Raw genomic sequence first — 280,363 nt, 5'->3', positions numbered from 1 at the left:
CCCCCGTACACATCCCTGCCCTCCTCCAGTGATACTTCCCCCGCAGTGGAGTCTGTCCATCTCACAATGGCATGGCACCTCTGCTTGGAGCTCCTCCCCTCATGGGCTCCCTCTGCCCCCACCCCAGGGCACCAGCACCAAGTACAGCCCACAGCGGGTGGGACTGACCCACACCATGGAGCATGAGGACGTCATTCAGATCGTCAAGAAGTAGGGGCGCTGGCGCCCCTCCATCTCCCTAAGGAGTCAAACCACAGGGACACGCCAGAGCCCAAACAGGAAATACAGATACACACACCCCAGAACAGGTCCCTTGAGTCTCTGCTGTTTCCAGAAGTTTCTTCACTAGGCAGCCGGTGATGTTGGGGCAGAGAGAAGACAGTGGAGGCCTTGGATCTGGCTGGAGCTTTCCCTGAGACTGACTCTCAGATGTGGTTCTGAGTTGGAGCCCTGGGCCTGCTCCTTTGGGCACTGAGCGAGCAAGCTGCCCATCTGCCCCCCAGTCAGGGCCTAATTCGGATGCTCAGGGCAGGGAGCTGGGTATCCTGGGTCCCTGGCTGTGGGCTACTGTCAAGGCATCTTGTTCCTCAGTTCTGCCAGATTCTCTGACATTAGGGTGTGGGGGTTCCCTAGGACCAGAACCCCCATGTCCCTCACCTCCACAGGGCTGTACTGTGGTGGAAATCAGGGTAGGTCAGTGGCTTTGAAGGTCCAGTTTACTCCCTCCCAGACTGAGAGGTGTCTGAAGTGCCTCCCCTCTAAGCTCCCCCTGGGCAACCCACACACAGCACAAAGTCCCTGGACCTAACCCTGCTCACTGGGGCTGGGCTGTCAAGTTTGGGTTCTGTGTTTGCTTCTAAGCCCCCAATCTCTCAGCTTCTTCCTGAAATAAAGAACGATTCATGTTCCGACTGAGAGAAAAAGCTTGTACTTTTGCAGATTTGGTGACCTTTGCTGCCGGGCTGGGGCAGGAGGCGCAGCAGTGAGCCAGGGGATCACAGTGGGTCTGGTCTGGGCCCATGGGGGAGCAGACCCAAGCCTGGGGTGACAGGAGAATGTGAGGGATATTACCCTGGGGGATTGGTTTCAAAAGGCCAAAGACCAGACTCGGACACAGAGCAGGCTCCACCTGGGAAGGCCAGCACCTCCATGAGGCCCTGCAGGCCCAGCAGCAGAGGTGGGCAGAAGACCCTTGTAACCAGGAAAGCCCTGCTGCAAGAGTGAGGTGGCTAGATGCATTTGCTGCCTGTCCCAGGCATGGGGGCCTGGCGTGGTGCTGGCACAGCCTGGCGCCTAATGAGCCCTGCTGCAGGCTAGGGGTACTTTCCCAGCTTACAGTGCAGAGCTAGGGTTTGGACCCTGGTCTTTGAGACCTCTGAGTGGCAAGGCAGGCTTCCCGAAGGAAGTGATCCTTTGGGGGGGCCAATTGTAATGGGCTTTTGAGACTGTTGGGTGTTGACCATCAGGAGCCTTAGCTCCTTGGGGTCCCTGGGCAGACCTGGAGTGTGGAGCAGGACCAGCTGCCCAGCCATCCAGGCTGTTACTAGCTCCCCTGTCAGCTGTTAAGGCTCCTTTCCGGAGACAAAACAGGAATAATAGACATCGTTAAATATACATGGGGCCCCAGGCGGTCGGTGTGGTGGGCTGGGCCTCTCTTGCTTGCAACACTGAGCTGCTCTGCTGAGTTGATGTGCTCTTGGGCCAGTCTACAGGCCCTCCATTAGCGGCATGCAGGCGGCGAGCAGGCCACGGGAGCCAGGTAAGGGCAGCCTGGCCCTGGGCCCTTGGAGTCTTCCACTGGCCTACCTAGGTTGCAGGGGAGAAGAGGGAACAGTAAGGTGGCAGAGCTGGGGCCCTGCTCCTAACTCATTGTGAGACCTCTGGGCATCAGTTTCTTCATCTATAAAATGGGCATAATGCCCATGCAGTCCCCCTTTTGGGGACAGGGATGTCAAGACAGGTAAGTGTTCAGTGGCTTATCTCAACCCCTCTCCTGCCCCACTAAGCCTGGCTGGTGGAGATCCTTAAGTGCAGACTTCTTTCCCAGGACCAGGACTGTCACTCCCACTTCCTGCCTTACAGGTATGGCCTTGGGACCCAGGTGTTAGGCAAGTCCAGACCTCAGACTAGCTGGCTGGGAAACAGAAGATCTAGTGCAGGGCATCTGGCATCCAAGGCCCTGGCCACATGAGCCCCTTTCCTGGGCTAGGTTTGTGTGTCCTTGGATTTCTGGATCTGTGGTCAGCGTGTGAGAGAGTGGCACTGCCCAGGTCCCTGTGAGGCCAAGGTACAGGAGGAGGGGGGTGAGGCGGAGCCTCAGCGCTGGGGAAGTCCCCTAAGGGGGGCCAGGCCCCACCCCTCCAGGGCGAACTCAGGCTCAGGCTGTGCCCCACTGGCTCTTCTGGTCACTCACCCTCACTGGCTCCTTCTGGAGGGAGGTTCTGGCCTGGGTGAGTCAAAAGTCCCTTCCTGACCCATCTGCCTGGCTGTCCTGTGAAGGCCAACAACACCCCCTCCTACCCAGGACTCCCCAGGATTCAGGGCTGTGCTGAGCCCAGGCTGCAGACTGCCCCTCAGCATCCCCCTCCCCTATACCCCCAGACGAGGCCCCACCGGAGGCCTTGATGGGCTTAAGGGGAAAGGAGCCAGGGGTGACCACCTGTCCCTGCGTTCGTTTGTTCCTTCTCCATGTCCCTCATCTCAGAAACCCTCAACTCATTTGTCCTCTGAAAGAACCCATGGGGCCCAGCCTCCCTACCCCCACCCCCACCCCGCTTCTGAGCCAGCGCTTTTGAGGAACACCCTCAACCCCCTCAGCAGCTCTTCCCACCTGCCTTGCCCCTTGAGTCCCACACTCCCCACACCTGCTAACCTTGCTGTGGCAGAGGCCCGGCTAGAAAACTCCAAACAACCCACCTCCACTTCACCCCCTTCTTCCAGGATGGAGGATATCATGGCCTGGCACCTCCTCGGGGCTGGGGCCTTCACATCACAGGAGCGTCCACCGAGCTCTCTGCTGCTTGCTTTCTCCTGAGTGTCCTATCCACTGACCAGCTTAAGTCTCTCGCTAAAAAAAACTAAAAGCCCATGACCACCTCTGGGCACCTCCCTCCCCTTCATGACTTAGCTCCCCGTGTCCACTCTCTCTGAGTCTACCTCACCTTCCTTCACCCATCAACTCCAACAGACTACTCAGCACTCTTGCCAAGGCTTGTCCATCTCTCCACCCCTGCTCTCTGTTGCTAACCTGGCAGCCAGCCGTTTCTAACTCATACTTATTTGCCTTAGCCAGCTCCACACTGCTGGTCTTGGCTCCTGAAATGCTGCCCTCGCCTCCAGCTTCTTCTCTGTCTCTTTCCCACACATGCTTAAAAGCAGGGCCCCTCAGACCTCAGTCACTGATGTCCTGGCCTCCCTCTCACCATCTGCTGATCCCTCACAGCTGCCTGTCTGGTCCAGCCTCTCCTCCAAGTCCCAGACCTAAGGGTCTGAAACAAGAGAGCTTCGGGAGACTACTTCCTGATAAGCGATGTCGTGGGCACTGTGGAGTCTCAGCTTCCTTGTCTGTAAAATGAGAGTGACAGCGGTACCCTCTTCCCAAGGTTGTGGATAGTGCAATGTGGCCTGGTAGTTGTGAACACAGGCCCCACGGTCAAGAATGGGGTCTGTCGTGCCCTCACCGTGGGGTCTTCAGTGTGTGACCCAACCTCTCCAAGACAGAGCCCTTACCTGTAAAATGGAAATAACCATCCCCGTCTTAGGTATTGTGGAATCCAGGGAGATGGCACAGGGGAGCATGTGGCACCAAGCCAGGCACACAGTGAACAGTCGGCAGTGTTGGTTATTTTTATTATTTTCAAAACGCAGATCTGGTCACAGCATTTCTACCTGCTTCAAACCCTGCAGTGGCTCCCCATCCCCTGAGGGACCAAACTCCCATCCCAGCCTTCACAGCCTCCATGGGCCAGTCCCCTGCTGGCCAGCCTGGCCGCTGCCCGCTCACGTGCCCTCACCACCCTATTCTGACTGTACAACTTCCCTGTTAGGCCTCTCACCGCTTGAGCAATGCACATGCTGGTAGGAGCACTGTTCCCACTTCCATATGATTAACACCCTCCCCTCTGCCAGGTCTCCCTCATCCATCAGGGAAAGCTTCCCTGGTAGCCCGGGCTGGCACCCTTGCCTTTGCAGCCCCTCACAGCAGTAGTTTTCCCATCTCTCCCCTGTGACTTTGGGAGTGGGTCTGTTTCTCACCCCCTAGTGCCTAGCACAGTGCCTGGCACACAGTAAACACAAATACTTGAGGAATGAACAAAAGAGAGACTTGTTCCTAGGCACCCACTCTGCCCGCTGCAGAAGCTGGGGACCCTGAGTGGGAGGCAGGACCCTGAACCAGACAGAGAAGGGGCGGTCTGGATGACCACTGGGGAGCACTGTCCCCAAGGCCTAGGCCCCAGAAACCAGGAGTAGTCACGCGGCAGGCCCTTGCTGCCAGAGACTGCTCCAGGTCACCTTACCAGAGCAGACAAGAAGGGGACTGTGACAACTCACCGGGAGTAATAATAACAGAAGGCCTGCCAGGCCAGTCCTGTGCTATTTCTCCATCTCACCCATCCTCACATCCACTGGCACATGGAGGCTACATGCCCCGCTGCGGGCCCCGTCCACAGTCCTGCATCTGGGCATCAGGGCAGAAAGATGTGCCCAATGGGAAGATGCAGGCCCTTGTGGCTGGCAGTCACCTTCCAATGACAGACAAACCCCAGGGGCCAAGGACCCTCAACTCGGGATAGGCAGGGGTGTGGCTGTGGGAGGCAGCCTTGAGCAACAAGGGCCCGCCCTGTCCCCTCCTTCCTGGAAGTCACTGACCTCTGGGCCTCAGTTTCCAGAAACATCACCTGGAGCTGGAAGGGGTGGGGCTGGACTCTGCAGTGGGGCCCTGCCATTCTTCCTGGGGGCTCTTCTAAAGGGGTGTTTTCACTCACTGTCTCAAATTCCTTTTTTCCATTCTTTTTTTAAATGTTACTTTGTTAGAATCATACCGGTTCTCCCCAGTGCATTATTCATGCTTCTGTGAGCCAGCCAGCTCCAGTTACACTGACCGCAGCCCTGGGCACCAGCCCTGCCCACTCCCTACCCCACTGGCCCAGGACCTGGAGGGTTCAAGGTTCCCCTCCAAGGCCACTCAGCAGGCTTTCAGCATCCAGGCTGGGGTTCAGAGGCCCCAGGGTCCACTTCCAGCCCAGGTCAGACATGCTGGGTGGCTTAGGGCAGGTGACTGCCCCTGAGTCCCAGCATCCTTCTCTGTGATAAGGTGATGATAAAAGCTCTAACTTGAGTGTATTTGAGCCAGTTTATGCACACCAACGGCTTCGCACATTAGGAGGGCTTCATAAATGTCAGCTGTAGTTGCTGTCGTGATGACCATAAGGCCAGATGCCTCCCCACCACCTCCCAGTCCAAAAGGCCTCAGCCACTCCCTGCTCCTGGTAAACAACACCGCCACACTTTCCACCACCACTTGAAGGTGAAACCCAAGTCCATGCTGGGAGGAGATGAATTATGGATTCGCCCCTAGAAACCCTGGCCCCAGCAAGCTGGCTGGGCCTCCCTGTGGCAGCCCCAGCCAGTCCTGGCTGCTCTGTGCTGGAGGAGGCCAGTCCCAGCTGCTCTGTGCTGGAGGAGGCCAGTCCCAGCTGCTCTGTGCTGGAGGAGGCCAGTCCCAGCTACTCCCTGCTGGAAGAGGCCTCCTGTCCAGCCCTGGGCAGGAGACTGAGAGGACCCTGCATCTCCAAGCCCCTGAGCCTGAGAGGCCAGCCCTAGGCCCACAGGGAGCAGGCAGCCACCATGGCAAAGGAGGAAGATGATGAGAAGAAGGCCAAGAAAGGGAAGAAGGGAAAGAAGGCTCCTGAACCCGAGAAACCAAAACGGAGCTTGAAGGGGACGTCACGACTGTTCATGGGCTTCCGCGACCGCACGCCCAAGATCTCCAAGAAGGGCCAGTTCCGGAGCGCGTCGGCCTTCTTCTGGGGCCTCCACACCGGCCCGAAGAAGACCAAACGCAAGAAGAAGGCGCGGACCGTGCTCAAGTCGACGTCGAAGCTCATGACGCAGATGCGGATGGGCAAGAAGAAACGAGCTATGAAGGGCAAGAAGCCATCCTTCATGGTGATCCGCTTCCCTGGCCGCCGTGGCTACGGCCGGCTGCGGCCACGCGCCCGGTCCCTCAGCAAGGCCTCCACGGCCATCAACTGGCTCACCAAGAAGTTCCTCATCAAGAAGGCCGAGGAGTTGGGCAGCGAGCAGGCCACGCTGGACGCCTGGCTCAACCGCTCGGGCTCCCACGGTTCGTACAAGCTGCACTTTCCATCAGGAGCCGAGATCCTGCGCCACGGGGGTCGCCTGCGCCGCTTCCCGCGCAGCCGCAGCATCTACGAGTCTGGCGAACCTGTGGGCTTCTTGCCCTTCGAGGACGAGGCCCCGTTCAGGCCATCAGGCTCACGTAGGTCGCTGTACGGGCTCGAGGGTTTCCAGGACCTGGGCGAGTACTACGACTACTACCGGGAGGGTGACGACTACTACGACCAACAGTCGCTCTACCAGTACGAGGAGCAGGAGCCCTACCTGGCCGGCTACGGCCCCTACAACCCAGCCTGGCCCCCCTATGGTGGCGACCCCTACTATGGGTACCCGCCAGAGGACCCCTATGACCACTACCCTGCCGACTATTACGGGGACTCCTACCCACCGTACCCCTATGGCTACAGCTATGGCTACGACGACTATGAGCCCCCCTATGCACCCCCATCAGGGTATGCGTCTCCCTACAGCTACTATGATGGGTACGAGGGTGAGGCTTACCCGTACAGCCACCACCTGGACCCCTATACACCTTACTACATGCCCTACCCACCCTATAACCTTCCTTACGAGATACCCTACTTTGATCACTATGGGGTCCCCTACAGCATTCCCTATGCTGAAAGCATCTATGGTGGCGGGGCTGAGGCCATCTACCCACCCGAGACACCCTACCTTTACCCAGAGGAGTCGGCCTTCATGTACCCGTGGGTTCCACCACCCATACTATCACCCCACAACCCATACGCCCACCCAATGGACGACATCGCAGAGCTGGAAGAGCCCGAGGAGGCAGGTGGAGAGCGGCAGGGCACTTCCTTCCGCCTGCCCAGTGCAGCCTTCTTTGAGCAGCAAGGCATGGACAAGCCCGCCAGGTCCAAGCTGTCCCTCATCCGCAAGTTCCGCCTCTTCCCGCGGCCCCAGGTGAAGCTGTTTGGGAAGGAGAAGCTGGAGGTGCCCCTCCCGCCTTCCCTGGACATCCCACTGTCCTTGGGGGAGGCGGACGAAGAGGAGGACGAGGAGGAGATGACCCCGGTGTCCTACCGCCATCCCTTTTGGGGCTTCCTCACGCCGCGCCAGCGCAACCTGCAGCGTGCCCTGTCGGCTTTCGGGGCTCGCCACGAGTTTGGCCGTCTCCCAGCCCGGCCGGCCACCTCCCTGGCCCGCTTTCTCAAGAAGACACTGTCGGAGAAGAAGCCTATCCCGAGGCTCTGGGGCAGCCAGAAAGCGGGTGCGAGGGCGCCGGCCGTCCGAGAGGCGGCCTACAAGCGCTTCGGCTACAAGCTGGCGGGCATGGACCCGGAGCACCCGACCACGCCTATCTCGCTGCGGCGCGTGCAGCCGCGCGCAGGCAACAACTCGCGCCCTCCTCCCGCGCCTGCGCCCGCGCCCTGGGGCGCGCCCGTGTCACCGCCCGCGCCACGCCGCGCGCCCGCGCCCCTGGGCCCTTCGAGGCCTGACTCGCCCGGTGGCTCTGTGCGAAGACATCCGCCGCCTTGGGCTGCCCCAGCGCACGTGCCACTTGCGCCGCAGGCGAGCTGGTGGAGCTTCGTGGAGCCCCCGCCCGTGCGCCCCGAGGGCGCTGCGGACAAGCTGGCCTTCCCCGGGCCCCGGCCCTCTCTCACGGTGTCCCGCAGGAGAGGCCAGGCCTCCGCGTTCACAGGCCGCTCACCGCAGATCTCGCGCCGGCTGTGCTGGCACTCGCTGCCCTCGCCGCAGCCCTCACTAAGAAGCCTGCCGGGCCCCGGCTACGGCTCGCCCAGGGGGCCCCTTTCCCCACAGCCCTCTCTCCGCTTGGGCCCCTTCCAGCCGCCTTTCTCGCCACTGCCCTGCCGGCCCCGCTCGCTTCGGGAGCCGCTAACCCCGCGCAGCAGCTCCAGGCGCCTGGGTTCGCCCCGGCCGCCCCCGCGATCTGTCGGCCAGAGGCTGCCTGCGTCCCCCCCTCTGCTGGGTCCCAGCCTCGGGCGCCGCTCCCTAAACCTGCCTTCGCGCCTCCCGCACACTTGGAAACGGCTCAGTGAACCACCTACTAGGGCCGTGAAACCCCGGGTGTGTCCACCCTTCTTCCACCGACTGCCGGGCTCGGGGTCCCGGCCGGTGAGTCGGGCTGCCCCTGAGCCCCGGGAGTCGGAAGAAGACTCAGAGACGCTTTGGACCGTGCCACCACTGGCCCCCAGCTGGGACGTGGACATGCTTCCCACGCAACGTCCACCCTCCCCCTGGCCAGGAGGCGTGAGTAGCCGCAGGGGCTTATCCAGGCAGCCCCTTGTGCCAGAAAACCCCTTCCTGGAGCATTTGGGGCCTGTGCCGTTCCCCACACCCAAGCCCAAGGACTCAACTTCTGACGCAGTCAATGTCTTCCTGGGTAGACACTGTGAACCAGGCTCTGAACAGCTACTCAAATCTGCAGGCCTGAGCCCTGTGAAGCCAGAAGAATCCGGGCTGGTAGACCCCCAGACACCATCAGAGCCTGAGCCTCCAAACATGACACCCCCCAAGGATCTCATCCCAGAGAAGGCGCCAAGGCCCAGCTTATCCCACCCATTGGCCACGTGTGACCGGATGAGGGCCATATGGCCACCATGGCGCCATTGGATGACAATGCCCAGAGTCCCTGGCCCCTTGGCACCCACTGGGGCTCCTGAGCCCCTGCCTGAGGGAGGCAAGCAGTGCCAGGCTGGGCCTGGGCAATGTGCAGTGGTCATGCCTCAGGTGCAAAAGCTGAGTTCCTTCCAGCAAGTGGGTCGTGCCACCCTGCAGCCCCCAGTCCAGCCAGCCCAGGACCCCCAGCCCAGCCCAGAGCCTCGAGCCTGGAGTCTGCGCCGGGCCCGCCTCTTGCAGCCGGCGGAGGGCCACCGACCCTGGCCACGAGTGCACACCTGCCCCCCATCCCGCCGCTTGGGCCCTGAAGCTGCCTACCTGCCCCACAGGGGCGCCTGGAAAGAGGTTGGCCCCCAAAGTTGGCAAAATAAGGTATGGGGCACAGAGGGAGGGCGTGGGGGACCATACCTGGGAAACAGGGAACAGAACAGCCCCAGAAGCCCTGTATGTCCTTGGTGAGCTGCTTCCTGCTTGGGCCTCAGTCTGCCCATCTGTAACTCTGGGAGAAAAGTCTTGGCCTCCCTGAACCACAAGAGAGGTGAGCAGGGGTACCCAGCACAGGGCAGGGAAGAGATCCTGTCTGTAGCCCCAGTCCGGGTTCTAACTACGGAGTGTCCCTGTTCCTGCAGTCCTGTCCTGGTCAGCTGTCTCTCAGAGATGGTGCCCTAGGTCAAAGCCCACCTCCACATCCATGTCCACACTGTTTCTCCAGCCTTTTACTGTTCCTCTGCCAAACTAGAGTTTTCTCCCTCTCCTCAGGGTTTCTGCTTAAGGCTAGTAGCATGTTTCCCTTCATAGCCCCCCAGGGCTGCAGGTTCTGGCATATCTGAGGGTGAGGGGCTCGTTGTGGAGAGTCCTGAAAGGTCCATTTCTTGGTCAAGGTAACACAGTGAATCAGGTGCTGAGCCAGAGCCTATCTGAGCCTCCCTCTGGGCTGCAGAGCAAGGTAGCAGGTCTGAGGGGTGCCTAGCCGAGCTTGGCTGCCACGCTCAGGGCAGATCACGAGCCTAGCACTGGGTGGCCCTCAAAAGAGGTGGGTAGTCACCGGAGCCTCCCCCGGGACATGGGGTAGGCGGGGCAAGCAGGGGCAGCAGGTACCTCAGCCTCTGCAGACGGTGCCCAGAGGAGCGGGCAGCTGGCCGGGCCCGCCAATGGCGACTGGGGTGGCCTGGCTGTTGGGGGGACCCAGGCCCCGGCGACGGGTGCCCCGCGCTGTGTGGGCTGCAGCCTTGCGGGAGCGGGGCGCAGGGCGCCCAGGGGTGAGGGGCAAGGATGCCTGGGCCCTCCTCACTCTGGAATACGTGAGTGGCTGAATTATTTAGGGTCTGAGAGCTGGCAAGCACATGGGCAGATGGATGGGCGGGAAGCCAGGGCATCTAGCGAGATACTCTGTAAGATGGCCTACTTAGCAGCCTGGCAGCAGGCAGAAATGCCTGCAGGGGCTCGCTCCTGGTGTCCTCTTTCCTCGCTTTCTCAGGGAGGGGCGTGAACTGGGATCCGGAAGGCTTGGAAGGCTGAGGGCACCACATTTGTGCTCACAGTCACACAGACCACACACAGGCCTGCATGTCAAATGACGGAACATGTGTGCATGTGTACCAAGGCTTGAGCAGACATGGTAGGATTGCTTGTCCACTGGTGGCATGTATGCACACATGTGTGTCACATAGATGGGCACAGAGGAAATCCTGCAGCCAGCCCAAAGATAGCACTGGACTTCCATTCTCTAGACCCACAGGTGGGGGGAGGCTTGCCGGCATCCACAATGTAGGCTGTGTAGCACCAGCTGTACACAGACCCCTGTGTGTGTGCCTGGCAGTGGCCTGTCTCCAGCCAAGCACCACGGACGTATTCGGAGCCCGTGGGCGTATGTGGGAATGGTATGAATTGCCAGTGCCTTTGTGTGGAGATCCATGTGCGTGCGTCTTTGTGTTTACCCTGGGCTGGCGCAGGTGCACCACGATGGGGGATGAGGCAGGGTTGGCCCCAGGGGTCCCCCTGAGTCTGGACACAGATATTCTTCAAGTTGTCACACAAGCAGGTGTATTGGACTTGTAGGGTCAGTTGGGAAGAAGGGTATCAGAGCTGTGAGAGGCCTGAGGTTGGGAGGGCTTCCCTGGAAGAGGGGGGCCTGTAGGTGGGCTTCTAGGACAGCCGGGAGGAAAGTGTTTGCGTGGGGATATGCTCACACATCACACATCTGGACATCAATGAACATGTGTGCGTCCCGGGGTGGGGAGATGTGCATGCCAGCTCTGTGGGCCCACCCAGCCTGGCCTTGGGGCTCCCTCCTTGACAATGGCAGCAGATCCCCAGTGTGTCCAAGCCAATGGGGACCACCCCAGGAGGCATCTCCCACCAAGCCAACCCACAGCGTCTCTCGCAGATGCACTCCATCCGCAGCCTGCCGTCCCTGCGGTCCCGTGAACAGCGAGGGGAAGACGGTGTGGAGGACATGACGCAGCTGGAGTGAGTGCGGGGGTGGGGGCTGTTTTGGAGGTCATCACCAGGGTCACCACACTCCCAGCCATAGAGCCTCCTCAATACCAGGGATGCATTTCACCTCCCAGAACGTTTTCAGAACCTCAGCTTCCGCATCTGCAAAATGGGTTGTTGTGTGGTATCACAAAGGTCAAATATGTGAACATCAAAGCTCAGTGGGCCAGACAGGCCTGGGTTTAAATTCTAGCCCCACCACTTACTAGCTGGGTGACACTGGGCAAATCACTTAGCCTCTCTGTACCTTAGTTTCCTCACCATAAAATGAGAGTGGTGATAGTCCCTTCCTTTCACCACTTTTGCAAGGGTGCAGGTACGTTGGAGGTGCTCACAATGAGCACAGTGCTGGTCAACATCATGATCCAGTTATGATGACTCAGCCCAAGTGTCTGTCGTCTAGCAGTGTTCCCACAGCCCCAGTGCAGTAGGTGGAGTTATCATTCCCATTTGACAGATGCATAAACTGAGGCACAGAGAGGTTAAGTAACTTGGCCAAATTCTCACAGCTGGCTGATGTCAGGGACAGAACTTGAACTCAGGCCTGCCTGACCCAGAGCCCAAGCTCTTACTTAGCCACCGCCCAGCACTTAAGGGGAGGAGGGCATGTGCCAGCTCGAGCCTGGGCCCTGACTGCTCTTCTCTGCACCCTCTCAGAGACCTCCAGGAGGCTACTGTGCTGTCCAATATCAAGACCAGATTTGAACGGAACCTCATCTATGTAAGTCCTGGGGCTGGTCCTGCCTCCCTGCCTGTGGGGCCTTCTGGGGGTGGGGGTGGACACACAGGTTTCTCCTGTGGGGCCCCAGACCTGTGGCTGCTGGTTTGAACTTTGAGGTTTGTACCGTTTGAGCACAGAATGCTAGTGCCTGGAGCTCAAAGCCCTAAAACGTGGGATCTTAGAACGTTGTAGAGCAGAGGCAGGGACCTGGAGTCGAGGAACCCAGAAATGTGCAGTTTCCGCTGCAGGCCCTGTGGATACAGACTCCACCATCCCAGAATCCCTAGACTTCGGTCCCAGAATGGGGAAGGCCACCGGGGTGGGAGGAGCCACTGACCCCAAAAGATAAAAGGGAGGGCCGAGGGCATAAACCACTGTGGGGAAGGCAAGGACCCGGGAGGGCTAGTGGTCCCCAGGGTGCCCTGGGCTCCCCAACTCTGCCCCATTCCAGGGAATGGATGCTTGACCTCAGAAGTCCTTTGGGAGTAAAGGAAGTAGGCAGCAGCTGATGGGGCAATCAGCCTGGCCCCCCTTTGCAGAGTGGTAGCTGTGGGGCTTTACTCTTTTCAAATTCCTCCCAGCCTCAGCCTGGTACAGTGCCTGAAATTCCAGTTAGCGCATGTGATCCCAGTAAGCTGTTAGAGGGCCTTGGGTGTGAACACTGAAGCCAGGCAGCTAAAGCTCTGTCCTGATGGAAGTGGGGATCCCAGCCTCCAGGAGCAGGGTGGGTGGGTGTAGAGGCCACGAGGAGTATGGGCATTGAGGCCACCCCTTCCCAACAGACATACATTGGTAGCATCCTGGTGGCGGTGAACCCGTACCGGATGTTGGGGATCTACGGGCCAGAGCAGGTGCAGAAGTACAACGGGCGGGCTCTGGGAGAGAATCCACCGTGAGTGTCCTGGGGGGGCGGGGGCTGTCCCGCGTCCTTCTCTCAGCGTGACAAGAGCCTGGCTGCCGCACACCATGGGTTGGGGCTGATGGTGGTGGGCACAGGCCTGGCCACACCCTCTCTGGGCCTGAGGCTCCTCCCCCCATGGCTTGAGACCACAGTGTGGGGTGGGAAGCACGTCCCTAAGGCGGTGAGGAGTGGGAGCAGGGTTGGACCCTGGGCTGGACAGAGATCCCCCTGGCCTAGGGAGGTGATGCCTAGCAGCCTGTCTCCCCAGACACCTCTTTGCAATTGCGAATCTCGCCTTCGCCAAAATGCTCGATGCCAAACAGAACCAGTGCATAATCATCAGGTGAGCTGGGGGTCAGGCGGGGTGGGGTGCCTATTCATGGGGATGAATGAGGGGACTTCAGGAACGTTCTGCAGCAGGCCAGACCTACGCTGTGGCCTTGGGAGGTCCCTGGGCATCTCTGAGCTGGCGTGTACCCATGTCCCACATCCTTCCCCCACCCTAGCTCCAAGGCAGGGCTGGGGGGCCCAGGAGAGGCAGGGAACAAGAGAAGCCCACTCTGCCTCTCTGTCTGGGCAGTGGAGAAAGCGGCTCTGGCAAAACCGAGGCCACGAAGCTGATTCTGCGCTACCTGGCCGCCATGAACCAGAAGCAGGGCATCACCCAGCAGGTGGGTCTGTCTCTCCAGGACCCTCAGGTGAGCACCGTTGTAGTGCATGCTCCATATGCTCCCCAAGAGGCAAGGATCCTTGGCCCCACTTTGAGGACAGAGAGCCTGGGCTCCAGAGGGGTTGGGGCCTGGCCAGGGGCTGCACAGAGAGAGACTGTTGGGCTCTGGGCTCTTTCTGATGCCCCTGCCTCCCTGGGAAGCGCCTGGGGGTGGAGTCCCCTCCTGTCTGTGTTCCTGGTGGCAGCTCTGTGTTCCAGGGTCAGAGAGGGGGCCACAGGGACAAGAGGATTGCTCTGTCTCTCCTGCCTGGTGTCTTTGTCCCAGTTACAGCCCGGAGATTCCATATTCTCACACGCGGGAGTAGGACAGGCCTGAGTGTGGGGGGAGTAGATAAGGAGAGAAGCCAGGGAGGCAGTAGACCCTGGGCAGGGACCCCTGGGCACCGAGGAGAGGAAGGACTAGAGGTTTGCTAACAAAGCGGGTGCTAAATTGTCAAACCTGAGAATGTTAGAGCCTCAGTAATTTACCGAGGACCTAATGTGTGCCCAGCCTGCATGCTAGATGCTACAGAGGCAGACAGCAGCAACCAGACAGATGTTCCAGCTGCATAGAAATTTCAGTCTAGTAGAGAGACTGAAGAAAACAAATAAGTAAATTTTGTGCATGTAAAGGATGATAAGTTGAGAAGAAAAAGAACGAGGAGGGGCAGGGGGTGTTAAGGGCTGTCCTTTTAAGCATGGTGGTTAGGGTGGGCCCCACAGAGAAGCTGAAGAAGTGGCCTGAGAACTTTTCGGGGAGAACCACCAGCTAGAAGATAGGGCAAGGGCAAAGGCCTCAGTGTGGGAGCCTGGCTAGTGTGGCCAGCGTAGAATCCATGTGAGAGGGTGGGGGCTCAGACCAGGGAGGGGTGAGGAGTGTTAAATTCCAGGTGTGTGAGAGATGGGGAGAGCCCAAGGATGCCCCAGGTGCTGGCCTTGAGCCGTCGGCAGGATAGGGCTGCTGGAGGAGCAGTTACGGAGAGAAGACGATGAGGTGACCTGGAGCGGCTACTGGTCCCTGCAGAGCACAGGTCAGGGGCTCAGGAGAAGTCGGGTGGGGCTGGAAGCAGGCCCTCACCTGCTCAGACTGCACAACCGCAGTCTCAGACACCCCAACACGAGTGTCCACTGAGGCTTTGATGTGGCTACAGTGTCCCAGCCAATGGGGGACTCCGCAGGGGTGACCCTTGGGGGATCAGCCCAGGAGACTGCCTGCCAGCCCAGCTGGGACCAGCCTTCTTAAATGTCTACCTTGGCCTGTTAGTCTCTTCCATGCCAGCATGGGCCTCCGGACAGTCAACCCTCCCTGTGTCTCCAGGTTAGACTTAAGGAGGGACTAGTGAGGTAGGTAGGGAAAGAAAGAATTGTGTACCAAGCACCTCCCAGGTGCCAGGTGCTGCCAGCTGTGTTGTCATTGCTTGATTCTCACAGCATCCTTGTGAGGGAGGTCTATTTGGATCCATTTTATAGATGGTTTGGCAGGGGAGGTGCCTTGCCAGTGTCCCAAGGTGAGATAGTAATGGAGCTGGGATTTGAAGTTCACTGTCAGAGAGCTTATCTTGGCAAAGGTCCGGGAGGCCGGTCGGGGCTGTGGGAAGTGGCTGGGTCTAGAGGAGTTTCTATGTCAGCGCACAGTCAGTGTGAGGACATGTCTACTAGCTGGGACGAGTGTGGGACTCGTCTTCCAGCTGCTGTTCTGCTCCTCCTCATGTGATCCAACAGTCCAGAGCCAGGTTCAGTTTTAGGCTTGATTGGATCCAGGATCTTAACCAACGTCCCTTATCTTGGTTCCACCTCCCCTGTTTATGATCATCCTCCTCAACCTACCTCCCAGTGGTCAGCAGGATAATGCCATAGTAACACAGCTCCCACCTCCCAACAGTCCAGTAGTCTCAAAGCTCTCTCTCATTTGTGGTTTTGGCCATGTCTTCTCACTTGAGCCAGTCACATAGCACAAGGTGTGCTCTGTCCTGATTGGCTGATACCTGGGCCTGGTCCTTGGGGTGGGTATGTGAGGAGGGTTTCCAAGAGGATGGCTGGATGCTGGGCAGCCCAGAGCACCTGGTACCGCATGGGGGCTGGATTGGAGGCCCTGAGGTGCCAGGTGTTTACCCCCGTCAGGCCCATCAGGCCTTGCCCCCAGCCCCTGGCTGTGTGTCCACTCTGTGCTGGGCACAAGAAGCAGCACCCCCCCACCACCACTCATGTGCCCTCAAAGGCTCCCAGACGGAGGGATATGTCTTAGTCATCTAAACCTGTTGCCATCGAGTCGATTCCGACTCATAGCGACTCTATAGGACAGAGTAGAACTGCCCCATACGGTTTCTAAGGAGCACCTGGTGGATTCAAACTGCCAGCCTTTTGGTTAGCAGCCATAGCTCTTAACTATTGTACCACCAGTAACAGAAATACCACAAGTGGATGGCTATAACAAAGAGAAATTTATTCTCTCACAGTCTAGGAAGCTAGAAGTCCAAATTCAGGGTTCCAGCTTGAGGGGAAGCCTTTTTCTCTCCGTCAGTGGAAGGTCCTTGTCATCAATCTTCCCTTGGTCTAGGAGCTTCTCAGCACAGGGACCCTGGGTCCCAAGGAGGCACTCCGCTCACAGAGCTTCTTTCTTGGTGGCATGAGGTCCCTCTCCTCTCTGCTCACTTTTCTCTTTTATATCTCAAAGAGATTGACTCAAAATACAACCTAATCCTGTAGATTGAGTCCTACCTCACTAACATAACTGCCTTTAATCCTGTCTCTTAACATCATAGAGGTAGGATTTGCAACACAGAGAAAAATCACATCAGATGACAAAATGTTGGACAACCACACGATGCTGAGAATCACGGCCTAGCCAAGTTGACACACATTTTTGGGGGACACAATTCAGTCCATAACAGGATAGTTCAGGGCAGACCCCGGGCAGGCCCTGTCCCTCTCTGACACAATATTACCTAGACAGGCGAGACTGTGGTTGTGGCCCAATGGAGGGAGCTGGCATTGTTCCCAAGATTACAGATACTATTTCTGTGGTGACAGGGCCTTCCCTGCTTCTCCCCTAAGAATGTATCCTCAGGAAATGACTCAGCAAATGGAAATGCTGTGTACAAACCTGCTTGTTGCAGTGCAGGGACCCCACCCTCATGGATTCTGGAGTCGGGCATGGGACCTGAGGCATGTAGCTTCACCTCTCTAAGCCTCAGTTTCCTCATCTGTAAAATAGAGGAAGTATTAGTACCTACCTTATAGGATTATTGGAAACCCTGGTGGCATAATGGTTAAGTGCTACAGCTGCTAACCAAAGGGTCGGCGGTTTGAATCCGCCAGGCGCTCCTTGGAAACTCTATGGGGCAGTTCTACTCTGTCATATAGAGTCGCTGTGAGTCGGAATCAACTTGACGGCACTGGGTTTGGTTTTATAGGATTATTAAAAATGACGTAACTAGGATAAACTGTCTGGTGCATGTTGTTAATTTCCAACTCATAGCGACCCCACGTGACAGAGTAGAACTGCCCTATAGGGTTTTCTTGGCTGTAATCTTTACAAGGAAGCAAGGAGCTAGCCAGTTCTTTCTCCTGTAGAGCCCCTGGGTGGGTTTGAACCACAAAACCTTTTGGTTAGCAGCTGAGCACTTAACTGTTGTGTCACCAGGGGTCCTTGTCTGGTGCATAGTAGGTGTCAATAAGAGTCCTGACGACGCAGTGGTTAAGAGCTTGGCTGCTAACCAAAAGGTCGGCAGTTCGGATCCACCAGCTGCTCTTTGGAAACTCTATGGGGCAGTTCTATTCTGTCTTGTAGGGTTGCTATGAGTTGGAATCGACTTGACGGCAATGGGTTTGTGTTTGGCTTATCGTTAGCTATGGAGTCTCTGGGTGGTGCAAACAGTTAATGTACTCGGCTGCTAATGGAAAGATTGACGGTTTGCGACCACCCAGAGGCACCTTGGAAGAAAGGCTTGGGGATCTACTTCAGAAAAATCAGCCATTGAAATCCCCATGGAGCACAGTTCTCCTGACACACACGGGGAGGCATGAGTCGGAAATAACTCGACAGCAACTGGTTATCATCGGCTCTGGTCACCCCTGGGCAGTTCTGACTGTGGGATGCCCTTCCTTTATCCATCCATTTAGCAGATATTTTCTGAGGGCCCACTCTGTACCAGGTCCTGTGTAGGTCTGGGAGTTTAGAAAGGGGGCTGCCATTCCAGTGGGAGAGAGATGACACACAGCAAACAGATGGAGAAGCAGAGTTACTGGTGGTGCTGTGGGCGCTACGGGAAGAGGACACTGGTGGGGCCTGACCTAACCAAGGTAGTCAGGGAGATGTCACCTGAGGCAGGTGATAGGTGAGCAAAGAAGATGAGCGTATGAGCCAGGCAGGTACGTGAGCACCTCGGCTTCCGGGAGATGGAGCAGCGAGTGCAATGCCCAGAGGCAGGAGCGCGCCTGGGTGTGGTAGCAGTGGGTAGGGGGAAGTGCACATTCCCAGAGCATTTCGGCAGGTAGAGCCAGCAGGACCTCCACACCCTGGAGGCCACACACAGCCCCCAAGCCCGGCCATCTGGGGACAGGGGCTGAAGGCCTGTGGGGTCTATGAGGTTCCAGATCTGTTCTCACCTGGTGGCTCTCCCACTTGCCACCAGGGGCTGAAAGGGGTCCCTGTCGGTCTGAGGTCTGAGGCTCCTGATCTCCTGGGGGGGGAGCAGTGCTCAGTCTGCTGGTAACCCACTTCTGTTCTTGTCCCTTTCTTTTTCCCCTCCTTCCTGAACCCTCCCGGTGCTCCTCAAGATAAAGGTACTTAGAGCGTGCATGTGTGTGTGCACACACGCCTCATGCCACCTGGACCCTTTTGTGTGTGTATATGTGCATGTGTGTGCATACTCGTGTGTGGATGGTGGTGCGGGCTTGTCCAGGGCCAGGGCTGTGGCTAGGGGGCTTCGTGATGGGAGCTGCTGTCGCAGGGAGTCCAGGGAGTTGGGAGAGGAGTGGCGTGGGACTTGCAGTGTGGGGGCTGGGTTGCACAGTGTGGAGAGGGGTCAGGTTGAAGCAGTGGGGGGCACTGGAGAGGCCCCAGGGTTCTATAGGGAGCCCACCTCCAGTTACCCCTCACAGAGGGGGTTCTTGGGGTGGTCTGTGTGTGCGGAAACCCAGGGGTAGTCCCAGCCGTGCTCCCTACCCCAGGCCCCCAGAATACTGCCCAGCCCCCCAAGTCCCACATCTTCTGGGGTCCAGATCCTGGAGGCAACACCCCTCTTGGAGTCCTTTGGTAACGCGAAAACCGTAAGGAATGACAACTCCAGCCGCTTTGGGAAGTTCATGGAGATCTTTCTGGAAGGGTAAGTGGGTAGTAGAAGGAGTGCCCAGGGAACCCTGGCTTTGCAGGGCACCCCAGTACCTGGCCACAGACCCTCAGAGCCACCCCCCACCTGACCCCACATAAGCTGCCCTGTGTTCCCACCTCCAGGGGCATGATCTCTGGTGCCATGACTTCCCAGTACCTGCTCGAGAAATCCAGGATTGTGTTTCAGGTGGGCCGGTGTCTCCTCAGCCCTGTGTGTTGGGGCAGGAGGGGCTGGTATGGATATGCAGAGCTGGCACATGGTAGGCTTGGTAAATGCTGAGTTCATGAACAACCCTGTGTGGGGGGTGGGTGTGGGGGTGGGACGGGTGTGTGTGTGTATGGGTGCGGGTGTGTGGGTGTGGGTCTCGATGTGTGTGTGGGTGTGTGTATACCTGTACGTGTGAGCATGTGACTGCTTCCCCCCCCATGCCCCTCCTACCACACTCCTTGCTGTTTCTGAAGCAAACCAGGCATGTGCCTGCCTCAGTGCCTTTGTGCCTGCTGTTCCTTCTTCCCCCTGATACTCATGTGGCCAAATCCCTCTCCTCCTCCAAGCCCTGCCTGAAACGTCACTTGCTCCAAGAAGCTTCCCTGATTACCGCACCCCACGAGAACTCCCTGACCCCTCCCTTGCTTTAATCCTCTATGAAGCACTTACCGCCATCTGACACATTTTATATCGTGAACTGAGTTGCCAGGTATCTCTCTTCTAGCAGGCCGACTCCATGCATTCTTGGGATTCTTGTCTGTCTTGCTCCCCACTGTGTCCGGGGGCCCAGGAAGTACCCAGCCCACCTGGCTGGTTGGCCCATGGGGAGGCTCTGTGTGTGCACACTTGGGCCTGTGAACACACATGTACGCAGGTGTGTGTGGCTGGTGCACATCAGAGACAGGCTACCTTGTTCCTCTTTTTCTAAACAAAGTAAAACCTGGTCTGGAGTCTGCTCCCCACCACCTATTACTGGCACCCTTCCACCCTCTACTCCACCTCTAGTCAGTGTCAGGCTGGGGAGGCCAACTTGCTGCATGGGGTGCCCTGCCTCTTCAACGGCTCTGTGTATGTATATGTGTATGTGTGTGTGTGTATCTATGGGCATGCCTGGGTCTGTAAGTGTTCCCTCTCCGGGCTGGCCCACCCCCTCCAGGCCAAAAATGAGCGCAACTACCACATCTTCTATGAGCTGCTGGCTGGGCTGCCTGCCCAGCTCCGCCAAACTTTCAGCCTACAGGAGGCCGAGACCTACTACTACCTGAACCAGGTGGGCACACCTGAAGGGCCTATGGGGCCTGTAGGAGTGGTGGGATGCCACTGAGGCCAGGGCCGGGGTTGCAGTGGGCACAGCCTTAATCTGCCCCAGGAGCTGAATAAGGGATGTCCCACAGCCCTGGTCTTCCCACCCCCATCACCCCTGGGCTGGGTGGGCAGCCAACTCGTGCTGCCCCAATGGCCAATGAAAGTTATGGAGGTTTAGGGAGGAAGAGTGTGGATTTAAGCTTTTCACTGCAGCAAGGGAAGCAGATGTCTTTGTGGTTCAAAGTGGAGAGCACTGGAGGTCTACCTGATTCTTGAGTTCTTTGGAGCCTCGGGGGGAACTGGCCAGCCTAGAGCTACTAAACTGGCCCTCTCTGTGCCTCAGTCTGCTCAGCTGTAAAATGGGACCAATAGAGTGCCTACTTCACAAGGATATAGTGAGGATTAGATGAGGAAATGCCTGTAAGCACTTAGCACACGACCTGGCACGTAGTAAGTGCTCGATAAATGTTGGCTGCAGTTTTTTGTCATCATTACCATTGGGCTGTGACAAAGGTCGAGGTGTAACAACCACTGCTGCGCGTAGCCATTATTCGGCTGTGCTCAGGGTCTCCGGCACATGAGAATGGAATGCCCTTTTCATGATGAGAGCTTGAGGGACTGGCTTAGGGTCACACCACTGGTCAGGCAGACCAGGGACCTTGAGGGCTCCAGATTCCCACTCAAGGCCCCTGCCCTCACCCAGGGTGGGAACTGTGAGATCCAGGGGAAGAGTGATGCAGATGACTTCCGGCGGCTCTTGGCCGCCATGGAGGTGCTGTGCTTCAGCGGTGAGGACCAGGACAGCATCTTCCGCATCTTGGCCTCCATCCTGCACCTGGGCAATGTCTACTTCGAGAAGTACGAGGTGAGAAAAGGCCATAGCCTGCATGGCTCCCCAGCACCTTGGGACAAACGCCATCTTCTCAGAGGCTTAGCTGCCACCTGTCTTTCCCCTTCTGGCCACACTGTGCTCATATCATTTGTCCTTTTTTTGCTTTTTTTTTTTAATGTTGTTTGTCTTACTGCTGTGTGGAAGCTCTTCATATATGCTAAGGAAATCAGCCCTTTGTCTCTGATATGAACCGTAGATATATTTTACAGCTTGTCATTTATACCTTGACTTCCTTTACAGTGTTGATTTGTTTTGTTTTGCCATGCACATTAAAAAAAAACTTCTAAGCAATTCATTTATCAATCTTTTCTTGTGTAAAATTTGGACTTTGCATCCCGTTTAAAGGGGTCTGCCTCGTTTGGGAATTATAACAGCCTTCTCCCATAGTTTTTTCAAGACCTTTTATGGCTTTGTTTTTACATTTAGATCTTTCATTCCATCAGGCATTTATCCTAGTGTCAGGTGTTTTTTAATTAAAAAAAATTTTTAACTATTTTTTAGAAGTGTTTTATTTATGTTTTTTTATTGAGACAAATTCATATAACATAAAATTATTTTAAAGTGAACACTTCATTGGCATTTAGTACATTCACAATGTTGTATAGCCACCACCTCTGTCTAGTTCCAGAACATTTCATTACCCCAAAAGGAAACCCCATATCTATTAAGCAGTTACTCTCCATTCCCCCCACCTCAAGGCCCCAGCAACTACCAATCTGCTTTTGGTTTCTGTGGATTTGCCTGTCCTGATCTTTCATATAAATGGAATTGTACATTATTGGTCCTTTTGTATCTGGTTTCTTTCACTTAGCATAATATTTTCAAGGTTCATCCAAGTTGTGGCATGTATCAAGACTTCGTTTCTCTTTATGGCTGAGTAATACTCCATTGTATGTATGTAGCACATTTTGCTTATTCATTCCTCCGTTGATAGACATTCGGGTTGTTTCTGCCTTTTGGCTATTGTGAATAATGCTGCTATGAACATTCCTGTACATGTTTTTGGTGTGGACACAAGTTTTTATCTCACTTGGGAGAACTCCTAGGAGCAGAATTGCTGAGTCTTTATGTTAATCCTATGTTTCACGTTTTTAGGAACCGCCCCAGTGTTTTCCATAGCAGCTGCACTGTTTTACATTCCTACCAGCGTTGTACCAGGATTCTAGTTTCTCTTCATCAACACTTGTTATTTTCCTTTTATTTTTTATTTTGTTTTTGTTGTTAGGTGCCGTTGAGTCTATTTCATAGTGACCCTGTATACAACAGAACAAAACACTGTTCACTCCTGTGCCATCTTTCATTGCTATGTTTGAGCACATTGTTGCTGTCACTGTGTCAATCCATTTTGTTGAGGGTCTTCCTCTTTTTTACTGACCTTCTACCTTACCAAGCATGATGTCCTTCTTCAGGGACTGGTCCCTCCTGATAACATGTCCAAAGTACATGGGACGAAGTCTTACTATCCTCACTTCCAAGGAGCACCCTGGCTGTACTTCTTCCAAGACATACTTGTTTGTTCTTCTGGCAGTTCATGGTATATTCAATATTCTTCGCCAGCACCATAATTCAAAGGCATCCATTCTTCTTCGGTCTTCCTTATTCATTTTCCAGCTTTCACATGCATGTGAGCCGATTGAAAATATGGCTTGGATCAGGCGCACCCTAGTCACCAAACTGACATCTTTGCTTTTCAACACTTTAAAGAGGCCTTTTGCAGCAGATTTGCCCAGTACAATACATCATTTGATTTCTTTTATTTTTTTTTAATTTTTATTGTGCTTTAAGTGAAAGTTTACAAATCAAGTCAAACTCTCATACAAAAATTTATAAACACCTTGCTATGTACTCCTAATTGCTCTTTCCCTAATGAGACAGCATATTCCTTCCTTCCTCTATTTCTTTTTGTGTCCATTCAGCCAGCTTCTGACACTCTGTACGCTCTCATCTCTCCTTCAGACAGGAGCTGCCAACATAGTCTCATGTGTCTACTTGATCCAAGAAGCTCATTCTTCACCAGTATCATTGTCTATCCTATAGTCTAGTCCAATCCCTCTCTGAAGAGTTAGCTTTAGGAATGGTTCCTGTCTTGGGCTAACACACAAAGTCTGGGGACCATGACCTCCGGGATCATTCTAGTTTCAGTCAGATCATTAAGTCTGGTCTTTTTTATGAGAATTTGGGGTCTGCATCCCACTGCTCTCCTGCTCCCTCAAGGGTTCTTTGTTGTGTTCCCTGTCAGGGCAGTCATCGGTTGTAGCCGGGCACCATCTAGTTCTTCTGGTCTCAGGCTGATGTAGTCTCTGGTTTATGTGGCCCTTTCTGTCTCTTGGGCTCATAATTACCCTGTGTCTTCGGTGTTCTTCATTCTCCTTTGCTCCAGATGGGTTGAGACCAATTGATGCATCTTAGATGGCCACTTGCTGGCATTTAAGACCCCAGATGCTATTGTCCAAAGTGGGATGCAGAATGTTTTCTTAATAGATTTTATTATGCTAGTTGACTTAGATGTCCCCTGAAACTGTGGTCCCTAAACCCCTGCCCCTGCTATTCTGGGCTTCAATGCATTCAGTTTATTCAGGAAACTTCTTTGCTTTTGGTTTAGTCCATTTGTGCTGACCTCTTCTGTATTGTGTGTTGTCTTTCCCTTCATCTAAAATAGTTCTTATCTATTATCTCATTATTGAAAACCCCTCTCCCTCCCTCCCCCCTCTTGTAACCATCAAAGAATATACTCTTTTCTGTTAAAATATTTCTCGAGTTCTTATAATAGTGGCCTTGGGGTTTTTTTTTATACAATATTTGTCCTTTTGCAGCTAATTTCACTCAGCATAATGTCTTCCATATTCCTTCAATGTTATAAAATGTTTCATGGATTCATCATCGTTCTTTCTCGATGCGTAATATTCCATTGTGTAAATATACCATGATTTATTTATCCATTCATCCATTGATGGGCACCTTGGTTGCTTCCAACTTTTTGCTATTGTAAACAGTGCTGCAGTGAACATGGGTGTATATATATCTGTTTGTGTAAAGGCTCTTATTTCTCTAGGATATATTCCAAGGAGTGGGATTGCTGGATTGTATGGTACTCCTATTTCTAGCTTTTTAAGGAAGTGCCGAATCTATTTCCAAAGTGATTGCACCATTTAACACTCCCACCAGCAGTGTACAAGTGTTCCAATCTCTCCACAACCTCTCCAGCATTTATTATTTTCTGTTTTTTGGATTAATGCCAGTCTTGTTGCAGTGAGATGGAATCTCATTGTAGTTTTGATCTGCATTTCTCTAATGGCTAATGATCATGAGCATTTCCTCATATATCTGTTAGCCACCTGAATGTCTTATTTAGTGAAATGTCTGTTCATATCCTTTGCCCAGTTTTTAATTGTTTTTTTTTTGTCTTTTTGTAGTTGAGTTTTTGCAGTATCATGTAGATTTTAGAGATCAGGTGCTAATTGGAAATGTCATAGCTAAAAGCTTTTTCCCAGTCTGTAGATAATCTTTTTACTCTTTTGGTGAAGTCTTTGGATGAGCATAGGTGCTTGATTTTTAGGAGCTCCCAGTTATCTAATGTCTCTTCTGCATTGTTAGTAATGTTTTGTATACTGTTTATACTGTGTCTTAGGGCTCCTAGAGTTGCCCCTACTTTTTCTTCCATGATCTTTATCATTTTAGATTTTATGTTTAGGTCTTTGATCCATTTTGAGTTAGTTTTTGTAGATGGTGTGAGATATGGGTCTTGTTTCATTTTTTCACAGATGGATATCCAGTTATACCAGCACCATTTGTTAAAAAGACTGTCTTTTCCCCATTTAACTGACTTTGGGCCTTTGTCAAATATCAACTGCTCATATGTGGATGGATTTATGTCTGGATTCTCATTTCTGTTCCATTGGTTGTACCAGTACCAGGCTGTTTTGACTACTGTGGCAGCATAATAGGTTCCACAATCAGGTTGAATGAGGCCTCCCACTTTGTTCTTCTTTTTCCGTAATGCGTTACTTATCAGGGGCCTTTCCCTTCCATATGAAGTTGGTGATTTGTTTCTCCATCTCATTAAAAAAATGTCGTTGGAATTTGGATGGGAATTATATGGTATCTATAGATGGCTTTCGGTAGAATAGACATTTTTACAATGTTAAGCCTTCCTATCCATGAGCAAGGTATGGTTTTCCACTTACGTAGGTCTCTTTTGGTTTCTTGCAGTAGTGTCTTGTAGTATTCTTTGTATAAATCTTTTACATCTCTGGTAAGAGTTATTCCTAAGTATTTTATCTTCTTGGAGCTACTGTAAATGGTATTGATTTGGTGATTTCCCCTTCAATGTTCTTTTTGTTGGTGTAGAGGAATCCAACTGATTTTTATATGTTTATCTTGTATCCTCATATCCTGCTGAACTCTTCTATTAGTTTCAGTAGTGTTCTTGAGGATTCCATTGGGTTTTCTGTGTATAAGATCATGTCATCATCTGCAAACAGAGATACATTTACTTCTTCCTTACCAATCTAGATGACCTTTATCTCTTTATCTAGCCTAATTGTTCTGGCTAGGACCTCCAGCACAATGTGGAATAAGAGTGGTGGTAAGGGGCATCCTTATCTGGTTCCCAGTCTCAAGGGGAATGCTTTCAAGCTCTCTCCATTGAGGATGATGTTGGCTGTTGGCTTTGTATAAATGCCCTTTATTATATTGTAGAATTTTCCTTCTATTCCTATTTTGCTGAGAGTTTTTATCACGAATGGGTGTTGAACTTTGTCAAATGCCGTTTCTACATCAGTTGATAAAGTCATGTGGTTACATTGATTGTTTTTCTAATGTTGAACCATCCCTGCATACCTGGTATGAAACACACTTGGTCATGGTGAATTATTTCTTTGATATGTTGTTGAATTCTATTGGCTAGAATTTTGTTGAGGATTTTTGCATCTAAGTTCATAAGGGATATAGGTCTGTAATTTTCTTTTTTTGTAGTGTCTTTACCTGGTTTTGGTATCAGGGATATGGTGGCTTCATAGAATGTAGTTTGGTAGCATTCCGTCCTTTTCTATGTTCTGAAATACCTTTAGTAGTAGTGGTGTTAGTTCTTCTCTGAAAATTTGGTAGAACTCTGCAGTGAAGCCATCCGGGCCAGGGCTCTTTTTTTTGTTGGGAGTTTTTTGATTACCTTTTTAATCTCTTCTTTTGTTAGGAGTCTATTTAGTTGTTCTACCTCTGTTCGTGTTAGTTTACGTAGGTAGTGTGTTTCTAGGAATTCATCCATTTCTTCTAGGTTTTCAAATTTGTTAGAGTACAATTTTTCGTAGTAATCTGATATGATTCTTTTAATTTCAGTTGGGTCTGTTGTAATATCGCCCTTCTCATTTCTTATTTGGGTTATTTGCTTCCTCTCCTGTTTTTCTTTTGTTAGTTTGGCCGATAGTTTTCAATTTTGTTAATTTTTCAAAGAACAAGCTTTTGGTCTTGTTAACTCTTTCAATTGTTTTTCTGTTTTCTATTTGATTTAGTTCTGCTCTAATTTTTATTATTTCCTTTCTTCTAGTGCCTGAAATTTCCTTTTGTTGCTCTCTATTTGTTCAAGTTATAGGGATAATTCTTTGATTTGGCCCTTTCTTTTTGGATGTGTGCATTTATTGATGTAAATTGACCTCTGAGCACTGCTTTCGCTGTGTCCCAAAGGTTCTGATAGGAAGTGTTTTCATTCTCATTGGATTCTATGAATTTCTTTATTCCATCCTTAATGTCTTCTATAATCCAGTCTTTTTTGAGCAGGGTATTGTTCAGTTTCCAAGTGTTTGATTTCTTTTCCCTGCTTTTCTTGTAATTGATTTCCACTTTTATGGCCTTATAGTCAGAGAAGATGCTTTGTAATATTTCGATGTTTTGGATTCTGCTAAGGCTTGCTTTATGACCTAATATGTGGTCTATTCTAGAGAATGTTCCATGTGCATTAGAAAAGAAAGTATACTTGGCTGCAGTTGGGTGGAGTGTTCTGTATGTCTATAAGGTCGATTTGGTTGATCGTGGCATTTAGATCTTCCATGTCTTTATTGAGCTTTCTGGATGTCCTGTCCTTCACCGAAAGTGATGTGCTGAAGTCTTCTACTATAATTGTGGAGTTGTCTGTCTCACTTTTCAATGCTGTTAGAGTTTGTTTAATGTGTCTTGCAGCCCTGTCGTTGGGTGCATAAACATTTAATATGGTTATATCTTCTTGGTATATTGTCTCTTTAATCAATGTATAGTGTCCTTCCTTATCCTTTGTGGTGGATTTAACTTTGAAGTCTATTTTGTCAGAAATTAATATTGCCACTCCTGCTCTTTTTTGATTGTTGTTTGCTTGATATATTTTTTTCCATCCTTTGAGTATTCATTTATTTGTGTCTCTAAATCTAAGGTGTGTCTCTTGTAGGCAGCATATACATAGATTGTGATTTTTTTTAATCCATTCTGCCACTCTGTCTCTTTATCGGTGCATTTAGTCCATTTACATTCAGCGTAATTATGGATAGGTATGAGTTTAGTGCTGTGATTTTGATGTCTTTTTGTATGCGTGTTATTGACAGTTTCTTTTTCCCACTTAATTTTTTGTGCTCAGTAATTTATATTTATATTTTGTCTTTTCCTCTCATAAGTTGTTGTTGGTTTTGTTTCTGCTGAGTCTCTACTTTTTTCTTATAATTTACTTTGATGAGTAGGATAGTTAGTCTCCTTTGTGGTTACCTTAATATTTACCCCTATTTTTCTAAGTTTAAACCTAACTTTTATTTCTTTATATCACCTTGTCTTCTTCTCCATATGAAAGATCTATGACTACATTTCTTAGCCCCTCTTTATTATTTTAATGTGGTCTTCTTTTACATAATGACATCGCTCTTTCCCCGTTTTGAGAGTTTTTTTTCTTATTTTTGTGATTTCCGTTTCTGGGCTAACATCTGATTGCTCTGTCCGGTGTTCTAGTCTTGGGTCCATACCTGATATTATTGATTTTCTAACCAAAAAACTCCCTTTAGTATTTCTTGTACTTTTGGTTTGGTTGTTACGAAATCCCTAAACTTCTGTTTATCTAGAAATGTCCTAATTTCACCTTCATATCTGAAAGACAGTTTTGCTGCATATATGATTCTTGGCTGGCAATTTTTTTCCTTCAAAACTTTGTGTAAGTCATCCCATTGCCTTCTTGCGTGCATGGTTTCTGCCAAGTAGTCTGAGCTTATTCTTATTGACAGGTTTATCCCTAGCTGCTCTTAAAATTCTCTCTTTATCTTTGGTTTTGGCCAGTTTGATTATGATATGTCTTGGTAACTTTGTTTTAAAATCTACCTTATGTGGAGTTCAATGAGCACCTTGGATAGATATCTTCTCATCTTTCACAATATCAGGGAAGTTTTATGCCAACAAATCTTCAACAATTCCCTCTGTATTTTCTGTTATCCCTCCCTGTTCTGGTACTCCAATCACTTGTAGATTATTTCTCTTGATAGAGTCCCACATGATTCTTAAGATTTCTTCTTCTTTTTTTTTTTTTAATTCTTTTATCTGATTTTTCTTCAAGTATATTGGCGTCAAGTGCTTTATCCCCCATGTGTCTGTCAGTTTGTCATACTGTGGGGACTTGTGTGTTGCTGTGATGCTGGAAGCTATGCCACTGGTATTCATATACCAGCAGGGTCACCCATGGAGGACAGGTTTCAGCTGAGCTTCCAGACTAAGACAGACTAGGAAGAAGGACCCGGCAGTCTACTTCTGAAAAGTATTAGCCAGTGAAAACCTTATGAATAGCAGCAGAACATTGTCTGATATAGTGCTGGAAGATGAGCCCCCAGGTTGGAAGGCACTCAAAAGATGACTAGGGAAGAGCTGCCTCCTTAAAGTAGAGTCGACCTTAATGGCATGAATGGAGTTAAGCTTTTGGGGCCTTCATTTGCTGGTGTGGCACGACTCAAAATGAGAAGAAACAGCTTCAAACATCCATTAATAATTGGAACCTGGAACGTACGAAGTATGAATCTAGGAAAATTGGAAATCATCAAAAATGAAATGGAATGCATAAACATTGATATCCTAGGCATTAGTGAGCTGAAATGGACTGGTATTGGCCATTTTGAATCGGACAATCATATAGTCTGCTATGCTGGGAATGACAACTTGAAGAGGAACGGTGTCGCATTCATCCTCAAAAAGAACGTTTCAAGATCTATGCTGAAGTACAACGCTGTCAGTGATAGGATAATATCCATACACCTACAAGGAAGACCAGTTAATACCACTGTTATTCAAATTTACGCACCAACCACTAAGGCCAAAGATGAAGAGATAGAAGGTTTTTATCAGCTGCTGCAGTCTGAAGTTGATCAAACGTGCAATCAAGATGCATTAATGATTACTGGCGATTGGAATGTGAAAGCTGGACACAAAGAAGAAGGATGAGTAGTTGGAAAATATGGCCTTGGTGATAGAAACAATGCCGGAGATCGAATGATAGAATTTTGCAAGACCAACGACTTCTTCATTGCAAATACCTTCTTTCACAAACATAAACGGCGACTATACACATGGACCTCACCAGATGGAACACACAGAAATCAAATTGACTACATTTGTGGAAAGAGACAATGGAAAAGCTCAATACCAGTCAGAACAAGGCCAGGGGCCGACTGTGGAACAGACCATCAATTGCTCATATGCAAGTTCAAGCTGAAACTGAAGAAAATCAGAGGAAGTCCACGAGAGCCAAAATATGACTTGAGTGTATCCCACCTGAATTTAGAAACCATCTCAAGAATAGATTTGACACATTGAACACTAGTGACCGAAGACCAGACAAGTTGTAGAATGACATCAAGGACATCATCCATGAAGAAAAGCAAGAGGTCACTGAAAAGACAGGAAAGAAAGAAAAGACCAAGATGGATGTCAGAGGAGACGCTGAAACTTGCTCTTGAGTGTTGAGCAGCTAAAGCAAAAGGAAGAATTGATGAAGTAAAAGAACTGAACAGAAGATTTCAAAGGGCCTCTCGAGAAGACAAAGTAAAGTACTATAATGACATGTGCAAAGAGCTGGAGATGGAAAACCAAAAGGGAAGAACACGCTCGGCATTTCTCAAGCTGAAAGAACTGAAGAAAAAATTCAAGCCTCCAGTTGCAATAGTGAAGGATTCCATGGGGGAAAATATTAAATGACGCAGAAAGCATCAAAAGAAGGTGGAAGGAATATACAGAGTCATTATACCAAAAAGAATTAGTCGATATTCAACCATTTCAAGAGGTGGCATATGATCAGGAACCGATGGTACTGAAGGAAGAAGTCCAAGCTGCTCTGAAGGCATTGGCGAAAAGCAAGGCTCCAGGGATTGATGGAATATCAATTGAGATGTTTCAACAAACAGATGCTGGGCTGGAGGTGCTCACTCGTCTATCCCAAGAAATATGGAAGACAGCTTCCTGGCCAACTGACTAGAAGAGATCCACATTTATGCCTATTCCTAAGAAAGGTGATCCAACCGCATGTGGAAATTATAGAACAATATCATTAATATCTCAGGCAAGCAAAATTTGCTGAAGATCATTCAAAAACGGCTGCAGCAGTATATCGACAGGGAACTGCCAGAAATTCAGGCAGGTTTCAGAAGAGGACGTGGAACCACGGATATCATTGTTGATGTCAGGTGGATCCTGGCTGAAAGCAGAGAATACCAGAAGGATGTTTACCTGTGTTTTATTGACTGTGCAAGGGCATTCAACTGTGTGGATCATAACAAACTATGGATAACACTGCAAAGAATGGGAATTCCAGAACACTTAATTGTGCTCATGAGGAAGCTATAAATATATCAAGAGGCAGTTTTTCAGACAGAACAAGGGGATACTGATTGGTTTAAAGTCAGGAAAGGTGTGTGTCAGGGTTGTATTCTTTCACCAAACCTCTTTAATCTGTATGCTGAGCAAATAATATGAGAAGCTGGACTATATGAAGAAGAACGGGGCGTCAGGATTGGAGGAAGACTCATTAACAACCTGCGTTATGCAGATGACACAACCTTGCTTGCTGAAAGTGAAGAGGACTTGAAGCACTCACTTACTGATGAAGATCGAAGACTACAGCCTTCAGTATGGATTACACCTGAACATAAAGAAAACAAAAATCCTCACAAGTGGACCAATGAGCAACATCGTGATAAACGGAGAAAAGATCGAAGTTGTCAAGGATTTCGTTTTACTTGGATCCACAATCAACAGCCATGGAAGCAGCAGTCAAGAAATCAAAAGATGCACTGCATTGGGCAAATGTGCTGCAAAGGACCTCTTCAAAGTATTGAAGAGCAAAGATGTCACCCTGAAGAATAAGGTGCGCCTGACCCAAGCCATGGTATTTTCAATCACATCATATGCATGTGAAAGCTGGACAATGAATAAAGAAGACCGAAGAAGAGTTGATGGCTTTGAATTGTGGTACTGGTGAAGAATATTGAATATACCACAGGCTGCCAGAAGAACGAACAAATCTGTCTTGGAAGAAGTGCGGCCAGAATGCTCCTTAGAGGCAAGGATGGCGAGACTGCGTCTTACATACTTTGGACATGTTGTCAGGAGGGATCAGTCCCTGGAGAAGGACATCATGCTTGGCAGAATACAGGGTCAGCGGAAAAGAGGAAGACCTTCAACGAGGTGGATTGACACAGTGGCTGCAACAATGAGCTCAAGCATAACAATTATAAGGATGGCGCAGGACCGGGCAGTCTTCCGTTCTGTTGTGCGTGGGGTTGCTATGAGTCGGAACCGACTCGAGGGCACCTAACAGCAACAACAAGTGCTTTATCTTCAAGGTCCCCAATCCTCCCTTCCATTTGCTCGATTCTGCTTCTCTGACTTTCTATTGAGTTGTCTAATTCTGTAATTTTATTGTTAATCTTCTGAATTTCTGATTGTTGTCTCTCTATAGGTTCTTTTCAGCTTAAAATTTTTCATTATGTTCTTGAAGAACCTTTTTCATTTCTTCAACTGTTTTATCTGTGTGTTCTTTGGCTTGTTCTGCATATTGCCTGATCTCCTTCCTTATGTCTTGAAGAGTTCTGTGTTTTAATCTTTTGAATCCTGCATCTGGTAGTTCCAGGAAGGCACGCGCATCCAGAAGATCCTTTGATTCTCTGTTTTGAGAGCTTGTTAAAGTAATAACGGTCTGTTTCTTTATGTGGTTTGATACTGACTATTGTCTCCGAGCCGTCTATAAATTATTGTATTAGTTTATTTTATGTTTGCTTACTGTATTATAGTTTCTCACTTTGTTTTGTTTTGATATTCCCAAATGGGTTGCTTGAGTGAGCTAGCCTGATTATTTTTGCCTTTGGGGCTCTGATGTCCTGTCACCAGATGGCTAGAACTATTAACAGGTATATGAGCTTATGAGTCCATTCACTTTTCTTGTGTGTGTTCAGCTTAGGTGTCCAGGTCGCTGGTCATCAGGTGTGTGGTACAGGCCCTGTCCTACAGTCTTAGGGGGCAAGGGTGTTTGCTGTAGGTACTGGTACCTGGTTGCAGCAGGGGGTCACACTGTGAACAAGGCAGGGGGCTGAGAACCATTCCCCAAGTGTCTCTGAGGAAAGTGCGTCCCTCTTCCCTAGAGTGTGCAGGTAGGTGGGTTCTGCAGATGGACCATGGGCACCCATTGCTTTTGTTTGTAAGGACTGCGAGGTACCAGTTATCCTTGGACCCCTGTCACGGGTGGCTGGGTGACCTGAGTTGAGCCACCAGTCCTTAGGCCCCTGATGTGGGTAGGTGAGGATCCTGTTTAATAGGCAAAGCCATGTCAAATATCAAACATCCACCTCTCTACCACACAGCTTAAATAGTCACAGTCTACCAGCAAGGGCCTATTCTCCTGGAATAGGCCCACACAGGTCCATGCAAAGGGAAAGGTACTCAAAGTGCATCGACCGTTTATGCCTGGACAGGAGCCGCTTCTGTTCTGAGCTCCCCAGGTTAGTGGAACTGGCAAATTATCTTTTCCCCCTGTTGTGAATTTATTCCTTTCCCAAGTCCAGGAGCATGGCTCAGGGCGCTCAAATGGGCCTATCCAGGCCCAGGGAAATCAGCCACTGAACCTGGCTTGTGGACAGGGTGCACGGTAAAATATACGCAAGTACTTAGCTTTTGCCAAAAGCACCATTCTTTTCTGGTTCCGGAGGTGTGAGTAGGCTGTGCGGCTGGCTGCTTCTTCCTGAGAAAACTGTGGCCGAACGCTACCACCAGCCCACCCCAGGCGCTTCTGCGTCTGGTGCCTGAGGGATCTCAGCAATTCAGGTCTGGCAACTCCTCTCCGCTTCTGGAAGGTCTCACTCTCCCCCTGCCACTTATTCTGTTTTCTAACTTTACCTTTGATATTCAGGGCCCCTAGCTTGTCATAAATCTAATCGTTTCACTTGATTTTTCGGGGCTTTGTTGTAAGAGGGATCGCAGGAAGCATCTGGCTATTCTGCCATCTTGGCCCTGCCTCCCTGATTTGACTTCTTGACTGCTGCTTCCATGGACATTGATTGTGGATCCATGTAAAATGAAATCCTTGACAACTTCAATATTTTCTCCATTTATTGTGATGTTGCTTACGGTCCAGTTGTGAGGACTTTTGTTTTCTTTATGTTGAGATGTAATCCATACTGAAGGCTGTAGTCTTCGATCTTCATCAGTAAGTGAGTGCTTCAAGTCCTCCTCACTTTCAGCAAGCAAGGTTGTGTCATCTGCATATCGCAGGTTGTTAAGAGTCTTCTACCAGTCCTGATTCCCTGATCTTCTTCATATGGTCCAGCTTCTGGGATTATTTGCACACCATAGAGACTGAATAAGTATGGTGAAAGGATATAACCCTGACACACACCTTTCCTGATTTTAAACTGTCAGATATGTCGTAGCGAAAAATTTTCTCCCAGTCTGTAAGTTCTCTTTTAAGAAATCCATATTTGTGACCATTCCAAAGAAAGGTGATCCAACAGAATGTGGAAATTATCTAACAATATCATTAATATCACACGCAAGTGAAATTTTGCTGAAGAAAATTCAAAAATGGTTGCAGCACTACATTGACAGGGAACCTGCAGAAATTCAAGCTGGATTCAGAAGAGGATGTGAAATGAGGGTTATCACTGCTGATGTCAGATGGATCTTGGCTAAAAGCAGAGAATACCAGAAAGATGTTTACCTCTGTCTATTGACTATGTAAAGGCATTTGACTATGTGGATCATAACAAATTATGGATAACATTGTGAAGAATGGTAATTCTAGAAAACTTTATGCTCATGTGGAACCTGTACATAGACCAAGAGGCAGTCATTCCCACAGCCACAGCCTCCTAGGTTTCAAAGAGTCAGAGTTTCACCAACTCAATTCTGGAGTGTGGGGCTTTCACAGAGTACCAGTGAGATGGGGCCAGATCTGCTACCCAAAGCTGAGGGAGTGGGGCTTCCATGCCCAAAGGGCAGAAGAATGGGCCTGCTGGGGCCCAGAGGATGGGATCTACACTCAGATGGACTAGAAGAATGGGAGTGCCCAAATCTGAGGGAGCAGAGTTGCCATTCCAGTAGGCCTGGACAGCAGAGCTGAAGCCCAGGGCCGAGGGGCCTCCACCCAGAATCCGGAGAATGTGGCCAACACCCAGAGTCTGGAGGGCAAGGCCATCGCCAAATGGTCTCAGAGAACAGAGGATTATTTTCAAGCCTTGAGAGGTGTTGTAATGTGTTCTGCTGAGTTGCTTGGTGCCTGTTATCCCTTCTTTCACTTCAGTTTCTCCCATTTGTGATGGAAACATCTACTTTGTGCCTGTCCCACCAGCAGTGGTACCCGGCGAAGGGGGAAGAAGGGAATGGGGAACGATTACTTAATGGATACAGGGTGTTTTTTAGGTATGGTGAAAAAATTTTGAAACCAAATAGAGGTAGTGATTGCGTGACTTTGTAAATGCACTAAATGCCACAGAATCGTATACTTTAAAAGGGTGAATTGTGTGTTATGTGCTGTTGCCTCAGTTTTAAACACACAGTCACACACCTGCTGTGTTTTTCATAGACGGATGCACAGGAGGTGGCCTCGGTGGTGAGCGCCCGGGAGATCCAGGCTGTGGCGGAGCTGTTGCAGATCTCCCCCGAGGGCCTGCAGAAGGCCATCACATTCAAAGTGACTGTGAGTCTGCGGGTACCTGGGCTGCTAAGAGAGCTTCCTGTGGGCCACCTTTTCTACCCACCCGCCTTTCTGTCCCTGTCCCTTGTCTGGGTCAGTCCCTCTCGCAGGCTTATGAGGAGGCTCTGAGGAAGTGACCTCAGAACCCAAGGGCTTCAGGGTCTCATATCTCCTGGAGTTTGCAGAGGCTGTTCCCTCTGCCTGGAATGCTCTTCCCCCTCACAGCTACTCACCTATCTAGACCCAGGCCAGTCATCCCCCCTCCAGGGAGCCTCCTCTGGCCTCTGTCTGAATCTCACAAACCCTGGGCTCTCCTCCCTTCCCAGGGCTGACCTTGTTGTGCTGCCATGCCTGTTTATGCCTCTGTCCCCCTCAACCAGCAGCTGCCACCCCCACCAGTGCACCTGGACAGAAGGGGGAGGAGGGTGTCCCCATCTGTGCTGCCTCTGGCCTGCCTTGCCTGTGCCCCATCCACCCTCTGGGGGCTTTCTGAAGGTGGTAGCTGGTCTGCCCTCAGCTCAGGGACCGTTTCCTTCCCCAGGAGACAATGCGAGAGAAGATCTTCACACCCCTGACTGTGGAAAGCGCTGTGGACGCCAGGTGAGGCCTCCCCTGCCCTGCCGGACCCCCAGGCCCTGTCCCGCCCCGTGCCCCACCCACGAAGCAACCTCTCCACTCCAGGGACGCCATTGCCAAGGTTTTGTATGCACTGCTGTTTGGCTGGCTCATCGCCAGGGTGAATGCACTGGTGTCCCCATCACAGGACACGAAGTCCATCGCCATCCTAGACATTTATGGCTTTGAGGTAGGGGCCGTAGGGGGGAAGGGGTAGGGGCAGCCTGCTGGCTGCCTCTTCCACCCCACTTCTCCCCTTCTGCACCACTCACCTTCATCCCTTCCTGGGTCTCCCCCTTACCCACATGTCCAGCCCTCAGGAGGGTAGGGAATAGCTGTGACAGAGGCAGCCTAGCCTCTGGGACAGAAGGAGACACCCTGAGCCGATGCCTGAAGAACCAGTGATGGCATTCTAGGTCGAGGGAACAGGCCAGGGCCTGCAGAGTGCTGGGCAGGTGTCTGTGGGTTGGAAATCTGCAGTGACTGTGGGGTTGAGCGCACATGCGGACTGGTGGGACGCAAGGCGGGGTGATTATAGAAGTGACAGCTAACACGTGGTACCTGCTATGTGACAGGTACTGTTCTAAGCACTTTACACTTATTAATTCACTTAATCCTTATAATAACTGTACGAGACATGTGCTGTCATTATCCCCATTTTACAGATGGGGAAACTGAGGCACAGAGAGATGTCCAAGGTCACACAGCTAGAAAATGGCAGAGCCAGGACTTGAACCTGGGCAGAAGGCTTCAGAGCTGTGCCTTTAACCACTCTGTCCTGCCTCTCGTCAGGAGTTTGGGTGTCTGGCGCTACCCAGTGTGCAAGGCAGCTGTGGAGGGTTCTGAGCAGTGGGTGTGTGGTCAGGCATGAGAGCTCTGGGCCTGGGCTGGCAGAGGTGAACAGAGCCCAAAACTATCACTTCCCACCTGGCAGGACCTGAGCTTCAACAGCTTTGAGCAGCTGTGTATCAACTATGCAAATGAGAACCTTCAGTACCTTTTCAACAAGATTGTCTTCCAGGAGGAGCAGGTGTGCAGGCCCCATTACCACTCCCATCCCCATTCTCACTGACCGGGTCAGCCCGGGGGGGGCCTTCCTGGGGACAGACCAGGATGCACTGGTTCTCTCAGGCAAACCAGAGGCCACCAGTCGATGAATGGGGAAGGCCCATGTGATGGCTGTGTCCTACAGGGGTGTTGGGTGCTAGGCCCAGAGGAGAGCCACCTTGAGGGTCCTTCTCACCCTCTGCAGGGTTGTCCCAGGTGGAGGGAGCAGTGGGACCCTGAAATGGCTCATGTTTTCTTGCTAGGGAGTGAGCCCTCTGTTCTAGGAGGCATGCAAGCAGAGGTGGCCTGGCCCGGCCCCTCCAGATGGATTCAGCCCCTGAGTGTCTGGCTAGTTGAAGGGTGGCTGGGTGTGGCAAGGCGCCGAGCCTCTGCTGCTTGCTGCCTGCAGGAGGAGTATGTCCGTGAGCAGATCAACTGGCAGGAGATCACCTTTGTCGACAACCAGCCCTGCATCAACCTCATCTCGCTGAAGCCCTATGGCATCCTGCGCATCCTTGATGACCAGTGTTGCTTTCCCCAGGTGAGTCCGGTTAGATCACTGACATCACTGAGCCTCCATGGCCTCATCAGCCACTGAGTCCTTCATTCGTCTCTGCTCTGGCCTGGGGGCAGGTGTCAGGACATCCAACCTCCCATTCACAACCTGGGGGGATTAAAGCTGGTAGGGAGCTCTGGGGTTCCAGAGGAGGGGCTGCCACCAGCCTGGGAAGTCAGAGAAGGCTTTCTGGAGGAGGTGACCTTGGGGTTGGGCTTCAAATCCTGATTGGAAAGCATAAAGTACACAAGGGCGGGATGGATGCTCCTGGCAGTGGGACTAAAGAGGAAAATGGCAGCTGAACTGGAGGGGAGGCTGTTGGGAGCTGAGTCATCAAGGCCTATCTGCAGGGGTCCACTTGGGCCCTATGGCTCACTTGTTGCCACCCTCAGCACAATGGTTAGCCTCAGGAAGCTGTGAGTTACTCCTCACCAATACCTGTTGGAGACCTTGCCACCAGCCGGGAACAGGGCATCTCCCCTGGGTGCCCAGCCCCCTGCCCACCCACTGACCCCTACCCACCCACTGACTCCTGCCTGCCCCAGGCCACAGACCACACGTTCCTGCAGAAGTGCAACTACCACCATGGCACCAACCCACTCTACTCCAAACCCAAGATGCCACTGCCTGAGTTCACCATCAAGCACTACGCAGGCAAAGTCACTTACCAGGTGAGACCCCAGAGACTGCTGGCCTGGCCTCCCAGCACCTCACTGCCCCATCTGTTGTGGACATAGAAGCATTACATGGGCTGTAGATACTAACACCTGGATTCCACTTCTGGCCCTGCCACTCCCTAGTGCTGTGACCTTGAGCAAATCACTTAGCCAATCTAAGCCTCCATATCCTCATTGGGAAAATGGGAATAATAGTGCCCCTTTAATAGGAGCCTACGGTAGGTTTGATAAAGAGTACTTATCCTATAGGGTTGCTATGAGTCGGAATCGACTTGATGGCAACGGGTTCTTTTTATTCTTAGTAGTAGTATCACTGAGGCCACCCTCATCCCTGTTACCTGAGGTATGTTCCTGCCCTAGAGGGGCTAGGGGCCAGGATTCTAGGCCTCTGTCTCCATCTGGGTCTCAATTTCTTCATCTGTAGAATGAGCACAGCACAGTGTCCTTCACTGAGGATGGAGGCCAAGACCCAGACTGGTCATGTGAAGCCCTGGCTAATACCCACCAGGAGTGGGGAGGATGGTGGAGAGGGTCCAGTCCCTCCTGGGACAGACAAGGAGATAGTCCTGAAGGAGGCCTCCCCCAACCCCACACAAACCTCCAACCCACCAGAGGGAGGGAGAGAAGGAGGCAGGGAGGAAGCTGGTGATGCAGACTGGAATGGAGGTGTCCCTCTACCCTGGCCCCTCAGGCTGCTTGGGCCGGAGGATTATGGCCTGAGCTCCCCCCAGTTCTCCCTCTTTTAGGTGCACAAGTTTCTGGATAAGAACCACGACCAAGTGCGCCAGGACGTGCTAGACCTGTTTATAAAGAGCCGGACGCGAGTGAGTCCCCCAGCCCACAGTCAGGCCCCTCCCCAAGACCCTACCTCCTGGGTACTACCCTGGCGTGGCTCTTCCTAGCTTGGCCTGCCCCAAACTTGGCTCTACCCCCACCCAGCACTGGGAAATGGGAAGGCACCCTAGCCATGGCCCACCCCAGCTCTGTACCTGGCAGCCTTGGCTCAGCCCCTCGTGCCCCTTTTTCCAGCCCCACCCCCTGGCTGGCCCTGTCCATGGTTGGCCCTGCCTCAGCACTGCAGCCCTACCCTCCAAATCCTAGCCCCACCACAGGCCAGCAGATGATGCTGTGACAGGAATCCTGACCCCTGCGCTCCCTGGCATGTGCCCTGAGGAGGGTCCTTCAGTCCCTGGCCTCCGCCTGCCCTTCTGTCAAATGTGCACCTGTCCGTGACCATAGGCATAACAGGCCTACCTCAGGGGCCTGTGTGTGTTCCCTGACTGAAGAAGAAAAGCTGCCACAGTTCAGCCATGGGGTGGGCCCTTGAAAGGTGCTGAGCGTCCTGTCTTGAGAGGTGTGCAAGCCAGGAGGACAGAGGCCTCACAGATGGGGGTGCGATGGGTCAGCTGTTGGATCCCTCTGGTCTGGGAGTTGCTTTTTTGACTGCTTTTCTCTCTCTCCCTTTCCGCTTCTCCCTTTGTGTCTGTCTCTGTCTTCTGGGTCCCCTCTCCGACTGTCCCTTCATCTCTTGGTGCCTTGACCCCCACCCCCACCCAGGTGGTAGCATACCTCTTTGCCAGCCATGCCCCACAAGCTGCTCCGCAGCGCCTGGGCAAGAGCAGCTCCGTTACCCGACTCTACAAGGCACACACGGTGGCCGCCAAGTTCCAGCAGTCGCTCCTGGATCTGGTAGAGAAGATGGAGAAGTAAGTGTGCCGGTGGGTGGTGCACCTCCCCCCTGGTTCGGTGCAGAACCCTCAGCAGGAGGTGTCCGTCCTTCTGGGGCCTCACACTGTCCACCTCCTGCCCTGTGCAGGTGTAGCCCCTTGTTTGTGCGCTGCCTGAAGCCCAACCACAGGAAGGTGAGTGATGGCTGAGGTCCCTGGAAGAGCCAGAGCCCCCTCTCCATGCTGGGTGACCTTGGTCAAGGGGCTTTGGACCTCGATCTGTCCAGCCCACTGTGGATGTTATTCCCCCTGGTCGTGCTCCCCTGCAGGAGCCAGGCCTCTTTGAGCCAGAGGTTGTAATGACACAGCTGCGCTACTCAGGGGTGCTGGAGACTGTGCGCATCAGAAAGGAGGGCTTCCCTGTGCGGCTGTCTTTCCAGATATTCATTGACAGGTACCTCATTCAGGCTCCTGGGCTCCATGGGCTCCTTCCCAGCCCCCATAGTCCAGGACCACAAACCAGGCAGTTGCTCAGTCTGTGCAGTACATGAGTCCACCACACGCTAGCTGTCACTTGGTCAATACCGTTACTGTTTTGTATTTTTTCATATTTTTACTGTATCTTTGTTGACTTCAAAGAGTGGTTTTGACAGTTACGATGACAAGTTTCCAGCAGATGGCAGTAAAGTGTCCTGTTCTACTGAAATCATATATTATGACAATTCTCCACACCCAGAAGAGTCTTGAGGACAGAGTGCCTTTTTCTGATTAGAAGACACTATGAGTGGGGTTACCAGAAAGCTGGGCCTCCAGAGACAGGGGGTTGGGGGTGGTGACCCTGTGGTCTACCAGGCAGATGGGATAGGTCCCGTGGTCTCATAGCCCCCAGCTGAGTTTGGTCCCCACAGGTACCGCTGTCTAGTGGCCCTCAGGCACAACGTGCCAGCCACTGGGGACATGTGTGTGTCGGTGCTGAGCCGCCTGTGCAGTGTTACACCAAACATGTACCGAGTTGGAGTCAGCAAGGTGAGTCCCACCCCTGCTGTTCCCCAGAGATACCCAAGCTAAAGCCTCCTGTCCCAGAGGCAGTCCAGACGAGCCTGGTAGATGGCATGCTGACCCCATCTCTGGACCTTTGCACAGGCAGCTCCCACTGCCAGGTTCAACATTATCCTTTCTTTCACCTCACCAAACCCAGCCCATCTTGCAGCGTGCTCCTGGAGACTGCCCTATTTGTTCTATGTCCACTCACTGCTAGGGAGGGAGGCCCCCACCACCCCGGTCCAGCCACCTGGCCCTTACCTGCCTCAGTACCCACTTCCTGTCTCCAGCTGTTCCTTAAGGAACATCTGTACCAGCTGCTGGAGAGCATGCGGGAGCGGGTCCTGCACCTGGCAGCTGTCACATTGCAGCGCTGCCTCCGTGGCTTCCTCATCCAGCGGCGATTCCGCTCACTGCGCCACAAGATCATCCTGCTGCAGAGCCGGGCCCGAGGCTACCTGGCCAGGTGGGGCCCAGAGGTGGCAGGACTCCCTGGGGCCCTGTAGCCAGGCATAGGAGAACTTAGGTATTGAGCTCAACGTAGCCTGAAATTAGGTGGTTAGCACTCCATCCCTGGAGACATGCGAGCAAGGGGTAGAGGCTTCTGCAAGGAGGGAGATCAGATTCACTGTGTGTTTACTCTTGGATGCCCTTGTGACTGGTGGGGGGTGGGTAGATAGTACAGATGAGGGGCCCCAGCCTACATCTCAGGTCCCAGATAGAAATACACAGTCCAGACAGGTGAATTTGGACCCAACACTTAACTTGCTATGTGACCTTGGCTAAGTCAACTCCAGTTTCAAACCCTTGTGTCAAAGGGCCCCAGAGTGAAGTGTGGCACTGGCTCCCAGACCAGGCCAGGGTAGGCATCTCTGCCCCTTTGGTCCCAATCCCCGTCCCCCCACAAGATGCCCTCTGTTGTCCACAGGCAGCGGTATCAGCGGATGCGGAGGGGCCTGTTGAAGTTCCGGTCCCTGGTGCACTTGTACATAAGCCGCCGGCGCTACCTCAAGGTATGAGCCTCTCCCCTCACCCTCTACCAGGAGCTGGGGACTGCCCTGCCTGGCCAGGGAGCAGGAGGGAGGGGCAGCACTTAGTACCCAGACGGTCTTGGGTTTCAGTCCTCGCGCTGATACTCTAGCCTGAGTTTCCTCATCTACCCCTCGGGATTGTGGAGAGGGTTAAATGAGATATTGCATATGAAGGCTTTGGTTGGGCCAGGTTAACACTCAGGTCTTCAGTAATTAGGAATAACTAGAAAGAGGTGACCTGAAAAACCTCTTTGGGTGTGAGCCCAGTCTTGGCCTGTTGTCATATAAGCTGGCCACCATAAAGGAAGATACATCTCATCTTCAAAGCACTGAGGAGCTGCATAGCTGTCTCTGAAGGTTCCATCACCGTTGCTCAGCCATCTCTAGAAATCCTCCTTGGATGTCTCTCTCTTCCCCCAGAGTTTCCCCCTCCTTCCTTTGCCTTGTGTCTCTCTTGCAAAGTCTTTCCCCCAACCCTGTGTCTCTGGCCACACCTCTGCCTCCCCTTGCCCATCTGTGAAGTGGGTGCAGTATCCACAGCCTCATGGGCAGATCTTCAGCCAGCAGGCTTGCTTGCCCCTTCATCCTCATGCCAGCTGCCTCTGCATGGTGGCCCGGGACTGCCCTGGCCTGTGGGCTGTCATCGCCCCTCCCGCCATGCCTGCCTTGACTATCTGCTCTCCTGCAGCTAAAGGCAGAGCAGAGGCACCAGGTGGAGGAGGCACGGCTGCGGGAGCAGGAGGTGGGTGCAGGAGGTGGGTGGTAGCAAGGGACAGGGGGAGGGAGGCAGGTGGGGGTGTAGCAGGCCAGTCCTTTCACATGTGATGTCCCTCCAGGAGCTGAGCAAGCGGGAGCTGGTGGCTGTGGGACACCTGGAGGTACCTGCTGAGCTGGCTGGGCTCCTGCAAGCGGCAGCAGGTATGCCTCCACTGGATTGAGGAGGGTAGGGCATGGGTGTGGGGAGGCATGGCTGCCAGGCACTCATGCCCTCCGCAGGCCTCAGGCTAGCCCAGGCGCCCCAGGTGGCCCCCATGCGGACTCCCCGGCTCCAGGCTGAGCCCCGTGTCACGTTGCCCCTGGATATCAACAACTACCCAATGGCCAAGTTTGTTCGGTGTCACTTCAAGGTAAGGGCTGGCATAGGCACAAGGGGCCCAGCCAGTGGACACTGACCAATCTGAGCTAACGTGGTCCTCACCCTGGGGCATGGCGGTCTTCACCATGGCCATGCCCTGTGGTGCCAGGTGTGGCTCCTTCAGTTGCTAGATCATGGGGAGTCTGGGAGGTTGCTGGGGCCCAGATTGCAGTGGAGGACCCTCAGGGGCTTGGGTAGCTGGTAGAGCCACAGCACATCAGCCTCGCCCTGTCTAACTTTCTGCTCTCCAGGAGGGGCCCAGATAGGGCTCATCCTATCTCTACCACCAACTCAGGAAGGCCAGTGTCTGCCCCTCCCTGAGCCTGAGTTTCCCCATCCATACATTGGGGACAAGAGCCCCTGCCTCGCTGGCTCTTGTGCGCCCACCTGGCCTAGAGCCGTGGATCCAGATGGGCCTTGCCTGTGCCCCCAGGAACCTGCCTTTGGGATGCTGACAGTGCCCCCGAGGACCCCCCTCACGTGCCTGCCAGCAGAGCACCACAGGGAAGCTGTGTGCATCTTCAAGCTGGTATGCTGCCCACCCCAGGCCACTTTCAAGTTCATAGGCCTACCCTGGAGGCCTGATCTCCTGGGCCCTCCACTACCCTAAGCCATGAGACCTGGCCTCTTCTCTGGAGGAGAGACTTTCATGTAATTGGGAGAATCTAGACTCCTCTCTGGAGGAGAGACTTTTATGTCATTGGGTGGATCTGGCCTCCTCTCTGGGCTGAGGTCTAGGGGTTAGTAGTCTTTCTTCTCCCAGCCATCTTCCTAGCAAAAAGACCACCTGAGAGCCTCCCTAGAGCCTCCTAGGAACACTGAAAATAGGACCCAGTCTGATGGGGAGGGCAGAGCAAACTACTGTAGACTGAGGTTAAGCACAGAGGCTGAGAAGTCCAGACAAGGCCCCTAACCAGCCCTAAGCAGAGTCAGGGAGGAGTTCCTGGAGAAGGAGACATTTGAGCTGAAGTGGAAGGAGGAGTCAGAATTTGCCAGACAGGGAGAGAGGAGACAGCACAGAGAGAACAGGAAACTGGTGTGGTCAGAACAGTCAGGTGCACCAGGGTGAGAGGAGTCAGCAAGGCCTTGATTGATAGACCCAGAGCTTGGGTTTCATCCCAAGGCCACTAGGAAGCCAAGGAAGGTGCTTAGCACGGGAGGGATGTGGTCAGGCCTACATGTTAGAAAGAACCCTCTAGGGCCTGGATGGAACAGGAAGTGAAGGGCTGGCTGGAGGCCAGGAGTACAGGGAGGGAGCTGGGGCTGTAGGGGAGCTATAGAAGGTTCATGAGCAGGAGAGAAATTCAATGTATACTTCGGATCTTGACTTCTCCCATAGCTGGGGTGAGCTGGCTGGTCATTTGGCATAGAATATAGCAATTACATTGTAATATGGGGGACTTTATGTGAATATGGGGGCACATGTGAGGGACATGAGAGGGACTAACGCTGGTTGGGGAACCTGGCAGTAACACCTTTCTGAGAGGTCCAGAGGAGTCTGTTTGTGTTTCAGGTGCTGCGTTTCATGGGGGACACCCACCTGCATGGAGTCCAGGAGCAGGTCTTTGGGAACTACATTGTGCAGAAAGGGCTGGCGGTGCCTGAGCTGCGCGATGAGATCCTGGCACAGCTGGCCAATCAGGTGTGGCGCAACCCGAATGCCCACAATGCCGAGCGGGGCTGGCTGCTGCTGGCCACCTGCCTCAGCAGCTTCACACCCTCCTCACGCCTCAACAAGTACCTCCTCAAGTGAGTGGGACTGGGCGGGGCCCAGGGTATGAAGGGCAGTGACACCGGCAGTGGGGCCCAAGGCAAGATCTTAAAGGCCATGCCAGCAGTGAGGTCTCCATGCTTGGAAGCTCAGGTACAGAGGCTGGCCTGCGGCTTCTGTCCAACTCCACTGGGCTCCAAGCAAGAGAAAAGGGCAGGTCTTCACTGCAGAGGGTGGCATTCAGGTCAGATTGGACAAAGGATTTCCAAAACTCAGAGAGTGGCAAGATCAGGAAGTAGAGGACTTGGGAAAGGATATTGACATCTCATGTCATAGGAGAGAGGTTAAGAGCATGGGCTCTGGACTCAGAAGGTCTGGGTTCAAATTCCAGCTCAGCCACATATGAGCTGTGTGGCCTTGGGCAAGTTACTTAACCTCTCTGGGTCTCAATTTCCCACTTATACAATAATGATTGTACAATAACGATAATGACAGTACCTATCTCATAGGCCTGTAAGGATTGATTGTGTAAACACATACGATGTGCTTAGAACAGACAGCAGTACTATGTGAGTATAGCTGCCACCATCATCATCTTCATCATTATTATGCCACCCTTTTGTCTGAAAAGGATGATTTACAAGGAGAAGAGTTCTGGCAGACCCTGGGTACAAATCTTAGTTCTGACATTTACCTGCTGTGTGACCTGGTGCAAGTCACTGGCCCTCTCTGAGCGTACTGCCTCAGTTGTAATTGCGGATGTGAGGTGTGGTGTGTACAGAACCTCACTGGGTCAGTGTGCAGTAGCTTGGCCAGTCCTGTGACTGTGGTGGCAGCTGAACTGGCAGAGCTGGGCCACCTGCCTGTGGGTCCCAGGCCTTCCTGTGGACATGGCTTTCAGCTCCCTCTTGCAGGTCCCCAGGCACTGTTCCAGTGCTGCCCTCTAGCCAGATCCAGCAGCAGGTGGGAGGGAGGCAGGAGGTCTGGCATGAGGAGTGCCTGGCCTACGCAGAGCTCAGGCCCAATGGCCCTGAGTCCAGAGTCGAACCCTCACAGTCATGTCTGGTGAGATGAGAACTTTGAGGCTCAATGAGGGTAGATAAACCAGCCAGAACTGCCTGGTGGAAGAATGGAGGGCAGAGATGCAAGCCCAGGCGGCTCTGGTTCCAGAGTTTAGGTTCCTGCCCGCCTGCAGCTGCAGTCCCCATCCCATCAATGACATTTGGCTCCAACAAGCTTAGGTGGGCCAACCTGGAACCTCTTTGGCCCATCCTTGTGCTGGCATGAGATACTGTGGGGTAGCCTGGGGTGGTTTCAGCCTATCCCTGAAGCTCTGGGTTATCCTGGAACCATTTCCACCTAGTCTCAGAGCTCTTACCTAGCCTGGGACCCTCCTAAGTTAGTCTGGGGACTTTTTAGCCTCACCTCAGAGCTCTGGGCTAACCTGGCCCTCCCTCAGCCTAGTCTTAGACACCCTGGACCACTGGGCTAGCCTCTTGATCCTGGCTCCAACCCCTCCCACCAGGTTTGTGTCTGATTATGGTCAGAATGGCTTCCAGGCTGTGTGTCAGCAGCGCCTCGTGCAGGCCATGGGCCGGGCCCAGCAGCAGGGCTCCAGGGTCGCCCGCACCTTCCCCCCAACCCAACTTGAGTGGAAAGTCACCCAGGAGAAGGCCAGCATGGCACTGGATGTGGGCTGCTTCAATGGTGAGCTGCACTCCCCACCCCTGATGCTGTCCTCACTGGGGTCAGGAGAAGCTGCAAGAGCCTGTAGAGCTGGGGAGGGGGCTGAACAGATGTGGCTTTGGACCTGGGGGAGAGGGGAGGCCAGGCAGAGGCAGGGAGGCTGCAGGTCTGGGGTCCAGGAGAAAAGCAGAAGCCTTGAATACAGATGTGCCTAGACTGAGCCCAGCACCTGCTACCTCCCCAGGGGACCAGTTTTCCTGCCCAGTGCACTCATGGAGTACAGGGGAAGAGCTGGCTGGAGACATCCTAAGGCACAGGTTGTGTACCCCACCCAGCACCCCTTGTACACCTCAGAGGGCTGGAGGGAGGCACAGAAGGCCAAATCCCCTAGGGGCTCCACTCTGGTCTTGCTTTGGGTCTGGCTCCTATCGTAGGGCCCCCAGGCAGTGCCTGAAGGTCCCTCATTCCCATCCCTCCTGTATGATGTAAACAGGGGATTGGCAGATGGCTGGCGGGGCTGGACAGTCGCCATGAAGAACGGGGTCCAGTGGGCGGAGCTGGCTGGCCACGACTACGTGCTGGACCTGGTGTCAGACCTAGAGCTACTCAGGGACTTTCCGCGGCAAAAGTCCTACTTCATTGTGGGCGCGAAAGGGCCCGTGGCTGGCAAGGGAGGCCCCAGCGTGTAGGTAGCTACCTGGGCGTCCCCTCATACAGATGGTCTCCCCCAGGCAGAAGGCTCTGCCCCTGCCGGCTGCTGGTTGAGGTTCTGAAGGAGGTGGAGCCCACCGAACAGTCCTGCCTTTTAAAGAGACAGAGTTACCTACTTCCAGGGCACAGGAAAGAATCTGGGGGTGGGTTATCTGTGGGCTATGGATCTCTCTGGGGATCAACTGCTCCATGTTCCCCTCCCCCACAGGGTGTTTGGGAGCAGCTGGGACTCAGATGAGGATATGCCCGTGAGGCCTCCGCCCCAGGGACATGTGCCCCAAGTACCTGACTCCTATAGGCACTGCAGCCACAATGAGGGTAGTACAAATGGGGAGACTGAGGCCCAGGGAGAGAACAGCAACTCACCCATGTCAACCAGTAGTGGCTGCTGTCTCTGGTAGGGTGGTAGCCTGGGGGCCGTGGGGGTAGAGACTAGCAGGAAAAAAGAGCTTGACTTTCTTGTGTCCATTCCCAAGCAGACTGGGACAACCTTGGCGAGCCTGCTGTGCCCCACAGGGGGCTGGACTGCTACCTGGACAGCCTCTTTGACCCGGTGCTATCCTACGGGGATGCGGTATGGAGGCATGTGCCCACAGCAGGCACAGGCAGGCCAGAGACATGGGGTAGCATGTTCTTCCTGGTCTCTCCCGAGAGCCAGGCCAAGGATAGGGTGTCCTCACACTTAGAGGTGCTCCTGACTGACCCCAGAGGGACTGTACAGCTAAAGGTCCCCGACTCCCCATCCTGCCTTTGAGGGACCAGCCCTATGTGGCCACTGAGAGCTTTCTCTTTGGCGTGGGAATGACCTTGACCCCTGGGTCCTTCAGCCCCAGATTCTATAAGAGCCCCTCAGGCATCCTTGCTCATTCTGGGAGCTCCCTCCATTGGGTCCAGACAGGTTGTGCCACTCTGAGCAGGGTACAGCCCCTCTTTGAGCCTCAGTTTACACCACTATGAGAGGGAATAGGTGAGCTGGGAACTGGCAGGCCTTGCGGAGGACTAATTGGAGGCCACATGGGCAAAGGCTGGGTATACAATAGACACTTGGCCAGCGGAAGGGGCGGAGGAGGCGGTAGTATCAGGTGCCCGTTGCCGTGGAACTTGGGAGTGCAGAACTAAGGCTGTCACCCTAGCTGCCTGCTGCCCCCAGGACCTGGAGAAGCCAACAGCCATTGCCTACCGCATGAAGGGGGGAGGCCAGCCTGGTGGAGGTGGCAGCAGCAGCTCTGAAGACACCCCTGGGAGACCCCCAGAGCCAAAGCCAAGTCAGTGTCCACCCAGGGTGGCTCCAGGGTGGGACAGAGCGGGGGCTGCTCACTGGTTCCTGCTGGGATGGGGGCAGCCCCAGGTGGGCAGGGGTGAGAGACTAGTGGGGTCATGGTTGGGAACTCCCACCTCCTTCTACCCACCACTTCCTACTCCGTGCCCCCTGCTTGACCCTGACCCGGCCCGGCAGTCCCAGGCCTGGACGCCTCCACGCTGGCCCTGCAGCAAGCCTTCATCCGCAAACAGGCCGTGCTGCTGGTGAGTGAGGGAGGGGCTGCTGCAGGGCAGAGATTGGGCTGCCTGGTCCCAACCGCCTCCTCTCCCTAGGCTCGAGAGATGACTCTGCAGGCCATGGCACTCCAGCAGCAGCCCTTGGGCCCCGCCCCGAGACCCCTGCCCCCTGAGGTGAGTTGTCTCTAGAGATGGGTGCTGGGCTATTCCAGGACATTATTGCCCCTCTCTGAGCCCAGCAGCCCAACAGCCTGTCTTGGGCAGAGCTGGGGCCTCTGAGAGCAGGTAAGGGCTGGAGTGTCCTCAGCAGCCCACCTCATGCCTACTCTTTGCAGAAGCCCTTAGTGCCAGAGGCATGGCCAAAGTCTGTGGGTACTGGGCCCCCCGCCAAGTCCGTGCTCCTGCGCTCTGCCCCAAGGCCTGTGACCCCAGCCCCCACAACCAAGGCTCCCAGGCCCCCCACCAAGCCCGCAGCTGTCCCTGTTCTAGCTCAGGACCGGGCTTCTCCAGAAACCAGTGAGTGTCCTATCCCAATGAGGGGGGGGGCTCCCAAAACTGGACTGTGGGCGTGCCCTGTGACCTCCCTCTGCTCTCCACCCTGCCCCCACAGCCTCCCTAGAGCTGGTCCGGCATTCGAAGCTGAACTCTGAGCACTTCCCCCAGCCCACACAGCAGATCAAGAACATCGTGCGTCAGTACCAGGCACCCCGGGGAGGCCGGCCCGAGGCCCTAAGGTCAGCACAGCCCCCAGGCCTCCAGCTCCCTGGTTAAGGACAGGGCTTAGCACTGCTGCCTGCGTGTCCACCATCAGTGAACTGTCTGCTGGGTCAGGCAGTACCAGGCCCCACACCCTCTAGGGATTGAGTGTACTTATGCAGGTGGTCCAGCCCCCTGTGGCAGAGGGAGGCCCCAACTGCTGTCAGGTAGCTTATGCTGTGTCCCTGGGTCTCACCTTCTTCATTTATTACAATGAGGTGGGGTTGGAAGGGAAAGTTCCCATTGTAGGGATTTACAGTGGGAAGGGGAGACTCAAGTGTCCAGCCCATGATAGCACACCAACCCCACTCAGGAAGGATGGTGGGAAAGTGTTCATGAAGTGGCCAGACCCCCACGAGGAGGCCCTGATGCTCCTGAAGGAACAGATGACTCACCCAGCAGCAGCACCTGGCACCCAGGTGAGGGGGCGAGGCTGGGCTGTGGGAAACACAGTCAAGCCTCAGGGATGGCCTCAGAAAGAAGCTCCCCCTACAAGCCAGAGTCTCATTGGCTGCCCCCATCCCCTGCTGCCCCCTGAGCACTCTCTGGGGTGGAGACAGGTGCCCAGAGAGGCCGTGGCCTTGGTGAAGCCGGTGACCAGTGTGCAGAGGCCATCTATGGAACCCACCCCAGGTGAGGGGTCAAGGAAGGAGGGAGGGACAGACGGGCATGGTGTTCACGTGTATGTGTGTCTTCCTGAGCACAGATGAGTCTAGGTCTGTATGCTGGTGGCATGTGTAGGTCTGTGTCCCCAAGCCTGTGTGTATGTGTTGTGTAGACATTTCTGCAATCACAGTATCAACACTTAAATAGCACTGGTCACAGGCCAGCCCCACCCTGGTGTTCCAAACATTTGGCATGTACTCAGTCTTCACCAAAGAGCCTAGAATGCTTTTTGGCAGATGTTTGCCTGCTTGGCCTCTTCTCATTATTTAGGTCTCAGCTCAAATGTTTTCTCCTCAGAGAGCCTGCCCAGACCATCCTAACTGAAGGACCCTCACTGACTGGCCCCCAGACTCCATCCTAGTTCACCCTGTTTTATTTTCACCCCAGCTTTTAGCTCTTTTCACCTGTTTTGTCGTTTCTCAATTGTCTGCTTCCCTCACAACCACATGATACTCTAAACTCAAGGACAGCCTCCTTGTCTATCCTGTTCACTGTGGTATTCCCAATCTCTAGCACAGGGCCTGTATACAGTAGGTGCTCTATATATGTGTCGAAAGGCTGTGCGGTGTGTGTGCGCACGCCTGGGTGAGCAGGTGTGTCTGTGGACAAGGATGTAAGGCAGTGCTTCTGACCCTGCCCTCTCCCCGTCCCCTGGCCCCACCTCACCCCTACCTTCGAGAGACGTGCTGCCTTACTCCCACCCCCAGAGCTGCCCTCCCGGTCGCTGGAGCCCCTAGAGGAGCCCGTGCAGACGCGACTGCACCGCCTCATCAACCCCACCTTCTACGGCTACCGGGATGCCCCCTGGAGGATCTTCCTGCGCAAAGAGGTATCTGGGCCAGGCTGGGCGGAGCCGGGGGCAGGGCCATGGGCGGGTCTGGTACCAATGGGTGGGGTGGGGCACACCTGGGGTGGAGTCAGGGCCTGGGCCATCCCACAGGGCTGTAGCGAGGGGGTGGGGTGGAGCGGGAAGCAGTGGGGGGGCCGGCCTAAGAGCCCCACTGAAGCCCCGCTCTGCAGGTGTTTTACCCCAAGGACAACTACAATCACCCTGTGCAGCTAGACCTCCTGTTCCGGCAGGTGAGGCCTGCTCTTCCCTCTCAGCTGCAGTGTCTTAAGCAGGCAAAGGGACACACAGATGGGCCGTCTGCTTCCCACATTTTGGAATTGCGATCTTGGGCCTGATAGGGCCTGTTCTCAGAATGCCCTGCCCCTGTGGACAGGGTCAGCGAGCCCACAATCCATGCAAACCAGAGTCACTACCTGTCCGACCTAGAGGGGGCCAGGATGTCAAATCTAAACCCTAAGGTGGAGAATAGGAACTGAAGCCTGAGCCGGCAGCACAGACTTGCTGGGGGCAAGGAGGCACTCCTGGAAGGGCTCCTCAGAGGTGCTCTCTAAGTGGGATCTGGGTTTATACAGATGACCCCTTGTGGCATAGGTGGAACCCCTGTGCCCACTTGCCCCAGATCAGTTGGAGCCCAGAGGGGGAGTCACTGGTCACACACCCGGACTGGCTCTCCCACAGATCCTGCATGACACACTCTCCGAGGCCTGCCTGCGCATCTCCCAGGACGAGCGGCTCAGAATGAAGGCCCTGCTTGGTACTGCAGGAGAGGGAAGGGGCACTGATAGAGGCAGCAGCCAAGGCCACAGCCTGCCTGGCCCTGCCTGTGTGCCTCCCAGACACCCCTCCCTGCTTGGCATGGCCAGGCCTTCCCTCCGTCTCTGGGTTTCCACCTCCCAGTATGTACAATGAGAACACACTGATCAGATACCTTCTTGCTGGGTATCAGCTTCCCCTTCTGAGATGAGGGCCTCAGGGGTGGGGGGAGGGCCCTGACATCACGTGGCCTCCCTTAGCCCAGAACCAGCTGGACACACAGAGGCCCCTGGTGACGGAGAGCATGAAGCGGGCCGTGGTCAACACTGCACGAGACAGCTGGGAGGTCTACTTCTCTCGCCTCTTCCCCGCCACGGTGCGAGTCCCCCACCTACTCCCACCCACCCAAGGGATTCAGAAACGGGGCTGGAAGACCCTCACATGCCTCTCATCCCTGCCACAGGGCAGCGTGGGCACTGGTGTGCAGGTCCTAGCTGTGTCTCACGTGGGCATCAAACTTCTGCGGATGGTCAAGGGCAGCCGGGAGGCCAGCGGGCAGCTTCGGGTTCTTCGCACATACAGGTGACCAGCAGGCAGCAGGAATGGGCATGCTGGAGCCAGGGGCACAGACTAACTCATTCAGCAGCCACTTACCAAGTGTCTACGATGTGCCAGACTCTGTGCCAGGCCTTTTAATTAGCCCATTTTAGAGATGGGGAAACGTAGACTCAGAGAGAAGTTCCTTGTCTCAGGTCACACAGCCAGGAAGTGGATGAGGTAGGAGCCAGCCACACCATCCAGCCTCTCAGACGCACACCATCCCCATGCTCCTAAAGCGTGCTGTGTAACGGGGTGACTGCACTGCAGATAACCAGGCTCCAAGGCGGCTGGGAAAGGGAAGGGGCTGCTTGCTGTGGGCCTTGCTGAGGCCTTGGCTCCCCTCCCTGCCAGCAGCCCCTTTTGTCCTGAATCATGTGAGGTCAGGAACAGGGCCCTGCTCGCCAGCTCAGTGAAAGCTTCTTGCTTTGAAAAGTGGAGGGAATGTGATCAGTGGGTCAAGGAGCTAGGCTTGTTGAGCACAATCTGGGAAGCTGGGCCACATGGCAAGGGCTGGAGTACTGGGTTCAAACATGATAGGAAATGAGGCTGGAGTCACAGGTGGGTCAGACAGGGCAGGTCAGGGAAGTTCCTTGGATCTCCTGGGGGCTGGTGTAATGAGGCTGAGAGCCTCAGGTGGCAGAGAAGGAAGGCATGAGTTAGGGCTAGGCTGGAAGAGAAGGGAAAGGCAGGAGGAGAAGGAGCACGATGGGAGTATGGGTGGTCCCTCTGGCCATGGGGTCCTACCCTCATACCACTCTCCCGATCTCCAGCTTTGCAGACATCTTGTTTGTGACCATCCCCTCCCAGAACATGCTGGAGTTCAACTTGGCCAGCGAGAAAGTCATCCTCTTCTCAGCCCGTGCTCACCAGGTCAAGACCCTGGTAGACGACTTCATCTTGGAGCTGAAGAAGGTTGGCAGCACCCCCCACCCCCACCAAGATTCCTCCCCCAAGGATCAAGGGCCCGGGAACAGGGCTCTCCCATCCCAAGTATAAACCTGCCACACCTGCCTGAGGAAGCACGATTGTGCCAGTGGTATATCCATAGAGTTGCTGATGCCCCATACCTCTGCACAATCTGTGCCTCCCGCCTAGAATGCCCTTTCCCCCTTTTGCCTGCTCCTTGAGCAACCATTTCCTCATGCCCTCCGCAGAGTGACCGTAGCACCTCCTTTGAGGTCCACAGCATTTGGATTCCCCACTCTCCTGTAGTGACCACATTGCCCTGGACACTGTATCTCCAACCCCTTCCTCCCCCCTACCCTGGGCTGGGCAGCCTCCAGGCCTGGAGGAGGTCACCTCTTGCCTTGGACCTAGCACCTGGCCCAGGGAAAGCCTCAGTGGGAAGGGTTTTTTAATGAGTGCTTGTCCCTGTCGTCTGTCCATCTGTGTTCATCAAACTCATGCCTCCAGGCCTAGGCAAGGCTGTTCTTTCCACCTAGAATGCCTTTCGCCCCTTGCAACTAGGGAATGCTTCCTTTCCTACTGATGTGAGAGGCAGAGGAGTGGCTGTAGGCTTCTGGGGGCAGGGGGATGGGACTGCTGCAGCCCCTTACTCTGGCCCTGCTGACCCAGGACTCGGACTATGTGGTGGCTGTGAGAAACTTCCTGCCTGAGGACCCGGCACTGCTGGCCTTCCACAAGGGCGACATCATCCACCTACAGCCCCTGGAGCCGCCCCGAGTGGGTCAGCACCATGGGTGCGGCGTGGGTGCAGGAAGGGAGCTGGACAAGCCCCATATGAGCAAATGCTAACAGAGCTTGGCCCACAGGCTACAGCGCTGGCTGTGTGGTCCGCAAGAAGGTCGTGTACCTGGAGGAGCTGCGACATGGAGGGCCTGACTTCGGTGGGCACACTGGGATGCCCCTGTCCAGCCTCTTCCCCACTACCCCATCCCTAATTACGGAACCCCACAACAGGGCTGATCCTGGTTTCATGCACTCAAACTGCAGTACCCAAAGGGGTTTCTTGGTGCCCCACAGGGGCCTGCCTCCCTTGGCCTGCCAGTCCTTCCTGGCAGCCATCCAGCCAGCCCTTTGCCTCCTCTCTGGGTGAGGGGTCTCATGGGCATTAGTATTTCCGTGTTTGTGGCTCGAGTCTCTCTCAGTACCTCTGCATGTTTTTCTGCTCCACCTCCCACTACCACTCTTGCTTTAACCCAGTCCCTTCTCTTCCCGGAGTGTCTGTTTCCTTATCAGTAAAATGGCCTACGTGGCAGGGCCTCCCTCATGGAGCTCTAGGGAGGTGTCAAGGAGGTACCCAGTATCCCTAAAGGTCCCCTCAGCCCCAAGACACCTCCTCCTGTTTGCCTCAGACCCCTCACCTGCCCCTAGGCTGGAGGTTTGGGACCATCCACGGACGTGTGGGCCGCTTCCCCTCAGAGCTGGTGCAGCCCGTGGCCGCCCCTGACTTCCTGCAGCTGCCAGCCGAGCCGGGCAGGGGCCGAGCTGCTGCTGTGGCTGCTGCTGTGGCCTCTACCGCAGCTGCTCAGGAGGTGGGCCGCTGGAGAGAGGTAAGGCCCGTGGGGGAGGGGTCTGGCCTGGGGTGGGACAGGATCAGCCTGAATGCCAAGGACGTGGCCAGGCCCATAGGGCGGCCTAACCAAATACTGTAGGCAAGGGTAGCGGTCAGCTGAGACCAGCTGATGGAAAGCCTGGACTGGAGGAGGCTGAACCAGCCTAGGCCCGCCAGTAGGTGAAAACAACCTGTGGTGGGGCAGGGCCAGGTGAGTGGGGTGGAGTCAGGCTTGTGGAAGGGAGCCAGCAAGGGGTGGGGTCAGCTGGGACAAGGCATGTGGGGAGACCAAAGGAGGCAGGGAAGGGCTAGGTGGGGGCATGGCTAAGGTGGGCAGGGGGCAGGGCAGACTGGTTGGGGGCAGAGCCAGACTGAGGTGGGGTGGTGAATGGAGGGGGGGGCTGCTGGAATGCGGTGGGGAGCAGACTGGCCTGAGATGGTCTGGGCAGCCCAGTCAGCTTTGACAGGGGTGGGGCTACGCAGGGTGTGGTTGGAATGGGCGGCCTCAGGTGCCAGAGCTGCAGCTACTCCTCTCTTGCAGGGTTCCACATCCAGGGTGGGCACACCTGACTGCCGGAAGGATGCCCTGGCTCCTCCACAGCTTCCTATGCTCGAGTTTGCACAGAAATATTTCCGAGACCCGCAGAAGAGACCCCAGTGAGTGGTGACCTCACCTTTCATCCTCCTCACTCCCTGGGGAGGGTCCTTCTGGGGCTCTTTGCAGTTGCCCAAGTTGCAGGCTGCAGAGCTAGGGGGCCCTGCTTCTGGTGGGCCAGATGAGAGTCCACCTAGGTGTAAGGCCTAGCTTCAGCCTCAGCCTCTGGGGACCTCCCTACCTGGTGATACAAGTGGGGTTAAGAACGGCTCAGTGTTTCCTATGTGGAAAAAGGATGTTGCCAAAGGCCTTGAGGTAAGCCTGGCCAGCAGGCTCCCTCTCCTGTTGCAGGGATGGTCTCAAGCTGAAATCCAAGGAGTGTTGGGTGTCCAGAAACTTGGAGGATATGCTTTGCTTCACTAAGGTGTCCAGCCCTCAATTTCCTCATCTGTAAAATGGTTGTGCAAGAGCCCCCTCCCAGACCCTAAGGGTCTTCAACAAGACTCCCAGCTCTCAGGCCCAGTCCTCAAAAACTCTTGAGGGGCCTGGCTTCCTCGCAGGGGCAGCATCTGTCCCCAGTGTTGTCAGGCCTCACTCCCCTTTTATAATGTGGCCCCTCCTGCCACCAAAACATGATGTGCCCCCCTTCTGCTCTGACCTGTCCCTCCCCCATTATGACACAAGCCCTCCCTGTCCTCAGATCCCACTCCAGGAATCCCTCATCGAATTCAGCGACAGCAGCCTCAACAAGATGGCCACTGACATGTTCCTAGGTGTGAGGGTGGGACTGTGGCCAGGGTCCTGGGCAGGGTGGAGTCAAGTTGTGTGTGACTCCTGGTCGTTACCACTTCTCTCTGGTCCTCAGATTCTGCCTTTCCCTCCCGCCTCCAACTGAGGCAGTGGAGCTCCTTTAAGAGAATAGAAGCCCCCTGTTGCCCCTGCCTGAAGCATCCAACCCTGAGGCCTCCTGGGGTGAGGTGGGCAGTTGGGGGTCCGGTGGGCCTGAGTGGGATAGGTCCTTCCTACAGCTGTAATGAGGTTCATGGGAGACGTCCCGCTGAAGGGCCAGAGCGAACTGGATGTGCTGTGCACCCTCCTGAAGGTTAGTCCCTTCTCTGATCTGGGACTTGGCTTCCCTGTCTGTCAGTCAGAGTTGCCAGATATTGGGGTGGGAAGCTTTTCCCGTGGTCCAAAGAGGAGTGCACCCCTCTTTGGGTGGGGGAGGGTACACCAGGCCTGACTCAAGTGCCTACCCTGTTCTTATGTGCCTGGTATGTGGTGTGGCCCCTGGCATGTCCTTGGCATGTGACCTGGTCTGCCCCCCTTCAGCTGTGTGGGGACCATGAGGTCATGCGGGATGAGTGTTATTGCCAAGTTGTGAAGCAGATCACGGACAACACCAGCACCAAGCAGTGAGTGAGCTGGGCCTTTACCCCCCCCCCACCCCCACTGTGTCCATGGGCTCAGGAGGAGCCAGGTCAGCCTCTCACTCCCCCAGACCAGTTTCTCCCCTATTCCCTCCACCTGGTCCTTTTTCTCACTCCATAGGCAGAATGCATTTTCAGCTTCAGCCTCATCCTCTGGGGGCCTCCCTACCTGGTGATACCAGTGGGGTTAAGAACTGCTCATTGTTTCCTACTGTCATTTCTACTCTCTGAGCTTCATTTTCTTCATCTGTAAAATAACAATGATGTATGAGTCTGAATTCCTGGTTGCAAGTGACATAAACCGAACTCAAATTAGTTTAAGCCAAAGAGGCAACTTATCAGCTCAGGTGACTGAAAATTCAATAAGAGTATGGCTTCAGGCATAGCTGGATTCAAGTGTCATTAGGAAATAGACTTCTCTTGGGCCTGCTCTTTTCTATTATCACCCCCAGGCAGCCTCTTCCATAGGTTGGCAAGATGGAACCTCTGGGGAGACATCTCTTCTAGTTCAGCAATCCCAGGGAAAGCAAAAGTGTCTGATCTAATATTTGCACCAAAAGACCCCAAATGGAGTCTCATGCTGTTTGCTTCGTCACATGCCTATCCCTGAGGCAGCCACAATGGCTGGAGGATAAAGAGTTCTGATTGGCTAGATCTGGGTCACATGTCCATCCCTAAGCCAATCTCTGTGGCCAGAGACCCATGGTGTTCTGATTGGCCACTCCTGGCTCCATGCCCATCTCCAAACTGTTGGGACCTAGGGCAAGGTGGGTGGTTCCCCAAAAGTGATTGCCACACACAAAACTCTCTCACACCCAGGGTGGTATGAGAATAAGTTGTCATGCCCCATGCAGGGCCAGGACACAGTAGGTGCCCAATTTGCACCCTGCTCTTATTGGCTGCTCTCCAGCCCACCCCATCCTATCCTCTGCCTCCTCAGTTGCTCTCGCTCCACCAGGGACTTTAGAGGCACTTAGCACATCCTCATGGCCTCCCACCTCCAGGCTTTCCTGACACTACCTTTGCACAGCCCTGGCAGGTGCACCTTACCCTCCTCCAAGGACTTTAACCCAGATACCTCCTCAGAGAGATCCCCCAGCCCGGGAAGATGGGTTTCTTTATGCATTGTGTGTGTTTCTGGGACCTTCCGCCTTCTTCACCTGGCTTCCCAAGGAGAATATGCCTTTTGCACAGCTTTGGGCCTGCTGTACTCTCACTGGGCAGGGAGGCATGTCCTTGGAAGACAGAAACTGCCTGAGAGCTGCAAACCTCTAGACCAGTCTCAAGAGACTCCTGGCATGACACTCCAGTGCCATGGCCCTGTGTGATGTGGCCCGATGTGTTCTTGCAGGGACAGCTGCCAGCGAGGCTGGCGGCTGCTGTCCATCGTGGCCGCCTACCACAGCTGCTCCGAGGTCTTCCAGCCATATCTCCTCCGCTTCCTCCAAGACATGAGCCAGGCCTCGGGCCTGCCCTTCCAGGGTGAGCAGCAAGTAGGCGCTCAGGGTGGTGGGCACACTGCCTGGGGATTGGGCAGGTGGTAGGTTGAGGGAAAGCCCAAAGGGCCTGACCCTTCACAGGGGCCCTGGCAAAGTTCGTAACTATTAGCTCACTCCCAAACATTTGTGATAGCCCCACAGGGACTGACGGTAAGCAGGGAGGGGCAGGTGTTGCCTGGTGGTGGGCACAGTGGCTGGTGGTGGGCACGGTGGCTGGTGGTGGGCACAGTGGCTGGTGGTTAGCACGGTGGCCAGTGGTGAGCACAGCAGCTGGTGGTAAGCACGGTGGTGAGCACAGTGGCTGGTAGTGAACACAGCAGCTGGTGGTAAGCACAGTGGTGGTGAGCACGGTGGCTGGTGGCGAGCACAGCGGCTGGTGGTGAGCACGGTGGCTGGTGGTGAGCACGGTGGCTGGTGGTGAGCACGGTGGCTGGTGGTGAGTATGGTGGCTGTTGAGTGCGGTGGCCGGTGGTGAACACGGTGGCCGGTGGTGAGCACGGTGGCCGGTGGTGAGCATGGTGGCTGGTGGTAAGCATGGCGGCTGGTTGTGAGCACAGTGGTGGTGAGCACGGTGGCTGGTGGTGAGCATGGTGGCTGTTGAGTACGGTGGCTGGTGGTGAGTACAGCGGCTGGTGGTGAGCACAGTGGCTGGTGGTGAGCACAGTGGTGGTAAACACCGTGACCGGTGGCGGGCACGGCGGCCGGGGGAGGGCATGGCGGCCGGGGGTGAGCACAGTGGTGGTGAGCATGGTGGCCGGGGGTGAGCGTGGTGGCTGGTGGTGAGCATGGCTGCTGGTGGTAAGCACAGTGGTGGTGAGCACAGTGGCTGGTGTTGAGCACAGCGGTAGTGAGCATGGTGGCTCATGATAAGAATGGTGGCTGGTGGTGAGCCCAGTGGTAGTGAGCACAGCGGCTGGTGGTGAGCACGGCGGCTGGTGGTGAGCACGGCGGCTGATGGTGAGCACGGTGGCTGGTGGTGGGCATGGTGGGGTGGTGGGCGTGGTGGGCATGGTGGGTTGGTGGGCATGGTGGGGTGGTGGGCATGGTGGCTGGTGGTGAGCATGGCTGCTGGTGGTAAGCACAGTGGTGGTGAGCACGGTGGCTGGTGTTGAGGACAGCGGTAGTGAGCACGGCTGCTGGTGGTGAGCACAGTGGCTGGTGGTGGGCATGGTGGGGTGGTGGGCATGGTGGCTGGTGGTAAGCATGTTGGGTGGTGGTGGGCGCGGTAGCTGGAGGTTTAGCATTGCGGCTGAATGGCAGAAGCAAAGGCCCAGAGGTAGAATGAGTGTGGCAGGTGTGAGGGGAGGGGAGCAATGTGGGCATAAGCCCAAGGTACTGAGTGAGCCCAGCTTCTCTGGCCGTGGGGAATTAATCAGCAAGGGTCTTGTGTGGGTCTGAGCAGGTAGGTCCAAAGCCGGTGGCAGGGTCTCAGCCTTTCCCCCTTGGAGTGTGGGGGAAAGAGCCATTCCCCAGGCCTCAACCCCGGCCACGTTTCCATAGCAACTGCTGGGTCCTCTAAAGAAACATGCTGATGCCCCTGCAGTCACATGACAGCCATGTGGGAGACTGGGGACCTCACCTTCCCCACCTCCAAATCCTTTTCGATTCAATCAACAGACTCTCTTAGGCCCAGTGGTGAACAGGTCTAGCTCCCCAGAGAGGGGCTCCCAGGTCCCTGAGGGCAGCCGAATGAGACCTCTTTTTTTTTTTTTTTTTTTGTGCTTTAGGTGAAAATTTACAGCTCAAGTTAATTTCTCATGCAAAAATTTGTGTACATATTGTTCTGTGATATTAGTTGCAATCCCTATAATGTGACAGCACACTCCCTCTTTCCACCCCGGGTTTCTTGTGTCCATTCAACCAGTTCCTGTCCCTTCCTGTCTTCTCATCCTGCGCGGAGACAGGAGCTGTCCATTTGGTCTCGTGTATCTGATTGAACTAAGAAGCACTGTCTTCACAAGTATTACTTTATGTTTTATAGTCTATAATCTTTGTCTGAGGAGTGGGCTTCTGTAGTGGTGGGTCTCATACAATATTTTTCTTTTTGCAACTGACTGATTTCACTCAGCATAATGCCCTCCGGATTCATCCATGTTGTGAGGTGTTTCGAGGATTCATCATTGTTCTTTATTGTTGTGTAGTATTCCATTGTGTGAATATACCATAGTTTATTTATCCATTCATCTGTTGATGGGCATCTAGGTTGTTCCATCTTTTTGCTATCGTGAGCAGTGCTTCAATGAACATGAGCGTGCATGTATCTGTTTTGTGTGAGGGCTCTTATTTCTCTAGGATATATTTCAAGGAGTGGGATTGCTGGATCATATGGTATTTCTATTTCTAACTTTTTAAGGAAATGTCAGTTGATTTCCCAAGTGGTTGTACCATTTTACATTCCCACCAGCAGTGCATAAGTGTTCTGCTCTCTCCACAACCTCTCCAGCATTTATTATTTTGTTTTTTGGATTAGTGCCAGCCTTTTTGGGGTGAGGTGGTATCTCATTGTAGTTTTGATTTGCATTTCTCTAATGGCTAATGATCGTGAGTGTTTCCTCATGTATCTTTTAGCCCTCTGAATGTCATCATTGGTGAAGTGTCTATTCATATCCTTTGTCCATTTTTTAATTGGGTTATTTGTCTTTTTGTTGTTGAGGTGTTGCAATATCTTGTAGATCTTAGAGCTTAGACATTGATCGGATTTGTCGTAGCCAAAAATTTTTTCCCACTCTGTAGGTTGTCTTTTGGTGAAGTCTTTCGATGAGCATAAGTGTTTCATTTTCAGGAGCTCCCAGTTATCTAATTTGTGCATTGTTAGTTATGGTTTGTATTCTGTTTATGCCATATATTAGGGCTTCTAGCATTGTTCCTATTTCTTCTACCATTATCTTTATCGTTTTAGATTTTATATTTAGGGCTTTGATCAATTTTGAGTTAGTTTTTGTGCATGGTGTGAGGTATGGGTCTAGTTTAATTTTTTTACAGATGGATATCCACTTATGCCAGCACCATTTGTTAAAGAGATTGTCTTTTCCCCATTTGAAGGACTTTGGGCCTTTGTCAAATATCAGCTGCTCATAGTTGAATGAGTTTATGTCTGAGTTCTCAGTTCTGTTCCATCGGTCTATGTATCTGTTGTTATACCAGTACCAGGCTGTTTTGACTACCATGGTGGTATGATAGGTTCTAAAATCAGTTAGTGTGAGGCCTCCTGATTTGCTCTTCCTCTTCAGTAATGCTTTACTTTTCCGGGGCCTCTTCCCTTTCCATATGAAGTTGGTGATTTGTTTCTAAAATTTCATTAAAAAATGTCATTGGAATTTAGATCCGGATTGCATTGTATCTGTAGATTGCTTTGGGTAAAATTTACATTTTCACCACGTTGAGTCTTTCTATCCATGAGCAAGGTATGTATGTTTTTCCACTTATGTAGGTCGCTTTTGGTTTCTTGCAGTAGTGTCTTGTAGTTTTCTTTGTATAGTTTTTTTACATCTTTGGTTAGGTTTATTCCTAGGTATTTTGTCTTCTTGGGGATTATTGTACACGGTATTAATGTGGTGATTTCCTCTTCGAAGTTATCTTTGTTGGTGTAGGGGAATCCAGCTGATATTTGTATGTTTATCTTGTATCCTGATACTTAGTTGAAATCTTCTATTAGTTCCAGTAGTTTTCTTGTGGATTCTATGGGGTTTTCTATGTATAAGATCATATTATCTGTGAATAGGGATACTTTTACTTTTTGCTTACCAATTTGGATGCCCTTTATTTCTTTTTCTTGCCTTATTGCTCTGGCTAGGACTTCCAGCACAATGTCGAATTAGAGTGGTGATAAAGGGCATCCTTGTCTGGTTCCCATTCTCAAAGGGAATACTTTCCGACTCTCTCTATTTAGGATGATGTTGACTGTTGGCTTGACTCATCCCCTCCCTAGTTAAATCCCCATTCTAGAACAGTTATTGGGAGAAGGCACTGCTTAACCCAGAGAGGTCCGGCATTGATGCTGACTTTCCTGCCCTTGGGAGTTGGGGGAGAGAGGGAGCTGGGCATGGGGAATCCCAGCTGCAGAGCCAATGCCTCATCGCCACTGTAGCCACACAGCCTCTGGGGGCCAGGCCTCAGTGCAGCAGCTTGGGGACATGTGTCCAGAGCTCATAGGTAGCCAAGGGGACTGTGGGATAGACAGAGGACTGTAATGGGAAGTGGAGCCAGGTACCCCTGGGTTCGAGTTTCAGCTCTCACACTCTACCTCTTGACCTTGGGCAAATCTCTGTACCTCTCAAACCTGTTTCCCCAACTCTAAGATGGAAAAGTCAATGCCCATCCCACAGGTTGTGGGGAGGATACAGTGGGCTCATGGCTGGTGGCCAGAGGACTTGATCCCGGTCTCTGCAGGTATTGCCAAGGCCTGTGAGCAGAACCTGCAGAAAACTTTGCGGTTCGGCGGCCGTCTGGAGCTCCCCAGCAGCATGGAGCTTCGGGCCATGTTGGTGAGTGAGGATGGAAGGATCAGATGTACCCTGCCTAGGCTGCCCTCGTGTGCACATGATCTGCTCAGGACCCCTGTGCACACACACACCCGGGACCCCTGGGCTTGAGGAATCCTGAGGACCCAGCCTTTCATCCCTCCCCAAACCCCAGGCTGGCCGAAGTTCCAAGAGACAGCTCTTTCTTCTCCCTGGAGGCCTTGAACGCCATCTCAAAATCAAGACATGCACAGTGAGTGAGGGAGTGCTGGAGGTTCCTGCAGGCACGTGCTTGAAGGGCTCTAGGGGTAGGGGTGGGCTGTTGATGTGCTGAGCCCCTCTCAGACTCTCACACAGCCCCTTGAGGCAGGAACTATATCTCAGGAGAGCAAGCTAAGGCTGGGAGAGATTAGGTCTCCAGGTCAGGGTCACAGACAGATAAGATTGTCCTTAGGCAGAGTTCCAACCTAAAGCTCTTGGCCTCAAAAGTCTTTGCCTGCTCAAGGCTGGTGTTCAAGCTCTTAGAGGTGAGGCGCTCTGCACTCAGCCTCCTGGGACCGCAGCCATTGGCCCACCCTGCACACCTGGTCGCTCCCTCCTGCTCTACTCTAGGTGGCCCTGGATGTGGTGGAGGAGATTTGTGCTGAGATGGCTCTGACGTGCACCGAGGCCTTCGATGAGTATGTCATCTTCGTTGTCACCAACCGAGGTGAGTGCCAGGGAGACTGAGCATACTGGGCTCATTCGCACCGCCAGGCTTGACTGCTGGCCTGGATCAGATGACACCTCTTCCAGGAAGCCCCTGATCCCTGTGTTAGCTGACTGCTGGCCTGGGTTAGATGCCTCTAATCCCTGTTAGTTGACTGCTGGCTTGAGTTAGATGCCTCTGATCCCTGTGCTAGTTGCTGTGTCTCATGCAGGGCCAGCACACGGTAGGTGCCATGCTCTTGTTCCCAGGGGACCTCAGGTGCTCTAGAACTGTAAGATAATAAGATAAAACCAGGAGGCTTATGAGGACAGAAATGTATTGTCTCATAGTTCCGGAGGCTACAAGTCAGCAGGGCTGTGCTCCCTCCAAGGCTCTGGGGGCAGACCCCTTCCTCGTCTCTCCCACAGTCTGGCAGCCCAGGTGTGCCTTGGCTGGCAGCTGCAGCATCACTCCTTCTCTGCCTCCTTTCACATGGCTGCCTTCCTTCTGTCCCGGCACTCACTCACCCTTCAGATTGGATTAGGGCCCACCCTACTCTGGTATGACCTCATGTTAACTTAACTGATAACATCTTCAAAGAGCCTATTTCCAAACAAGGACTTCGACCTGCCTTTTTGGAGGACCCAATTCACCCCACCCCCACATGTCTGTCAGTTTGTTGTACTGTGTGGGCTTGTGTGTTGCTGTGATGCTGGAAACTATGCCACGGGTATTCAGATACCAGCAAGGTCACCCATGGAGGACAGGTTTCAGGTGAGCTTCCAGACTAAGACAGACTAGGAAGAAGGACTTGGCAGTCTACTTCTGAAAAGCATTAGCTAGTGAAAACCTTATGAATAGCACCAGAACATTGTCTGATATAGTGCTGGAAGATGAGCCCCCCAGGTTGGAAGGTACTCAAAAGATAACTAGGGAAGAGCTGCCTCCTCAAAGTAGAGTCGACTTTAATTGGTGGTTGGAGTAAAGCTTTCAGGACCTTCATTTGCTGATGTGGCGCAACTCAAAATGAGAAGAAACAGCTGCAAACATCCATTAATAATCAGAACCTGGAATGTATGAAGTATGAATCTAGGAAAATTGGAAATCATCAAAAATGAAATGGAATGCATAAACATCGATATCCTAGGCATTAGTGAGCTGAAATGGACTGGTATTGGACATTTTGAATCGGACAATCGTATAGTCTACTATGCTGGGAATGACAACTTGAAGAGGAATGGTGTTGCATTCATCGTCAAAAAGAACATTTCAAGATCTATCCTAACGTACAACGCTGTCAGTGATAGGATGATATCCATACGCCTACAAGGAAGACCAGTTAATAGAACTACTATTCGAATTTACGCACCAACCACTAAGGCCAAAGATGAAGAGATAGAAGATTTTTATCAGCTGCTGCAGCCTGAAATTGATCAAACATGCAATCAAGATGCATTGATAATTACTGGTGATTGGAAAGCGAAAGTTGGAAACAAAGAAGAAGGATGAGTAGTTGGAAAATATGGCCTTGGTGATAGAAACAATGCCGGAGATCGAATGATAGAATTTTGCAAGACCAATGACTTCTTCATTGCAAATACCTTCTTTCACAAACATAAACGGCGACTATACATGTGGACCTCACCAGATGGAACACACAGAAATCAAATTGACTACATTTGTGGAAAGAGACGATGGAAAAGCTCAATATCAGTCAGAACAAGGCCAGGGGCCGACTGTGGAACAGACCATCAATTGCTCATATGCAAGTTCAAGCTGAAACTGAAGAAAATCAGAGGGAGTCCACGAGAGCCAAAATATGACCTTGAGTATATCCCACCTGAATTTAGAGACCATCTCAAGAATAGATTTGATGCATTGAACACTAGTGACCGAAGACCAGACGAGCTATGGAATGACATCAAGGACATCATCCATGAAGAAAGCAAGAGGTCATTGAAAAGACAGGAAAGAAAGAAAAGACCAAGATGGATGTCAGAGGAGACTCTGAAACTTGCTCTTAAACGTCAAGCTGCTAAAGCAAAAGGAAGAATTGATGAAGTAAAAGAACTGAACAGAAGATTTCAAAGGACCTCTCCAGAAGATAAAGTATTATGATGACATGTGCAAAGAGCTGGAGATGGAAAACCAAAAGGGAAGAACACAATCAGCATTTCTCAAGCTGAAAGAACTGAAGAAAAAATTCAAGCCTCAAGTAGCAATAGCGAAGGATCCTACGGGAAAAATATTAAATGACGCAGGAAGCATCAAAAGAAGGTGGAAGGAATACACAGAGTCATTATACCAAAAAGAATTAGTCGACGTTCAACCATTTCAAGAGGTGGCATATGATCAGGAACCGATGGTACTGAAGGAAGAAGTCCAAGCTGCTCTGAAGGCATTGGTGAAAAACAAGGCTCCAGAAATTGATGGAATGTCAAAAAAAAAAAAAAAATTTTTTTTTTTTCAATTGAGATGTTTTAACAAACAGATGCTGGGCGGGAGGTGCTCACTTGTCTATGCCAAGAAATATGGAAGACAACTTCCTGGCCAACTGACTGGAAGAGATCCACATTTATGCCTATTCCTAAGAAAGGTGATCCAACCGAATGTGGAAATTATAGAACAATATCATTAATATCACACGGAAGCAAAATTTTGCTGAAGATCATTCAAAAACGGCTGCAGCAGTATATCGACAGGGAACTGCCAGAAATTCAGGCAGGTTTCAGAAGAGGACGTGGAACCACGGATATCATTGTTGATGTCAGATGGATCCTGGCTGAAAGCAGAGAATACCAGAAGGATGTTTACCTGTGTTTTATTGACTATACAAAGGCATTTGACTGTGTGGATCATAACAAATTATGGATAACATTGCAAAGAATGGGAATTCCAGAACTCTTAATTGTGCTCATGAGGAACCTTTACATAGATCAAGAGGCAGTTGTTCGGACAGAACAAGGGGATACTGATTGGTTTAAAGTCAGGAAAGGTGTGCATCAGGGTTGTATTCTTTCACTATACCTCTTCAATCTGTATGCTGAGCAAATAATCTGAGAAGCTGGACTATATAAAGAAGAACGGGGCATCAGGATTGGAGGAAGACTCATTAACAACCTGCTTTATGCAGATGATACAGCCTTGCTTGCTGAAAGTGAAGAGGACTTGAAGCACTTACTGATGAAGATCAAAGACCACAGCCTTCAGTATGGATTGCACCTCAACATAAAGAAAACAAAAATCCTCACAACTGGATCAATGAGCAACATCATGATAAACGGAGAAAAGATTGAAGTTGTCAAGGATTCCATTTTACCTGGATCCACAATCAACAGCCATGGAAGCAGCAGTCAAGAAATCAAAAGATGCATTGCATTGGGCAAATCTGCTGCAAAGGACCTTTTTAAAGTGTTGAAGAGCAAAGATGTCACTTTGAAGACTAAGGTGAGCCTTGACCCAAGCCATGGTATTTTCAATCACATCATATGCATGTGAAAGCTGGACAACGAATAAGGAAGACCGAAGAAGAATTGACGCCTTTGAATTGTGGTGTTGGCGAAGAATATTGAATATACCATGGACTGCCAAAAGAAGAAACAAGTCTGTCTTGGAGGAAGTACAGCCGGAATGCTCCTTAAGGGCAAGGATGGTGAGACTGCGTCTTACATACTTTGGACATGTCAGCAGGGATCAGTCCCTGGAGAAGGACATCATGCTTGGCAGAGTACAGGGTCAGCGGAAAAGAGGAAGACCCTCAAGGAGGTGGATTGACACAGTGGCTGCGACGATGAGCTCAAGTATAACGATTGTAAGGATGGCTCAGGACTGGGCAGTGTTCTGTTCCATTGTGCATGGGGTCGGTATGAATTGGAACCAACTCGACGGCACCTAACAACAACAATTCACTCCATAACAATCCCTCCATGGAGGGACCTCTGTCCACTGAGCACTGCCTGCCCTGATCTGCCCTCTTCTTTCTTTGTGTAAGAGTCTGCTTGGCCTGCAGACTGGAAGCTCCTGGAGGACAGGGACTTGCTCTGAAGCCTCCCGCTACTCTTCGAGCCTGCTTGGTGCTGTCTGGGCCCACGGACTTGCAGGAGGATGCTGCCCCTGCCCAAAAGGAGTCTGCATCCTGGGGAAGGTTTCCCTTCATTGGCCCTGGGTCCTGGAACCCAAAGGTCCAAACATTTTTCCTGCCTCTCAGGCCTTAGCAGTGACTGCTGGAGCCCCTCCTGTGGCTTCACCAGGCCCTTCCCTATAGGTCCCAGTACCCTGGGGGAACTTCATGCAGCCTAGGGCCCTGTCCATCTGCTGCCTGCGTACCCTAGACCATGGCCTTGCCTCCTGTCTCCCAGCTGGTCAACTCCAGCCACCTCCAGCCAGCTCCCCCACTGCTACCAGTGCCCCTGAACTGTGTGACCATGTGCTCTCAGCCCTGCCTTGCCAGAGCCCAGAGTCCATCTAAGACTTGGGGGCAATAACAAAACAGTCTTACTGATGGATGCTTATTTAGCAGATAGTATGAAAAAAAAAATTTTTTTTTTTATGTACCAGTCACAGTTCAGAGCACTTATTTCTATAAACTTTTTTATCCTTGTAACAACCCTATGAAGTGGAGACTGTTATCAACCCTATTTACAGATGGGGAAACTGAGGCCCAGGGAGGTTATATTAGTCTACCATGGCTGTTGCAACAAATTGCCACAAACTCAGTGGCTTGCAACAATGCAGACTTACTGTCTTACAGTTCTGGAAGCCAGACATCCTAAAACCAAGGTATTGGCAGGGCTGCCTTCCTTCTGGAGGCTCTAGGAGACAGTCTGTTTCCTTGCCCTTTCCAGTGTCTAGAGGTAGCCTGCATGCTTTGGCTCATGGCTCCTTGATCCATCTCTATCTTAGTCATCTAGGGCTGCTATAACAGTAATACCACAAGTGGATGGCTTTAACAAACAGAAATTTATTCGCTCACAGTTGAGGAGGCCAGAAGTCCCAATTCAGAATCTCTAGGGGAAGGCTTTCTCTGTCAGCTCTGGACGAAGGACCTTGTCTCTTCTGCTTCTGAGCAGTCTTCATGTGGCTTTACATCTCTTACCTCATCTCTACTTGCTCTGGTGTTTAATCTCTCTTATATCTCAAAAGACACTGACTCAGGATACACCCTTACACCCTACACTAACCCTGTCTCATTAACATAACAAAGACAACGCATTCCCAAATAGAATTATAACCTGAGGCATAGAGGTTAGGATTAACAACACATATTTTGGGGTGACACAGTTCAGTCCATAACAATCTTCAAAGCCAGCAGTGCCGAATCTTTAAATCTCTCTCTCTGACCTCTGCTTCCGTCCTCTCATCTCCTCCTCACCTTTTCCTCTGACTCTGACCCTTCTGTCTCCCTCTTACAAGGACTCCTGTGAGTACCTGGGCCCACCCAATTAATCTCCTCATTGCAAGATCCTTAATTTAGTCACATCTGCAAAATCTCTTTTGTCATGTAAGGTCACACATGCACAGGTTCCAGGGATTAGGACATGGACATCTCTGGAGGCCATTTTTCACCCTGCCATAGAGGTTAGGTGACCTGTCTGAGGTCACACAGTCAGGACTTGGACTCTTACCATCGTCCCCCAGCCCCTTTTTTTAGTCAAGTTCTACTCAACATGTGGGGCGATTGGTAGAAATGCCAGTTCAGGAAAGAAAAATTTAAGCCTCCCTCACAAACCTACTCATTGCCCTCCCGACCCCACTCCCACCCCCCACCAGGTGCCCTGTAAGGGGTCTCTACTGAAAGTTGTGCAGAAAGGCACCCCCTTGGTCTCATGATCTGAGGCCTGTTGTGCTTCTCCTTGCCCCCAGCCACCTCTGGAAGGGGGCTGGGCTTTCTCTGAGCTTAACCGGGTACTTTCCCAGGCTGGGGCAGGCTGTCCTCAAAGGTATTATTCAGGTCTCTCTCTTGGGAGAAATGGAGCATTACTTGTAGCTTTGAATTGGAGCAACTCCCGTCTGGGGTCATCAGCATTTCAATAAACTATCCCAGGCCCCTTACTCCCTAAATACCTACTCCTTTTTAATGGAAACCCTGGTGGTGTAGTGGTTAAGTGCTACTGGCTGCTATCCAAGAGGTCAGCAGTTCAAACCCACCAGGTGCTCCTTGGAAACTCTAGGGGCCAGTTCTACTCTGTTCTATAGGGTCACTATGAGTTGGAATGGACTCAACGGCAGTGGGTTTGGTTTGGTTTTTGGTTAATGAGAAACAAGTCCCAGCGAGGGGAGGGGCGAGGGGCAGTGACTTGCTCAGGTGATGCCTTGCTGAGTGGCTGGTTGGAATCTGCACACGGGCTCAGCCCCGGTGGGTGTGTACACACACACACACGTATGCCCCACGCAGCCCTGCTTCCCTCCTCTCTGCAGGCCAGCACGTGTGCCCACTCAGCCGCCGTGCCTACATCCTGGATGTGGCCTCAGAGATGGAGCAGGTGGATGGCGGCTACATGCTCTGGTTCCGGCGTGTGCTCTGGGATCAGCCGCTCAAGTTTGAAAATGAGCTGTATGTGACAATGCACTATAACCAGGTCAGCATCTGCAGGCTACTCTGCTTCTCTAGAACCTGCTGGGCTCCCCTAGGCCTGTGAGATCACACTCCCCAGGCTTGGTGTTTGAGGCCTTCGTGATCTGGTCCCCGCTGACATTTCTAATCCTAATGCCTCTGCTCCCCTAAATGGTCTCCTCAGAGTAGTCAGAACTGTGTTACCCTCGCTGCCTAGTTTCTGGGCCTTTGCACATGCTGTCACCTCCACCTGGCTGCCCTTTCCTCATCTCCGGTGATTTAAGCCCTCTCCATAAAGGCACCTCTGAAACAGTCCCTCTTCCATGCAGCTGTCTCTGGTTTCCCCTTCCCTCCAAATTTCTTCCTGAGCAGTGTTTTACTAGTATTGTTATTTTTGTCTTTGTACTATTCCCCTTTGAGACTTGGAAGTCCTCTCAGTCAGGATCATGAATTTTACAAAATCTTGGTTCTTCCCTTCTATGCCAAAATTTGTGCAAGCCCTTGGACTGAGAGCAGGGGTTTTTGTGTAACTTGTACCATCTGCTTCAGCAATTCCAAGTACAAAACACAGTCACTTACCTTTTGTGGCCACATGGTGTCACTGTTGGAGATCAGGCCTGTGCAGTTTGGTGCACTGCTGCTCAAACTGTGGTCTGTGGATTGACAAGCTGCATCTCCTGGGAACTGGTGAAGATGCAAGTTCTGAAGTCCTACCCCAGATCTGCTGAATTAGAATCTCTGGGGGTGTAGCCCAGTAATTTGGCTACTTTTTTGTAGTTGTTGAGGTAGAATTCACATAACATAAAATTAACCATTTTAAAGTGTACAATTCAGTGGCATTTAGTACGTTCATAATGTTATACAACCATCACCTTTATCTAGTTCCAAAATAGTCTCATCATCCTGAAAGGAAACTCCTTACTCATAAAACAGTTCCTCGCCATGTCACACCCCTCACTCCTTCCACCAGCCCCTGGCAGCCATGAATCCAATTTCTATCTCTCTGCGTTTACCAGCAGTCAGTCCTAAGAAGCCCTCTGGGTGACTTTGGGGTGTGTCCATGTTTAAGAGGCACTGGTCTAATAGACATTTCTCCACGCTGCACTGGTACTGCTCCACTTTTACCACCCCAAACCCTGCTCAGGACACTGTAGGGGCTCACACATGGGCTTCAAGGCCACAGCTCTCACTGCTTACTTCACACCCTCTGGCATCGTTCCCTAACGCCCCAGAAGGTGATAGGCCATCTTACCCCAGAAGTGGATGGGGCTGATGTGATTACAATCATATCTCTAGGTGCCCAACAGCTGAATGACTCAGGGGTGCCCACCTGACAGCCCCTCACCTGTGCTCCTCACAGGTCCTGCCTGACTACCTGAAGGGCCTCTTCAGCATGCTGCCCAGCCGGCCCAGCGAGCAACAGCTGCAGCAAGTGTCCAAGCTGGCCTTACTGCAGCACTGTACCAAGGACCACTTCTACCTGCCCAATGTGTAAGCACTGCCTACCAGGCTACCCACCCACCTGTCAGCTGGAATGGAAAGGCACTCCCGCCCTCTTCCCCCGACATTTCTCAACCTGCTTATCCCCAGGCCTCCCATCCTCCCCTCTTGCACCAGTGAGGCTGTCTGGGAAGGGGCTGTCCTGGCCTTAGGGCTGAAGTCCCCCAACTCGTGTATGATCTGCAACTCCCTCTCCCTTTTCATGACAAGTTGCTTCTGGCCGGTATTAATAGCTCAGAGTAAATGTAATGATACAAAAGTTTCAGGACATGCACGCCCTGTGTTCCAGGACATACACGTGGCTGTGCAGCAAGATTTAGCCACAGATATGTTCATGGTGGCATTGCCAAAGACAGTATAGTACTGGAATCAATTTCAATATCCAACAATAGGGGATTAGTTAATTAGTTAGGAAAAAATAACTATTTAAAAAAAAAATTTTAGAAAAGATTTTGCATATTTCTTTACTGCCTGGCTTAATAGAAGACAGCTGGATTCTCAGATCTGCTTTTGTGTTCAGTCCGTTGTGTCATGTAGCCTCCAGAAAACTCCACTGTACACTCCTGAGAGAAAGAGTGAACACAGCAAATCACATTTCCTAGTGTTATTATGAAAATGGCTCTGACCTCCCAGACCGTCAACTACACTTTGAGAAACAGCGGTGTAAATAACAGTAAATGAAATAATGTGTGTACAGTGTATATCCCAGTGCGTATAACACAGTGGAGCCCTGGTGGCATAGTGGTTAAGAGCTCGGCTGCTAACCTAAAGGCCAGCAGTTCAAATCCACCAGCCACTCCTTGGAAACTCTATGGGGCAGTTCAACTCTGTCCTATAGGGTCGCTATGAGTTGCAGTTAAGTTGATGGTAATGGGTTTTGTAACACAGTGAGGGCTCAATATGTAAAGCCTTTCTATGTTATAACTTTAAGTGAAAAGAGCAAGATAAAATCCTGGATAAAAATACTTGTTGAGTTCTAATTTTTTTCAGAGCACCCTGTGTGCTTGATCTCAGCTAATCTTCCCAATGGCACACAGTTTTCCCCTTTTACAAAGGTGGAAAGTGAGGCTCAGAGACGTTACCTGGCTTACCCAGGTTTACCCAGCTAATAGGTGGGGAACCAGGATCCAAACCTGGGGAGGCCAGACCCCAACTGTGTAAAGACCAGAGGAAAGATGTTGCCTGGGGGATCTCTCTGTGAGGGGCTCCCTGACTTTCTCCCAGCCCTTCCTCATTCTGTGGCCCAAGGCAGCCAGGACAGGCTGGGCTGCTGTTGATATTTTCTAGATGTCCAGAAAGGGATAGAGGCTGCCTGAGAAGGCCAGGGTATATCAGAGAGAGGCTGAGATGGGCTCTCCTGCACCCTGCTCTCACCAGCCCAGCCCACCTTGCTGGTTTCTCCACCTGTGTGCTTCTCATCCTCTGGCTTGAGCTTCTCCTCAAGGGCAGGAGCTACAAAGGACAATTCTGCCTTGGGTACGGGTGCTGGCTGCCTGACTCCCTCAGCCGCTGTGTGACCTTGGGCTGGTCAGTGAACTCCTCAGAGCCTTAGTTTCCTTATCTGCAAAACAGGGATGCTAGTGGTATGGGCCACAGTTATTGAGCATCTGCTACATGCCAGGGCCGTGTGTGAGCACTTAATTATGCCGACCTTCAGCCATCCACAATCCCCAGTGTTGAGTCTTTGAGGGAGGTGATGGGTGCTCAGAGAAGGTTTTCCCTCCTTACCTAGGTGGGAGGTCCGGGAGTACATTCCAGCCCAGCTCTACCACACAACAGCCGGCTCCACCTGGCTCAGCCTGATCAGCCAGCACTGGCAGCAGACACAGGCACTTAGTCCCCACCAGGCCCGCGCCCAGTTTCTGGGTAAGAGTCCTGGGCTGGATGTTGAGAGCACAAGGGCTTGCTGGGGTCCTGGAGGATGGGGGTGTGGAAGGGTATTCCATGGCAGAGTCAATGAGCAAAGGATGGAGGAGGGATGGTGTGGAGTGGTTAGAGGACTGCAGCCAGATCTATGAGAGAACTGGAATTCAAACCCCGGACTTTACCCTGAGGGCACTGGGCAGCCCTGGAAGGACTTGAACAGGGGGAGGGGTCCATTCAGGTTTACACCTGGAAGACAGAAGCTTGGAGGCCGCTGTAGGCTTCCAGGGTGAAGATGGAGGCAGAGTTTGGGATGGAGTCCCAGGGACAAGAAAGGTGGATGGGGTCAAAAGATACTCAGGATGAAGAACAGACATGGCTCTGGCTCCATGAGAGCTACTGCTGGGGAGGGAAGAGGCTAGAGGAGGGCCCCACTAACCAGCTTGAGCTCCTTTGAGGAGTAGGGTCACCAAGCAGGGGACACCAGGGAGGGAGCAGATGTGGGGAATTTGAGGGCTTTTGGGTCACTGATGTATGGTCTGGGCTGGAGCGCCAAGAGTCCTGAGTGAATGGAGATCTTTGTATCCCTGGGGGTGGGAAAGCCACCACGCACAGTGGTGCAGGCAGAGCACTGCACAAGGGCTGTATCTGGCTGAGCAGGAGGGGGCCTGGGTCCAGTTCACTGAGGGCTGGGGCTGCTCAGAGGAAGGTGCCCCTAGAGAAGGCGTCATTTTCCTTTGCACAAGGGTATTTTCAGTGCCAGCTGAGCACCCGCCTTGGGGTGGGCCTGGGCATAGAACGCTGGAAGCAACAGAGAGGAGAGGAGCTATGAGCAGGGATGGAGGAAAAGGCCAGACTGAGGGCTCGCTCCTGTGTCAGGTGCAGCCAAGGGAAGAGGTGGCTGTGGCTGTGAGCCCGTCCAGTCCGATAACTGCTACTCCGTCTCCCTACCCCAGGCCTCCTCAGCGCCTTGCCCATGTTTGGCTCTTCCTTCTTCTTCGTCCAGAGCTGCAGCAACATGGCTGTGCCAGCTCCTTGCATCCTTGCTGTCAACCATAACGGCCTCAACTTCCTCAGCACCGAGACCCATGTGAGTGGCCTCAGTCCGGCACCACCTAGCACCCCTTCAGGGGGCCAAGATCACCACTTCCCCACTGTGTGACCTCGGGCCAGCCTCTTCCCCTCTCTGAGCCTCACTTTCCTCCTCTGGAAGACAGGGATGATAGGCAGGCCCACCTCTTAGGTCTCTTTTGAGTCAGCACTCATGTGGGACTGTTACCCCTTTCTTAGATCCTGTCCCCAGAAGCAGCCCCTGAGACAAGCATGGCAGTGGAAGTGGTTTATTTGGAGGTGATTCTAGAAAACCCTCACATGAGGTAGTGACAGGTAGGGATGGGGTCAGTAAAGGGTGTGTTTACCAAGCAAGTCACTGCTGTGGGCAACTGGAGCGCTGGCTGGCTGGAGTGCTCTGGGAGACAGTGTGGAGCGTACCTCTGTATTACCTCAGCTGAGGGGGAGATCATCGCAGCAATGGGGTGTTGCCCGCCATTTCCCCAGCTGTCATTAGCCCAGGGCTCCTTCCTAAAGTATTAACTCTACATCGGGCTTGCTCAGCGTGTGGTCTGAGATGAGAAATAAAGCCTCCTGACAAAGATTTAAAAGTGTTCACAGGAGGCAGCTCTGATATGTAGAGGTGAAGGTCAGGATGCTGGTGGCATCTACCACACCCCTGGACTCCAGTGTTTAAAACAGGGCCTGGCAGCGTGCTAAGGCATTATCAATGTTGGTTCTACCCGTTTCACAGGTGAGGAAACTGAGGCCTGGAAAGGTAAAGCAACTTATTCAAGGTCACACAGCAAGTCACTGGGGAACTGGTACTCGAACCAGGGTCTCCTGCCTTCTATGGAGCTGATTTGCAGAGGAGGGGGAAGAATGGTTGAGAGCACTGGGCCATGGGGGAAGGTACCCAACCCACAGCCTGTCTGACCCCCTCCCCTGACTCCCAGGAGCTAATGGTGAAGTTCCCCCTGAAGGAGATCCAGTCAACCCGGACCCAGCGGCCCACGGCCAACTCCAGCTACCCCTACGTGGAGATCACACTGGGGGACATGGCGGCCCAGCATACCCTGCAGCTGCAACTGGAGCAGGTGCGCCCAGCCCTGGCCCTGAAGCCTCGCTACTCAACCCCGCACTCGTTCATTCAACCTGCGTTCACCAGGGTCAGGTCCTGGCTGTGCTTCCAAGGAGCATGCAGTCCAGTGCAGGCAGACCCAAACCCACAGCACACACACCAGTCATTATGGGGGTCTTCCAGGGAAGCATCTTGCTAGAGGAACCACAGGAAAGGGTCCAGGTTGTTTGCAAAATAGTGAGAACTGGGCAGGGCCTGGGGATGCACAGCCAGGGCAGGGCAGATCTTGAAGGGCCTGATGTCAAGCTGAGGATCTGGGGCTTTCCTCTGAGGGGACTAAGGAGCCACAGAGGGCTGGTGAGAGGGAGGGACACAGGAGGCTTGAGGAGGTTCACTGGAGCTACGGCATGGAAGTTGGATTATGAAGCCTAGGACTGAGGGTGGGTTGGTGGGGTCCCCATGTGACAGACAGGGAGACTGAGGCCTGCCTGCCCTGTACCTTCTCATCAACTGTGGTGGCTCCTTAAAAGGCAAGGGTCACCTCTGGGCTCCTGTCCAAGGCTTACAGCTAGGAGGGAAGGGAGGTAGGACCCCATCGTAGAGATGGGGTTGAGGCCCAGAAGAGGGGCAGAACTGGGGCTGGAACAAACACTGTCTACCCTGTCTAGCCCCCGCATCCCACCTGGAGATCTGGGCCAGCACCCTTTTAGGCCCCCCTGGGAAGGGCTGATTTCCCAGAGCAAGAGGGAGAGGCTTTCACTTCCCCAGCCCTGCAACTGGGGGCAGAGCCAGAACAAAGACCCCTCGCCCCTTTGAGAACCTATGATTCCAGCTCCCCCAGTCTGCTTCCCTTCATGCTTGTTCTGCTCCCACCAAGGGGCACCCTGATCCTTGATTTATACCCAGGAGCATCAGGCACCGGCTGCCCTGAGCCCTCCCCTCTGTGTTCCCCCCAGGTGTTCCCATGTCATCTTCCTACCTCCCTGGCCTCCTCTCCAGCAATTCAGTCTGTCTGCTTAAGCTATCTGTCTCCCCTCCAGAATGTCAGCCCCAAAGGACAGGGCAATGTCGCAGTGCCCGCCCCATGTCCATGGACATGGCTGATGTGGAGCAGATACCTGTTGGATGGTGGATGAGTGAGTGGAGGTCTTTCTAGCTCCTCCCCTTCCTTGCAGCCTCCTGACCTCTTTATGCTGCCACCTCTCTCTGCCTTTGGCTGGTGTGTATCATTCACTCACTCACTCATTCATTCAGCACAGAACTCTGAGCATCTCGATGCAGCAGGCCTTGCACCAGCTGCAGGGTACCGAGTGACCTGGGACCTCTGCCCTTGCCTCTGCATCAGCTGCAGGGGTGCTGAATTGCCGGAACCCTCGGCCCTCAGGCCTTGTCTCTGCACCAGCTGCAGGGGTGGTGGGTGACCTGGACCCTCGGCCCTCAGCCCTTACCTTCACAGAGCCCCCAGTCTCATGGGAAGATGGGCATGAAGGAAGCTCTGGAATAAACTGCAGTCAGTGCTGGGAGGGCGTACAGGGGACCTGTGCTGGCTGGGAGGTCATCAGGAAGGGCTTCCAGGAGGATGTGATGTCAGAGTGTAGTGGCCATTGCAGCCAACAAACGTGGGTTTCTATCCTGCCTGCCTCTGACAGTCTGTGTGAGAGGATTTTGAACCATCCCTGCTTCTTGGTGAGCCTCAGTTTCCACAGCTGCCACAATCCCACCAAGACCTGAAACACAGCTGGTATCGGGCAGGCATTGGATTGGCTGGAGGGAAGGAGCACCCCATACGCACACAGAGGCACATCTAGGTTCCCCGATCTAACTAGCCAAGGTGGCCCTCCAGGGCTGGAGCAGATGCAGCAAACCTCACCAAAGAGCAGTTTAGAGTGTGGCCTTGGGCATTCTACCTCCTGGGTTTAAATTCCCGTACCTGCCAGTTGTGAGATCTGTGGCAAGTGGCTTCCTCTCTCTTGGCCCATTTCCTCACCTGTGGAATGGGAGTATAATCACGCCTGCCTCATAGGGACACTGTGGGGATTCAGTGGGGACCATGCCTGGGTTTGGTCTGAGACCCACACTCCCAGACTGGTTTTCACCTTTCCCTGCTGCCTTTCCCCAACTGGAACCCTGGGGCTGGGTCCTGACTCCTTCTAGGCTGTTCTGCCAGGTGGTAACCATGGCAAAACATAATCAGAAACAGTGACCTTGTATTGATTGGATTAATATTAAAATTTGAAACCTAAAGGATTTATACATAATGAAATCTCATTCAGTCATCACAACAGCCCTGTGAGGCAGGCCCTAGTAAACTGAGAGCCTACAGATGAGGAAACTGAGGCTGAGGGAGGCGAAGTGACTGGCCCAGGACTACCCAGCTCGCCAGCCCAGAGCCAGTGAATGCACTTGCCTCCCTTCCCCCACCCCCTGCCCCTGACCAAGTGCTGGCCCTTCCAGCCTGTGCTTGACCTTCCTGCTGCCCTGCTCCTCACACTCCTCCAGGGCCCTGGGGAATGACAGGCTCGGACTCTAATTGTCTCCTGCAGGGTCTAGAGTTATGTCGAGTGGTGGCTGCCCACGTGGAGAACCTTCTCAGTGCCCGAGAGAAGCGGCTCACACTGCCCCCCAGTGAGATCACCCTGCTCTGACTGACTCTGGCCTCCAGCTGCCCTCTGTCAGAAGACCTGGGGTCTGTAAGGGGCCAAGACTTGGGGGAGGCCAAGAGGAGGCAGGAGGAGCTACCCAAGTCCCCAAGACCCGTTGAGGACCAATCTAGAGTTGAGGTGGAGTCACAGCATGCAGCGAACAGGAGGAACTTCCAAGGGCTGCCTCATGTTACAGTTAAACAGAAGGCAGGACTGTGGGGCCTCCTGCCACATACTCGCTGCAGCCCTGCCTGAACACCCACTGGTGGCAGGGAAGCCTTACATCAGTGGCCTAGATGAACTGGACTTTGCCTGTGGTTTACTCAGGGTCTGATGTGTGAATCTGCTTGGACTCCACATCCCAGCCCCCGATATCCTCCTCAGGTTACTGCCTTGGACTCCCTTTCAGCCTGGAAGTGTGACCCTCGGTTGTTTCTGTGCAAATAAATAAAAGGTATACCCAGCAGCCATTTCCTCCAGGGTGTTGCTAAGTGGCTGGGATGCAAGCCCAAGGGAAGAGGCAGGAGTTGAGGCCGTTGTGCCCCTGACTTACTGGCCATGAACAAAGCTTCCTGCAGAGCCCTTACTACTCCCTACAGGTCCCCACTCTCTACCCCTTAAGTGGCCCCAACACCAGGCACTCATCTCTGGACGGGCCATACAAGGTTCAAGAGTGGTATAGTGAGCACTGCTGGTGGGAATGCAAAATGGTACAACCATTTTGGAAAACAATATGGCACTTCCTTAAAAAAAAAAAAATTTTTTTTTTTTTTTTTTTTTAGAAAGCTAGAAATAGAAATACCATTTGATCCAGCAATCCCACTCCTAGGAATATATCCTAGAGAAATAAGAGCCATCACACAAAGAGACATATGCACACCCATGTTCACTGCAGCATTGTTCACAATAGCAAAAAGATGGAAACAGCCTAGATGCCCATCAACAGATAAATGGATAAACAAACTATGGTACATACACACAATGGAGTATTACACAATGATAAAGAACAATGATGAATCTGCGAAGCATGTCACAACATGGATGAATCTGGAGGACATTATGCTGAGTAAAATAAGTCAATCACAAAATTACAAATATTGTATGAGACCACTACTGTAAAAATGCATGAACAGGTTTATACACAAAAAGAAACAATCTTTGATGGTTATGAGGGAGGGGAGGGTTGGGGATGGAAAAACACTTGATAGGTAAGTGGTAACTTTGGTGAAGGGTAAGACAGTACACAATACTGGAGAAGCCAGCACAACTTGTCCAAGGCAAGGTCGTGGAAGCTCCATAGACACATCCAAACTCCCTGAGACACTGAATTATTGGGCTGAGGGCTGTGGGAACCATGGTCTTGGGGAACATCTAGCTCAGTTGGCATAATATAGTTTATAAAGAAAATGTTCTATGTTCTATTTTGGGGAGTAGCATCTGCGGCCTTAAAAGCTTATGAGTAGCCATCTAAGATACTCCACTGGTCTCATCCCACTGGGAGCAAGGGAGAATGAAGAAAACTAAAGACACGAGGGAAAGATTAGTCCAAAGGACTAATGGACCACAACTACCACGGCCTCCACCAGACTTGAGTCCAGCACAAATAGATGGTGCCCGGCTACCACCACTGACTGCTCTGACAGGGATCACAATAGAGGGTCCCAGACAGAGCTGGAGAAAAACAGAACAAAATTCTAACTCCAAAAAAAGACCAGACTTACTGGTCTGACAGAGACTGGAGAAACCCCAAGAATATGGCCCCCAGACACCTTTCTAGCTCAGTAATGAAGTCACTCCTGAGGTTCACCCTTCAGCCAAAGATTAGACAGGCCCATAAACCAAAATGAGACTAAAGGGGCGCACCAGCCCAGGGGCAAAGACTAGAAGGCAGGAGGGGATAGGAAAGCTGATAATAGGGAACCCAAAGTTGAGAAGGGAGAGTGTTGTCATGTTGTGGGGTTGGTAACCAATGTCACAAAACAATATGTGTAATGTTTAATGAGAAGCTAATTCTGTAAATCTTCATCTAAAGTAAATTTAAAAAAAAAAAAAAAAAAGAATGGTGTAGTGAAAGAAGGGAGAAGTCTGGAAAAGGACTTCCCAAAGAATGGGACATTGGAGCTGGGTTTTGAAGGATGAGCAGGAGTTTGCTAGGAACAGATAGAGGTGAGGGAGATGAACATTTCAAATAGAGGCTTGGGCCAAGACTTAGAAAAACAGTAAGTCCAGGTGGGTGTGAGAGATCCAGAGCAGAGGTAACCAGGCCCCAGGGTGCCTGGCCAATTGTGAGGGAAAACAACAGAGGAGGAATGACCAATTGTCAAAGCCTGAGACAGGCATACTCATGAAGGCCTTGGGTCCCAGATGGGTGTGATGAGAGGTACCATGATACTTGGGCACTCACAAGTAACAGGAAGTACCTCATTACTGCCCCATATGGGACACGGGGCTGGGCCCAGTCATGTTCCAGCATCCACATACCTCCCTTACTTCCCCCCTGTCAGGGATACCTCCTCCTGCACAGGAACCACAATCCTCTTAAGATAATCTTGGCCTGGTGGTTGAAGGCCGGGGTTATGGAGCCACAGAGGCCTATGTGGCCTTGGGTAAGTTGCTTGCCCTCTCTGAGCCTCTGCTTCCCTCTTTGTAAACTGGAAGCATTGACAGAACACAAAAGCTTTTGTTGTCATTATTAGGTGCCGTCGAGTCAGTTCTGACTCACAGCGACCCTATTAGGCAGAACGAAACACTGCCCAGTCCTGAGCCATTCCTACAGTCGTTATGCTTGAGCTCATCGTCGCAGCCACTGTGTCAATCCACCTCGCTGAGGGTCTTTCTCTTTTCCGCTGACCCTGTACTCTGCCAAGCATGATGTCCTCCAGGGACTGATCCCTCCTGACAACATGTCCAAAGTATGTAAGACACAGTCTCGCCATCCTTGCCTCTAAGGAGCATTCTGGCTGTAGTTCTTCTAAGACAGATTTGTTCTTCGCCAACACCATAATTCAAAGGCGTCAATTTTTCTTTGGTCTTCCTTATTCATTGTCCAGCTTTCACATGCATATGATGCGATTGAAAATACCATGGCTTGGGTCAGGCGCACCTTAATCTTCAAGGTGACATCTTTGCTCTTCAACACTTTAAAGAGGTCCTTTGCAGTAGATTTGCCCAATGCAATACGTCTTTTGATTTCTTGACTGCTGCTTCCATGGCTGTTGATTATGGATCCAAGTAAAATGAAATTCGTGACAATTTCAATCTTTCTCCATTTATCATGTTACTCATTGGTCCAGTTGTGAGGATTTTTGTTTTCTTTGTGTTGAGGTGCAATCCATACTAAAGGCTGTGGTCTTTGATCTTCATCAGTAAATGCTTCAAGTCCTCTTCACTTTCAGCAAGCAAGACTGTGTCATCTGCATAAAACAGGTTGTTAATGAGTCTTCCTCCAATCCTGATGCCCCGTTCTTCTTTATATAGTCCAGCTTCTCATATTATTTGCTCAGGATACAGATTGAAGAGGTATGTTGAAAGAATACAACCCTGATGCACGCCTTTCCTGACTTTAAACCAATCAGTATCCCATTGTTCTGTCCGAACAACTGCCTCTTGATCTATGTAAAGGTTCCTCATGAACACAATTAAGTGTTTAGGCAAGTGCTTTCTAGGTGATCACGGTTAGGTCCAGCATGAAATGCAAATGGATATCTGAAGTGGGGAGGGTCAGACATTTTAACTCTTACCAAAATTTTACTGTGTCAGGCACTGTACTTTACATGAACTAGAAGTAACCCATTTAATCCACAAAACACCCCAACAAGGTGGGCACTATTAGTACCTCCATTTCCTGCATGGGGAAACGGAGGCCCAGAGAGGCAAAGCGACTTGTCCGAGACAACACAACTATTAAACGACCTAGCGAAGATTCAAACCCAAGCAGGCTAGCTCCAGAGTCCAGGCCGTCTCTCATGAGGGAAGGGCTCTGGCTCAAGAGCACATAGTCAAGAGTGAACACATAGAAGCTTCCAATGGGGTGTCTGGGATGCAAGGGGCTGTCTCAATCTAGAGAAGCGGTGATTCCCATTTCTGCCTGGATGAGCAGAGCTGGGCTCTGTAGGGGAGGCTCCAGGACTTTATAAGGGTAGCAAGCTCCGTGCCATGTAGGTATATGAGTAGAGTCTGATGCCCTCCTGCTGTAGGGCAGCTTAGAGGCGAAAGTCGGCATCGAGCTTCTGAAGGGCCTGAGCCTCCACAGCCAAAACCCCCAACATGCAGGTGAGGGGCCCTGCCCAGGGGTTCACAGAGTGTGGCCCAGGCAGGACTGGTGCAGCAGCCAGGCTGCCTGGCCTTAGCCTTGCCCACTGGCCACCTTCTCCCTGCTTGCCTGCAGCTGCCTTCCTAGCACCCTCCCCCCACCTCCCAAGCCCCACCAGGCTGTGCCTGAAAAGGGCAGGAATGAAGTTTATTGCAGGCTTCATGCCTGCCCCATTTCCCCCTACAACTACTGCTGCTGCTTATTGGGATAAAGGTGGCCAGGTGCAAGTGCTTGAGGACTGCCAGGGTCCCAAGTGTCTGGGCATCCGCATCCTACAGGCCTTGTCCCGGCATTGCCAAGTCACCACACAACTCCCACCTTCCAACAGATACTGGTGGGACCCACTGTTTATAGATGGGGAAACAGGCCCAGGCTCAAGGTCAGTGATTTTCTCTGCTTAATGTTGTCATTAACTGCCATCCAGTTGGCCCCCAACTCATGGTGACCCCAGGCAAAAAAGAAAAAAATGCTGCCTGGTCCTGTGCCATTCCCATGATCAGTTGTGGATGGGACCATTGTGATCCATAGGGTTTTCACTGGCTGATTTTCAGAAGCAGATCTTTCTAGTCCACTTTGGATGCTCCGCTGAAACCTGTTCAGCATCATAACAATGCACAAGCCTTCACTGACAAACAGGTGGTGGCTTTGCACGAGGTAGAATTCTACCACTAAACCACCAATGTGCCCCCCCTTAATGTACCTGATCCCAATTTATCCTCACAGTCACCATGTGAGGTGAATACTCGTGTTGCCCCCGTTTCACAGACCAGAAAACTGAGGTTCAGAGTGGGGAAGTCACTTGCCATACAGCTCATTATATCAAGATTCAAACCCATGTCTGTCCGATCCCAGAGTCCATCCTTTTGTTCTGACAAACTAGGGTGTGTGGGTGGGGGTGGGTGTGGGTGTGTGTGTCGCTGGTTGGGAGCAAAAATAGCCAGGAAAGTGAGGCTTTAAGGCAACTGCAGAGACCATATCATGAAGGCTAAGATGCATTTCATCTCAGGCGGAATCTGGGGAAACGTGGTGAGTTGGTGCCCAAAGAATCAAAATTAAGGAGATGCGTGGACGGGAACTGGCATTCCAGCTGGAAGAAACAGCTTGGGCAAAGGTCAGGAGGTAGGACAAGGTATGTCTGCAGACCTGGCAGTGTAAGGGCGAGGCTGTGCTCAGTATAATAGAAACAGGGACGAGGAGACAAAGCCGGAGGGACTCTTGAACAAAGGCCTTGAACGTCAAACAAAGCAGTTGGATTTTATCCTGGGGAGCCATGGGAGGTTTTCAAGCAGGAACCCGTACTTCCTGGACCCGCTCAGCGCATTCCGCATAGCCACGCCTTTGCTCAGGCTGCCCAACTACACTACTTCAAAACTTTCGATTCCCGATAGTGATTATCTAAACTTCTGCCTTACATGCGCGCCTATTCGGGAAGCCCTGGTGGTGTAGTGGTTAAGTGCTACGGCTGCTAACTAAAGGGTTGGCAGTTCGAATCCGCCAAGCGCTCCCTGGAAACTCTATGGGGGCAGTTCTACTCTGTCCTATAGCGTCGCTGGGAGTCGGGATCGACTCCATAGCACGGGGTTTGGCTTTTTTGTTTCTTTATTCGGTCTCTTGAGTTTCTTTTCCCGTCGTAACCTGAAGAAGCGCCGCCATACGCGCCTCCAGTCCCGAGGAGCAGCACCGAACCCCGCCCCAACCCCGCCCCGCCCTACCCCCACCCCAGGCGCGCTCCCGAGGCTGCGCACGCGTCCACCGCCGCTGAGACGTGACTAGGGCAACGTCCGCTCCCGGCAGCAGCGGAGGCCGAAGGGTTACCACGGCCAAGCTTGTCCAACTTCTGCGGCGGCCGCCATCCAGGTTCAGAGCTGAGACTGGTGCTCTCGGCCCGCAGTTTGAAAAGTTCCCGCTGATTTCAGAAGTTTCCTTAAGCGTCCTGAGGGCTTTCCTCTGTTGAGGCCTCCCTTCAGGCACTTTCTTAGCCACCCATTTCCCCTTCAGGGGTCCTCGCCGCCATCCCCGCCCCCCGGTTAAGTGACGGACGCAGTAGCCACGACGACCGCTTGAGTGACTGGCAGGATTGCCAACAGACATCGGGAAGCTCCCGTCTGGGTCCGCCCGGCGCAGGGCCAGGGGCCCAATTAAAGGAGTGGAATCGCCAAAGGGGGCGGTACCGGGGCAGCCGAGGTTGTGGCGGTTCCCCGGTGATTGCTCGCTGGGGCTGCAGCTCTTACGGGTTTTCGGATGATGCCGTGACAGAGGATAACGACAGCGTGGACAGCGTGAGCGCACCCCTGCGGAGGGAACCCTTCCGAACCAGAGGCGGCGCGTCGTCGAGGCAGGGCGCTCTTTGAGGGCGCTCCTTCAAAGCCCTTCAGCGAGTGGGGGAGGGGTGGTGGACGCCTACGGCCCACTGTGCGCCTGCGCTGGCTTCTTCACCGGCCGGCTTGCACTCCCGCGCATGCCCGGAGCGCGCGGGGCCCCGCGGCGGCTGGCTGCACTGCGCGTGCGCGTCCGGGAGCCCGCTGAAGAGCGGCGCTGGCAGACGTCGGGCGGGAGGCCCGTGACGTCGTGAGGAGCGCCTTAAAGTGCGGCCCCGGCCGGGTGTCAGAGGGTCCGACCGGGAGTCGGTCCGCGCCCCCGCGGCAGCCCCCGCGGCATGAGGCGCGGCCGGCGCTCTTGCCACCTGGGACGTGGAGGAGGTGGAGGAGGAGGACGCCCCGTTGCCGCCACCGCTGCATGACCTGCCGCCCCTAAGGCCCGACCCCGCGCCTGGCTCCTCGACGCTTTCCGCCGGGCCCTCTGGCCACGCATGGGGGCCCGGCACTGAGGAACTCTTCTCCCCGGGGACGCCGGGGCGCGTCCCCTGAGGGCCATGCCCGGCCGTCCCGCCCGCCCCAGAGGACCCTAGAGAGCGGCGCGGGGCGATGGCGGCCGCCGGCGGCTATACGGACCTGCGTGAGAAGCTCAAGTCCATGACGGCCAGGGACAACTATAAGGCGGGCAGCCGGGAAGCGGCGGCTGCCGCTGCCGCCGCGGTAGCCGCTGCTGCCGCCGCCGCTGCCGCCGCCGAGCCCTACCCAGGGTCCGGGGCCAAGCGCAAGTTCCAGGAAGACTCGGACCCGGAGCGCAGCGACTACGAGGAGCAGCAGCTGCAGCGGGAGGAGGAGGCGCGCAAGGTGAAGAGCGGCATCCGCCAGATGCGCCTCTTCAGTCAGGACGAATGCGCCAAGATCGAGGCCCGCATCGATGAGGTGGTGTCCCGTGCCGAGAAGGGCTTGTACAACGAGCATACGGTGGACCGGGCCCCGCTGCGCAACAAGTACTTCTTCGGCGAGGGGTACACATATGGCGCCCAGCTACAGAAGCGAGGGCCTGGCCAGGAGCGCCTCTATCCGCCGGGAGACGTGGACGAGATCCCCGAGTGGGTGCACCAGCTGGTGATCCAGAAGCTGGTGGAGCACGGCGTCATCCCCGAGGGTTTCGTCAATAGTGCCGTCATCAACGACTACCAGCCGGGGGGCTGCATCGTCTCACACGTGGACCCCATCCACATCTTCGAGCGCCCCATCGTGTCAGTGTCCTTCTTTAGCGACTCCGCGCTCTGCTTCGGCTGCAAGTTCCAGTTCAAGCCTATCCGGGTGTCCGAACCTGTGCTTTCCCTGCCTGTGCGCAGGGGGAGCGTGACTGTGCTCAGGTAACGACCTGGGAGGAGCCCTGCTTTGTATAGATCTGACCCTTTCTGCTTGGAGCTTGTGGGGAGTGGGGGAAAAGGGCCTATGCCACTTAAAACACGGATAGCAAGACAGCAAAGGTCAAGGAGCTGATCTAGATTTCTGTATCCCGGAGGCAAGTTTGACGCAATCACGAGTTTGACTGAGAGCTAATCTAAAGGCAAGGCATCTTTCCAAGAGGCAGTGGGGCTGGGTATCAGGAAGCTAAGATTTTTAGGCGTCTGCTTCCCTGTGTTATTTTAAGCAAGTCACTTTTCCATTCTGGGCCTTGGTTTCTGAATCTACGTTTTTGGAAAAAATTGAGTGGAGCTTAACTTTGAGTTGAACTTAAGTAACAAAGTTTTTCCTGTTATGCTGTTGTTGGTTTTCTTAACAGAGGATGTTAATGTATTCCTTAACAGAAAATATGGAAGCAGCTCTCTGAGAGTGCTTAATTGATGCATGGTCTCCATTCCCAAGGGGTGGGGGGAGGGGGTGACTTCCCTGGAGTTGCACAGTTTAGTGGTTGGGCCAGGAATAGAGTTCAGCACATTCTTAAAATTCTCCCACCTTGGCTGCAGAAGAGCCCATTGGTCATTTTGAGAATGTGTTACCTGTTTTCAGGACTGAATAAAACAAAATAAAGTTCATCTTTTGACCTGGCATTTAGCCTTGTAGTTATGTCAGTAGCAGAACTTATATTCTTGGCCTATTTTGGGTCCCAGATCTTGCTGAGAGGTAGCTCAGTGCCCTGGTCCTCAGAGAAAAATGCCTGGTGAGACACCTTTGCTTGTTTAGATGAAGCAGAAAATTTATTTGGAATCTGCTTTCTCCACCCCCGAAACAGGTAATCCTCGGAATGTACTTCAGTAATCCCCAAAAGCTCTTAGGAGGTCTAGACTGCAGCTGTCCGGAGCAGCTTCGTTGACCACTGAATTAAAGTCCAGGATCAGTGTACACTGGGATTTTGTTTTGAGCTGCTTAGTTTCTAAAGTGCAATCAGGGCAGGCCACAGTCAGGATAGGTTTGGGTGGAAATAGGGTCCCTGGAGCCCTCTTCATATTGTGGAGTAGGTTCTCTGTCTCATTTGAGTTGGACAACTGAGGCTGCTTACCTGTCTGGAGATGGCGGCGGAGCCTTGTGATGTCCGAGGTCTTCTGATGGGAAAGTCTAGGATGTTAGTGGCAACAGAAGCAGTACTTTGGCTTCCTTGTGAATCTGAAACGTGGCAGGTGCCCACCTCAGAAACCCAGAGGGCCCCTTTGTCATTTGGGCTTCAGAGCTTCTTAGATCTGCGTGGTATTTCCAGAGTGATGTTTGGGCAAAGCCATTTAAGATGGAATTTCTAGGGCAGACCCTTCCAAGAGGCTTGCTGAATACGGCAGGTTGGTGTCTCACCCCATCAAAGGGCTCTTGTGCTGAAAGGATATCATATAAGGACCATTTGATCTCTGAAATACTATTTTTCCACGTAGTCACAGGCCCTCAGGATTATTTTCAGGAGGTGGAGCACTAGCCAGGCATGTAATGGGGAGATCAGAACAGGCAGTTTGTGACTTTAAGACTCTTGCCCCCAACACACACACAACCCCTTGTATAAAATAGCAGAAGTTTCGACTTCTAAAAACGCAGGTCTGTCAGTGATCATTAACAGGATTGCATCGTCAAGAAAATCCATCTTTTCTGGAGAATAGTGAAGTCCTAGAGCCTTCCCAATCCCCTCCAACTCCCCCCTAGATTCTGACTTGGCTGCGGAGTTAGCATGGGAGGTTCAGCAGTGTCCTGAAAAGTGCTCCCCTGGGCCTTGAATCCAGCTCTCTCGTTTGTTTTGAGAGCTTTTGGGTGGTTTTCACATCTGTAAAATGGGGATTCGAACTTCCAAAGCCTATTAGAATTAGATGTGGTGATTTCGTGTCTGGTAATGGAGCCTGGCACAGGTTAGGCATTTAAATAGGTGTTTGCTTTCTATGCAACCCTGCTCTCTTGTTGGGGAGGGGTAGCGATTTGGTGGAGTGTGAATCATGGCTCTTCTTGGAGTTCATAGCCCAGCTGAGACCACAGACAATGAGCCCAGGATGGTAACTATAAGAGCACAATGAGAGGGACATCTTACCCACTGTGGAGTGTTGAAAGTTTTGGGGAGGAAGTAAGCTAGTACTTGAAGGATGACTAGGAGTTAACCAAGCAAAACAGGGAGGGCACAACAGCGGCAGTAGCAGGGTGGGGATGTTCCAGCCATAAAGAACAAGTAGGCAAAGGCAGATGGGGGGGGGGGGGGCGGTGGTGCTGACGTGAGGCAGATGGAGTTCATTATTAGTCCTTAGCTCCAACCTGAAGCAGAGACCCCCATGGGGATGCCCTGATACAGCTCTAGGGGAGGGCTTCTCCACAGCGGCACTGTTGACATTTCGGTCTAGAGAATTTTTTGTTGTACGGGGCTGTCTTGGCATTATAGGATATTTAGTAGCATCCTCAGCCTCCTAGAAGCCAGTAGTGCCTTCTGTAATGACCAAAAATGTTCCCAGACATTACCAAATGTCTGCAGGGAAGGGGGAACACAAAATCATCCTCCGTTGAAAACACCGCTGTAGGGTTCTGGAACCCATCCTCTAATTTACATCTTGGATTAGCTCACTTAGCACTTTGAGCTTGCTTTGTATACAGGTGGGGAACACTTGCCTGTTAGCAGCGCCCCTCTTTAAATCCCGCTTGGGTTCTTCCCTCGGCTGGTAGGAGAGGCGATGCTTTCTCACTTACTGGTACATATTCCAGCTCAGGGCTGTTGAGCTATAACCTCCCAGATTGGAACGAAGGGGCTGATTAAAATAATGGTCTTCTGTGGATGTGGAAGGATTTAATAATTCTCATCTGCTTGTGCTTCAGTGGTGTCTGTGGCAGGAATACAGTTACATTTAATAGTTGTCAGTGTGTTTGTCAGTGTATGGCAAACATTGACTCAGCAGTGTTTAAGCCTGAGCATTTAGAGCAAGGCCTCATGGAGGCTCCTGGAAGTGCTTCAAACTCCTTTCCAAAACCCAGCTGGCAGTAGATTTTTTGTAACCTTTGTATGTTAGGCCTGGGTGGGTCCCCTCTTAATGCTTGTTCTCTAGGAAAGTAAATATCTTTTACTTTCTTTTATGTCAGCTCATCCCACAGTTCCTCTCTATTCCCTGTAGTGTGAATGGGGCAGATTAAAACAGACTCCTATTGGATCAATTGGAGTAATTACCTTGAGGCTAATTGCTTACTTGCTGCTGCTTTTAATCACTGCTGCCTGGTCTGTGGTTATGGTGGCCATATTCCCAGAGACCCAGGCCTTGGCTGCCCATGTGGAAATGACTTGGTCTGTTTGTGTATTGCTGGCCATGGGCATGCAGTATGAGCTCAGCCTGCGACTCTTCCAGTTAATGGTTGGTGTTGGGTAGAATGAGTACCCTGTCAGTTCTGGGCTAAGGGCTGAGTTTGTGCAGCAGGTTAAAAGCAAAATTTAGCTTTCTGCTTAAAATAGTTGGGGAAGTAGGGCAGATAGGTCCTGGGCCACATCTCCTGTGTGGAATCTTCTGATTCTCTGAGTGGGAGGAGCCACAGACTGAAGCCAGGGCTGTGCACTCTGGGGTTAGGGGCTCTGGCTGCCCTGGGTGCTGCCAGGCCTGACAAGGCAGAGGGCCTCAAAGGGAAGAAGCTGGCAGGTGAGCTGTGGTCTTCATTACAGAGCTCTGAGCAAATGGAGGATAAGTAGGCCATGAAAATTTCAGGTCTAGCTGGCCGTTTTAGGCTGGGCAGTTGCTATGTAACCGTTGCTGAGATATGGTGTTAGCTGTGTAGGGGTATGAGCTCATCTTTGCAGACCTCTTCCGTGGAAGGGGACTGCGGGGTTACAAGCTTGTCCTTTGTCAAAGGCAGTGAGGCCCCCAGGACAGAGTCGGACCTTAACACCAGGAAAACAACCACCCTGCTTCGGAGAAAAAAAAAAAAAAAAAAATGGCACCAAAAATCACTGTAGCCTGAATACTGAAACAAAGAGTTTGATGTCAAACCTGGTTGGAGTTCCAGCACCACCACTTTAGGTATTTGACCTTGGGCAAGTTACTTAACCTTTCCTTTCCTGCAAAATGGAACTAATGATGCCATGAGTTGTCATAGAAGGTTCTTTCTCACACTACTGCACACTTGAAGTTTAGCTAAAAATGTTTGAGGAGATGAGCTGTGCTCTGTGTTCAGCTACTGTGTATTTGTACCACGATATGTGCAGACCATCTTTTAGATTCAGAAAGCCCCAGGACTTCTCATAAAGGTTAGGCCACGTGTCTTCTTGGGGGCTGGGGGCTGGTAAATAACTTGAGCCTGAGATTCTCCGTCTTAAGGGCCTGTCAGTGGTGAGGCAGGCTCTGGGGTCTGCCCAGGGCAGGCAGTTCCAGCTGCCGGGAGGTTGTCACCATGCTCAGATCTTGGCCAGTCCCTCTGTCTCTGGTCCACCCTAACCTGGGCAGGGTCTGGGGTAAATGGGAAATGGAGACCATCTTGGAAATGTACCTTGACAACTGACTCTCCAAGACTGTCCCCTATAGAGGTTTTCAAACTTCTCATTTAACCTGCACCTTAATCTTCTGAGGAAGGGCTTGTTGTGATCTCTGTTTTAAAGATGTAGAAACTGAGGCTCTGAAGTAGTAGAACAGTTAAGCTCAGCAAACATTTCATCTAGCATCCACTGTGTGCAGAGATGAATAAGGCCTTTGGAAGCTTTTTCTGGTAGGGAAGACATAATTTTTATAAGGCCAAATGTAGTAGCAGAGAGGTATGGGTGAATGTAGCGGGGCAGGTCGGGGGTGGGAGTAGGGAGAAACCCAGTCTGGGTAAATAGGAAAAAACTTCCCAGAGGAGGAGATAGATGTGTCAACTCCTTAAAGAGTCACTTTGAGGTACAGAGCTAGTGGATGAGAGGGCCAGGCTGTCACTTTTGCTGCACACTAGTCATCACTGCATGGGTGTTGGGGAGAACCGAGGGGGCTCGGCCCAGGCAGTGTGCAAACAGACTGACCAGCCTGGGGCATTTTCTCTTTTCGCTCCCCTGTGAAAACAAAAGAGCAGGAGGCACTGAGACTTTGCTTCATGCCAAGGGTAGGGCTGGACCTGGGGTGTATTAAGTTTCAAGGCAGACTGGGATTTTCTAACAGTTTCTCTTTTGGCAGCTTAGCTCCCTAGCAGTAAATAACCTTCTTCTGGTCTCTCCTGTACACTTTCTGCTGAAGTTTGGCTAGGAGAGTTTCCCTTGGTCAGAACTTTGAGTCTCCCCACTTCAGAGGAGCCAGGTCCTCTGAGGAGGAGTCGGTAGGCTGTTCCGCGGTTGCCAGGAAGTTCTGGGGTCAGTGCCAAGGTTGTTTCTATGGGCCTATGCAGTTCTACTGCTGCACTAGCTCTTCCAAGGCCTGGGCTCAGTGGCGGGAACCTGGCATGGCTTTTTCTTAAGTTTTAGAGCGCTTTGGGGAGTGGGGGCAGTTAAGCTTTCAGAAGTGTCTGGAGTTGCTCCAGAACTGCATTAAGAGAAGTGGTTCCTTGGTGGAGGTGGAGAGTCAGGGCCCTTGTAGTGCCTGTAGCCAAGTCAAACAGATTGATAACATTTGTTAACAGTAGGGAAGGTTGCCTATAGCCAGGACTGTGGATTCAGGCCTCAAAGATGTGCCTTGGGATGCCTTTGGGAGGTCGGACTTAGCTATTTGGGGAAGTATATATGGCACCATTGTGCAGCTTGGACCCTCTCTTCCCCCAGTGTGGAGTGATAAGAGCACAGGATAAGACCTGGAACTCTTAGCCCTGGAGGCCAAAGGTCCTCTGCTGTTGGCAGGTCCTTCAGGGGAAGCCCATATCACTTCTGGCTGGCAGATGCTGAGCCCAGAGCTCAGGCTTACTTACCCCACGGTGGTCCAGAGCCACCTGGCTTATGTCAGATGCTTAGTAGGTGGAAGTGATGTGCTAGGCACCCAGCCTTAGTAATTCTCAAAACAGCCTGCAGGTAGGCCTCCCACCGCCCTCCCCAGGGGGCGCAACCATGTAGTCAAAATCTCTGTGATTGTGTACTGCAAGGGAGGAGGTGCTGTCGCTTGTTAAAATATTGTAATCTTTTAGTAACCACAAAACCAAAAACCAAACCCGGTACTGTTGAGTTGATTCAGTAGCCATAAAAGAACACCCAGATTGTGAAGGATAACATAGTAAACAGAACCTACTGCTCTCGTTATTACAGATAAAGAAACTGAGGCTTAGGGTTTGTACCTTAACTAAGGTGTCAAAACTAGTGGGTGACAAAGCTGGGATTCAAACCAGATCTTGTCAACTCCCTGATCACTGTGTGCTGAAGGATATTAATAGATGTTATTTGAGAGAAGGCTCTTTGGTCAGTGTGCAGTTAAACAAAGTCAGCAGGTTCTTTTGCTGTAGTAGTTTTCAGATCCTTTAGTATACTAATGTTTTTTAAAACCCTCCTATCAAGATTTTCCCAATTGACATGACTCTGAGAATTTGCCCGTAGTCTCTCGTGGGACTGGTGTTCACGAAAACTGTGGCCTAGGAGTAGTGGGAGGGGAAATCCCTAAAATAAAGGTTCTTTGCCTATGCCAGCACAGGCTTGGGTCAGATGTCCAAAGCAGAGGTGCTTCACTCTCAGGGCTGCGGCTTTTTTTTTTTTTTTTTCTTTAAAACCTCCCCTTCACTTTTACATCTGGCTCTTGCCCATGATTGGACAAGCCTGGCGTTTTTGAGGAGTCTTTCCCAGGCCTCCAGTGCTCTGATGGTTAAACATGAGCCTGTATAGCTGTCCTTGAAAAGGAAGCTGATTATCAGCCATGTGGAGAAGGCTTTGTGATCTAGGGGCAGTTTGGAATCCTGAGCAGGTGGCAGAGGCTGAGAAGGTGGCCACCTCACACTAGGCGTTGCTGAGAGTGTTTCAGGCTGTGTAGAACGGTCTCAGTTCAGTGGAGGGACTTCAGAGGGAGAGGAGAGTCAATTGGATGCCACGCCCCCCGGTGAGGAGTTCACTTCCAGTGTTTCAAATCAGAAAGACTTTGGCTGTGAAGAGGACGGTCATGTACCCACATTTCATTGGTCCGGAAGCAGTTTTAAAAATCAAGTAACTTGTTGAAAATAAGTTAATATTTGCGTATGATAGAAATTCTTAAAATATCTTAAATGCAGCTGTCTTCAAAAGTTTGGATCCCTTTAAATGTGGAGGCTTTTGGAAGCTTTTTTTCAGTAGACAAATTCTCTTTTTGAACATTGCTGTTTAGATTACTTTGATGACCCAGTGCTGTTAGCATCTGCCTTGGCTGCCTCTTCAAGCCAAAGGATAGAGAATGGAGGAGGGAATGAGGAGGAGATGTGGCTCATTGTCACTCACCAAAGTCTGGCCTCAGTCACTCCAGCTGCCTCCAAAGGGCCTAGAAAGGTGTCCCCTCTGAGGACCCTTTAAAAAGAAGGTCTCTTTGTATATCCTAGTGTAGGATACAGCCATGCACATAAATAATGACAAACAATAAAGAGATAAGTAATGACAAACAATAAAGAGATTAGGAACCCAGAAGAGAGAAATTAACACCAAATTGGGAGCTGGGAAAGTTTTCATGGAAACTAACATTTATTGAGATTCTACTATATGTGCTGAAATTGTTCTGGGTGGTATTTATGTTAGAACTTAAAAAAAAAGAATTTCAACAAGTAAAAGAGGATGTTCTAGGCAAAAGAACAAATCAAATGTTGCAGAGACAAGAGTGAGCCAGGCAAGACGGCAGGGGAAGACCCTGGGTTTTCAGGTCAAACACATAAATGATAGCTCTGCCTCATGGTGATCACTGAGGGTTAGTTCCACAGCCTCTTGGAGCCTCAGTTTCCCCGTTTGGAAAATGTTGATGATACCTGTGTCATTGGGTGATGATACCTGTGTCATTGGGTGATGATTTAATGAGATGTTTGCAGACTGGCCCACACAGAGTAAATATTACATAAATATTTGTTTAAAATAAACAAAGCACACACAAAACAAGTACTGGTCTGTTGGGGGAGATTCCTGCTTTGGTATCTGCCTTACGAGGCTATTAGGTCACCTCATTCCAGGTTTTTCCTTGAGTGGTGTCTGGCCGAAAGCTTCCTGGAGCTTAACTTGGTGTATCACTTCATGTGGATTTTTGAACCTCTCAAATCATTTTGCCTGTTGTTCCACCTGCAGCAGGGGTTGGGGCAGAGGGCAGCCATAAGACTTGGGCCATGTTCCCATTCCTTTGCCTCCAGGAACTTTGGTTGCTTGTCAGTTCTCCACACTCACATTCTTTGTGTTTAATTTCAGTGGATACGCTGCTGATGAAATCACTCACTGCATACGGCCTCAGGACATCAAGGAACGCAGAGCAGTCATCATCCTCAGGAAGTAAGTGCCCGGACGTCTGGCACCTTTTGCCTTGCCTGCAGGCCTGTCTGCAGATGTAGGTCTGAGTTCCCTTAGCTCATGGGTCCTCTAGATCAGTGGCTTGGTAGGCTGAAGCCTGCGAGAGAAGAAGGCTGTTAAATTCTCCTTTTTATTTGAATTCTGTGAGAATAAAGCTGTTTTATCTTTTCCTCAGCAGAAAATTAAGCTTTGTCTGTTTGAAGGAGTTCAGGGCTGAGTAAAAGCTCATGCTTCCAGTGTTTATGGGCATAGTCTTGAGATGGAATTTGGGGAACGTTCTTTCAGTCACCCCCACCTCTTTTCCCCACTTCTTTGGTTGTGATTTGTCACATGTGCTTTCACTGATTATTTTTAGAGTATGCGTTAGCAGTCTGCTTTAAAGATGCCTTGGTTTTCACTTCTGGGAAGAGCAGGAATGAGAGGAGATGAAGGTGGGACCTTAGGGTGCAGTGTGCAGCATACTCACAGCTTGTGGCTGCTCCTCCTCTCTGGTGACAGAGTTGGGGAGGTGTGGACTAACATTGCCAAACTTTTGGCCATTGGGAGCACTTTTTCCCTTCTCTTCATGGTTTAGTGGACTGAGCCAAGCCAACTTGGGGTCCGGACAAACTTTCCTTTTGAGTGGAGTTCCAGAAAGGGCAGGTGATTGCCTGAGGTCACATAGAAGGCTGTGAGCAAAGTGAGACCCAGGCTTCATCAGGATGTCGTATAGCTTGCTCTCTTTTTCTTTTAAAACTTAAATAAATTTTATTATTTAGAACAGTTTTAGTTTTACAGAAAAAATTGCAAAGACAGTACAGAGAGTTCCCAGATACCCCACATGTAGTTTCCCCTATTATTAACATCTTCCATTAGTGTGGTCCATGTGTCACAACTAATGAACCAGTATCAATCAGTTCTTAACTAAAGTCCATACTTTATTCAGATTTTCTTAGTTTTTCACGGGTTTCTGTTCTGGGACCCCATCCAGGATTCCACATGACATTTAGTCATTGTGTCTCCTAGGCCAACTTTGGCTGTAACAATTCTCAGACTTGCCTTGATTTTGATGACATAGACAGTTTTGAGGAGTACTAGTCAGGTATTTGGAGAATGTCTCTCAATTGGGATTTGTCTGGTGTTTTTCTCATGGTTGGACTGGAATTATGGGGTTTTGGAGGACTATAGAGGTGAAATGCCATTCTCATACGTCGTGTCAAGGGTACACAGTATCAGCATGACTTACCGCTGTTGATGCTGACCTTGATCACCTGGCTGAGGTTGTGTTTGTCAAGTTTCTCCACTGTAGAGTTATTGTCCCCCACCCCCTTTTTAAAACATGCTCTTTGGAAGACAGTCACTATGTACAAAAAAAAAAAAACCAAACCACTGCAGTTGAGTCGATTTCCGACTCATAGCGACCCTATACACTGTGTACAGCCAGCGTTTAAAGAATGGAGGAGTTAAGCTCTACCTCCTTGAGGGTGGAACATCTACATTAATTATTTGGAATTCTTCCCTGTGGGAGATTTGTCTCTTCTACCCCACTTATTTATGGATTCAATCACTTGTATCGGCCTGAACTTCTTGTGGGCATTTATGCTTCGGGTTGTAATCAATACTGCTGTATTTTTGTTGCTTGAATCGTTCTGGCTTTGGCCATTGGGAGCTCTTGCAGTTGGCTTCTGTGTCCCTTTGTCATACCTCTGTCCATGTGGTGGGGGCTTTTTTGTCTTTTGTACTTCCTTGCTTTCTGTCTTGCCACCTTTTTTAAACTCAGTCGATAACTGTGGCATTCTGGCCATTGAGGCAGACCCAGAACTCCAGAATAATGTGGTGGTGAAGTCTCTCTGGTGTGGCTCTGATACTTGGTCAAGTCAGAGACTTTGAGCCTCTGTTTTATCATCTGTAGAATGGGGATGAGCAGACCCGTGGGGCAGTCCTGGCAATTTAAGGGGTGTGGGCAGAGTTCTGGCACATATTGAGAGCTCCAGATACTTGGATCATCTATGCAGGTGGCGGCCTCTCTCCTCAAGCCTGTGAATATTTCCTGAATTGACTAGAGGATGGATTTTACCTGCCTTCCCGTTTTCTTTTCCTCTGGTTCCCAGCACAGGCCAAAACCCAGAACCTGGAAGTGATGGAGCCCAAGATTGCAGTGCCCTGCACCCTGTACTCTGACTTCTTCGTCCAAGTCATTTCTTCTTGGGCTGCACCTGGCACCTCCAACTGCAGTCAGGGACCCAGGCCAGGAACTTGGAGAGGACCACCCAGAGTAATAACTTCCCAGGTGTCCCCTCCCAATCTCTAAAAATAGCTCACTCGATCAAATTTTAGCTGGAGGTGTTACTGGAGGTGGCCATAGCCAGAGTATCAGATCAGTCTTCTAGCTGCTTCCTTCCTCTTGAATGTTGTTAGGTGCCATCGAGTTGATTTCAACTCATAGTGACCCCATGTACAACAAAACACTGCCAAGCCCTCTGCCGTCCTCACAATTGTTATGTTTGAGCCCATTGTTGCAGCCATTGTGTCAGTCCATCTGGTTGAGGGTCTTCCTCTTTTTCGCTGACCCTCTGCCAAGCATGATGTCCTTCTCCAGGCACTGATCCCCCCTGATAACATGTCCAAAGTATATGAGATGCAGTCTTGCCATCCTCACTTCTAAAGAGCATGCTGGTTGTACTTCTTCCAAGACAGACTTGTTTGTTCTTTGGCCATCTATGGTATATTCAGTATTCGCCAACACCACAATTCAAAGGTATCAGTTCTTCTTTGGTCTTCTTATTCAGCTTACCCATGCATATGAGGCGATTGAAAACATCATAGCTTGGGTCAGGTGCATCTTAGTCTTCAAGGTGATATCTTTGCTTTTCAATGCTTTAAAAAGAGGTGTTTTGCAGCAGATTCGCCCAATGCAGTGCATCCTTTGATTTCTTGACTGCTGCTTCCATGGGTGTTGATTGTGGATCCAAGTAAAATGAAATCCTTGACAACTTCAATCATTTTTCCATTTATCATGATGTTGCTTATTGGTCCAGTTGTGAGGATTTTGTGTTTGGAAGTAATCCATACTGAAGGTTGTGGTCTTTGATTTTTATTAGTAAGTGCTTCAAGTCCATTTCACTTTCAGCAAGCGAGGTTGTGTCATCTGCGTAACAGGTCGTTAATGAGTCTTCCTCCAATCCTGATAACCCGTTCTTCTTCATATAGTCCAGCTTCTCGGATTACTTGCTTAGCATACAGATTGAGTAAGTATGGTGAAAGGATACAACCCTGACTCACACCTTTCCTGACTTTAAACCACACAGTATCCCGTTGTTCTGTTTGAACGACTGCATCTTGATCTGTGTACAGGTTCCTCGTGAGCGCAATTAAGCGTTCTGAATTTCCCATTCTTTGCAATGTTATCCTTAATTTGTTATGATCCACACAGCCAAGTGCCTTAGCATAGTCAATAAAACACAGGTAACCATCTTCCTGGTATTCTCTGCCGTCAGCCAAGATGCATCTGACATTAGTGGTAATCCCTGGTTCCGTGTCCACTTCTGAATCTGGCTTGAATTTCTGGCAGTTCCCTGTTGACATACTACTGCGGCTGCTTTTGAATGATCTTCAGCAGAATTTTACTTGCATGATTAATGACGTTGTTCAATAATTTCTGCATTTGATTGGATCACCTTTCCTAGGAATAGGCATAAATACGGATCTCTTCCAGTCAGCTGGCCAGGTAGCTGTCTTCCAGATTTGCTTGATGTAGGTAAGTGAGCGCTTTCACCGCTGCATCCACTTGTTGTTGAAACATCTGAACTGGTGTTCTGTCGATTCCTGGAGCCTTGTTTTTTGCCAGTGCCTTCAGTGCAGCTTGGACCTTTCCTTTCAGTATCGTTGGTTCCTGATCATATGCTATCTTCTGAAATGGTTGAACGTCAACCAATTCTTTTTGGTTTAGTGAGTCTGTGTATTCCTTCCATCTTCTTTTAATGCTTCCTGCATCGTTTAATACTTTTCCTATAGAATCCTTCACTATTGCAACTCGAGGCTTGAATTTTTTCTTCGGTTCCTGCAGCTTGAGAAATGCTAAGCATGTTCTTCCCTTTTGGTTTTCTAACTCCAGGTGTTTACACATTTCATTATAATGCATTACTTTGTTTTCTTGAGCCACCCTTTGAAATCCATTCAGCTCTTTCTCTTTATCATTTCTTCCATTTGTTTCAGCTACTCGACGCTGAAGAACAAGTTTTAGAGCCTCTTCCGGCATCCATTTTGACACTTTTTAATGACATCTTGCTTTCTTCTTGAATGGTGGCTACAATACTAGGCTGCTTAAACTGGCTGAGTCAGATGCTGCTTCATGGAGCTAAGAGTCTGCACTGTTAACCAGCTCTCCCAAATCTCTTCGGCTAACTGGGCCCCTGGCAGTGGTCTGACCGTGGCAGGAAGTGGCTGTTGTGGATGACTGAGGTTCTTCGACCTTTGACTTCAGTGGGGTCAGGGGTCAGCTAGGGACTGGGCTGGTGGGCAGAAGCATAGGGCTTTGGGATAAGGGCCTGGAGAGGAGTGTGGGGTTTTCCCTCACTTTCCCTAGGCAACCGAGCTAGAAAAGTACCCAGTTGTAGGGAGCCAGCCAGGGGACCAGAGTAGAGCCACAGGCTTCTCTGGTGCCTGCAGGATGAAGTCCAAGCCCCTCCTTGGGCTTTTGAGGGCCTTGCATGTCCACCCAGCCTAGGCTCCTGGTATTTTCTCCTTCACCTTCCACTCCTGCAGCTCCCGGTATGGTCCAGGGACTTGTGCCCTGGGCTCTGTAGCAGCGTGCCCTCTGTTGAGAATGCCATCTCGTTTAGCAACCTCATCTTCTGATCTGCCCCCACCACTCGAATGGTCATGCATACGCACAGTGTCATTAACTTGGCCATCCTCCAAGGCTGTAGGGAACACTTACATATACAACTGTAGCCCTTTCAGCACCTCCTTGTGTGGTCTCTCTCAGTCCACACACTTGTCATGGTGAATTTCCAAGTCTGCATTCTCTGGGGGCAGGGAGATCACTGCTCATCTGGGACCCAGCACACTGCCCAGCCCAGGAGAGCCGTTCATCACTGGAAGAGCAGCTCCAGAGTAGCTGCAGAGGTTTGTCCTGGAGATGCTGGTAACAAAGTGGAAAGGGGAGCATCTTGGCCTAGGAACAGCCAAAGACCAGCAGTGTGTGGCCTTGGAGGGTCCCTGGCTGCTTTGATGTCTTGTGTTGAGGCTATGTTCACAGGGTAGCATCCGGACATTGAGCCCGGCCTGGCCCTGGCACAGAGGGTTTGGAGCTGCCCCACCTTCTCCCAAGTTAGGTAAAGATTGCATAGACTGCTGGGGAAGGCCAAGGGGCTCTGTTACTGACTGGTCAATCACGGCTGGGAAGGTCTTTATAAAGGCCTCCAGAGGGGAGAGGAGTGGGCAGCTGCCAAGTGCTTTCTGGTTCAAAGTATGCGCTCCTTTGAGCAAGGATGTGGTACCTTCGTTTTTCATGGTAAGTACTGGGAGAGGATAACCTTCTGAGAGCTCCCCTAGGAGCGGAGTCTTGAGGATGCAGCTTGATGTTATAGTCTGTTTCTGTCACAACCAGTAAATGCCTGAGTGAGGCCCTGAGCCGGGTCTCCCGCAGGGTCTCGTGCTGGTCCTGTGGTGGTTTGGCACAACGGAGCACCTAAGCCCTGCCTGCCATGTGTCATTGGGGTGAATGCTGTGAGTTTAAGAAATGGAATGCACAAAAGGGCTTTCTCACTTCTGCTGTACAAGCAGAGAGCATATTAGTGAGTGTGTTTTAAGTGGCAGGGGGCAGTGTTACAGAGGGTGGGATCAGGCTGCAGGCTGGTCAGCTTCTTGGGCCCCTCAGCATTCCTAAGCCATCCCTGAATATTGCCATCTCTGAGCCCACCCAAGGTAAGATGCCCAACATGCATAAATATGGTCAACCTTTGGTGCCCCTGGAGCCCTGGTGGCACAGTGTTTAAGAGCTCGGCTGCTAACCGAACGGTCAGCAGTTCAAATCACCAGCCACTGCTTGGAAACCCTATAGGGCAGTTCTGCTCTGTCCTCTAGGATCGCTATGAGTCGGAATTGACTCGATGGTGACGGATTTGGGGTTTTTGTGTGTGTGTGCGTATGTGTGTATGTGTGCGCGCGCGCGCCACTGGCAGGGATGCTGGACTGTAGCCTGAAAAGTTTGGTTTGCGTCACTGAGGTGTTGGCGGCTCTGAAATCGCTGGCCTTCATCTCAGACATGGGCATCTGGAGGGCAGTGGTGAGCCATTGAGGTGGGTGCACAGTGGGGAGAAGGGGTTTTGGCTGGATTTGTGTATATTGGCTGAATGAAATGGCTGATTTGGTCGTTCAGAGCCAGGGTCCAGGGGAGACCCTCCGTTAAAGCAGAGCAGCCCAAATGTAAGGCTGGGGTTGTGGGTACAGGAAGGGCTGAGAATAGTGGGTCTACTATGCGTCTGTCTCTTGGCAGTTTCCCTGACCCTGACCAGGCCAGAGGCATGCAGCCATCAAGCCCCTTGCCATTGCCAGGCGTGGTGCTGCTCCTGTCTCTCTGATTCTTTCTCCTCTACCGAGGGTCAGCCCACAGTTGTCCCTGAGTCTGGTAAATGTGTGTGTACATGAGTATACACCCTACCGGTTGGGTCCCTAACCAGTCTCATGTGTGCTACCGGCCCAAGGAATAAGGGAGCAGTGAGACCACCAGGTTTGGACTGCCGGCGTGGCTCTGCTGTGTCCTCACTGAGCACGAGCTGTTGCCGGAGCCCCTAAGCCTGTCTTCTTACCTGTAAATTGGAGCAGCTGTGACATTGGGGATGGTTAAGCTTGTGAGTGCTGACTCTGCTTCTCTTTGCCGCTTCCTCACCATAGCTCCCTCTGAACTTGGTGGCCATACCAGGTGAAGGTTCCAGGGATGGGGAGGGAAGGAAAGCCCCAAAGTTTGGCATTCAGTGGCCCAGCTGGGGGAAAGCAGACTTGGCCTCAGACCTCTCCTGGAGGAATCAGGCCCCAGCAGGGGGATCCCTGGGCACTCTGTGGCCTGGTTGACCTCCTCAGAGCCCTGGCTCCTGGGCTGAGGTGTGCAGGTATGTAGTGTGATGGGGTAGCTGGGCTGAATAGTTTGCAGAGGCTCCACTTGGGGCTTGGATGTCTTGCAGCTCTGTGTGTTGGCGGGGGGGACACTGCTGGTAGTCCAGGGGCACGTGTTTGGAGTGTCTCCTTTTTGGGTGATACCCCTTATCTGCCTTTCAGACTCTTCTGACCATAGCTACTGCACCCTGCCTCAGGACTGCTCTGTGCAGAGAGCAAGGCAGGCTGTCAATGTGGAATGGGGCTTGCTAGCAGGGGGTGGGCACTGTTGGAGGAGAAACAGCGGGGCGCAGGCCTGGGCTTTGTGGGAGTCTCGCTGTCAGAAGTACTGAAGCTTTAAGCTGGACCTGGGGTCCAGGATACTGCATATACCAGGAAGGGCTTGAATAGGCCCACAAAGCCAGGCTTTGCAGCACAGGGTGCTCGGTGAAGGTGGGACCTGAAACGAGGTGGCAGTGGACAGGGTCACTGGTGTAGGCTGGTCCTTTCTCTCCAGGAATAGTGGTACTGCCAACATAGCTTCTGCTCTCCTCTGCTCTGCAGTGAAGAGCTCACATGGGCGAATGAGGCTGTTTTGGGGTAGCAGCTGTGTGACTTAAAGCTCCCTTCTCCCCTCCCCCAAAGTGGGAGCTGTCCCCCCAGCAGTGTCAGAGGGCAAAGGAGTGATAGAGGAGCATGAGGGAGTACCTGGAGCAGCCACAGCGCCTTCCCTCCCCTCAATCCACCGTGAAGGCATCTTTGAGGCTGCAGCCATCCTCTCTGACAGGCTTCACTTGTACCTAGGCCTCATCCCTGCTTTATCCTGGGGGCTGCCCTGACACCTTGGGAGACCGGGGTGGGGGGGGCGCCTCTTCTCTCTGGGTGAGGTCGTCACTCAGAAAGCAGCTTTCTCCTCATACCTGAGGGACCTTCTGTGGCCTCTGGATGCTTACTCAAGTCTGTCAGACAGGTCTTCATTCCTTTCACCCACCTGAGGAGGTCCAGGCTCAGACTGAAGACTAGAATGGGGCCTCCTGACTCCAAACATGGGACTCTCTGTGCCAGACTCTGAGAGGCCTTGTTAGAGGGCTGTGTCCTGGAGTTAAACTGCTACTGGGGTCTGGGCTTCAGGTCTACCTGTAGCCTGGCTTCCTGCAGTGTGGTGGCTTTTTAGAGGAGGGGGCAGGAGCTCGCCAGCTGTGATGAGATAGACTATAACAGCCCCAGGGGATGTGTCAGGAGTTCATGCTGTCCCCAAAGTGGGTGCAGAATGTTGGGTTTGTGGTACGGTCGCCTCTGATCACTCTCTTCTCGGAGGCTGCGCCCCCACCCCCATGGTAGCAGGGCTCTCGTGCTGTGGGGGAACAATCCTCATCCCCTTCTTGGCAGCTGGGGAGAGAAGCAGAGAGGCAGTCGGGGCCTCTGGCTTGTCTGTCCCCAGCCTTTCCAGCAGTCCTAGACCCAGGGCATCTGGCTGCCACCGCTGCCTCACCTGCCCAGGCTAGCCACCTGGAGAGTAGGAAGGAGCTTTAGGAGAACTGGGATGCCTGCCAGGGCCTGGCACGTGCCAGCTGTCCTGACGTGGCAGTGTGTGCTCACATTGTCCAGCCCCAGAGGCGTAGGCTTAGCTGAGGCCCAGGCTCTGGTCTTGATGGCTCTGCAGTTCTCTTGCCCTCCATCATTCCCCTAAGAAAACAAGTCCAGGATGCCGGGCCCTGCCAACCAGGGCTTCACTGGCACGCAGGGGCCTTCCTCCCCTGAGCATGGGCTCCCCAGCACCTGTACGGTCTTAGTGTTGGACTTACCCTTATGGGTGTCAAGGGAGGGGCTTTTTCCCATGTGGTTTCAGACCCTTGGAGTTCCTCTAAGTCAAGCTTAATAGCTCATTTGGTCTGATCTCTGTCCCCTAGACCTCTCACTTCAAGGGTAGGAAGCTTGGCCTGGTATAGAAAGGGCCTCAGGGCAAGCGGTTCTCATTCACATCCTCAGTCTGGTGCGGCCAAGTACCACCTCTTGTGCTGTGCTGTGCCCCTCTTCACAACCCTAGCCTTGAAGGAAGCACCTTGTCTTTTGACTGCTAGACTCTCAGAACTGAAAGCCAGTCACATTTCCGCCTCCTCTGTTCAGCTGGGGAAACAGGACTGGAGTGGGACAGTGACCAGCCTGGGCTCTGAGTGGCAGCGCCAGGGCTGGCTCTTCCTCCTCCTCGCTGTTTAGGTCCCTGAGCCCTGAGCAGGCCTGGTGGAGGCTGAGACTGATGGGCTAGCAGGTGTAGCTGTGTCCCTCTGGCCTCCTATGATGCCAAAGCAAAAGGGGAGAGTGTCCTGCCTGCTACTCAACAGTATGGGCCTGCGGGCATTAGGAACTTGGGTCCCAGCTGGAAGGAAGGAGGACCCCATGCTGGCTCAGTAGACAGACCTCTGCCAGGTTGGATCCCTGGTTCCTGCCTACAGGCTTGACCCCTTCTTCCACAATCTCTGGGAGGTGTGACCTTCAATTTTCTGACCCAGTTTCCCCACCTTTTTACACCAGGCCACCTGACAGAGGGTCAGCCATGGGGGCTAGCCCAGGGCAGTTCTTATCTTAGATTTCTCTTCTCTCTCCCCTGCAGCATTTCTGCAAGGTGTGTCCTTTGAGTCCTGCCCTGGCCACAGCCTTTCCTTCCCCAAGGCCAGCTGTGCCCCCACCGCTCCCATCCCAGGCCGTTAGGAAGGCTCCTCACCTGCCCCTGCTCCCCTGCCTGACCTGCCAGCCTTCTTTCTGCCACATAAGCAGCTGCAGAGCCTCTGAGGTTTTCCCAAGCCAGCTCCTCATGGCGCAGCTTCATGAGGGATGCAAGTAAAGGCCTCTTCCCAGCTCCTCCACCCGCTCCTCCCTGGCCACACTCACGTGGTTTCACTTCACTAGATGGTGCTGGGTGGAGCCACAAAAACTCTGGGGTGGGGGCAGGGGCTTTGCCTTCAGCCCCATCTGTCCTCTGCTCAGCACCCAGGGACAAACAGAGGGCTAACTGTGTGGCAGAGTCAGAGTACTGCTTAAGCCAGGTTCATGGTTTGGAGTGGGTCAGAGCTCCTGGTTGTGCCACTCCCATGTCAGGGAGCTAAGGCAAGTTGTACCCCAGCCTCGGTGTCCCTGTGTGCATAGTGAGTGATAAGTGGGCAGCTCTGGTTGCTTTCCTCCAGCCCTCCTACAGGCTGGGGCCAGGGCAGCCTCCCTTTTTGGGTATTTCAGGCAAGGATGAGGGAGGCGTCTGTTCAAGTATACTGGTGCCTAACAGTGGGGCCCTCAGTCCTCAGGCAGGTGGAACAGATGCCTTGGGAGAACCTCTGAGCCTGAATGAGGTAAGATGGGGCCGTCTCATTCTGCGGAGAGGGCCCTGGTGTCTTTCCCTGAGGCTGCAGGTTCCTACAAAAATATTGCTTATCTGCTTCTAAGCTTGAGCTTAAGAAGGGTCTTTGAAAGTCAGCCGCATGAATCCCTAGTTAAGCCAGGAGGAAACTAACAGAGGCATAGAGCAGGGACTGCTGGACTAGGGCTGACTGGCCTCAGCCAGGCCTGGCCTGAGGGAATTGACTGGAGTGAGGCCAGTACCCTCCCCAAGGTCTGTTGGCAACACAATGTGTATTTCCTTTGCAGGACGAGGTTAGATGCGCCCCGGCTGGAAACAAAGTCCCTGAGCAGCTCTGTGCTGCCACCGAGCTATGCTTCAGATCGCCTGTCAGGAAACAACAGGGACCCTGCTCTGAAGCCCAAGCGGTCCCACCGCAAGGCAGACCCTGATGCTGCCCACAGGTACTTGCCTGGGGCCCTGCTCAGAGGGCCAGTCTGGCAGCCTCGGAGCCTGGCTGTAGGGTGAGGTGGGTGGCAAGCCTGAGGGGTTGGCCGGGTGGGAGGGGGCCTGAGATTCTCCACCCTCCAGAGCCTATGTCTGCTTCCTCTAGGTTGGTGGGGTTGGTCCACCTAACCACTGGCCAGCTGCCTGTACCCCCAGAGAGTAGGGTCAGGCAAAGACAGATGGGAGTGTGTCATGGCTTTTCCATGTCTTCCCTTGTTTGGTCCCACCCAGACAGATGCATGAGTTCATACTTAATATGAGAGGGAAGTTCAGGACTTGGAGGATCGCAAACCAGACTCAGGAAAGGTTCCTGAAGAGGTCATATTTAGGCTGAGGCCAGAAGGATGAGAAAGATGTGTTGGAAAGATGTTCTCGTCTGAAGGTGCTGTGAGGGCCAAAGGCCAAGGCTGGAAGGAAAGCTTGTGGTTTCAGGGGCTAAAGGGATTGGAGAGCAGGGCGGAGGTAGAGAGAAAGGAGAGCCAGGGGGGTGAAGGAGAGGGGCAGAGAAGTAAAGGTAGATGGGCTGGACCATGCAAGGTCGTGAGGCTGTGATAGGAAGGGTCTCTTTTGTCCAGTAGCCCTGCCCATGTCCTGGGCCCCAGACTCTGCCCCTCAGGGCCGAGCAGATCCCACAGGGTCATTGGGAAATGTCTCAAACACAGGGGTGGCCACTGGCACTTAGTAGACCAGGACCTACAATGCCAGTGCATCTGCCAGCATGTTCCTCATGAGAACTCTGGAGCCGGAGCAGCCCGTCCCCCAGGTGAGGTACCTGCCAGGTCACGTGACCCCTTCCTTGCAGGCCACGGATCCTGGAGATGGACAAGGAAGAGAACCGGCGCTCAGTGCTGCTGCCCACACACCGGCGGAGGGGGAGCTTCAGCTCGGAGAACTACTGGCGCAAGTCCTACGAGTCCGCGGAGGACTGCTCAGAGGCGGCTGGCAGCCCTGCTCGGAAGGTGAAGATGAGGAGGCACTGAGGCCCGCTGCCCACATCCCTCCGGGGAACTCTGGTTCATCCTCATGTAGCTGCCCCCTCCTTTTGTTTCCTTTGTTTTGATGGTTTTTGTTTTTGGTTTTTTTGATCCTTTATTTTTTTCCTTGGTTTGTTGTCTGTTAAGGCTGAAGAACAGAATTGGCCAGGACCTAGGTCCTCGTGTTCTTGGTTTTCCTCCTGGATGGAAAGGCTGTTGGTGTTTGTTGGGCACAGAAGCTGACACTAGAGTAGCCAGTAGAGGTGTGGGGGCAGCTGTCCTCAAGTGGGGCTGTGTCAGACTGGGTTTATTTAAAAGCAACAAAATGTTTTGGTTAAGTAAATTCTTGGTTTGCTTTAAATTTAAATCTTTTCAGTATTTTAAACAAAGTTTGATCTTCTGCCCCACCCCTTCCTCCACTGACACCTGTGCTTGGTTGAGGTCTCTGGAAACCTGGCCAGCTCTGCCCGTAGCCTGCACAGCCCTGGCTCCGCTGCCCTCCCACTTCCCACCTGCTCTCCAGGTCCTGCAAGTTCACGCAAACACCATTTCTCCATCTCTGGCAGAGTTGTTCATGTTGGCCAGGTGGGTGCAAACAGCCCGCCCCTGTCCCCCCCTGCTGAGCCCCTGGGCTGCCTCTGAGCCTGCTGGCATGCTCTGCCCACAGTTCTATGGGGGCTGACCAGGGGCTGCCATGGTCCTGGCCCCTCTTGCCAAAAGCACACCTCTTTGCTGGGTTGCTTTTTTCCAACATAAGTGTGTGATCGTATGGAACAGTTAAGACTTGCTGTGTAGGGTCACTTTAGGATTGTTTCTAGCTAGAGGGACTGGTGTCCTCCCAAGTCTAGCATGCGGGGTACAGAATATTGTTGTGGTGTGTGGTAGGGTTCTTATTTTGAGTTTTTTTTTTTTTTTTTTTTTTCCTTTGGCCTCCTGGGTTTTTCCTTTCCCTTCCCTTCTACAACGGCCAGCTTGGGCCCTCTCTCTGTGGTGTCCCCCTGGGGAGGTGCCCACACCTCTGTCTGCCTTCAGCATGCATCCAAGGCCAGGGCTTAGGCCTTCAGACTAGGTGGATGTTCCTCTGCCTCAGTGGGGGTGGGAGCTGGGGAAGGGCCTTTTAAAAAGATAATAAAAGAAATAAACGATGTAAAGTCTTTGGCAGTTTCTACCTGTTCAGATCCTTGAAGGCTGCAAGGTTTTGCTAATCTAGATTCATCAGGAATTTCTCCTTGCCAGCCAGGGCCAGGGCTGAAAGCAGAGGTTCTCCCAGCCCCAGGTACCACCATCCACCAGGCCTTGTCCTGCGGACGCTCAGGTCTGAGGCCGCAGACGCTGAGAAATCAGGGGCAGCCACCATCAAGTAGTCCCTCTCAGGGACCAGAACTGCTTTGCCAGCGTGGATTCCTCAAGTTGGGACTGCATAACTAAAGCAGTTGCAGGTTTATTTTTTTTACAGCTTTTTTCCCAAAAATGATTTGTAGTTGTATGTGCAGCACTTTGCCCTGAGATGTGTGCTCTACAATAAAAACCAAATCTAATATATTTTGAAACAATTGTCTGATGCTGTCATAAGAGAAGGCTTGCCTTTGGTGCTTCCTTAATCCATTTGTTTCTCCCTTAAACTTGGGAGCGGGGTAGTAGAGGGGGCTGGGCCCTGCAGGAGAGGACCCATCACTGACACACAGGCTTTCCTGTGACCAGCCGTGGGCTGAGCGCTGGCAGTGGGCTTGCTCTCTGCCCACTGCCCACAGGGGCCAGGACCACCCTGCTGAGTTCGGGCAGCCAGTCTTCCGGGGGTGATCAGAGAGGCTGCCTGCCAGGGGGGCACAGCAGCACAGAAGTGGGAGAGGAGGGCCTGGCTTTGCAGAAGATAATCAGGTGGTTTTGCACTTTAAACATGTTCTTGGATTCCCAGTAAGTACCGGGCAATACTGGGGCCCCAGCGCTGAGCAGAGTTCATCCAGTTCCTGCTTCCAAGACACCTATAGGAGCGCTGTGGGACACAGGAAGAAGGTGCTTTAGGGTGAGTGGGCTTTGGCTCAGAGAGCGTGAGTCCCCCCAGATCTCAGACCTGGCTCCCAGGGCTTGGCCAGGGGCTTGCTGTCTAGCGTCTCCCTCACTCTGTTCAGTGCTCAGAGCCAGCCTTCTGGGGCTAAAGTCTTTGGAAACTTCGGCAGCCACTAAACTGCTGTTTAAGAACAGAGTAGAGACCAGAGGGCGAAGCGACTTGTCAGAGCTCATTCTGCAAAAAATCAGTCCATGAAAGGAGGTTCAGCGCCCCCATGTGGCTGTGGCTAGATGGGCCTGCAGGAGTAGCCACTGGGCTGGACAGACAGCTGCCTGGGATGCCCAGAGAGGACACATTGGAGATGAGGGATTGGGCCTGGCCTGAGGTCATTCAGATTGCATATGGCAGAGGTGGGCATCCTCCCAACACACCTGGGATGCTGACACTTGGGGGTGGCATGGGGGCTCATGTGGAAGGTTGGGGAGCTCTAAGAACCTCCTTGTGTAGCTATGACAAAGCCAGACCTGGCCTCTTTCCAGCCCCTGGTTGAAAGAGGCCCCTTATTCTGCAGAATTGAGGGTCAGGAGTGGCCCCGTCACTGGCTCAGTCTCTACCTGTACAGTGAATCCATGTCCCCTACTCCTTCTACCATGTCTCAGTGACTGAGAATCCTCAGAGCAGTCCCCAGCCCCTCTGGGGTCTAAAGGAAACTCAGGGGCCTTCACCCTGACTCCCTGAATTTGCCCATCCCCAGCCATCTCCTGCGGCTTTGGGCCAGATGCTGAGTCTGTCCCCCCACCATTGTTGCCCCCGGCCCAGCCCTGCATGCAGTAGACGCTTTAACAACAGCTGGCACCAGCCCTGCCCACCTCGGAGGTTATCGCATTCCTCCAGTCCTGTGTGTGGTGGGGGAAAGTGAGACCCAGAGAGTTCAGGGACTGGCCCAAGGTCACATGTTTGTTCATTCAAAAAATATTGCATGTCCTACTGTGTGCCATGCCTGGTGCTGGGGATAAAAGACATCTGGTGTCTGCCTTCACAGAGCTGACACCCTGCTGGGGAGACAGCAATCATGTCTCACATACCTACACACACAGCGATGGTAAACTTTACTGATGATGATGTGTAGCACATAACTTACAAATAACAAATGATTTAATTGTAAATTTCATATACAGTCAGTCCCTGGAGTATGAATGAGTTCCGTTCCTAAATCTGTCTTTTGAGTCTAATTTGTACGTTAATTCAGAACAGTTAGGTACGGTTCATATCTAATGTCAGTCAAATGTTTGTCTTAGTATGTAGTATAGCGCCTTTCTATGCATAAAAAATGTTAAACCCGAATACACTAAAACATCCTTAAGATAATGCAGTAATGTTTTGACGCGTGTCACAAAGTAGCACCTGTTTGATACTACAAACCATTGTATGTACCTCGGATTTTTAACGCACAGTTAATAGGCTTTACTGGGGTTGGTTCATAACTATAACCTGGGGACTGCCTGTACTTCGTTGTTTTTCACAGAAAGCTTTTGTTGGTTTTTGCTGAATCCTGGTATGTATAGCCAACATACGGTTGTAATTCAACCACAATTTGACAAATGGAGTTGCATCCCTCTCTGCTTGTACTAGTTTTCCATGGCCACTAACAAATGACCACAAACTTGGTGGCTTAAAAAACAAATCCATTCTCTCACAGTTCTGGAGGCCAAGAATCGGAGATCACTATCACTGGACCAAAATGAAGACTTTCAGCAGGGCCATGCTCTAGAGGACGATCTGTTCCTTGCCTCTTGCAGCTTCTGGTGGCTGTCAGCGTTAGTTGACTTCTGGCTGCATCACTCCAATCTCTGCCTCTGTGGTCACATTGCCTCCACCTCTTCTGTGTGTATCAAGTCTTCTGCCACTCTAAGGACAGTTGTCATGGATTTAGAGCCCACCTGAGTAATCCAGGATATTCTTCCCATGTCAGGATCCTTAATCACATCTGCAAAGACCCTTTTTCGTTACGAAGGAGCATTCACAGGTTCCTGGGAGTAGGGTGTGATACCATGACTCTACCCCCTACTCTGCTCTTTTCTCAATCAGTTTGTTGTCATTAAATCTGATACATGACCGGCTGGTTTCTCATCCTTGAACACATTAATTGGGCTGAAACTCCTTTCAACTTCGGCTCTCATTTCTTTCATTGGCCCGCTACCATTTTTTTCCTTTTCCACGAGGCCAGAAATGTCCTAATTAGAAGCTCTTCCATCAGCCTGGGTCACAGGATGAAGAGGAGAGACTGATGCCAGTGGACGTGTAGCCAAACAAGACGTCAACCTTTGTGGCTGTGAGCCACTGAGGTGTGAGAGCTGTGCATTACCGTCTCTTAGCCTAAGTGCAACACTACTTTTAAACTTGCATTACTAACAGCTTCTCCATCACCTTCTTAAATCTAGACCTGTGCTGTTCAGTACAGAAGCCACTGGACACTGGTTACTGAGCACTTGACCTGTGGCTAGCTTGAGATGTGCTGTAAAGCGTAAAATACACCCCGGATTTTGAAGAGTTAGTATGGAAAAAAAGTGAAATTTATCATTAGTAAGTTTTTTATATTGATTATGTGTTGAAATTATAATAAAATGTATCAGTAACTTTTATATTGATTATGTGTTAAAATTATAATATTTTGGACATACTGTGTTAAATAAAATAAGCTATTTGACCTGTTTGCATTACTGTTTTACATGTGGCTACCTGAGAATTTAAAGTTATATATGTGGCTTGCATTATATTTCTATTGGTCAGCGCTCATCTAGAAAATGAATAAAAATCAAGCCTGATTTGTGGTGTTTGCCAATTTCCATGGTGTAAAGTACATCCATCGTGGCTGATTTCGAGCTACCAACATGAGGTCACTGAATATGGAGTTGGGAAGAGACATGCAGTAGCTTACCATTGTACAGTTAAAAGAGCAGAAGCAGCAGTAAAATGTAGTTAAAATACTAATGAAGTGATGAGTTCTGAATATTATTACCTTTGTTTTTAGTATTTTGAGTTTATATAATTTTTAAATAATGGCTATGTTTAACAACTGACAAAAAAATTTAAAAATATGACAACTGGCAAGTGGCCCCAGTATCCCGTAGGAAAGGGGTGATGTGATCAGACTTAGGGTCCCTCAGGCAGCTTATTAGCTAAGGGGTGCAAAACTAAAAGGCTAGGACAAGTGGGGCGGGGCTTGGACCTCTACACGCTGGTGTCAGGGCTGGGGTCGTCCAGCCAGGTGTTAGGGCTCATGTCTGCAGTTCACCCCTGTGCCCACAGTGTGGCAGCATAGTCAGCGACAATGCTTCAGACCTGGGGCAGGGGACAGCAGTCCCTTGGTTGGATGGGAGCGAGGCCCCACAGGCCCTGGAACCTGCCAGAGGTTATGCAGGGGCGAGATTTCGGTTTCCTGCTGCTTCTACCCATCAGCCAGGACTCTCAGGGCTACTGCATAAGTGGAGGGGCGCTGGGCCCTGGGGAACAAGGGGAGGCCCAGAGCCCCCAGTCTGAGCCCCACGCCATACCTCTCTGCCCCAACTCACTGGTGCATTCGGCCCTCTGAGCTTTTGCACATACCAGTGCTTCTGCCTGGGATGCTCTCCAGGGACCCTGCTCATCATGTTCAGCTCAGGCAGCGGCTACACAAAGCCGCTTTCCCTGGCCCCCGACTGGCCTCATCAGTGCTCCCCAGGACACCCAACGTGTGCCATGTGGTCATGCCCATTGAGCAGGTCCCAGTGCCTTCACTCCAGGCTAGGAGTGAACTGTCTTTACTGAACTCTCACTGTGAGTGGAGCCTTTTATGTATTACCTCCTCTAACTTTCACCACAACCTAATACCTCACTTGGGGCCCGGGCTCAAACCCTGGCTCTGCTGCTTACTAGCTGTGTGACTTGGGCAAATTACTTAACCTCTCTGGCCTCAGCTTCTTCCTATGGGCAAGAGATTCAAAGAATGACTAGTGTCTGGCACAAAGAGCTCTATGTTAATAAACAGTAGCAATTAATATTAGACTCATTTTGCAGATGAGGAAACTGAAGCCCAGAGAGGTGAAGTAGCAGAGGCAGGATTAGAACTTGGGGCCACAAAGAGGAATAAAGCACAGAGCTCTTTATGATTCCAAAGGGCCTGTGATAGTCCCCACCTGCCCAGTGCTTGTAGTCTCAAACCTAGCACTCCCTGAAGCAGGCAGGTGCACCCAAGTTGCCAGGTCCTGTAGCTCAGCACGAGTCAAGAAAAGCCCCAGGATCCAGGCTCAGGGCAAGTGTCAGGGCTGAGAATCCTGCATCTAGAGAAGGAACACTAGACTGTCAGTCCAGAGACCCATACTCCCCTTGTGGCCTTGGGCAGATCACTTCTCTCTGAGCCTCAGTATTCTCCTTTGTAAATGGAGTACCGGCACTCTGGCCTTTTCTGAGACCCAGACACTTCATCCTCCAGTGGAGAGGCCCAGGTCCACTGGCCCTCCCTTCGCCCTGATGGCCCCCTTCACTTTGCACACTTTGCTGGATGAGGGGCTCAATTCCCCTGGTTTGGGCTGGCCTGCTGGCTCTTGGTCTGGAGTCCTGCTTCCCTGGTGGTATCTGTCCCGGTCAGCCTCCACCCCCTTTCTCCATCTCCCTCCACCATAGGCCCTGCCCAGCCCCATTCCCAGTCCAGGCTGCACTCCAGGAATCCTCAGGCAGGCCAGACCCCTGGGGAACCACTGGAAGAAGCTGCTTGCCTGTAGCTTGGGCAGAAGGGGAAGGGTGTGGCCTCAGCTAGTATCTGGGCCAGCTCCTAGAAGGCAGGGCCTGCCAGTAGCCCTGTTGGCCGCCTCCCTCAGCCAGGCTCGCTCCTGGTTTCCTCCACTCCCTAGCTGCCTCTACTCTACCTCCCTTTGGGGCTTTCCCCTTGTCCTTCCCTGGGATCATCCTCTTTCCCTTTCCCTCTGCAGCTGACCTTGAGCCAGTCACTTTCCCTGCCCTGAGCTTCCATTTACTGGCTGCGAAGTGAGGTCATCCTTGTACCCATCTTGCAGATTTGTTGAGGATTCAAGGAAATAAAGTGCAGATACAGCATGGATAACAGCACTGGGCACTGGGGTACAGCATGGATTGGGGTGCCTGCCTCTGGTGACACCATCAGGATTATTATCTCCACACTCCGTCAACAGCTGTGGATTTCCCTGCAGCTCCCTGATCCTGGCCTCCAAAGGCCCTCCAGCACCTCTCACGGCAACTGCCAAACCGGCCTCCTCACTTTCCTGAATTCACTCCCAGCCTGGCTCAGGAATGCTTCTATTCCCCCACCTGCCCCCCACGCACTTCTAAACAGTGTGGATTGTTATGATCTGGGATTTATGACTTTTCATTAAATATTTCAATGTTGAGTAACATGAAAAATACTGAAAATAACAAACACCCATTGCCCAATCATGGCAGTATTTTTTTATATTTGCTTCAGTTTTTTTTTTTTTTTTTTGTATTTTTTAAAAATCATTGACACCTATGATGTGCCAGGTCCTATTCTAGGCACTGGGGACAGAGCAATGAACGGTAGCATTAAAAACCCATGCTTCAGCTGAGGAGACAGCAGTGGACACAGAAAGAAGTCAAACAGATAGTCCTGTGTGGTGAAGTGAGTTCCTTTATGTGGCCTTTTGCCTTGGTTCTTCGGAAAAACAGCCTTGGGAGATTTTCCCCCCAAACCCTGAGGAGTTACCTTTGCCATGATTTTCTACCTCAGAGGGTCTGTTACCTGGTTGATTGACATTCCCTGGGTAAGCTGTAAACAACTGGGTTGATACTTTTTGTCTGGTCCTTGGCTGCAGCCTGCCTTGCTATTGGTATGTGCCTTGCAGAGATTGGTCGATAGACTATGCAAACGAGGGTCTGTGGCCTACCGGAAGGTATTGGTCAGTTTGTGGGCACCCCCCGCCGCCACTGGAAGGGGCCATGCCTTGAAATGGACAAAGAGCTGTCCATAGAAGCAGCCAACCTACAGAGGTTTTTCAGACAGAAAGAAGCAGGAAGAAAAGCAGCAGGGAGAAAGAAAGAAGCGCCAGAACAAGGGGAGACAAGGAACCTCCAAGGGCTGTAACACTGAAGACGGCACAGCAACAGACAGCAGAGCCAAGAGGAACCAGTCATCAGGGGGCGGAGAGGAGGCCTGCATGGTTGAGAGGAGCTGAAAGAGCTGTTCCACCCTGAAGAAAGGAGATATTGCCTACCTGCTTCCTTGTCCTGATCCCGAGCTGTACCTGTACCTTAATAAACCAGTTAACTGGAAGTATGGTCTATGAGTTTTGTGTATCCATTGTAAAGGATTATGGAACCCAGGAGAGAAGTAGACATTGCTGTGGGAGGGATGGCTGGTGTCAGAATTGGTGAAAAGTTTGGAGAGTGGAGGTATGTCTGAGCTCCGCCTCAGAGGGCTCCGCCTTGGGCTGATATTGATTTGTGTTATTCCCCCCTGAAGTTAGAGGGGTTCTGCTGCTGCTGCTGCTGCTACCACCAGAATTTTATAGGCTGTAATTCTAAATAGGAAACCCTAGTGGCTAAAGCAGTGGGTTTTAATTCTAAATAGGAAACCCTGGTGGTGTAGTGGTTAAGTGCTACAGCTGCTAACCAAAAAGCCAGCAGTTCGAATCTACCAGGCACTCCTTGGAAACTCTATGGGGCAGTTCTACTCTTGTCTATATGGTCGCTATGAGTTGGAATCGACTCAACAGCAATGGGTTTTTAAAATTATAAATAGGTCCAGGGAGGCTTCCTTGAGAAAGTGTCATTTGAGTCACAATCCAAAGGATTTGAAGGATTTGGTGAAGTGATACCTGGGGGAAGAGTGTTCCAGGCAGAGGAAATGGGCAAGTGAAAACACCCTGAGGCAAGAACTTGTCTGGTATCTTTGAGGAAAGGTCAGGAGGCCAGTGTGGCTGGTTCATTAGGTGTACTACCAAAAAAAGGTTACTAGGTTTACTAGGCACAGACCATTTCAGGCTTTGTGCTCAATTCCTATTGTGAATCATCTTACTTAATCCTCACTGCATTTTATAGATGAGGAAACTGAGGACCAGTGGTTTAGCTGAGGTTACCCATGTAGAAGGGGAGGTATTGGGATTTGAACCCATACCTGGGACCCATGCCAGAGCTGGGCTGAGCCCCAGGGTGGCCTAGGATCCTGGAAGAGGAAAATGCTGCCCCACCCAGGAAATGCCAGAAGGCAGCAGCCTCTCCCTAGCCTGAAGCTGACCTAGGGCTAGGAGACTGGGGAGAAGGGCAGCTTCCCTTTCCAATGCTGCTGACCAGGCACCCTGCTGCCCCCTCCCGCCCTCAGGTTGGGTGTGGGGCACCTAGAATCCCTGAGGACCCTTCCTTCAAGCTCTTGCCTGGGCTTCCCTGACAGCTTCCTGCTGTAGGCAAGGGCAGGCCTGGGCCTGCATGTAGGAGCCCACTGAGGTGCACGGACTGGCCTCCTGGCCCAGTCTTCTTGGGCCGCCTGGTAATCATAGGCCTAGGCTGTCCCAGCTCACAGGGGAGAGGACAGACAAACAATCATTACCTCCCTAGGCCTCCCAGCCTGGGGAGATGTACCCTCCCCAGTGCCAGTCCTGAACCCTGCCCGGCTGGGTGCATGGGGTGAGCCTGCCTTACTCAGGCCTCAGTTTACCCATGTGCACCTCAGTGTACCCATTCGCTCCACAGTTTGGTGTTTGGTGACCTGGAATCTGCATTGTTAACAAGTGTTGAGGGGTTCTGACAATCTGAGAACCCCTGCTTACCATGGGATCCTTTCCTGCCTGCCCCCCACCCTCTCTGTCTGGGTCAGATGGCCCTTCTGGGCTCCCTCAGGTCCTGGTGCCCCAACACAGAACAGCTTACTGGCACTGTGAGTGGACGTGGGCTCTCATCTGTCTCCCGTCAGACCGTGAGCTGGTAAGGGGTGGGGCATTGGCAGAGTAATGCCTGATGACTACAGCCCCATTTCAAAGACAGAGACATAGAGACAAAGGAAGGGCAGGGACCTGTCCCGGTGGTGGAGGGGAACAGCTCAAATAGCAATTAACAAGAGCCATGATGATAACAGCTAACACCGGGCTCCTCCTGGGTGCCTGGCATGTCCTAAAGACGTCACAAGCAGTACTGCATTTAATCTTCACAAGAACCCTTTGAGGGTAGGCACTAGTATGACTGCCGTTTTATAGGTGAGGAAACTGAGGCACAGAGGGCTGAAGTAACTTGCTTCAGGTCTCACAGCTTCTAAGTGGTGAACTTAGGATTTGAATCGGCAATTCCCTAGCACTTCCCACGTGAGGCCCTGCGCTAGGCAAGCAGGCAGGCAACGCGTTATTGACTCATTTTGCAGAAGAGCAACTGGGGCTCAGGCCTTGTCACTCAGTCATTGGAAGGACAGTGCTGGAGGGGCCTGAGCCTCAGTCCAGCCATCTCTGCCCACAGCTTAAAAAAACCCCTTGCCTCTGCCCATCTTCATCTGTAAAACTGGAGTGTGAAATATTGGTGATCCCCTCACAGAACTGTTGAAAGCATGAAATCAATTGAAACTAGGCGAGGGCTTTCAATAGTGCCTGGCACACAGCAGACGCTCATAAGCTTTGCATTCTTATCGTCATCCCTCCTTTCCCCTCCCTGCTCCTCCACCCATCCATCCATCCATCCAGCCCCAGGAAAGGGCTGAACAGAGCTGTGTGGGCGGAGGGGGGTGGGGAAGCCAGGCCCCTGTCTCTGACAGCTGCCTAGGGGTCAGATGTCCGCCCTGTCTCCCTTGACACAGCTGGTGAGGTTGGAGCCTTGCCCACCTGCCCCACCTAAGCTTCTGGGGGCTCTGACCTCACCCAGCCTTGGTTCCAGGGCAGTCTATCTGAAGCCCAGAAGGAAAGACCCAGCTTCCAGGCCACTGTCCAGATGAGAAAAGGAGGACTGAAAAGGCAAGTGGGTACAGGCCAAGGGTCCCTCTCAGAGTAGGGGTGGGGTGCAGCTTTGTTTATACGATGTTCCCTGCAGCCTGGAAGCCCTTCCTCCATCTCTGAAAACCCACTCCAATTTGAGGGCCAAATATCCAAATGTCATGTCCTTCAGAAGAGCCTTCTCCCTCTGTTGGGTCTCTATCCCTCTCTTTGCCTGATAACCACTCCTAAGAATCCCGTGTTACCACACAGAGCCTTTCGGCTTGGGTCCTGAAGGATGCAGAGGAGTTCCTCAGAAGCTGAGGCTTGAGGAGGACTTTCCTGTCTAACCACACGGCCATGTGGGAGCTGTTCTGGCACACTGGCAAACAAAGAAAGTGTCGTCCTGCGAAACTAACTGGTGAAACAAAACTCAGCAAGCATCTGGCCAATGGCCCACAGCGTAGATGGGGAAACTGAGCCTCAGGGGCCAGGGAGTTGCTCCACTCAAAACTCTCCTGGCTTTCGTTACAGGGACGCCCCATCACTTGGATGTGCACTTCGCTCGCTCGCGGGACGGAGAAATACGCCTTCTTCAAGCTCCCAGATACTCCCGCACACTACGTCCACAGCCGCCCACGCGCGCGCCCAGGATCGAGGACTACTAGTCCCGGCAGGCCACGCGCTGCGGCGCATGCTCTGCCGCATCTGTCCGCAAGCCCCGGAGAGCTCCATTGTCTTGCCTGAGGGCGGGACAGCGGCAGGCGGGCGCGCCCACTGGTCGGGCGGCGCGTCCGTCGACCGGGCCCGCCCCCTGTAGGCCCCGCCCCCAGGCCCGGGCCGCGCCCCGCCCGCCCTCAGGACCGGCGGGGCCGCGCGGCGCATCCTGCGGGCGGCGGGCCCGGGCCAAGATGATGAAGTTTCGGTTCCGGCGGCAGGGCGCCGACCCGCAGCGCGAGAAGCTCAAGCAGGAGCTCTTCGCCTTTCACAAGGTGCTGGGCCAGGGACGGCGGGGGGCGCGCGGACCAGGGGGCGGGGGAGGGGCGGTGGCGCCCCTGGGCGCGCGCTCGCCCCCACCCCCCGCAGGCTCCGGCTGGGGTCTCCGCCGACTTTGCGGGCCTTCTCCCCGTCCCTGGGCCCGACTCCTGTCGTCAGTCTGCCCGGTGTCGCCGCCACCCGCTGACCAGTTTCCCCCATCCCTTTGCCTCTCGGTTCCTCGCTGTCTGTCTCTGCATCTCGGAGTCTCTGGCTGTCTCTCTCTGCTCCGCGTGACCCTGCCGGGTTTCTGGCACTGACCCTGTCGCTTACTCTCTCCTTATCGCTCCTTCTGCGGGGATCCTCGTCCCCTCCCATCCCGGCCCAGCTCTTGGGGCGGCCAGGGCCCCGAGTTGTGTTGCTTTCGCACCCTGGCGGGGCGGGGAGGACGAGGAGTGGAGGCGGACGTGGGGGTGGGGCTGGGAAATCCCTTCCAGGTTCCTCTCTCCTCTCGCCACTGCCAGCCCCGGGCCTTGCCCTGCGCCGCCGAGAGTCCCAACTGCACTTCAAATCTCGGGGCCTCAGTTTCCCTTGCCGTGAAATGCCTCCTTACCCACCCTGCCGTGGGCTCTGGCTCCCTGCATCACATGGGCCGGTGACCTGACACTTTGAGCCAAGGAGAAGGTGGGGTGGAGGGCTGCTCCTCCTTTCTTTCCTTGGGTGAGTCAGAAGGGGCAATGGGAAAGGGGCTTCGTTCAGCCCATGCCTCACCCTGCACTGGCGTGTAGTAGCATGAGGCCCCCCTCCTGGGTCTGTGAGTTCTGTTCTCAGTTTTATGCCAAATCCCCTCAGTGCTCTTAGGGTTATTATCCCCATTTTACAGGTGAGAAGATTGAGGTTCAGAGAGGGATGGTGACTTGCCCAAGGTCACAGAGAAGGCTGAGGCACTTTGTCCTGGAATTTCTTTGTCAGTTGGATTTGATGTTAGTCTTGAGGGGCAGGAATATTCTGAGTGGCCGCTGTGGTCCTGAGCTGGTGCCAGGTGCCCTGGGCTGCCATGAGGAGACCTATGTCCAGGAGGAAGCTCTGGAGTGGCTGGACTTAGAGTGACTGAGGCACTGGGTCCATCTCCCAGAGCAAGCAGAGGTTCCCTCAGACTTGGTGGCTGAGACCTTGCCAGGGACCCTAGTAGGGCCCGGGGAGGAAGGCTGGTGTTTGGGAGGGTTCCCAGATGGCTCCTCTTGTGCTGGGGTGGCTATGAGCCCCATGAGGTGAGAAAAGAATGAGGGGTGGGGGTGGGACAGGCACTGAGCTAAAGTGTCACTTCCTCAGCCAGTGAGGTGGAGTGTGAACAGGGACCTGAAACAGATGGGGAGGCTTGCCTCCTCTGGCTGGCCCTGGGCTTGCAGAAGGTGAGAGCTCTCTGCTGAGGCCCTACTCTGAGTGGGCAGCAGTGCTGGGAGGGAGGTGCTCTTGGGGAAGAGGCTCAGTTATGAAAGGGATAGTAGGTGATCCCTAGGGAGTAGGCCCTGGATCCTAAGTTGGGGAGGTGGGTCAGGGGGAGCATGGACTTTGGTCTCTGGCAGTCTTGGGTTCACATCCCAACCCTGCTTACAAGTTGCCTGTGGGATGTCCACTCTGTCATTTTAACAAATACTGAGACCCTGTTGTGTGTGAGGCCTCTTTCTAGGTTTTAGGGACAGAGGAGTGACCAAAAGGGATAAATATCTCTGTTCTCAGGAGGCTAATGTTCCAGTGGGAGAGGCAGCAAAAAGCCAAAACAAAAAAGTAAGATAGGCAATAGTTTGACCAGTGGCCAGTGCTGTGGATAAAACTAAAGCAGGGCGAGGGTGTGGAGAGTGTGGACAGGGTGGCTACTCTAGCTGGGGTGGCTTAGGGATGCCTCTAAGGAGTTGATTCTTGAGCTAAGGATTGAGTGGTAGGAAGGAGCCTGTCATGAGAAGCCCTGGGAGAGTGCATTCCAGGCAGCAGGTACCAAGGCCCTGTGGCAGGAGCCTGCCTAGTGAGTTGGAGAGTACAAAGGCTGTGGAGACTTGAATCCAAAGAGCGACAGGACAGTGGGAAGAGATGAGAGCCAGAGGTGATGGGCCAGGTGGTAAGGACTCTGCCTTTGAGTCTGAGTGTGGTAGGTGCCCTGGGTCCTGGCAGAGGAAAGACCAGATCTGACTTTGGTTTTCTCAGGCTCCCTCTGGCTTCTGTGTGGAGAGCAGATTGCGGGGGTGGGGTGGGAGGGATAGGGAGGCCAGCGAGGCGGCTATGGCACTAGTCCTGGCAAGCACTGGTAGGGTTTGGCACGGGGTGGGGGCTCTGGGGTGTGAGAAGCTGAGCTGATGGGGTCAGGAGGGGTTGAAGGTGGGGTGTGAGGGAACCAGATACTGGATCACGGCCCTACCCTGCCTGTCTCCCTCTTTGTAAGACCTTCAGGGCCTAGCAGGTCATATACTCAGCATCTTCCTGTGTCCTGTGTGCTTGACACTAGGGCTGAACCAGGCACTGGCCACAGTCAGGCCCAGCACGGGCTGGCAGTGCTGGTGGGAAAGGGAAGCCACATCCCCCTCAGTGAACAACTCTGTCCTCTGGTGGCCTCACTGCCCCCGTTGTCCAGATGGGAAAACTAAGACTTAGAGTGTGCTGTGACTTGCCCAGGGCCAGGCCATGGGCACGCCAGCTGCCCAGAGGGCTCCATCTTGGTGTGGACGGGCCGAGGCAGAGTGCCTTAGGAAGTCTGTGTCTTCCTTGGGTAGTGTGGCCCTCAAGTGATGTCAGGACTGGAGGCCACTGTGCGCCATCCCTAGGGAGAGCCTTGGAGCTGGCGGGAGCTCCCAGGCAGGCAGACCGAGGAGGGCACAGGTGAGAGATCTCTGTGCAGGCATGGTGGTGGGAAGGGGCGACACCACTTGGGACTGGCCTTTGCTCTGCGTAGGTGGGTGGTGTCTTTGGAGATGCTCTGCCAACACCCCTGGTGTGCAGCCCCCATCACACCATTTCACCACTGCTTGAGGGTGGGAATCCTGTTGCCCAGTTTCCAGGTGGGAGAACCAAAATCTGGGAGTGGGTGACACCTTCAGGGGTAGGGCTGGAAGGTTCCTCTCTCTGGGCCTCAGTCTCCCTGTCTCTGGGTCTGGGGAGGTGAGGGATGGAGGATGGTAGCCCCAGGGGGCATCAAGAGTCTCTCCCTAGCTGACCCTAGATATTAACCCTTGACCTCTGGCTTCCCTGCAGGGCCTGTGTTTGGGGTCCTCCATGGACTTCTAGGTGGGACCCTGGGCAGCTGACTTCTCTCTGAGCCTCATTCTGTGCCTCCAGGGATGAGTTGATAAGCCCCAGCCCACATGAGGCAGGCTTCCTCTTTGGTGCTGGCCCTAGTGAACTATGTGTCACCAGCACCTTTGCACAGTGGTGTCAGTGACATGGGCATTCAGTGAGGGCCATGGGGAATACCAGTGTGGGGTCGTGGGTAGAGGGCCCCTTCACAGCGAGGATGCCGCCTCGTGATGCAGGGGATGGCGGGAGCCTGATTGCCTTGGGTGGGCCTTAGGGATGGCCGGGGCAGCTGTGCCTGAGTGTGCCCCCTGCCACTCCAACAACCTACCCCCCACCCCGCAGACCGTGGAGCATGGGTTCCCCAACCAGCCCAGCGCCCTGGCCTTCGACCCCGAACTGCGCATCATGGCCATTGGCACCAGGTCTGGGGCTGTCAGGATGTATCCTTTGTGGCCCTGGCCTCTGGAGCAGCTGGCAGTTCCTGGGTCCTGGTCCTCTCCTCGGGGCTGTCTGCTAGGGAGTGAGGAAGGAGGGGCTCTGTCAGGGGCTGCGGTGAGGGCTGGGATGTTGGCCCACAACGTGGGTGTCGGTATGGTCTCTGAGCCTGTGAGGGTCCTCATAGAGATGGGGTCCTTTTACCGTGAGCCAGGATGGCGTCCCTGCCCTGTGTCTCTGTGAGGCAGTTACCTAGGTGACTCCGCCATCAACATGTGACTAGGGGGGCCGGGGGCTAGGAGGTGGTACCCACAGGGGGGCAGGGACCTGGAGGTCACACGTGTGCTTTTCCCTGGTGATTGGACACACACGTGTGTGCGTGTGCAGACGTGTTCGGCGCGGGCTGGGGGCAGTGCCAGGCTGGGCATGGAGAGCACAGCACGGCCCCACCTGGGGCCTGGCGGCCGCACAATCAGACCATGTGAGCTGCACAAAGCAGGCATTTTCCCTGCAAGTGGGAGGGGGGGCAGCCGAACGCCTTCTTGCTTGCTGCTGAGAATCCCACCCACTGCTCACTGTGTCGCCCCTCAGGTGGGCCTGGTTGGTGGCTAAGGCTTCTTAAGCAAGGGGCACCCACCCACCCCTCCCAGCGGGCAGAAAAATGAGTCAGTGCCTGGAAAGGGGAGGCCCTGGGGTGCTGGCTGGTTCAGGGTGGGTGTCTGGTCTGTGCCTTGGAGTCTCTTGCCTACTTTAGGGGGTGTGGCAGGGGGGCTGGCCTTCCTCCCCAGTGGCCCCTGAGACACCTGGTAGGCAAAAGGGAGCCCCTGCAGCACCTTGTACCCTGTCAGCCGGCAGTGTCTCCCTGAGGCTCCTGTTCCCGAGCATCATGCCCTGGGGGCTCTCAGAGCTGCCCTCCCGAGTTGTGGGCTTTCTGTAGGTCAGCCCTCTGTTGTCACAAAGAACCTGCCGTGCCCCAGAGAGGCAGGGGGAGCCCTCTCCTTCTCCTCCCTCCTTTCCCACAGCCCCACAGCCTGAGCCCTGGGGTAGGGAAACTGAGGCTGGAGGGGACCAGCCCTGATCACCAGAGCTGCCCCTCCCGCTGCAAGGCTGGCTGCATATCCTTGGAGACCCTGGTCCCCGCCCAGCTGCTCCTGCCCCCTCTTTTGTCCCCTCCTCTGTGTTCCCTGCCAGGCTTCTGCAGGGAATCCCAGCTCAAGCTCTAGGCAACAGCTCCTTTGTTGTTGCCAGGGCAACATCAGGCCTCACTGACCACCCCCCCTCAGCACACCCTCATGGGGCCCCACAAGCCTGCTGGTCCACCAGGTCCACAATCATACCCAGAGTTGCCAGGACTCTGGCACTGACACTGGGGTCCTTGAGCAGGTCACCTAACCTTTCCAAGCTTCTGTGTGCTGTTATATCAAATGGACAGGCAAGGGTCCCTCCTCCTTCCTGGTGAAGGCCTTTGGCTACGTGCCCTGGAGGGCGGTTGATTTCCTTGTCCACAGCTGGAGTTTGACCGAAGCTATGGGAAGAAGCAGCCAGGACTCTCTTCCCGTGTCCCCCACCCCATACCCTGTGTCTCCCTGGCCAGGACACATGGCTCTGTGGCCTCTGTTGGTCCTGTCTTGATGAGATGCTTGTGGCCAGACCAGCTAGGCATGGCTCTTGGGTACACATGCACACACATGTATGCGCACAGACACACACAAATGTGAGGGTGAGATAGAGCGGGCCCCCAGCTACGTATCAGGCCCAGGTTAAGTGTTTCAGGCGTGTTTTTATCCTCACTTCCTCTACACAACAGCCCGGAGAAGTAGGAGTCATTGGCCCATTTTACAGATGAGGAAGCGAAGGTCAACACAGCAGTGCTGGCTTGCAGGAGCTGGTGGAACCTGCACCCTGAACCCTGGGCTAGGGGGTGCCTGAGGGTGGACCTTTGAGGATTCTTGGCTAGGCAGGGCCAGGGCAGGGTCCATCAGAATAGTCCTGGGGAAGAAAGAGGCTTGGGGGTGTCTCCATGCCTTAGTTTACCTGCCGGTGCCTGCTTGTTTCTGCCCTTGACCAGTCACCATCAGCTATGGTGCTCCCGGTGTGGAGTTCACAGGTCTGCACCATGATGCAGCCACTGTCACCCAGATGCATTTCCTGCCTGGCCAGGTGAGCCTCTACCCCCAACCCCTCCCCGAGGCCCCTTTGCCCTCCCCCCTAGGCCAGCCCTGGTCTGGCTCTCTGCTTGTCACCAGGGTCGCCTCTTGACCCTGCTGGACGACAACAGCCTGCATCTCTGGGAGATCGTCCCTCACAATGGCTGTGCCCACCTGGAGGAAACACTCAGCTTCCAGCCACCAAGCCGCCCCAGTTTTGATGGCACCAGGTACTGGAGGCCCCGGCCAGGCACCAAGCCACCAGCACTGGGGAGTTTCAGCCATGAGCCTCCTACGCAGGATGTGGCATCCTTAAAGTTGCCAGGAGGGCTGGGGTTCAGGTGTGGGCTATGTGAACCCAGGCCTGGGTCATCCCAAGCAGAGCATGTGGACTTGGTATGACTGGCCTGTTTACTGACGTGTTATGCGGAGTATCAGAGGTGCTAGTGGGAGATCCCAGCTTAGTCCAAGGTGAGCAAATAGGTGTCTGCAACAGGACTTGTTGGTGCCTTTGATGGGCTGTGAGCAGTGGGAGCACAGGACCGGGGAGCCCAGGTGCCCCAAACTCAGCTGATTGTGGCTGCTGCGTGGTGCTGTGGTCCCTGGGATGGTGGGGTGCCTGGGAACTTGTGAACAGGCTGGAGCAGGGCCCTGTGGACCTGACATCAGTGAGGGCCCTCCAGCTCCTTCCGTTTGGGTGGAGGAATGGGCCCTCATGTGTAGGTTTGGGGCACGGGAGTCCTGCTGGCTATTAAGTGGTGCTGGCAGGATGCCCCCAGGGGCAGTGGAATGGGGACTGGGCCCCTGGGGAGAGTGTAAGTGGCTGGAGCACAGCAGTGTCTCTCCCTTCCTGACCCTGCCGGCCTCCATACCACCCAGCTGGGCTCCTAGGAGAGGCTCGTCCTGCCCCTGTCCACAGGCCATGCTGGGGCCTCCTTGTGAAGTCAGGGATGTCCAGAGGGCTGGTGGTGGAGATTCCGTGCTGTCCTGGAGCTCCCGTCTGCTCCTGGTGGGTGGAAGGAGCTGAGGAGCCGCTTGTCTCTCAGACGCGGGGAACCCGTTTTCTTCCTCTCCCCACGTCCTACTGAGTGATTGAACAGGCTAATTATGATGCGTGGAGCTGCCACCGTTGCCTCCCCGCACGCCGGCCCATTCCATAAATAGGTGCCAGCGTGCAGAGGGACCAGCAGTGAGCTCAGTTGCAACCCAGCCCCTCGGCACATTCCCGGCAAGTGGGGCTTGCACCCTCACCCCTCCCCTCTGCACAGCACCCTGCCCAGCCTCTCCCGTGTCACTGTGGTCCTGCTGGTGGATGCTGGCGACAGGGCAGCCCTTGGCACTGAGGGTGGCAGCGTCGTCTTCTTGAACGTGGACACATTGACACTGCTTGAGGGGCAGACCCTTGCCCCTGACGAGGTTCTGCGAAGGTGAGAGGTAGTGGTGCCCGACCCTGGTGGCCTTGCAGTTGGGAAGCTGTCATCTGGCCTCACTGAGTTCCCGCTTGCAGCCTGCCGGATGACTGCCGATGTGGGAAGGCTCTGGGCCCTGTGGAGTCTCTCCAGGGGCACCTGCAGGACCCCAACAAGATCCTCATAGGCTACAGCCGGGGCCTGTTGGTCATCTGGAGCCAGACTGCACGCTGCGTGGAGCGCGTCTTCTTGGGCAACCAGGTAGGTGGTGGGCTGCGCTTGTTCTGCCCCGTGCTTCTGCAGCCTGGGCCCTGCTTAGCCCCCACCCCCACTTGCCCCCTCCATAGCAGCTGGAGAGCCTGTGCTGGGAGCGAAGCGGCAGCACCGTTGTCAGCTCCCACAGCGATGGCAGCTACGCCGTCTGGCCTGCAGACTTGGGCAGCACCCTGGTGCTGCAGCCCACAGCAGCCACCACGCCCTATGGTGAGTGCCCAGGGCCCCCTGGAGTGGGAGCAGAGGGTGACAGGGGGCTGACACAGCACCCCAAGTCAGGCATTCGGGCTGCCTGGCCTCGGTGGGGGGACAATCAGGAGGACTTCTGGAAGGCGCAGTGCCAACTCCCCAGAGGTGAGACTCTCCCAGGGCACATGGTTGGGGTAAGGGTCTTCCCTTGGGGGCTGGGAGGGAGGCACATCTGTGACGTGGGGGGCGATCGCTGCGGCGTTTGGCGTGGCTGAGACACAGTGGGCTGAGAGCAGCAGTGAGAGGTGGGCAGGTTAGCCTGATGCTCTGTCCTACCTCCAGGTCCCTTCCCCTGCAAAGCCATCAACAAGATTCTGTGGCGAAGCTGTGAATCAGGGTAGGTGGAGAGAGTGGGTTTGGGTGGGCCCCTGGGGTTGGGCAGCATGTGCCCAGGCAGCTTGGGGCTCATGGGCCCCCCACCCTGTGCAGGGGTCACTTTATCATCTTCAGTGGTGGCATGCCCCGCGCCAGCTATGGGGACCGCCACTGTGTGAGCGTACTTCGAGCTGAGACCCTGGTGACCTTGGACTTCACCTCCCGCGTCATCGACTTCTTCACGGTGCACAGCACGCGGCCCGAGGATGGTGTGTGCCCCTCACCCCTCCCCGCCACATGCTCTGTACTACCTGTGGCCGACTCACCCCACCTCCTGCCCCACAGAATTTGATGACCCCCAGGCTCTGGCTGTGCTGCTTGAAGAGGAGCTGGTGGTACTGGACCTGCAAACACCCGGCTGGCCGGCCGTACCTGCCCCATACCTCGCCCCTCTGCACTCATCCGCCATCACCTGCTCGGCCCACGTTGCCAACGTCCCTGCCAAGCTGTGGGCCCGCCTCGTGAGCTTGGGGGAGCAGCAGAGCCCGCAGCCTACCTCCAGTGCCTCGGTGTGTGTCCCGGGAGCCCTGCGGGCTGGGGTCTGGTGGGAGTGAGGGTGGCACTGGGTGGTGGGTGTATGTAGGGAGAAAACGTTTGTCCTTGCCTTGTGATCACATCTCTGCCTCCCTCTCCCAGAGCTGGCCCATTACTGGGGGCCGGAACCTGGCCCAGGAGCCATCACAGCGGGGGCTGCTGCTGACCGGGTAGGACAGACTGCATGCCTGTGGCTAGGTACGGCTGTGATGTGTTAGTGTGTGTGTGAACGAGACCCACTCCTGCCAGGCTTGGTGTAGCCTGCATCTCTGACATGCGGGTAACTCAGCCCAGCCCGATGGGACTGAACCACCCCCCAACCCGCCACTCGGGGTGGATTGGGGTAAAGCCTCCCTGGACCCTAATTCAGGACCCGCCCCACTCTGCCTTTTGGCCTGGAACTGAGCTCTGGCAAACCCCAGGGCTCCACCTACCTTGCCTGTCTGGGATGGGAAAATCTGGGCTGGCCCACACTGAGCTTTCCGCGGCAGGTGCGGGAGGGCCCGGCGGGCGCTGACCTGCCCGGTGACTCAGGCCCCGATTTCCTGCCCTGCCCCTGCCGTCAGCCTATGCTGGGACCCTCTAGCCTCTGGGCTGCAGTGTTCCCTCCCCAGCACAGGAACATGCCATGGCTCTCAGGGCTGCAGGAGTGTAGTGTCCCAGCCAACCCTACAGATTCAGCCCCTTCTGTCCTAGCCCTGCCCCCACCACTGCACAGGGATCCCCTCCTTGGACTCTGCAGCTGTCCTGAGGTTATGTCTTGGAGTTGTCTAGTCCTCTTCCACTCGTCACCCCTCCTTCACCATCTGCTGCTGTGCCCACAGTCCCACCCTGTACCCTGGTGCCCTTCCTCTGGCACGCCTGCCCTCTGTTCTATGACTGACTGACTAATCACTCACCCCAGGGAGGGCAGCCCCATAAAGCTCCGTTCTCCTCTGCCTCTTTGCCATCTCCAGTCCAGTGAGTGCTTGCTATCCCCACCTTCCCACCTGCTGGAAGGACTCAGGTTCAAGGCCTGGCATACAGTAGGTGCTCAGTGTCTATATGCAGTAGGGCGAGTCAGTCTGCATGTGTGTGCAGATGCTTGGTGAGTGCTTCCGGGGTGAATGAATGGAGATGAGCCGACCTCGTGCAGCCCTGACGCCCCCTCCCCTCACAGCCATGAGGATGGCACTGTGCGCTTTTGGGACGCCTCGGGCGTGGCACTGCGGCCCCTCTACAAGCTGAGCACAGCTGGCCTGTTCCAGACGGACTTTGAGCACACTGACAGCCTGGTCCAGGCTGCCGAGGACGACTGGCCACCCTTTCGCAAGGTTTGCCCCCACCCCACCACCCTACAGAGCCATCTTGGTCTGCCTTCGTCCTCACTCCCTCCTCCTTCAGGTGGGCTGCTTTGACCCCTACAGCGACGACCCCCGGCTCGGTGTGCAGAAGGTGGCACTTTGCAAGTACACAGCCCAGATGGTGGTGGCCGGGACTGCGGGCCAGGTGGGGCTGAGCGGGTGTCCCCAGAGTTGGGGGTCTCAGGGAAGGCTTCCTGGAGGAGGCGGCCTGGATCAGTGCATCTGGTGGAGTTCTAGATGGGGTGAGGACAGACAGTGGGACAGGCAGCTGGGCCCCTGAGGACTGGGCTCTGGCTGTGGGAGCCATGTCAAGCTGGTCAGGGGTGGGAATGCAGGTGTTAGAGGATCCTCACTCTGTGGCCACATCAAATTCAGCATCAGCGCACAACCTGGGTGGTGGGTCCTGGTCATGGCTGCCTTGGTGCTCCGCGGTGCGCACAGGTGCTCAGCGCCTGCTTATTACTGAATATGAGATAGTGGCCAGGCGGGGGCAGGGTCTACCAGGTCTTGGTATTGCTGTGTTCTTTGGTGCTCACCGTGGGCCCTCTTATACAGTAGATGTGCAGTAAGTGCTCACACAGCAGGTGAACTAAAGGCAATCCTGGGGCCGACCTGGTAGTGGTTGGGGCTCAGGTGGGGCTCTTTGATGGCCCCTCCTCTGTCCTGACCCATCTCCCTGCCCACCATGGCCCAGGTGCTGGTGCTGGAGCTGAGTGATGTGCCGACTGAGCAGGCAGTCAGTGTGGCCAGCATGGACCTCCTCCAGGACCGCGAGGGCTTCACATGGAAAGGCCACGACCGGCTGAGCCCCAGCACGGGGCCACTGCCCTGGCCCGCTGGCTTCCAGCCCCGAGTGCTGGTGCAGTGCCTGCCGCCTGCTGCCGTCACAGCTGTCACGCTGCACACTGAGTGGGGCCTCGTGGCCTTTGGCACTAGTCATGGCTTTGGTCTCTTTGACTACCAGCGCAAGAGCCCTGTGCTGGCCAGGTGCGGCGATGGGGCCACTGGGGCAGGGGATGCCTGGGGCCCAAAGAGGGAGTAGGGTCTGAGCCTCCATCCTGCCCCAGGCTCCTGTGGGTCCTCGGGTAACCCCCATGCCTTTCTGGGCCTCACTCTCACACCTAAAACACCTGTCATCCTATAAAGAATACAAACAAGCATTTTAAAGGCAGCGCTAATAGTAGAATGTTGGGCACCACCAGCTCCTGAGTGAGCAAGGAGGTGTTGGAGGGGCTTGTTTCTGTAGCTAGTCAGCAGCCACAATGGCTGCTTCTGACCAGCTCCTGTCCGCCCCAGGTGCACCCTTCACCCCAACGACTCTCTGGCTATGGAGGGGCCGCTCTCACGGGTGAAGTCACTCAAGAAGTCACTGCGTCAGTCTTTTCGGCGCATTCGCAAGAGCCGGGTGTCTGGCAAGAAGCGGGCTGTCAACGCCAGCAGCAAGGTGAGCGGCACTGGCAGGTGGAGGCCATCCTGTGGGGCTTCTCGAATGATGTGTCTCCAGCGAGGTGCTGCTGCCTCTTGGTTGAGCCCCGGCTTGGAACGAGGTCTTTGCTCACCTGATATGGTTTGTCACCCAGCAGCCTGGGCCCTTGGCTATGAGAAGGGTGCTTAGGAGGGCAATGAAATTGACTATAGTGGGTGCCAGGCGCCAGCTGTGGTATGCCAGGTGGGTGGCAGGAAGGTGGTGCCCAGGCTCTGGTTCCTCACTACCCACCTCGCCCAGTTGCAGGAGGCCAACGCGCAGCTGGCGGAGCAGGCCTGCCCCCACGACGTGGAGGTGACACCAGTGCAGCGCCGCATCGAGCCCCGCTCAGCTGACGACTCCCTCTCCGGTGTGGTGCGCTGCCTCTACTTCGCTGACACATTCCTTCGTGATGGTGAGGCCAGGGAAGGGGCTGTTTGGGGCAAGGTTGGCCCCAGGACATTAGAAACCGTCCTGAGCCCATTTCCGATGGTGAAGGGTTGGTGAGTGACCCAGGAGGGCCTCCCCAAGACCTGCAAGCAGGGCCATAGCCAGTGCAAAGGCCCTGAGATGGGTGTGGTATGGGAAGTAGCCCAATGGGTCAGGGAGGCAGTGGTGCTGCCAGCCAGAATGAGGACGCTGACGCTGAGCAGCTTGGGAGCTATGGGAGGGTCTTGGCAGGGAAGCTCTGTAGGTGGGTTTATTGGTTGATTGATAGATTGATTGTAACTTGTTATAATGGAGAACTTCAGATATGCACAAAAATAGATGGGTACGGTCACCCTCACTGGTGCCAGCAGCTTTCTGCTGTGGCTGTGTCTGCCCCTGCCCTTGCTTCTTGTCGTGTCCTGCTGGAGTGTCTTCAGTTGAAGCCCACACAGTATTGCCCCTTTGACCACCTGTGTCTCCAGCAGCAGTGTGGCTGGCCCTTTGTGCCAGGGCTGCCCTGTACAACTGATAGCCCCCTCCTCGGGCTGCAAGCAGGCCTTCTGCTTCTCTCAAAAACATCTTGTGATTGGTGCTTGGCTTGGTGTCTGATTTAGGCCTGCATGGTGCATGTGTGTGGTGTGTCTTGCTCTCTTTGAGTTGAGAGGGAGCTCCTTTTTTAAAAAATTTTTATTGTGCTCTAAGTGTACAGATCAAGTCAGTCTCTTATACGAAACCTTATATATACTTCGCTATACACTCTTAGTTGTTCTCCCCCTAATGAGAAAGCACACTCCTCTCCACCCTGTATTTCCGTGTCCATTCAGTGAGCTTCTGTCCCCCTCGGCCTTCACATCTCTCCTCCAGACAGGAGCTGCACACACAGTCTCAGGTGTCTACTTGATCCAAGAAGCTCACTGCTCACCAATATCATTTTCTGTCTTATAGTTCAGTCCAATCCCTGTCTGAAGAGCTGGCTCTAGGAATGGTTCCTGTCTTGGGCTAACAGAAGGTCTGGGGACCATGACCTCCGGGGTCCTTCTAGTCTCAGACAATTAAGTCTGGTCTTTTTATGAGAATTTGATGTCTGCATCCCGCTGCTCTCCCGCGCATTCAGGGATTCTTTGTTATGTTCCCTGTTGTGGTAGTCCTTGGTTATAGCCGGGCACCATCTAGTTCTTCTGGTCTCAGGCTGATGACGTAGTCTCTGATTTATGTGGCCCATTCTGACGCTTGGGCTCACACTTGTGTCTTTGGTGTTCTTCATTCTCCTTTGCTGCATTTGAGTTGAGACCAAATGATGCATCTTAGATGGCTGCTTGCTAGCGTTTAAGGCCCCAGATGCCACTCTCCAAAATAGGATGCAGAATGTTTTCTTAATAGATTTTATTATGCCATTTGACCTGGATGTCTCTTGAAACCATGGTCCCCAATCCCCCCACCCCCCGCCGCCCCGCCCCACTGCGCTGGCCTTCGAAGCATTTGGTTTATTCAGGAAACTTCTTTGCTTTTGGTTTAGTCCAGTTGTGCTGACCTCTCCTGTATTGTGTGTTGCCCTTCGTTCATCTAAATTAGTTTTTGTCTACTATCTCATTAGTGAATCTCTCTCTCCCGCCCTCCCTCCCCCCTCATAACCATCAAAGAATGTTTTCTTCTCTGTTTAAACTATTTTGAGTTCTTATAATAGTGATCTCATACAATGTTTGTCCTTTTGAAACGGACTAATTTCACTCAGCATAATGCCTTCCAGATTCCACTATGTTATGAAATGTTTCACAGATTCATCATTGTTCTTTATTGATGTGTAGTATTCCATTGTGTGAATATACCATAATTTATTTATCCATGCATCCATTGATGAGCACCTTGATTGCTTCCATCTATTTGCTATTGTAAACAGTGCTGTGCAGTGAACATGGGTGTGCATGTATCTGTTCTTGTGACAGCTCTTAACTTCTCTAGGATATATTCCAAGGAGTGGGATTGCTGGATCGTATGGTAGTTCTATTTCTAGCTTTTTAAGGAAGCGCCAAATCGATTTCCAAAGTGGTTGTACCATTTGACATTCCCACCAGCAGTATAGAAGTGTTCCAGTCTCTCCACAGCCTCTCCAACATTTGTTGTTTTGTGTTTTTTGGATTAATGCCAGCCTTGTTGGAGTGAGATGAAATCTCACTGCAGTTTTGATTTGCATTTCTCTAATGGCTAATGATCATGAGCATTTCCTCATGTATCTGTTAGGTACCTGAATGTATTCTTTAGTGAAGTGCCTGTTCATATCCTTTGCCCATTTCTTAATTGGGTTATCTGTCGTTTTGTTAAGTTTTTGCAGTAACATGTAGATTTTAGAGATCAGCTGCTGATCAGAAGTGTCATAGCTAAAAACTTTTTCCCAATTTGTCAGTAATCTTTTTACTCTTTTGGTGAAGTCTTTGGATGAGCATAGGTGTTTTTTATCTAATTTCTCTTCTGGTGTTTGTACAATTCTAGTAACATTTTGTACACTGTTTATGCCATGTATTAGGGTTCCTAGCATTGTCCATATTTTTTCTTCCATGATTTTTATCATTTTAGATTTTATATTTGGGTCTTTGATCCATTTTGAGTTCATTTTTGTGCATGGTGTGAGGTATGGGTCTTGTTTCATTTTTTTGCAGATGGATATCCAGTTATGCCAGCACCATTTGTTAAAGAGACTGTCTTTTTCTCATTTAACTGACATTGGGTCTTTGTCAAATATCAGCTGCTCATATGTGGATGGATTTATGTCTGGACTCTGAATTCTGCTCCCTTGGTCTGTGTATCTGTTGTTGTACCAGGCTGTTTTGACTACTGTGGCGGTATAATAGGTTCTAAAATCAGGTAGTGTGAGGCCTCCGACTTTGTTCTTCTTTTTCAGTAATGCTTTATTTATCCGGGACCTCTTTCTCTTCCATGTGAAGTTGGTGATTTGTTTCTCCATCTCATTAAAAAATGTCACTGGTATTTGGATCAGGATTGCATTGTATCTATAGATGGCTTTGGGCAGAATAGAGAGGGAGCTTCTTTTTTAGTGTAATTTGTTGAAGTTTGTCCTATAGTTCCCCATGTCTGGGTATGGCTGCTGCAGCCCTGGGTGGTCTCTAACTGCCCACAGCCCCTGACCAAGCCAGTTAGGCGCAGGCTTACAGGGCTGGCCTTGCTCCCGGCACTGGAGTCTCTGTGGTGCTTGGAATTGCTCAGGGACTTTCTCCTCCAGGATTTGGGTCCCGCTGATGACGGTTGTTAGATCCATCTGTGCACCCAGGACTGACCTTGCCCTGCCTTTGTGGGCTCTGCCTGTGCCCCAGGACCTGTCCTCCTCAGTGGGGCCTCTTAGAGGCTCAGCCACACAGGGGGGCAGGACAGCACCCATGCTCGTGCTCCAGGGTGCTGGGGGAGTACACAGCAGGGTGCTGGGGGGGGCATGCAGTGGACCTACGGGGTAAGCTCTTTGTATTATTCTTCTTGGTGATACTGAAGCGTCCTCTGGGGCCCTAACTGGACCCCTAGGCCAGTTTCAGCCACTGTCACAAATGTGTTCCTGGCAGCACGTGGCTCAGGCTTCCTTCCTTTTCTTTGCCTTGGGCCTGAGGGCTTCCTTGTTTAAACAACCGGCTCCTTCCAGCTGTTGTGTGGGGAGCAGACCACAGAGGGGGTTAGAGCGCAGCAGGAGCTGGGCTGGGGCCACGGACTTGTGGAGGCAGAGATGCCACAGGCAGGCTAGGCAGATCTGTGCAGGAGAGGGGCTCGGATTGTCTCCACTGAGGTAGTGCTGTAGGACTAAACGATGGGGCGTGGGTGAACGGGGTTGAGGGATATCTAGGTCTAGGGCCTGAGCAGCTCCATGTACTGTGTTGGTGTGGCTGAGGGTGGGAGGGCCTCGTCCATTTTGGATAGGTGAAATTTAAGGTGCCTCTTGGGTGTCCCTGGAGTTCTGTGGTTAAGAGCTATGGTTGCTCACCAAAAGGTTGGCAGTTCGAATCCTCTGCTCCTTGGAAATCCTATGGGGCAGTTCTACTTTGTTTTATAGGGTCACTATGAGTCAGAACCAACTCGACAGCAATGGGTTTGGTTGTTTTTTTTGTTTGATGTCCCTGGGAAGTGTCCTGGTGGTCCTTGTAGAAGGGCTGGGTCAGAGGCTCAGACTTGGGTGGGTGTAGAGAAAGATGGTATCTGAGCCCCAAGGATCAAGGCTCCTCGGGGATAGAGACAGGATTGAGGCTGTCCTGAGTCTGGGCCTCAAGTTAGGAAAGGGTGATAGGGAGGGGGCGCCCAAGAGGAGTGGGGGTGTCTTGGGTGCACAGGGAGGCAGGGCCCTGGCTTCTGCAGCCCCTCATGATCCCCATCCCCACAGCTGTCCACCATGGCCCCACCCTGTGGGCTGGCACCAACTCAGGCTCCGTGTTTGCCTACGCGCTGGAGGTGCCAGTGGTGACGACGGGCAGCAAGAAGCGGCCGGAGCGGGCAGTAGAGGCTGTGCTCGGCAAGGAGGTGCAGCTGATGCATCGAGCGCCTGTGGTGGCCATTGCTGTGCTGGATGGGCGTGGCCGCCCACTGCCTGAGCCTTATGAGGCCTCCCGGGACCTGGCACAGGCCCCCGACATGCAGGGCGGCCATGCTGTGCTTATAGCATCTGAGGAGCAGTTCAAGGTGGGCTGCCAAGACCCTTGCCTCACAGACCCACTAGGCCCCTCAAGACCCCTCTTTGCTTATATGCCACCTCCCCACTGAGCTGTCCCACCACAATCCCATCTCATTGACCAGAGACCCCTCCCCCCTGCAGAGTTCCCCTAAGACCCTCTTACCTCACTGAGTCCCTTTTGAGACTTCTGGACCTACCAAGACCCCGAGACCACCCCTGGGGACTGTGTCTTGCAGGGACTTATGGTTGGGTAGGAGTACAGGCATATGACTGTTATCATACCCTGTGTGGTTGATTTTGCCATAGGAGAGTCCTGGAAGTTTCCAGGAAGCAGCATTTAGCCTGTTAGGTCTGGGGAGTGAGAAGTGGGAATGGGAGGGTGCAGTGGATACTGTGAGATACAGTAGGCGGAGTGGGTGGCATAGAGTGGAGGGGGTGATGCGGCTGTAAGTTAGAAGGTCCTGAGCAGGTGTGCAGGTTGGGGTGGAGGCCTGAGTGGCAGGTTGTGGCAATAGCCATTAGAGTGGCTCCTGGCCAGAGGTGTTGGGGAGGGCCTTGGGGGAGCGTGGCAAGGCCAGGCTCTGCTTATTGGCTGCCTGCCGCCAGGTGTTCACACTGCCCAAGGTGAGTGCCAAGACCAAGTTCAAGCTGACAGCCCACGAGGGCTGCCGCGTGCGCAAGGTGGCACTGGCCACGTTTGCCAGTGTGGTCTGCGAGGACTATACTGAGACCTGCCTGGCCTGCCTCACCAACTTGGGTGATGTCCACGTCTTCTCGGTGCCTGGCCTGCGGCCCCAGGTGCACTATTCCTGCATCCGGAAGGAGGACATCAGCGGCATCGCCTCCTGTGTCTTCACGCGCCACGGCCAGGGTGAGGCAGCAGGCTGGGTGGTTTGCAGGAGGCAGTCAGGTGGGCCCAGCTGGCATGTGTGGGGGCTGGGAAGCCAGCCAGGGTTCTGTCAGCATGTGTCCCCTCACTTCGCTCCTCAGTCCCTCTCTTCTGTTCCACCCAGGTTTCTACCTGATTTCCCCGTCTGAGTTTGAACGCTTTTCCCTGAGTGCTCGGAACATCACAGAGCCGCTGTGCTCCCTGGACATTCGCTGGCCCCGCAGCACTACCTGTGACAGGTGCACGGGGGCTGGGGAAGAGGAGGCATGTGGCCACGCCGGGTCTCATCCCCACTTCCACTTACTGCATGGAGGAGTGGGCCTCCCTGGCATAACTCTATCCTGTTACGCCAGGGCTTGGCAGTGGGAGGGCAGGGGTCCAGCCCAGAGCACCTGCCTGTGGCCCTCCCCATCACTGCCCCCTCTCTGCAGCTACAGGCTCCAAGAGTCACCCAAGCTGAGCCAGGCCAACGGGACCCCAGGCATCATCCTGGCCCCACGGAGCTGTGACAGGAGCCCCAGCCCTGCCCGAAGCAAGGGAGCCGGGGGTATGAGAGAGGAGTGCAGCAAGGTGTGGGGAGGGGTGGTATTGTGGGCAAGGTGCCCTGCCCCATGTGCTCTGACCACGCCATGGGCCACTGCAGGCTGCATCTGGGTCCTCCAGGTGTGACGAGTGCTTTGGGGTTATGGCAGGGCCTGAGCCTTCCATCTCCCCTACCTGCAGACACTCTGGAGCCATCTGAGGCCACACTTTCGCCCATGTCTGTGGACTCAGCCACCAGTGCCGACACCACGCTGGACACCACAGGGGATGTTACTATGGAGGACGTGAAGGATTTCTTGAGGTAAGGCGGGCAGGTGGGTCTCAGTGCAGTCGGGGGTGGAGGGGTGTTTGGACTCTAGGCTCCCCCACCCCCATCTGTGTCCTGCTGCACATAGAGGCCAAGGAGGGGCCACACCCCAGGGCCTGCTCACTACCCGTCCCTCCTCCAGCTCTTCAGAGGAACCACAGAAGAATCTGAGGAACGTGGCGCAAGATGAGGCCCGTGCCTGCACCATTCTGATCAAATGAGGTGCTGTGGGTGTGGGGCCAGGGATCTGTCTCACCACTCAATAGCCTCGCCCCCTTGGGCCTCAGCATCCGGGCCCCACAGGCCCTCCCTGCCCTGCCATCCCAACTCTAGTCTTGCACCTGAAACCCTGGCAGGGTCCTGTGGTTGGTGCTTCCCTGGCGTTTGGCTGCCTTCTCTAGGGTCTCCTGGGGAAGGCTACAGGGGCATGACTGACTGTCATAGTCAGGGCCAGCCTTGCAGCCTGGATATCATGGATCACGTTTGGAACATGAAACTATTTAAAGGCAGTGCCAGCGTGGGGCACGGGCTGGCTTGCCCAGCTCACTTCACACGAGGTCACCGAGGTGTATCAGGTCAGACCCTACTGGGCAAGGCCAGCAGGCTGAATCCATCTGGAAGCTGATGGGTCCCCACCCAGATCTGTGGCCAGTCTTGGGCCTGCAGGTCTGCCCAACCTCATCTATTTCAGTCCCCAACTACACCCTGCACTAGGGTAGGTACCCTAGCTCTTCATCTGGGGATGGGGCCAAAGGTGGTCCAGCACTTGGGTATGGGCCTTGCATCCTCCAAGCCCACTTCATCAGGCTCTGTCACTGTTGTAACCCCCCGCAGGCTGAGCAGGAGCACCTGTGTGGCCTGGCCCTACATTTTGCTGATTCTTCTTCTCCCCCTTTCCTAGGAAGCCAGAGCTCTCCTGACCACTGCTGTCCTGCTCGGAGCTGGGGCCCTGGACCCCTGGCTTCTGCCTGCCCCTTAACATAGACCGACACCTGCTAACTTGCGGGCTCCTGCGGGGACCTGCCGTCCTGCCTTCCCCAGGCCCAGAGCAGCCCAGCCTTAGGTGTGGGCAGATGCAGGCTGGCCCCTCTGACAAGTAGTTGGTCACCCTGGAGGCCAGGTGCTCCACATGCCGTCCCCCTCCTCCCCTCACAAAGAGTATTTTTCTAACGCCTGAGCTGGGCAGTCATTTCTAAAACTATTTTGGTACTTGATCCAGGGCCACCACCCCTGGCACATGTCCCCCTGACACATGAGTGCACATATGCACTGGGGTCCAGTTGGGGGCGTGTGGGGGGTCAGAATGGGTTTCCCTGTAGATTGTACCTTGGGCTTTTTTTCTGTCATTTTGTTAAAATTAGTGCCGTCTTAATATTAAAAATACTGATTTTTAATATTGAAAATAAAAGCATTTAATATCTCTTCAAGGGCAACATTCGCTTTACTCCTGGTAGGGGAAGGGCTTCACACACCTGCTCACAGTGGGAGGAGCCCCATTTCCCAGACCTCTGAGGGCACCTGTCAGGTCACCCCACAGGTACTGCTAGGGGCCGGGCACTGGGTTGGCTACGCAGGGACAGTCACCTGTGCACATTCTGTTCTAGCAGGTGGTAGGCAGAAGGCCCCTTTCTCTTCCTCACCCAGGAGGTGGTGGGCAGAGGCCCCCTTCCTCTTCTTCACCCAGAGCTTGGAGTGGTGATGGAGCACTGCGGGGAGTAGGGGGACTGCCCTAGGCCAGGTCCTTCCGGAAGGTGCTCCAGGCGTGAAAGCAGCGGGTGAAGGCATGCTGCTCGTTGCCCTTGCGGACCAGGCGCAGACGGCGGGGCTGTTCCTGCTCTTTGGAGCGCAGGTGCTGGATGTACACCTGGAGAGAAGGGGGAGGTGTGGACCCTGCGCCACAGGGCTTCTTACGGGCTGGCCGGCCCACCTCGGCCCACCCTCTACGCAGCTCACCTGACAGGCCTTCAGACTCAGCTTGATTTCCACCTGGCTTGTCTGGGTCCCCACCCACATGTAGACCTGCGGGGACAGTGGGGGAATGGAGGGTGGTCCTGAGGAACAGGTGCCCTCCCTTCTGGCCTCCTTGAATGGGCAGGGATCTCACCTCTTGGCCATTGTCTAGTAGCATGATGTCATCATCTGCCAAGTCATCTTGGCAAAAGTCTGAGCATTTTTCAGTCACTGCAAAGAAGCCCTTCTCGTTGGAGCACCTGGGGGCCAAGGGCATCAGGGTGAGGCTGAGGGTCACAAGCAGCAGAGCCAGGACTTGGGAGAGGCCAGGGAGGACAGGTGGTTTGAAAGGTCAGCCCTGGCCTCACCGGAAGAGCCGAGTGTGCTTCATGTACTCCGCATCCTCGTCATAAGGCTTCTGTGCCCCGAGGCCCACCCAGAAGAAGTTCTCAGGCTCCTCGCCTTCGTTGATGACCTGTAGGGACCAAGTCAGTTCAGCCCTGAACCCTGCCCACCCACCTGCCCGCCCACCCACCTGCCCACCGTGGGCACCTGCTTGCTGTAGGAAGTGTCAAACATGGTGTTGAGGATATCCTCCGCCAGCTTGGCCTCATCGGGGTCTGAGGCCCGACCCACCCACGCGTACACGATGCCCTGGTTGTCCTCACTCTCAAAGGGAACCTGGGGAGTGTGCAGGGGTTTGGGTCGGCTCCAGTGTGTAGGCCAGTACCTTGGCCATAGCCCAGCACCTTGGCTGCCGCCCTAGCTCCTGCTCACAAGAGCCCACCTTGAGGATGAAACAGAACTCCGAGTTGAGGAGGCTGGAATCTGTGCTGATCTGGATGCACCTGGCAAAGGAGTCAGCAGGGGGTCAGGGGATCTTGCATCTCCCACTGCCTCTGGGCCTGCTTGATGACCACCCCACCCACCCCGTCCACCGCCCCCCCCAGCCCAGGCACCGGGTGCAGAGGGCGCTGCCGTTAGTGCGGATCTGGTAGAGGCTGGGCTGCAGAGTGCCCCGGGCCACCTTCCTCTTGCCTCTGTGGATGATGAATTTTCTCTTGAAATGGGACAGGAATTTCGGGTTCTCCTGCTGCTGTGTCATGCGCACCACCTGGGGGAGGTGTCAGGGCAGCACCTATGACATCCTCTCCCTGCCGCCCCCAGGTCTGAGTCCCACAACCTTCACACATTATGCGAAATGCACCAAGATGGGGCGTGGTGGGGTGGGCTGGCGCACCTCCAGCTTGCCGGGGAAGAGGCTCTCGAACTTCTTCTGCAAGCTGAAGGTGAAGGTGAGCCAGCCCATGTTGGAGGCCTCGCGGCCTTGCCAGAAGTAGACAACACACTGGAAGTCCTCCTCTGGCTGCTTCTCCTCCACCACGGCCTCTTCACCACCTTTGCTGTCTGCCCTGGCCTTCTCCTCCTCCTCCTCGTCCTTCTTCTCCTCCTCATACTCCACTGGCACCCAGTACCTGTGGGGTCAGAGAGGTGAGCAGGGGCCCAAGCTCCAGGAGCACCCACTCCCAGCAGAGTCCCAGGGCAGCACCTGCAGAGAAAGACATAGCAGTCCTGGGTGTGGAAGTGGCCGAACTCCTCCTCGGGCAGCCGTGCGAACTTCTTGCCCTCCAGCACAAAGCCCTCCATGCCATCTAGGTCCTCGTTCCATTCTTCCATGAGCTGCTCTGCCTACATGAGACCCCACACGTGGGCGGTGGGTGCCTGTGCGCTCCCCTCCTCAGCCCCTAGGCCCCAACACCTCTGCAGGCCCCACCTCCCACAACAGGCCCCGCCCCTCTGTCCAGCCCCACCTCGACCAGCGCCATGGGTGGCTGCCGTGGCAGGAAGAGCGCAGTGAGGTCCGCCTTCATCTGGTCTTTCTTCTCCACATCGCGCTTCACCTTGCCGGCCAGGCCCTGGCCTTGCAGCACGGCCTCCGCGTTGCGGGTATAATCCACTGTCAGCACATCATCCCAATTCTTGAACTTGGCCTTGAACACCTGCCAGTGGAGAGGAAACACGAACTGTGGTGGTGGGCTCACTGTTCAGGCTGGGGTCTTAGGAGGTGGGGCCGAGGTGAGAGGTGCGGTGTCCTGGGAGGTTGCATGACTAAGGAAGCTGAGAGGGAAGCCTTGGGTCAGAGCTAGGGATGGGTCTTTAGTGTGAGGCAGGGCCCCGCGGCAGGGTGTCTGTGAGGGGCAGGCATCTGGGTGGGAAGTGAGCAGGGCAGGCCGGGGAAAGGACAGGGCCTGGGTAGCAGCTGGTAGAGGTGGGCGAGGCTGGGGCCTGACTAGGAAGGTCAGCCCAAGAGTGTGTCAAGGGGGGAAGGGCGTGGCTCATGGGCATGGACCGTATGGGTGGGCCTTGCGCACCTGGGCCTCGGTACCCTCCAGGGTGCGGCTGACTGCCGCGTGACGTGGCCGGTGCAACATTCCACACAGCTCCTGGCCCAGCTTGAGCGCAGCAGCCCGCACCAGGCGTGGGGACTTGCGGCCGAGCCAGATGAACACGTCTGACCAGCAGTCCAGGATGTACACACAGCGTGTGTCCAGCAGGCTCTGCAGCTGCAGGCAGAGGCTGGGGGTCAACGCCAGCCACCCATCAGGAGTGGACCCTCAGCCCGCACCCTCCTGCCTGCATTCTCACCAGTCGCATCCCGGGCATCAGCTCCACCCTTGGCCTGGTCTTGTGCTCTACTGAGAGTCTGTAGTTGATCTGTGGCAGTTCCAGGTAGCCCAGACCCAGGCCCACCTGGTGGGAGGAAGAGGTGGGCATGGCACCAGGCAGTCTGATCCAAGGAACATGAGCCCATCCATATAGCCAGCTGACCTGGAATCTAACCTTGCCTAGCAGTGTGGCTCAGGTCACAGCTGCTCCTCTCTGGACCTCAGTCTCCTCCCCTACCCCAGGGTCATTCTTTAAAGACGACCTAGCTTTTTTGCCACCTCTGATCCTCTAACATGTCCCTCTCCTGCTCACAAGACCCCCATGGCCTCCTGTCACCCGCAGAATTAAGGGCAGATTCCAGGCCTGGAACCCAGGCACTTCTCTGCCTCCGTCTCCAGACACCTTCCCCTAAACATGCATCCTCATATTTCTCAGGGCCCTACCCACAGCCAGCTTCTAGGCCTTTGCTCAGACCCTGTCCACAGGGTGGCACCCTCGCTCCACCAAAGCCCGGGTGGAGCATACACAGCCAGCTCTGAGGTGCCTGCCATTCTCCCAGCATGGGGGGACTCAGGGCCAGCCCCCACCCCAGCTCCAACTCGACTCACCTTGTACAGCTTGGGTGAGGGTGGCCAGAAGTCGTCGGGCACATGCCTCTTGATCTCAGCAGGCTCCCCGCCCAGTGTCTCCCAGAACTCGGGAGGCTCCTGGCCCTGCACCAGCAGTGTGATTTCCGCCTTCCCTTTCCGCTCATTCTTGTTCATTTTCTCTGCGAACAGTCTGGGGAGGGGGTGCAAAGCCCCCAGTGAGGCCTGTTCCCCTTTTCAGCTGGCCTGGGCTGGTGGGGGAACGAGCTGAGCTTGGTCTGCTTCCTGGCGTATGGCGACTTTCCTATGCGCAAACACCCCAAATATCTGCGTGGTGGACAGTGTCATACCTGGCCTTGGTGGTGCTGCCCAGCGTGGCCTGGGCCCCCCGCCACACATAGATGTCCAGCCCTCGGTCCAGCAGGAAAACAAATCTGGACAGGAGAGGGCAGGAGGCAGTGAGTACTCCCTGCCCAAGCCCCTTAGCCCACCAGAGCCACCAGAATACTCCACCCCGGGGTCTCAGCTCCTGCTAAGTTCCATGGGCCACGGGACAGAAGGGGTTGCCTGAGGGCCTCTTATAGAAAGTCTCAAACTGTCCCCCCATGGCGGGGAGAAGGCTGAGGGTAAACCACCTCTACCTCGTACCATGGGGACTCACCTTGGGTCCAAGGAGGCCCCCTTGAGTGGCACAGGCTCCAATTTAATGTTCTTTTTCCCATACACGCGGTACATCCTGGGGCCAGGGTACAAACAGCTCAGCGTGGGCACCAATGGGCTGACCTGCCCAGCACCCCTCCTCCCCGCAGCTGAGTCCAGGCCAGTGTTACCCCACTCCCCATCCCACCTGCCGCCAGCACCCTCACCTAGTGACATAGTGCGTGTCCTCCACAGTGTAGAAACCACTGGCTGTCCCGCCCTCAATGTAGGAGATGTCGTGGTCAAACACCTGTTGGGGGGAGGCTGTGGTTCCTCACCATTGAGCTGTCCCCCCACCCCACCAAATACCACCTATCAGGAGGGGGCGAGTGTCTACAGGAGAATCAGGTGCTAAGACCACTGTCGATACACATAAATCTATACTGGAGTGTCTGAATGGACAAAAACACAAATGCGTGTGCGTGCGTGAAGATGTGTGCACAGACACGGCATGTTTAGACATGCATGTGTGTACTGGTGTGTGGGAAAGTGCGAGCCTGGGGAAATCTGGCAGGGTGTCCCACACTAACGGGGGAGGTGGGTGACAGTGCTAATCCAACTTAGTAACCACATCGAAGACCGGGCTCCATGTCTTGCCCTTGGCCCCACCGCCTCAGCACCCCAGCGTGTGGCCCAGTCCCCAACCACTGTTGGTCTTGGCTTCCTGGCACCCTCTTGGCCATGCCTATTGGCCTGGCTTCCCAGCCTCCTTATCCTCACCCTGCTGACTCCAGCTCTGGGTCCCAGGCTCCTCACCTTTGGCCTCGCTCCTCTTCCCAACCTCCCTATTGGTCTTTGTGTTCCCGCTCATCACCCCTGCCACTGGCACATTTGGTTTCAGTTTCCCAGTCCCCCTGCCCAGGCCCCCCTGGCCCCACCTCCAGTCCCGCCCCCCACGGCCATTGTCTGTGGGCGAGTACCTGCAGGAACTCCTCACTCTCATCGCCCATCTCCTCCCGCACTGTGCGGCACTCAGCACCCAGGTAGTTGCGCAGGTTGACCGCGTGGATGGCCGAGCAAGCCTTCTTGTCCAGGGTGGACTCCCCACCGATCCAGTAGTAGATCTCCCAGTTCAGGGAGCCGCTGTCGTCCAGAAAGGTCTGAGGATGGGCAGTGCCATGTCAGCCCTCACCTGGGCCGTCCTGGCACCCAGCCCACCTGAGAGGCTGCTGCCGATGGGACTCCACTGGCCCACCTGCCTCCCTGCCTTGGCAAAGCCTTAACCTCCCACTATGGAACCGGGGGGTTCTGGACCACCTAAGACAGGGCACTCCGGGCGAGAGGCCTGGTGCCCAGGCCCCGCGGTGTGCCCAGCCCTCACCTTGAGCACAATGTAGCAGTCGGCCTCATAGAACCTGCCATGGAGGGCCTCCTCTACCAGCACAGGAACGAAGTTCTCAATCTGCCAGATGGTCAGGCCGGGCAGCTGGCCCACGTCCTCCGTGAAGAACTCGGAGTAGTCGAGCCGTGGCTTCTCCAGGCCCTGGTCCCAGCGCCGTACCTTCCCACCAGGGCCTGGGGCATCTGCACTCTCCTGGGGGCACAGTGACAATGAGAAGCTTTGCTCTGCGGCCACTCAGATGGGTCTCTACTTGCCGCCCACCCCAGGGCCTTTGCACAGTCATTCTCTCAGCCCAGGGCACTCTCTCCCTCAACCCGGGCCACAGTCTCTCTCAAGCAGAGGCCAGCACTACTTGTCCCGCCCCAGCCCCTGGCCTGGCTTACCTCCTGCTTTTTATTCTTCTCCTGAGCCACATCTGACATGCCCTTCAACACCTGCTTGGCCTGGTCATCCTGGGCAGAGTCCTTGCGCCTCCGCAGCCGCATCTTCCGAGCCAGAGGGTCCTTGGGTCCACTCCCTGCTTAGGGGAGGGGCAAGCAGCTAAGACCTGACCGACCCCACCCCCTTGGGCATCCACCCAACCAAGGGCCAACCTTATCCCTCAGGGCCCAGATCCCACCCACTTTACAGACAGAACATGAGGCCAGGTTAGGCCTTTCCTCACTCACCAGCTGCTGCTGCAGCCACCGTAGCAGGGGAGGCACCTGCCAGCCGCAGCTGATTCTGCAGTGAGAAGTCGATGTTGTACCACTCAGCGGCGCGGTCAGCAGGCTTGGGTGGCATGACCAGGCTGGGGTTTTCCCGCACATCCAGGACCTGCCTCATGTGAAGAGCAGAGGCAGCCTGTGAGCCACACCTCCTGGCCACCCCAAACCTGGTTTCCTGCTTTTGTCTGCCAGGGCTGAGAGGCTGGGGCCAGGGCCTGGGTCCTCATCCCAGCACTGTGGCCAACCTTCTTGTGAAACGGGACCTCACAGGCTGGTTGTATCGTGTCACATACACAGGGACATGGCTTGCCCTCTCCCAAAGGCACCAGATGGGGGTAAGGACTGGGTGTGAAGCCCTTACAGGCCGCATCAGGCTTGGGAAGGAAAGGTGTGCCTTACTGCCAGGCTCCAGGGAGTGCCTCCCCCTTGAACTCTGGGGCTCCCCTCCATTCTGCAACACCTGCTCCCCCAAGAGAGCTAACACTCGTTGCTGTAACAGCCCGTCCCTACCCACAGCGTTCCTTCTTTCCCTTTCTGAGGAGGACAGGATGGGAATTATCACGCCCATGTCACAGATGAGGAACTAAGGCCCAGAGAATGCCATGACTTGTCCAAGGCCACAATCCATGGCAACCTCAAGCAAGAAAGGTTGATGATCCGTACTCTGCCCCTCCCTTGCCCCAGTTCACTCCAAACCCAGGGTACGCGGCACACCTTCCGGGGGTCTAAGTGAAGTCCCTCTAGCCTCAAGGTGCACCCCTTCGCTCACATCTGAGTAACTGTCTACCTCTGCCCCGAGCCCCCCTCTCCACTCTCAGCACCCGGCCCAGGCCTGCCCTGGACCTCAATCTCTGTCAGGAAGTGGATGGCCTCCGGGAGGGTCACCAGGCGGTTCTTGTTCAGAACGAGTTTCCTCAGCTTAGTGCATCTGTGAGGACAAGACCAGGAGGCAGGGCCTCAGAGGGATGGTGGGGGTGTGGACAAGGACACTGCCAGTCCTGGGGAGGGAAAGCAGGTAGGGCCAAGGCAACTGGGGAGGGAAGGCAAGGAGGGCTGAAGGCAACTGAACAACTGGGCCCCGTTAAGAAAGCAGCGGGTTTTAAATGCTAGAAAAGGTCGGAGAAGCTGGAACTGTTGGAGCCAGAGTCTTTTCATAGTTAAGTGACTGGCAAGTTAGCTTTGTGACTTCTGTGTGGGGACATTTACCAAAGCGGCCTTCTGCAGAATTAAGGGCTCCCTGGCTATGAACAAGGAGGCATGGAGAAAGCTGGGGTACAAGCAGCTCAGTTCTCTGCCTGTGGACCTGTCAGAGCCAGGAGGCCACACCAATGGGCTCTGCAGCCTCCAGGAAGGACAGAAGCAGTGCTGTGTTCCAAGCTCATGCACGGCAGTGGGACTCTACTGGCGTCAGCCCCATCAGCGTGCTCCCAAAGCATGCTCTGAGAAACCCACTGGGAATTGCTGGCTTGGGCCTGCGTGATTCATACCCACAAAGCCAGGCCAACCCATTCTCATTCCATATGATACATGAAGACCAGAGCGTGAGAAGTGGCCACAGTTCTGGCTTCTGCTGTGCTCTGAGTCCCCCTCCCGCCAGGCACACCCTGGCCCCAGCCTGGCCGCACCTGCAGAGGCTCTCAGGGATCAGCTCCAGGTTGTTGTTGGCGGCCACGAACTCCTCCAGACTGGCCAGCTTGCCGATGCCTGAGGGCAGCCCATCAAAATCCAGCTTGTTGGAGTTCAGGTACAGCTTCTTCAGCTTGGTCAGCTTGCAAATGGCTGACTGGAGGGGAGATGGGAGGGGGCAGGTGGTCAAGGCTGGCCCAGAGGTGTTCCCCTGCCACCCCCCCAAGGGCCCTACACGCACGGGCAATGAGGTCAGCTGGTTGCGGGACAGGTTCAAGGTCTCAATGTGTGTCCACTGGTCAATGCACAGGGACAGCTCTGTGATCTGGTTGCTGCTGAGGTTGAGGCGGCGCAGGCTGGGCAGGGTGTACAGGCACTCAGGCACACGGGCCAGGTCGTTGCAGGACAGGTCCACGTCTGCGGGAGCGAAGGGTGGGCATCAGCCAGGTCTACACAGCAGGTTCTAGGGCAGCCAAAACTAGTTTGAACCCAGCTCTGCCCTACAGGCTATCTAGCCGTAGGTAAGTGACTCTGAGCCTCGGTTTTTCCATCTGTGGTGGGGGTTAACGAGCACAAGGTCTAGACGTAAAACACATGCGTGACTAGTCATCTCCATAACGACAGAAAGAATAATAGCACGGCTGGTATCCTTTTCCCTCTGGGCAACGCTTGGAGAAGGGCTCTGTCCCCCACTTCATAAGAAGCTCAGGATGCCCAGAGGAGGCTGGCCACCAGGGACGTCACCGGACCTGCGAGGTTGCTCAGGCCCTCCAGGCTGGTGGGGAGGTTGCTCGGGGTGCGCTGTGTGTTCCGCAGGTGCAGCGTCTGCAGGGCCAGCATAGCCGGCAGCTGTCTACAGAGGCAGGAAGGGAGGATGGTCAGGGCCCAAGTGCAGGGCCACATCTGGGGGGAAGGAGAGTGGGGTCCAAGCCCAGAGGCGTAGGGCAAGGCCTCTCCTGGGAGGGCAGGTATGTGGCCATCTGGGCGGCCGAGGGAGGTTGCGGGCAGCGTCAGATGCACAGACAGGAGGGCAAGATGATATTTAGGAAGTAGGGTACAGTCCTACCCAGGAGGGACTGGGTGTGGCTAGGTCTAAAAGGGGAAGGGCCAGAGCTTCTGGGAGGTTAAGGCTACAGGGGAGTATCCTTGAGGGGGCAGGGCCAAATCTAGCAGTCACTGAGAGGTACGGCCTGGGGTAAGGTGCCTGTCTGAGGGCTGGGAGCACAGACCGCAGCTGTGCGTGCAGCAGCGGGTTCCCATTGAGCACTAGCGTCTGCAGCTGCACCAGACGGCGCATCTGCGGAGGTAAGCTCTCCAGGCGGTTCTCGCTGAGGTCCAGGTACAGCAGGTCTGTGAGGTTGATGAAGAGCTGATTGGGGATGGTGTCGATGCTGCAGCCGGAGGGAGGGAGGAAGAGAGAGAGAGGGAGGCAGGCAGGGGCTGCCTGAGTTGGCCCGACATCCACATCCAGGCCCACCTGGCTGTTGCATTGTTGTGGCCTGGGCCTCCCTCCCCCACCCTGATCTCCCACCCAGTGCGACAAGCACCTGTTGTGGCTGAGATTCAGCACCAGCATGTTCTTGGCATTCTCCAGCTCCCGCGGGCACTCCGTCAGCTGGTTGTAGCTCAAGTCCTGGGTGGGAGGGGCAAGCCCTGGTGAGGGATGTTGGGGGCTGGGCCTACCCAGCCAGGTCTCTGCCAGGTCCTGGGAATCAGGAGGAGCACTGAGTGGGGAATGACTAAATTAAAGCGAGACAATGGGGACCCTGGATGAAGAGTGCTTGAGTTAGACATCTGTCTCCATGAGGGGCCTCTGGCAAGGCATTGCCCACTCTGAGCCTCAGCTTCCCCATCTATAAAAGGGGTTAGCAATGGTCCCTGGGGACTATAGATGGGGGGGTGGATGGGGACTGAAGGGTCAGGGCCTGAGGAGGGGCCAGGTGGATGGATAACCACTGACCAGGACTGAGAGGTCATCCAGCTTGAAGATGTCATCAGGTACTCCAGAATTCTTCAGGCTGTTGGCTCGAGCCACAATGGCCTGGGAATAAACCATGACTCCTGGCTTCTGCCCCCAGGAAGAAGCGAACAGGTCTCCTCCAGGAAGCCCACCAGAAGTCAGGCCTGAGTGCTCTCACACCTCTGAGCCTTTTGCTTATACAGTCCCTCCACCAGGTGGGCTCTTCCTAGCTTTCTGGTAAACTCCTATCACACCTGAAAGCCCAGCTCAAATGTGTCCCAGAGCCCAGCACAGGGACCACCCTGACTATCTCTCTCTCCCAGCCAAACTCCATCCGATCCCAGCTCTAATACTGCCTGTATATGCCACCTTGGGTGGGTGACTTGGTCTCCATGAGTAAGTCTCCTATCTGTGAAATAGGTTGTTGTTGTTGTTCTCAGGTGCTGCTGAGTCAATTTCAACTCAAAGTGACCCCATGTGACAAAACAGAACTGCCCGATAGGGTTTTCTAGGCTGTAATCTTTATGGGAGCAGGTTGTCAGGTCTATCTCTCAGAGCCACTGTGTCGGTTCAAACCACCAACTTTTTGGTTAGCAGCAGAGTGCTTAACTGTTACATCACCAAGGCTTCTTATAAATTAGGTAACAGCTAGGATTACATGAAAAAATCTACAAAGCAGAACAGTACTCGATCTGTGTTGACTATCACTGCTGTAGTTTTATTTGTTGCCCAAAGTAGATGCGGTTTTCAACTTTTTAACATTTTCCCCATGGAATTTTAATTCACGTGGTTTACTTTACACAGGGCATCGTTTTGTCTTCTTCCCTTTACACGTATGTACGGGGGTCGCACAGATGCTGGCCCGGCCTGAGGTCTGATCCTGCCCTCCCTCTTCTGGCAGGACGCCACCCCACCCCAAGGCTGGTGGCCTCCCTGCCCACACTCACCCGCAGCGATGGCAGGCTGGACAGCTCCCCGTGAAGCGTGGTCAGGTTGTTGTGGCTCACAGACAAGTGCTCCTGGGGCCGGTCAGAATAGCAGGAGCTCAGTGGGATGGGTGGGATGGCTAGAGGATCCTCATCCACCACCATAACCTTGTTCCATCCAGAAGGGCCTTCTGCTACGTAGGCCCAGTCCACCTCTGCTGTTTCCCTCCCTCATAGGCCCGATTTCTTCTTGCACAGCTCCTGGGACAGGGTACTCACTCCCTCTCTGCCAGCTCTGATAATAGCTGTCAGAATGGTCTTCCTCTGTGTCGGCTGCTCTCGGCATAGCCTCTGCTTGCCTGGTCCAGTCTCATCCCCACAGACCCTCCCTGTCCACCTGGAGCTCCTTACCAGCTTCTGCAGGGCAGCCAGCTCCTCCGGCAGGTAGCAGAGGCCAGTGCGGTTCAGCTTCAGCCATCGCAGGCTGGTCATAGCCTTGACATTCTCAGGGAAGTAGCCACCCTGAGGTGGGGCGATATCATGGTGGGGTGGGCTGGGAGAAGGGAGCACCCCTTCTGGTGCCTCAGTTCCACCACCCTCTGCGGCTCCCACTGCTCAAGGGAGCCTCTGGGGACCAACAGAGCCACCTCTCGCCAGCTGTGCAATCTTGGACAAGTCACTTTACCACTCTTGTGTGTTGATTTCCTTACCCATCAAGTAGAGCTAATAAAAGCCTCCATGTGACAAGTGTTCTGAGGAGGGACTAATTATTAGGTTGGCCCCAAATCTAGCTCTCCCACTAGACTCTGAGGCCTGGGAGGGCCAGAAGAGAACAGGCTTGTTGCAGGTGACAGCCCCAGCACCCAGCCCAGGGCCTGGTCAGCATATGTACCAGCTTTGTGTCAGCATGGGCTAAATTCCTTCGCCAGCATTCCAGGCCTGGCTGCAAGGCCCTGTCTATGCCTCCAATGCCATCAACCCCCAGGTCCAATTCCCACTGTGCCAGGGCCCAGCTCCACATCCCACACAGGCTCATTCATTCATTCATTGGTTTATTCACTCCCCCAACACAAAGTGGAGGGATCTGGGGTGGCTGGTGTGCCCCTCAGCATTCCTGGCCCTGTGACAGGGTTGTGGCAGTACATGCCTTCATTGCCCATTGCTGGCATCTCCTTCCCACTAGGACCACATTCTCTGCTGGTGACTCAGAGAGGAGACCCCTGGTGAGAAGGGTGGAGATGGGGACAGAAAGTAGTGGGGTGGCCACCTGTGCACCAGGTAGGATAAACACAGGAAGAGCCTGCCTCCTTGGCCTCAGCTCTGGCTGACTCCTGACCCCAGCCAAAGCCTGGGCCAGGAATCTTGCAGCCCCAGGCCAGCTCGAACCTGTGCTGACCTCCTGCCACCGTTTCTCTCTGGGCACAGACTCTCTAGAACCACCTCCTCTTCCCCACAACTGGCTGGGGTTCCTTGATTCCCTCCTCTACCATTCCAGCAGCTGCTCACTGAGGCCCCACCCCCCGGGGGGGCGACAGATCAGACAACCCCACCCAGGACCTGGCACACCTGCCTGACACTCTCCATACCCGTTAATCCTCACGACCTTCCCAGGCCTCTGAGAGTTGTGCTGTTAAGTCCCCTGTCTGGGTGGGCGGCTCTAAGAGGGGAAGCGACTTGCCCAAGACCACACAGGATGGGGTGGCAGTGGCGGGGACAAAGCAGTGACGGCGGGCTCCAGCCCCGCCCCGGGCAGCCCGGGCGTGAGTCAGGGCCTTACTTGGGTGTGTGGCCTCAGAAGGGCGGGGGTGGAAGCTGGGGAGGTGGCTGGGCGGGGCCCAGACCCGGAATGGGGCCCGAGGAGGGGCTCCGAGATGGATCCCCCTTCTCTCAGCCTCAGACCCTGGAGTGACTCCGGACGTGAGCGTCGCCCGCCCCTCCCGGTCTCGGCGTGCCCGGCCGGGCCCGCGCGGAGGCCTGGGGTCGGGCTCTGGCAGGGCGCAGGGAGCCCCACCCCGGCCACAGGCGGGTCCGCGGCGGGCGGGCAGGAAGCGCGGGCCGGCGGGCCGAGCGCGGCAGGCGGCGCAGGGGCCCACCGCGGCTCACCTTGAAGTCGTTGCCGCTGAGGTCCACGCCTCGCACGAACGGCAGCACCCCAGTGGCCTCCATGGCGCCGCAGTCGCAGCGGTCGGCAGCGCAGAGGGCGGACCGGGCGGATGGAGGGCGGACCTATAGCTGTGCCGGGCGGGCCCCGCCCCCTTAACCCGCCGGCGCCTGCCGGAAAACCGCGCCGGGCCCTCGGCGGGAGCGCTGACAACCTTGGTGGGGCCGGAGGGGAGGGTGTCAGGGCCCCGCAGGGCCCGGCACTGACCCCCGTGCTGCTGCAGTGACCCTGGGAGACAGACAGTCTGGACCCAGGCCTGGGGGCGCTAGGCCCGGCATGGCCGACGGGGTTACTAAGTCTCGCCCTCGGCTGTAGAGCTCTGGGCAGGCCCCAAGGCCTGCTTCCGGCTTCAGATTCCTCATCTATAAAACGCTTCCCCAGCAAATCCACGCGTAGCTCCCCGCATACAGCAGGGCTCAATAAGTGGCGCGTCATTACTGCTCCTTCTGATACTCAACACCCACCTCGCTGGTCATTTATTTGCTTACTCGCCCCACCCCCACGCCCAACGCAGGCTCCAGAAGGGAGGCTTCCATCTTTGTCCATCTAGTTCACGAGGTCTCACAAATAAAAGCCGAGAGATTTCACAGCTGTTATTGGGAGAGTCCCGTGTTCCCATTTCACAGAAGAGAAAATTGAGGCCCAGGTGAAGAAACGGCCTATGTGAGTTCACACAGGGCAGGTGGCAGGGATGTGCTGTCTTGCCACACTGTGCCTGGTGGGCCAACAGGTAATGTCCATGAGGTCATCAAGGCCCACTCCAAGGGCGACCTAAGGAGATCACATGAAAGGGGGTCTGGCTGCAGCCTACGGGCCAGGGCCAGAACGAACGCGGCCCGGATGGCTTTCTCCACACCGGATGCTCCCAGCGCAAGCAAAAACCGCGTCACTACGGACCTCCACGGTGGCTGCGCCGCACAGGAACACTGCTACTTCACCTCCCTGCGCGTGCTCGAAATGCAGTCCTGTACCTTTAAAGGACAACTGCGTTCGCTATGTCCCGCCCCCAGGGAGCGCGTCAGCGGCAAGGGGGAGTGGCAGGCTCGCTATTGGCTGAGCCGTTCAGTATTTTGGAACGTGAGCTGGAGCGCCGCGCACTCTGATTGGAGATACGGCCTGCTTTTCTGTGTGGCCCTGGAGGTGTTACAGTTTCCCGGGGTCTCGGCGTTCGGTGCCGGGTCCTCCAGGTTCCATCCTGAGCGGGGCGGGGCTCCGGGGCTTAGCGGTCCCTCTGCGCCCTCCGCTGCGTGTGCTGAAGCCGCGAAGCAGGTATGGCCGGAGCGCGGCGGACTGCCCGCTCACCCAGTCGGGTGTGGCCTCTGCTGGGACGCGGTCGGGGGCGTGGTCTGCGCGCATAGTAGGGAGCTGAGAAGGGCTCCGGCCAGAGTTCGAGTCTAGGTTCTGCCCTTACTCGAGGCTTTGCACCTTCCCAGGACCTCAGTTCCCCCAGGAGTCAGCGGGGCCGTAACTCAGGCGGCGGTGTCCCGAGCGCTGCCAGGGCCCGGCCGCACAGAGTGGGGTCTTCCTCCCGGAGTTGAAAGGCTGCGGGTTGGAGCTGCGGGACTCCACCAGGGGCTAAGCTGACTCCCATTTTGACGGGTGGGAGAATTTAAAGCGCTTTGCAGAGTGGATTCCTGGCCCCCGTGTCACTGGCAGGCCTGTGACCTCCCCAGGCCCCAGAGCTCGCTTGTTCTCCCTATTTTTAGCTGGGGCTGTTGGGCAGGTGTCTGGGGCTGAGTCATGCCTGCTTTGGGCTTCAGCTGCTCCAGGCATCTTCTCACCCTGTGACCAAGCCCCAGGCACCCGCAGCAGGGCAGGGACGGCAGAAGTCCGTGGTGGCGGAGTTGGCTGTGACTCAGGGTCATCTGCCCCCTCCTCCTCAGACTGTTCTAACGGGACCCATCTTGCTTCTAAGCTTGCACCTTGGTCACCACCCCCCATCTGCTCTCCGGTTGGTGGGTAGGGCCTGAGGGCAGAAGTCTGCCTCCTACAACCTGAGACCATGGTGGGCCGCCCGGGAGAAACCTCTGTCTTCTCCTCCCACTTCCCCAGTACGCAGTCACACTTCCAGGTCTCTCACTTCTCCTTCCTTGCCCTGCTTGTGCCCTTTGACAGTTAAGGAGACAGGCAGGGCCCTCAGGCCGTGATCTTTCTTTGTTGTTTGGCTTCTGCAGCTCCCCATCCCTCTTGTCCCAAGCCTGAGAGGCCAGGAGAGCCCTCTGTCTGGAGATATTAGGCCAGTCCTCTGGGGGCTTCACATTTGGAGCTGCCTCAGTTTCTGCCTCCTGGAAGCGGGGCCTTCAGACTTGACCTGCACTTGCCCGTTTGCAGGCAGGACTCTGCCAGCCTGGGCCATTTCACTGTCTACCAGGGGCTGCCCTGCCAAGATCTGGGAGTTTAACTGTGGCCCCTGAGCTTCACGGATGTCTCCACCCAAGGTCTGGGAGTCTCAGACCTGGGACCTCAAGTCACTGGTCTTCTCTGGGCCTCAGTACACAGAGTGGATTGGAGATCGGAGAGCTGCTGTGCTGGCCCCACTTGGGAACCTCGGGAAGAGGCAGCCTCAGACTGGCCATCTGGAGGGAGGACTGATCCGACTCTGGGGTGGTTAGGAGGCTGAAGGCTTTGCTGGTGTGGGTCCATGTCCACATCCCCCACTGTGTGTGTAAGTCAGGGTGGCCATGACAACTACTCTCCTCACAGGTGTTTGGTAGTGTCCTGGGAGGTGGGTGGGTGGAGGATGGGCCTCCTCTGACCTGCCACAGGCCTGAGGGTCTCTCTGTGATCTCTCCTTTACAGAGGGCGGGTTGTTTGCAGGTTTTGGGGAGGGGGCTTGGGCAGCTCCCCCATCTCCTCCCGAGAAACTATGCGAATGGCTTTTCTCCTGAGAAATTCCCAGGAAGCTCTCCTCGTGGGCTCGACTCAGCAACCTGGCCTAGTGGCTGCCATTCCCTGCCCCTCCTGCCCAGGTGAGCCTGGCTTCCCACTCCTACAGGCTGACCATGGCGGAGTTCTCTCAGAAGCGAGGGAAGCGACAAGATGATGCTGTGCTGGGCAGTGCCGTGGACTTCCTGCTGGCCAATGCCCGCCTGGTGTTGGGCGTGGGCGCGGCTGCTGCGCTGGGCATTGCCACTCTGGCCGTGAAGCGGGTAAGGGTGGCAGGGTCACCCTTGGGCTCACAGGAATATACAGGGCTGTGCAGGGCCTGGGGCCTGGGCACCTCCCCTTCCCCTTCACGACCTGGTTTGCTGTGTCCCTGGGCTTGCTGTGTCCCTGGGCTTGCTGTGCCCTTGGGCTTTGTTCACCTGCAACTGCCCAGGCCTCAGATGCTCTGATGTGTTGCTCTGCCTGCAGCTCATTGACAAAGCCACCAGCCCAAGGGACGAGGAGGATGAAACCAAGGGCAATACCACTTGCCTGGAGGATGGCTGGAAGGAGCTGAGCCTGCTCAAGGCCATGCCGCGTCCCCAGCCCCAGCCCCCACCTGCTGCCCTGAGCCAGCCTGTGTCCACCCCAGCCCTCTCACCCACTGTCCCAGGTGAGTGGCACCCACCTGACATGGGTGGGCCCCGCTCTGGTCGCCACATCTGGGAGATGCAGCATGAACAGGGTCCTTGAGTTCAGCCCAGGCTCCACCACTGACTCCTGTGCCACCCCAGGCAAGTGGCTACCCCTCTCCCCAGCATAGAAGGGGTCGTTTTTCTCTTCCCACTTGTTGGTACCAGAGTGAGGCAGCAGTGTTATGGTGGGGGCATGGGAACCTGGGGGAAGCCTCAGATGGAGAAACCAAGGCCCAGAGAGGGCAGGACTTGTCCAAGGGAGAGGCCAGAGCCCAAACTCCCTGATTTTGCAGGAAGATGTCTTAACTATAGGGTAAAGGTGTTCGGAGCTGGGAACAATGAGAGCTTGTTATCGAGCACTCACTAGACATGAGGGCCTTGCTGTTGTCCCCACTTCACAGGTGAGCAAAATGAGGCCGAGGTGTCATGCAGCTAGTGACTGGGTGGAGGCCCCTTTACACATCTGCCCCATCGAGGCTGTGCTGATACATTTCCCTGACCCCTTGGCTCTGCAGAGGGGCCTGGAGACAGTGGTTCCCGAACGCCACCTCAGCACAGCTCCCCAGCACCGTTGTGCCTGACTTTCCAGGAGAAGCTGCTGGCATTCGAGCGGGAGCACGTGGTCATCCCAGCAGTCGATGTGGCTGTGGCCCAGCAGCTGGCTTGCGATGTCAGCCTCGAGCTTCAGGCCTTCCTGCGGAGCAAGTTCCTAGAACTGCCCTTTGGGGCCCTAGAGCCTGGTGGGCCACTCTTTGATGGGCTGCAGGCCAGTGGCACTGACCCTGTGCGCCTCCTGGTGCCACTTCGACTGGAGCCAGAACTGTGGGGCCTGGTGCCGGGGGCTGACACTGTGGCTCAGGATGCTCGCTGCTGGGCTGTGCGCCGGACCCAGCTGGAGTTCCGGCCCCGTGGGAGCAGCCCCTGGGACCGCTTCCTGGTGGGCGGCTACCTGTGTGCCCAGCTCCTGCTGGAGCTGCTCCACAAGGCGCTGGCCACCTCCGTCAACTGGCCGGCCATCAGCAGCCTTCTTGGGTGCCTGGTACAGCCCAGTGTGACCTCTGAGGAGCTGCTGCTCGAGGTGCGCCAGGAGCACTTGGAGCTCACTATTGCTGTGCTTCCTGCTGTGGTTGGCACCGTTGCCAATGACCACGTCCTCCTGGCCTGGCCCCTAGAGGGACTGGCCGGGAACCTCTGGCTGCAGGACTTCTACCAGGCTGAGGCCGCCAGGCTGCGGGCCCTGGATGACCGAGATGCCGGCACCCGTCAGCGGCTTCTGCGGCTGCTGTGTAGTATCTGCTGCCGTCATCCTGTCCTGGGGCGGCTGGGCCGGGGCCACCTCACCCAGGTGGTTCTGCGCCTGGGGGAAGAAGAGGAGGACTGGGCCGAGACAGCCCTGGGGTCGCGCTTCCTGCAAGCCCTGGAGGAGCTCATTGGAAGCCTCGAGCAGGCCAGCCTGCTGTGCCACTTCAACCCCAGTGTGAACCTCTTTGGCGACCTGTGTGAGGAGGAGATTAACAGCATTGGCTATGCGCTGTACAGCGGCCTGCAGGCCCCCGAGTGGCTGCTCTGGGGCGGTGTGGCCAGCCCAGGCCCTGATGCTGGTGCACTGTGCACACCTCCTTCTCAGGGTTTCAGAGAGTACTTTTCTCTTGCATTCAGCTAGAATAAAAGGGGGCACGTTTCCTAAGCACATGGGCATGACAGGTGCTCAGTTGCCTGGACCCACCCAGAGAGCTTGGATTGCTGTCACCTGTGCTCAAGCTGGGCTGCCTCTTTGCAGCGTGGACTGACAGCCTTTCATCTCTGCTCCCCTTGGGCTCTGTCATCACCAGCAACGAACCCACTGATGGAATGTGGCTTCTGCCACCCAGCTGGGGTGGAAGGTCAGCTCCATTTTTTCTACCGAGGGATCTAGCACTTCCTGGGACGCAGCTTCAAGGCATCTTGGGGCTTTCTGGTGCCGCTTTTGTCATGTGTTTGTTCTTTTGACCAGGGGCTACGCCTGGTGCTCCTGGAATACAGTTTTTGGCTTTGAAGTGTGGTGTTTTTCCAGTCTCTGTGTGTGTTGTTCTCATAAGCTGTAGCTCTAGAGCCATGCTTGGGAGCGGGATATCACCTCTCCTATCAGGGGAAGACGCCTTTTCCCTCGACTGGGCAGGCTTTCTCCTTGGGCAGGTGAGGCCGCTGGAGAGCCCTGTCCTCACTGGGAGGGCTGAGGGACTTGGTGCTGGTTCCCTTGTCCTGAGCCCAGGAGGCTCCGCTGTAGCTGCTGCTCACCTGGCTGGACAGCAGGGGCCAGATGTGTGGGCCAGCTAGCTGCGTCCCCGAGTGAGTGGCTCTCAGCTGATGTCTGTTCTGACTTAGGAGCCTGCCACCTTGGAGCCTGGCAGAGAGGGGGTGGGGGAGCTGCAGGAGGGAGAGCCTGCCTTCCTGCCCAGGTGCCTCCGTGTCTCTCCAAAGCCCTTCTTGTGAAACAAAGCTGTGTCTCAAAGAGTGTGAACCAGAATAAAAGAACAGTCCTTGCATACGTGTGGGTCATGTGCTGGTGAGGTGCAGGTAGCACTGCCATACAGAGCCGTGTAGAGTTTTCTGGAAGCCCTGTGGCTCGCCCTGGCAGCCTGACCAGAGGGTTTGGAGTCAGCAGGGAGGTGGTAGGGTTTCACTAGAAAAGTAGGTGGGATGTTTGGAGTGGGAATACTAGAAGATTCCCTTGGTATGCTGACTTCCTGGATCCCTGCTGTGCCCACTAGCTTTCTGGGACAGGGAGCTGCTTCCCAAGCCCTCTGGCCACTTGCAGTCACCTTTCAGGGGAAGGCGATTTCTCCATGTCTCTGCCCCTCCTTGGACAGGTGAGAGAAGCAGGTGTGAAGCAAGTACATCACAATATTCCTGCGGGAGCCCAACGAGCTCACCTCTGTCACCATGGATGACAGAGGAGGCCTGTCATGGCTACAGAGAGCCTGGGGTGGACCTGGGACCATGTGTCCACATGGTGTGGCCACCACAGGTGTGTCATTTCCATTCCTGCTTCTCTTTTCTTCCCCATCCCCTTGTCTTCTCAGAGGTAACTTCTTCCCCCTTCTGGCTGGGACTCGAGGGTGAACAGAGAAGGGGGAGCAGGGTCCGAGTCCTTGCTCATTCGAGGGGCTGTCACCCCTCTGGGAGGTGCAGCTGTGTTGGAAGGCAGTATGTGTGCTGCTCCTGGAGGAGCTGAGACAGGCTTGCTGACTCTGTGGCCGAGGATCAAAGGGGCACTCTGGCCTTGGTAAGCAGAAAGCTTTAAGCAGCTCTAGTGGCGGTAGAGGGCTGGCTAGGGCCTGTGGTGTTCTCCTTGGTACAAATGGGGCCTTCAACCTTCTTTGGAGAGTTTGGAGTGAAGTGCTAGGCATCAGGGCTCACCAGTGCCGAGGCAGAGTGTGTGGCTTGGTGCTCTCCCACTTGACCAGCTTCACCCTGAGGCCTGGAAACTGCCAGTCCCGTGGCCCATCAGAAGACTGGTGGGCCTGGTGGTGGCAATGCCAGTCTGAGCTCTCATGGAGGATGGGGTATTCAGTTTAGAGCCCACCTGAGGCAGTCTGTTCTGCAGAGGCCACTTGCTTTGGGAGGCTCTGAATTCCCCCATGTACACGGGTTTCAGTAAGAAAGAACCAGGACAGAAAGAGTTTGGGCCATAGTTTTCATCTCCATGTAGTATTCTAAGTTTTATAAACTCGGCATGTTTCGTATTAACTTTACTGAATCCATGCCAGTGAAGGCTGTTAGGCTTAAATTAAAAGGGAGAAAAAAGTGTTTGTGGCTGCGTCACCTATCCAAGGCGAACATCCGCAACTTCAGTTTCTCGCTGTTTTGCCAGAACCCTAGCAGGCTCTCTGGTGGCGCTGGCCCAGGACGATGCCAACCCATCTGTCCAGGCCAGGGCTTAAATGCCTTAATATTGGTATCTTCAGCTGTGTTGGCAAAAACAGGCATGCCAACTCCTTTTTGTAGCTTTACCAAGTGAGCCAAAGACGGTTCTGATGACTCATGGTAAAGCAGTGATTCTACCTGCTCGGGGTAAAAGGACTGCCTAGTGCAAATACAAACAAAAGTAATGCACACTGGAAAATAAGAAACTTATTAAAAAATGTTACCCACAGATCCCCTACCCTAACACAACTCAAGAATAAATCTCACCATATCACGTCCTTTTTGTAAATTAGTTTATAGGCACTTCTCTTCAAAAAATCAAAAACCAAACCTGTTGCCGCTGAGTCGATTCCAACTCATAGTGACCCTACAGGACAGAGTAGAACTGCCCCGTAGAGTTTCCAAGGAGCGCCTGGTGGATCTGAATTGCTGACCTTTTGGTTAGCAGCTGTAGTATTTAGCCACTATGCCACCAGGGTTTCCTTCAGAAATACTTAAAAAAAACCAAACCAGTTGTCATTGAGTCAGTTTCGACCCATGGTGACCCAGTGTGGTCAGAGAACCGTGTTTCATGGGGTTTCAATGGCTAATTTTTACGAAGTAGATCTCCAGGCCTTTCTTCCAAAGCACCTCTAGATGGACTTGAACTGCCAACCTTTCAGTTAGTAGCTTAGCGTGTTGGCCATTTGTACCACCCAGGGACTCCCAGGAATACTTACAAAGCTGCAAAATAGTCTATCAAATGAGTGTACCATTTTATTTCCCTAAAGCTGACCAGTCACGTTGTATTTCAGTTTTTGCTATTATTAAAAAAATACAAAGGGCTCTGAAGAAAGTCTCTGTGCACAGGAGCTTTCTCATTGGAAGAGATTGCTGGCAGTGGAATTACAGGTCGAAGCCTCCAAACATCCTTAAGACCCTGAACATGATCTTGCCAAACTGCATCTGAAAAGGACTTCAGTTAGCATGTTAAGTAACAAAGCCCCAGAGTATTGGCAGGAAATACAGCAAAACATTGAGAGGTCAGGGTTGGTGTACATAAATACCCCCACCAACTTCCACGGTTCTGTATTTTCCAAATTTCCTAAGATTTTAACTTTGGGATGGAAAAATGAAAGCCGATTTATATTCCCACCAGTGACATCTTGGTCTGTGACTTCACCCTATCTGCCTAAGGTGTGCTAAGGAAACACAAAATCCTATCAACATCAGCCCCAGGTGCCTTCAGGTACAGAGACCTTGATGGACCAGAATCTACCCTGAGAAGGAGCACAGCTGCCCTTTGGTTTACAAGCCACGGAGCCCCATGGTCCTTTCCTCCATCCACCCCGGCTCTTCCGACGTGGCTCTGGAGGAGTCTCAGATGTGGTCTAAGATCGACCTCCCCTTCAAGACAAAAGCTTGGTCAGCTGGAGGCCTCAGGGGCTGCCTCCAAGCTTGTGGGGGCTCCAGAGTGGACGAAAGAGATGGCCTAAAGGGGGATGGTCTGGGAGCCGGGCTTGGGCCCAGTTCACCCAGCAGCCTGTAAGCCAGGGCCATGGGTGTCACCCCTCTGCCTTTCAGTCATGTATATTATATATGTCTAACATTTCCATGTTTTATGAATAGTTTTGTTGTCAGGAAAAGAAACTCTTAAAACCCTCAGTAACATTACAGTCTAGTTGCATGTCACTGAGGAAGCTGAGGTTGTGGTAGACAGTACCTCAGTGTATTCCAAATGTGAAGGCCCCTAGCTGGTTTCAGACCCTCTGTTCCACCTTCCTGAGAGCCCATCTCAGCCAGTGCCAATGAGCGCAGTGGTCGGAGCTGTGGTTGTACAGGCTGACCCTGCAGGCTTACTCCCTGTGGATGCATGTCTGTGGACTTCAGGTTGAACTGTCCCAGACTTGGGAACCAGTGGTCTGCGGAAGGGAGAGGGGCGCAGATCTGTCCCTCTGGCACTCCCTGCAGAGGCTGGACGGTGAACCTGTCACCCATATGGCACAGTGCAGGAAACCAGGATGCTGTTTGTGGTCCAGTTCTTGGCTACAGCAGGGTCTGGGCGGGCGGTGGCGGGGGGGCGGGGTGCGGGGAGGCAGGTGGTGAGTTCATCTTGACCATCCTTACCTCAGAGAGCAGCAGTTTCTGCCTAGCTCCCACCCAGAGCCTGGTGTCTCCAGCATGGGCATCAGCACTGCTGGGTGGAGCGGGGCTCACAGAGCACATCAGCCACGGATGGGGAGCAGAGATGCATTTTTAGACTCCATCTGCTCCAGGAATGTGCTGGAGCCTGAGTGTGCAGAGCTGGCCCTTGTTCTGTTGATTTTCCTGTGGATGTCGGGGAGGGGCCATGTGAGAAAGCATGTGTGGCAGAGGTGTTGCAGCGTGTGAGGCTCTCAACCCGGACACAGGAAATGGACAAGGCCTTTGAGAGCAACGAGTGTAGGCAGTTTTAGGGTCTGGCTTTCACCTGCAGTTAGCTGCCTGGTAGCTGTGACGCCTTGGGTAGGTACTTCTCCTCTCAGACCCTCCGTCTGACTTTTAAGGGCAGGGGGAGCCGTGTTGGGGGAGGCTGGAGGTAGGAAGCCAGTGTGTGTGACATGCCGATTCTAGAGTCCCATCTGCAGCAGGGGGTGGGCCTGCTCTTCCTTGTCTTGCACAAGCAGGAGGAGATCGGGCCCAACAGATGGGTCAACCTTCCCAGTTAGGTTCAGGTGGGGAAGGACCAACTCATCACTGCATGGCCACCAACAGACTTGGAAAACTGTGATAGGTTTTATTTGTGACTTTTCACTGCAATTGGAATGTGATGCTGAATGGAAACACGCTATTACAGATGAGACGCCTGACTGAGGCTTAAAAGGTGAACACACACTCAAGGTGGCACAGCAGGCCAGCAGAGAGCCAAGACCACAGCCCAGGTCTTTCTGGCCTAAAGCATGCAACCTTTTTGGTACAGTCTGATCCCGCAGTTCTTGGTCCTGGCACAAGAGGAATTATCAGTGGAAAGATTAAAAACCAGAAAACGCCTCTTATATCCGGAATATATAAAGAACTCCTATAACTCAACAACAAAGAGACAAGCAGCCCAATTAAAAAATGGGCAAAGGATATGAAGACATTTTACCAACGAGGACATTCAAATGGCCAACAAGCACATGAAAAGATGCTCAATGTCATTAGTCATCAGGAAAATGAAAGTTAAAACCCCAGTGAGATGCCATTTCACACCCACTAGGATGGCTATGATAATAATAAAAATCTTAACAAGCGCTGGGGAGGATGCAGAGAAACCGGAACCCTCGCCCACTGCAGGTGGGACTGGAAAATAGTGTAGGGGTTCTTCAGTAGGCTGAGCATACAACCACTGTATCAAGAGTCCCTGGGTGGCGCAAATGGTTAAGTGCTTGACTACTAGCCAGAACGCTGGCAGTTCAAACCCACCCAGAGCTGCCTCAAAACACAGGCTTGGTGATCTGCTTCTACAAAGTCACAGCCTTGAAAACTCTATGGAGCACTTCTACTCTGCACAGATGGGGGTTGTCATCAGTCAGAATTGCCTTGATGGCAACCAACACACCACCCTATAACCCAACAATTCCACTCCTACATATATACCCCAAAGAACTTGAAAACAGGCGTTCAAATACTCGGACATGAATATTCATAGCAGCACTGCTCGCAACAGTCAACAGGTGAAACGATTCTAATGTCATCACCAGAGGAATGGATACACGACGTGGTATATGCACACAATGGAATGTTACCAAGAGGAATGAAGCACTGCTACACACTACCACGTGGCAGAACCCTGAAAACAGGCTGAGTGCGAGAAACCAGGCACAAAAGGACAAATATATGATTCCATTTATATGAAATGTCCACAACAGGCAAATCCATTGAGATAGAAAGCAGATTAGGAGTTGTCAGGGGCTGGGGGAAAGGGAGATTAAAAAATAAAATACATAAAACACAAGTGCAGGGCCACACCCCACACCTGCTGACCCAGAAGCTCCAGCAGCAACTCTAAGAATCTGTGCTATAAAAATTCTCCACCTTGATGCCCAGCCAGGGTACCAGCTACTGTTCTGAGTGGTCTAAGACCCGACAACAGTTCGTTTCCTCACCAGCCAGGGGTGTCCTCTGGGCAATGCACACCTCACTGCCCCTTGTCTTCTGAGCTACAAAATAAGACCAATGTGGTCATGTTTTATTCAGCATCTTTGCGCAAGCATGTAAGATGTGTACCAACCTCTGGGAAGTGTGGAGGATGAAAGGTAAGTCTCAGTCTTGCCCCAGGCATCTGCTCTGCTCTGAGGGACAAATGGTTTAGGGGTAGGGCGGTAGCTCTCTCCAGCACTGGCTGGTGTTTGGACCCATGGCTCCTGCACATCCCGACATTGCACCAACTCCCATCAGGCGAATCCTTTATTAAGGCACTTTAACTGTGGGGTGCCCTGGCTGCCATGGCCTCTAGGTGAACAGGGAATAAAGCCTCCTCTGAGGATACAACTTCAGAACAAGAGCCATGTCCTTGGATTACACTGCTCTTTCCAGGATGGCTGGTGGTGGGAGAGTAGGGCCAGGTTGCCCAAGCCTGCACTGGGAGCTCTCCACAGCGGGGGAGGCCTTGAGGGTTCCTTTCACAGAGGCTTCTGCCTCCACCCTCCTCTTCCACAGCAGAGGAAGCTGCAGCTGGGAGCGCTACCTCCCCCAAACCCTCAGCTGCCAGCTTTTCCCCTATGTGCTAACCCAACAGTCCCAGACCCACAAGGCAGCCGCTCTAGTACTTCTCAGCAGGGGCAACGGTCATTCCTGAGCCTGGACAGAGGGCCACTGTTCACTGGAGGCAGACTTCCCAGGAGCAGTTGGACCATGCACTCCTAGACCAGGGGGACCAGGCTCCCCAAGCCAACATGTTCCTCCAGTTTCCAGGGCAGTGAGCGGTCCCCAGTCCTAGTTGGACAATTCAGACACAAGGGGCAGGGCCGATGCAGGGCCCACTCTGTTGACTCTGTCCTCATCTATTCTGAGGACAGAAGGGTCGAGTGTGTCCAGGCTGGTGGCAAAGGCTGCATTTCCGGACTTTTCTTGCCGTAGACTCTGTGTCAGAAGAACTGGCCCGGGGTCTTTTGCTTCTGGCCTCTGGTCCGTGGGTATTCCCTCTGCCTCCCGGCCAGGGTGTGGCTCCAAACGTCCCTGTGGGAAGTCAGGGAACGCTAAGTTTAAAACTGACACACTGAAGCGGCGACTTAACAGGATGCAAGCTTGTTGGAGAGTGTAGGCCAGGTGCTCCCCTATGGAGGGAACTTCATCCATTAAGGTATGAGGTGTGTCACTTCAGGTGTGAGGCGGCATGCCATTTTCCTGTCAAGGTATGAGGCGCGTGCCACTTCACTCAAGGTGTGAGGCATGTGCCAGCTCCTGCTGAGGTATGAGGTACGTGCCACTTCACACTGACCTGACCCCTCTCACTGAAGGACACTCAGCTGGGGAGGCTATCCTCCCTCTCACTGTCCTGTCAGGAGGACACGACCCACAGGCTCACCTACAGAAGTGGCAACCATGCCAGCAACAGACCCCTCCCTGGTCACAGGGTAAGGCAGCAAAGACAGGCGAGCAAACCCATCCACGCGCTCACCCTGCTTCCAGGGAAGGAAGCCTGGGTTCTGCATCCTTTTGGTCCCTCAACAGACCTTCCTGCTTGATTACCTGGGACCATTAGTCAGTTGGCCTGGAGGCCAGATACCCCTTCTCTTCTGACCAGGGGGACAGGAATCCTGTCATGTTTTAAGCATGTAAAAGGCAGGGCTGGCTACCTTTCCCAAGCTTCGAATGTGGTTCCAGCACAGTGGTGACCACCACTGGGATATGGATATGGTCCTGCAAGGTTTACAAAGGCCACGAGGGGCATGTGGAATCAGGCAGACCTGAGTTCCACTCTTGACTCTGTCACCCTGTGACCTAAGCAGGTTAGTCTGTCTGTCTGGGCATCACTTTCCTCACCTGTCCGGTTGGGATAACAACGCTTATCAGATGAAGATGAAAGAAGACAGGTACAAAATATATCAGCACAGTGTCAGATCCCAGCAGTGATTCTCTACTGGAGGTGAGGGGTGTGCTGCAGGGTGTGGTGCGTGTTACCTCATAGGAGACCCAGCTCCCCTGCTGAGTCCCCACACCACACCACCTGGCTTTCTCCCTGCTTTATCTCTGAAGTGGAGACTACCACGAGAGCTGAGGGCTGAGGTCTGCCTGCCCAGAGATGGGGCCAATAGGACAAGCCCTGTGCCCACCTCACCTGGGGCTGCATTCTCATCGGCCCACTGGAAGAAGCCGCACTGCTGCTCTCTGGGCTTGGAGCACGTGTGGAACTGGCGCCCCTTGTTGGGCCCGTCCTTTTGCACAGTCCGTGTAATGGCTGGCTGGCTGCACAGGCAGGAGGTGCCACCACCGCCAACCCCTGGACTGCCAAGTCTGCCCAGGTGGCTCCCCGAACCCAACGAGTATCCCAGGGAGGTGCCAGGGGGTCTCGCTGTGGAGGTAGGAGGCCCGGCTGTGCCTGGTGGGCTGCCGTCAGACCAAAGGAAGAAGCTGCAGTTGCCCCTGCTGCACTTGTAGAACTGGCGGCCCTGGTTAGGGCCCTCCTTCCGCACGGTGAGCAGCAGGGCCTCCTGGCCACAGTTGCATGTCACAGAGTTGCTTTCAGCAATGGCAGCAGGTGGCGGAAGAGCCTGAGCCAGAGCCCTGGGGGGTCCAGTCTGTCTGTTGCCAGGAAGCTGGGGGTGCACCTGCTGGCTGCTGTCCATTCTGTTCAGGGACTGGCTGGCCTGCGAGTAGCCTGAAGGCTGGCTGGCTGGCTGGAGAGCTCGGGGGGGCCCTTGAGGAAATCTCAGGTCCAAGATCTCCCTGAGGGTCTCATCACACCCACCGATGCAGCCAACGAACTCCAGTGGCATGGTCGGGGGAATGCTGCCAGGCTTGAACTTCAACTTCAACCTAGTGAGGCCAGAGGTGAGGAAAACCATGAACACCCAGGTTCAGAAGTCTTCTCCCCAGTCCACAGAGAGGAGTCATCACACTAGGCCTCCCTTCACCAGCCCTGCAGCCCCCAGGCCCCAGGAAGTCCAGACAGGTCTCAGCAGCAAACTTCCCCCAGCAAATGAGACTCAAGACCTCAGACTAACCACCGAATCACAGCCACCTTGGGAAGCTAATGGTGCTAGACACCAGCAGTTCTCACGGTGTGCTCAGGGCCTTCCAGGAAAGGTCACAGCTTTTCTACACTAGTGCCAACAGCTGTCTGTCCTGACCTCAAGCTTTGGCGTGTGCACAGAGCAGTTTTCAGAGGAGACAACACAGGTGATAACTGAGACTGAGCCCAGAAACAAGCAGAAGTATTCTATTAATCCAGACATGAAACTTGCAAATGTACGATGTCTTTTTTTTGGCTTTGAAAAGTACTTTATTATAAAAAGATGTTATTTATGTTAATATGTAATGTGTTTATTTTTTAAAAAGAAATCAGTAAATGTTTTAAAAGATGTTTCTGCTTTAATTTCTACTATGGTAAATACTGATACACATAACCCACAACAAAGGCGTCTTGGGTTCCTCAATGAGCACAAAGGGGCCCTATGAATAGTTTGAGAACCAATGTCTACATTAGGGCTTTGGCCTTTTTAGAGGAGCTTGGGAGCCACAAACACTAAGTGAGCACGTTTCCAAGCCTATCTGGAGAGGGCGGAAGGAAAGTTGCCTCCTGGGTTCAGTCACAATGTATGGAGGGCCCCCTCCTGCCCAACCAGTCTGGGTTTCCCCCTGCCTGGGCAGCAAGGGGACGCTGGGCACAGCAGAGCTTCAAGGTGGCTCCAAGCGAGCTCCCTGGGCATCTCCCTCTGTGCCATGATAGGAGAGGAGGCCAGGCCTGGATGCCCGCTCACTGTCAACAGGGTACGGGCCCTGAGGTGGCTCTGAGCAAGCTCCCTGGGGATCTCCCTCCATGCCATGACAGGAGCAGGAAGACTGTCCTATGGCATGCCTGGATGCCCGCTTACCTGTAAACAGGCTGTGGTTGACAGACTGGACACACACTCTCATCCCTGCTGGCTTCCAGGACAGAGTCAGGAAACCATATGGCTGACCGGCACTTTGGGAAACCCACACAGCTGAGGTAGAACCTGGGAAGGCAGGAGTGAAGGGTCAGGAAGGGTCACCAGGGCACGCGAGGACTTTCTCAGCTTAGCAGGGTCTCAAGGCCGTTGCCCCACAGGGAACTATCTGTCAGCTGACTCTGGAAGACTCTCCCAAGGACCTTCACTGCTCTGGAGGACACTGACAGTGAGTGACCCAGGAAAACTAGCCTGCACCACTAAGACACTAAACAGCTGTGCTGACCCAGCCTTTTTTTTTTTTTTAATAATTTTTCTTGAGCTTTAAGTGAACGTTTACAAATCAAGTCAGTCTGTCACATATAAGCTTATATACGCCTTACTCCATACTCCCACTTACTCTCCCCTTAATGAGTCAGCCCTTCCAGTCTCTCCTTTTGTGACAGTTTTGCCCATTTCTAACCCTCTCTACCCTCCTATCTCCTCTCCAGACAGGAGATGCCAACAGTCTCAATTGTCCACCTGATACAAGTAGCTCACTCTTCATCAGCATCTCTCTCCTACCCACTGTCCAGTCCCTTCCATGTCTGATGAGTTGTCTCTGGGAATGGTTCCTGTCCTGGGCCAACAGAAGGTTTGGGGACCATGACCGCCGGAATTCCTCTAGTCTCAGACCATTAAGTCTGGTCTTTTTATGAGAATTTGGGGTCTGCATCCCACTGATCTCCTGCTCCCTCAGGGGTTCTCTGTTGTGCTCCCTGTCAGGGCAGTCATTGGTTGTGGCCGGGCACCAACTAGTTCTTCTGGTCTCAGGATGATGTAAGTCTCTGGTTCACGTGGCCCTTTCTGTCTCTTGGGCTCATAGTTATCGTTTGACCTCGGTGGTCTTCATTCTCCTTTGATCCAGGTGGGTTAAGACCAATTGATGCATCTTAGATGGCGCTTGTTAGTATTTAAGACCCCAGACGCCACATTTCAAAGTGGGATGCAGAATGTTTTCATAATAGAATTGTTTTGCCAATTGACTTAGAAGTCCCCTTAAGCCATAGTCTCCAAACCCCCGCCCTTGCTCCGCTGACCTTTGAAGCATTCAGTTTATCCCAGAAACTTCTTTGCTTTTTGACCCAGCCGTCTTGAACAACAGCCAGCTGGGTAAGCAATGCTCTTGTGGGCTGTTGCTTTCAATCCCTGTGCCGTGCACTCTCTCGCCGTCCCTCACTCTTCTGCATCACAGTCTTGGTGGGAGTTGGGGGTGTGTAGGGTCTGTCAGGGCTCTTGGGGCACCTTTGAGCAGACCGGTACTTAGAGGGGTCTGGTAACCTGCTTAGGACACATGTGTAGTGAGCAGGGGAGCTGGACCTGGAAACCTATCTACTTGATAAAGGAGACTTCTAACACCTACACCACGTGTCTCTCAGCCAACATTGTGAAGCCTTCCAGTCACAGAACTAGGGTTTAACTAGTTAACATGCACAGGATTTACATGTTCCTCTGAGTGTGCCTGTGTGACCTGACCAGAAAAAACAAGATACGCATACACACACACACACAAAACAAACACAAAAAGCCCCCCAAATACTTAAATGGTAGATTCACAAACTCCAAAATGGAAATGATCAGATACATCCTAGAGTGGTGAAGTGCACATGATAAACTCCAGGCCTCCCTGAGTGACTGAGAGCAGCATTCTTTTGTTGTCAGATGCTTTGAGAACTCAGAGCTAAAACAAAAGCCAGGATTCTTTCCCCCTTATGCTCCAATAATTACTAATATATTTACCTGCTGGTGGCAAAAAAGAAAAAATCAAAAGAATTTATTAAAGCTTAAATACATGCATCAGGTACTGGGTCCAGCCTACAGCGGCTCTGGTTTTATATGACCTTTGTGGACAACACCGGCCCTGCCACCTGCTTCCAGGTCTGGCCTCTGACTAATACTTTCAGTTTCTGTGAGCTGGGGTGGCCTCCCCTTCACCGAGACTGGGTCCCAAGATCTGGGTGAGGCACTGGCGAAACCACGCTCCTCATTCAGGGCCTTCATTTTGTCTTTATGTCATCTGTCAGCACCAAGGAGGCAGTGTCATGCTGTGGCCCCCAGGGTGGGGTGGGTCAAGGGGGAAGAGGCAGTCAAGACATGGGCCAAATTCAGCATTACTGCTCACTAAGGCTCTCTGAGCCTGGGCAAGCCACCGCAGGTCCTTAAAAGATTGGGGTGCACATGCTGCCTTGCAGGGTGGCTGTTAGGCTCCGCTGAGGTAACGTACCAGAAGCTCCTTGCACCGTGCCAGCCATGAGCAGCACACAAGTGCTGCACTGCTGCTTCTCAACACCCCTTTCCCCATGAACGTCCCCCAGTGGCCAGTCACTAATGAGGCCACCCTGGACAACCTGATTCTCAAGATAAACTCCTGCACTGAAAATGACAACGGATTTGAGATTTCAAGCCAAAACCAGAATGTTGAATGTCTATACTGTATCAGGCACTGTGCTAGACTCCTGACCCTTTCATTTACTCCTTGCCCATACCACAGCTTTATAAGGTGGTAACTACTCCCTTACTTTATGGGAGAATAAATTGGGGCTCAGAGTAGTTATACAACTTACGTGGAGCCACAAAGCTTACATGTGGCAGAAGTGTATTTGAACCCAGCCCCGTGTGGTTCCAAGGGTCATGTTTCTCCACTGGCCAGAGTGAAGGACATCCTATTCATGGGGGGCAAAAACCAGTCCCCTCTCCTCTGAATTCTCATAGCACTTCATGACTTGAAGGTCAGGCCCCAGTGTGCTCCACTTATCTCTCTAAAGACCAGTGTAGAGGCTGCTGATAGCATGCCTGCCTTAAAATAGTGACACAAAAAAGAAATGTTCAGGGCCTCTCAGAGCTGTCCCATCAATACGGCCCGGGCTGTGCGAGCAGAGGGGCAGGCAGTGGGCACCAACCCGCCACTCTTCCTGGTCTTGAGGACCATGTCTTTGTTGCACTGCGGACATTTCCTGATGGGCTCCGGCATGGCAGGGTAGATCTCTTCTTGCTGGGGCACCTCAGCTCCTTCCCCAAAGTACTGGGACAAGGCCTCGTCCAACCTGCAGAAAAAGACAAACACGCGCACTAGCTGGCTCTCGTGAGAAAGGCATTTGCAACATCCATACGTGGATACAACATGCATGTGATCCTAGGACCCAGAGGTCCAGTGTGGCCATAGGTCTGAGACAGAAGACAAGAGCGCACAGAGGCCTCAGCTTGCCCCCCAGCCCTGGCTCCCTGATACCCAGTTCCCAGGCAGCCCTGGAAGGAACCCAGCTGCAGGCAGATAAAGAAGCTGCTTCTACCTGGTCATTGCCACTCACTGAACAAACATGACTGCAGAGTGTCCACACACACACTCCAGAAACGTCTGTGTGGTTTGAGTTTAAACCTATTCATGCATTTCTTTTCAAAGTTGGCAAGGGGCAGACAGCATGTTATTTCTAACAAAAAGCCACACATGCTGGTTGCCAAAGAGGCACCCTGAGTCCTCCAGAGAGCCAGCAGTTGCACACCAGCACCTGGGTGTACTGACGTGCAAGCAAGCTGCACACTAATTCAAAGCAGGCATCAAGAGAATGGCATTTCTAAAGCAAACAGCCCAGGTGTTGGAGCCGGCTCTCTCTGATTATTGTTCCTATGCTGACAAAGGAGCCCTGGTGGCGCAGTGGTTAACAGCTCAGCGGCTAATCAAAAGGCTGGCAATTCGAATCCACCAGCTGCTGCTTGGAAACCCTATGGGGCAGATCTATTGTATCCCACAGAGTCGCTGTGAGTCGGAATGGACTCAATGGCAATGGGTTTTTTAATATACTGAAAAGCTCTATGGAAAGGAAAAAGCAAAATCCAGAGGAGGCAGGTCAAAAGGGGAGGCACTGGTATGTAAGGTAACAGGTCGCCAGTGAGGGTGAGCTCAGCTGGCAGCGACTCAACACCCCCGAGAGTACAGACACAAGGAATGACACGCTCTCCTGCCGCGTCACTCCCGCGAACCCCTCCTCCTCCTCAGGGAATGGTCTGACAGCCTCGGGGGCAGACCAGGTTCTGGCACTCACTTCTTAGCTTTAGCCACTGCTTCAATGAAAACCTGCTTGTATTTCTGGACTTGCTGCCTTAGAACCACACATTTGTCCTTCTTGCCCTCACAGATCAGCTTCAGATCAGCCTCCAGCTCGGCCCGGAGGTCCGGCTTGGACATCTCATAGCCCATGGAATCGTAGCCTGCAAGGAGAGCAGTGCTGTGAAGACCAGCAGGACACGGTACCCACCCTGTGGCCGCACCCCTCCTCACCTTCCACGAGCCCCATTCCCAGGTGCCCCGGGAGAAACCTCTTGTCTGCTGTAAGCCCCACGTACATCCGGGCTTTGATTGTCTCGATGTGCTCAGCGTGGGTGGCATCAGTGCCTGAAAAGCATTGCCCGGTTACTCTGAGGTAATACAGACACTGCCGAGGGGACTGTAGCACCTTAGTAACAACAGGCCCTCTCCTGCGCCTGACTTCCTCTCCAGGTAAGACACGCCGTTCACAAGAGCCCACCCAGAAACCTTAACGGCAGCCGCGCGCCTCTCCCTCACGTCTGTGTGCTCATCACAGGCACTCACTCACTGCAGCCCACAGCCTATCCTTGAGATGTCTCAAGGCTTTCTCCTTCACTCTGCATGTCAAAGAGCCCACATCACCTCATGTGCGTTATCACCATGTTCTCTCTCTCCCCCTCCCCCAGCCCACTCTCCATGCTGTGGTCAAAGGGATCTTTTGCAATGTAGCTCCACCATCAAGGAAATGCAATCAAGACCACAATAAGATACCACTTTACACCCACTAGGATGGCAGAGTCAAAAAGTCAGATGATAACAAGTCTTGGCGAGGATGTGAAGAAACTGAAACCCTTGTCCACTGCTGGTGGATCGATTATAAAATGGTGCAGTGACTTTGGAAAAGTCAGGCAGTTCCTCAAAGTTAAACACATAGTTGACATATGACCCAGTAATTTCACTCCTAGGTATATACCAAAAGAACTGAAAACAGGTATTCAATCAAAAACTTCCATATGACTTCACAGCAGCATTATTCATAATAAGCAAAAAGTAAAAACAATCCAAGTGCCCATCACCTAAGGGTAAATAAAATGGTCTGTCTACACAATGGACTAGTGTTCGGCCATAAGAAGAACAAAGGTTTGACACCTGCTACCGCATGGTTGAACTGCGAAAACATTATGCTGCATCCAAGAAGGCAGTCAAAAAGGCCACGTTTTATGATTCCATTTATATGAAAGGTCCAGAATAGGCAAATCCACAGACAGAAAACAGACGACTGGTTGCCAGGAAATAGGGGGTTTTAGGAGAGAAATGGGGCTCCTGTTAACGGGTACAGGGCTTCTTTTTGGGCTGATGAAAATGTTCTAAAACCGATTACGGTGATGGCTGTACAAGTCTGTGAACACACTAAAACCACTCGACTGTACACTTTAAATGGGTAAATTGTATCGTATGTGAACTACTCTCTCAATAAAGCTATTACATAAATTATCTTTAAAAAGTGTAGCTCTGCCTACATTGCTCCTTTACTTAGGAATCTTGCCGGTTTCCCTGCTGACCACAGGTCAACCACCAAGCTCCACAGCCCACCACATAAGGCCCTTAAACTCTGTCTGCAATCACTGACTGTGGAGTTATTCGGACCCAGCCTTTCATAGCTTACAAACTTTGTGACTGTAGATAGGTTCTGACCTCTCCAAGCCTCACTTCACCTATAAATGGGAAAAAGAACGTAACGCCGACATTACAGAGTTGTTGTGAAGATTATGTGAGACACAGAGACGGCAGTTTCCAGCACCCTGAGTTACTGACCAATGCCATGCTTTTCCATGAGGGCAATGAGGTCGGCTTCGGTGAGCAGCTGGGGCGGGCTCGTCTCTCCGTCCACCATCTCCACAGTGCTGGGCTGGAAGGACGAGCCTCTCTCATAGACAGGGATGATCTGCACATAGCAGCAGAAGCTTTAGTCAGATCATGATGTCATCATACTTGGGAAAAGACAACTTGCATTTCAAAGAATATGGTCCTGATCCACCAGGCGGCATTAGGGCTGGGTAAACAATTGTCTCCCCTTCCCTGAGGCCCACAGGGTCAGACATCTGAGAGACAGCATCTGCCCTCTGTCTGAACCTATGGTTCTTCACCTTGTCGCTCCAGTGATCATAGGGATACACGTCCAGATAGTTCCGGGCCAGAACCATGAGGCCGCTGGCCAGGAAGCGCTCCTGGGCAATGTCAATCTCCACAGTAGTCTCCTGCCCCTGGGCATTCTGGGAGCAGCAAGCGAGGAAATGGCGAACAATGAACTCATACAGTCGTTGCTCATCTCCCTGTGAAGAAAGGAAAAAAGAGTCTGAAAGCCCCTCCGGAACATTAACCCGCAACGGCATCAGCGCCATCCGTGGTTTAAACCAGGCCCATGCCCCTTTCAGCCAAAAGCTCTGAACAGAGCAGGGCACCCCATTCCTCGAGGCCTCTGTACCAATATGGAGCGCCAGGCCCATCCTCTGGGTTTCTATGATTTCAAGCTGAAAAACGTCACAGTTCTAATCAGGATAAGGTAAGCAGGGGAGTCATCTTCCCCTTGAGCCAGAAGTGATACTTGTGACATAAAACCAATCTAAACAGAAAACAAGATGAAAGAATAATAAGTTAGCAAGAAACTCCCTAACATATAAAACACTGCCCCTGGCAGCCTTGCTGCTGTTGTTAGATGCCACTGAGTCGGTTCTGACTCACAGCGACCCTGCGTGCAATAGAACGAAACACTGCCCAGCCCTGTACCATCCTCACAATTGTTGGTATGCCTGAGCCATTGTTGAAGCCACTGGGTCAACCCATCTCATTGAGGGTCTTCCTCTTTTTTGCTGACCCTCTACTTTACCAAGCATGATATCCTTCTCTAGGGACTGGTCTCTTCTGATAACATGTCCAAAGTATATGAGACAAAGTCTTGTCATCTTTGCCTCTAAGGAGCACTCTGGCTGTACTTCTTCCAAGACAGATCTGTTCATTCTTTTGGCAGTCCATGGTACATTCATTATGCTTCGCCAACACCATAATTCAAAGGCGTCAATTCTTACGCATTCTTCCTTATTCACTGTCCAGCTTTTGCATGCATATGAGGCAAGTGAAAACACTATAGCTTGGGTCAGGCACACCTTAGTCCTTAAAGTGACATATTTGCTTTTTAATACTCTGTGCTTCAAAGAAGTCTTTTTGCAGCAGATTTTCCCAGTGCCATACATTGTTTGTTTTGACTGCTGTTTCCATGGGCATTTACTATGGATCCAAGTAAAATGAAATCTTCGGCAGCCTTAGGCGAAGTTTATGAACACAACCATATCATGAATGCAATTACTTTATGAACACATCACCTTCTGGACACAACCAAGCAGTTAAGTAATCGAGGATTTAGTGGGGATCAACTTATCAAAAGCCTTTAAAATGTTCATACTCGTAACCGATCATTCTAACAATTTATTCCAGGAAATAATGAAAGATTGGCACAAATATTTATGTACAAAGATGTTAACTCTAGTACACAAAAAAGAAAAACCTAAACCCATTCCACAGTAGAACTGCCCCATAGGGTTTCCAAAGAGTGGCTGGTGAATTTGAATCGGCAACCTTTAGGTTACCAGCTGAGTCTCTATAAAAAAAAAAAAAAAAAAAAAATTTTTTTTTTTTTTTTTTTAGTATGTTGTTATTAGGTGCCGCTGAGTTGGTTCCAACTCATAGTGACCCTATGTACAACAGAATGAAGCACTGCCCAGTTTTGTGCCGTCCTCACAATTGTTATGCTTGAGCCCATTGTTGCAGCCACTATGCCAATCCATCTCGTTGAGGGTTTTCCTCTTTTTTGCTGACCCTCTACTTTACCAAGCAGGATGTCCTTCTCCAGGGACTGGCCCCTTCTGATAACATGTTCAGAGCATGTGTGATGAAGTCTTGCCATACTTGCTTCTAACGAGCATTCTGGCTGTACTTCTTCCAAGAAAGATTTGTCCATTCTTCCGGTAGTCCATAGTACAGTCAATATTCTTTGCCAACACCATAATTCAAAAGGCGTCAACTCTTCTTTGGTCTTCCTTATTCACTGTCCAGCTTTTATATGCATACGAAGAGACTGAAAACAGAATGGGTTGCGTCAGGTGCACCTTATTCCTTAAGGTGACATTTTTCCTTTTCAACACTTTAAAAATGTCTTTTGCAGCAGATTTTCCCAATATATCTTTGATTTCTTAACTGCTGCTTCCGTGGGCATTGACTTGTGGATCCAAGTAAAACAAAATCCTTTACAACACTTCAGTGTTTTCTCCACTTCTACCATGATGTTGCTTACTGGTCCAGTTGTGAGGATTTTTGTTTTATGCTGAGGTGTAATCCATACTGAAGGCTGTGGTCTTTGATCTTCATCAGCAAGTGCTTCAAGTCTTCACTTTCAGCAAGCAAGGTTGTGTCATCTGTGTATCTCAGGTTGTTAACGAGCCTTCCTCTAATCCTGATGCTGTATTCTTCATACAGTTCAGCTTCTCGGATTATTTGCTCAGCATACAGACTGAATAAGTATGGTGAAAGGATGCAACCCTGACACACACCTTTCTTGAGTTTAAACCACACAGTATTCCCTTGTTCTCTCTGAACGACTGCCTCTTGGTTTATGTACAGGTTCCTCATGAGCACAATTAAGTATTCTGGAATTCCTATTCTTTGCAATGTTGTCTATAATTTGTTATGATCCAAACAGGTGAATGCCTTTACATAGTCAATAAAACACAGGTAAACTTCTTTCTGTTTACCTGTTTACCAGGATCCATCTGACATCAGCAATGATATCCTTCGTTCCACGTCCTCTTCTGAAATCGGCTTGAATTTCTTGGCAGTTCCCTGTTGATGTACTGCTGCAACTGCTTTTGAATTATCTTTAGCAAAATTTAGTAAAAATTTACTTCCATGTGATATTAATGATATTGTTCGATAATTTTCACTTTCTGTTGGTATATTAGTATATCCGATATTAAATACACCTACTCCTTGACTCCGCAACCAGAATGCTGCTTAGAAGCAAGGATGGCAAGAGTACGACTTACATACTTCGGACATGTTGTCAGGAGGGATCAGTCCCTGGAGAAGGACATCATGTTTGGCAAAGTACAGGGTCTGCGGAAAAGAGAAAGACCCTCAACGAGGTGGATTAACATAGTGGCTGCAACAACAAGCTCAAACATAACAACGATTTTAAGGATGGTGCAGGACCAGGCAGTGTTTCGTTCTGCTGTGCACAGGGCTGCTATGAGTTGGAACCGACTCGACAGCACCTAACAACAACTCCTCGACTATCTCGTTATCTGACATTTTGCATTTATGATGATAGTAAAAAATCTATCATCCAACTACTTTGTGCGTTAATGATCTACGTCTAGCAGTAATGAACACTGAGGTGTGAGGTCAAAGTCAATACTGGCTGTGATGGTTTTAAGGTTATGTGTCAACTTGGCTGGGCCATCATTCTCAGTGGTTTGGCAGATGTAATTCGGCTGTTATGTAATGATGTAGTCATTCTCCATTTTTGCATACTACCAATTTTCATTTAACAGCCTGGGTCTTTGGAACCTAACCATGTCGGTAAGGGAGGAGTGGATGTAGTCGGAAACAACCAAAATTTCCAAAAGCAAGATTTAGTAAAACAAAAAAAAGAAATAAGGGAGCTATGCAAGTATTGTAGGAGACAAAGAGTGCATACCAGAGATTAGTTTAAAAAAAAAAAAAAGTCTTAAAAAAAAATTTAGCAAAATAACTTATGCAGTCATCAAAAATTACACTTCTAAGGAATATTTCAGCATGTGGGAAAATGCTCAAGATACAAAAATGGAAAAAAGTTTACAAAATCATTTAAGATTCTAATTTTTTTATAAGAAAATTACATGCATAGAAAAAAGGTGGATTTTATTCTAGGGGACGAGGTTACAAGGACATTTTTTCTTCTTTATGGTCTTCTATATTTTCTAAATTGTCTGAAATTAACATGTAATGATTTCATAATTAAAAAGACCAATAAAAAACCAAACCCACTGCTGTACAGTTGATTCTGACTCGTAGCAACCCTCCCAGACAGAGTAAAACTGCCCCATGGGGTTTCCAAGGCTGTAATCTTTACAGAAGCAGACTGCCACATCCTTCTCCCAGAGTCGCTGGTGGGTTTGAACTGTTGACCTTTTGGTTAGCAGCTGAGCACTTAACCACTGCACCACCATAGGTCCATGAAAGAACAATATATGTCATTAAAAGGGAAAACAAAGCTAAATTTACTTAGCTTTGCAACAAGCCTGCAATTGTAAAACAAGCTTAAACGGCCCCTGCCCTCATGGAGCCCACTCCCCAGCTGAGGAAATAACTGAAACCTGTGAGACAATCAGACATAGCTAAGCATGAATATTCTGCAGTGAGTATGAGTACGAAACTATGAAAGAAGTGTAGATTAAAGTTTCAGGATACAGATGGACACTGATCCCATCTTTAATGGATGGACAGGACTCTTATCATTAACAAGGCAATCCAGTTCTGTGTGGGGATGGTGGTGGGTGTGGACATGGGTGTGGTGATAGGGTTGTGTGTAGGCATGGTGGTGGGTATGGACATGGGTGTGGTGGTAGGTGACTGTGGGCATGGACATGGGTGTGGTGGTAGGTGTGGGTGTGGGAATGGTGGTGGGTATGGACATGGGCGTGGTAGTAGGTGTGGGCATGGGCACGGTGGTGGGTATAGGCATGGGCATGGTGGTAGGTGTGGGCATGGGCATGGTAGTGGGTATGGGCAGGGGCATGGTGGTAGGTGTGGGCTTGGGCATGGTGGGTATGGACACGGGCATGGTGGTAGGTGGGGGCGTGGTGGCAGGTGCAAGTGTGGGCATGGTAGGTGGTGGTGCTTAGGGTAAGGATAGTGTATGTGGTGGTGGGCGTAGATGCCGTGGGTGGGAGTATGGGTGAGGGTGTGGGGCTTTGCAAAGGTACAGAAATGGTGTGGTGCCCAGTCTGTGTGTAGAGAGTCAGTGAATAAGCCAGAGGGCAAGTGCCAGTATGGACAAGTGAGGCTGGACAGACCATGTGGCCCGTCATGGAGGGTTTTCATGAAAACCAGGCAGAAAACCGTGAAACACAAATGTCACGCTGACTTTTCTGATATTGAAGAAACATCTCAAAATCACTTATTCCTATAACAGGTGCCCACAGAGTAAATTCCAATCCTCCTGTTGACCCCTTAGCCCCTCTCTGGGGCTCGGCAAGTGGCGGCAGTAGAAGTGTATTTATGAACTAACCTGTAAATTGCTGGTGTGTTTGGTGGGGTGAATGGGAGGGTGGGCTTGGTCGGACTTGTTTCCGTTGCGGGGGGTGGGACCGCCCCGCTCTAGAATGCTCTGGGCAAAGGCTCCCCAGCGCGGATCCTGGATCTGCTGCTCCACCAGCGCTGTCAGGTTCAGGTCTTTGGGGAAAATATTTGTCTCAGTTCGGGGATAGCTGATGTACCTAAACAAAGGCAAACAGAAATAAAAAGAAATGGTGAGGTCTTTCAGTGGTCTGCAAGTGGTTCTGTTAGACCAAAGCCCTGGTGACTCCTGCAAGCACCCATCTGACACAGCCACCTGGATCACCACACTGAGACTCTCCGAGGTGTGGCCATGGTGAGGGGCAGGAAGCAGGATCTGCCGCAGTGTGGTGGAGGATCAGTGGCCCAGGGCACACTGGTGAAGGCTCTGGCACGGCAGCAGCAGTGGGGCTGGGCAGCAGCAGAACCTGCTGCAATGGAGGAGTCCTACTTGCCCTGACAGCTACCATGTGTATGTCTGTAACTTTTCTTAAGACCAAAGGACAATGCTATCCAAAGAAACATGTGGACTCTGTATTTAATTTGCAATTTTCTAGTAGCCACATTGGGGTTCTTGGATGGTGCAAACAGTTAAGTGTTCGAACCCACCGAGAAGCACCTTGGAAGAAAGGCCTGGTGATCTGCTTCCAAAAGGTCACAGCCTTGAAAACTCTGTAGAATTGCTCTATTCTGACACATCTGAGGTCACCATGAATCAGAACTGACTTGACAGCAACTAACAACAGTAGTCACTTTAAAATAAAAACATACTAACTCTAAAAATATATAATCAACGTAAGAAATTATTAATGAGTTAAGTTATCCTTTTTTTCATGCCAAGTCTTTGAAATCCAGCGTGTGTTTTCCAATGACAGCACATCTCAACTCAGACCACCCCTATCTCGAGTCCCTGGTCACATGCGGCACGTGGCTGGAGAGCTTAGCACCCTGAGGAAGGGCTGCCTTGCCACTGGCAGACACCACCTAGAGGTGCCACCTGCCCCTGCCAGGCTACCGAGAGGTCAACAGCAGGATGTGAATTCACTCTGTGGGCTCTTATTTGAGGAATAATTGATTCTGAAGTATTTTGTCATATCAAAGAAGTCAGTGTTGCCATTATTTCACTTCAGGGATAGGGTGACAGACATCTAGACCATTTATGCTTCCCTCATTAAGCTCTATTTCTAAAATATTTCATCCTGATAAAGATACACCAAAATCTATTCCCAAATCCAGAGGACTCACCCTTGAGTATAGAGCCTCTCGGCAATTCTCATGGTTTCCTTTGCATTTATTCTCAACTTTCGCGAAGCCAGCTTCTCGAGCTCCTGTTGAGTGAGTCAGCAGGTAGTTAGCGTGAGTGGTGGCCGTAGGGCACCAAGTCACACACACTTGTCCTCCAGAGTACATTCCACTCCCATCACCCCAGCTGCTGCTGTCACAGGAGGGGAGAGCTGTGTTCTCAGTAGCAATTAAAAGTAGTAGTGACAAGGGACAACTAGAAGCAGAGAGCCAAGACCTACCTTGTCTTGATAGCCACGTGCTCTGCCCTCTGGACCAGCCTGCATGCAATCCCAGCATCTCACACAACTTACATGTTTACGAAATGCGACCTTGAACGTTACTCGGAATTAACTACAAATGCTAAGGGGCCAACTAACTGGAGAGGCAGAGGACTGGGTTGCAGCCATTCTCCACAGGGTCTTCTGTTACCTATCTGGGACCTTAGGTAAGTCATCACATTTCTCTGGGCCTGGGTTTCCTCATCTGCAGAATTAAGTGAGCACTATTTCCCAAACTTTATTAATCTTAAAAAATACAGATTCCAGACTCCAACTCAGACTCACTAGATCAACCTCCAGGGAAGTGACTGGAGATTTTTTAGCAGTCATCGCAGGGGAATTTTTACAGGTAAGTGCGGGAAAAACAAGGTAACAGCAAGCTTCCCAAACCCGGCTGCACATCAGAAGCCCCTGGGAGGCTCCTTGAAACCTGGAGTCCCAGGCCCACAGCAGAGCAATACTTCAGAATCTCCAGGATTGGGGACCAGAAATTTAAAATTTTCACTGGGTGCCAAGATGATCCACCAGCTAGGCCCCAGTCCTTAGGGGCCCATGGGTCAGAGCAACCCCAAGGTTCTCTAGATCCATATGCCCACTGAGGTCTGTCTCCAACTCCCAGGTCAGAGCCCCAACCCCTGCAGGGACCTTCAGCATGCAAGGAGCCAAGCATGGTGGGCCCTGGAGTCTGGTAGGTCCAGTGCTGAACAGTGAACTCATAATGTCATGTGCTCTGAGCCCTGGCTTCCCTGCGTGTACAATGTGTCCCAACGTCTACCTTTCAGGTTGTAGCAGGGATTAAACAAGGCAAGTGACCCTCACTGCTCGTCCCCCCACAGTTCTGTGCTCCTCTCCTCGCACTATGTGTACAGTCTGCTGTATGAACCCATCCTAACGTCCACACCAACTTGTGACTACAGCCAGCCCCGCTGTGGGCACCAGACAACCTGGCAGAGCCTATAGGTAGCAGCTCAGCCAAGGTCTAAGAACTCATACCTGTGTCAGGGAGCCAGCAAACTGCTGGCAGCACGGGGAATGAAGCACATGCCTGGGTCTGCCAGCGTTAAGAGTGCTGGCCAAGCTACCCTGTCAAGGAGCCCCTGCCTCGAAGGCAGCTGTCAGAGTGGCTGTGACACTGGCCCAAAGGAGCTCTGCACAGGAGGGGCTGATTCTGCAGCTCATGCTCAGGGTGCCTTTTTTTCCCCCGACAAGGCACTGCTTTTTGATGTGCATTCTAGGATCACAGTGTTTCTAGAATCTGGGGATTGGTCTCCTAGGCTGCCAGCCTCACAGCCTGCAATACAATTCCTCCGTGTAGCTCCCAGGCCCTCCACAGTTTGCCCCTGCTTACCTTTCCAGCCTCCTCACAGACATGCTCTGACCACCCGCAAGCACTCTGCCGGACACCGCTGTGCCTTTTGATCATGGGCCTTCTTACATATTATTCTCCTATGTCTCCTCACATGATCATCTTGGCCATGCCCCTCTCCTGGAGGCACCTCCGGGCCATCGTGGGCCTGTGTTCTCCTAAAGACACTGCTGTGCTGACCCCACCCCAGCACGAAGCAGACAGTGCTGCCCCCACTCATCTACACCCCAAATAAGAATAAAGACTGTGTCGGTCTGGTCACCCTTATAATAGTCGCAGGGCCTAAATGCTTAAAAATGTGATTAAGTGGGTGACTAAACCCTGTGTTAATAGATCATTTCTACCTCATTAAACCAGTTATTCTTCTCTAGCGTCTCTCTACTCTCTAGGATCTGGCAGTCCCTTAGCAAAGAGGAACATTGGGGCTGTGGATGAAGCACCCCCTGCCAACTTGGAAAAGAGGGAAGGAAACTGAAATCGATGCACAGATGCAAAATGGCTGCAGGGAAAACTGCTGACATTCAACTCAATGCATTGAAATAGCAAAGAGCCACTGTGTCTGTGGCAGCGCAGTGTGTCTGTGGCAGTGCAGTGTGTCTGTGGCAGTGCAGTGTGTCTGTGGCGGTGCAGTGTGTCTGTGGCGGTGCGGTGCGTCTGCAGTAGTGTGGTGTGTCTGCGGCAGTGCAGTGTGTCTGCAGTAGTGCGGCATGTCTGCGGCAGCGCGGTCCATCTGCAGTAGTGCAGTATGTGTGTGGCAGTGCAGTGTGTCTGTAGTAGCGCGGTGTGTGCGTGGCAGTGCGGTGTGTCTGCGGCAGCATGGTTTGGTTGCAGCAGTGTGGTGTGTCTGCAGTAATGTGGTGTGGCTGCAGTAGTGTGGTGTGTCTGTGGCTGCGTCTGCGGCAGTGTGGTGTGTCTGCGGCTGTGTGGTGAGTCTGCAGCAGTGTGGTGTGTCTGCAGCAGTGCGGTGTGTCTGCAGTAGTGTGGTGTGTCTGCGGCAGTGCGGCGTGTCTGCAGTAGTGTGGTGTGTCTGTGGCAGTGTGGTCGGTCTGTGACAGCGGTGGCTCTGAGGCAGAAGCAGAACCAGGAGCGTCTGGGGACAGATGCTGCCACCCCCTTGGCCCGGTACGGGGGAGGGAGGTTGCGGTCTCGGGGTCTGAGCCTTTCCGATCTCCCTGAGGTAGACTGCTGGCAGGAGGGCTGGATTCATCAAGCTTTGAGGTTCTGGTCCCAGGACAAGAGATGCACCATGGGATGGATGGACGCATGCATCAGGCTGTTTTAAACCTTATTCAACACCCCCAGCTCTGACTCCAGGTCACCAATCAACTCAATGATCATAGGATGACTTCTCAAAGTGAAGGGCCCAGAAAGGTTGCGTGCACCTGTCAAACAGACTTGGGACGCACGGTCCTGATCCCACTGATAGGAATACGTCCTGGAAAACCAAAAAAGTGGCTTCCAAGTACAGCTGGTATCCCATATAGTGGTATCAGGGAGATAGCAAGCAGTGTGCACTGGCCACTCCTCACTGCAGACAGACAGACTGGCGGCCCTGGCCCTGGGCAGCAGTCCGTGAGCTCAGTGAACATGAGCCTGGTGCTGAGAAAGGGACGGCTCCAGTGTGCTCACGGCAGACCTCCAGGCCTAGGCAGTGGAGCCAGACCCCAGCCCAGGACTCACCAACTCTGAGGTGCACAGGAAGTGTCCCCTGAGAAGCAAACTGACTCACAGCCCTGACTACCAAGGATTCTGATAGAGGAGTGGTGTGAAAGTGGCCAGGAACTTGTATTTGAACAAGCAGGCTAATATACTGACTCTAACATAGGTGATCTGAGAACCTCACCTTGGGAAACACCACACCAAGCCCCAGAAAATTCCCGTGGATGACAAATATCATTCTTCCAGGCCACCTGGGAGATAATCAGCTGTTCTCTCCCCTCGGTGATACTCCAACAATGCTGCTGACTCTACGGCAACCCATATTTAGCCAGTGAGGAATAAAACACATATGCCTAACTCTATAAAACTGTCCTGTAACTTTCCCCTTAGTCCCTAAACACACACAAACACACATGACCCTGCTCCCTCCATGTGTGGTCACCTCCAGAGTTGACCCTGAGCTCGATGATAACTAGAGTTTTCTTGCAAAATGGTACGTAGGAAGAGGCACCCCCAATGTGATCTGCCCAGACTTGTGTCCCATGGGGATGGCCCGCCTCGGGATTAAGACAATTGAGAAGTTGTGTTCCAAGGCAAGTTCAATAGTAGATACTCAAAATGATGTTGACACAGATTATGTAGCAAGATGGAAAAAACAAGCTACTTGGATTATAATGCAGTAAAAATATGCATATTAAAAAAATAGGAAGAGACCATTACTGAAACATTTTGATCAATGATTCTATCTTGATCAAAAGGAGGCAAATGCAGAACAGAATTTCAAATTCTCATGGACTCCAGACTCTTGGAGCTACGGAGGCTGGATGAACCCCCGAAACTATTGCCTTGAGAGGATCTTTAAACCTTAATCCAAAACTATCCCCTAAAGTCTTCTTAAAGCCAAACAATAATTTAGCTTAGCTAAAGGATGTTTGTCTTCGGAATTATAGTCTCTTAAGAACTATCTACATGGGATGAAAGACAACAGCAACTCAAAAGATTAGATAGTAACCTTAGGGGACAGTGAGTCTATGTTAATGGGGAGGAACAACTCAGAAAAGGAGGGTGAGAATGGTTACACGCCTCGAGAAATGTAATCAACGTCACTGAATTGTACTTGCAGAAAATGCTGAATTGGTGTATGTTTTTCACTCAACAACAGAAATAATAAATTATTAAAAAAAAAAATAGGAACACACAAAAAGCTGATCAATAATCATGCAAAAATTGTGAGGTTAAAGGTGATTTGTTTTCCTCCTTTTGTTTTCCCAACCTCGTTACATTGCATTTGTTAACTTAGAAAAGAAAAGAAAAGAACTATGGGGCTAAGCAGGCCCGTGTTTTGGGATTTCCGTTTTTCCCAAGTGCTTTCCTGTGTGGCCTGTGAGGGACGATGCTTCCTTCCACGGGGCCACAGGTCTGCGCAGTTTGACCCGTCCCAGCAAAAGAAGTACATACACACTACTTACTCGGTGGTGGAAACTTCCACCCAGAACCTACCACAGTGTCCAGGGCTTGAGGCCTCCACTTGCTCTTCGGCTTAGAGCAAACCTCCACCACGGTTGCCGTAGGATCCTAGAAAGCCAGGAAGACAGACAACCAAATCAACCTGCTGGCACATCACCCCCAGTTTCCCACAACAGTGTGCTCACCATTACAGATGACCCTGGCCAGCACCTGAGCTGGTGCTGAGGGGAGTGCCCCTATTTGATGCAGGGTTTTAGCCAACAGTACGAGGGGAGTCATGACCACTGTCCCAGGTACAGCAAGTGTTTTGGGGCGAGTCCACAAGCCATGCATTCCTCAAGCAGTTTGCACACTTCTGCAGCATGGCTTCCATGCAGAGTGTTAATTCTTTAAAATTCAGGCTAGTATACAATAAGAGATAAGAGAAAACACACAATACAAGCTGGAAAACTCCAATCCTAAAACGAACTTGACACTTATAAGAGACTGTAAATGGGCAAAGAACTGAGGTGAACTGATTTACTAACGAGGACCTATGTATATCGAAATCCCGACTTCTCCCTTGCAATAGACTGGGGACCCCTGCCAGGACTTCTGGCACCACCTCCTGGTGGAGTCAAATGGGCAGGTGCTTTTTGTTATCAGACAAATGTGCAGTGTCCCAAGGCTCCGGTGGTGTGTGAAGTAGGGGGATAACGGGGGCCTCCTGGAGGCAGCGCAGTCTGTAGCTACAGCACGGGCTGGAGAATTGATACACCTTGCCCAAATCTGTGCTCTGCCATCGCTAGCTCTAGTGTGTCGGGCTACTTAACTTTCTCCAGGTTCCTCATCCGTAAGATAGAGATGCTGTTACCGCCCTCACAGGCATATGAGGACTAAATAACATGTAAAAGAGTGTGCCTGGCACACAGCTGATGCTCAGTAATCATTGGTTCCTTTCACCAAATCAATGATTCACGTGTCATTGGACTACAGCCACATGACTGATCAAACCAGAGGTCTCTGGACTTGACTTGAGCACCACAGTGCCCCTGGGCTGAACTAGGCACTTCTTTCTGACCAGCGTGGGTGGCATCATAAAGTGGACAGTCTGAGGTCAAGGAATATGAAGGCTGGCTAACTCTACCACCGACTAGCCAGTGACCCTGAGCAGCTGTGGTCCTTGGCAATGTGCTGTTTCCTTGACCTCGCACACTCTTGCCCCAGGTCCTCCTCTGGCTGCCTCCTTCGAACCATTCAGTCTCTCTCTCAAATGTCACCCCCTCAGAGAGGCCTTCGTGAGCACCTCATCTAAACACTGTCCCCAAGGGACCCCTACCCCAAGGTTGTTCTCCTTCCTCCTCTGCAGGAAATGGACTGCTCAATAGTGACCTGATGACTGTCCTGTTTTGCCCCATGAGGGTGGCAACTGCATCTGCCCTGTTCCTACAGTGTCCCCAGCACCTAAGAGTGTTTGGCACATAGCAGGCGCTCAGTAAAAATGTGACAGCCGTGCCTGTCATCTCTGTAGATGTCCGCATCTGAATGGAGGAGAGGGCTAGACCAGATGCTGTCCTGTGTCCTTCCACTGTAGGAGCCTGGGGCGATGACCTGGCAAGGCTGTAGTGGTGTGCTGGGCTCCAGGGAGGACTGCAGGGAAGCAGCTCTCAAAACCTCGGATTTCCTCTCAGTTCCGCATTGCATGCAGATGGAGCAGACCATTCCCTTCTACATTTTCGGTGCAGTTTTCATGGGGTTCTAGTCTTACTGGTTCACAAACACTGATGTCCTGAGATGCAAGCTTATAGACAGAAAAGCTACAGTGCAGCGGGAAAAGAGGACGGGACCATCTCAGCCAACATGGAGAGGGAGCTGGGACACATGTAGAAGTCTTCTTTCTAGATTGTGAAGATTTCAAACGTATTTCTTACCTCCATACACAGCTGATAGAGGACGAGACAAGCTGTGTGGTTAAAGAGACGATGCCTCTTCCAGTTGAATTCTACAATGCCATCTTCGTGCTCATGAGTTACTATATCGGGAAAGACAAGCCGGAAAGCAATGACTCGGAGAAACTACACGATATTACGACCGATAAGTTTCTTGGCAGCTAAGAAAACCTCCAGTGGATTCTGAATACCACGAGGAACAGGAGGAAGGGTAGCAAGAGGAGAAGCCGCACATCTAGCTAGTGCTATGGCTGCTCCATGTCCCTCTGTTATTCCTGGGCCCTCTGGCTCCAGGCCTGTTGTGGATTGAATTGTGTCCCCTTAAAATATGTGTTGTGAATCCTAATCCCATTTTGGAATAAGGTTTTCTTTGTTAATGAGGCCCTATCAGTGTAGGGTGTGTCTTAAGCCAATCATCTTTGAGATATAAAACAAGATTAGACACAGAGAAGCAAGCAGAGACACGGGAAGACAGATGTCACACCACAGGAAGGTCACCATGGAACCAAAGAACAGAAGCTGAAAAGAGACTAGGAACTTCTTCCAGAGCTAACAGAGAGGAAGCCTTCCCCTAGAGCCAGTGCCCTGAATTCTGCCTTCTAGCCTCCTAAACTGTGAGAAAATAAAGTTCTGTCTGTTAAAGCCACCATCTGTGTTTCTGTTACAGCAGCCCTAGATAGTCACTGCCATAAGCAAGATTAGAAGTCACACATCTAACTAGTGCCATGGCTACTCCACGTCCCCGTTATTCCTGGGCCCTCTAGCTCCATGCCATAACCCCCCTGTGCTTACCTTTAATTCTGTGGAAGGTTTCTGGCACAAAAGCCTGAATGGCTTTGAACCTCTCTACCACAAAGCCCAGCGTTGGGAACTGGCAGCTGCCGTAACTGATCAGCTGCTCGGCCAGCACCTCAGGGAAAATCCTCTGAAGCCTTAGGGTCTGGAACCTTGTGAAGGCAGCACCTGGGGAGCAGACAACAGGGAGGTGAACGTGACGGACAGTATGGGCTAAGTCAGATGTACACACGCACATAAACCCCGCAATTAGCCCCCAACATGCCAAGGAGCCTTCCTGTGTGGCCCTCACCAATCCGCAGGTCCAGCTCTTGCCTCACGTCTACAGCATCGCTCACTCTCTGGTCGGGCTCTGTTAGGTTCTCACAGGCCAGCCTGATGGCTCGTGGGGTGATCTCGGAGAAACGGGCCCTCAGCACTGGCAGACTGGGCTTCACTGCGGAACAGAGCAGTTAAGAATCCAGCCTCACTGCCTTTCATCACATCCAGGAAAGGGCTCCCTGTGCTCACGCCACCTTGAATGGCGAGGAGTTCATGTCACTGACACAGTTAAGGTCATGGAATATAGTCCAAGAGGGAAACACCACTGTGCCCTCTCAACTGAATGTTACCAGAGATAACGGGGCAGTGAACTCAGCTACTAAGGAAGTCTCTGGTAAGCCCTGTGAGATGTCAGTCTCACTTGCTCTCTCAGACCTTTAGGAAAAAAGAAAAACTTTGCCCATGGAAGGGTCCTATGGGGGAATGTTCTTTCACGAGAGAGTATAGGACATACGCTGTCCCTGACAGTTATTTAAGCTCCCAGGACGCATGACAGCTTTTTACACAAACACACTTAAGAAAAACTGCACCCACCACCCTTGGAGCCCTAGAATTGCTGTCCACCACTTCCTCTAAGTTACCTAAAATCAATATCCCTGTTAAATAAAAAAAAACCGAATCCATTGCTATCAAGTTGATTTCGACTCATAGCGACCCTATAGGACAGAGTAAAACTCCCCCCCAGAGTTTCCAAGGAGCCCCTGGTGGATTCAAACTGCCAGCCTTTCGGTTAGCAGGCGAAGCTCTTAACCACTATACCACCAGGGTTTCCATATCCCTGTTAGAACCATCCAAATTCACTTCATTAAGTATTTATTAATACTCAGGCATTGCACAAAAAATATGGGAGATAAAAAAACAAGCAGAACATTTTAGAATGATTCTTTACACTTTACGTCTGGTATATAAAACGCAAATGTGTCACTTTAATGACAAAGGTGCGCCTGACTCAAACCACGGTGTTTTCAATTATGCATGTGAAAGCCAGACAACGATTAAGGATGACTGAAGAAGAACTGACACCTTTGAATTATGGTGCTGGCGAAGAATACTGGAAATACCACGGACTGCCAAAAGAACAAACTTGGAGGAAGTATAGCTAGAATGCTCCTGAGAAGCAATGACGGTGAGACTTTGTCTCACATACTTTGGATGTGTTATCAGGAGGGACCAGTCTCTGGACAAGGACATCCTGCTCGGTAAAGCAGAGGGTCAGCGAAAAAGAGGAAGACCCTCAACGAGATGAACTGGCACAGTGGCTGTAATAATTGGCTCAAACATGGCAATGACTGTGAGGATGGCACAGGACCCGGCAGTGTTTTGTTCTGTTGTACACGGGGTCACTATGAGTCAGAACCAACTCTACAGCACCTAACAACAACTGTATATACATACATACACATATGCGCATATACGTACATGCATGTATATATACAGCCCCCGGAAGATGCAAACTGTTAAGTGCTGGGCTACTAACCAAAAGGTTGAGGGCTGAAACCCTCTCAATGATGCCATGAAAGAAAGACTTGCAGGGGTTCAGTGACTTGTTCCGGCATGACACACAGCTGCTGAGTGGTGGAGCTGGCCATGGACCCCACTCCACTCCAGAGCCCATGTCTTCCCACCTCACGAGGCTGAGAGTGACTCAGAAGGGAGAGGTTCATGTGGAAGAGCTCGGCAGTGGTCCAGGAATACACAGATACAGGAGAACAAGCTAGTTATGTGATCCCAAGGTAAAAAATATTCAGAAATGGCATCACCTACCAGCCTTGCATACGTGGATGATCTCAAATCCAATATTCTCCCCTTCTCTGTCACAGTCAGTCCAGATCACCAGAGCCTGGCACTGCTGCGTCTCTCGTTCCAGAGTTTTCTGAAATTCACAGTGGGGAAACAGCAGTGACAGCAGGCTCTGCAGTGCTACTGCTTGACAGCTCTCACTAAGGAATGGGACTAAGCATTAATGGTGCTCTTAGAGTATGCCCATTTGGGTGAAAAAAACAGCAGACAACACTGTTCTTACCAGCTACAAGGATGGCGAGGTCACTAAGGCAGTCCTCCAGCTTAGAAGACTGTTTAGTAAAACACCCCGACACACAAGTATAACTCACTCTAGCACACATCTATAACCCCCAACGCACACTTATAACTCACCTGACGTAGCTTATGACTCCCCCGCATATGCACTTACAACTCACCCTTAATGTGTGGTTATAGCTCACTGCTGACACATACTATTAACTCCCTGACACACACTAACTCCCCCAAAGCATACTTATAACTCCCCTAACACATGCTTATAACTCTGCAACACATGCTTACAACTCCCCTTAACACACAATTAATAACTCCGACACACGCTTCTAACTCCCCCCAGGCACATGCTTGTAACTCCCCCGAAACATGCTTATTACTCCCCCGACACACGCTTATAACACCCCTGACGCACCCTTTTAATTCCCCCAACACACACGTAAAACTTCCAATACACACCTAACTCCCAGACACACACTAGTAACTCTCCTCTGACACACACACTTATAATCCCCCTGACATACTTGTACCTTCTCCCGATACACACGACTCCCTGACACACACAAATAACTTCTGACGCACACTTATAACTCCCTCCTGACAAATGTATATAACTCAGCCTTAACACACACTCATGACTCTCCTGGTTCTAATTAAGTACTGGTTAAAAAAAAACAAAAACAAAAAACAGTGAACTACAGATGCCCTGACTGCTTGTAAACGGAACAATTCATTTTCAAACAACCGCTGGGACCGTGTAGTCTCTTCACTCTAACTAGGTGAGCCAAGGTTAGAAAAATTAGTAATGATTAGTTATTTAAACTACCAGCATTCATAAAAAGGCTTACTTCAATCCTCTGGACACTTTGTTTTCATGGTCTCATTTATACGATGGATGAGAATAATCTTTTTAATCATGATACTGAAGTTTGTTGGAAACGCTTATTTCTAAACTCTAAAGCATTTGAAATACACAAATCACTTAGTTTGATTATTTTGTGGTTGTTCCAACCCCAATGCCATATGTCTTCCAATAGAAGCTACCTTGATGTCCAGAAAATTCTCTGGGCAGTATTTTTCAATTTCTGCTTCAAAGAGGACAAGGGGATTACAGCTCTGCCTAGAAAGAAATGAAAACACAGGAATTATACAATTTAGGGGAAACACACTGTACCTCAGTCCATGATGGACAGTTGTCCATTCTAGTGCTCTGTGGGCTCATGCATGGATCCCCCACCGAAAAAGCCCCATGTGAAAACCCCAAATGATTAAAAGCAAGGCTTTGACCCTCTTTATAATGCACTTTCCACTTCCCCACAAAGATTAACAGTGGTTGCTAAGATGAAATCCTGGAACCCTTTTATGCACATCTGCAATGGGATATAAGGAGCCCCCATGGCTCAGAGATTAAAGTGTCTGACTGCTAACTGAAAGGTCAGTGGTTTGAAACCACCAGCGGCTCTGCAGGAGAAAGACGTGGCAGTCAGCTTCCCTAGAGATTTACAGCCTTGGAAATCCTATGGGGTCGCTATTAGTCAGAATCGACTTGCCTGCGGTGGGGTTTGGGCGATAGAATATACGTGATCCTATGACTGCATGAAAAAAACCTGTTTTGGGAGAACACTTAATTGTGTTCTTATTCTGAAGATATGGTAAAAACTTAAAATCAGTTAGATAATCTTAGGTTATCTTAGTAATATGTTACACAGTAAGATCAATATGCCTCAAAATTCCCGTAACATTTCACAACTTACTGTAATAACCAGAAAGGTCTTCTCCCAGAAATTATACTGACCATTTTCGAAATTGCATCTGGAAATCATGAGCCAGCAAATGTCCAGAAACCGAAGTCATTACCATGGTAACACTCTGCACGACAACAAAATCTGAATTATTCTTTTAGCAATTATATTTTGGCAAGTCATTTAAATAAAAGGGAGGGAATTCTATGTAAGAAAAGCAAAAAAACAGTGGATTGGGAACAAACATAAATATAGCTCTGTGAAGCCAAAAGCCAGAGTCCCACAATGACTGTTCTAGTACCACGATGCCTTTTTTATCATTTAAAATTTCTTCCATTGGATATTAGCAGTCACACAGCTTCTTTCTTGTCATAAAGTGCTGAGATGGGACCATGTTTTATTAAAAGAGTTCCTTATAAATTGTCAAACGGTAAACCTACAACCAGAGACTTTTAGAGGTCACAACAATATTCTTCAAAGACAGTTGTATATTCTACAACGTCCAGGCTAATGTTCCTTGATCAAGTAATTCTAAAGCAAAAGCAATTTAGGGAGAACTTGCACTTAAAAAAAAAAAAAAAAGAGGAGCTCTGGTGGCACAGGAGCTAAGCGCTCGGCCGCTAACCAAAAGGTTGGCAGTTCAAACCCACCAGCTGCTCCTTTGGGAGAAAGATGTAGCAGTCTGCTTCCGTAAAGGTTAGTCTTGGAAACGCTTTGGGGCAATTCTACTCTGTCCTATAGAGTCGCTATGAGTTGGAATTGACTTGACACCAATGTGTGCAGTAAAAAGCTGCCCTTCTTAGCCACAGCTGAATTCCCAAGGCATGCTCACAGAAGGCACAGGGATCTGAGGGCACATGTCAGCTGTACAGAAGAACCGCTTCAGTACCTACCTGGCCATACAGGTGATAATCAAATTCATAGATCTTGTTAAATTTAGAAAGGCCTTCCCTCTACAAGACACACAAAAAAAAAATAAACAAAAATTTTAAATTTAATTATATTAATTTTAGTTATAATTAATGACTGCTCAGTATAAATATCAAGCAAAACTGATAAGTGGGAATATTAAAAATACAACAGGATCTCCTACAGATAAAATCTAGGCTACATTACTAAAATCATTTATTAAATGCCCCTCAAAACAAAGTTAGCAAGCACATACTTCACTGAATCCATGGAATTTTTATGCTTGATGGTACCTTTAAGATCAGCTAAGGTAACTTTTTTTTTTTCCAATTTGAAAGCAGTTACAGTTTTATTAACCGACCAGATTACAAAAATAATCATGGTAGATACCTTAGTTCATCCTTCTAATAAGCCTGTTGATCTGGTCTTCCCTGTTGCCAGCATCTCCACCTTCTACAAAATGGGTGGTCTTTTCCTTCATCCCACCTCGTGGAGAAGGCAAATTGAGGGCCACAGGAAGTTGTGTGCTTCTTTGAAGCGTTTCCCAACAGTACGGATCCTCCATGCAGATGCTGGCATATTTACCAAGAGATCGTGCCATCAAAGTGTTATCCGTCAGGGCAATTCGCTTCTTACTGATCTCGCCATAACCGCGCTTATAGATCAGTTCATTCACTGACTTCAGGTTTGGGTATCCCCATGCAATATATGGTTCCACAATCCTCAGCATGTTAACTGAAGCCTTGTGGAGCTTAACAAAGGTGCCGCTGAAGATCTGGCGAAAGCGAAGAAGCTGCAACACCTTTTGAACCTTTGGGCTCACACCATTGATACCTCTGATCCTGATAACAAATGCCACCTTGGGTTCTGCAGGTACATAGAAGTTGTCAGCTTTTCTTGCCATCCTAGCCATTCGAATTTCAGTCCTGTACATCTGCCTATATTCCTCGTGATAGTGCTTAGCTTTTTCATAGATAAACTTCCTCCTTGCCTTTCGAAGCATCTCTTGGGCAAATTTCTTTCTCAGGCGCTTGATCTTTAGTTCTGTGAAATTCCTTCCCTTTTCCTTAAGGGTTTCTGGCACATCAGGAACGTTCTTTTTCTTCTCTTCGACACCCTCTGTGGCTCCAGCAGGAAAAAGAGCTAATGTAACATTTTTTTTATAGATGAGATTAATTTGTCCAAAGTCACATGAATTAATGTCAGAGAAAGGATTAGGTCCTAAGTATCTTGACTATTTTCTCCTTCCTTTCCACACAGCTCTCCCTCCTTGCCATACAACTGCACCAATAAACTGGACCTTCCTTGGGTTAGTCATTCACCTTTCTGACCCTCAACTGATTCCTCCTCTCGGTTCTGAGATCCAATGACACCGTGAGGCCCCATCAGAACTGGGGTCCGGTCTACAAAGCATTTCTTCAGCTGCAATTATGGATCAACAAGACCCTCTAGAATATACCCTGATGGTTTCCCACAAAGGTACTGAAAGCAGTTATGGATGTGATTTTTACGCCAACAATGAAGAGATGAGAAAAGTGGGCTGGGAACCGGAGAAACAGTCAACAATTGAGAATTATCAGTATCAAGAGTTTCTCTCAGCTGCTGTGATAAAGAATTCCTTTATGTGGCATTTTGCCTTGGATCTTTGGAAAAATGGCTTGACAAATTTTCCCTCCAAACCCTGAGGAGTTATCTTTCCCTAGTTTCTACCCCACGGGGCTTGTTACTTTTACCAGGTGCACTGACATTTTCTGGATAAACTGTAAACAACTTGGTTTGATGCTTTTTTTTGGCCCTGGGCTGCAGCCTGCGCTGTGACTGGTATGCACCTTGCAGAGAGTGGTCAATATACTATGCAAATGAAGTGACTATGGACTATACAAATGAAATTACTATAGCCTACTATGCAAATGAAGCGTCAGCAGCCTACTGAGAGGGGATTGGTCAGTTCGTGGCCCTGGTGGGAGGGCCATGCCTTGAAATTGATGCTGAGTTTCTGTATATACGAAGCCAACGCCACAGAACATTTTTCAGACAGGAGGCAGACTGAAGCAGAAGGAAGAAAGAGAGAAGCAGCAGTGGGTGAGGTGGCAAAGAACATCCTAAAAACTATAACATGGGTCAAGGGCTGTAACACTGAAGACAGCAACAGGCCCAGAAGAGGCCTCTGGCAGAGCCAGTGGCAACAGGCCTGGCTGTGGCAGAATAGGTAGTGATGGAAGGGAAGCTGAAGGCAGAGAGGGCTGTCCTGAGAGGGCCAAGAGGTGGCCTGCACAGATGAGAGGGGGGTGTGCATGGCAGAGAAAAGAGCCTGCTTGCTTGAGCAGCTGAGAGGATCTGACAGAGCTGTGCTGCACTGAAGAAGGGAGAGATGTGCTCTCCTCTTCGGGGGCATCTTCCAGACTTTGCCTACATGCTTCCCGATTCTGATCCTGAGTTGCAGCCTGTTGATCCTGATCCCAAGCTGTACCCTGTTACTTCCTCAATAAACCACTTAACTGTAAGCATGGTCTTTGACCCCCACATGTCTGTCGGTCTGTTGCACTGTGGGGGCTTGTGTGCTGCTGTGATGAAGCCAACAACTAATAGGTTCTTGCCAAGCAAACCAGTGAACTGGAGTCAGCCAGACTCGGGGATGAAAGAACATAAAGGTTTATTCACAGTTTGCAAACTGGGAAGCAGGCAGGGTCTCACAACCTAAGGTGGCCAGCTCCCTGAACCAGGGTAGATTACTCCTTATACAGGGAGTGACATACACATTCATGAACAGTGAAGGGAGGATCGTCAGTCCTGTGATACCATGCACAGCCCTAAAAAAAAAAAAATGGCAATGGCTCTCTACTGCCAACCCAGGAAGGTCGTACAGTGGGTAAATTTGGAGTTGGTGGGCCTGCACCTCAGCCATTCTGCCAGAAGAAAGGAAACCTGGTGTATTAACTGTTTATGGGGAGGTGTTGTAAAAGCTGCAACGAAAATGTAACTAGACCTTTCTGAAAAACAACTACAATGGGATGGTCAATAACCCTCTGCCCGCTTCAGTGATGCTGGAAGCTACGCCATCGGTATTCAAATACCAGCAGGGTCACCCATGGCAGACGCGTTTCAGTTGAGCTTCTTTCAGACTAAGACAGACTAGGATGAAGGACCTGGCAATCTACCTCTGAAAAGCATTAGCCAGTGAAAACCTTATTAATAGCAGCAGAACACTGTCTGATATAGGGCGGGAAGATGAGCCCCCCAGGTTGGAAGGCACTCAAAATACAACTGGGGAAGAGCTGCCTCCTCAAAGTAGAGTCAACTTTAATGATGTGGATGGAGTCGAGCTTTTGGGACCTTCATTTGCTGATGTGGCGCAATTCAAAATGAGAAGAAACAGCTGCAAACATCTATTGATAATCGGAACGTGGAATGTACAAAGTATGAATCTAGGAAAATTGGAAATCGTCAAAAATGAAATGGAACACATAAAGATTGATATTCCAGGCATTAGTGAGCTGCAATGGACTGGTATTGGCCATTCTGAACCAGACAATCACACGATCTACCAAAGCTTGAAGAACAATGGTGTTGCATTCATTGTCGAAAAGAACATTTCAAGATCTATCCTGAAGTACAATGCTGTCAGGGATAGGATAATATCCATATGCCTACAAGAAAGACCAGTTAATACGACTATTATTCAAATCTACGCACCAACCGCTAAGGACAAAGACGAAGAAATTGAAGATTTTTACCAACTTCTGCAGTCTGAATTCGATCAAACATGCAATCAGGATGCACTGATAATTACTGGTGATTGGAATGTGAAAGCTGGAAACAAAAAAGAAGGATTGGTAGTAGGAAAATATGGCCTTGGTGATAGAAACAATGCCGGAGAATGCATGACTGAATTTTGCAAATACCTTGTTTCAACAACATAAATGCTGACTATACACACGGACCTTGCCAGATGGAATACACAGGAATCTACCTGACTGTATCTGTGGAAAGAGACGATGGAAAAGCTCAACATCATCAGTCAGAATAAGGCTAGGGTCTGACTGCGGATCAGACCATCAATTACTCTTATGTAAGTTCAAGTTAAAACTGAAGAAAATTAAAACTAGTTCACGAAAGCCAAAGTATGACCTTGAGTACATCCCACCTGAATTTAAAGACCATCTCAAGAACAGATTTGACCCGCTGAACACTAATGACTTAAGGCCAGATGAGTTGTGGAATGACATCAAGGACATTATACATGAAGAAAGCAAGAGATCGGTAAAAAGACAGGAAAGAAAGAAGAGACCTAAATGGATGTCAGAAGAGACTCTGAAACTTGCTCTCGAACATCAACTAGCTAAAGCAAAAGGAAGACACGATGAAGTAAAGGAGTTGAACAGAAGATTTCAAAGGCCGGCTCGAAAAGACAATAGTATTATGACAACATGTGCAAAGACCTGGAGATAGAAAACCAAAAGGGAAGAACACAATCAGCATTTCTCAAGCTGAGAGAACTGAACGAAAAATTCGAGCCTCAAGTTGCAATATTGAAGGTCAGCAGTTCGAATCCGCCAGGCGCTTCTTGGAAACTCTATGGGGCAATTCTATTCTGTCCTATAGCATCACTGAGTCGGAATCGACTCGACAGCACTGGGTTATGGGGAAAATATTAAACGACAAAGGAAGCATCAAAAGAAGATAGAAGAAATACAAAGAGACACTATACCAAAAATAACTGGTCGATGTTCATCCATTTCAGGAGGTAACATATGATCAGGAGCCAAAGATACTGAAGGAGGAAGTCCAAGCTACATGAAGGCACAGGTAAAAAACGAGGCTCCAGGAATAGATGGGATGAATATCAACTGAGATGTTTCAACAAATGGACGCAGCTCTGGAAGTGCTCACTTGTCTGTGCCAAGAAATTTGGAACACAGCTAGGTACCTGGCCAACCGACTGCAAAAGATTCATATTTATGCCTATTCCAAGAAAGGTGATTCAACCAAATTTGGAAATTATTGAACAATATCATTAATATCACATGGAAGCAAAATTTTGCTGAAGATCATTCAAAAGTGGCTACAGCAGTGTATCAACAGGGGACTGCCAGAAATTCAAGCCAGATTTAGAAGAGGATGTGGAACCAGGGATATCACTGCTGATGTCAGATGGGATCCTGGCTGAAAGCAGAGAACACTAAAAAGATGTTTACCTGTGTTTTATCGACTATGCTAGGGCATTCAACTGTGTGGATCATAAATTATGGATAACATTGACAAGAATGGGAATTCTGGAACACTTAATTGTGCTCATGAGGAATCTGTACATGCATCAAGAGGCAGTTGTTCGAATATAACAAGGGGATAGTGCATGGCTTAAGGTCAGGAAAGGTGTGCATCAGGGTTGTAGCCTTTCACCATACCTGTTCAATGTGTATGAGGACCAAATAATCCGAGAAGCTGGACTATATGAAGAACAGGGCATCAGGACTGGAGAAAAAAGCTCATTAACAACCTGTGTTACGCAGATGACACAACCCTCCTTGCTAAAAGTGAAGAGGACTTGAAGCACTTACTGATAAAGATCAGACCACAGCCTTCAGTATGGGTTACACCTCAACATAAGGAAAACAGAAATCCTCACGACTGGACCAATCAGCAACATCATGATAAACGGAGAAAAAACTGAAGTGTTGTAAAGGATTTCGTTTCACTTGGATCTGCCACCAACACCCATGGAAGCAGTAGTCAAGAAATCAGAAGACACATGGCACTGGGCAAATTGGCTGCAAGAGATCTCTTTGAAGTGTTAAAAAAAAGCAAAGATGTCACCCTGAGGACTAAGGTGCTCCTGACCCAAGCCATGGTGTTTCCAATCGCCTCATATGCATGTGAAAGCTCAACAGTGAATGAGGAGACCCAAGAATTGATGCCTTTGAATTGTGGTCTTGATGAAGAATACTGAATATACCCTGGACCGCCAAAAGAACAAACAGATTTGTCTTGGAAGAAGTATAACCAGAATGCTCCTTAGAAGCAAGGATGGTGAGACCGCGTCTCACATACTTTGCATATATTGTCAGGAGGGATCAGTCCCTGAAGAAGGACATCATGCTTGGTAAAGTAGAGGGTCAGCAAAAAAGAGGAAGACCCTCAACGAGATGGACTGACACGGTAGCTGGAACAAGGAGCTCAAGTATAACAACAATTTTGAGGATGACCAGGACAGTGCAGTGTTTCGTTCTGTCGTATACACTGTCGCTATGAATCAGAATCGGTTCGACAGCACCTAACAACAGGAATAACAATGGTCTGTGAGTTCTGTGTGGCCACTGCAACAGATTATTGAATGCAAAAGAGAAATAGTGCTGTGGGAAGGGTGGCTGGTGTCTAACTTGGTAAGAAGGTTGGAGAGCTGAGGTATATCTGACTACCACCTCATAGGAGTCAACCTTGGGCTGATTTTGATTCATGACAGGTTCTGACGCTACTACTCAAACTTCACAGCTGCACAAAGACAATTTTTCAGTGTGGAATATTAAAGGCTGCAGCCAACAATGAACAAGGCACAACGGCAAATTTTAAGAGGGAAATTAGTTTAGTACTGGTACCTAGAGTTCCTACCACCCATCTGTCAGTTTGTCATACTGTGCTGGCTCCTGTGTTGCTATGATGCTGGAAGCTATGCCAGTGGCATTTCAAATACAAACAGGGTCACCCATGGCAGACGAGTTTCAGGGGAGCTTCCAGACTATAACTAGGAAGAAAGGCCTGGCAACCTACTTCCAAAAATTAGCCAGCACACTAGAAAAAGATATTGTTTGGTAAAGTAGAAGGTCAACAAAAATGAGGGGAACCCTCAATGAGATGGACTAACGCAATAGCCTCAATAATGGACTCAAACATGAGTATCATGTGCCATGAAGATAGCACAGGACCAAGCAAAGTTTCGTTCTGTTGCACGTGGGGTCACCATGAGTTGAAGCCGATTTGATGGCAATTAACAACAACCTGGAGTTCAGCTAGTCTAGCGTGGCCAAGAAAAGAAATTACCTCTACAGACTCAACTGCTACTTAAGTTCTTTTAGTAACAGAGAATGAACATTATCTAACCACTGGTTTCTAAAACTTCATTTTAAGAAAGCAAGGAGCCTCCCCAAACAAAATCTGACATGGACCCTGACATACAAGAAGACAGATGTACTCTGGCTGCAGCAAGGCTGCAGTCCTACTCAGACTCTTTGCAGACTAGCCTCAAGTAGCTTCACATATTGAAAACCACTGGTCTCATCCTCCAATAACATGTCTGCTGACTCAGGTTCAGGGTTCTCTCAAGGCCTATTCTACCAATAGTCTTTAGGATTTAAAATATTTTTCCTGAAATTTCAAACTTGCCTCCCTGTAATTCCCATATACTGAGAACAGTATATAATTATTTGCAATCCCACGTCTTGGGTGAGGTGCTGGGGGCGAGGGACTGCAATGCAATAGGTTTCTTTCATATATGGCCTTCCTGGCCCTGGGTTTGTAATTCTCCTAAAAATGACTGGTTGGGCCACAGTCCGCCCTGAGATTGGTCTACTTTACCCACCTTGCAGGGATTACCCAGTTTACTAGTCAGGTAGATTGTGTGTAAAACCACCCAATAGGATTGAGTGACTTGCGGTTCACCGAGGGGATTGGTTGGTTCATGCTCCTGCTGAGAGAACACCACCTTGAAATTGACAAGGAGTTTACTTATATAAGCAGCTAACCCCACAGAAGTTTTTGAGAGGGGAGGAGGGAACCTCAGGACCAAGAAGAGCCTGGAGTGGAGTGGTCTGGACCTGGGGTTCCTGCACGGGGAACCTCCTAAAAGAGCTGTAATACGGGTCAAGGGCTGTAACACTAAAGACAGTGAGAGCCCTGGAAGGGGCCTGGTGGCAGAGTCAGTGGCCAGAGGCCTGAAAGGGGCCTGGCAGCAGAGTTGGAGCGCTGAGAGGGCCTGCATGGCTGAGCAGGCTGCTACACTGGCTATGAACTAGGCCAGTGAGCTGCAGAGAGGCCGATGGTGGGTAGCAAATGGCGGAGAGAACTAATAGCAGAGAGACCTGATGGCAAAGAGATACTGAGAGAGCTGTCCTGGTTGGAAGTCGTCCTGCACAGAAGAAGGCCTTGCCTATGTGCTTCCTGATTCTGATCCCGAGTTGTTCCTGTTACTTCCAAGTTGATCCTGATCCCAAGTTGTAGCTGGTTAAAACCAAAAAACCAAACTTGTTGCTGTTGAGTTGATTCTGACTCGTAGTGACCCCGTAGGACAGGGCAGAACTGCCCCACAGGGTTTCCAAGGAGCAGCTGGTAGATTCGAACTGGCGGATTCGAGCTGCTGGCTTTTTCGTTAGCAGCCAAGCTCTTAACCACCATACCACCAGGGCTCCACCCACAGGTATAGGGGTTATAATTCACAACACGTTTTGGGGGCATGCAATTCAATCCACAACAGTATTGTTCCATCAATGCCTGTGTGTGAGTTGTGTCTTTCCTGGTGACCTTGGACCTCGGCTCAACGATTACCTTGTCTCCCTGACTAAAAGGTGAGCTCCACAGTCACACTGATAGCCTTCCTGCCTCACATGCCAAATACACCAATTCAACAGATTCTACATGTACAACTGATTACGTCTTTCAAGTTGCGCAACCATTCTCACCCTCCTTTTCTGAGTTGTTTCTCCCTTATTACCATAAACTCACTACCGCTGAGGTTCCTATCTTATCTTTCCAGCTGTTGCTGTCAATTTGATCCCATATAGATAGTTCTTAAGACAGCATAATGCTGAAGCCAGACTTTTTTTTTTTTTTTACTAGTGAAGCTAAACCATGGATCGATTTTAAGATGACGTCAGGAGATATTTTTGGTTTAAGTGTTAAAGATTATTTCGGGGCAACAGTTCCACCCTCCATGGCTCCAGAAAGTGTACACTCCGTAAGAATTTGAAGTTCTGTTCTACATTTCCCCCCCTTTGATAAGGAATCTTTGATCAAAATGTTCAGTAATGGTAGCCAGGCACCATTCAGTTCTGGTCTCACAGCAAAGGAGGCAGTTGTTCATGGAGGCAATTAGCCACACATTCCGTACCCTCCTCCTATTTCTGACTCTCCTTCCTTTGTTGCTCCAGGTGGATGGAGACCAGTTGTTGAGCCTTGGATTCTTTTTTTTTTAATTGTTGTAAAAATACATATAACACAACATTTGCCAGTTCAACATTTTTCAGGTGTTCAATTTAGTGATATTACTTATATTAACCATGTCATGCAACCGAGTCGTTGACAAATTTCCATCACCATAAACAAAAACTCACTGCTTCCTAAACAATGGCTCCCCGTTTTCCCCTCTCTCCTGCCCTGGGTAACTACTGATAAACTTTGGTCTCTATACATTTGTCTATTCTTTTTATTTCATGTAAGTGACATCATACGATATTTATGCTTTTGTGATTGACTTACTTCACTAAGCGTTTAAGGTTTTCAACGTTTGTTCACATTGTAGCATGGATCAGGACTTCATTTCTCTTTCTGGCTGAGTAGTATTCCAATGTATGTATATACCCCACCTTAGTCATCTGTTGATAGACATGTGGGTTGTTTCTACCTTTCAGCTATTGTGAATAGCGCTGCAAAGAACACTGGTATACAGGTATCTGTTCATGTTGCTGCTTTCAGGTCTCTTGGATACATACCTAGGAGTAGAATTGCTGGGTCATAATAAGGCAGAGGTCCACAGGTTGCAGAAAATTCCACTGCCACAAGCAGTTTGCTCAGCCTGCCCTGTAACTTTCCACTAGAATCCCAGTTCCTTTGCTTGGCCTGCCCTGTAACTTTCCATTAGAATCCTGGCTCCTTTGCTTGGCCTGCCCTGCAACTTTGCGTTAGAACCCTAGTTCCTTTGCTTTACCTGCCCTGTAAAAATAAAAAATCATGGCGTTGCATGAAGTTATATGTAAACCTCACTGCACCAGTGTAGTATGATTAAGAATGTAGCTGACATAACTTGTATACTTGTAAACCCCTTAAAAATAACCTTTCCCCTCGGCCTCATGGGGCAGTCTTGACAGAAGCAGCGCTGGCTGCTTCCTTTCCTTGCACAATGAAATAAAGGGACCTTTCCACTCTCCCTCCTTGGTCTCTCGTTTATTGACCGATATGAGTCACGCTAAGCAGAAACTGGGGTTTCCACGCAGTAATAATATGGTAGTTCTATGTTTAATTTTTAGAGGAACTGCCAACATGGCTCATCTTAACTGATGCAGAAAAAGCATGTGATAAAATCCAACACGCTTTGTTGATAAAAACACTCAGAAAACTAGAAATGGAAGGGAACTTCTTCAACACGACGAAGGGCACTTCGAAAAACACACAGCTAACATCACATACAATGGTTAAAGATTGAAAGCCTTCCCCCTAAGATCAGGAGTAAGGCAGGATGCCTTCTTTTGCCGCTACTATTCAACACTACTTTGGAAGTGTAAGTACAACAATTAGTCAAGAAAAGAAAATAAAAGGCATCTCTTTTTGCAAACAACATGATCTTATATATAGAAAATCCTAAAGAATCTACAAAATACCCACTAGAGCTAATAAATGAATTCAGTAAAGCTGAAGGATATAAGATCAACACACGCAAATCCGTCTGATTTTTATACACTACCAATGAATAATCTAAATGGAAATTTAAAAAAATAATTTCATTTACAATAGCATCAAAAAGAATAAAATACTAAGCAGTAAATTTAACCAAGGAGGTGCAAGACTTGCACACTGAAAACTACAAAACATTCCTGAAAAAAATTAAAGGCCTAAATAAATGGAAAGACATCCCATTTTCATGGATCAAAAACATAATATTGTTAAGATGGTAATATTTCCCAAAGTGATCTACAGATTCAATACAATCTCTATCAAAATTGCAATAGCCTTTTTTGTGGAAATGGAAAAGTTAAATGGAATTGCAAGGGTCCTCAAAGAGCCAAAACAATCTTAATAAAGAAGAAAAAAGTGATGCCTCACACTTCCTGATTATAAAACCACAAAAACTACAGTAATCACTACCGTGTGGTACTGATATATAAGCACAGACATATAAATCAGTGGAACGGAACTGAGAGTCCAGAAATAAACCTAGACTTCTACTGTCAATTGATTTTTTCCCTAGATTTTGTCGAGAATATACACAGCAAAACATATGCAAATTCAACAGTTTCTACGTGTACGATTAGCGATCAATTGATTTTTGACAAGAGTGCCAAAATCATTCAATGAGGAAAGAATAATCTAACAAATGGTGCTGGGACACCCGAATATCTATATGCAAAAAAATGAAGGTAGACCAATAACTCACACAACATACAAAAATTAATTAAAAATGGATCAAAGATCTAAATATAAGACTTAAAACTACAAAACTTTTAGAAGAAAACACAGGGACAAATCTTCATGACCTTGGATTTGACAATGGATTCTTAGATACGACATCGAAAGCATAATAAATAATAAAATAAAAACAACCCAATTGAAAAATGGGCAAAGAACTATGATAGACATTTTTCAAAGAAAATACACAAATGGCCAAGAAGCACATGAAAAAACGCTCAAAGTTATTAGTCATTATTGTTGCGTTAACTGCTGTAGAGCTGACCCCCGATTCATGGCAACCCCATGTACGTTCTGTTGTGATCCACGAGAATCGAATCAGTCTCCGCCATGGATTGAATCGTGTCCCCCAAAAATATGTGTGTCAATTTGGCTAGGCCATGATTCCCAGTGTTGTGTGATTGTCCACCATTTTGTCGTAATTCTCCCATGTGTTGTAAATCCTCTCTCTATTATGTATTGATGAGATGGGATTGCAGCAGTTATGTTAATAAGGCAGGACTCAATCTACAAGATTGGATCGCGTCTTGAGCCAATCTCTTTTGAGATATAAGAGAGAGAGAAGCAAGCAGAGAGACAAGGAGACCTCTTACCACCAAGAAAGCTGCGCCGGGAGCAAAGCATGTCCTTTGGGCCTGGGGTTCCTGTGCAGAGAAGCTCCTCAACCGAAGTAAAATTGATGACGAGGACCTTTCTCCACAGCAACAAAGATACAAAGCCTTCCCCTGGAGCCAGTGCCCTGAATTCAGACTTCTAGCCTACTAGACTGTGAAAGAATAAATTTCTCTTTGTTGGAGCCATCCACTTTTAGTACTTGTTACAGCAGTACTAGATGACTAACATAGTCTCCCGCACAGAAGGTGAGAATTCCACTACTGAAACACCACTGCCCCCCCTTATCGTTCATTATTGTTAGGTGTCGTCGAGTCAGTTCCGACTCATAGAGACCCTACGTACAACAGAATGAAACACTCCCTGGTCCTGTGCTATCCTGACAATCGTTATGCTTGGGCTCATTCTTGCAGCCACTGTGTCAATCCACCTCATTGAGGGTCTTCCTCTTTTCCGCTGACCCTGTACTTTGCCAAGCATGATGTCCTTCTCCAGGGACTCGTCCCTCCTGCCATGTACAAACTATGTAAGACATTAGGGAAATGCAAATTAAAACCACTGCACATCAATATGGATGGCTATTAACAGAAAACAGTAAGTATTAGTGAGGATGGGGAGGACTAGATTAGAAACTGGAATTCTCATCCACTGCTGGTGGAAATGTAAACCGGTGCTAGCCACTGTGGAAAACAGTCTGGCAATTCCTCAAAAAGTTAAGCACAGAATTAATACATGACCCAGTAATTTCACTCCTAGATACATACCAAAACAAAAAAACCTGAAAGCAAGTATTCAATCAAAAACTTGAATATGAATTTTCATAACAGCTCTACTCAAAACAGCCAAAAGATGGGAACAACCCAAATATTCATCAAAGGATGAATGGGGAAACAAAATGTATCTATTCAGCCATAAAAACGAATGCAGTGCTGACACATAGAGAAGATGGTTGAACACAAAAACACTACCCTAAGTAATAAGGGGGTGTGGGCAGTGATTGCTTAATGGCTACAGGGTTTCCATTTGGGGTGATGAAAACCTTCTGGAGCCTCTGTCACCTCAAGTAGTTCCAGACCCTAGTCTCTGTCACACAATACTAGAGCCAGATTCTTAGTCTCTGTTACCCAAAATACACCCTGGAGTCCAGTCTCTGTTCCCCAACCAGACCGCCAAATTCTGCCACCCTAAACAAGACAACTATACCTCTGTCTCTATCATGCCCACTGAGAAACAAGGTACAAAATGTCACCTCAAACTGCAGACCTGCACCCATGGTCCCTTTAACTTTGATGTAGACAACCAGACCCCCATCTGTCATCCTAAACTATACAACCAGACCCCAAGCACCACTCACCCCAAACTAGATAAGCAAACTCCCATTCTATGTTACCCTAAACTAGACCTTGGAATTCTAGGTAGGGGTAAATGACTGGACACATTGTGAATGTACTAAATGTCACTGAATTGTATACTTTAAAATGGATAAAATAGTGTATTTTGTTACATGAATCTTACCACAGGCACACACCAAACCCTCACTGCTCCCTAATAGTCAGGAATGGCCCTCATGACCCGCCTTCAATTGCCTCTCTTGCTTATCTCACTGTCCCCTCCTACATGAACTTAACTAACTTCTCACTGTTTTTTAAATTTTTACTGTGCTTTAAGTGAAAGTTTACAAGCCAAGTCAGTTTCTCATATAAAAACGTACATATACCTTGCTATATACTCCTAGTTGCTCTCCCTCTAATGAGACAGCACACTCCTTCCCCCATTCTCTATTTTCGTGTCCATTTGGCCAGCTTCTGACCACCTCTGCCCTCTCATCTCTTCTCCAGACAGGAGTAGCCCACATAGTCTCATGCGTCTACTTGATCCAAGAAGCTCACTCTTTACCAGTATCATTTTCTATCCCACAGTCCACCCCAATTCCTGTTTCAAGAGTTGGCTTTGGGAATGGTTCCTGTCTTGGGCTAACAGAAGGTCTGGGGACCATGACTTCCTGGGTCATTCTAGTCTTAGTCAGACTGTTAAACCTGGTCTTTTTATGAGAATTTGAGGTCTGCATCCAACTGCTCTTCTGCCCCCTCAGGGGTTCTCTGTTGTGTTTCCTGTCAGGGCAATCATTGGTTGTAGCCGGGCACCATCTAGTTCTTCGGGTCTCAAGCTGATGTAGTCTCTGGTTTATGTGACCCTTTCTGTCTCCTGGGCTCATAATTACTTTGTGTCTTTGGTGTTCTTCATTCTCCTTAGCTCCAGGTGAGTTGAAACTAATTGATGCATCTTAGATGACTGCTTGCTAGCATTTAAGACCCCAGACGCCACTCTCCACAGTAGGATGTAGAAGTTACTGGTTTTGAACATGTCAAGATACTGCAGTCTACTGTGTTGTTCTTTATACATACTGTTTCCACTGCCTGGTAAAACCTTACAGCCTTAGCTCAAATGTTCATTCGACAAATAGTTATTAAGAGTCTCCTGTTTTCCGGATGCTGCATTAGGCACTAGGAGCATAGTAATGAACAAAAAAGACACAGTCCCTGCTTTTCGGAACTCCCAGCCTAAGGAGGGGTGGTGAAAGGCATCAAATGAAGCACAGTGCATTATTTAACTGAAATGGGTAGGTGCTTTCCAAGTAGGAAAATAGGATGCCATAGCAGCACATCACAGAGGATCCCTGACCTAGTACGGGAGAAAAGGGTGTAGGAAAAGGTTCCTTGAGAAAGAAACACCTAAGCAGAGTCCTTAAGATTAAGAAGTTAGTTAAGGGTAGAAAGGCCATTCTCAAGAGGCTGAGAAGCCTAGAACTAGACAATCTTGGGGCTGGTCACTGAGATGCTAAGCCCTGGAAAGAGGTGAAGCTCTTAGCTGACACTCACACAACCTTGGCTCGTGCACTTGCTACCCCTACCCTGGACACACCAGTCTGGGGACTCTGGAGTCTAGAAAGAAAAAGAAGCAAGGAGCTTCACCCCAAGCTCTTAGAAATTCTTCAGAAAACCATTTCAGGATCTACTTTCACTGTCTGAGAAAGTAAGGTCCCCATGTCACCTCCTTCATGAAGCCTTTTCTTAACTTCCCTTTTCCCTATGCCTCCAGTGTGTCTAGAACACGCTCTGTCTGTCTCACGTGTCTGTCTCTGGAATTACTCTGTAGGAGCAGATGGAGGACTGACTTCACTGTTGATCCCCTGCTACAGAGCTGCCCTGTCAGCAGGCTGCAGAGGACAGGAGATGTGGTAGAACACAGGAAGGGCTAGCTCAGCTGGGGAATAACCCCTTAGGGCTTAAGGCCCAAGTTACAGGAGTTGGGTCAGTAGGTCCCAAACTTCACTGACTAGCCAGTGCCCCAGGTGATTCTGACAGCAGACAAGTTGAGTAAGGCTGATGGGGGAGATCAAAGATTTTCAAGCAAATAAGTCAAATGTCCTAACTATATGCCAAAGCTGGATGATGAAGAAGGAAAACCAAAGAATCGATGCCTTTGAGTTATGGTGTTCGAGAGTACTGAATATACCATGGACTGCCAGAAAAATGAACAAATCTGTTTTGGAAGAAGCACAGCCAGAATGATCCTTAGAAGCAAGGATAGCGAAACTACATCTCACATACTTTGGACACGTCATCAAGAGGGACTAGCTCCTGGAGAACATTATGCTTGGTAAAGTACATGGTCAGCGAGAAAAAGAATCTCAACGAGATGGACTGACACAGTGGCTGCAACCATGGGCTCCAGCATGACAATGACCATGACGATGGCGCAAGTCCTGGCAGTGTTCCGTTCTGTTATACATAGAGCCGCTATGAGTCGGAGCCGACTCGACGGCACTCAACAACAGCATCAATCTGAGGAAAGCCGGATGCCTGGGAAACCAGACAGGAGGCCACTGCAATAGTCCGCAGAGAGCGGCGGCGGCGGGACCCAAAAATGAGAGCAATAGTCCCCATCTCTACTCCAAAAGCCCACCTCAGCGTGCCGGTCCGCGGGCCGCCCTCCGGGGCACAACGGATCGGAAATGCGCTTTCTTACCCGCCTCATGCGACTGTTGGACAGCAAGTCGGCGATGCCTTTGGCCGCGTCGTTTTTCTCGGCCACACAGAGGACCTTCCGCACCCCTCGGAAGGCCACTTCCATGGCGGCGCGGGACAAGGCGCGTGCTCTGGCCCGTGGCAGCCACCGGCGCGCGCAGCGGGCGGCAGGAAAAATCATCCCTGAGCTCTGTACATGCTAGGGGAGCCGCGCTGAGGCCAGCCCGCCGCCCGCAGCTAAGGCGACGAGCGCCCCCAGGAGCCACTCGCGTTCCGGCCGCCTCCCCACCAGCCCGCCAGGCAACCGCCGGGCCGGCGGACGAACGCGCCCCCTTCGCCCGCTCGCTACTCTCCTTTCCGGCGGTGCCGCCGGCCTATCTGCTTAGTACGGGGAAGTAGTCACTGCTCGGCCGTCCCGCCCCCGCCGCACGCTTCCGCACCCTCTTCCGCGCCTACTCGGAAACTCCCGCGAGCACTTCCGGGTCACGCGGCGCCGACGCCGAGAGTCATGTGACATAAAGATGGCGGCGCCGCGGTAGCGGGTCCCTGGTTGTGGCGTCCAAGGAGCCGCAACGGTTTCTGCCCCCAAGCTGTGGGGGCGGCCCGTAGTCCCGCGTTAGGCACCCTTTCCGGACTCAGCTGTTACTGGCGCGGTGGAGTCAGGGCAGTGCCGGAGACCTCGCTGCAGGTGCCTTGGGCCGGCCGCGCTCGCTGCGGGAGGAGGAGGGTAACCAGCTTCCCCGGTCTTCTGGGCCTGAGGCCTTGGGGCTCATGAAGCCGTCGAGGGCTCCGGAGAAGCTACACCTCTGAGCCGGGTGTGGGAGTTTTGAGTCCTCGAGTGTGTGTGAGGCAGCCTAGGATTCCTGAGGGCTCAAAGGCGGCCACAAGGACTTAGTTTCCTACTCCAGAGGCTCGGCGTCCCCGCGTTGACTACCCTTGCATTCTTTCCCAGACCCTCTCCATGTTCTCTCCTCACATCTGGAAATATGATCAGCGCCCCTGATGTGGTGGCCTTCACCAAAGAGGACGAGTACGAGGAGGAGACTTACAATGAGCCGGCTCTGCCCGAGGAGTACTCGGTGCCGCTGTTCCCTTTCACCAGCCAGGGAGCCAACCCGTGGTCCAAACTGTCCGGGGCCAAGTTCTCGCGGGACTTCATCCTCATTTCTGAGTTCTCCGAGCAAGTGGGACCCCAACCCTTGCTGACCATCCCCAATGACACCAAAGTTTTTGGCACTTTTGATCTCAATTATTTCTCCCTGCGGATCATGTCTGTGGATTACCAGGCCTCGTTCGTGGGCCATCCCCCTGGTTCTGCCTACCCTAAGCTGAACTTCGTGGAGGACTCCAAGGTGGTGCTGGGCGACTCCAAGGAGGGAGCCTTTGCATACGTGCACCACCTTACCCTGTACGACCTGGAGGCCCGTGGCTTCGTGAGGCCCTTTTGCATGGCTTATATCTCAGCAGACCAGCACAAAATCATGCAGCAATTCCAGGAGCTTTCGGCTGAATTTTCTAAAGCCTCTGAATGCCTGAAGACAGGCAACAGGAAGGCATTTGCTGGGGAACTTGAAAAAAAGCTTAAAGATTTGGATTACACCAGGACAGTGCTGCACACAGAAACAGAGATTCAGAAGAAAGCCAATGACAAAGGCTTTTATTCATCTCAGGCAATTGAGAAAGCCAATGAGCTGGCCAGTGTGGAGAAGTCCATCATTGAACATCAAGACCTGCTGAAACAGATTCGTTCATACCCATATCGGAAGTCGAAGGGGTCTGATTTGAGTGCGGGTGAGGCAGAGCACACGCAGGATCAGGCTGGTCAGACATCCACTACCTCTAACCCTGATGAGTCTGCTGACACAGAAGTTTACACTTGCAGACCAACCTACACCCCCAAGCTCATCAAAGCAAAATCCACCAAATGTTTTGACAAGAAGCTGAAGACCTTGGAAGAGCTCTGTGACACTGAGTATTTCACTCAGACACTGGCTCAGCTCAGCCACATTGAGCACATGTTCAGAGGAGACCTATGCTACCTTCTGACCAGCCAAATTGACAGAGCCCTTCTAAAGCAACAGCATATAACAAACTTTCTCTTTGAAGATTTTGTGGAGGTTGTTGACAGGATGGTAGAGAAACAAGGTAGCGCGCTCCTTGAGCCCGGTCAAGACAGGCCACCTTCCAGGTCTCTGGAAGAATGTCTGATTCCCAAAGTGTTAATTAGTGTTGGTTCTTACAAGTCCAGCGTGGAGTCCGTGGTGATCAAGATGGAGCAGGAACTTGGAAATGAGGAGTACAAGGAAGCAGAGGTGACAGAAGTGAGCAGTTTTGACCTGCAGGAGAACTTGGACTACCTGGATATGGATATGAAAGGGAGTATCAGCAGTGGTGAAAGCATTGAGGTTCTAGGAACCGAGAAGTCCACCTCTGTGCTATCTAAATCTGACAGCCAGGCCAGCCTCACGGTACCGCTGAGCCCCCAGGTGGTCCGGAGCAAGGCGGTTAGCCAGAGGACCATTAGTGAGGACAGTATTGAAGTCCTCAGCACTTGCCCCTCTGAGGCACTCATCCCTGATGACTTTAAGGCCAGCTACCCAAGTGCCATTAACGAAGAGGAAACATGTGCAGATGACAGTGAGGGAGCCATCCACTTCCAGGCAAGCATCAGCCCCCCGGATCTGGGGGAGGCAGAGGAGGGCAACTTGGAAAACACCCCATCACATACCGACTCCTCTTGCTGTATTGGGAAGGAAAGCGACAACTTGCTGATGCCACTTCCCACTCCTCCCCACAAGCTCTCTGACAATGATGGAGTGGTGAGCATCCCTCCACAAAGCTATAGACAGAAGGACCAGGGCTTCCATGTGGACTTTGCAGTGGAAAATGTCAGCCCTTCCCAAGACAACAGTTCCGAAAGCTTCCCGGCTTATGAGCTGGACCCTAGCTGCCTGCTGGCCAGCCGGGATGTCAGTAAAACCAGCCTGGACAACTATTCAGACTCCACCAGCTATGTGAGCAGCGTGGCCTCCACCAGCTCAGAAAGGACTCCCTCTGTGCATCCCCCCGGCTCCTCTTCTGAGAGGCATAAAAAGAGGGCCGGCCAGAATGCCTTAAAATTCATCCGCCAGTATCCCTTTGCCCACCCTGCCATCTACTCGCTGCTCAGCGGGAGGACACTTGTGGTCCTGGGGGAGGATGAGGCCATCGTCAGGAAGCTCGTGACAGCGCTGTCCATCTTTGTCCCCAATTATGGCTGCTATGCCAAGCCTGTGAAGCACTGGGTTTCCTCCCCTTTGCACATTACGGATTTTCAGAAGTGGAAGCTTATTGGCCTGCAGAGGTAACTGGTTACAGGTGGTAGGGAAGGGCCCTGTCCAGTTAGAGATGGTGGAGGCTTCAAATGCACATCTCTTTGGGTGAGGTGGGCCCAGATTCAGGGACCTGTGGCTTCCAGCTGGGGTTCCCCAGCAACTCACTGTGTTATTGTTGGCAGATCATTCTCCCCTGGCCTTCAGCTTCTGTGTTTGTCATGGGAAGGGCTTGCAGTTCTTAAGTGGTTCCCAACCCTGCTGTATGAGAATTTTTTAAATCACGAATTCCTGGCCACCATCCCCAGAGACTCTGAATCGGTTGGGCTGGGGTAAGAAATGAAATTTTTCTGTGTACAGCAAAGTTTGGGAGCAAGTGGACTGCAGGTCCTTCCTGTAAACGATTTGCTCCTCAGAGGCTGTGATCTTTCTCTGAGAGGGCAGCTGTCACAGAGGGACGGCAGGGCATCCTCATAGAGGGCAGCCGTCACAGAGGGCAGCTGTCACAGAGGGATGGCAGGGCGTCCTCGGAGAGGGCAGCTGTCACAGAGGGATGGCAGGGCATCTTCAGAGGAGGCAGCTGTCCCAGAGAGACGGCAGGGTGTCCTCAGGGCAGCTGTCACATAGGGACGGCAGGGTGTCCTCTGGCCCTCGCTGTTCTATTTGCCCGAGGAGCCTGTCTGAATAAGGAAATGCCATGACCAGTCCCTTCTTCCGCTCTCTGAGTATGTTAGGTTTCATCTCCCCATGCTACTGATATCTGCTTTGAGAGATTCCTTTTGTGTTTCCAAATACTGCTCAACGAGTTAAGCCTTGCTAAGGGGCACTTTCCCTCTGTGTATTCACCGTGTTCAGTTTCCTCATTTTGTGGCCCTGAACGAGGCACTTCCCTTCTCTGAGCCCCATATTCCTTGTTTGTAAAAGAAAGCCGTTGAACTAGGTGATCATCAAGGTCTCTTCTGACTTTGTCTTCCTCACATTACGTGGAAAGGGTCAAATGAATTTCTTCAAGACCTTAATCAACAGTTAGGAATTCTTCTAATATTCCTACTTTCTCATTAATCCTGAAGATTAATGAGGTGTATTATCTCCTGTGGAACTCCCCTGGAGCTTTCCCTAGCCCTTGCTGCGTTAGGTTTTACCTGGGGTAGTCGTGTCTGACTTAAGCCAATGCATTACCCTATCAGGGCTTGTTGAGAATCTACTGAAGGTCATGTGGGTGCTGGGCCACCAGAGAGGGTGTGTTCTGGTCCCAGCTCTAACACCAGTTCATTCACGGGGTACATTCTGGCATGTCGCCCCAGCACTGTAGGCTTCAGTTGCTCTGTAGGAAGTAAGAGGCTTGGGTCTTTGAGTGATCATTTCTCAAATATTTACTGAGGTCTGCTGAGTGCCAGGCACTGTACTTAGTGCCCGAATTACAAGGTGAGTTAATCATGGCAGTGGTGACAGGAAGAGCGTGGCCTCCAGGATCAGCCCCAACCCAGCCCCATCACTGCTGTGGGACCTGGAGTCGGCAGCTTGGCCTATCTGAGGCTGTTTGCTCAGTTGCAGCTGGAGCTGAGGAGATCTACCCTGTAATAAAGTCTGTTGAAGGGCCTCTTGCATCTGACCCCTACTGACTGGTCTCCTCTGAGATCCAAGTAGGGGACGCAGGCCAGTTGCACAGAGGCTGCATGTGGTTCTCACCCACCAGCCTTCAGAGAGTAGCCTGGAAAACAGATTCTTTAAACATTCTTTCCTGCAAAAGCCAGAGGTCCAGTGAATTGAGATCTTTGCAAAGAATCCCAAGTGGGAGAGTGAGTGATTATTTCTCTGGTTAAATTTCCCTTCTCAAACCCGAGTGTGCTCCGGTATTAGGAACTGGGGATGTCTGCCTCCAGAGGGTCCTGTTCAGGCATGGGGGCGATGGATCGGGGTCCCTGGGGAACATGTCACTGAGGATCAGCTGAGGGGCCAGAAGTAGAGTAGGCATTGCACTTGCTGCAGCTCCCCTGCCAGTGCAGTGCAGAGAAACCCCAGGGGGAGGTGAGCAGTGGAGGGGAAGCATCACGAGGTTAAAGTCCGTGGCAGTGTGGCCTGCCCATTAGAGAGGGGGCAGGGGGTGCTGTGAGCCCCAGCCCTGGGCTGCCCCAGCAGCTGTGCGAATGTGGCCCAGTCATCTCGCTCCTGCATTCACCGGATCCTGTGGTGCCTCTGTAGGTGGAGTCTGCAGCACCCACCTCCTGGAGTTGTTGAGAGGGCTCACATATGTGCTATCTATAGCCTGGTGCAGATAAGGGTGCTGAGTCAGTGTAGAGCCATGGGCAACTTTTAGGGATGCCGATAGGGCCCTGTTTTGCTGTGCTCTCAGATGCCCGGCCTGTGCAGGTCTCTGCCTCCCACCTCTGGGACCTTGAGCTTGTGCTTTTCTGGATCTGAAATGCCTTCTTCCTCTCCCAGAGCCCACCCTGCTTTCAAGGCCTACCTCCAGTGCCAGCTCCTCCATGACCCCACTTTGATTTTCTCAAGGTGTCTCAGGAGACCTTGGCCATGTCCCTCTTCCCATCAGGGTACTTGCGTGCAGCTCTCTTCCCAACCACACTGAGCTTGCTCAGGACAAGAATTCCAGGGTCCTTTTTATTCCATTCACAGCTCCCAGGTCAGTGCCTGGTATATAGCAGGTGTTCAGTAATGATTATTAAATATTTGAAAAGATAATAAAACCCAAAAGGAAAAAATGTTGTGAGACTATTTTGGCTCCAAGTTACTGTCAACTCTTTTAAAAAATACGTTATACCTAACACAAGCTCTTAAATTTCTGAGGTGTGATAGTCTGTGCAATCTGGTCAGCCAGCCATTTGCCAGACTGTACAGGGTAATCCCAGCTCTGGAAAACTGATCTAGAGGAGGCTTGTTAAGAACCAGCTTACTGAGGCTGACCACATCAACTTTCTCTTCCCGTGGAAGTATACTTCCTGCCCGTACTAGGCAGTGGGGGGCATTAGGCCAAGGCAGACTCAACCCTGGTGCTCCATGGAGAGACAGGTAAGCAGCAGTGCCTACCCTGGGAAGTGTCAGGCTATGAGTAGTAATAGTGGCAACCACAGCTAGCATTTAGCTGCTACTGAGGGCCAGACACTTCTCTCACCACAACTCATTTAATCCCAGCAGCATCCCCATGAGGTAGGTTCTGTTACCTCCATCTTGTAGATGAGGCTCTGAGAGGTTCAAGAATGTGACCAAGGTCACACAGCAAGGAAGCAAAGGTGCACACAAGGGGGGCATTTATTCCAGATTGAGGGATCAGGGAAGGCTGAAAAAGTTCTTATTGACCAACTGGTATAAACCAAGTACAAAAGGGAAGAAGGGCATTCCAGGCAAAGTAAACAGTTCAGTGATTTGGGGGCCCTGCAGAAGGCTGGTCGTGGCTCAAAGGTGGGTCCATGTGGGGAGGTAATGGATGAGGCCTCAGAAGCTGGCAGGAGTCAGTCCAGGAAGGGCTTGTGGGCTATGCCAAGGTGTTCAGCCACCATCATGAGGGTGGTGAGGAGCCATAGAACAGTGTGATAATCAGATTTGTATTCCAGAAAGAGCCAATAAGTGCTGGCCGGGCGGAGCTGGCCTGGAGTCAGAATGCTCACACCTCCTAGGCTCAGCCTCCGTCTTCCTGCACTTCTCTTCCTGCTGACCTTTGCCTGTCTGTTTCAGAGTGGCCTCTCCTGCCAGCGCTGGCACCCTCCAGGCCTTGAGCCGCTATAGCCGCTATACGAGCATCCTGGATCTGGATAACAAGACCCTGCGTTGCCCCATGTACAGAGGTACCCTTGTGCCCCGGCTGGCAGACCATCGCACCCAAATCAAGCGGGGCAGCACTTACTACATGCACGTCCAGAGCATGCTCACCCAGCTCTGTTCCAAGGCCTTCCTCTACACCTTCTGCCACCACCTGCATCTGCCTGCGCACAACCGGGAAACACAGGAACTGGTGGCCAGTCGCCAGGTGAGCTTCCTGAAGCTGAACCTGGGTCTGGTGAATGAGGATGTCAAGGTGGTCCAGTACCTGGCCGAGCTGCTAAAGCTGCGGTACATGCAGGAGTCTCCTGGGACCAGCCACCCCGTGCTCAGGTTTGACTATGTCCCCAGCTTTTTGTATAAAATCTGAGGTTGGTCCCAGCTACTGTGACAAAGACCTCTGACTCAGGGCAGAGGGGTTTAGGGGGGAAGTGGTTGGCATGACCAAGCAGTTGTCTAAGCTTGACTGTTGAGACTTGTGTTGTCGGTGGGAAGGAAATCAAGGTGGCCACCATGACTGATGACTCTGGGCAGCTTGAGTGTTGAGCATGGGCAGAGATGAGAGGCTGGGTCTCTCGGAAGGCATCTGGAGGGGCAATAACAGCCCCTCCTGGTGCCAGGTACAGAATGGCCCAAGATTGGGAGTGGCTCCTGTCTTCCCAAGGACTGGCAGCCAGGGCAGAAGAAGAGCCAGCGTCCCTCAGGTGGGTGGGGAAGAGCAGGAGACCAGAGCCTAGGTGGACGGAGCACACAGCCACATTCAGCACTTGTTGACCCAGGATGACAAAACACACTTGGCCTCATTCAGACCCAGCTGGAGGCCCCTGAACAAGTGAGGAGGAGGGGCAGGCGCACCACCAGCTTCCTGGGCCCCAAGGCTGCAGAGGACAAGAGAGAGAGCACCCTTACCCTCGCTGCCTCACCCAGGGAGACATGCTGGTACACTGTCAGTAGAAATGACTGCAGGAGCTGAGCTGCTGGTCCCTGCTGGGAAAGGCACCACTCGGAGGTAGACAGATACCCAGTACTCAGGGTGGGGCTGGCTTGCCCGTGCAGTCACCACTGTGCTCTCCTGGGGACAGCCCACTGCCTTTTCTGGACAGATCGAGCCATCGTTTTTCTCCTGAGAAAGGTCTGCAGAAATGTTCAGATTCAGCAGAAGTCATGTCCCCCCTCCAATGCAGTCCCCTCACCCCTAGCAACCCTTTGCAACCATGGTACTACCTCGTACGGGGTCTTGTTGACAAGGTGGCAGCAGCATTCTGTCTGCCTGGCCAATGCGGTATAAGCCCACCCAGCAGCAGTAATCTTGGGAGGGGTTTCCTGCAGAAGCCAGGCTCCTCTCCATGCTTCTACTGCCCTCCCCCCCGAGTCCCACCTCCACAGAAGGCGTTTTGAGACTGAAAAAAGGAAAAGCCTCTGTTCATCTACCCCACCGCCTCCCACCCTGACCACCACCCCCGCAGGCCCCCTCCTCCCTGGGGCTTAAGGAAAAGTTTCCTGCAAGAAGAATTTACACCTTTTTTCAGAAACTGTTTTTCCCCACAAGTAGGAATACTCTGGATGTTACTGCTTCTTTTTAATTTGTTCCAAGAAAAAGGTGGTCACAGGGGCCTGAATCAGCCACAGCAGTTGCTCCTGGGCACTCGTACATATATGCACAGACTAGGCACTGCCTTCAGTGTTGCTTGGGTCCTGCTGCTGACACCCAGCCCCACTGTCAGCTTTGGGAGCACCGTTGAGGTCACTGAGGGCAGCCGCACAGGACCAGGGAGGGTTTGCCTCCCAGCGCCCTGTGATCCTCCGTCACACAGGTGTCTGCACAGAAGGAGCGTGCCTGCTGGCACCCCCTCTCCCCTCAGAGGGCTGTGGCTTTGCACATGAGGCTTCGACCAAGACCCTTTTGTGGCGGATGGCGTTGCCCACGCCTCATCAGTTTCTTTGTACCTGTGCCTGCGCTGTGCATTTTCAGAGACAGAAGTTGCCAGCAATGTCTTGGCAGTTTTTAAATGTGAAATATCCATTGTTTGCACGTGAAGAAGGCTGCATAGAAAGCCAGTTCTTCTGTCTCCCTCTGCCTGTCTCCACGCCCCCTCCCTGGTGTTTTAAGTGCTGCTTCATTTTCTAACTGGGTGGTTAACAGCTGTCTACTTAGGCATCCAAGGTTGCAGCAGCGCAGTATTTTGTCTTAAAGGGAAGAAAGGTCTGTGGCGCCCAAATGACAAGAAAATGGACAGGTGTTCATTGATACTGCCGCTGCTGTTTTGTCCCTGTGTTTTTACACTAGTGTGGAAACCTGCAGTTAATGCTGCTTCTCACTTGGGAAGCTGGTCGAGGCAGCAGGTCAGTTTCTGGCAGATGCTGAATCGCAAGAGCAATTGGCCTTCTAGAAGCTGAAGCAATGCATTACACTGATGTTAAGTAGAAGTCCGCTTCAGTGGGTATTTGCTTGGAGGCTTAGCCTTGAGGACGGTTCAGAAGGTTCTCAGGACTCTCAGGCAAAAGACCAGTCAGGGTGACAGAGCCACGTCTCCTGGGTGGAGCCAGCTACAGAAGGGGCAAACCGGGAGCAGCTCACTCAAACTGTTTGCTCTCAGAAGTGAAGGTGGTGTCACTGAATAGTGGCTGAACCCCAGGACTGAAATTTTGGTTAGGGTACCTTTTCAGAGTGGCAGTTTCAAAGGATTACTTGACGCAGAGTATGCTAGTTCTTAAAGGGATATTGAAGGTACTAGACCTGAGTCATAGTTGAGGCAGAGATGTCTGATACTCTGACGCTCTGCGCCCTCCCAGCCCTGCTCCACTTTGGAAAACTTGAACCTACTAGAAAAGTCTTGTACTTATGGCTGTTGGTGGTGGGGAGACCTATGCAATGGGGCTAATCTCTTGAAGAATTTTCATTTGAGGTTTTTGCTTTAGTAATAGGTTAATGAGTTTTATAAAGCATCTAAAAACACCACTTCCAGAAAATAGGTATTAGTGCCCCTAATGACTTCTTCAGTCATAGGTATCATGTTGAAGGCCCAGGCATTGAAGCTTTATTCTTGTCTGAGGTCTGTTTCAGCTTCACCTATAAGCCATTACCACTTCCCCACCCCCCTTTTTATAAAAACAGCCCAAGTTAAAAACCTGATCAGGCCAGCAGTATGCACTAATAGTTTTCAGAAGCCCCATTTTAGAGAACTGAAGGCATTTTCTGGCCTTTGTGACGTGTGTGACACTGGCCTGAGCTTCTGCCTCACCTGTTCCCCTAGGAGCCTCACTCCCATGGTGGAAATTTAGGATTTTAGCAGTTGTGACTTTTCCATAGTTTACCACAAGGCTGGCAGTTACACGCATTGCACAGGCGTTAGGAATGGCCCACGGCAGCTCACCTGCCATCCCCACCTAGCCTGTAATTTCTGTTTCAAAGCATTGCTGTGTCCAAAGCACTGTCAATTCAACCCCAAACAAATTACATCTCAAAATCCCAGAGAGGCCTGTGGACGCCCCCCAGCACCCGGCTGGGGCTGCTGCAGCTCCCGCAGTGTTGCTCAAGGCAAAGAGCTGTCTGCTCACTGGACATCTTACATGCAGTGACTGCCCACGTCCTATCCATGTGGAACGCATACTCCCCTCCCCCAGCCCCAGCGTTGCATGTCCAGCCAGCTTCTAGTGTCACGCCGTTGTCTGTCTGCAGGACTGGCAGCACAGTCTCAAGCTGATGGAGAATTCATGGTGGGCATGTCTAGCATGGGATGAACCGGCTCCCTTGGGGAGCAATCAGGCATCTCCTCCTTTGCCTCCCGCCTCCCTCAGGCAAACCAGTCCGCTGTCTGGCTTTTCCCCACCACTGTGATAGAAAGTGGTAAAACTCGGATCTTTACAGACCTCAAAAGCAAAGAGCCCTGGATTTCTACTTCTAGCTGGAAAGCAAAGAACTGATAACGTCTGGCACCAGACATTCTCCTGGGCTCTCTCCTTGGGGCCATCTCATATAGTCTGGTTCTGTCAGATAAGGTTTGGTTCAAGCTACAGGAAGGCAGACGATGAAGGTAATAGAAGGAACACTTAGCAAACCCACCTGTAGGCATGGGGCCTGGGCTTGCTGGGAGTCAGTTGTTCCACCCAATATGAAGGAGATGAACTTGGTCCTGTGTAGTAGGGGGCCTTGGATACATCCATTTACCCTCAGTTGGGGAGGAGTCCCAAAATTACATGTTTCAGCAGCAAAACGGCTCCCAAGTGGAGGCCGAAAACAGAGCCTGGGACCACATCCAGCACACTGGGTGACTGCAGCACCTGCCCCGCCCCCACTTGAGCGAGCACCAACAGCAGCTAGGCCCAGGCTGCAGGGAGTGCCAGGAAGGCAGGGCCGCAGGGTACCCCTGCTGCCGCTCAGTGCACTGGGTCAGTGGACACACAGGCTCGGTTGAGATAAATGCTGCCTTCAAGGTGGCAGTGAAAAGCAGTCTGTGGTGAATTCCTGTTATTTTTTAAGAAAGCTATTTTATTACTGCATGTTCCCCTGTCTGTTTGTGACTGTCACCATGCAAGCAGCAGCCCCCACAAGTGGCTGATGGAATCATTCAGCTGACGTGTGGTACCATTTTATCGGTGTTGCTGAACAAGAGTTCAACCAGAGTAAATGCCAAATAGTATGAGAAGTGTACTTTTTAAGAAAATTAATTTATTTGAGTTCAGATATTTTTGAAATAAAAAAAATTGGTTGTATTTTTAAAGGTACAATTCCTGTAGACATTCTGTGGTTAAAAACTTACTGTGCTTATTAGAAATGGTCATCCAAGTTTTGCACTTCAGCTTTGTGAGAAATAAAGTTTGTTTGGGAAGGTGATGTTTGGTGCCTAATTACAGGAGGGAGCTAGCTCTGGGGCTGCTGACTGACTCTCAGACCTGTGATTGTGGGGAGGGGCTTTCTGGAGGGGATGGTACTGGGGCACACTGGTGCTCTCCCACCAGCCCCAGGTGTGGAGGGCAAAGGATACCTCAGACACAGCACCCTCTCAGCTGCTGACAGCAGCCCTGCCACCTCTTGGGGGGGTGCCTCGTGTGGCCTGTCTAACTTCGGTTCTGGTTTAAAGCACACAACAGCAGTGTCTGAAGAACTTTCTTTAGGATGGTCAAAATTCAGCTTTCCTTTTGGCACCCCACCAGGTAACAAAACATTAACAGTGGGCAGCTTTTAGAAGCTATTAGCTTTGGGTTTGCTGTCTGCCACAGCAGGTTAGGAGAAAGCCCAGTGACTATCAGAAGGATAAGTACAATTACTGGAGTCTAATAGTTTTGCCCTATACCACTGTCCATCCAAATGAATTAAGGCTAAATGGCTAAACAGTATTTCATTTGTCCAGAGGAATTAGGTGCAGCTGTTCGAGAAAGTAAAAGTTCAGATCGAACGCTTAACCTGTCCCAGAGTACTAACAATGGGCTCTAAACACATTTTGATTAGTGAAGACACATGAAGAAGGTTCAAAATGGAACCCCTCCAAGGGCACAAAGAGACGAACATGGTCCCCAGTGGGGCAGCTCTTCTCTGGCCCTGAGCAAGTGGCTCCTTGGCGGTGCCTGCCCTCCCGGCTCTGTGCTGCTCGGGGGTGGGTAGGCAGCCCCTTCAGAAGTCAGGCAGGCCAGGCAGAGGGAAGAGGGAAGCAAAGTTCTCCACATCCTCCCGGAGAGCCCTGATGGCAGTCTGGTGCTTCTCATCGCCTGCTAGCTTCTCCTTGAATTCCTTCAGGGTAGCCTTGGCACCGATGTCCTTCTGAATCTGCAGTGTCAGCTCTATCCCTGTGTAGCAAGACACAAATGAGCATCTGGCTAGCAGTAGGGTGTGGCTCTGCTGAGGCCACAGGCCACAAAGTGGGAGAGAAGCATGGTTCATGCCCTATGCTAGACTAGGGGGGAAGACAAGGGCCTGAGTCCAAAGCACAATTGTCAAAATGTCCCCCACAGCTGGTGAGTGTAATACACTCAAAGATACTAACATTTACCTCAGCAGGGATTCTTACAGGCACTCTTCCTTGGGCAGACATCAGGAAATGTATAAGCCTCTAAGGATGGCTTGCTGAATGATTTTTGCTGTCTCCTGTACCCAACAAACACTTGGCCTGGAGACAGCAATGTCCCTCAGTGGCTGTTTCTGCACCACCCATGGTCACAATTAGAGCCTTCAGGTACCCAATAAAATGTGGCAAACTCCCAAATTTTATCCTTACCTCTGTGGATAAAGTGGGCTACTTGGTGGAAGTCTTCTTCCAAGAATCCTCGGGATGTCAGTGCTGGGGTCCCCAGTCTTAGTCCACTGGGCCGCAGTGCACTTTTGTCACCTTTGAGATAAATGGGATTCTGTCCCTAACCCACACCCAACTCGCCACTCAGCATTTACAGAGTATGCTTGGGCAAGAGCTGGCTCGAGGGTACTGGCTTGACCTAGCAAGAATAGTACCACTGACCCAAAAACTAGGGGCAGGGCCCAAGGCATCACAGATGGGGGGAGAGAAGTGCGTTTTGGCCCGTCATTTTTAAACAGCAAAGTCATCTCCTGTGACGTGGCCCTTGCTCTAAAAACGAGGCTAACATCTGGCAGGGCCTGGGATGTATCTCCAACTGCTGGGGTGAGGGCTGAGTCTGCAGGAGAGGCTGGAAGACAGCCTGGATTCAGTCCCCATCCAGAATGGTGTATCAGACCCCTCAGATCACCTGATGTCTCCCTGAGGCGAAGTATCTTGGCCCAGAAGAAAGGCAGACAGGTGATGAAAGGAAGGCCAAGGATTCTCACCTGGGCAGGTGTTCTTGTTACAGGCAATAGAACAGGCTTCTAGCACCTTCTCAGCCCTTCCACCATCAGTGCCTTTGGAACGGAGATCGACAAGGATCAAATGGTTGTCAGAACCACCTGAAAAAAAAGGTGGACATGCAGAAAATGCAGAAGGCTGACTCTGCCTGGTGAAGAAGTACCTAAGAAGCATGGGCAGGGAGCGATGGAGGCTGCAGCAGATGAGGTGAAGGGAGTGAGCATACCCACCACATGCTCTCCAAAATTTTAATCCCCTGCTAGAAAAAAGGAGGCAGTGGTGATTCAGTGGTAGAATTCTCAGGGAGACCTGGGTTTCATTCCTGGTCAATGTGCAAGCCACCACCCATCTGTTGTTGGAGGCTTTGGTGTTGCTATCATGCTGAATGGGTTTCAACAGAGCTTTCAACCTAAGATGGACTAGAAAGAAAGGCCTGGTGATCTACTTCCAAAAATCAGCCAGTGAAAACCCTACAGATTATAATGGTCTGATCTGCAACCAATCATGGAGATGGCACAGGACAAGGCAGCATTTCTTTCAATTGTGCATGGGGTCTCCATGAGTCAGAGGCTGACTCAATAGTGGCTAATAACAGCAGCTAAAGAAAAGATGCCCCAGGAGCTAAGAATTTGAAAGGACACAGTAAAACAAGGTAATCAATCATACAGAGGAAGGATGAAGCTGATGGGTAAAATGTCCACTCTAGTGACACAGAGGACCAGAGGGCCTGACAGTTTGCTCAGCGTCCTTTGTGGTTGGTTTTCTCCTAGACAGATTACAATTGGCCATTTCCTGTGTCTCTGAAATCTGTCAGAGGCCACCTCTGTGCCTGGTCAGGGGAGCATGCAGGTGGTGCAGCAGCCACGCTCGCCTGGCTAGCACTGTCACATACTTCACCCCTCCCCCGGTGAAGTGGACAGATGATGCTACGGAGGCTAAGAGACCTTGGTGGAACCGGTCCACGGTCATGCAGGGGTCCAACCACACTTTGGCCTGTTTTCCAAGCCCCTGGATCTTTCCACTTTGAACTGTTGTTATACCAGGCACCTTGAACAGGTGACAGTGGTGCTCTGGCTTGGCCACTGGGGTGTGTTTCAGGGATGACCAAGATGCAGCTGACTCTAATCAATAGCTTTGCTCTGCAGCCTCGGGGCGCAGAGTGTAAGTCTCAGCTTTGCTGCACAGCTACAGTCAGGCAGCTCAACATTTTTGAGCCTCCGATGCCCATTTGCAAAACAGACCAGTAGTTCACGAGGTTGTCAGGAAGCCTAAATAAGATACTGTGTATTGTCCTTGGCACGGTGCTGGCACTCACAAATGTGGGCTGCTGTTATTGCCACTGTTACCTGCTTTGTTGCACTGGGCCACGTCTGCAGGGAACAAGAAAAAGACAGTGACCAGAGTGAAAGCAGGCCTGGGAGGCCACACAGGTGGGAGACCTTCTCCCCCAAGTCACCACAGGGCTGCCAAGGCTGTTATTGGATGCCTGGGGCCGGAGGGAGTTTGGCTTACATCCTAGTAACTCAAAGTGTGGTCCCCAGACCACCAGCATCAGCATCACCTGGCATCTGGTTAGAAATGCAGAGACTTGGGTCCCCCAACCCAGACCTAGAGAATCAGAACCCGCATTTTAACCAGAGCCCAGGTGACTCGTGTGCACGTCCAAGCTTGCGCAACCGCAACACTGACCTCACCCTCAGGAGGAGACCCTTCCATGGGAAGGTGTGAGGCATTTCTCTATAGAAAGGCACCACAGCCAGGCCTTGTTCCAAATCCCAGCCCTGCCACATACTAACTGTGTGGCCTTTAGCCTTCTCTCAACCTAAGCCCCTTATGTCATACATAAGCACGTGCCCATCTTTCAGAGCCAGGTAACAAACACCAGCTACCATGACCATCATCATGGCACATGGAGAAGGTGTCTGGCACTGTGAGAAAGGGGGAGACTGGACAGGAGGCCCTCCAGCCTGAGGGTGTGCTGACTTCTGGGGTGGTCCCAAGCCCTCACCCAGCTACAGTGGCAGAAACCGGTTGACTGCCCCATTGGCCACCCCATACTGGGATAAGTGGGGTGCCAGGCTTAATGCCCCCACAAGGAAGGGCACCTGTGGACCGGCCACATGGCACAACATTGCTTCTGTGGGTACCTGTCACTATGCTGTAGCCCAGCTCCATTAGGGCCTGGGACAGGGCCTTGCAGTTGGCCACCACCTGGTGCTGATAAGCTATGAACTCCGGAGTCATGGCTTGCTTCAGGGCCACAGCAACCCCTGGGTGGGAGGAGAGAACGTTTCAGAAAACAGGGCAGGATCAACAGGAAAAAATCTGTTTCTATGTGAGCCGCCTTATTTTTCAGTGTCACCAAAGGGAGGTGGATTACATTTGTTTTCTCACAAAATGGTAATTTTTCTAATTCTACAATTACCTGGCTAAATTTCCAGCCCTTTATTGGAGAAGATTCTTTCTGAGGAACTGCCTTTTTTTTTTTTTTTAATGTGCTCTTCTCAATCCCCCATTTTTTAATTTTGTGGTCAAACAGATATAACAATAACAAAAAAAAAGTGGCCATTTCAACTATTTTTAAGTGTACAATTCAGTGACATTACTTACATTCACCATTTTGGGCAACTATCACCACTCTGTATTTCCAAAACCTTTTCATCACCCCAAAGAGAAATTCAGTGCTCCTTAGGCAATAACCTCCACCCCCCCCCACCCCTAGTAACCACCAATCAACTTTGGTCTCTACACATTAGCTTGTTCTGGATATTTCATTTAAGTGGGATCATATACTATTTGTCCTTTTACGTGTGACTTACTTCACTAAACATAATGCAGTGGTATGTATGAGAACTTCGTTTCTCTTCACGGCTGCGTAATATTCCACTGAATAGACAGACCACATTTTGTTTCTCCCTTCATCAGCTGATGTGCATAGGGGGTGTGTCTACCTCTAGATACTGTGAACAGTGCTGCTGTGAACAATGGTGTAGCGGAACTGCTTGTGAGGTAACTTTTTCCCTAAGCATGGATGCTTAGTGCTACTAAGATTATCGCAGAAAAAGCTCTTCTTGGACAAAATGAGTGTTACTACTCAGCTGCCCAAAGGCAGATTTTATGCCCGATCATGCAGCTGTCTTAGAGTCCATGGCCCCATTCTACTCTGCACCATTCAAGCCACCTCCAGAATCCTGAGTCAACTGTGAGTGCTGCTCAGGGAGACAGAAAACTGGAGGGTGATGGGAAAGTCAGTGCCTGAGGCCTGGCACAGATGGCCCCACTCTGTGTTCGTGGGCCTGAACACCCTACCCCCAAGGCTGAAGAAATGTGAAAATGCCCCGTGCTCCCAGACTTCTCTCCACCTGCTCACACTTCAAATTCCCTTCTTTGCTGCTTTCCCCAGTTCCCTCTTTTTAAACACTAGTGTTTCCCTAGAGAAAGGTCACACATTTGTCACTGCTCCTCAGATGAATACGTTTCGTCACTTGCTTTCTCCCAAAGAAGACATGGCATAACTCCGAGACAGAGCATTTCCTAACCAATCGCAGTAAGAAAGGAGACTATTTAACGAGACCTCCAGTTGTCAGTGGAGACAGACCTGGGAGTCAGTGATGTGGGAGGAGACACCCATCAGGGGGAAGTGCCTTGTCTGAGAGCCTGCTCCGTTGCAGACGTCCTCTCACATCCCTATCTGCACCTTCTCGTGGTCATGTTCCTTCTACACACTTTAAGGCCCCTGCCCTGACCTCAGCCTTGCCCAATGGTGACCACATGTGAGGAGTGGCTGTCGCCTCTCTCTAGTCCCTACCTTCCACCAGTCACAACTATGTCCCTCTTCCCTGTTGGCAGCTCCTGGGTAGAGATATTCCTGCCACACACTTTGAATAGAAGGTGAGACAGAAATTAAGGGGCACAGAATGAGCCGAGGGTATGAGAACCACCAGATGGCACCGTGGCCATCGGCCTGAAGGTGCATTTTACCAGCAATGGCGTGGTTGTGGGGACCTCCCTGGAGGCCCGGGAAGACGGCAGCATTGATGAGCGACTCCAGGTTGTACAGAATCTCTTTGCCAGTCTTGGGGTCCACACTGCGCACTCCTGGGTGAAGAAAAACATCAGAATGGAACCACATGGGCTGTCCCGTGTTCTTCCTTACTTGGACTCAAGCCCAGACTGGTTCCAGCTCCCAAGAGAGCAGAGGTGGGGAGGGGTACACAGCCTCCCTGTGACTGGGAGAACTGGTTCCCAGCGCCGCAGAGCAGAGGGCCCTTCCCTTCCTGACCAGTGTCCTCACACTTGGGAATGAGGTGTTAGGGATGACTCGTAGGAACATTGGTCTCAGCTGGACATCTGTTTTCCCTGACAGCACCTCTTTTTAACAACACACAGCTGTAGTGAGGCTTTAGGAAAGTAAATGGCAAAGTGTCCCTCCCTGAGACTGGAACAGACTATGCCTTGGGTATATCTCCCCAAAAAAGGAGTGTCCAAGACGGTCACCTCCAAGATGATGACTTTGAAGGGGACAACAGTTATCGGGCTAGATAAGGGGAATAAGGTTCCTTTCTGTTAGTAATAATGAGAAACAACAACTACCAGTAACATCTATCTAGTGCTCCTTGTGAGCCAGCAACTGCTCTAAGCATTTTACAGCAGCCGCTGGAAGAGAAAGGGGCTATTATGGTATTATTACACTCCCCATCTGGAGATGAGGAAATGTGGTGGAGAGAGGACACACCACGGCCCTAGAACACTGGCCAAGCAAGGCCCAGGGTGAGTCACCTGGGGAGTCTGGCCCCAAATGGGCTCCACTCATGACACCCACACATAGTGGAAAAGGCAGAATCCTCCCAGGCATGTGGGAAGAGCCACCTCCCTTAGAAATGGGTCATCAGAGGTGTGAAGGCAGCAGGACCCTGAGAAGCAGAAATAGGCAAGTGGAAGAGTCTAGCAATGGGAGCTGCGCAGAGATAAGAGTGATCCGTTACTACAGGGCTTGTTTCTCTTCTGACTCAGGTTCATTCATAAGTTCTCACCACGGGCTGAACGAGGACCTGATTACTAGCTCGGTCTTTCCAGGGTGAGATTCCCCAATTAAGCGGGGAGTCTAGATGTGGGCTATAAATATTCCACAACTGGAAGAGAAATTCCTCACTAAAATTACTAAACTGGAATAATGGTTTTTACATCAGTGCCTTACAGTTTGGTTACTGTGAGTCTTTTTTTGGAGAAACATGCTAGAGCACAGTGAATTCACCAAGATGATGGCTGTATGGCAGGCAGTGCCCATTCAAACACCATTCAAACACCACCTGCCTCTCGTGGCAAAGATTAGCTAAGACAAGGGGCAAGAGGCACCCAGTACAGTACAGACACACAACGGTGCCAGTTCACTTCCTCTTTTCCTTGGACTCAGTCACACAAGGAACGATAGGAGAGCTGCCGCTCGGGATTCCTCCTCCAGTCCTTTCTGCAAAGCCGCCATTGTTCCTTCCCCAGATAGCTCTTCAAGGGATCCAAGGTCAGAGCTCGTTCCAGTTCCTTAAACCAAATCTAAATCCCCCAGGAGAAACACAAACTACTCCCGTGTGCCCAGGCCCTCGGGAAGCAAACCTTTCCTGTAGAAGATCATGCCAGCCCGGCAGCCTCGCAGAGTCTTGTGGGTGGTGGTGGACACCACGTGGCAGTATTCAAAAGGGGAGGGCACCACGCCAGCTGCCACCAGCCCACTGATGTGTGCCATGTCTGCCATGAGATACGCCCCGTTATCATCGGCAATCTTCCTCAGACGGGAGTAGTCCAGGTTTCGGGAGTAGCAGCTGACACCTGGGAGGGGACAGTGACACTGTCACATCAGAGAAGGCCCTAGCAGCGGGGCCAGGTGAACTGCAGATGAACAGGCGGATACCAGATGTGCAGATTCGAGAGCCTAGCACTGCCCTCTGCCGCCCAAGACCTCTGAGAACAAAAATGGATAAGTGCTAAAGGCAACGACACTGACCAGCCCTTGAGTGTCACGGTGATCAGGGTGGCTCCCACTAGGTTACCACCCCCGATTAGTTATTCCCCTGGTACTGACATCAGCATGCACACACATTTGTCCTTTCGGCTGTTACTCCACACCTGAATTTCTAAGGTACTTTACATGGGGTGTGGCTCCCCGCTGAAAAAAACAATACTTAGTCCAAGAAACACTGCTACCCAGGGCAGAAACGACAATAAGCTACAGGGTGGGAAGCTACAGGTCAAAGGCACATGGGATCTGCTGACAACTAAGGCTGCCTTCAGCCCAGCGAGTCACCTGCAATGATCAGCTTTGGGTGGAAAAGGCGGGCATTCTGCTCCAGCTGGTCATAGTTGATATAGCCAGTGTCGGGGTTCACCTGTGGGAGGCAAGACGGTGGCTCAGCCTTCTCCCTCTGGCCACCCTGTGCCCACTCTTCTTGAACTTGAGCCAGCTGTCAAGGTTACAATGGCTTCTTCCGAGTCCTCGGGTGGTGCCGACAGTTAACATGCTTGGCTGCTAAACAGAAGGCTCGAGGTTTGGGCCCACCCAGAGATGCCTCAGAAGAAAGGTCCGGTGACCTAGTTCTGAAAAAGCAGCCCGTGAAAACCCTATGGAGCACAGCTCTACTCTGACACACGTGGCTCACCGTGAGTTGGGCTGGACTAGACAGCTGGTTACTATGGCTACATGGTCCAAAGCCCATCTTCAAGATGAGTTTTGGCCAATTATGATGTCTGGAACTGAAACACCTAGCCCTTCAATGAGAAGAAATGAACTATCACTTGCACACCAAAGAGCACACGCACCCTTACAAGAACTGAGACAGAGGCTAAGTAAAAATCAAATGATCAACAGACTGCAACAGACATCTGAAAGTGGAAACCAGCACCCATCAGTCAACAATACTGTGTCCGCTATTCACCAGACTGAGAGGCTCTGGTGCCTTCTGTTCATGGTGGGAAAGACAGCATACCCCAGGAACGGCACGTCTGACAATGAACAATGCAGGCAGCAGGCTCCTGACATGATGCGGTTACCTTGTGCACTGCCTGGGTGACGAATACGCACGAACCTCTTCTCTGCTGTCCTTAAACCTGCATGGAGAAACCACCATGCCTCCCAGGAGCCCTCAAATTCTATCATGCATTTTTAAATCGTGTTGTTTCTATGGACAGGGCCCCAGGCAGCCCTGGGCACTGGTTTTGACAGTTGTTGTTTGTTACAGTTAATTCTGACTCATGGCAACCCCACGTGTCACAGTAGAGCTCCACAGGGTTGTTAAGGCTGTGGTCTTGCAGAAGCCGATCTCCAGGCCTGTCTCTCAAGATGCTTCTGGGTGAGTTCAAACTACCAACCTTTTGGCTAGTGGTTGAGAGCTTAACTGTTTGCACCACCCAGAAAATGGTTACATACTGGGTGTACTGTTGATATGGGTTATAGCTGGCAGAGGGTAGGTCTGGGCAGTGAGGGCAGCCACAGAGTGCAGGAGCCTGGGCTGTGACTGCTATTGCTACCACCCAGAGGCAGTGGACGTGGAGAGGTGGGCCGTGTCGCCCTGCTCTAACCTCTCTGGCTGCAGGGGCTCCCCTAACTGGCTGTGGAGGGCTGTGGCTGATGCCCAGGATGCTGGTATTGGTGCTAGGGCCAGGGACGCTGCTGTTCCAGCAGCTGCTGGCCTGCTGTGATTCTGAGCAGGGCTGTAGCTGGCTAAGGGTGGCATCTGCTGTGGAGGTAGCTGTTTCACCGGTGCGAGGTAGGGTGCGGATCTGGCTGTAGTTGACTTGGTGGTTGTAACTTTTATCCTGGTTGCTGCTGTCCCAGTAATTCTGAGAAGCTGCCATCCCCACTACAGATGAAACCTCCTTGGTGGTTGCCTCAAGGCAGTCCCTCTGCCTCTGGACCACAGCTTCCCTTCACTAAGTCCCAAGAGATCTCCCTATTCAGGGCAAGAAAAGGAGAAACAGGAGCCGTGGAGACTTCCTGTATTGCCACATGAACCAAACTTCATTCCTGCAGATGCAGCCCAACATGGGGGTCTCCTGAGGAAGCACACCAGAGACGCATGCACTAACCTTATAAGGCATGGATTCAAAAAAGATGGATGTGGCCGAGATCTTCTTCTTGTCAGTCATGAACCCGTGGGTCAGGTGGCCCCCGTCGGGCAGGTCCAGGCCCATGATGCGCCCGTGGGGCTCCACCAGGGCAGTGTACACCGCAAAGTTGGCAGGGGAGCCTGCAACGGGTGGGCCAGAGCAGACACGGTTATTTCTACTCCGGAGGCACCGTGCAGCTCCCAGGGGCTTGGGGAGAACAGGCCCAGCCTCCCACACAGATTCCTGAGTAGGGGTTCCACGAGCCCCCAGAGGGTCCCCTGCCCCATCCGCATGAGAATAAGAGTATGTGTGTGGGGGGTGGGGAACATTTGGGAGAAAGAGTACTGCCAGGGGAGGGGGCAGTGCAGCTGAAAGACCATGAGCCAGGGAGGAAGATGTGCCCACCCAGCACAGGGTCGACTTATTTTTCACTTTTGCTTTTGGCCAGTTCTCTCAGGGAATGTCAGCCCTTACCTGAGTAGGGCTGGACATTGACCCCCCAGCACTGGGGGTCCAGGTTGTAAGCCTGCAGCGCCCGTTTCTGGCACAGAAGCTCCAGCTCATCAATGAACTCCGTCCCGCCATAGTACCTGTGGGGGAGGGCAGGAGACTCAGACCTGCTTGGCTGACTTCCAGTCCCAGCAGAGATGGTACACGGGCAGAGGCAGAGGGGCCCTGCACCAGCCCCATTCCTCTCACTGGGGCCTCTGGGACCTCGAGTAGAAGACCAGACCAGCTGTGCCGCCGAGCAAGCACCTCCTCATCTGTAAGAGTGGGTACCCACTAATTGTACACTTTAATGGCGAATGTATGGTATGTGCATTGTACCCCAATAAAGCTGTTATAAAATAGTAAAAACCCCAAATCCAGAAGTTTGGGTCCTAGATTTGTATTAGGGAAAGTCATTAATGCTAGATCACTGCTGCTTCCAAATACTAAGAATACCAAGAATATTCGAAGGGATGATTTCACATTTTTAAAAAAATGATAACGTAAATAGACTTTTTCCATTTTTAAGAGCCCTTTAAAGTGAATAAATGATTGAACTACCTACACTTCTACTTAGTTTTTTTTTTAATTGTGGTAAAATATATATAACGGAATTTGCCATTTTAATCACTATTAAGTGTACAGTTCGGTGACATTAACCACATTCATCATGTTGGCAACTGTCACCATTTTCTATTTCCAAAACTTTGTCATTATCCCCAACAGAAACTATGTACTTAGTGAGCAGTAATTCCCCGGCCCCGCCTTCCCCCAGCCTGCAGGAACCACTAATAAACTTTGGTCTCTCTGCATTTGCCTATTCTAGATACTTCCTATAAGCGAGATCATACAATATTCATCCTTTTGTGTCTGGCTTATTTCACTCAGCATCATGTTTCCAAAGTTCATCTGTGTTGTTGCATGTCTCAGAATTTCATTCCTTATCATTGCTGAATTCCAGTGTATGTATATCCCACATTTTGTTTATCTATCCTCTGCTGATTACATGTGGGTTGTTTCCACCCTGTGAATAGTGCTGCTGTGAACATAGGTGTACAAGTATCTGTCTGAGTCCTTGCTTTCATTCTATTTAGTTTTTAGTGACAATTATTTTTGGTTAAGTAATTAATAAATTCATAAAATGAGCCTTAAAAAGGGGGAGATGTCACTAGATGACCTGAGGGCCCCTCTCAGCCTCACATTCTATGGTTCCAGGCAACAGAAGGTGAGTTGCCACAGGCTGCAGGAGAGCAGCCACACCCAGGACAGCAGACTTGCAGACTGCCGGGGGTGTATGGGGACAGAGGGGAGGGAGGGAGACATAAGACCAGACCCCGATGCTCCTTCCCGGCTCGCCTCTCTGCACTGAGCAGTCTCAGCAACAGGGGACTGTGCAGAGCGCTGACGCTTCACAGTCACAGATGCAGTCAGCCCCTGGTTCTGCTGCTCACAGACTTGGCACAGCTTCCTTGGCCTATTTCTTTATTTTTAAGAGGGGATGACAATGCTGACTTCAAAGTAAGGCCGTGATGTGAAAATAGGGGATGTGCACAATCACGCTCAGCTCAATGCTTAGAACTCAGCACTTCGTTCATCAATTTAAGATGTCCTCAATTATAAAATGACCATTATTTTATTAATCACTGAGGAAGCCAAGAGCATTGTCAATTATCAATTAAATGATAACCTGCCATCAGCTGGCGCCCCTGCGTGGCACAGAGGGTTAATGTGCTTGGCTGCTAACCAAACGGCTGGCAGTATGAAACCATCCAGAGGCACCCGCGAACAAACTCCTGGCGATCTGCTTCTAAAAGGTTCACGGTCATGAAAACCTTCTGGAGTGCAGTTCTATTTTGTAATACTTGAGATTGCCATGAGTTGGAATCGACTCACTCTACGGCAACTGGTTTGGTGGTGTTTTTTTTTTTTTTTTTGGTTGCCAGCAATTTTAAAATGGATTCCAATTTCACAGATGGTAAAATGGGAAAAAGCAAGGCATTGGACTGATGCAAGTTGGCAATACTGAAAAAAGTTAGAGCAGCTCCCCAGTGCTAAGCCTCTGAGCTCGTATGGAAATTTCATTCTGGCAAGGGATTAAGAAGCCTGACTCTGGCCAGGGATGTAAATCATGTTCTCCAAATTAACTTCACTTGCAATAAGGTGGCTACCCCTCCCCCCACCCCATTTGAGCACTTACAGAGGAGGAGAAACACTACCAATGATTAAAGAATACACTCAAATCTCAAAAGAAAACATGCGGCAATTTTAACACCTTACTGGGCCCACAAATCACCTACCTCACCTCTTTACAGACATATTCACTGGGCCAGGGCAAAAATCCCAGGAACTGTCCAAGTCTTTTCTACAAAACAGACTAGATATGCTGGAACCTCAGGCAGTTTGGGATTTGGTGTGAGAACATCTGGATTCAAACCCCGGTTCTGCTAGCAGCGTGAGCCCTGTGTGGTCCCTGTGCTGTGCAGCCTCGGGACGCCACTTCATCTGGTGTGCCTCAGCTTCCCCAGACTGAAGACATGGGAGACAGCGCCAGCTGCCTGGCAGCCTTGCTGTGAGGGTCTGAAGCCATCTGTTGTGGAAACATCTGGTCAGCTCTTCAAGGGACAATGCACAAGTTGTTCACAGTGCTGCTGCGCTCAGCTGCCATTGAGTCAGCCCCTCAGCTCATGCCCATCCCATGCACAACCGAACAAAATGCTGCCCCAGATGGGACCACTGTGATCCAGAGGGTTTTCGCTGGCTGATTTTAGATCACCAGGCCTTTCTTCCTAGTCTGTCTCGGTCTGGAAGCTCCACTGAAACCTGGTCAGCACGACAGCAACACACAAGCCGCCACTGACAGACGGCTGGTGGCTGCGCATGAGGTGCGCTGGCCGGAATGGAATTGGGTCACCTGTGCGGAAGGTGAGAATTCTACCCTGAACCACACAGTTCAGTGAAGGAGAAAGACAATTCCTTCCCCTTGATTCTCAGCCCTTGTATAGAGTGCTTCACAGGTGTCTCAGAATAAAACGGCAGTTTATACTCCAAGTAAGATCGTTCCTTCTGTGTCCTGGTGACAAAAATAAATGTGCCAAAACCATATTTCATGCTCTGTATTTTTTTTGGCTTGATGACTGTAAAAGGCAAAAATGAATACAACTTATCATGGTTCTCAGGGCAAAAGAGTTAACTAAAAATCACTATTGAATTCACACAACCGAACATTCATCGTGCAGAGATGCTTTCCACTACTAGAGATCACCTTTCTTTTCCTGGCCGTTCCTGACAGCAGTTCAGTTACTCGAGTAGCAACAACCACCCTCCACGGTCTGACTCCAGGGTCCGGACCTTTTCAACATAGAGGCTAGACAAAGGCCCAGCAGCTCAGCACTCCGGGTAGCCTGGCCTATCACTCTAGAAAGCCCTAAAGGGATGGAGAACCTGAGCATTTATATTTGATCCAAGAATATCAGAGGAATCCCACGCTGGCGTAATAAAAAGAGTTATGCTAGCAAGCGGGAGTGGAGTAGAAAGCAGCATATCTGAGAAACCAAGTCCGGACACACACACATACCTCTGGCCTGGGTACCCCTCAGAGTATTTGTTATTTAAGCAAGAGCCCAGGGCCTCCAGAACAGCTCGGCTGGCGAAATTCTCTGAGGCAATCAGCTCCAATCCAACCCTCTGCCGGTTACTCTCCTTCTTAATGATGTTGTAAACCTTGTGAGGATAAAACAGACACTCAACATTTGAGTTTTTAGTTTAAAATTTTGTTCTGATCAAAGCCACAACTTCCTAAAGAGACATTACTATAGATTCATATTTTGCCCTCAGAAGCTAACCATAACCCAAATAACCAAATTAAGAAGACTTCTGTAACACTTAAGGAACAGCATAAATCTTCTGAAAAATTTTACCAACAGGGAAAGAACTAATAGAAGACACTGAATCAAAGCAAACGAAATGACTTGAGAGAAAATTATCTTTAAAATAAGTTTCCTGCCGAATTCTACACCACCCTGTCATTTTTATCCCTATGTGTCATCAAGTTTCTGCCTTCTTGAGCCTTATTCCTTCTTCTTGCCCCTTCCTTAAAATAAAACATGCCTAGGCAAACACATAGAGACAGAAGGTGCTGGCGGCTGCCAGGGCTGGAAGGGCAAAGGAAACGGACTGCTGATGGGCTCAGAGTTTCCTTCTGGGGTGATGAGAAATGTTCTACAATTGATTGTGGTGATGGTTGCACGGCTGTATGAATATACTGAAAACCATCCAAGTGTGCATTTTAAATGGTAGACTTGCATGGAATGTGAGCTATATCTCAACAAAGCTGTTAAAAAAATAAATAAGCAAAAGATGCTTCCAGGCGTCTAGATATACCCTCTCTGACCTCTAAAAAAAAAAAAAAAAATTAGGAAAGGGTCAAATTGCAGTGATCTCTCCCCTCCTTCCCTCCCCATTCCTTCACAAGCACTGACTGGCATGGGGCCCTGCAGGCTGTAGGACCTCACAGATGTTTAAATTCTGCTCTTCAACAACATGGAGCCATGTCGTCAGCCTCTGCCCCTAAACCTGGCACTCTTATAATAATTACAAGCTGTCCCTCATAAAGTTAATTCGTGATTAGAACCAGAGATGTAAACAAAAGGCTCTAATTTAAAGACACGTGTTAGGACTCCCACCTCGATGTCATTGTCTCTCAGGGGCTCTGCCAGCATCTTAGTGTGCGAGGCCCAGAGGTCGGCATCCTGGTGAACACCACTGATGGGAGTCGCCATGACACTGGTCTGAGGTTGTCTGAAAATAAAAAAACATGTAGTTTTCAACATTAAATATAGCCAAAGTTCACCTCAACCTACCGGTTTTCCCAAGTTGCTAAATTACCAGCCCATTTTGCAATATTGCCCTGGAAATACTTGGTAAACAGGAGTGTGTTCTATTGCAAAACCATTCTGTGTAATGCTGGGCTCCTCCTCGCTGAATGGCTGTAGTAATGAGAACTAACCCTCATCTCTCCAAGCCCTGTTCACCCCTCACAACCCTCCTCCCGGTGAGGCCATCTCAGTGTGAGGGCTACCCCCTTTTCTCAACAGCTCACCTTACCCCTGATCAAAGGGACTTGCCAACACTGCATTTATAATTAAACGTTTCATGGTCACATCTTACCTCCCCAATTAAACTTAAGCTCCTTGAAGGCAGGGACTGAATGTTAGATTTTTAAAAATCTCCCAGAGTACCCAGCACAACTAGACATGTAGTAATATGTGCCAAATGACTAAACAAAGGAATTGGGGGCTTACAGCAATTCCACAGGTCAGGAATAGGCGGGTTCCCACAAAGTGTTAAAAATTCAGTACTTAGCAACTTTTCAAGATACTTTTCTAGGCTGATAACACAAGTTAATGATGAACAGGGTACAGGCAATATGATCACCACCAGTAATACTTCATAAATTATAATTTAAGAAAACATTCATCTTAGTCTTGGCACATTTCTCCAGGCTTGGGGAAAGTATACTGCAGAGTTTTGCTCTAAGAAAGGCCTCTACTAGCCAAACCAAACCCATTGCTGTCGAGTCATTTCTGACTCATAGCGACCCTCTATGACAGAGTAGAACTACCCTATAGGGTTTCCAAGGAGCTGCTCGTGGATTCGAACTGCCAACCTTTTGGTTAACAGCCAAGCTCTTAACCACTGTGCCACCAGTACTGGAGTTTTGCTCTACGTAAGGCCTCTACTAGGCACTATGTATAAGTTATCTCACTTTACTTGCAACACTTTAAGTGTCCCCCCTCATTTTTTTCCTCTTTAAAAAGCTTTATAGAGACATACTCCACATACCATAAAATTCACTCATTCAAGGGTACAATCAAGGAGTTTTTAGTACATTCAGAGATTTGTGCCATGACCACCACAATCTAATTTTAGAAACCATCACCCCAAAGAGAAACCCTATACCCACAAGTAGTCACTCAACATCTGTATCCCCCAGCTCTAGACAACCACTAACCTGCTTCTTAATAGATCTATCTGGACATTTCATATAGAAAGAGTCGTATAACATGGGGTCCTCTGTGATAGGCTTCTCTCATTTAGCATTATGTTTTCTAAGTTCACCCACGTTGTAGTAGGTATCAACGCGTCATTACTTTTTATAATTTATCTTTGTTGTCGTCACTGAGAATATATACAGCAAAACAGACACCGATTCAACAGTTTCTACAGGTACAGTTCCGTGATGTTGATTATACTCTTCAAGTTGTAAATTCTTACCTTTTCTGAGTTGTTGCCGCCCACGCTGACATAAACTCACTGCCCCTTAAGGTTTCTATCTAATCTTTCCAGTTGCTGTTGTCAATATGATCCCACGTAAACAGATCTGAAAAGGGCACAATGCTCAAGGCATTCTTTACAGCTAACCTAAACTATTTCTTTTTGTTTGTTTGGTTGGTTGGTTTTAAGAAGACTTCAGGGGTTGTTTTTGGTTTAAGGTTTAAAGATTAATTCAGGGCAATAGTTTCAAGGGTTCATCCAGCCTCCATGGCTCCAGAAAGTCTGGAGTCCATGAAAATTTGAAAGTCGGTTTTACATTTTCCCCCTTTTGATCATGATTCTGCTATAGAATCTTTGATCAAAATGTTCAGTAATGGTAGCTGGGCACATCCAGCTCTGGTCTCCTGGAAAAGAAAGCAGTTGTTCAAGGAGGAAAAAAGCCACATGTCCATCTCCTCTTCCTATTCCTGACTATCCTTCCTCTGTTGTTCCAGGCGAACAGAGACCGATTGCTATGCCTTAAATGGCTGCTTGCAAGCTTTTAAGACCCAAAGGCACTATGTAATGAACTAGGAGGCAGAACAGAAACACTAAACATGATACTAGGCCAAATAACTGGGATATCCCACAAAACATGACCCTAAACCTCCAAACCAAGCAACCAAATCCCATGAGGTGTTTGGTTGTACAGACAGCTTCAGTAGTTATTTTTTTTTTTTTATCATTGTTGTAAATATATCTACCACACAACTTTTTTTTTTTTAATTTTTATTGAATATTTCTATTATTTATGGACATGTTAAGCCATACCACTGATGTCAACAAAAACTTATTATCTGTGTTTTCCAGACAAAAGCCAATCAAAAATTTATTTTGGTGTTTTAACTTTTCATCAAAAGAGAAACTTCTAGCAGTATTAAACTCTCAGCAGGTCTGAAGTCTTTTGGATGCCCTTACTAGGGAAGTATACACAACCATACTCAATCTACTCCCCCAAACTCATTGTCGTGGAGTCAATTCGGACCCATAGCCACCATGTTGCACAGAGTAGAATTGCCCCATAGAATTCCCAAGGCTGTAAACCTTTACAGAAGCACGTCTTTCTCCAGTGGAGTGACTGGTGGGTTTGAACTGCTGACCTTTGGGTTAGCAGCAGAGCACTTTAACCGCTGCGTGCCATCAGGGATCCTTAATCCACTACCAGGTGGACAATAAAAAGTTTATGGTGTGTTCTGGTAAATGTAGACTTGTTATATGTTGCTTTTATCTCTGTTTTAACATCTGCTCTCTATTTCTTCCCTTGTACCACTGTTTTTAATTGTTTTGCTGACTCAAATGTCAGTTGTTGGCCTTGCCATTGTTGAGGAATATTTCGAAACAGAAGTAAAAGCAGTGGGAAAAGATAGTGTTTTTGCTAATTTGGCTCCAGCTGATTTTAGACCTGGAAGCAGGAGAGCTGATGGCTCTTGTGTGCTGTTAATTAAACCCTGGGCTGATGGCTTCTGTTATAGGTCTGAAGTCACCCAACTTGTTAGCAGGTCCTCTGGTCCAATGGGGTTGGATTTACCATTGGGGAATCATTTTCAGAATTTTTTACCGTGTATTCAGGTAACCATTTGAAGGGAGGATGATGGCCTGATGTTTGCATTTGGCCAGAGAGTTGGCTATGAGATGTGTGAAGGCAATTTATATGGAGCCTCCCTCTACTTCGCTTTAAGAACAAGGTGGTGTCAAGTAAGGGCCATCAGTGTGAACTTCTCTCCTCCCTTCCATCTCCTAGAATTCTCTTCAGTGAGAAAAGAAAACTCTCACTGCATTTTGTTTTCCTCATGCTTCTTGGATTCTCGCCAGCAGGTTTTTACAGTCTGTTGCTTGCCTTTCAGATTAGAAGAATGCTGGCATATTTTAACAGTTTCCTAGGATTCAAACAGCCTTTAATTAACAGCAAATTGATGTTTTGGAATGTTACCAAATTATGGGAGACTTTGAACGCCGAAGCTGGGCTTTCGTCCTTCCAGGCTCTGAGCGCAGTGGAGTCCTACAACAGGGGGTGAAGGTGTGTGCTTCTTTACAGAACAGCTGGCTGTGTATTAGTGTGCAAAGGGGGCGTCTTTGTTGCCATATGAGTCCCACAGCCTGCTCATTGGTGGCCTTCTAATTTCCGCCTACCCATACCTGCCAAGGAGGCAGGTAGTTTTGAGTGCTCAAAGCTAAGCAGCCCAGGGGTTACTCAGTTTGTTGCACTGGGTTTGCTGGGTTTTAATCCTCTAGTTGCCAGGGCAGTAAGGTACAGCTGCCTGTGTCTGCAGTTGAGTTTCTTTTCTGTGCCAGGTTCATGTCATCTTGCTGCCAGAGTTCTGGATGTGGGGGAAAAGAGCAGTCCTGGAAAGTAATCACTCAGACTGAGTGTATTTTCTGAGCAGAAGTTGGGTTTCAAAGAGGGAGAGTACCACACAACTTTTGCCAATGCAACTTTTTACAAGGTATACAACTTATTGATAGCAATTACATTAATTGGCTATGTAACCCTACCCTTAATCAATGCAACTTTTCCATCACCGTAGCCCAAACCTCAGTCCTCCATAAGCAATAACCCTCCCCATTTCCCCCTCTTTCCGGCCCCTCATAACCACTAATAAAACTTTGATCTCAATACATTTGCTTTCTTTGTCTTTTTATATAAGTGAGGTCATACAGTATGTGTCCTTTTGTGACTGGCTTATTTTATTCAGCATAATGTCTTCAAGCTCCGTCCATATTATAACATGTATTAAGACATTATTTCTCCTACTATTATTCCATCGTATGTATGTACCACATTTTGTTTATCCATTCATCTGCTGATGGCTATTTAGGTTGTTTCCACCGCTTGGCTATTGTGAAGAGCGCTGCAATGAACATGGGTGTACAAATGTGAGTCTCTGCTTTCAAGTCTTCTGGGTATATGCCTAGGAGCGGAATTGCTGGGTATATGGTAGTTCTATTTTTTGTTTCTTTGAGAAACTGCCATACTGTTTTCCATAAGGGCTGTGCTGTTTTGCATTCTCCTCAGCAAAGGATAAGGGTTCTAATTTCTCCACATCCTCATCAAGATTTGTTTTTTTTTTTTTTTTTATCTTAGCCATCCTAGTGGAAGTGAAATGGTACCTCACTGTGGTTTTGATTTGCATCTTTCTGATGCCCCCTCCCTATTCTTCAAGTAATGACAACGAAGCTCAGAAAAGTAAAGTGTCTTTGCCCAGGGCTGCAGAACAAGTTGGCTGTTGGCTATGGAGCAGGATTCAGCACCCCAACACACACGCTCTAACTGTAAGAGCTGCTAGTTAAAATAGGCACTTGCTTGAGTACAGACCCTTCCGTAAGAATTACAGGTCAAATTTGCATTTTTATATTTCTATCAGAGAACTGTTGTCAGCTGTCATCAAGCTGGCTCTGACTATGGTGACCCCATGTACAAAAGAATGAAATTTGCCTGATCCTGTACCATCTTCACAATTGTTGGTATGCTCAAGTCCATTGTTGTGGCTACTTTGCACTCTGAGTGTGTTCCAACCTAGGGGGCTCATCTTCCAACACTATATCAGATGATATTCTGCTGTGATCCATAGAGTTTTCATTGGCTAATTTTTGGAAGTAGATGTCCAGGCCTTTCTTCCTAGTCTGTCTTAGTCTGGAAGTGCTGCTGAAACCTGTCCACCATGGGTGACTGTTGTACCAGAGTTCAAGGTTGTCAACAAAAGACACAGACCACACATACGCTCCACCGGTGCACGGGTAATCACTTCACTCATGTAGAGAAGAAACAGTGAGATCAGCTTCACTAGTGGGCACCAGTCTCCCACAGCCAGCAGGATCGTCCCTGTATATGTCCAGTGCAGGGCAGATGTTCTACGTTCACCCATCAGGCTGTAGTTTGAGGCCCTGTTCCCTCCTTGCCAGGAACAGATACAGAAGTGGGGCTGGCCAGGTACCACATGGTGCCCACGCATGCACAAGAGACAGAGAAAGTTAATGTGTGCCCAGAACAGGGGAAGGCTTCCCCAGTAAGAAGGAACTGGGAGAGAGAGACCCAATTCCCAGCATCCTTATCAGAGAATGTTCTTGGCCCTAGGCCTTTACTTAGGTAGCCTGAACGGAAGGCAGAGAGGCAGACCATTTCCCCCACAGTGACCCTGCTGATATCTGAAATACTGATGCCATAGCTTCCAACATCAGAGCAACATGCAAGCCACCACATTACGACAAACTGATAGACGGGTGGTGGATCAGAAAACTACATCCCATTAAAATACAGCTGAGGACACGTGTAGATTGTAGAAATGGCAAATGTTCTGTTACCTATACACTTCCTTGATTAAAAAAAAAAAAAAACCTGAATCGAAGGGAAAAATACAGCTTACTAAAAATGGGTGTTTCTTTAAAAATATATTTCTACAAAGAAGTAGAATTTGTGGCCAGCTGGAATTTTATGATCAGTGAGAGTTTTAGACATTTATAAGAGCAAACCTCTCTTAACCAAGAGTTGGCAGCTTTTCAGTATATTTTTCTGATTCTGGTAGCTTTCATTTATAATCCATTCACTCAACGACTATTTGTTGAGCCCATCCACATGCAGGCTCTGTGTCTGATACTGGAAAGACGGGTGAACAGGCTGGACCCTGCCTCCGTGGAGCACGATCAAGGGCACCCAACACGTAATTGGTGCCGTGCAGGACAGGTGCCGGGTGCCGGGGCAGGAGGGCAGACAAGGGAAGGTGCTTGCTTCAGATAGGTGGTCAAGAAGGCCTAGTGCGGAAAGGATATTTAAATTGAAGAGAGCCAATCACAAGGAGAGAGACCATTTCCAAGTATACACAAAGCACAATGTCCTAGACAAATATGCCCGTTTAATGGAAATACACAAATTGTCCTAGTAGTCCCAAATCATAGCCATCCTTCTTAATTTCTGGTAGAGCTAATATAAAGAAACAATCGATAATCTTTTAACCAGGAAATTCCCAATCAGGGCTTCCAAAGCAGCCTTTCTGTTAAAGCAGGGACAACGGGATTAGAAACCCGGCCAGGCCTGAGGCCGCAGTGCAGTGCTGTCTCTCCCAAGGCTGGGCAGCTCCACATGTGGCCGGCCACATATGCCTGGGTAAGAGGCGCCAAGACGGAGTACACGTGGTCCGGGCACCAGGCCCCTACTCAGCTCTGCTGGTCTCTGCACGCAAGCGTGGCCAGGGCCACCAAGAAGCTCTGCATCCACCAACGCACCGCCCTTGGCAACAGGGGGCCTTGAAAAAAGCACAAGAGCAGTAACAGGCCCCTGGCCCTAGAATCCCAAAAAGAAAAACTGCCTTTAAACAGTAACTATTCAAGGTTAAAAAGCATTTGCAGGTAGCAAGCAACACAGAGCAGGTATTTCTTAACTGCCAAACAACCGCAGTCCACTTGGAAACCTCCTCCTGTATTGACAGACAGACAATCCTTTGGTGAAAAGCACTTGGTTTAACTCTCCGCAGGGGGAAAGTCTCTGTTTGCCTTCAGTCCAAGGACACGCTGGTTCTGCATCAGCATTAATAATAACACGCACCACTTGCTGTCCTTTTGCCCTTATTGCAAAGCTTTTTCTTAGCCAAGATACTCAGTGTGATCCCTGTCAGTTGTACGGTGGCTCACCCAGGCTAGTGGCGCCATCCCTGCTCTACCCGTCCTGAATTCAATGACCACTGAGGATCAAGTAATCCCCATGCTAAAGGTAGTACTCTGTCCGCTTATTAAACCTATGCCCTCCTTGGTCCTTTCAGTTTCTTAGGGCTGCTGTACCAGAAATACCACTAATGAGGCTTTAATAGACAAACATTTCTTTTCTCACAGTTTGGAGGCTAGAAGGCCAAATTGAGGGCACCAGCTCTAGGGGAAAGCTGTCTCTCTCTCTGTCCCCTCTGATGGAAAATCCGTGTTTCAGCTTCTCTAGCGCCGGCATTCCTTGGTTCCTTGGTGATCTCCACGTGGCATCTTATCTTTCTCCCATTTGTGCTTGCCTGTCTCTGTGCTGGGAGCCCTGGTGGTACAGGGGCTAAGAGCCGGGCTGGTAACCAAAAGGTTGGCAGTTCAAATCCACCATGAGTCAGAACCAACTGCAAAGGGTTTGTTTTGGTTTTGTCTCTGTGCTTCATCTCCTCTTTATATCCTGAAAGTTGACAGGTTTAAGACATACCCTACACAAACAGGGTATTACTAACCTAACAAAGAAAATTCTATTCCCAGATGAGACTACATCCACAGGTAGTCAGGCCCACACGGCTGAAGCCTGCAGACCAGGGAGAGTCCCAGAGATATGATTCAAGAGGCCCAAGGATAAGACAGTAGACGGGCAGAAGCACATACTTTTACCCTGACAGCATATACTCTGCACATTTCAAAGTGTTTTCTAGAAACCCCGGTCTTAAGTTATTTTCTCATTCCAACTGTGACATCTGAAACCAACAATTAGGAAACCTCAAATGGAAAAGACAAGGACTTCCCTTCTCCAAAAGAGCATGTAGATGACCTAATACCTCTCAAGCTGGACCCCTCCACTTTTCCAGGTCTCCAGATGAAAAACACCTGAAGGAGAGTGTGCATGTTACTGGGTGGAAACCCCAGGCTCTTGCTTGGCATGACTCCTATTGGCCAATGAACAAGAGACCGAGGTGGGAGAACAGAAAAAGCACGCTTATCTCGTTGTACAATGAAAAGGAGTCCCTCCGAGCTCCTGCTGCCAAGACTGCTCCCTCATTAGGTGTATTTTTCTGGCTAAAAGAAAACCTGGAAAATAGTGCTCTGTTCTGCCAAATTTACAGGGGGAGGTGGCAGCTCCTGACCTGTGTTATGAAATTTGTAGAAAGAAGTGGCAGCTCCTGCCCTGTTTTATATAATTCGCAGGGAGAAGTGGTAGCTCCATACCTGTTTTATGATAGTTTCTCAATAAAGAATTACAATAATATTCCTCCATCTGACATTCTGCCAAGTTAATAAGTTTTATCTTTCGTTGAATGGAGTCGATCTTACCAAAAATTGCTATATACGCTTTAAGAAAGTAGAATCCCCATATCCTTGTTTTGTGTGGTATTGTTCAGTGAATTTATGTGGTCTTTCTGTCTTGTTTTGTTCTGAGAGCTTGCTTCCGGTCTAGAGCATTGTGTCTAAGTTTCTCTCTTGTATCAGGTTGGAGGCTATGGCTAAGAATTGCTGTTTTCTGTAAGGCTGTCTTAGAACCTCAGTTCTTTCCTCATTCAAGAAAAACTGTGTCTCCTGTCTCATGATTTAGATTTTTAGTAGCTGCATTGAAAAACTTAAGTTTTTCTAAGTAACTTAAGCTAGATATTATATGAAATGTGTTTTATTTAAGGAAAAAGAATAATTTTGTCTTAAAGTAAAACTAGTAGTTACAGAGTGGGTAAAAGGAGGCATAGGACAAGCCTAGGAGAAAAAGAAAAAAAAAAAAAAAAAAGGCTAGCCAAGAATTGATGGATTCGTTTTAGAAAATTGCCAAAGAGTTTTGGTATGTACTGGGTAGACAGCCTTTCAAAAAGCCTAGATCAATTTAAACATATGTAAATGAACTGGAATGACCTAATCTTGTCTTCTATCATGAGTCAAAAATCGGGAGGGTGGGGGAACATCAGGCCCTGATTAAAATAAGTCAATCACAAAAGATTAAATATTGTATGAGACCATTACTATAAAAACTCAGGAAAAGGGTTACACACAAAAAGAAACAATCTTTGATGATTATGATGGAGGGGAGGGCTGGGGATGGAAAAACACCAAATAGACAATAGATAAGTGATAACTTGTGAAAGGTAAGACAGTATACAACACTGGGGAAGCCAGCACAACTTGTACAAGGCAAGGTCATGGAAGCCCCATAGACACATCCAAACTCCCTCAGGGGTAAGGGCTGTGGGGACCATGGTCTCAGGGAACATCTAGCTCAATCGGCATAACACAGTTTATAAAGAAAATGTTCTACATTTTACTTTGGTGAGTAGTGTCCGGGGTCTTAAAAGCCTGTGAGCAGCCATCTAAAATACTCCACTGGTCTTACCACATCGGGAGCAAGGAAGAATGAAGAAAACTAAAGATACAAGGGAAAGGGTAGTCCAAAGGACTAATGGACCACAACTACCACAGCCTCCACCAGACTGAGTCCAGCACAACTAGATGCTGCCCAGCTATTACCACTGACTGCTGACAGGGATCACAACAGAGGGTACGGGACAGAGATGGAGAACAATATGGAACAAAATTCTAACTCACAAAAAAAGACCAGACCTACTGGCCTGACAGAGACTGGAGAAACCCCAAGAATACGGCCTCCTGACACCCTTTTAGCTCAGTAATGAAGTCACTCCTGAGGTTCACCCTTCAGCCAAGGATTAGACAGGCCCATAAAACAAAAACAAGACTAAGGGGGCACACTAGCCCAGGAGAAAGGACTAGAAGGTAAGAGGGAACAGGAAAGCTGGTAATAGGGAACCCAAGGTCGAGAAGGGAGAGTGTTGACATGTTGTCAGGTTGTTAACCAATGTCATAAAACAATATGTGTACTGTTTACTGAGAAGCTAGTTTGTCCTGTAAACTGTCATCTAAAGTACAATAAAAAAATACATTTTTTTGTCTAAAATTTTTTAAACTGACTTTACTTGGTTCTGAATTTTTTTTATAATTAAGGGTATTATGTTTATAAATTAATCATGGCCATATTAAGATTTGTCATCTGCAGATAAGTTTTTACTTTGCTGACTTGCTGAAAATGTTTGACCAAAATATCTCAACAAAAAGACAGATTTATGAAAACAACAGTGACTAGACTGAATCAAGATTTCCAAAACTCTTAATGCAGAGAGAAGCTGATGCGCTCACAGACAGCTGCTGATCGAGAATCACCTGGAGCAGAAATTAACTACATAAGACTAAGTAAAGGAATACTATGGGTTTTATACGGGAATATTGCTGATGTCTTAAGGTCCTACTTTCTGGATATGAGAAACCATTCTCCTTTCTCCTAAATTATTTAACTGAAGTGTTTGGATATTGCAACTCTTGAATTAGAAGCTCTTCTCTCCTAAAAACATTTTTATGACACTTCTGCTTCTGAGAAAGTGATCCATGGCTGTTAATAGGTAAACCAAGAAGGGACAGCTTGCCCTCGAGAAGAACACTTAGTATGTTTTAAACAGATTAACTGAAGACCCGTATTATTTTGTTAATCACGTATTCACTAACGAAAAGCTGATTGTCACATGTGAATTTTTCTATACGTTATGTTTCCTCTGGACAAACTTTGTGTGCTCCTTACGGGTATGTTTTTTGTGTGGTGAATCCAACTATACTGGTTTTAAATGATCTCTTTCCAACTGACAGTGAGTTTACGTGGGCAATCTCTTGTTTAGATTCCTGGTGAATGCATGGGCAACACATTTCAAGAATTTTCAGATTCCTTTCAGGTATTCATAGTAATGGTGCTAGTAAATATTGAAAAGGTAATGTTAAATTGTTACACATTATAAAATGAGAGTCAAAAAAGAAACCCACTGGTCCAACACTCAGGGTATGGCTTTAGTTTCTAGTTATGGTATAGCTGAATTGGAGAAATCTTCGAGAAGTTTATCAGTCATTATGGGGCACATAACAGAAGAAGTTGCTAATGAGATAAAAACAAGACAGCCATCTCTGAACTCATTAGCCAAGGTGACATGAGATAACAAAATAGCCTTAGATTTTTTTATTAGCCCAAGAAAGTATAGCCTGTGCTGTAGCAAATACCTCTTACTGCATCTGGATAAGTATCACAGGAGAAGTAGAACAGCATATACATAGAATTAGACAGCAAGTTACTTGGTTATACACTGTAACATTCTTACAAACACCAGACTTATTTGGTTAGTTACCATCAGGAGTTAAGTACATGGGCTAGATCACCACTGCAAAGGATAGTAACATTCTTAGTCTACATCCTGATAGTATGAGGCATAATAACACTTATCTTCTACTGTCTTATACACTTAAAAGGCAAATGAAGGCCTCAGGCTAAAATGTTGAGGTACATTGACTCTGCTCACTTTGGCAATGGGATTGATGAGAACATCTCTTACTTAAGATCCTGGTGAAGAACTACATGGTATTCAGTGGAAAACCAGCACCCTGAGTTTAAAGAGCCTGCCAAAGCCACCATCTAAGAGCTCAACTAAGCCAATGTGTTATCTCCAATCTCCAATCAAAACAAAAGGATGTCTTAGGAGATAAATCCTGGAGCATAAATGTGACCCAGTTGGAGCTGGACTTACAAAGACACATCAACTGGGCCCTGAGGTATAAAGACAAAAAAAAAAAAAAAACCTTTTAAGGAAACATTCACATAAACAGGACATAAAAGCCACTCTCTTTATTTAGTAAACAGTATAAACTAGTAAGAGGTCAGTAACCACAGTGAAAGGCCTAGGTCCAATATCTGCCCCTCCTCCAACATAAGGCAAACAATTCCAAGCCAGGCCACGGTTCAAAATGGACACTCGTCTTGGATGACCAATGTCCAAAAAGAAATGGAAGGAGTGAGACAGAGCCCTCACGGTGCTTTATTAAAAATCCATGTTTTCTTTACCTGACTTCCTCCCCCACAGTATTGTATCAAAAAATCCTGTTTTCTTTGCTGGGCTTTCCCTCAGGCCCCAGCTTTGCATTTGAATCCTGCTTTTGCTAAGAGGGTATGTGTAAACCCCATTGCTATAACTTGTAGGAACTCCCTACTAGTAAAACCCTTTAACAGTAACTTGCCAGCACGCCCTTGGGGAGCAGTCTTGGCAGCAGCAGCTCAGACCAACTCCTTTTCCTGTTCTCCCACCTCAGTCTCTCCTTTATTGGCCAATGAGTCATGCCAAGCCAAGAGCCTGGGGTTTCCACCCAGTAACACACCAAAACCAAACCCAACCCACTGCCATTGCGTTAACCCTGACGTACAGTGACCCTACAAACGGAGCAGAATGCCCCCATAAAGTTTCCAAGGCTGCAATTTTTATGGACGCAAACTGCTACATTCCCCCCATCCCCCCCCTCCGCGGCTGGTGGGTTCGAACCATCAACCTTTCGGTTAGCAGCTGAGCGCTTTAACCACTGCACTACTAGGGTTCCTTGGCACAGAGTAAGGACTCAAAAAACATTTGCTATTATTATGCTTAAAAAAACCTGGGACCTCAGTGCCTCTTCATTACCACCTGGTAACACCTACTGGCAGCCCTGGTGGTGCAGTGGTTAAGAGTTCGGCTGCTAATTGGAAGTTTGGCAGTTTGAATCCACCAGCATTCCTTGGAAACCCTATAGGGCAGTTTCACTCTGTCCTATAGGGTCGTTATGACTTGGAATCTACTTGATGGCAGTGGGGCTTTTTGTTTTTAACACCAGCTGAGCACCCTGTAGAAATATCAAGCATGGGGTTATCCTCACCATAACCCCACGGTAATGGACCCAGAAAGTGAAGTCACTTGCCAAGGTCACCAGCCTTGCCATAACCTTGGGAGCTCTGTAACAGGTGGACTGAGCAGGAGTCCATGGGGATAAGTGCCTGGCTAACTTACCTGGCAGTTTCTGTGCTCTCTACAGAGAAAGAAACAAAGAGGCCCTGGAAGGGACTTGCCTCAGGTCATAAAGTAAGACAATCTGAACTATGGTTTACCTTAAGTTCCAAAGCCTCTTCCCACGATACTGCACTAAATAAAACCACAATTACCCACCTCCACTACATGATCCCTCAACTGAAAAACTTAAAATATGGTCCCCTAAGAACTCAAGCTGGTGTTTCCGGTCCAGCAACTCCTAAGTGAAGGCTCACATTTCTGCTGCCTCAGCTGACCAAGGGTCACTCAACTTCCAGGACCTCGAAATACAGGGCATTGGGCCAGGGGCTGACAGTACAAGATTCCTCTCCAAAAACGGTAAGTGATGGATGGTATCAACTGGCACCACTCCTCCCCTACAACGATGCGGCTGGACAAACCAAGAGGGGAGGCCGCGCACGTGGTGGTAATGAGTGCAGGCTTGGAAAATCCAGGTTCCATCCTGGGCCCCGTCATTTTACCAGCCCTGGACTGCTAACCTAAAGGCTGGTGGTTCAAATCTACCCCATGGTGCCACGGAAGAAAGGCCTGGTAATCTCCGCCAGTAAAGATTACTGTCAAGAAAACCCTATGGAGCACAGTTCCTCTCTGTAACACATGGGGTAGCCATGAGTTGGAATCCACCCCAGAGCAACTAACAACTCCAAGGATCTCGCTTAAGATCGCCCTTGAGTCTGCCGCCTCACCTTCCTCTAAAACGGGGTTATGATAGTCAATCTGCAGCACTGCCGGGAGGCTAAGGTAGGGGTGAGGTGCTTGACTTAAAATGCTTAACGAGAGAAGTACTCAGCAGTCAGCCTTGGCATGCGTGTTGAAGGTCACCGCCATCACCCCTACTTCACTGCGAGTTCGCTAGCCCTCGCCGCCGGACCCTGCGTCCGGGGCAAGAACAAAGCGCTCCCTCCGCGGATTCCGGGGGAACGCCCACGCGCGCCGCGATACCGAGGCCTGGGGCTCCAAGCCGCGGACCTACCGGATGGACCCGCCCACGAGACAGTGACATCGGCTCCCACATGCGACCGACCACGCGCGCTCTAACCCGAACTCAGCGCGCCACGCTCTCCGCTCCCTCCATGCTCGCTGCGCGCGCCGACCCGCTCAGCTCCGCGCCCCATGGTGCCCAATCAGAGCGCGCAGACAGGAGCGCCGGCCGGAACCAGCCTACGCCATTGGCTGCGCTGAGCCAGGCCGGAACCGGGCCCGGGACGTCGCGTAGTGCACCTACTCGCCTAGGGGTGGGCCAGGTTCGGATGGCCGGCTGGGCTGGGGAACCCAGGCGGGGATTTCCGGGAGCCCGCGCAGGGCTCGCTCCGTTTCACTTGGGTAGGAGCCTTAGAGTGTGGGTGAATTTTATTGTTTGTACCTGTTTGCAGATGTCCTACTTACAGTTTAGCACATTGGACCTTAAATTCATACTAACTTAGGTAGGAAACCAGACGCTGGCAATATTCACTTTACTTTTTTGAGGTTCATATTTGAGATGGAGATAATTTTATCAGCCTGGCAGGGCTGTCGGGAGGATTAATAGATATATCTAAAATTCTAGAGGGTTGGCGCAAAAGAGGAAGACCCTCAATGAGATGGATTGACACAGTGGCTGCAACATGGGCTCAAGCATGATAATGATGGGGAGAATGGCGCAGGATTTCTGTTGTACATAGGGTCCCTATGAGTTGGAACCGACTAGACGGCTCCTAACAACACAACAAAACACTTAGCATTGTGTTGGCACAAAATAAGGATTGAATAAATGTTAGCTAAGCATTATTATTTTTTTTAATGTTAATATTCCACCAGTGGCTTATCCATTTGTCATACTGTTGCAGGCTAAGATTTCCCCTTTCAAAACTAAGTTCTGCCTAGGTTCTTGCCGTTTCCTGACCAAGAATGACCCAGAGAGGCTCAGAAATTCCACATGAACAAAGGTTTGTTTTTATTAGTGGCAGAGAAAGAAGGCAGAGCCTTAGGAGGGAGAGACGGAGAAAGGTTTCCGTCTTTGCTAGCCTCCAGTCTGTCTCTCTGAACGAAGGACCTCCCAGGGTTTGTAAAGTTTTTTTTGGGGGGGGGGCATTATCTTTATTAATAAAATGGGTGGAGATTTCTAAGAGAAGGGGAGGGATTATGGAAATCAGATGCGTGCTGCCGGATCTCAAGATGGACCCTCCCCCACCCCCGCCAGGGGCTGTCAAAACGAAGATGGAGTCCATTGGAGTCCCTAGCGCGGGCTGCTGGGGATTGAACAGAACTCACTCTGGGATGCTGTGCAAGCTCCGCACCCAGCGGGGAACCGAAGAACAACGCTGAGGAAGTTGCCGTTTACCTGCTGCTGACAAAATGTAAGAAAAGGTTATTTACTCAGAAGAGAATACATTCTAACAACTCATGGGGGGGGTGCAGTGGGTGAAGCTTGTGTAAGGCTGCCATTAGGAGCATTGAGCCAGAGTTTATCTACCTAAGCCAGTCCCATTCGCTGTCTCTCAGTACTATGATAGCTTGCCTGTTCCTGTAATGCTGGAAACTTTGTCACCAGTCATCCATGGTGGACAGGTCTCAGTGAAGCTTCCAGACAAAGACTAGGAAGAAAGGCCTGGCTTCTGAAAATTAGCCAGTGAAAATCTATGGATCACAACAGAACATTGTCCAACTCATTTCTTTGGACAAGTCATCAGGGAGGGATCAATTGCTGGAGGTGAACATCATGTTTGATGAAGTGGAGGGCCAATAAGAGGTCATGAGAATGACTCAGGACCAGCAGCGTTTCATTCTGTTGTACATAGTGATTTAGGAGATAAAACTGGAGCTGTTATTTCCTGTCTTTGAGCATAAAGGATGTGACCCAGCTGGAGCTGGACTCAACAAGGACACATCAACTGGGACCTAAGGTATAAAAATAATAGCTGGAACAGTTTTGGAAAACATCTTTTAAGGAGCCTTTCACATAAACTAATCCTAAGCAGGGCACAAAAGACCTACATACTTTCCTCTCTTATCTTTTTCTATTAGCATTTAGTGAATAGTAAGATTTGCTGGAGCACAGGATCCTTCTGACTGTTGTTAAGGAAACCTGTTTCAAAGATGATTCCCCACAAAGATGATTAAGAAAGATAATTCAAGATGTAGAATCACAGCACTTCGGCAGTTTTTCCGCCTAGCTATGAAAAGGGAACGCTTTCGACGATTTTACCCATTTGTAATATTAATATATACTGATGATTCTGTGATGTTCCTCAGAGTTGGCTGGCAGCATGTATGCCCGGTTCCTACTTTTGTCTCTGGGAACATATGTCAAATAAAACCTTTCTTTTTGCTTTACTTTAACTTTGTGATGATTTTACCCTGGAACAATAGGGTCACCATGAGTCAGAGTCAACTGGACTGCAGCTTTCTCTCTATATACATGTTGTTAATAGTAATAAACCAAAGGGCTGCCCAGTGTAGGGGAAAGAGCCCAGGTTCGAGCCCCTACTCTACCAAATAGTGTGGTCTTAGGTAAATCCTTGACTTAGTTTCCCATCTAGAAGATGAGCTCATAATCTTTCAGTCCTCAGCTTATCCAGAGCACCCCGTGTGCATTTACAAGACTGAGCGATCACCAAAATGTTGTAACAGATATGGCTAATGGGACAGTCAGTAAATTGAAAACTTCTTCAGAAAAGCCCAAGGAAAGACAATGAGAGCGAGTAAGGGATGCATATAATGTTATAGAGGAAGTCGTGCACTGCAGTGCAAATACTCAGCATGGTTTTGGGCTGTCAAATAGATTTTTGGCTTACTGCATTTCCTCCCTCTTTCCTGGTGGATTTTTGGATTAATTTAGAACATTAAGTAGGAGGTAGTTGTATCGACACTTCACAGATGAGGAAATTGAGTGCTAGACAACCTTCAATCCTGTAGCTAGTCTGATGGAGCCTGAGTTCAAACTCAGGGCTCGCTGTTTCCAAAGCTGGAGCTGTCTAAGTGCTATGTGGCAAAGAATGCAGCCAGCTTGGAGCTTTTCAAGGTACAATGTTCTGTTGTGATCCATAGATTTTCACTGGCAAGCACAGAAAAAATCCATCCCATTAGAGGCTGGAATGGAGTGGCTGCAAATCTCAAACCACAAACTCAGGAATTCTAATCCCTGCACATATGGATGTGATCCAATTTGGAAACAGGGTTTCCTTTTTTATGTTAATGAGGCCATATCAGTGTAGGATGTGCACAAGAAAGCATTAGTTTTCTTTTTTTTTTCTTCCCTATACCTTCTTTGGAGCCCTGGTGATGCAGTGGTTAAGATCTCTGGCTGCTAACCAAAAGGTCAGCGGTTCGAATTCACCAGCCGCCCCTTGGAAACGCTATGGGGCAGTTCTACTCTGTTATATAGGGCCTCTGTGAGTTGGAATCAACTAGACAGCAAAGGGTTTTTTTTTGGCTTTTATACCTGTCTTAGGTTGCTAGTGCTTTTATAACAAATACGTAAGTGGATGGCTTTAAAGAACAGAAATTTATTTTCTCACAGTTTGTTGTTAGGCACCCTATGTACAACAGAATGAAACACTACACAGTCCTGTGCTGTCCTCACAAATATTATGCTTGATCCCATGGTTGCAGCCACTGTGGCAGTTCTCTTTTTCTGTGATCCTCCACTTTACCGAGCATAATATCCTTCTCCAGGAACTGGTCCCTCCTGATAACATGTCCAAAGTATGTGAGATGAAGTCTTGCCATCCTTGCTTCTAATGATCATTCTGGCTGTACTTTTTCCGAGACAGATTTGTTTGTTCTTCTGGCAGTCCATGGTATATTCAATATTCTTCACCAACACCATAATTCAAAGGCATCAATTCTTCTTAGGCCTTCCTTATTCGTTGTCCAACTTTCACACACCTGTGAGGCGACTGAAAACACCATGGCTTGGGTCAGGCACACCTTAGTCCTTAAAGTGACATCTTTGCTTTTCAACACTTTAAAGAGATCCCTTGCAGCCAGTTTGCCCAATGCAATGCGTCTTTTGATTTCTTGACTCCTGCTTCCATGGGCATTGATTGTGGATCCAAGTAAAATGAAATCCTTGACAACTTCAATCTTTTCTCCATTTATCATGATGTTGCTTATTGGTCCAGTTGTGAGCATTTTTGTTTTCTTTATGTTGAGGTGTAATCCATATTAAAGGCTGTGGTCTTTGATCTTCATCTGTAAGTGCCTCGAGTCCTCTTCACTTTCAGCAAGCAAGGTTGTGTCATCTGCATAACACAGGTTGTTAACGAGTCTTCCTCCAGTCCTGATGCCCTGTTCTTCATCGAGTCCAGCTTCTCAGATTATTTGCTTAGCATGCAGATTGTATAAGCATGGTGAAAGGATATAACCCTGATGCACACCATTCCTGACTTTAAACCACTCAGTATCCCCTTGTTCTGTTTGAACAACTGCCTCTTGATCTATCACAGGTTCCTCATGAGCACAATTAAGAGTTCTGGAGTTCCCATACTTCTCAGTGTTATCCATAATTTGTTATGATCCACACAGTCTTTGGTTAGTCAATAAAACATAGGTAAACATCTTTCTGGTATTTTCTGCTCTCAGCCAGCTTTCTTACAGTTTAGGAAGCTGTAAGTCCAAATTCAGGGTGCTAGCTCTAGGGGAAAGTTCTCTTTCTCTGTTAGCTCTGGGGGAAGGTCCTTGTACCTTTCAATTTCTGTAGACTTGGCATTCCTTTGATCCTTGGCAGTCCTTATGTGACATCTATCTTTCCTGTTTGTGCTTACTTATCTCTGTGTCTCTGTTGTTGCTTATAACTCAGAAGTGATTAGGTTTATGACACACCCTGCACTGATACAGCTTCATTAACATAACAAAGAAACCCCTATTTCCAAATAGGGTTATATCCACGTGTATAGGGGTTGGGATTCCAATGCATGTTTTTGGGGAGCACAATTCAAAATATTCCACCCTTCGGTCACCCAAAATTCATGTCCTTCCGAAGTGCAAAAACACATTCTCCCTGTCACATCATCTCCCAAAACTTAAATCAACTCTAAGTTGAAGATCTCATCTTCTGAATCGTCTAAGTTAAGTACTGTACTGGTAAGACTGGGTGTTTTCCATCCTGGGAAAGATTCATCTCCACCTGTGTGCCTGTGAAAACTAGAATACAAGTTACCTGTTTCCTAAGTAGAATGGCACAAGACAGACGTTTTCATTCCAAATGGGAGAAATTACAGGAAATGAGGGAGTCATGGGTATCAGGCAAGTTTACAACCCAGCAGAGAAAATCTGAGAACAAATTAGTTTTCAAGGCTTGAATATGATCCTCTGTTCTCCAGGACCATATGGACAATGGCCCCGTCCTCCAGACTGTGGGTATTGACCATGATTTCTGGATTCTGGGTGGAGGCCCCTTGGCCCTGGGCATCAGCCCCGCTTTCCAGGTCCACTGGGGCAGCAAGCTAGCTCCCTTTGCTTTGGGGCCCCATTCTCCTGATCCTTGAAGTGGTGACTCCTTGGCCCCTGGCAGCTCTATTCTCCTTGGCCCATGGGCATGGCAGCCCCACCCCCTCAGCTTTGGGCAGTTGTCCCAACCCCTTGGCCCACCCAAACAGCAGCCCACCCTCTGGAACCTAGGCTGTGGAGATCTGACTATTTGAAACCCATGAGATGATTTTTGTCCACTCTTTGAAACTAAGGCAGTGCTGCCCCCCTCCCACCCCACCCCTCATGCTGCCTCAGTTCTGTTGATCTGCCCACTGCTCTCGGGATGGTGCCTTCTTTCTTTTGGATGACAGTAGATGTTCACAACCAAGTAGCTGTATTGGCCCATTTTCTTTCTATAGAAACCCAGAAGACAGATAGCTTTTCTTCATTTTGTTTTGTTCCTGTCCCTTTCAGACTAAGCTGACAGGATTCCTGCTAAGGTGATTGGTTAAATCTATCAGTCGTATTGAAGCCCTGGTGGTGCAGCGGTTAAGAGCTTGGCTGGTAACCAAAAGGTGGGCAGTTTGAATCCACCAGTTGCTCCTCGGAAACCCTATGAGGCAGTTCTGCCCTGTCCTATAGGGTCACTATGAGTCAGAATCGACTTGATGGCAATGGGTATGGTCATAGGCCTAATCTCTTTGGCAAAAGATTGTGCATTCTTGACCTTGGTGAAAGTTCTAGGACATGTGCCTTAGTTTGTACAACAGAATTTTCCAAATCTTTAAGTTCTTATTCCTTTTTTAAGTCTATCTCTTTCCTCCTGCATTTTACTGTAAGTAGGCGGCAAGGAGAAGCCAAGCTGCCCTTTCAGGATTTCACTTAGAAATCTCTTTGGCTGAATATACAGGTTCATCACATACAAGTTCTACCTCCCACAAAACATTCCCACATAATTCAGTTTCTTTGCCACCTTGTGGAAACCCTGGTGGCATAGTGGCTAAGTGCTACGGCTGCTAACCAGAGGTCAGCAGTTCGAATCTGCCAGGCGCTCCTTGGAAACTCTATGAGGCAGTTCTACTCTGTCCTATAGGGTCACTATGAGTCAGAATTGACTCGACGGCAATGGTTTTTTTTTGTTTTTGCCACCTTGCTTGTCTCTGTGCATGCTGCCTCTTATAACTCAGAAGTGATGAGGTTTAGGACACACCCTACATATGACCTCATTAACATAACAAAGAAAATGTCTCCAAGTAGAATTACATCAACATGTGTGTTGTTGTTCTGACTCATAGCAACCTTATAAGACACAGTAGAGCTGCCCCATAGTGTTTTCCTAGGCTGTAATCTTTACAGGAGCAGATTGTCCGGTCTTTTCTCCTGTGGAGCCACTAGTGGGTTCTAGGAATCTTGCCCTCTAAACCTTTTCTTTCTCCAGTCCAGAGAGACTTTGCTCATTGTAAAGGCTTAGGTGGAATGGGAAATTAGCTCTGTCTCACCGTATGTTCTCTCTACCCTAAATCTTCTCAAGGCAAAGGCTTTTTTGTAAGCCCACATGCCTCCAATGTTGCAACTCAGAACCCTTTTCTCTCAAACCATTGGCTCTGCCAGGAGGTTCCCAACAGACTCAAAAACCAAGAATTAACACTTTTCTCTCTCTTTCTCTCTCTGCCTTCTGCTCTGTCAATTCCTCCTTAACCTGAGTGGATTGTGTGTGGGGAGGGATGAGGGCAAGTAGGACTTGCAGCAAATGTTGGGTGGGACAAACACAGCAGTAAATAGATCAAAATATTATCCTGCTCAGGGGACTGATAGTCTAGATATTTAACAACCTATGTGGAGTGGAAGGATTCACTGGGTGATGCAAGTAGTTAATTGGGCTTGACTGCTAACTGAAAGGAAGAAAGGCCTGGCCACCAACTTCTGAAAAATCAGTCATTGAAAACCCTAAGGAACACAGTTCTATTCTAACTCACATGGGGTCAACATGAGTCGGACTTTGCTCTAAGGCAACTTCTTTTTTTGGTTATGGAGTGGATGCAAACCAATTGAAAGAACCCATAGGCCGTTAAGAGTGGACACAGCTAGAAACATCAAGGATGGTCAAACCAGTCTTGATTTTTAATATCAGCCTTGATTTTGCCACAAAGGCAAGTAGTGGCAAGAGAAGTAAATGCACTGTGTCCTCAAGTAAGTCACTCTACGTAACTGAGCCTTTATAAAGTCCATTTGAGTTCTTCTCACTCTTCCTCTATATTCCTGTAGGTTTTGGGGCTTCCTACATGCCACTGCCTTCTTCTTCTTCTACTCACTCTCTCCAGACCAACTCATCCATGGCCAAGGCCTCGGCTACCGCTTCGGTGAAGGGTCAGAGTGTTGGAAGAGAAGTAGAGGCAGATCCCAGGGTCGGATGTCAGGGGGTGGGCACAGGGAGTAGAAGAGACTTACTAATTGCTTGTGGGCAGTTGTTGTTGTTAGGTGCCGTCGAGTCGCTTCCGACTCGTAGCAACCCTATGCGCAACAGAACGAAACGCTGCCCAGTCCTGCGCCATCCTTAACAATCGTTGTTATGCTTCAGCCCATTGTTGCAGCCACTGTGTCAATCCACCTCGTTGAGAGTCTTTCTCTTTTCCGCTGACCCTGTACTTTACCAAGCATGATATCCTTCTCCAGGGCCTGATCCCTCCTGATAACATGTCCAAATATGTAAGACGCAATCTCGCCATCTTTGCTTCTAAGGACCATTCTGGTTGTACTTCTTCCAAGACAGATTTGTTTGTTCTTTCAGCAGTTCGTGGTATATTCAATATTCTTCACCAACTCCACCATTCAAAGGCGTCAGTTCTTCTTCGGTCTTTGTTATTCATTGTCCAGCTTTCACATGCATAAGACGTGATTGAAAATACCATGCCTTGGGTCAGGGGCACCTTAGTCTTAAAGGTGACATCTTTGCTTTTCAACACTTTAAAGAGGTCCTTTGCAGCAGATTTGCCCAATGCAACGCATCTTTTGATTTCTTGACTGCTGCTTCCATGGGTGTTGATTGTGGATTCAAGTAAAATGAAATTCTTGACAACTTCAGTCTTTTCTCCGTTGATGTTGCTTATTGGTCCTGTTGTGAGGATTTTTGTTATCTTTATGTTGAGGTGTAATCCATACTGAAGGCTGTGGTCTTTGATCTTCATCAGTAAGTGCTTCAAGTTCTCTTCACTTTCAGCAAGCAATGTTGTGTCATCTGCATAATGCAGGTTGTTAATGAGTCTTCCTCCAATCCTGATGCCCTGTTCTTCTTCATATAGTCCAGCTTCTCGGATTATTTGTGGGCAGAGTGTTCTGTAAATGTTGATTAGATCCTGTTGGTTGATGGTGTTGCTGAGTTCTTCTCCTCCTTGCTCAAGGCTCAGGAACCCTTCCTGGAGTCAACGTCATCTGAGCTGGGTCTTAAATCATGAGCATCAATCCTTCAGAGAAAAGGAAGTAGATAGTAGCAGGTAGGCAGTGTCGTATGATGGGGGTTCTGTTTGCTATTTCACCCATTACACCAGGCTGCCACTCTTTTTTTTTTTCTCTTTAGTATTCAGCAAAACCTAAAAAATGAATGATGACACAACGGAAAGAATGTAACCAATGTTATTGAACTGCACATGTAGAAATTGTTGAATGGACGTAGATCTGCTGTGTATATTTTCACCAAAAATAAAATACATATCTTTTAAAACTTTAAAAAAAAAAAAAGTAAAACTCCACTGTCATCACTTCATCACTTACCATGTGAAAGTATTATTCTCAGAATGTTAAAAATAGGAAACAGGTTTTTACTTCCATTATGATATAGTGTACAGGGGTTGACTTACACTTCTGTGATAAACACCCAGAAAATTGGACACAGTGTGTAAAATAACTGCTTTCAGGCATTGGACATCAAGCAGCATAGGACTATGATCTACGAGGAAAGGGAAGCAAACTAGGTGCTTCCTACAGTTGTGCTGGCTTCATGCTTGGAGGCAATTTATGGACCATGGGTGCAGAGAGGGGGAACTCAAACCGAGGCCAGTGGTCTTAGTGAGAAAAAGAGGAGGGGGGGGATCAGAGTTGTGGAGGCTGTGGTAGCTGTAAGTTTGGGACATAGTTCCAGAAAGGAAGGCGTTATGCAGAAAAAGTGCTTTACAAATCTACATGGAGTTTCCTTGAGTTTTGCTGAGTAAGGGACAGTGCATGTGCAGCATGAAACTCTACAAAGTCGGACATAGAACAACGGGGAGGGAATTGTATGCTGAAAGGTTCTCAGAGTTCACACAGGGTAGGAAGATATTCTAGCTCTTACCAGCCAGAGCAGAATCCTCAGTAATAACAACCCAGGATATTCAGTGGAAAACCCAGAGGACAAGGCTTTGTAATAAGGCTACTGCTGGAGTAAAAGCTACCCAACACCTGCCCTAGAAGAACTTAAAAACAAGACTCAGACAGAAAATCAGCAAGGACAGATGTTATGCATTGAACTGTGTCCCCCCAAAATGTGTATAAATTTGGCTAAGCCATGATTCCCAGTATTGTGTGATTGTCTACCGTTTTATCATCTGATGTAATTTCCCTATGTGTTGTAAATCCTGCCTCTATGGTGTGAATGAGGGGAGATAGGCAGCAGTTATGTTAATGAGGCTGGGCTCAGTCTACAAGACTGGATTGTGTCTTGAGCCAATTTCTTTTGTGGTATACAAGAGAGAAGTGAGCAGAGATACAGCAAGACCTCATACCACCAAGAAAGCAGTGCTGGGGGCAGAGTGCATCCTTTGGACCCAGGTTTCCTGCACAGAGAAGCTCCTAGTCCAGGGGAAGCTTGATGAGAAGAACCTTGCTCCAGAACCGACACAGAGAGAAAGCCTTTCCCTGGAGCTGATGCCCTGAATTTTGGACTTCTAGTCTACTCTACCGTGAGGAAATAAATTTCTCCTTGTTAAAGCCATCCACTTGTGGTATTTCTGTTATAGCAGCCCGGATAACTAAGACCACAGAGAACTCAAAACCACCATTAACCAACAAGATAAAACAAACATTTATAGAACACTCCACCCAGCAACAGCAGAATACATACACTTATCAAGTGACAATGGAGCGTTTACCAAGATAGGCCATATCCTGGGCCATAAAACAAACATCAACAAATTTAAAGGAATTTAAATCATACAGAGTGTGTTCTCTGACCAAAACAATCAAATTAAAAATCAAAAACAAAAAGATAACAAGAAAACTTCCAAACATTTGGAAACTAAACAGTACACTTCTAAATAATACATGGTTAATGCAAGAAGTCTCAAAAGAGCTTTTTAAAAAATACTGAACTGAATGAAAATGAAAATACATTTTAAAATTTGTGGAACATAGCTAAAGCAGTGCTGAGAAGGAAATTCATAGCACAAAATGCTTACATTAGCAAAGAGGAAACACTTCAAATCAATAAGCTAAGCCTTCACCTTAAGAAACTAGCAAAAGAACAAGATAAGAACAGCAACAACAACAACAAAACAAAAACAAAAAGCAGAAATAATTGAAATTAAAAACAGAAAATCAATAAAATAAAAATCTGGTTCTCTGAGAAGATCAATAAAATTGACAAACCTCTAGCAAAAATTACAAATAAAAAAGAGAGAAAACACAACCAATATTGGAAATGAAACAAAAAACATCACTACAGAACTTACAGATACCAAAGGATAAAAAAGAAACACTATGGTAGGAAATACTACTTTTTTTCATATACATAAATATGATTGTATTTTCTATACATAAATTTGATAACTTAGATAAAATAAATCAATTCTTCAAAAAGAACACAAACTACCACAGTTCAACCAACATAAAATAGATAAACTGATGACTCCTATAATTATTAACTAAATTGAATTAATAATTTAAAACTCCAGAAAAATAAATCTCCAGGGCCAGATGGCTCAATGGAAATTTGTAACAAACATTTAACCCCTAGAGGCCCAAGAGGGCTGGACTCAAGCCTGGAACTCCTAGCCCCCTTGCACCTGGTGGTATACTGGTTAAATGCTACCACTGCCAACCAAAAGGTCAGCAGTTTGAATCCACCAGCCACTCCTTGGAAACTCTATGGGGCAGTTCTACTCTGTCCTATAGGGTCACCATGAGTCAGAATCAACTCGACCGCAGCAGGTTTGGTTTTTGGTTTATGGATTGCCCCTTATACCACCTATTGCAGGGCTTTTAGCCACGTAGACCCTTTCTAGGAAACTTCTGTCCCTTTGGGCTTGTATTTCTTAGAATGAGGTCTTTCCACCACTTACCTCAGCATCAGCTGAAGTGTCTTTAAAATGCAGATTACCAGCCTCCCAGCCCAGACCCACTGACTCAAATTCTCTGGAATGGGGCCCCAAAATCTGCATGTTTAATAAGCTCTCCGGGTTATTCTGAAGTACCCCAAGGTCTGAGAACTGTTGAGGCTGTGGGGCCTCAAAACAATCCCACCCCAGCACTCTTGGAGTGGGTGGGATCAGGCAGGGCTTCACTGAGGAGAGGAGCCTAGAGTTGGATGGAGAAGATTTAGAGTAAAACTGAAAGGGCATCGCGATGAGAAGCATGGGAGCAGAGGCATGGAAGCAGGAAAACGCAAAGCATAAAAACATTTTTAAAGAATCAATGCACACACGCACATACAGGAAGCATCAACACCGTTTCTACATGAATTCTACACAACCTTTTCAATAAAATAGCAGGGTACACTTTCCAACTCATTTTATAAGGCCAGCATTACCCTGATACCAAAAGCAGAAAAAAAAAAAAAAGACAATACAAATAAAACTACAGACAAATATCCTCAGCAAAATGTTAGCATATAAAATTCAGCAATATATAAAAAGAATTATACACCACAACCAAGTAGATAGAGTTAGTTCTAGAGATTCAAGATTGGTTCAATATTTGAAAACCAGTCAATGTAATCCACCTCATTAACAGGCTAAAAGAGAAAAATTACGTATTATGCCAATTCATATAGAAAAAGGTGAAAACTACAAAGTATGAGTGAAAGAAATCCAAGAAGATCTAAACAAATGGAGAGAAATACCATGTTTATGAATTGGAACACTCAGCATAGTAAAGACGTCAGTTCTATCCAAACTGATATAAGACAATTCCTATAAAAATCACAGCAAGATTTTTAACAGACGTAGACAACATTTTCTGAAATTTATATGCAAAGGTAAAGGAACTAATGTCGGTCTGATGGATTGCTTTTATGTGGCCTTTCTTGCCATGGTCTTGTAACTTCCACCAAATGATTGGGTGGGACTATGCAAATAAGGTGCTTGTGGCCCACCAAGGAAACTGGGCAGCTTGCTGATAATGCAAGTAAGGTGCGTGACACCCGTGTGGGGGTGGAACTGTGCAAATAAGGTGTATGGAATCCTAACGAGGGGATTGATCAGTTTTGCCATTTCACTAGACTTAAAGCCCATTGCCGTCGAATTGATTCTGACTCATAGTGACCGTATGGGACAGAGTAGTACTGCCTCATAGGGTTTCCAAGGAGCAACTGGTGCATTCAAACTGCTGACCTTTTGGTTAGCAGGCAAGCTCTTAATTACTGCGCCACCAGGGCTCTGCTAAGCTTAAAATGAGGTGGAAATGAGCCATCCCAGAGGTGCAAAGGGGGGCACCTCGCTACCACCAAGGAGAAGAGACAGGAGGAGAGTGGGTCTATTAGACCTGGGGTCTTTGGGCTGAGAACCTCCTAGACCCAATAGACAGAGTTATAGCACCAGAGATGGTGCAAGATGTTAAGAAGAAGCAACAACAAAACCAGGAGACCAGTGTGAGACAGCACAGTGGGCTTCCTGGCCCATGTAGTAAGGTGGTTACAGTGGGTGTGCCTACCCATGGAGCAAGAGAGCTGATTGCCTTTGGGCAGGCAGCTTCCTGGCAGAGTGGGATGCCTCTGGGCACTTCTTATTGGAGCTAGGCTTGCCAACCCATGGGCAAGAGAACTGAGTGCCTTTGGGCTAAGGCTCACTGGCAGAGTGGGGTACCCCCAAGGACTTATTGGCAGAACCAAAGAGCTTTGTAACACTTACCCGAGCAGGGCAGAGGCCAGGCAAAGGGGCTGAGGGGTTGAGGGGCTGAGGGGCTTGAAGGGCCAAGGGGCCAAGGGCCAGAGAGAAGTCTGCCTGTGGGCACAGCTGAGAAAAGGCTGTCCTAATGGAAGAACTACATAGTGAGTCATTCCTAATCCTGAACTGTAACCTGTTACGTCCGTAATAAACTCCATAACTGTGAGTATGGTCTGTGAGTTCTGTGTGGGCATTGCAATGAATTATTGACCCCAGCACAGGAGTAGAGAGTGCCGTATAGGAAGGACGGCTGGTGTCAGGATTGGTAAAAACTTTGGAGGGGGGAGATATGCCTGACCTCCACCTCATAGCAATCAGCCTTGGGCTGTTGATGCTGATGATGATTCTCGCCCCTTGTGAAGTCAGATGAAGCAGTCAGACGATGATGCTGCCACCATGCCATTTTTACAATTGGGACCATTTTCTTTTTTACAACTAGAACAGCTAAAATATTTTCGAAAAAGAATAAAATGGGGAGAATCATTCTACCCAGTTTTTAGACTTATTATATAGGTATAGTAATCAAGACTGGCAAGGGAATGGACATATAGATCAATAGAATAGAGAACTCAGAAATAGACATGTACGTATACAGCCGAATGACTTTTGACGAAGATGCAAAACCAATTAAATGGACGGAAGATTGTCTTTTCAAGAAATGGTACTGGAGAAATGGGATATCCATAGGCAAAAAAGAATCTGGAGATAAAATTCACACCTGACACAAAAGTGAACTCAAAAGGGATTATGGATTTAAGAATAAATATGAAACTATAAAACTTTTAGAAGAAAACATAGGAGAAAATCTTTGGGTCTTGAGTTTGGTGTTCTTAGACATGACACCAAAACATAACCCACAAAAGAAAAAAATTGACAAATTGCACTTCTGCAAAATTAATAGCGTTTGCTCAGTGAAAGACCCTGATAAGAAGATAAAAAGACAGGCTGCGGACTGGTATAAAATATTTGCATGTCACATATCTGACAAATGACTTGTAGCCAGAACACATAAATAACTCTCAAAACTCAACATTAAAAATACAAACAATCCAGTTAGCGATTGGGGAGGGGGATCATTTCACTGAAGAGGATATGTTCAATAAGCACATTAGAAGATGTTCATCACTAGCCATGAACCCACTGCCATCAAGTTGATTCCGATTTATAGTGACCCTATAGACAGAGTAGAACGACCCCATAGGGTTTCCAAGGCTTAATTTTTACCGATGCAGACTGACACATCTCTCTCTGGCAGAGAAGCTGGTGGGTTTGAACCACTGACCTTTCAATTAGCAGGAGAGTGCTTAACCACTGTGCCACCAGGGCTCCTTCACTAGCAATTAAAAAAAAAAAAACAAGCCTTTTGCTGTCAAGTTGATTCCAACTCATAGCAACCCTAGCCATTAGAGAAATGCAAATAAAAATCATGGTGAGATACCATTACACACCTTTTAGAATGGCTGAAATAAAAAAAAACTATGGCAATATCAAATACTGGTGAGTATGCAGAGAAACTGGATCTCTCATACAATGCTGGTAAACCAAAAAACCAAGCCCACTGCTGTCATGTTGATTCTGACTCACAGTGACTCTATAGTACAGAATAGAACTGCTGTTATGGATGAATTGTGTCCTCCAAAAATATGTGTCGTAAATCCTAATCTCTATGCTGTGATTGGAGCCCTGCTGGCACAGTGGTTAAGAGCTCAGCTGCTAACCAAAAGGTCAACAGTTTGAATCCACCAGCTGCTCCTTGGAATGCCTCTGGGGTAATTCTACTATGTCCTATAGGGTTGCTATGAGTAACAATTGACTCTAACTCAACTGGTTTTTTATGTATGTGGTTATAATCCCATTTGAGAATGGGTTGTCTTTGTTATGTTAATGAGGGAGGATTAGTGTAAGGTGTGTTTTGAGTCAATCTCTTACAGACATAAAATGAGCAGATTAAGCAAGCAGAGATGGTGGAGAGATGCCAAGCCACATGAAGATCGCTCAGGAGCAGGGGCTCAAAAGAGACAAGGACCTTCTTCCAGAGCCTACAGAGAAAGAAAGCCTTCCCCTAGAACCAGCACCCTGAATTCAGACTTCTAGCCTCCTATACTGTGATAAAGTAGATTTCTGTTTGTTAAAGCCACTCACTTGTGGTATTTCTGTTATAGTACCACTAGATAACTAGATAACTAAGCAGAATTTGTTACCAGAAGAATGGGGTGCTGCTCTAACAGATACCTCAAATGTGGCAGGTGGAAATTTGGAATTGGGTAATGGGTAGAGGCTGGAAGAGTTTTAAGATACCTAATAGTAAAAGCCTAGATTCCCTTGAAGAGACAGTTGATAGAATTATGGACATCAAAAGCAATTCTGGTGAGTGCTCAGAAGGAAGTGAGGAGAGCTACAGACAAAGTCTTCATTGTCTTAGAGAATACATATCGTACCAGTAACAGAATGTTGCTAGAAATATGGACATTAAATGTGTTTCTGGCGAGGCTTTAAAAGAAAATGATGAACATGTGATCGGACAATGGAGAAAGGGCGATCATTTTTACGCAGTGGCAAAGAAATTGTCTGAATTATGTTAAAATGTTTGGTGGAAGGTAGAGCTTGTAAGTGATGAACGTAGATATCTGACTGATGAAATTTCTAAGCAAGATCTTAAGGAGTCCATGTGGTTTCTTCTTACCACTTACAGTAAAATGTGAAAGGAAACAGATGGACTTAAAAATGGACTGTGCAAAATGAAAATAGAACTTAAAGATTTGGAAAATCCTGCCGTATAAACTAAGGACACGTGTTCTACTATATTCACCAAGGATGTGGCTACACAATCTTTTGTTAAAAAGGTTAAGCCGGTGACTGATGGATCTAACCAACTACCACAGCAGAAAACTCATCAGCTTTCACTGAATGGAACAGAGAAAGAACAAAAGGAAAGAATGCTGTCTGCCTCTTGGAATTCTACAGGAAACAAGCCAAAGGAGCTACAGCTGTTGTCCTCCAAGAAAAGAAAAGGACCATTCTTGGAGCAGCTCACAGATCAGCAGAACTGTTGGAAAGAGCACAGAAACAGGGCCTTCTTGGTTTCAAAGGGTGGGGCCATGGTTTCCTAAATCTCAAAGGATAGGTTTCAAAGAGTCTTAATTGGCCAACTTGGATCGTCTGCCAACTTGGTTCTGGAGTGTGGAGCTGCCATTAAGGTGTGCCAGGGAATAGGGCTGCTACCCAAAGCTGAGGGAGCAGGGCTCCCATGCCCAACAGGCAGAAGAATGGGGCCTCCTGGGGCCAAGGAGGTGGAGTCATCACTCAGTTGGATTAGGGATGGCAACCTAAAGTTCTGGGATGGCAACATAAAGCTGAAGGAGCAGAGTTGTCATCCCAGAGAGTCTGGAAGGCAGAATTGAAGCCCAGGGCTGAGGGACCTCTACCAAGAATCCAAAGGGCAAGGCCAATATGCAGATTCGGGAGAGTGGGGCCATTGCCCAGGTGGTCTCGAAAAAGAGAGGATTATTTTCAAGTGTTGAGAGCTAATGTAATTTGTTCTGCTGGGTTTTGGACTTTCCTGGTGCCTGTTATTCCTTCTTTCCCTCCAATTTCTCCCGTTTGTAATGGAAATGTCTACCTTGTGCCTGTTATATATGTGTGGGAATGGTTATTAAGGGTGTGGGATAATGGTGCAAGGAACATAAATTTGGATCAATCTGAGTTTAGTGATAAGGGCCCACTAAGCCCAGATTCTTCATTCAGTTTTTCAGCTTGAAAGGTTAGGAAAGGCTCTAATGGTTGATTTGTTTGGTTTGCTGACGCATGGATTGTGCAGTGCCCTACACTAAATTAAGTTGAAGTACCAGACCTGCCTTGGTATACTGTAGAAGAAGGTATCCAAAGGCTTAGGGAAACTGGCATGTTAGAGTGGATTTATCAGGTTAGAACCACAGACTCACTGTCTTGGCTATCCAGTACTGTTATAACAGAAATACCACAGGTGGGTGGCTTTAACAAAAGGAAATTTATACTCTCACAGTCTTGGAGGCTAGAAGTCCAAATTCAGGGTGCCAGATCCAGGGGAAGCATTTCTGTTTCTGTTGGCTCTGGAGGAAGGTCCTTGTCACCAATCTTCCCCTGGTCTAGGGGCTTCTTAACGCAAGAATCCTGGGTCCAAAGGACGTGCTCTGCTGCTTGCACTACTTTCTTGATGGTATGAGGTCTTCATGTCTCTCTGCTTCCTTCTCTCTTTTGTATCTCAAAAGAGATTGGCTCAATATACAATCTAATCTAGTAGATCCTGTCCTGCCTCATAAAATAACTGCCTCTAATCCTGCCTCATTAACATCATAGAGTTAGGATTTACAATACATGGAAAAATCACATCAGATGATAAAATGGTGGCCAGTCATACAATATTGGGAATCATGGCCTAGCCAAGTTGACAGAAATTTTTGAGGGACACAATTCAATCCATAATACTCACACAGGGATTGCCCAGAGGGCACATTTTTAACCACAACAGTGAGGAACAAATTTGTGAAGGCCACCCCAGCATCCTTGAAGACTGCTGTGATTGCTATTTTATGTAAGTCAGATTTGACAGTGGGAACTGCCCTAAATGAATTAACATACCTAACTACAATTGGGCTGATTGGACTCCATGGTGGTAGGGACCAGGTGGTGGCACTCAAACAACAAAGGCAAGGTGGGCGTGGTCACTGTAATGAATAGTGAAGTCAAAGCAGTAATCAGAATAGCCTGGCTTGTATGGACTTATGGCATTGGCTACTTAGCCATGGTGTCCCTAAGAGTGAAATGGATGGGAAATCTACTAAATATTTACTTCATCTGTAGAAGTGAAGGAATTCTAGGTCAAGTGAAAGACAGTCTAACTCAAATTTTCAGAATGGAGAGTCATAGCCCCTCAATCAATTCCCAGACTTGAGCCAGTTTACACACCCACAATTCCTAGAATGAAGGGGAGGCTGTGTCCCCTTGAGGAAGGACCTCAACACACTGCCAAAAATTTATACTGTTACTCTTTCTCCCAGCCTTCCCCAAGGGATTTACAGCTTTTTACAAGAGTAACTGTTCACTGGGTGAAAGAAAATAATCATACTTTTCAGGAATTACTGGATACTGGCTCTGAACTGACAGTAATTCCAGGAGACCCAAAATACCACTGTGGCCCACCAGCCAGAGTGGGGGAATATGGAGGTCAGGTTATTAATGGAGTCTTAGCTCAGGTTTGTCTCACAGTGGTTTCAGTGGGTCTCTGAACCCATACTGTAGTGATTTCCCCAGTTCCAGAATGCATAATTGGAACAGATACACTCAGCAATTGGCGGAACCCCTACATTGGTTCAACAGGCAAAGAAGGGAGTTACAATATTGGCTGGTATCAACTTGGCTGGGCCATGATCGTTAGTGGTTTGGCAGTTATGATGTAATTTGGAACTTATGTGATAAATTCTATGGTGAGATCTGCTAGAAGCAGCCAATCAGTTGAAAAGGAGTTTCCTTGGGGGTGTGGCCTGGCTCCAGTCTATAAATGAATATTCCAGTAGGGTTTTCACTCTAGATTCCACATTTGGCTCATCATCTGACCTCTGGTTTTAGGACTTGAGCTACCAGTTTACCTGTCCATCCTGGGATTTGTTGGCCTCCACATATATATACTTTCAAAATTTTTACTTTGTTCTTAGCTTTCAACTGTTTGATTACGATATGTTTAGGTGTGTATCTCTTTGAGTTTATCCTACTTGGTGTTTATTGAGCATTGTGGATGTGTAGATTCATGTCTTTTATCACATATAGGACCTTTTGACCATTATTTCTGCAAATATTTTTACTTCCTCTCTCTCTGTCTTCTCTACTTCTGGGACTCCCATTATACATATGTTGCTAAGCGTGATGGTGTCTCACAGGTCTGTTAAGCTCTGTTCACTTTTCCTTATTCTTTTTTTTTCCTTCTCCTTCTCAGACTGAATAATTTCAGTTGACCTATCTTCAAGTTTGCTGATTCTTTCTTCTGCCTGCTCAAATTTGCCATTGAGCCTTTCCAGTGAATTTTTCACTTTAATTATTGTAGGCCCCAGTATTTGTATTTGGTTCCTATTTATAATTTCCACGTCTTTATTGATATTCTCTATTTGTTGAAACATTGTTCTCTTCTTTTTATTTTACTCTTTATTTTTTTTGTCCATAGTTTCCTTTAGCTCTTTGAACATATTTAACACAGATGATTTAATGTCTTTGTCCAGTAAATCCAATGATTGTGCTTCCTCATAGACAATTTCTATTCATTTATTTATTTTTTCCACTGAGTGGACCATAATTTCTTCTTTGTTTGCATGACTCATAATTTTTTATTGAAATGAGCGTATTTTGAATATTATTTTTGAATCTTAACTCCTGAGGTTTTTTTGGGGGGGGGGGTTACTTGCTGTGCATTATAGTTGTTTATTTACTGACTTTTCTAAGCTTTTTTTGTGTGTCTATGAAGGATGTATACTTTGTAGTGTGATCTCTCAAGTTCCTGTTTCTTTAGCTTGTGGTCAGCTAGTGGTTTCACAGAGATTCCTTCAAATGCCTGGAGACAAAAAAGAGGAAGAAGTATATGAAAATAAAATTAAAAAATAGCCTAGTCTCTCATTCTGAGAGCGAATTTTTTAGGAGGCACTTCCTCAATACTTAGACAGTCCATTTACAACTCTGCCTTAGCTTTCACTTTTTTTTTTTTTGCTTTAAGTGAAAGTTTACAGAGCAAAGCTTTCCTTCTTACTTGAACTGCTCCTAAAGATCAGCCAGAGGTGAAAGCTTAGCTCCTTTCAGGTCTTTTTTGAACATGTGTGCTTCCCTGGACATGTGTGTGGCTTTCTGGATTTCTCATTTTATGCGGAATCTTTTCAAAGCCTTACTCCCCAAAGTAACTCTATCCCCAACTTTTCCTCCCAGGCTTTGTCTATGATTTTCCTCAACTGTAATCTTTTGCCCCACATGGCAGCAGATTATTAATTTGCCTTTCAATGTTTTTGAGGAATCCCCTCTGTTTAGCTGCCTTTCTACCCCCAGAGAGTTCTGAGTTAGGATAAAAAAAGGCAAGCACCCTGCACCAGTCCTTCAGGGAACCTCAAATAAATGAAAAAGTGACATTAGTGAAAATGGCAGGGTATGGATCGCCTATGACTTCTCTCTCCACAGAAATACTGGGGGAGTGGGGAAGGAGGTGGGGGAAGGTGGAGAGCAAAAATTGTTAGAAACAACTTTCCAAGAACTCTGGAAAATAGTCAAATGTTTACAGCAACCAAATGAATGCTGTATCTAGAAAAAGGTAAAACCAAACAATATTTTAGCTTAACTAGTAAGGAATGTCTGCCTTGAGCATTGTGCTATTTAAGATCTATCTGTGTGGGATCAAATTGACAACAGCAATGCAAAAAATTAGATAGGAACCTTGGGGGCAGTTACTTTATGTTAATGGGGGAGAAACAACTAAGAAAAGAGGATGAAAATGGTTGCACTACTGGAAGAAAATAATCAACGTCACCAAAATGTACATGTAGAAACTTGAATTGATGTATGTTTTTGCTGTATATTCTCTCAACAACATAATAAAATAAAATATTAAAAAAATTAGCATACTCAATGAGACCTCCCCACTTAAAATTGCATATCCTCCTTGTGTTCATGACTATCCTTCCTCTGTTGCTCTAGGCACATAGAGACCAATTGTCATGCATTGGATGGCCGCTTGCAAGATTTTAAGAACCCAAGCACAACACAGTGAACTAGGAGGTAGGACAGAAGCACTAAACATGTTATTGGAACAATTAACAGGTAGGTTAATATGACCTAGTATTTCCACTCTTAGGTATAAGCCCCAAAGTCTTGAAATCAGAACTCAAACAGATTTGTACACCAATGTTCATTGCAGCACTATTCACAATAGCCAAAAGTGGAAACAATGAAAATGCCCATGAACAGATGAATAAATGGATTAACAAAATGTGGTACATACACACAATGGAATACTACTCAGCCAGTAGAAGAAATGAAGCCTTGATACATGCTAAAATATGGATGGAGCTTGAAGGCATTATGCTGAGTAGAATAAGTCAGCCACAAAAGGATATATATTGTATGACCTCACTTGTATAAAAGGACAAGAAAAGGGAAATGGGTAAAGACTAAAGTTTATTAGTGGTTTCCAGAAGTGAGAGGGAAGGAGAAAGGAGGGAGGGGAGTCAATGGTGATGGAAAAATCACATTAATTAAGGGTAGAGTTGCATAATCAATCATTGTAACTGATGTCAATAAGCAGTACACCTGTAAAAAGTTGAAGGGACATGCTCTGCTCCCAGCTTTTCTTCCCTGGTAGTACGAGGTCCCTCTCCTCTCTGCTCCCTTCTCTCTTTTACATCTCAAAAGAGATTGACTCAGCCTAATCCTGTGAATTGTGAACTGCCTCTAATCCTGCCTCATTAACATCGTATAGGAAAGGATTTACAATACATAGGGTAATTACATCAGATAGCAAAATGGAGGACAACCACACAATACTGGGAATCATAGCCTAGCCAAGTGGACACACATTTTGTGGGAACACAATTCAATCCATAACAGAAGGCGGGAATTCTACCACTGAATCGCCAATGCCCTCGTACCTCAATAAAGCTGTTAAAGAAAAAAGTCTAACCGACTTGACTGAAATGAAAATAGCAGAAAACACCAAGTGCTTCCGGAACGCTCATGCATCACTGGTGGGAATTTAAGTTGGTTCCACTGCTTTGGAAATAGTTTGGCAATATCTCCTAAATATGTATATATGTATGTACAACAGAAGAAAACACCTCCCGTTCCTGCACCACCCTCACAACTGTTGTTATGCTCGAGCCTATTGTTGCAGCCACTGTGTCAATTCATCTCCTCAAGGGTCTTCCTCTTTTTCCCTGACCCTCTGCTCTACGAAGCATGATGTCTTTCTCCAGGGACTGGCTCCTCCTGATAACATATCCAAAGAATGTGAGATGTAGTCCAGCCATCTTTGCTTCCAAGGAGCATTCTGGCTGTACTTCCTCCAAGGCAGATTTGTTCGTTCTTTTGGCAGTCTGTGGTATATTTAACATTCTTTGCCAACACCATAATTCAAAGGTATCAATTCTTCGGTCTTCCTTATTCATTGTCCAGCTTTCACACGCATATAAGGTGATTGAAAACACCATGGCTTGGGTCAGGTGCACCTTAGTCTAAAAGGTAATATTTTTGCTTTTTAACACTTTAAAGATATCCTATGACCCAACAGATCCAATTCCATTAAGAGTATACACCTAACAAAAATGTGTATATACGTTCATCAAAAGACATATAAGAGGTTCGTAGCAGCACTATTCATAACTGTTCCAAACTGGAAGTGACCCAGATGCCCATCAACAATAGTATGGACAAACACAGTGTGGAAACTACAGAACAATAAGAATAAACAATCTACATTTCTACCCAACAGCATGGATGTAACTCACAAAAACAATATTGAGTGAAAAAAGATAGAGCTTAAAGAGCACATACAGTGTGATTCCATGTGTATAAAATGCAAAAAGAAAAAAAAAAGAATGATCAATATGGTGTTATAAGTAGGGATAGTGGTTATCTTGGGGAGGGGGAGGGAAGGCAGGGTTGGTGGACTTGAGGGAAACTTCTGAAGTGTTGGTTATATTCTATTTCTGGATGCTGGCCGCATAGGTTTATTCAGTTTGTGAAAATTCATTGAATCAAACACTTAAGAAAGACTGAATTTTTATACCTCCATCTCCACCTAGTGTTCATTCTGTGGACTACAACACCCAGCTAGCCCTGGCTCTTGATGCAGGCTGAGTGTGAGGGAAGCAGATGCCCAAGTGCTTTCAGGAGTGAACAAAATCTGGCCAACCAGCCAGTCCAAATCACCTTGGAAACTTACAGCGTGAACAAGTCCTTAGAACAACGATGACTTGAATGTCCTCTGAAGTGAGTTGGGATCAGGTCACAAACCAAGTCCCCTCTCTCCCTACCCTCATCTCTCACAACTTTCCTAAATCTTACCCTCCAGAGTCCAGCCATGCCCAGATTCCTCTACTTTGCTCAGCTCAGAATGAACTTTCCTGCCTCCTGGTCTCTGCCCGTGCTGAATCTACCCCTAGATCCAGGAGTGGAACATATGACTCAGGACAGGCCAATCCGTGCTGACATTACCCTGGTTTGAGTAGTTGGTTCAGAGGTGGGCAGGCGACCAAGCCTCTTCAATCAGCCTGAGTCTTGGGACTTTTGCTGACAATGCTAGGACAAAGGGTGTAGAATGTCAGTCTGGAAGGAGACAGCTCCAGAAGCTGTTGGCCATCATCTAATGACCTGTCTGCAAGTGGAAACAACACTGAGGAAGTGATGGAGAGAGAGAAATGGAGACTTGATTTCATCCTTTGATCACTAGACCAAAACTTTCCTGAAACAGAAACCAAGACTATTCAGTTACGTGAAAAGTTTCTTTATTTTTTTTCTTCTTAAGGCAATTTGTATTGGATTTTCCTGACACCTGACACTGAAGGCACCCAACAGAGAGAGCATGTGATGTGTGCTTCCAGGCTCAGGTTGGGTGGATTGATGGAGCCTGTGGTCAGGAAGTGAAGGGGCTGCATGAAGAAGGTGAGAGTTGTGTTGCACCTTAAGGGCAGTGTCTCAGTTATCTGTTGTTGCTCTTGTTAGCTGCCATCAAGTCAGTTCTGACTTATAGTGACCCTACATACAACAGAACGAAACACTGCGTGGTCCTGAGCCATCCTCACAGTCTTCGCTATGGTTGAGCCCATTGTTAAAGCCACTGTGTCAATCCATCTCATTGGGGGTCTTCCTCTTTTTCACTCACCTTCTACTTTACCAAGCATTATGTCCTTCTCCAGGGACTGGTCCCTCCTGACAACGTGTTCAAAGTACATGAGACAAAGTCTTACCATCCTCACTTCCAAAGAGCCCTCTGGGGTGATTCTTCCAAGACAGACTTGTTTGTTCTTCTGGAAGTCCATGGTATATTCAGTATTTTTCCCAAACACCATAATTCAAAGGCATCAGTTCTTCCGTCTTCCTTATTCATTGTCCAGCTTTAGCATGTACATGAAGTGACAGCAGATATCATGGCTTGGGTCAGGTGCACCTTAGTCCTCAAAGTGACATCTTTGCTTTTTAACACTCTAAAGAGATCTTTTGCAGCAGATTTCCCCAGTGCAATACATCATTTGATTTCTTGTCTGCTGCTTCCATGGACATTGATTATGCATCCAAATAAAATGAAATCCTTGACAACGTCAATCTTTTCTCCATTTATCATGATTTTGGTTATTGGTCCAGTTGTGAGGATTTCTTTTCCTTTATGTTGAGGTGTAATCCATACTGAAGGCTGTAGTCTTTGATCTTCATCAGTAACTGCTTCAAGTCCTCTTTACTTTCAGCAAGCAAGGTTGTGTCATCTGCTTATCTCAGATTGTTAATGAGCCTTCCACCAGTCCTGATGCCCTGTTCTTCTTCATGTAGTTCAACTTCTCAGATTATTTGCTCAGTATACAGATTGAGTAAGTATGGTGAAAGGATGCAACTCTGATGCACACCATTCTTGATTTTAAACCATGCAGTATCCCCTTGCTCTGTTAGAATGACTGCCTCTTGGTCTATGTACATGTTCCACATGAACACAATTAAGTGTCCTGGATTTCCCATTCTTCGAAATGTTATCCACAGTTTGTTATGATCCACACAGTTGAATCCCTTTGCATAGTCAATAAAACACAGGTAAACATCTTTCTAGTATTCTCTGCTTTCAGCCAGGATCCATCTGACATCAGCAATGATTATCCCTGGTTCCACATCCTCTTCTGAATTCGGCTGAATTTCTGGCAGTTCTCTGATGTACTGCTCCAACCACTTTTGAATGATTTTCAGCAAAATTTGACTTGTGGGTGATGTTAATGATATTGTTTGATAATTTCCACGTTCTGCTGGATCACCTTTGTTTCGAATGGGCACAAATATAGATCTCTTCAGTTGGCCAGGTAGCTCTCTTCCAAATTTCTTGGCATAGAGGAATGAGTAACTCCAGCTCTGCATCAGTTTTTTGAAACACCTCAATTGGTATTCCATCAATTCTTGGACGCTTGTTTTTTTGCCAATGCCTCCAGTGCAGTTTGGACTTCTTCCTTCAATACCGTCGGTTCTTGATCATATGCTACCTTCCAAAATGGTTGGAACATTCACCGATTCTTTTTAGTACAGTGACAGTGTATTCCTTCCATCTGCTTTTGATGCTTCCTGCATCATTCAATATTTTGCCCATAGAATCCTTCAAAATTGCAACTCGAGGCTTGAATTTTTTCTTCAGTTCTTTTCCCTTGAGAAATACTGAGCGCGTTCTTCCCTTTTGGTTTTCTAACTCCAGGTCTTTCCACACGTCGTTGTAATATTTTACTTTGTCTTCTCGAGCTGCCCTTTGAAATCTTCTGTTCAGGTCTTTTACTTCATCATTTCTTTCTTTCGCTTTAGCTACTCTATGTTCAAGAGCAAGTTTCAGAGTCTCTTCTGACATCCATTTTGGTCTTTTCTTTCTTTCCTGTCTTTTTAATGATCTCTCGCTTTCTTTATGTATGATGTCCTTGATGTCGTCCCACAACTCATCTGGTCTTTGGTCATTAGTGTTCAGTAAGTCAAATGTATTCTTGAGATGGTCTCCAAATTCAGGTGGGATATACTCAACGTCGTATTTTCATTTTTATGGGCTTATTTTAATTTTCTTCAGCTTCAACTTGAACTTACATATGAGCAATTGACGGTTTGTTCCACAGTCAGCCCCTGACCTTGTTCTGACTGATGATATTGAGTTTTCCATCATCTCTTTCCACATATGTAGTCAATATCATTCCTGTTTTCCATCCCATGAGGTCCAACTGTGCAGTCGCCATTTATGTTGCTGAAAAAAGGTATTTGCAGTGAAGAAGTTGTTGGTCTTGCAAAATTCTGTCATGTGATCTGTGGAGTCTTTTCTATTGCCAAAGCCATATTTTCCAAAGACTAATCCTTCTTCGTTTCCAACTTTTGCATTCCAATCACCAGTAATTATCAGTGCATCTATTGCATGTTTGATCAATTTCAGACTGCAGAAGTTGGTAAATTCTTCAATTTCCTCATCTTTGGCATTAGTGGTTGGTGCATAAATTTGAATAATAGTCATATTAACCAGTCTTCCTTGTAGGCATATGGATATTATTCAATCACTGATAACGTTGTACTTCAGGTTAGATCTTGAAATGTTCTTTTTGACAATGAATGTGATGCCATTCCTCTTCCATTTGTCATTCCCAGCATAGTAGACCATATGATTGTGTGATTCAAAATGGCCAGTAGCAGTTCATTTCAGCTCAGTAATGCCCAAGATATCCATCTTTATGTGTTCCATTTTATTTTTGATGATTTCCAATTTTCCTAGATTTATACTTTGTACGTTTCACTTTCCAATGATTAATGAATGTTCACAACTGTTTCTTCTCATTTTGGGTCATGCTGCATCGGCAAATGAAGGTCCTGAAAGCTAGACTCCACCCACATCATTAAGGTCAACTCTACTTTGAGGAGGCAGCTCATCTTCCAGCACTATGTCAAGCATTGTTCCACTGCTATTCATAAGGTTTTCACTGGCCGTTTTTTTCAGAAGTAAACTTCTAGGTCCTTTTTCCTAGCTTGTCTTAGTCTGGAAGCTCCACTGCAATCTGTCTACCGTGGGTGACCCTGCTGGCATTTGAAATACTGGTGGCAAAGCTTCCAGTATCACAGTAACATGCAAGCCACCGCAATAGGATGAACTGACAGATGAGTTATCTAGTGCTGCTGTAACAGAAATATCACAAGTAGGTGGCTTGAACAAACACAAAGTTATTCTCTCATACCTTGGAGGTTAGAAGTCCAAATTCAGGGTGTAGGCTTTAGGGATGACTTTCTCCCTCTGTCGGCTCTGGGGAAAGGTCCTTGTCTCTTCAGCTTCTATTCCTTGGCTCCTTGGAGATCTTCATGTGGCATGGCATCTATCTTCCTCCATCTCTGCTTTCTTGTTGCTTGCTTCTTAAACTACTCCTTTTATATCTCAAAAGAGATTGATTCAAGAAACACCCTACACTAATACTATCACATTAACATAACAAAGAAAATCCATTCCCAAATGGGATTATAACCATAGGTATAGGGGTTAGGGTTTACAATGCATATTTCTTGGGGACACAATTCAATCCATAACAGGCAGGTATGTTCAGACAGGCAGAATTGACTGATCAGTAAACCACATAGGAAATTAAAGCAAGAGGTGAACTCCTACATTTTAGATTTTTTTTTCAATTTCTTATAATAAAAATTTTCAAACATGGAAGAGTTGGAAGGAGAGTTTAATAAACATTCACTTTCCCATCTCCTAGACTTAACACGTTAGCATTTTGCCTCATTTCCTTTAACTTTTTTGTTAAATCACTTCAAAATAAGTTGTAGACACCATGACTAGTCAGACTGTGAGTCCCTCCTGCAGCCTAAAAGTTTCAGTTTTAGTTTGGCTTCTTGCAACATCAACCCTGAATGTAGATGGGGTTTCTGCAGGACCTGCCAGGTGCTGTTATTGTGACCAAAGAATGCCCCTTGCCCTGCTGAGCTTGGCTCTCAGTGCAGTTTAGTGTGTAACTTGAAATTTATGGATGTAGCTGTCTGGAAGAATGGGACCTCACCACCTCACGGAGCTACTTGGCTGGTAGGGCTTTAAGCTGAGGGATCCTAGACCCAGTGGCTTTCCTTTACTGATGTTAATTGCAACCAGACCATGCCCCATGTTCAGTGATTAATGCCACTGAAGGCAGACTGAGTGTGAGGGTCTACGTTCTCCATGCTGCTGTTGCTGGGCTTACTGGTCCGTATTCTTTCTAAATAAAATAGGTGCTGGATAAGCCAATAGTGTATTGTGAGTTCAGTTGTCAATCCTAACCTGAAAACCACTCCTGTGGGTCTTGTGGTGAGATTTCACCTCTAAATACTTAAGCATGCATCTCCTAAAATTAACGATATCCTACATAACCCAACCAGTCATCTTTCAGTTTGTTGTACTGTGATGGCTTGCATGTTACTATGATCCTGGAAGCTATGCCACCAGTATTTCAAATACCGTAACCAAATGCTGGTTCTCGTCCTGTCCTATTAGCAAATCAAAATAAGACAGACTTACACCACCAGTTGCAAGGGAAAGAGAAAGTGGGAATTTATTGTTTGTGCAAACAAGGAGCAACGTGGGGCCTAGCAGCTGAAAGACCAGGCACTACCTGCCCCAGGGGAGCTGGAAGCTTTTATATCCTTGAGTCCCCAGGGAGCCCTCCTATGCCCAAATTTGGAGATCTGGGTGCTGAGTCCTGTTGCAAAGTGACTTAGTCATCTAGTGCTGCTGTAACAGAAATAACACAAACGGATGGCTTTAACAAAGACAAATTTATTTTCTCCCAGTAAAGTAGGATAAAAGTCCAAAGTCAGGGCGTCAGCTCCAGCCAGGGTAAGGCTTTCTCTCTCTGTCGGCTCTGGAGGAAGGTCTTTGTCCTAAATCTTCCCCTGAAGAGGAGAAAATAGTTTTTCTCCAGTGTTTTAATATTAAAGGAGAGAGAATATATTTCCTCATTCGTTTTAGTATAGCTGTATAAGCTGTGATTAATCTCTAGTCTTTAGAAAACGGCGCAGCATCTGTACAAGATATGGCTGAGCAGCCAGTTCCACCCTTAACAGACACCCTAATACCTTACAACACGTTTTCTCCTATTCACAATGGGCGACTGAGAGCTTGACATAACTAATGCCATAATGATGCTTTAAGTAATCTCTAAAAACATTTTTTATTGCACCAGCTGCACTGGTTTCTTCCATAGGGGTGCGGAGCTCTCTCAGCTCTGTGGCCTTGGCCTCTCTTCTCTTTTCTCTTGAGAAATGGCCTTCAGCCTTTAAGACAGCAGCTAGAAAAGCCTCCTGACATTTTTAATCCACAACTTTCTTTTTGCTCCCAATCTCAGCCAGAGTGGACTTGGCAGAACAGTTCCACTAGCCGAGAGATTCTTTTTTTATATAATTTTTATTGTGCTTTAAGTGAAAGTTTACAAATCAAGTCAGTCTCTCACACAAAAACCCATATACACCTTGCTACACACTCCCAATTACTCTCCCCCTAATAAGACAGCCCGCTCTCTCCCTCAACTCTCTCTTTTTGTGTCCATTTTGCCAGCTTCTAACCCTCTCCACCCTCTCATCTCCCCTCCAGGCAGGAGATGCCAACATAGTCTCAAGTGTCCACCTGATCCAAGAAGCTCACTCCTCACCAGCATCCCTCTCCAACCCATTGTCCAGTCCAATCCATGTCTGAAGAGTTGGTTTCGGGAGTGGTTCCTGTCCTGGGCCAACAGAAGGTCTGGGGGCCATGACCACCAGGGTCCTTCTAGTCTCATTCAGACCATTAAGTCTGGTCTTATGAGAATTTGAGGTCGGCATCCCACTGCTTTCCTGCTCCCTCAGGGGTTCTCTGTTGTGTTCCCTGTCAGGGCAGTCATTGGTTGTAGCCGGGCACCATCTAGCTCTTCTGGTCTCAGGATGATGTAGTCTGTGGTTCATGTGGCCCTTTCTGTCTCTTGGGCTGGTAATCACCTTGTGTCCTTGGTGTTCTTCACTCTCCTTTGATCCAGGTGGGTTGAGACCAATTGATGCATCTTAGATGGCTGCTTGCTAGCGTTTAAGACCCCAGACACCACTCTTCAAAGTGGGAAGCAGAATGTTTTCTTAATAGATTTTATTATGCCAATTGACTTAGATGTCCCCTGAAACCATGGTCCCCAGACCCCTGCCCCTGCTACGCTGGCCTTCAAAGCATTCAGTTTATTCAGGAAACTTCTTTGCTTTTGGTTTAGTCCAATTGTGCTAACCTCCCCTGTATCGTGTGCTGTCTTTCCCTTCACCTAAAGTAGTTCTTATCTACTATCTAATTGGTGAATGCCCCTCTCCTACCCTCCCTCCCTCCCGCCTCGCGTAACCACAAAAGAATGTGTTCTTCTCAGTTTAAACTATTTCT

General features: G+C 50.5%; 9 protein-coding genes, 1 long non-coding RNA gene and 1 pseudogene across 32 annotated transcripts in view; 7 read left to right on the top strand and 4 right to left on the bottom strand.

Annotated features, from left to right (window-relative positions):
- Window positions 1-910, top strand: part of DRG2 (developmentally regulated GTP binding protein 2) — a 23,062-nt gene extending 22,152 nt beyond the window's left edge. For 4 of the 6 annotated variants that reach the window (XM_064279402.1, XM_064279401.1, XM_064279400.1 and 1 more), the window contains one exon: window positions 128-909. In XM_064279402.1, coding sequence (XP_064135472.1) covers window positions 128-214 — 87 coding nt within the window. In that variant the 3' untranslated portion in view covers window positions 215-909. Of the gene's footprint in view, window positions 1-127 lie in introns of all 6 variants that reach the window. The other 2 variants (XM_023539736.2, XM_064279403.1) reach the window with 2 other exon arrangements.
- Window positions 911-1,716: 806 nt separating this feature from the next.
- MYO15A (myosin XVA) lies at window positions 1,717-78,514 on the top strand. The gene is made up of 65 exons (XM_064279385.1): window positions 1,717-9,333; window positions 11,348-11,430; window positions 12,115-12,178; window positions 12,961-13,070; window positions 13,348-13,422; window positions 13,660-13,750; window positions 18,568-18,573; window positions 19,012-19,115; window positions 19,244-19,307; window positions 20,266-20,379; window positions 21,118-21,279; window positions 35,363-35,476; window positions 36,015-36,073; window positions 36,155-36,278; window positions 37,023-37,118; window positions 37,545-37,676; window positions 38,237-38,362; window positions 39,115-39,192; window positions 39,926-40,074; window positions 40,185-40,230; window positions 40,365-40,489; window positions 40,944-41,061; window positions 41,367-41,542; window positions 42,005-42,089; window positions 42,796-42,849; window positions 42,944-43,025; window positions 43,104-43,234; window positions 43,676-43,771; window positions 44,756-44,991; window positions 46,479-46,660; window positions 46,884-46,956; window positions 47,133-47,324; window positions 47,559-47,731; window positions 47,827-47,924; window positions 48,501-48,615; window positions 48,807-48,874; window positions 48,944-49,021; window positions 49,183-49,369; window positions 49,458-49,581; window positions 49,917-50,022; window positions 50,164-50,236; window positions 50,977-51,098; window positions 51,290-51,349; window positions 51,798-51,873; window positions 52,133-52,248; window positions 52,336-52,454; window positions 53,243-53,384; window positions 54,048-54,159; window positions 54,245-54,319; window positions 54,807-54,985; window positions 55,529-55,644; window positions 55,934-56,006; window positions 56,283-56,355; window positions 56,611-56,684; window positions 56,912-56,994; window positions 58,361-58,491; window positions 62,898-62,992; window positions 63,144-63,221; window positions 63,581-63,677; window positions 70,074-70,234; window positions 71,570-71,700; window positions 73,442-73,575; window positions 74,529-74,662; window positions 75,579-75,719; window positions 78,247-78,514. The coding sequence occupies exons 1-65, from the start codon at window positions 5,848-5,850 to the stop codon at window positions 78,346-78,348; spliced, it is 10,479 nt and encodes a 3,492-aa protein (XP_064135455.1). The 5' UTR covers window positions 1,717-5,847; the 3' UTR covers window positions 78,349-78,514.
- A 6,886-nt stretch (window positions 78,515-85,400) lies between these two features.
- Window positions 85,401-111,809, top strand: ALKBH5 (alkB homolog 5, RNA demethylase). Of its 2 annotated transcripts, XM_064279384.1 has the most exons (5): window positions 85,401-86,351; window positions 94,700-94,780; window positions 105,509-105,664; window positions 106,510-106,666; window positions 110,389-111,809. In XM_064279384.1, the coding sequence occupies exons 1-5, from the start codon at window positions 85,582-85,584 to the stop codon at window positions 110,458-110,460; spliced, it is 1,236 nt and encodes a 411-aa protein (XP_064135454.1). In that variant the 5' UTR covers window positions 85,401-85,581; the 3' UTR covers window positions 110,461-111,809. The 2 variants fall into 2 exon arrangements, with proteins under 2 accessions (XP_064135454.1, XP_003420709.1); XM_003420661.4 differs by lacking the exon at window positions 110,389-111,809 and having other exon boundaries at window positions 85,402-86,351; window positions 106,510-107,832.
- Window positions 111,810-118,462: 6,653 nt separating this feature from the next.
- Window positions 118,463-138,326, top strand: LLGL1 (LLGL scribble cell polarity complex component 1). 4 transcript variants are annotated; one of them, XM_064279379.1, is made up of 23 exons: window positions 118,463-118,596; window positions 122,207-122,304; window positions 124,378-124,459; window positions 124,546-124,676; window positions 125,715-125,873; window positions 125,954-126,116; window positions 126,206-126,338; window positions 126,660-126,714; window positions 126,807-126,961; window positions 127,038-127,261; window positions 127,389-127,456; window positions 128,446-128,599; window positions 128,670-128,774; window positions 129,324-129,616; window positions 129,926-130,073; window positions 130,356-130,509; window positions 134,896-135,191; window positions 135,790-136,054; window positions 136,197-136,311; window positions 136,504-136,619; window positions 136,796-136,916; window positions 137,065-137,144; window positions 137,824-138,326. In XM_064279379.1, exons 1-22 carry the CDS (start codon window positions 118,516-118,518, stop codon window positions 137,141-137,143), a joined length of 3,195 nt encoding a protein of 1,064 aa, XP_064135449.1. In that variant the 5' UTR covers window positions 118,463-118,515; the 3' UTR covers window position 137,144; window positions 137,824-138,326. The 4 variants fall into 4 exon arrangements, with proteins under 4 accessions (XP_064135449.1, XP_064135450.1, XP_064135448.1 ...); XM_064279380.1 differs by having other exon boundaries at window positions 126,203-126,338; window positions 136,510-136,619; XM_064279378.1 differs by having other exon boundaries at window positions 126,203-126,338.
- Window positions 138,310-151,612, bottom strand: FLII (FLII actin remodeling protein). Of its 4 annotated transcripts, none has more exons than XM_023539737.2 (30): window positions 151,490-151,612; window positions 149,798-149,908; window positions 149,408-149,479; window positions 148,461-148,541; window positions 148,048-148,205; window positions 147,730-147,891; window positions 147,250-147,353; window positions 146,742-146,917; window positions 146,500-146,657; window positions 145,718-145,802; window positions 144,836-144,983; window positions 144,551-144,687; window positions 144,147-144,359; window positions 143,746-143,925; window positions 142,993-143,075; window positions 142,788-142,862; window positions 142,477-142,560; window positions 142,148-142,319; window positions 141,519-141,623; window positions 141,245-141,436; window positions 140,684-140,872; window positions 140,422-140,561; window positions 140,113-140,347; window positions 139,832-139,986; window positions 139,660-139,720; window positions 139,425-139,553; window positions 139,241-139,347; window positions 139,027-139,132; window positions 138,876-138,941; window positions 138,310-138,786 (listed from the first exon to the last, which is right to left on the bottom strand). In XM_023539737.2, exons 1-30 carry the CDS (start codon window positions 151,550-151,552, stop codon window positions 138,652-138,654), a joined length of 3,882 nt encoding a protein of 1,293 aa, XP_023395505.2. In that variant the 5' UTR covers window positions 151,553-151,612; the 3' UTR covers window positions 138,310-138,651. The 4 variants fall into 4 exon arrangements, with proteins under 4 accessions (XP_023395505.2, XP_064135446.1, XP_023395506.2 ...); XM_064279376.1 differs by having other exon boundaries at window positions 144,551-144,684; XM_023539738.2 differs by having other exon boundaries at window positions 148,048-148,133.
- Window positions 151,613-151,667: 55 nt separating this feature from the next.
- On the top strand, window positions 151,668-160,664 carry MIEF2 (mitochondrial elongation factor 2). 9 transcript variants are annotated; one of them, XM_010600230.3, is made up of 5 exons: window positions 151,668-152,816; window positions 154,040-154,212; window positions 154,517-154,696; window positions 154,902-155,085; window positions 155,623-160,664. In XM_010600230.3, exons 2-5 carry the CDS (start codon window positions 154,189-154,191, stop codon window positions 156,768-156,770), a joined length of 1,536 nt encoding a protein of 511 aa, XP_010598532.1. In that variant the 5' UTR covers window positions 151,668-152,816; window positions 154,040-154,188; the 3' UTR covers window positions 156,771-160,664. The 9 variants fall into 9 exon arrangements, with proteins under 9 accessions (XP_010598532.1, XP_064135453.1, XP_023395511.1 ...); XM_064279383.1 differs by having other exon boundaries at window positions 153,919-154,212; XM_023539743.2 differs by having other exon boundaries at window positions 153,879-154,212.
- A 1,083-nt stretch (window positions 160,665-161,747) lies between these two features.
- On the bottom strand, window positions 161,748-208,526 carry TOP3A (DNA topoisomerase III alpha). Of its 3 annotated transcripts, none has more exons than XM_023539748.2 (20): window positions 208,347-208,526; window positions 192,302-192,361; window positions 191,462-191,535; window positions 190,711-190,786; window positions 189,397-189,505; window positions 187,604-187,747; window positions 187,309-187,479; window positions 186,499-186,599; window positions 184,622-184,696; window positions 179,780-179,862; window positions 178,488-178,695; window positions 176,267-176,332; window positions 173,314-173,499; window positions 172,982-173,111; window positions 171,419-171,532; window positions 171,183-171,348; window positions 170,043-170,186; window positions 167,050-167,172; window positions 165,294-165,991; window positions 161,748-164,191 (listed from the first exon to the last, which is right to left on the bottom strand). In XM_023539748.2, exons 1-20 carry the CDS (start codon window positions 208,524-208,526, stop codon window positions 164,013-164,015), a joined length of 3,087 nt encoding a protein of 1,028 aa, XP_023395516.2. In that variant the 3' UTR covers window positions 161,748-164,012. The 3 variants fall into 3 exon arrangements, with proteins under 3 accessions (XP_023395516.2, XP_064135452.1, XP_003420711.2); XM_064279382.1 differs by lacking the exon at window positions 208,347-208,526 and adding an exon at window positions 201,783-202,015; XM_003420663.4 differs by lacking the exon at window positions 176,267-176,332.
- LOC135230387 (large ribosomal subunit protein uL30-like) lies at window positions 191,518-208,439 on the bottom strand (annotated as a pseudogene).
- Window positions 208,527-208,849: 323 nt separating the features above from the next.
- SMCR8 (SMCR8-C9orf72 complex subunit) lies at window positions 208,850-231,547 on the top strand. The gene is made up of 2 exons (XM_003420664.4): window positions 208,850-211,688; window positions 215,347-231,547. The coding sequence occupies exons 1-2, from the start codon at window positions 209,332-209,334 to the stop codon at window positions 215,798-215,800; spliced, it is 2,811 nt and encodes a 936-aa protein (XP_003420712.1). The 5' UTR covers window positions 208,850-209,331; the 3' UTR covers window positions 215,801-231,547.
- Window positions 221,042-249,805, bottom strand: SHMT1 (serine hydroxymethyltransferase 1). The gene is made up of 12 exons (XM_003420665.4): window positions 249,693-249,805; window positions 235,490-235,604; window positions 234,382-234,527; window positions 230,793-230,908; window positions 230,298-230,458; window positions 228,520-228,601; window positions 227,832-228,044; window positions 226,203-226,319; window positions 224,369-224,491; window positions 222,206-222,322; window positions 221,643-221,753; window positions 221,042-221,214 (listed from the first exon to the last, which is right to left on the bottom strand). Exons 2-12 carry the CDS (start codon window positions 235,583-235,585, stop codon window positions 221,042-221,044), a joined length of 1,455 nt encoding a protein of 484 aa, XP_003420713.1. The 5' UTR covers window positions 235,586-235,604; window positions 249,693-249,805.
- Window positions 249,806-249,901: 96 nt separating this feature from the next.
- On the top strand, window positions 249,902-260,357 carry LOC135230386 (uncharacterized). The gene is made up of 3 exons (XR_010321044.1): window positions 249,902-250,644; window positions 250,899-251,055; window positions 259,829-260,357. It is a non-coding gene; the product is annotated as an uncharacterized LOC135230386 (long non-coding RNA).
- Window positions 260,358-280,363: the final 20,006 nt, after the last annotated feature.

Source organism: Loxodonta africana, chromosome 2 (assembly GCF_030014295.1).
Source record: "Loxodonta africana isolate mLoxAfr1 chromosome 2, mLoxAfr1.hap2, whole genome shotgun sequence".
In the NCBI taxonomy this organism is placed as follows: domain Eukaryota; kingdom Metazoa; phylum Chordata; class Mammalia; order Proboscidea; family Elephantidae; genus Loxodonta; species Loxodonta africana.
Note: the sequence above shows the minus strand (reverse complement) of the source record. Positions and strands in the feature narration are given on the sequence as shown.

Bases quoted from the DNA above. Each gene is read 5' to 3' on its own strand.
- MYO15A (XM_064279385.1), top strand. From the start codon at position 5,848: ATGGCAAAGGAGGAAGATGATGAGAAGAAGGCCAAGAAAGGGAAGAAG. The intron at 37,119-37,544 runs GTGTGCAGGCCC...TGCTGCCTGCAG, and splicing joins TTGTCTTCCAGGAGGAGCAG to GAGGAGTATGTCCGTGAGCA. The intron at 52,455-53,242 runs GTGACCAGCAGG...CCCGATCTCCAG, and splicing joins CGGGTTCTTCGCACATACAG to CTTTGCAGACATCTTGTTTG.
- ALKBH5 (XM_064279384.1), top strand. From the start codon at position 85,582: ATGGCGGCCGCCGGCGGCTATACGGACCTGCGTGAGAAGCTCAAGTCC. The intron at 94,781-105,508 runs GTAAGTGCCCGG...TTTCCTTTGCAG, and splicing joins GCAGTCATCATCCTCAGGAA to GACGAGGTTAGATGCGCCCC. The intron at 106,667-110,388 runs GTGAAGATGAGG...ATTCTCTCACAG, and splicing joins CTGGCAGCCCTGCTCGGAAG to TTCTGGAGGCCAAGAATCGG.
- LLGL1 (XM_064279378.1), top strand. From the start codon at position 118,516: ATGATGAAGTTTCGGTTCCGGCGGCAGGGCGCCGACCCGCAGCGCGAG. The intron at 125,874-125,953 runs GTGAGAGGTAGT...TCCCGCTTGCAG, and splicing joins CCTGACGAGGTTCTGCGAAG to CCTGCCGGATGACTGCCGAT. The intron at 127,457-128,445 runs GTAGGACAGACT...CTCCCCTCACAG, and splicing joins CGGGGGCTGCTGCTGACCGG to CCATGAGGATGGCACTGTGC.
- FLII (XM_023539737.2), bottom strand. From the start codon at position 151,552: ATGGAGGCCACTGGGGTGCTGCCGTTCGTGCGAGGCGTGGACCTCAGC. The intron at 148,542-149,407 runs GTGAGTGTGGGC...GTTTATTCCCAG, and splicing joins CCAGCCTGCCATCGCTGCGG to GCCATTGTGGCTCGAGCCAA. The intron at 146,658-146,741 runs GTGCGTGTAGGG...TCTCCCCTCCAG, and splicing joins ACCAGCTGACCTCATTGCCC to TCAGCCATTTGCAAGCTGAC.
- MIEF2 (XM_010600230.3), top strand. From the start codon at position 154,189: ATGTCCACATCCCCCACTGTGTGT. The intron at 154,213-154,516 runs GTAAGTCAGGGT...CCTCCTGCCCAG, and splicing joins CCACATCCCCCACTGTGTGT to GTGAGCCTGGCTTCCCACTC. The intron at 154,697-154,901 runs GTAAGGGTGGCA...CTCTGCCTGCAG, and splicing joins CCACTCTGGCCGTGAAGCGG to CTCATTGACAAAGCCACCAG.
- TOP3A (XM_023539748.2), bottom strand. From the start codon at position 208,526: ATGATTTTTCCTGCCGCCCGCTGCGCGCGCCGGTGGCTGCCACGGGCC. The intron at 192,362-208,346 runs GTAAGAAAGCGC...TGTGTCTTGTAG, and splicing joins CCAACAGTCGCATGAGGCGG to AGGGAAGGCCTTTCTAAATT. The intron at 170,187-171,182 runs GTGAGTGCCAGA...CTTTTTCTGCAG, and splicing joins GCAGTGGCTAAAGCTAAGAA to GTTGGACGAGGCCTTGTCCC.
- SMCR8 (XM_003420664.4), top strand. From the start codon at position 209,332: ATGATCAGCGCCCCTGATGTGGTGGCCTTCACCAAAGAGGACGAGTAC. The intron at 211,689-215,346 runs GTAACTGGTTAC...TGTCTGTTTCAG, and splicing joins AAGCTTATTGGCCTGCAGAG to AGTGGCCTCTCCTGCCAGCG.
- SHMT1 (XM_003420665.4), bottom strand. From the start codon at position 235,585: ATGGCGACTCCCATCAGTGGTGTTCACCAGGATGCCGACCTCTGGGCC. The intron at 234,528-235,489 runs GTGGGAGTCCTA...TATCCTCACAAG, and splicing joins TGAGAGACAATGACATCGAG to GTTTACAACATCATTAAGAA. The intron at 221,754-222,205 runs GTGAGAATCCTT...TTTATCTCAAAG, and splicing joins TAACAAGAACACCTGCCCAG to GTGACAAAAGTGCACTGCGG.